Source organism: Copadichromis virginalis, linkage group LG20 (genome assembly GCF_057382275.1).
Source record: "Copadichromis virginalis isolate Kocher_CV1m ecotype Utaka linkage group LG20, C_Virginalis_male_GT1.1, whole genome shotgun sequence".
Classification (NCBI taxonomy): Eukaryota; Metazoa; Chordata; class Actinopteri; order Cichliformes; family Cichlidae; genus Copadichromis; species Copadichromis virginalis.
In genome coordinates, this window is record NC_140637.1 from 4,539,262 (window position 1) to 4,813,834 (window position 274,573).

General features: G+C 42.9%; 8 protein-coding genes and 1 long non-coding RNA gene across 19 annotated transcripts; 6 read left to right on the forward strand and 3 right to left on the reverse strand.

Annotated features, from left to right (window-relative positions):
- Positions 1 to 453: 453 nt before the first annotated feature.
- spsb1 (splA/ryanodine receptor domain and SOCS box containing 1) lies at positions 454 to 9,746 on the reverse strand. 2 transcript variants are annotated; one of them, XM_085444075.1, is made up of 3 exons: positions 9,524 to 9,746; positions 5,167 to 6,047; positions 454 to 2,006 (listed from the first exon to the last, which is right to left on the reverse strand). In XM_085444075.1, exons 2-3 carry the CDS (start codon positions 5,858 to 5,860, stop codon positions 1,879 to 1,881), a joined length of 822 nt encoding a protein of 273 aa, XP_085300201.1. In that variant the 5' UTR covers positions 5,861 to 6,047; positions 9,524 to 9,746; the 3' UTR covers positions 454 to 1,878. The 2 variants fall into 2 exon arrangements, with proteins under 2 accessions (XP_085300201.1, XP_085300202.1); XM_085444076.1 differs by lacking the exon at positions 9,524 to 9,746 and adding an exon at positions 8,960 to 9,125.
- A 3,347-nt stretch (positions 9,747 to 13,093) lies between these two features.
- Positions 13,094 to 27,510, reverse strand: LOC146684097 (uncharacterized). The gene is made up of 3 exons (XM_085443879.1): positions 27,318 to 27,510; positions 13,755 to 14,031; positions 13,094 to 13,558 (listed from the first exon to the last, which is right to left on the reverse strand). The coding sequence occupies exons 1-3, from the start codon at positions 27,332 to 27,334 to the stop codon at positions 13,478 to 13,480; spliced, it is 375 nt and encodes a 124-aa protein (XP_085300005.1). The 5' UTR covers positions 27,335 to 27,510; the 3' UTR covers positions 13,094 to 13,477.
- Positions 20,162 to 39,780, forward strand: gpr157 (G protein-coupled receptor 157). 3 transcript variants are annotated; one of them, XM_085443875.1, is made up of 6 exons: positions 20,162 to 20,319; positions 23,928 to 24,186; positions 27,908 to 31,031; positions 36,060 to 36,273; positions 38,309 to 38,503; positions 38,828 to 39,780. In XM_085443875.1, exons 3-6 carry the CDS (start codon positions 30,649 to 30,651, stop codon positions 39,032 to 39,034), a joined length of 999 nt encoding a protein of 332 aa, XP_085300001.1. In that variant the 5' UTR covers positions 20,162 to 20,319; positions 23,928 to 24,186; positions 27,908 to 30,648; the 3' UTR covers positions 39,035 to 39,780. The 3 variants fall into 3 exon arrangements, with proteins under 3 accessions (XP_085300001.1, XP_085300003.1, XP_085300004.1); XM_085443877.1 differs by having other exon boundaries at positions 20,162 to 20,315; XM_085443878.1 differs by lacking the exons at positions 20,162 to 20,319; positions 23,928 to 24,186 and adding an exon at positions 27,575 to 27,806.
- Positions 39,781 to 42,664: 2,884 nt separating this feature from the next.
- LOC146684099 (solute carrier family 2, facilitated glucose transporter member 5-like) lies at positions 42,665 to 55,409 on the forward strand. The gene is made up of 13 exons (XM_085443493.1): positions 42,665 to 42,738; positions 45,640 to 45,764; positions 45,868 to 45,966; positions 46,052 to 46,212; positions 46,292 to 46,416; positions 46,507 to 46,659; positions 46,762 to 46,887; positions 47,683 to 47,870; positions 48,000 to 48,110; positions 48,209 to 48,310; positions 50,842 to 50,917; positions 51,139 to 51,266; positions 53,631 to 55,409. The coding sequence occupies exons 2-13, from the start codon at positions 45,720 to 45,722 to the stop codon at positions 53,853 to 53,855; spliced, it is 1,539 nt and encodes a 512-aa protein (XP_085299619.1). The 5' UTR covers positions 42,665 to 42,738; positions 45,640 to 45,719; the 3' UTR covers positions 53,856 to 55,409.
- A 2,922-nt stretch (positions 55,410 to 58,331) lies between these two features.
- On the forward strand, positions 58,332 to 67,033 carry LOC146684100 (solute carrier family 2, facilitated glucose transporter member 5-like). Its single transcript, XM_085444605.1, has 6 exons — positions 58,332 to 58,370; positions 59,294 to 59,408; positions 59,507 to 59,592; positions 63,077 to 63,152; positions 63,374 to 63,501; positions 64,625 to 67,033. The coding sequence occupies exons 1-6, from the start codon at positions 58,332 to 58,334 to the stop codon at positions 64,847 to 64,849; spliced, it is 669 nt and encodes a 222-aa protein (XP_085300731.1). The 3' UTR covers positions 64,850 to 67,033.
- ca6 (carbonic anhydrase VI) lies at positions 65,093 to 69,852 on the reverse strand. The gene is made up of 10 exons (XM_085443492.1): positions 69,717 to 69,852; positions 68,964 to 69,143; positions 68,432 to 68,580; positions 67,936 to 68,031; positions 66,971 to 67,037; positions 66,676 to 66,833; positions 66,373 to 66,499; positions 66,154 to 66,237; positions 66,023 to 66,055; positions 65,093 to 65,938 (listed from the first exon to the last, which is right to left on the reverse strand). Exons 1-10 carry the CDS (start codon positions 69,805 to 69,807, stop codon positions 65,304 to 65,306), a joined length of 1,620 nt encoding a protein of 539 aa, XP_085299618.1. The 5' UTR covers positions 69,808 to 69,852; the 3' UTR covers positions 65,093 to 65,303.
- Positions 69,853 to 81,286: 11,434 nt separating this feature from the next.
- Positions 81,287 to 90,492, forward strand: eno1a (enolase 1a, (alpha)). 3 transcript variants are annotated; one of them, XM_085442836.1, is made up of 12 exons: positions 81,287 to 81,370; positions 83,408 to 83,502; positions 85,840 to 85,935; positions 86,056 to 86,114; positions 87,508 to 87,577; positions 87,895 to 88,028; positions 88,175 to 88,397; positions 88,769 to 88,966; positions 89,334 to 89,535; positions 89,616 to 89,724; positions 89,825 to 89,883; positions 89,975 to 90,492. In XM_085442836.1, the coding sequence occupies exons 2-12, from the start codon at positions 83,418 to 83,420 to the stop codon at positions 90,036 to 90,038; spliced, it is 1,299 nt and encodes a 432-aa protein (XP_085298962.1). In that variant the 5' UTR covers positions 81,287 to 81,370; positions 83,408 to 83,417; the 3' UTR covers positions 90,039 to 90,492. The 3 variants fall into 3 exon arrangements, with proteins under 3 accessions (XP_085298962.1, XP_085298960.1, XP_085298961.1); XM_085442834.1 differs by lacking the exon at positions 86,056 to 86,114 and adding an exon at positions 86,412 to 86,470; XM_085442835.1 differs by lacking the exons at positions 81,287 to 81,370; positions 86,056 to 86,114 and adding exons at positions 83,172 to 83,322; positions 86,412 to 86,470.
- A 2,626-nt stretch (positions 90,493 to 93,118) lies between these two features.
- rerea (arginine-glutamic acid dipeptide (RE) repeats a) lies at positions 93,119 to 227,075 on the forward strand. Of its 6 annotated transcripts, none has more exons than XM_085444948.1 (23): positions 93,119 to 93,561; positions 127,803 to 127,883; positions 154,301 to 154,811; positions 162,402 to 162,472; positions 186,819 to 186,924; positions 189,402 to 189,498; positions 191,118 to 191,222; positions 198,928 to 198,976; positions 199,958 to 200,082; positions 201,993 to 202,092; positions 202,794 to 202,892; positions 209,823 to 209,903; positions 218,734 to 218,896; positions 219,019 to 219,111; positions 219,655 to 219,854; positions 220,033 to 220,194; positions 220,289 to 220,402; positions 220,498 to 221,876; positions 222,514 to 222,736; positions 222,837 to 223,557; positions 224,337 to 224,507; positions 224,617 to 224,797; positions 224,908 to 227,075. In XM_085444948.1, exons 3-23 carry the CDS (start codon positions 154,445 to 154,447, stop codon positions 224,939 to 224,941), a joined length of 4,641 nt encoding a protein of 1,546 aa, XP_085301074.1. In that variant the 5' UTR covers positions 93,119 to 93,561; positions 127,803 to 127,883; positions 154,301 to 154,444; the 3' UTR covers positions 224,942 to 227,075. The 6 variants fall into 6 exon arrangements, with proteins under 6 accessions (XP_085301074.1, XP_085301077.1, XP_085301076.1 ...); XM_085444951.1 differs by having other exon boundaries at positions 224,367 to 224,507; XM_085444950.1 differs by lacking the exon at positions 127,803 to 127,883.
- A 15,079-nt stretch (positions 227,076 to 242,154) lies between these two features.
- On the forward strand, positions 242,155 to 246,947 carry LOC146684104 (uncharacterized). Its single transcript, XR_014917092.1, has 4 exons — positions 242,155 to 242,471; positions 243,324 to 243,384; positions 244,230 to 244,329; positions 246,846 to 246,947. It is a non-coding gene; the product is annotated as an uncharacterized LOC146684104 (long non-coding RNA).
- The last annotated feature ends 27,626 nt before the right edge of the window (positions 246,948 to 274,573 follow it).

Genomic DNA, 274,573 nt, shown 5'->3' on the forward strand with positions numbered 1-274,573 from the left:
CACCTGTGTGGGAGGATGATGGTAATGTAGCATCCGTTTGTTTCCTATTCTTTCCTTAAGCATCCAGTGACAAAGCTATTCCAAAATGACTGAATGATTTATTTACAAATCCATTATATTTTAGATAGGAATAACTAAACAACTCTACTTCAGTTTATAATGACACCATCTCTGCTCCCTTTATTTTAATGGTTAATCTCCATCAAATGAGTTGGAGACAGCAAATCTCAGTACTCTGTCATCTAAGTGTTAAAACGGTCTCATTCTTAAAAAAACAATTTTTTTAAAAATTAAAAAAAATTTCAGAAAGAATTATTAAAGTAAAGAGACCTAATAATGACCATTAGTTACAGTACTTCTAATGTAGTTTCCATACTGTGAACACAGCCAGGGAGTTTGTAGAGTACAGGAGATTGTACTGCTTTGGCTGCAGTTAAAACAATGCACACTATATAATTTGAAATCATCTTTAATAGATACTTACAAACAAATCTACAACAAGAAGTACAAATAAAAAAGGAAGCTGCAAGCAAGGAAAAGTGAAGTGTGTCCACGTTCAGCTGCTTCCTGAATGTGTGTCACATTTGCACATTTAAAAATACTAGCGACAACAGGTCTATGATATTTGCGTTGGCAATTTGACCTTTTATTACATTTGTGCAGCACGTTGAAGATTGTCATTTTTTATCTCAGTACAGTGCCTTAAAACTTTAGCTTGTGAATTCAGGCATCTACATAGCCCATTACCTCAAACTCCCCTTGCCCCTCTTTTTTAATGTAATAAACACAAACACTACATCAATGGTTCTCAGCTATGAGCCAGTGGGACCCAAGAGTCAGTCAGCTGTTACACTAAAGTAGCTATTTCATTTGTTTTCCCCATTACCTGGCTTAATTTGTGCAAACCAGTGAAGTCATCCGATGAAGAGACTGATTTAAAAACAAAAAAACAAAAAAAACAAAAACAAAAAAACTCTTGGGCCTCAACGGCATGTGGTTGAAAACTACTGCACTACAAGAAAGCAGGAGTGATAAATGATAAAAAGACGTGACTCTATTGAGAAAACAATTCCTGCAGATGCATGCTACAAATAATCACAGTGACATTATATTTCTGTTAAAATTACTGCTGATCGCATTCCTGTCGGATGCCTGATGGCTAGTGATGCGGCCCTTTTAGATCACAGAAACCTGATAGCACAGTGAGAGGTCAGAGCAGCTCAGGGGCCTCACAGTGCACTAACCGCACTGCACTACAGACGCTCTCTATGGAGTGGTAAGCATCTCTTTTCTGTGTTGTGTCTGGAGCACTTTTTTTTCCTTTTTCTAATCCACTACCACTTTTAAAATCTTCTGATTTCTAAAAACAATTCTGTTATAATGCTCAATTTAAGTTGTTTTACAGATTGATATGTGCTGCCACCTTGTGGTCAGATACAGGCAATGCATTGCTGAGCCAATTCATCACTAGGTGTTTTAGTACTACAGCGTATCACATTTCTGAGCCTGCAAGCCATTAATGCATAAATCAGAAAGTCTGGAGGTCACAGCAGAGGTACTGACCACTTAACTACCTTGACCACAGCAACCTACAAACTGGTGACTGCCAGGGCATCGCCTGGATCAGCGTGTGCATAGTGCTCAGTGATTCCTGATTTGATAAAGTTAGATAATACAATTGAGAAAGAGTCATTAAAAACAAGATAAGAAACTGAAAAGGAGTCCAGCCACTGACATGGAAGCGTACTCATAGAATCATGAGGCTGATTCAGTCCTGGAGGCTTGAGCAATGCTGTCAAACAGGTTTAACCCGAGAATGATCCCAGAGAAACATAAAGAAATGAGGGTGTGCTCAGAATGTTGTGACTGTCGGCGGCGTCATTGGTAGAGCAGGTAGTTCTTGAGAGAGGCTGGCAGGGGTAGTCTATGGATTTCACTCAGACGCTCTCTTCCTAATGCCACCCTCACTGAACGCCTACACAGGTCCATCAGAGAGAGCGGTTCAGCTGGGGGAGAGAAAGAGGGTGATAAAGTTAAAATTATGCATTTGCAGAGACAGAAGCTAATTTCAGGAGCATGTATAAGTCGAGCAAAAAGGCAGCGTGCATATCGTGTCATGTCCAATAACATTGTTTTAACCGGAGGCTGCTGCTCTAGAGAAGGCAGCAGGTTCAGTGGACTGTAGCCAAATTTTGAGCTCTAACCTTCCCCCTCAAAAACTAATTATGTCTCCATACATCAGTCATTATGATGTTCCACATTTGAGCTTAAGTTTTTTAGGCTTGAGATATTCAAAGGCACTTCACACCATCAAAACATGCACTCTGAAATAAAATGGATGATTTCTAACACAGTATTAACACATCTGGGATCCACACATGCCCCATGGACAAAAGAACACTGCAAATGCAGTTCAGCTGTTTATATGACAGCTTACACAAGTTAAATAGTAGAGTACACCATAATGCATCTAAAATATTCCTTTAAAAAAAAAAAAAAAAAAAAAAAATCTATTGATCACATATTTGGCTTTTGTAGGGCTAGCTCAATTCCACTTCTGCAGGCAGAAGTCAAGAATCTGTCAGCAAGCCTGATGCAAACAAGAGTTGCCCACAGACAAGTTGTTCCACATTTATGACACTGCCCTCTGACGACAGTAAGCAGCTACAATATATAAGTGCATGCAAAACTGCATATGACCAATGCACAACCATGCCTGTCCCATAAGAATCATCTGGTAATACAGGCAGTTTTTTTTTTGTTTATTTGTTTTTGTTTTGTTTTTTTTAAGAGTAATGGAGGTAGCAGCAGGAGAATGAAGTTTCTGATACAAAGATTCTAGGTTATTTAACTTTACTGCCTACATTTCACTTCGTGAGCAACAACATATACGCCGTCTCAGTTTATTTAAAAGACAAAAGTCTTCAGTGCCAAATACTGGTACACTACAGTTTTTGTCATATTTTAAAATGTAGAACATAAAATGTGTATGTGCGGAACAGATGGGCAAAAGACCTGCAACTGACAAATAAAGGCTATCTCATCTCAACTTTGCAACTCTAGTATACGTATTTTCTCCAGGTTTGGACTTGTTTGAGACAACAAAAAGTGTGGACTTCAGCTGCTGTGGCAGCTCTGCACATTGGATCAAGTCACAAGATTAACTACATATAATGATACCAAGTGCGTTTAACAAGACTACTTAAGATTAGAGATCTCCCTGCTCCAAATACAACAGTTAAAAAAAAAAAAAATCATCAACTTCAAAGAGGCTTTTATGTATATGACAGTTTCTTTTATTCAGGCTGAAACTAGGTCAAGAGATCTGAGCTCAACATAAAAATCTAATGAGCACAGAACACTTGGGACATCCGGGTAGTACAACATGTTTCAATAAGCACCATCTTTCCTCACTGAAACCTCATGAGCCAAGGAATAACTGGGATTAATCCAACTGGAGTCATTTCTTATTATTTGTCTGATGGGACAACTAGCATGTTGTTTTTTGTACACTTACATAAAGGATCACCTGGTTCTGATTAAAAGCAAGCCAAAGTGCAGGCAATGACAAGAAAGGGAAGTTTGCAGCATGTCTGTTCATGCACTAGTTCAGCATAGGACACAGCTGTCTGAGGTAATCTCAAGACAACACCTCAGACAAGGGATACATAAGAAACTGATTTTGTCAAATATGATACCATTCGCTCATTCAGGCATAACCATTAATCCATAATTGAGAAATGCGGATTAGAAAAATGACTAAATCTGCAAAGCCTAACACAGGGTACCTTTACCAAGAAAATGAAGTAGACAGAACAACCAAAACACGAAGACAGTGTTGTCATTTTCCCCGATACCCATTAGTAGGTTTCCCCATGTAGGTGAAATGGCAGACAGCGGAACAACTAGAATACCTACAGAAAATGTACCAAACCAAAAACATTGAAGAAAAAAAAAATCCCCATTCTGAGCTGGCAAAGAGGGAGGATTAAAAACTGAAAGTAAGACAAAGGCAACCTCAGACAGATGTTAACTTGATGGAGAGAGCTCTGGGACTTGACAGGAGTTTGCTATGCACTCTATTAACCTGAGAAACCTGCAATTTTAATATAAAACAGATTTCCTCTTACAATGCAACATGTAGCTTATGATACGCTTGGAATTAAGTTTTTATTTGCCCGTCTCTTTAAAATCTGGCCATGAAGAGGGCAAAATGTAGTTTACTTGTCACAAAATTAATTTTGGTCAAAGTTCATTTGAAACAAAGAACTGCTTAAAGTGAACTTCTGAAACTTTTTATTTGTTGTCTCACAAGTCCTCACTCTCCTGTCTTTGCTTTTGTTACCTTTGAAAAAAATGTTACCTTTGACTGCTTTTGTTTGCACTTTGTGTTTACAAATCTTTCTCCTTCTTTTGAACAAACAAAAAAAGAGTCAATAAATGAATGAACTAAGCATATACCACACCTTTTTAGTGATAGCTGACTACTGGTAACTACTTTTTAATCACACTAATGGTCGAGAAGCTGCCATGCAGGGCCTGATACTTTGAGCAGCTTGACATTGGTGGCTTGTCTAAGGATGATTCTGTATTTCTACAAAGGGACCAGGAATTGAAACACCAGCCCTGTGATTTGAAGACAACCTGCGCTTGTGCCTCTTCTGAAGTAGACAAAGACTGAGAGAGAGAGAGACACCACATACTTATATATAAATATATTACATTTCTACTTTAGAGTGATCCAAAATTGTTTACCAAAACTGAGACATTTCCTATTGCTGCCAGAGTGGATGCAATGTCAGACTTTAATAGTGATTTAACTTCCATTTTATGTCTGATATCAGGCAAATTAAGCCAGAGAGGCATCTATATATAAATTTCTAAGTAATCTGGACTGAACAGCAAGATAACACACTGTGTAATGATATATGTACTGTTTTACATAACATTTAGAGAGGTAGCCACACAAATACAGTAATGCTACTCTTTGGTAACATGGCCTGTTTAGACACTGGGACAAGCCCTAACTGTTAAACCTCTTTTTATTGCATCAATAAATCCTCCCACTGGTTAGGTGAGCTCAGTAAACAAGAGATCACAATGACACAGCTGAACATGACAGACAATCTGAACGGGAGTAATATTTAATTTAAAATTCATACTTACGATCAAGTCCATTTATGTACCGGATTCGTATTTCACAGTGTCCCCACACAGCACTCACCACAGGGTACAGCTTCCTGCCTTTAAGTCCTCTGAATGCCACCCCTAAATAATGTCCATCTACTATATAACCAAGAGTCCCCTCATCCATGTCCAAGACTACTAAGAGAGAGTCTGGTATTATGAAGGTGTCGTCTGGTTCAAGGAAGGCCGGGTAGGGTTTTGCTGGGTGATTTTTGCCATCGTGGTAGAGTTTACTCCTGCACAGGTCCCAGCCCCAGGATTCAGCATTACTTCCTACCAAAGCTGTGTAGCCCACTGAGTGTAGAGGTGCGTCACTTGTAGCCACTCCGACCACAGCGTGTGTACCCCTTTGGCGCATGGCCCAGCTTATCTCCCACACATGCAGTCCCCTTGTGTAGCCAACACGGCCCCGGATGGCGTCCGTGCTCTGCGCAACAGGGTGCCGGTGGAACACCAGCTTGTTGTCATCTTTGACGAAGACGTTGAGGGAGCGGTCATCATTGTTCCACGAGTGTTGGACCTGGATGTCCAGGCTCGCGGGTGGCATGTCCAGCAGCAGATCCAGTCGTGATGGCTTAGTGTGATTCAGGGCCTGTAGCTCCAACTTCAGGGGGCTGAATGCTGGATCCCGCATATCGATGGTTTTAATGCCACCTGGGACTTTCTGCCCCATGCTACAGGTAGATATAGCAGCTCGTTCTTCCTCCTCTTCCTCCCCCCGCTTCCTCAAAGACTAATGGGGGGAGTAATCAGCCACAGACCCTCTATTCCAGTGTCCTGCGGTCACCTAAGATGCAGGTTTGTCCTTTTGCTTTGTTAGATGCAGACAGCCAAGGCCAGATGACGAGCTGGAAGCCAACCTGATGAGGTCAGAGGAAATGAAAGCAGAACAAAGTTCAAACTAATCTGTTTAAGACAATGACAGCATTAGATAAAACAAAACATCATCAGGATCCGTATAAGGAAAACAGCAAGTCTTATGTACCCTCAAGAGTGACTTTGCTCTCATGACTGACTGCATTTAACATAAAGAAGGCACTGTCATATGACCAAAGATATAAAACCAAGTACAAGATAACATCATCATACAACAGGAAGCAGGCATCTGTTGACCACAGCCACATTTCTACAACCTTAACAAAAGACATCACTGCCATTCATTTATCTTTAACTTAAAACTCTTCAGCTTTCATACAGTGAGACCAAGGCAGAGTCCCGCCCCCCCCATTTAAACCAGTTCAACAGTTTCAGTTCTTATGCTGAGCCAGCCAAGAAAGACAAGACCAACGAGTTCTCATCACTTAGTCAACAGTGTATTTGCTAGATTGAAACGATTTTGTATAATGGATTAGACTCGTCACAGAGAATAGGCTGACCTAGTTAAAGTGGCAGTTTGGACAGCTACAGCTCAACATTTAATAACCGACAGATTATAGATGCCATCTTCAGGGTCTTATAAAACAAATGGCTATATAGGTTTGGGCGAGATGGCAGCATCCCATAAAATCCATGACAGGAAATTTATCCTATTGGTGTTATCACTTTATACTATTAGGAATGTGTCTGCTTAAAACTCTTTTTGATATGAGCACAAATGTATGCTTCAGTTTTATTTTACCCAGAAGTCAACGTTCATCACACTGCAGCAGATAAACTGTGATAATCAGCTTTGAATTTTTGCTTAACTGAATTCATTTATTATAGATGTAGAAAAACAACCACATAATCCGACTATGCCTGTGGCTCGATGTGGTTGTGCAGACCGACAAAACTAGATTTTTTCACATAAATGTAACCGTCTGGATAAAATATAGCTCCAGATCCATGCAGTGTACATAGCTCTGCATGTGTAAGTGGTAAACACCCATGTTATTGTGTTCTCATTTTGGCTAAGTAATTTAATTTGGGATTACGTTGCACAAACAACATGAAAAACATTCAAGTCTTATTTGATTAGTTGTCCTCAATTTCATGCATTACTTTACCAACATTTCTTGAAAAAGAAAAGTACATCTGAGAACTCACGAAAACTTGACGTTGCCAATTTCGACCATTTATCAAGTGGCTGATAGGCCAACCCTGAATGCAACAAAATGTATGTAATAAAATCAACAGGAGTTTTTGCTCTGCGGCATTACAAATGCGATTAAATCTTCTAATAGTGCTGGCTTTGGAAATGTTAAAAGAGCATAAAAAGCAGCATTCTCCACAGGATAACATGACGCATCAAATGTGAAAGTGAAATATTCCCACAACCTCCACAAACAGGGGGAAAAAAGACAGGAAAAACTCCAGCCATTTCCTATTATATTGCTGTCTAGTCAGAGGGCAACAGGAAAAGCTGTAATAAAATGTCTGGTTTTAAAAAAAGTTTTAGAGAAGCACAGCTGGACAGGAGCTCTTTTGAGGCAGAAATAGTTTCAGCAGAGAAACTGGACAATAAAAGCCTGATGGACTACCTTCTCATTACTGTTAAAGAAAAATGAAGAATTTATGTCTTCAAATTTAATTTTCATACTAGTTTTTCTTTTTACAGCATGAAGCATGTTTCCCTTAATAAGCCCAGAAGCAATCAGTAGCAAGATTAGTTTGGAAATAATATCCCAAAGACATATGTGACTTTTGTGGGCCCAGGTGTCACAGCTGCAGCTTTCTGGGCTTCCCGTTTCTGCCCATGTTGCAGCAAAGCTGTAGAGAGCATTGTGTAATGTGGAAAATGGTGCTGCAGGGAAGGCCACTCTAATTGAATTGTAGACAAGAGTTCATTGAGCAGTGCTTTGGCCTTTCTTCTAATGCAAGTAAACAACCATTTAAATGGGTCATGTCTCTTTAGTGATTGGAAAGCAAGGAGGGAAGAAAAAGCAAGCAGTGGGTGGCCAGCATCTGAATGTAAACAATCTCTTTTTCGATGGCTGTCCAGCATTCATGGAGAGTGAAACGTTAATTTGCACACTCTCTGTGCCAGGAGTTTACCATCCCCCCCCTCCCCCTCCCACCGCACAGGGCCACCTTACAACGCATGCAACATTAGCAGGCAAATCAAAAATGCAAGAACAATAAGAAGTCGTCCCTGATTTCATTTGGACTTCAAAACAAACATACCCACAGGGAGTATAAAAGACGGCTTGTGGAGGGGTGTATTTGGGCTGGGATCCTAGCCTGGGTTTGTTTAGGGTTCGTGGGCCCCCCAAATGGTTTGAAGCTGATTAAAATGCAGAAGGACAGGCCTCGCCGGATTTCCTGAGCCAAGGAAACATTTGTTTCTATCCGGGAAAGTTGATTCTGTTCATCTGGACATCACTGAACATGCATCAAGACACTTGTTTCTATTGTAAGGCTCAATTTAGACCAGGCCCACCTGAACTTAAACCACAGCCTGTTTTTCTGATTTCCTGAATACATACAGGTCAAGCTTTAATAAAGACAGTCATTGTGTCGCACAGGAGTGCATTCAAGAATTTAATATAGTCTGCTTTGTTTTGAGTTTTAACTTTTTGTAGTTTGTCATCACCACGATTTAGCACAACGCTATAGCTAATGCAACCTTACACAGGCATATGAAGATCGCCTTTCAAGTTAGAATATCCAGGTTTTGTTGATTGGTTTATGTCTAACTAAACAGCTTTAAACAGACAGCACACACGTTCTGAAACTGAGGACAGACTATTAGCATAAGAGAAGCCAGGTATAACAATAGTGCCTCTACCTCCAGGCCTTGACTAAACTGGTACCAACACGCATCTACAACAGCCCGAATAAAAACTAAACTTACTGTGTGAAAGTAAAGCGTGCTGGCAGCTGAAGCAGCAGGGTGTGAATGAGCGTATGTAGGCCTTCTGGACACTTATTCCTCAGAGTTTTGCCATGCTAGCTACCGTAAAAGCAGCCTGGGCTTAATAGTTTTAAATGGACCTGGCGACCGTGTGGTCCGAGCTCGTGGAACCGTCCACGCGCAACTACAAACAGAAGAAGCGCGTGAGTCAACCGTTTCTTACGGTTGGCCTTTCTTTAGCTTCGGTTTTTTTTTTTCTTTGTTTACCTGAAACTCAACCGCCTGCGAAACATTTGTTATCCGACAAACAGCAAAAACCGTCGGCGTTAGCTGAAGCAGCTACACAATATGGCTAATGTTAATAAAAGAGAGAAGGGGGGGACGAAGATAGTAACCAGTAAACTGTGTCGCTGTCTAAACTGGGGGAGGAGGCTTTGCAGGCGTTGTTTTATTTTTTTATATCAGATATTTAAATGTGATGTAAAGAGAAACACTAGAAGCGAAACAAACGTTTCGACACAGTAAGCACAAAAACACAAGAGGAAAAGCACACGGCAAACACACCTTGTTAAGTTGTGAGGCGGCAGCACAGTGGATGAGACCAGGCACGGCTTCAGCTACTCCATCGTAGTTTTCCTCTTCCTTGTGCTCTTACCTTTTTTCCCAGGCTGGGCATGAATTAGGTGAAATGGTGATGGCTGCTCTCTAGCAGCTCTCGCGTCACGTGGTCAAACGCTCCCAGCTGCTAGACCAGATTAGGACCTCCCCACAGAGCGGCTGCAGCTACAGCAAAGATGGCTTCGTGTTGGTAATGCAGTTTATGCTGATTTTCTTTAGGCCATAAATGTATTCACGAAAAATCTAAAATAATATGCGGTGCCGATATTTAATCCGAAGTGAAGATGTAAACCCAATTATATTATCAGATTCTAATACATTTCACTGCTGATATGAACACTTTCTAGAGAACTGTTTTGTTATGCTAACCTTTCTGGCGTCTTAAGATAGTGAAAAGGTGTATTTTTCATAAGATGAATCCGAAGATATATGTATTTTTTTAAATGGTCCTACAGTCCAGTATCATGGGTTAAATTATTTTTAATTTTTTGTGCATGTGGTCAAAGATGTGTACAAATATAAAAATATTTATCAAATGCATTTACACTCATCACGAGCTTTGCAACTATATTTGTTGAGTACAATAGTCAGACTGGTTTGAGATGATAGCAAGGGAAAAAAAATAGCAAGGGAAAATTAAAATATAACCACTCAATACAACCAAGGTGTGCAGAAGTGCATCTTACACAACACATCAGACCTTAAAGCAGATGGGCTACAGCAGTAGAACACCACACCTGGTGCAGATCCTGTCAGCTAAGAACAGAAAACTGAAGCAACAATTCACCCAGGTTTCCCAAAAGTAGACAACAGATGATTGTGATCACACATGGAAGTTTATGAGGTAGATTTCCTGCCGAAGCATAAACCAGGTGTAAAGCAGCTCTGAAGAACAATCCAGTACTAATAACATGTACCTAACAAAGTGGCAGTGAGTCCATATGTAGATACTAAACAATCATACACCTCATCATGGACTTGAAAACAAAATTTACACATTGCTATAAATGGAAAACCTACTGAAATGTTCCAGTATAAAGCTAACTTCAGTATAGTTCACCCTTCAGTGTTAAAGAAGTCAAGTAGGACCCCACACATCAACTGTTTATTCACTTTTATTGTTTTTTCTTGTCCTGTTTGGGTGTTTTATTAAGCAGAATCACGGTCTGAATGCTTTGTTGTGCCAAACACATTTACTTTGCCAAGAGGAGCGCTGTAGACTCTCTATAGGCTCATCTTCTTAGTCTTTTTTTTTTCTTTTCTTTTCATTTTATGTTATTATCCACATTATCTGTGTAGCTATACAGTGCCGGAGCTGGCATGCTATGAGTTCCAAGTTGGAAAAAGAGAAGCATTAACGACATAAAGAGGAGACAGAAACAGAGAGTGAAAAAAAGGAGGGTAGACAAGTCCTTTATTGTTAATTCAGAGCTTATATTTGCTGTTATAGACTTTTCAGAAAAAGAAAGGCATATTTTTCACATGTATGTGCTGGAGGTTTTATATTCAGTCTAAATACTTCTTTATAATGGCTACACCAAACACGAATAATAGGATATTTCTGCTTTTGTGTTCACTTGTGTATCGTTGAACTTAATTATGATGTAATATTTTGTCCTTATGCGTGGATATGTAACAGTGATGGCGATTAACACAGTTAGTAAGTATGCACAGACACCATATGACCGTCATGACGATACTGATGCATTTTCTTCTTCACCTTGACCTTCAGGCTGTCTTTCACTTGGACAGCTTCAAAAAGGAGCTAATGATTTTGAGGTAAGCTGCGGTCCTCGGAGCCATCAGTCAGTGTCGCTCAGTAGGTCGCAAATCATACTCAACTCACTGACACACTGACCCCCCCCCCCCCCAAGGAAAGTCGTGCGTGTTGACTGATTTGTACCAAACATGACATGTATGCTCTTCATACAACCGTCATCTGCTACGCAAAGGGTGCAGTAGCTTCACATCTCTGAAAAGCTCCTGTACAGTGCATGCCACCTATGAATGGAGTGGAAGCGGACCTGCTATAACAGCCTGCACAGAATTTCCTAATAATGTGAAAGTCAGAGCAAACATATGCGCAAATGTTGGGAAACACAAGGACAGTGTTGCCATCTAGTGGATCCTCTGAATACTCACCTTCTGGATGAGGTTTAGAGCATCGCACAGTCTGCACAAAACTCCACATCAGTTACACCTTATTCAGAATAATAATTCACACAGTGGCGCTTGTCCTGATTGCACACTAAAAGCTGCGTGGATGAAAGTGCTAATTAACCATCTTCCTTTTCTTCACTTCCTTGTTAACTTCAGAACTTGTGCATATGTCAAGGCCTGGAATTAATAGGACTTTTTAAAATGACCTTGTTTGTCCACTCTGTGAGGCGTCTGAAGGTAACATGGCTCATTTTACATCCTTGGTGAGGAGCATAGCGTGGCGACTTGAATTACCTTCCCCTCAGCTCGTCTCCCTGTGAAAATCCCATTTTCCCCATACGGTGATGGTGCAATGTGCTGAGCTCGGTGATATCTCAGGGCCCCTCCAAAGTGGAGGAGGGGCGTGCAGACATGCTTACTGCCTCCCTTTTAGAAACCATCATTTCAGCAGGATCGATAGTACGTCCCACTCAAACCATGGCTGCCAGAGTGCTCTGCCTCTGTGTGTGCGGACAGCTGCGCCGAGGCAAGTCCGAGCGAGTGGCTCACGCAGTCAAGGTGAATGATCGCATGCTGCGTCAGACACTCTGCTCCTCACTCGCTCCGAGGTGCAGTTTCTGAGGAGGACCGGTGGGTGGATGCTGTCTTAAAGCATTTGGATGCAGTTGCAGACTACATACTGATGAAGCTTCTGTAGCTATTAAATACTTCATGCAGAAAAATCTATCTCCTAGCCGGCTCACAAAAGTGCACAGAGAGTAAATAAAGATTTGCAACTGATGAAGCTCTCCTGATGGCTTTTTTGCTTACACCTCTTTCAGTGTACTGGAGGTTGAGAACTTAAATAGATTCATGGCTGTAGGTGAGAAGACTACTCAAGTTTCAGAGGACTGCTTGCAATTTAAAACGAGCAGAGTCCATTTTTGTAAAGCAGAAATCCTTACACAGCAATAAAAAAATTATCTGTATCGGTTATTAAAGAAATGAGCGTAGACAGTGAGGTTTAGAACATAATTCAGTCTGTGAATAGTGATGTCTGGCTAGCAAAAGTAGACCCCCCCCAACTTTTTAACAACGATGGTCTCCCTTTTTTATGTTAAGCTATACAAGCTTCTAATCGCACTTGTATTTCCAACAGATTCATCTCCTAACATCGCAGGTAATTGGATATTCACTTTATTTAGAAGATGACATAAATTGTCAGAAATGCCTGCTGCTGTTTTTCCCATCACTGCAGCTATAATTCAGATGTCTTTTCTTGTCAAAATAAAGGTCCAAAACTAAAAGAATGTGACTTTAAAATTATGTAAAAGAAAAATATAAAGAAAGAAAAGCGGCACACTTTAAAGTTTGGGGAAAATGTTTTATTTTTATGTGCTTACGTTCCAGTTCCAGTTTATCATTTTCTGCCAAATGATGAAAAATTACACGATCAATTTGGGCAGCCTAGCATATATGAAGAAGAAAGAATAGAAAATACATAGGCTTCTGATCACTTACACGCTCTTTAAGCAGCGTCTTTGTGTGTACGTGAATCAGCAAGCATGAATTTAAGCATGTACTCTACATGTGTGACTTACAGCGTTACAATAAGGAAAGGGCATCGGCTGGGAAAGGTGAACCACTGCGGGACGCGAGGCTGTGGATGGGACAGGATGTGTGGTGCAGTATAAGCATCCCCTCTGCTCAGGTCGCTGCTCATTTGTCAAGTTGCCTGCAGACTTGAATGGTGCATTGCTGCTAAAACAGAGAGGCAATCAGCAGTGGAACGGCACACCTCCGGGGAGGGGTCCCAGGTGGATGATAGCCTTCCTGGGTGATCTGCAGATTAAATGGTGTTTTTCTCAACAAAATAAGCTCAGCCAGAGGGTTACTGCAGTAACTGCAGACAGATCTGCATTATTCTAAGGTAACCATTTCATCCTAGGGGATATTTGAATAACTGATTAGTGTATTCATCAGAAATTAATCTCAGAAATATTTGCTGTGCATGTTTGGTGCTAGACGCAAAACTCACCGTGCGCATCCCAACTGGAGATAAAGCCTGCAAGTGACCGGTGTCTGATGAGGTGTAGGCCGGCATTAGCTCACACTGCTCATTAGAAAGTATCCAGGACACGCACCAGCCCTTCTCATCAGTCACACAGCGGTTCGGCAGATGGCAGGAGCAGACTCTCACGTGGTTAAGGCTCTCCTGGCTGCCTCCATAAGGCAAGCATGCATCCACGAGCTCAGCATGGTATCCATCCAATTTGGAAATCTGCAGCGGCAACTCTTTCCTGACAGGCAGACATCTACATGGCAAGAAATTATAAACACGAATCAGTGAAATGAAACCATATTTTCTAATCTGGCTCATCAGGTGCATAAAATAATGGATGGCATGAATAAAGCCTACAGTGGATGAAGGTGTTATAACACCCTTATGCTGTCAGGTTGTTAGCAGTGTGCAATAGTTGTAGATAAAAATATACAATTAAATATCAAAGCTGTGTTCACTGTAACGCAAGATATTGACTCATTAAGCGAAGACAATAATGATGAGTTTTCAGGCAAAGCTTAAAGACAATATTAATGTGATGCTCCGTATTTAAATCATTATTGGGGATATTTTAAATTTCCTTTACTGTTGAGGGGGAAAAAAGCAACAATTTAATCCAACTACTGCATGTGTGTTAAGAGGGTCCAGCGTTCCTCTGAGCCATAGGCGTTCATTGTCATAAAACACGAGCCACACTTTTATTGTCTCTACAACGGTCACAAAAAAAACCAAAGAAATTAATTCAGGCGCACATGCAGTGTTAGGCTGCCAGAAATACCAAATGTTAATTAATCTGTGGATGAAAATAGTTTCCAAATATCCGGTGCTTACTCCTGTTTGAGTAAAAAACTACAGTCCCATCTGTTTCAGAAAATTGCTGATCCAATTTTATTATTAAAAACAAAACAAAACTATATGTCCATGATTCATTTTGAAGATTTTCATCAGGGATTGCAGCTGAGCACTACAAGCAGGCTCAGAAATGGGAAGAACTGGGAAAGCAGACAAGCAAGCAATGAATTTTTGGTTGTTTTTCAATTCGTTTATTTAATTTGTGTACACTTTAAAGAACACTAACTGTTGCAGACTTGAAATGAGTGTGGAGTTTTTATCAATAGTACACATGAAGTGGGAGTAATGCGCTGTAATTAAAATTGTGTATAATGTCGATTTAATTCGGTGTAGCTATAAAATTTAACAAAAAAAAAAAAAAAAAAGCAGACTAAAAGCAGTATAAATGAAAGCCATCAGTAAAAATAATGTTAACCTTTCTTCCTCCTAGACTACCTCTGATTTTGAGTCGGGCTTTTTCTGTTTAACACTCACTCGTTTAGCCGTGGATTTCTTTTGGTGAAGACAGTGAAAATGTGAAGAATCACCCCGGAGCCTCTGCCCCTGCTTCTGCTGCTAAAATGGGTCGCAGGCAGATAAACACATCAACAGGCCACTCTGGAGGAACCTATATATTATATATCTTTGTCCCTTTGTGTTACCTGTTTGTGGCAGTAACAAATGGCAATAGTGAATGTAGGCCAAGAGACAGCACAGATCTCTATATGACACACTTGTTATGGAGGATATGGAGCGCTCCTCCAAAAACCGGGAAGGCAGAATATAGTCCAGCACAAAACAAGTGAAAAAAAGACCACACCAACAGGCTGCATGCAAGATGAACAGGACACGCACACATAATTATGGACACCCATTGGTTTTGTTCAAAAACATGAAGACAACAGTGTCTCAAAGAGGACAATCATAACGTCACCAACACAGGATGTTAGGATGATTTCATGGTGATGTTTTTGTGTCAGCTTCTTTAATTTCTTCCCATAAAGAAATATAGAAATTTAGTTGTGAAATGTTATATTTACAGGTATGAATTTTAGGCATTTACATGACATTGCTTTTTTTTGTTTTATTTTTTTTCTCAAAGACAGTCAAATGGTAACCTCCCCCCACAAAAAAAAATTATGTGTAACAAAGATGATGAAATCCCCAAGTTATTAGCAATTTCACACTGAGAAGCATGATTTGCCCACACACTCTTCGAAGGAGTGCTGGATGTTAACCCTTTAAAGCCTGAACCATGAAACGAATGCCATATCTTTTTTTTTAATGGAGTATTTATTGGACCTTCTAACAAAGGTTTAAAAAATAGATCTGAATTAGTATACATGAGTTTTAATTTGTACCATATTTGCTACAACTGGTATTTGCTTAAAATGTATTGTGCAATTTATTTAGGTTTGATAGGTCTGATGGTGTAGAAGTCTCAAAAACTCACGTATCAAATAAGATTTGTTTGGAAGTTAAGGACGTGTTCTGTGTCATCCTGCTACCCCATCCACACTCTAGCAGTTAAACCCTATTTTTTTTTAATCACTAACCACAAATTTCACACTCCTTGTTTTTTACTGTATCAAGAGGATGGGCGTGTTTCCTTACAGCGAAGAGTAAACAGACACCTTATTGTCACATTATGAAGCCTTTGACGCTTCCAAACTACCTCGCATCTCTTGTCTTTTTCAAGCTAAATAAACTAAACTCAGCTCATAATCCAATAAATACTTAACTTGTTTACACTAACCTTGATACAGTTACTATATTTCACACAATCTCCAAACTGGCTTTGAAATAGGGACCAATTTTGAGATCTTAAAACTATATTACTAATGGTTTTCTTCATTCTTTGTTCTTCTGTTCTCTTGTTTGTGCCTGCTGATTGTATTCTTGTGAATTCACCTTCATTCTCAATGAGAATATTAAAGTGCCCGATTACATACAGGTTAAATAGATCAGCCTCACAAGATGCTCATTTCTTAATCTTATAAACGTAATTAGTTGTTAAATAGTGCAACATCATGTGTGTTTTATCTTAGTTTCAGTATCTGATGTGCTCTTTGAGGTATTTTCAGTTAAACAGATCACTGCAATCTGTTTTTATTTACATTCTGCGTGGCATGCTAGATCTTACGGAAACTGGGTTGTTCACGGGCATGCTTGAAATTATTATAGCTGTATGAGAGCTTAATCGAGACTTTCCAGCTGCAGTCTCTCCCTCTTAAGGCTGATGTGGGCATTATGCTTTGCTCCAGCGCCAGTGTAGAGAGCAGACTGGCTGGTGCTGACACTGACAGCTGACAGAGCTGCCGCTCATTCACAACAGAGCAGCCAGCTGTCACAAGTTCAGCCTCTCGCTATTATATCAATCCATCACAGCCCTGTACTACCATCTCTCTCATACTGAGGGAGAAACTGATGACACCCTGCACTTCATATGTTTCACATATCAAGCTCGGCCTTCAAATCGAGATCTTTAATATCAGGGGGTTAGTAATACTGTAAGAGATTCTTTCAAAATCCGTATCAGGAAATAAAAGATATCTTGGACCGCTCCACTCGCCGGGAATTCACACTTCACAGTGTGTTTGTCCCTCTGCGTGCTTACAGTCCTTCCAGTATAACCACATTTGATCTGTTGTGTCATTAACAGTGTCTTTTTCACTCGACTTGGCCTTGGGAGGAATCTCATCAGCTTTACAAAATGAGGTCAGCAAAGAAGCACTGGTGCAGTCAAACACACCACCTTATTCTACGAAGTCAGGAATGCTGCATTCAGTCCATCTCCGTAAGACTGAAGTGAGCAGAGATTTTTGCCAGCTCGCCTCAACCTCCTTCCTGAGTCCAGTTTTCATCAGCAATGTCACATTTCCTACGCCACCTTAAAACCCTCTAACATAGCATTCAACTCCAACTACGCTCCAGATTTCTGTATTTTTTATTTATTTTTTTGCTGCATCTTGTCAGATGCTCAGAATTTTGCTGTGCTGTAAAAACCAAACGAAACAAGGTGTTCACAGAAAAGATGGTAAATCTACACCTTCAAAAGAAGTCTGTCCTCAGTCAAGGCAATTCTGCTTTTTGACTAAGGACTACTGAGAATTACTCTGAACTGATGTGTAAACCAAGCAGGCTGCTGAGCTTGTGAATCAATGTGTCTATTATCTTTTCCGGACAGATCAATGAAGCTGAGGAATGAGCTATGAATGGCAAAAAGAAAGAAAAAAAAAAGCCGCACGTAAACTCACCAGGCAAGCGTTACAGCCTTCTCCATTATTTGCGGGAGTCAAGATACTTGACAGATAACCTTTATTCTCACGGTTTAGCGTTAACCTCAGTTTAGTCAAAGAATTACTAAAAGACGACCGGCTGCTGTGGCACAAAGAACCAAAAAGGCAATTAGTTGCTAAAATTGATTAAGTCTTCTGCAAGAGTGTATTCACACGTCCACTGAACTAAGCATACCGAATAGATGAAACAACTTTGAATTTATACGCTCACATAATCTGTGAGGCTTTACAAATATTTACCCACTGTGTCCTTGGCTGGGACAGTGTCAGAGAATATTAAGTCAAGTGGAGAAGCAAAGGCGATGAAGTGACAGTAGCCAGGTAAAGCATACAGAGGTAATCTAATAGGACATGTAAAAGGGCCCCTCCTCATGGCTTATTCATTATAAGGGATGCCATTACTGAAAATGGCGTGGGGTATGTGAGAGATATGCCAGCAGGGGCATTTTCCCCGGTGTCAGTGAGTACAGACGAGAGGATGGATGCTGCGAGGATCAGCAGACTGATGCAGCTGCAGCACTGAATGCAGATGGTACATGCAGAGAGTGCTTGCCCATAGCTGATGGATAACAGTGCTCGTCTGATGCAGATATGGACACTGACTGATATCAGCAGCTGATTCCCAATATTGCATTACATGAATTTTGCTGATTCAGCAATCTGTGCAAATAACTGTGTCTTAATAAAAGCAGAGGATACAGGCAAATTAATGAGAATCCTTTCATATAATACACACACACACACTCTAATATGCTTAAAACTGCTACACATAACCTTTGAGTGCACAGAGTCAAGGTTAACGTGAGATGTATGCAGTTCTCCTCATTCTCCTCCACAAAATGTGGGATCACGGGGTGCAACTTGGGGCCCAAGTCATATTGGAGGAGAGAGGAAAAAAAAACAAAAACTTGCTGCTGCAGTTGGAAGCAGACAGCGCTGCACTGCTGCAGAGAACAGCCAAGACGCTGATGCCTCGAAACGCTTTCAAACAGAAGCACCATTATCTGTACACTGCCCGTGCAGCGCGCTGCAAATGTCATCGCTGAAAGCCGGGAAGTGTAACACCAGGCGCATTTCCATAAGGAGTGCAAAAAGAGAAGTTCAACCTCAATGTCTGACTGAATGATGGATGATCTCACTCTCACAGAGTTGTGCAACGCACAAGAGACAAATTCGGTTGGTCAAGATATTTCTATATTTTAGCGCACTGCAGAATAGCACCAGTGGAGCAGTGCATCTTGGGTAATGAAAGGTAGGTATTAGGGATTGCAGATTAAGGACATTTTACCGAAGGAAATGTTGTACCTAGAAGAACTGTACAACTTTGAGAGAGAGAGGGGGAGCTCTGAAATGAATGCATTAATTTACTGCCTGTGTGATTATTACTCATTCATCATAATGCCTGGAGACACCGTTTCCCATACGCATTTGGTGTGCTTTGTGTTTATGTACTGGCTTGAAAAATTGCTCTTAGTTACTGGTTAGATTATAATAAATCACGCAACTTTTCCCCCAATAAAACCAGATGACAAATTTGATTTAAAAGCACTGATTTTCCTAATTCACTCAAACGGCTTCACATTTAGTGATCTCAGATTAATTAAACATTCTTTAAACGTCATCATTTTTCAAACCATACCTGAGGACATCCTCCCAGATTTTTATTTTTATTTTTGTGTGTGTGTGTGTGTGTTTATGAGGAAATTGGATTTCAGTGATTTTGGATACTGTGACAAGGGGGAGATGGCCTCTGCGTGGAGCAGGGACAGTTCCTCATTGAGGTTTTGAGCACCCTCATATCTCAAAGCAGCTTTTGCTGTGGTGTGAAAATGAATAAAAGAGGATGGCGAGTTATGTGTGCGGCGGAGGGGGTGGTGGGGAGGCGTGTAGGTGGGGGTGGGGGGGGTCTCTCCTGTGAGGAGTCCTTTACACTGATGATTCCCGGGGGTGTCGACGAGGAGGAAGGTTTGCTGAGGGGGTACATGGAGGAGAGGAGGGCAGACTGAGGATAAGCGCACACACACACACACAAACACACACACTGACCCTGGAGGTTGCGTTCCCCTTTAAAAGTCCCATCCCACTCAGATACGCAGAGCTCATGCAGGATCTGCTGCGGCAGTGGGGGAACACTGCTGAGCTGTGCAGTTTATGCTGCCAGCAAGCGTGCAAAGAAGAGGAGGGGGAGCAAGCGTGTACAGGAGGAGGAAGAGGAGGAGGAGAAAGGAAGAGAGAGAGAGAGGGAGAGAGAGAGAGCAAACAATGTCATTCTGTTCAGGAGGCAATGCTGCAGTCAAGTTTGCCGCGCCATGAAAGCACATCACCAGCAACCAGGAGGCTCAGAGTGAGTGCAGAGAAGTTTTCCTCCTCTCCTTCCTGTGTGAGAGATGCGGTCAGAGGCTGGTCCGTAGGTATACCTTCCTTTCCTCTCTAGTCTTATTTAACTTGTTTGCCTTCTTCTATGATGGGCTCTTCTTTCTCTAGGTTTGTATACTTTTTTTAATTATTATTATTATTAAACGAGCCTTGCAGGAGTTGATATGTGTATGTCGGTGTGCATGCCTGCAGTGTTAGAGCTCCTGGCAGCTTCTGTCTCATCAGTTTCAGCCTCCTCTGCACCAGCATTAAACCAGGCAGCAGTCTGCCAGAAAACCAGTCAGTTAGCAGTCAGGCTCCACTGCTCCCTCATCCATGTTTAACACATGGTACAGGCTGGAAATAGCAGCCAGCGTGTCAGATAGCGGCTGGTCCAGAGGACTCGCTATTTGACACAAGGACAAAAAAAACTCACCAGGATGCAGAGTTCTCCACACCAGTGGAGAGTTTCATCTTTGCTGACCTAGCTTTTAAGAAGACGACAGGCAGCCTGAGCTCTACTTTTCTCGGCTAGCTGTGCATTTATGTTAACCAGCGTGTTTTCATTGCAAGTATGATGCTGGGAACTGGTGAGAAGGATTTTTCAAGGATCTTGGACTGTGTGAGTGTCTGAGTGCTAAATGGGGAAATGAGAATGAGGCTACAGTGGCCTGTTTGGGACAGGGGAGCTGTGGTGCAGTCATGAAGTTGTGCTGTAGTTACTGGGACTTTTCTGCCATCCTATAAGGGGATTTCACATCAGAGTGCTACTCTGTAGAGACTTTGGCACTAAACTGTGGAAGATGAATGCTTTCTGTTTCATTTAGATATTAAGTTTTAGTCTTTTAAAAGACGTCCTAGAGCAGGACCAGTCTTTTCTATCGTTGCAGCAGCAATATTTCAGCAACTTTGCTCTAAAAGAAGACGTTGCTACTTTTGTTTCATTGCAGCATCTCTGTTTCAGAAACAATGTATAAATTGTTTATGGGGGTTAAAGCTTCTTATAAAAGTCAAAGTATTACAAATGCTTGGAAACCAGTATGGAAGGTGTGAATGGTGAATTCACTTGGCTACACGGTCAGCTCGGAGTTCACCTCGGGTAACTGTGCTAAGACCTTGAAAAAGCCGGCCCTGCATTGTCAGTTTGGTGAGGCTGGAGTCCAAGGCGTTTCTCTGGACTTTCTGTTTCTCCCCACTGCAGACAGACGGGCACAATGATGATCACAAACTGTACTAAAGGGTCTGTGCTACATCCGGAGCTTGACATCATCTCGGAACATCTGCAGTTCTCCTGCTCACACTTTCTCTGAGGGTGGGTGCTACACTGCCAGCGAAGGGAACTGCCGCACTCACCTGATGTTCCTTGCACCTCGCTTCTGCCCTCCCCCCACCTCCCACCTTCTCTCCTTCTCCTCCTCCTCTTTCCTCATCTCCAATTTCTCTACTGTAGTCTCTCTCAGAGGTACAGTTGCCCAGCAGAGCGCCTCACCGGCATGCTTTGCACCTCTGTGATTCTGCCCCCTCCTCCTCCTCTCTCTCTCAGCCACGCACCCCCCACCCCTCCGTCCCTGCTGAAAAAGTATGCAGCACATGCTCTCACCATCCTCCTTGAGCAATTTGCTTGAGTGAATATAGAAAGGAGAGAGAGAGAAGCAGGAGACAGAGAGCCAGCAGCAGAACAGCAATCCTGCAGTGTCCTGCAGCAGCTGAGTTCCTGCAGTGCTGGCCTGTAATGGCACACATGCAAGAGTGCGCACACACACACACGCACACACACGCGCACACACACACACACACACAGAGGAGGAAATACACCAAAGAGCATCATTCCCTCTCAGAAAATCTCAGACAGTCCTGATGTCACATGACCCTGCATGGCAGAGCAGGCCGTCCTGCAATGTGCTGGACTGTGCTGAGCTTAGAGACAGAGGCAGAGAGAGCGAGAGGGAAAGACCCCCCCACCCTCAACCTCCCCTACCCCCACACACTGCCCATGGAGCACCACAGGGAGGCACTGGTGAGATTAGCCGATTGCCCCCCCTCCCTCCCCTCTGATGGTGCATTGTCCCGTTCCAGCACTCCAGTTCCGATGATGTAATCAATGCAGCAAGCTTTGAACTTGCCGGGCTAGGGGTTCCTTCTCCCACCCCCCCATCCCAAACTGACACAGATGCAAATCTCAGGCTTCAGCTGCAGTCTGTTGCAGGTAGGAGGATGAATAACTACAGTTCTGTACTGAAGTGCAGGGATACGTTCCAGTAAGCGGGGCTACGTCAGCGGATACCCATATTTCACTCATGAGTAAATTGCATAAATTATCAGCCAAGTCAGTTGGTGAAACTACTGCCGGCACTTTGTGAAAATACTTCTGTGCGGTGCCGCAACACCACTTCCAATAAATTAAGGCAGCTAACGGCAGGAAAATGAACCTCGTCTGCTCTTTTACAAAGCTGCCTCTCTAGTTGCTGTTAAGGGGTGGGCAAAGACGAGGCTCCGAGCCGAGCCAAAAGTGCTTTGAGCTCTTTCAAGGCGTAACATCACGGTGACTTTGCTCTTTCATTGATAAGGTCATCAGTCTGTTGACAGGCTGCAGTGAAGAGCAGCAGCACTGATGTACAGTGCAGCTTCAGAGATGCTCAGGCAGCCAAACTCAGACCATATAGTAGCAGGTGAGTTTTGCTGAGCTGGCTCCTACCGCTGTTCCCAGAATCTGCCTAGTGATCAACTTCCACTACAGCAGTGATGAACCGGCATCAGGCCTGCTCTAGTAACGGAAAAAAAAAAAAAAACCCAGCTAACAGCAAAGCAGGTTTGAATAATTAGCACTCATGGATGCTGATGATTCTGCACATTTAATGCAGTTTAATGTGTCAGCAGATAAATGGACACGTAAAGCACACTTGTATACTGCACCTTTTCTTTTCTCGCTGCATTAATAAACAGTTTAGAAATTTTGATTTCACTAAAAAATGTCACTTTTCCAGGAAGCAATTAATTTTCACAGCGTTTCATATCTTTGCTGATGCGTTCTCTGTGATTTTTTGCAGTTTCATAATTCATGCCGACGGACTTCATCTGTAATTGATGTGACCCGCTGAGTTACTGGAAAAAACAAAACAAAAAACCCAACGAAGATTTAATGAATCAGCACCTTTTATTAGTATGCTATAAACTATTTGTTCTTCTGTGCTAAAGATTAAGTAGGACTAACTGCTAATAAGAGCATGGGTGAACAACAGCTCTGTAAAAGACATTTCATCTACTTGAATCTAAATTCAGCTTCAGCTGACAAAGACTGGGAGGTTGGGACAGAGACATTTTGAGCTGCTTCCACCGGCAGGACACAGAAAGTGAAAAGACAAAGCAGTCACCGCCTGCAGCCAGACGTGGGCCAGGAAGTCAGAGCAGTTTTTTAAAAAAGCGCTCCTCTGTCTAACACATTTTCAGCAGTCGTCACCCATTAGAGCATCTCCTCATCTCTGCTTCTGACTTAAATGACTTAAGCATGTCACACAGAATAAGTCATAATGCACCTTCGAAGACTAACTCATGTGTTAAAGTGCTCAGACTGAAAGCTATGCTAACTGACCGAAGCAGGCTGAGTCATGCTGGGTCTTTTCTGGGTTTCCCCCCTCTCTGATCCTCTGCTCCTCCCCCTGTGCAGGCTCATACATCCAGCCCGGCTGTTGGTGGCGTGTTGGAACATGCCTTGACTTGTTGTACTGCCTGACTGAACAGACAGAGAGAGAGAGAGGCAGCCACAGGAGGAGAGGCAAGAGGCTGGTGGTCAACAGTTTTTCCAGAGTGAAGTGACCCACACATCGGGAGAGCCCGTGAACAGACTCCTGTTGATGCCAACACGTTGAGTGCACCCGCTGGAGATCACGCTGGATGGTGGACCTCTGCTGCTGCCTGGCTAACTGGTGAGTGTCCAAACTGTGTGTAAACAGATGCCTCTGACATACACAACAATGCTACAGCTGAACACTTCTGAGGACCTGTGCACTTCTGCTGAAACTGAGTGAAATTTTCAGAAACACCAACTAGTTCAGGGGAATTAAAATGATGCCAGGCTGAGGCCTTCAGATCAGCCTGTAAATCTAAATTAGAAAACGATAATTTAAGCCACTGCAAGTAGTAGAAGCGTCCAAGCTTGAGTTTTGATGCTGGCTTAATCCCATGGTGACTACACAAAAGGTTAGCGAAAGCTATGATACACCCAAACACAGTACCCAGTTGCACAGTGGCAGGATGAGTGACCCTTTCATCATCTCGTCTTGATCCTCACGGAGAAGGGCAGCTGTTTTTGTTATTGTTTTCTCTGGTATTCATAATGAAAGCCAGTTTTCCAACAGGAGACCCAGCAGGCCGCATCTTTCCCCTCCTGAAAAGCCCCAAGAGAGCCGAGAGCGAAAGGCTTTATAACAGGTCCTCGTTTCTCAGAAGTGATTTGTATCTAGCGGGATCTGATTCGAGTTTGCGACTAGACGGTGTGACAGACGATTCGAGCGGCCCTGGTTCTCAGAAGACAAGTGTCATCAGCATGTCAGTCAGGAAGCGAAATGAGATTAGGAACAGTGTACACAGAGAAGCAGATAAACGAAGGCCAGTCTGTCCACGCTGGCACACATTATCACACAGCACTGATAAACCCTACTGTAAAAACTCATGCAGGCCGGTAAAAACTCAAATACATTAATCACCCGAGAACTCAGGTGATAATCATTTAGTGTCCAACACGCTATGATCTGTGTATTTTAGTTGTGTGTGGTCAAGCAGGAAGATAGTTACTGGGGAAACTCTTTTTTTCCCCTCTCTCTGGCAACCAGGGGTAGTGCAAGCTGAGTGTGAGACTCCGTTCTATTTAATTATTAACACACTGCAGTTTGGCGTGTAGATTCATTTAGCTCAAACCCAAATATGCTTTAAAATTGTTCTAAAAATAAAAGTTAAAAAAAAAAAAGACTACGAGAGGCTAAGCTCGCATGTCATGTATGCCGATGTGAGCGTGTTGTGCATGTGTTAAACTGCTCAGCAGCACGGCCCTTCAGTACATACTGATGTCACTGTTTGCCATCAGATGATTAGGTTTGTGGAAGCGTTGATCAACCAAGAAATGTGCAGCAGTGACATGAGGAGAAACGGGGAAGTGAGGTAAAGTGGGTGAATGTGATTTTTTTTCTCTCTCGTTTGGATTACACATCGTGAGGCCTGACAGCAGAGGGATCCACCATGATGAGGAAGTATAGGCCAGCCTGGGGTTTGTACACGTGTGTGTGTGTGTGTGTTTTGGTGAAGTGTTGCTGGGGAAAATTGTTGCCTGGAGGCTGAATATGTCAGAAACTGTAGACCTACAGAGTCCCACGGTTATTTAAACAAAAGCTATTCTGAGGCAAACGCTATGTGCACCATGTGCAATGTTACGTTTGACACTCCAGATTACACACGTCTAACACTAACACAAATCTTTTTGTGTTTTTGTGTGTGTGTGTTTTTACGAGTCAATTTTAATCTGATATTTAAAGCTTTTAGTTACACCACAAAGGACCAAATGATGCTCTCTTACAAGCCATCGATGACACGTTAACATCTTAAACCAGGCTTGTTCATTTACATTAGCTTTCACGGTTTTCCTTTTCAAATTAAAAATAAATAAATAAATAAAAATCATAATTTAGCAACAGGAAAATACATATTGGATCAAAAAGGACAATAAAAATGTTTAGTTTCACAAGGGTATTTTTAAGGGAATATAAAATAAAACTTTAAATATTTTTTAAAAGACTTTAATTTGTTTATAATAATTAAACATTAATGATTTTGTTTTGATCTTCCAAAAAATACCAAAACACTTTTTCCCCCAAATCTTTACTGTCAAGGTTTTATTTTGTTAGATGACAGTCGATTAATTTAGAAAACAACTCGTACTGCGATATGAGTGGTGTGAAATAATAAGTATGAAAAAACCTGATATCACTAACAATGCACACGTGAAAATGAGATGCAGTTTTGTTCGTGTTGTGCACTTCCTCCACCTCCCTGTGCACACCGAGTGCAATTAATTTGCCACAACAAAGATAAAACGCACAATAAGCAAAATGCTAAAAAAAGAAAACACTCGATGAAAAGCGTTATTGTTATCTTTTCATTTAGCTTGTGCAGATGTGGTGATAATAACAAAAATTTAGTGTTAGCTGCATCGTCTGGACACATCCCCCTCCAGCTAAATTAAGATGTACTTAACAGGTTAAACCACAAAACAGCATTTATTTATCCGGTTAAATCCCTTACTAAGTCCGCTCGAGCAGTATTCATCCACACCTCTGACTAATATTTGTAAAAAAGGGTTTTTTTCCCCAGGTTTGGACAATACTACGGAAATATTACAATAGGGAAATCTGTGAGGAGAGGTGAGCCGTGCCTGAGGCTTTAAATGCATTTGTGGAAAGGCTTGTTAGTCGAGGCTCGCTGCTGTTTGCTGTGAGAGGCGGTGGGGCGGCCGGCCATTCATTTAGCAGGCAGGGTTTTGTTTTCCCTGCCATTCTTCGTTCCTGTATCAGGATTACCTCAAGGTCTGAACAGGAAGGAATTCCTGTCATCATGTGCTCAGCGAAGGCGGCATCTAACTCGCTGCGAACGCACAAAGGGACAAGGATGCAGCTGCTTGGTGAAAGCAGGTCAAGGTGCGACCTCTGCGTTTGTCTGTGGACATCAGTTGTGCATGTGTGTGTGTGTGAAGACAGACGCTGACAAATACAAATTTTGTGTTTGTTTCAGGCAAGAAGCTTCAGAGCGTCATAAAGTGCTTTCTTAGAATTTCAAAAAGGTCAAAATGCTTAAACCACAAATAAAAACGCTGGAATTTCCAGTTATACAACCAAAAAGTACGTCACAAGATAGACCAGAAGCCGACGCATAGGGCCACAAATAGCCTTGCTGCAGAATTCAGAAGCAATAACAGCGGATAGTTGATGTAATTCAAACTGTTTGTTTTCCAGACGTTCCTCCCTCTACGGAACGTCTTCTCTTCCTTCGTTTAAGAGCATGTGCCTACCGGTCTCTAGTATCCATGCTGTCCTGCGAGCAAAGCAGTGTCCACAGGGAGACGACAGTATGGAGCGGTCAGCCAGCCCAAAATAGCACTGCAGCGAGCAAACGCAACTGATAGCGTTGTAGCTGTGGTCCCTGAGGTACACAAACACAGACTAGCACTGTATGGAGCTAGGGTAAAAAAAATTACATTAAACAAACAAACAAACAAACAAACAAAAAAAAGACATAAACCCCCCCCCCCCCCCCAAAAAAAAAAAAACAGAAGCAAGGCTGGCAGCCACACAAATAGTTGAGAGCTAAATCAAACCGAGCTTTTTTGTTGCAAAATCATGAGTCATGGCAAGCCTATTCTTAGTTCGGGGGTGTTTGTGTTTGCCAAAGTTGTGTGCACTTAAAGTGATGCTGCACAAACCGGCTAGGAGGAGATCAAGAAATCAGTTTGGAAACAAGCTCGGGGGTTCACTTCATGAAGCGGAACGTGGGCTCGTCTGTGCGTTGTAGTTGTGTAAATCTCAGTCAGGGAGCAGAAAGGGCCTCTATACTTATACACTTAATGAACAACTACTAACATTTCCTCCTGCTTTCTTACAGAGCTGCCAGAGCACCACGCCACCCTCGAGGTGAGGGGGGGGGGGCTTTCAGTGTGAGGCCACTGCCTTCCAACAACCACCAACAACACCATCACCACGAAGCTGGGAATGGAAAGCGTCAGCAGTGCCAGGCTCGCAGGTGGACACATGCACCAAAGACCAGTCAGGACCCTGCTGGGGAGAGCAAGCCCGGAGTCGGGTGGTTGGACGCGGCTGCTGTGGGTGTTTCTCTGGCAGTGTCTTAGCTGGTTGTTGTGAGGAGTGAGAATGAAGCAATCAGCAAGTATACTGCCGCAGAAATTCTTCGCAATAAGAAGCCCCGGGATCACAGCTGAGAGGGAGGAAACTGGGAGCTGGCACTGTAAGTTTTCGACCCTCCTAAGAGAATTAACTGAGGAGAGATCGACCGAGCGCACGGCCTCCGCAATATTTAGAAAATGGATCAAAGCGTCAAACTTCCACACTGTCTGTTGCACTATCATGATCTTCTGCTGCCATCTTGTGACTGAAAGCAAACCTCCCGGCATGCTTTTGATCAAACGCTGCTGCGCCAATTTGTGAAACCTTTGCCTTTTTTTTCCTTTTCATTGAGACAAAACGAAAGCCCTTTCATTCAGAAAATACAACCTGGCTTACTATGACTTTTTTCAGTTGCAAATGCATGTTTTTGATCCCTTAATTTAATTTGCTCCATAGATATTTCTGGATGTAACGCACAAACAAAAAGAAAGTGGATATGATTAATTCTTGATTTATGTGCCTGATATTTTATTTGTGACATATTGCTGCTGTAGAAAAGGAGCATTATAAATAAAGTTAGATAAATACTGATTTATATATTTTCCTCTTTCCTTACTTAACACAAGAATTTTGTAATAATGCAAAAGTGTTGCAGAAAGGCCCTTTGGACTACATTTAAAAAAGAACACTTTTTATTTAGTGCATGATGAGAATATTTCTGTGTGACCAAAGACGACCTAATGTGTGCAGATGAGTCAGGTGCACATTAATTTAGGCTTTCTCACACTCACACACACACACACACACACACACACACGATGTTCTTCTGATTTTTTCTCCACTCTATCTCAGAATCTCTCACCGTTATTGTTGATGCTCGATACAAAACAGTGTCTTAAACTGTCTGTCGATGGTGTGATTCAGGCGATAATGCAGATGCCGAGTTGGCTGCAGTCTGCAAGGGAAAAAAGACAAAGAAAAAAAAACCCCAATGTTCTGCTGCACTGCTGCAAACACTAAAACAAGGGGGTTGCAGGTTTTTCTGGGCTGCAGTAATGCAGAAGCAGTAAAAGTCCTGCTCTGACACAAGGTCACCGCTCCGAGGGCTCTAAACCGTTTTACATCACACTTCTTTGGTAAACTGCAAATCACAAGGCCACCAAAGAATCATCAGCACTCGGGACAGGAGGCAAGCCAGATGTTAGTTGTTAGCTTCTCCTTTATTTCTGTGCACAGTGAACTCGTCGCTAATAGAAATGTAATTTCAGGCAAAATTATGCTTTTATTTAAAAATGAACTTATTGCCCCAGAAAGCTGAGATTCCAACTCTTACTGCAGGATGGGTTACCGTGAATTCACTCTTTAAAAAATTAATTGGTCCTTTGTCTACATTTAAATTCACCCATGAAGGCTTTTATATTCATGATCGGGTGTTTTAAATAACTAGTCATTTAACCCATGCTTCAGATTTAATCACTTTCACACATTTGCAGCTTTTTCCCTTTTTTGTATACCTGAGGATTAATACAGGGAGGTTTTGGATACACAATTTTAAATGCTTTTTTTTTTTTTTTTACCTTGCAAAGAAGAATGAAGTGAAACCATGAAAATATTTGTTAGATGCAATCTATGTCCTGTAGTTTACAAGATCATCAAATAATTCAAATAAAAACATTTCAATGTTTCAATTTTCTGCTGCCCATCATGTTCACAGCTGATGTACTTTTAAATTATGTTTTGTTTCGCTTTTATTTATTCAGTTCCTCTGTGCTCTTTGATGACACTTCTGCTTTGGTGCCACCACCTATTCATGTGTTTTGATTGCCTACTTTGCAATACTGCACTTTCTGAAGCCAAAATTCAGTCACTTTTTATCAACTTCTACATACATTTATATAAAAATGAATGCGTCTTGTTATTCAATGCACTTGCGCCAGATTATATTTATGTGAAGTGTATCTTTTTTTTTCCATGTACAAAATAGTTATTAAAATAAAATCAGACGTCATTTTCTAACCTGAGCAGCGAATCCTTTTATGCGAAACCATGACAGGAATGGGGAAGCGGTTTCATCATGCTGTCATGTGCCGTGTGCGGTACTTTATGTCAAAGCTGGACAGCACAAACTGAGACAATTACACTCAAAAATAGACCCTTTGAGTGCCTGCAGGTTACCAGCTGACTTAACTTCTGCTTTGGGTTCCGGTTGGTGAGGGGGCGGCGGGGAAGGAGGGCTTTAAGCTGGGTGAAAAGTTTTGCTTGACTCCCTTAAAAGCAGTAGAAGATTTTTTTTTTGTTTTGTTTTTTTCAAGTCATGTGGCTCGACTGGACGGAGTGTTTTTAAACCGTCGCCTGGCCTTAAGGGAAAATAATGTGGAGAGCCCCTGGGAACATCCAGAATAAAACCAGTGCGCTCGGCCGGGAAAAGAAAGGTGTTTACAAACAAACAGAGACTGCGGTGTACGCGAGACGACTGCAGCTCGTGCCTGATCGCGCTACACGATGGCAAACGCGACTCAGACTCAGACCGAGGTGTATCTGTTCGAGCAGGTGATCGTGCTGTTCTCGTGCGCGCTATCTTTCCTGGGCTCCTCTCTGATTATCCTCACCTACATTATTTGGTCGGATTTGAGGACAACTCCGAGGAAACTGCTGGTTTACCTCTCGGTGTCTGACTGGCTCTCCGCCGTCTCCTACGCCTTCGGAGTGTGGAGCGTCTTCCGCACAAACTCGGCGGAGTGCGTCGCTCAGGGAGCGATTTCCACTTTCGCCAACACCAGCTCCTTCTTCTGGACCGTGGCCATCGCCGTTTACCTGTACGTGTTCATCGTGAGGGCCAACCAAAGAGTCGCTGACAGCCTCGTGTTGGTGTTCCACCTCGTCAGGTAAGCAACCCGCGGAGTGTTATCTGTTTACTAAACCTGCTCCGGTGGTACCTGCGCCCTGCAGCATCTTGGGATTTCGGCAGTTGCCCCCCCCCCCCTAAAGTTGAGTTTACGTCATATTTTCTGAGATTTTGAACAGTGACTTGTTAAAAGCTGCACATTCAAAACGGCTCCTTTAAACTGAGAATTAGACCACAAACACAAACCGCTTTGGCTCACTTAACGTGCATCTACTTTATTTTGTAACACTCTGAAAGTTGGCGCAAAACTCCAGTCTACTGCCAAGCTACGTCCTGACGTTACACCGCATAACGGGGTGACGTGCTGACATCACGGTGGGACCTAGTGAGTTTTCAAATATTAACCATGGCGTTATTGGATCAGTTCACGTGACGAGTGTTCATAAATCAGCTGATGCATGACACGTGCTCACTTGTTTTCTCACCAGCTGGTGTTACCAGGACAACCTGGATCCTCCGTGTGTGTTTCTCTGGATAGGTACACTGAATAAGGGACTCCCTACAAATCCATTACACCAAGGGTGTCAAACATAAGGCCCCGGGGGTCAGAAATGGTCAGGCAAAGAATCCAATCTGGCACACATTTTGGATTCTAAATGAATAAAATAGGACTTTTTTGTGAATTAACAAAAACTTCCAGCTTTATAATTACAGGACAGTCTGAGCAATGAGCTACCAGAACTTTTTCTGTCATTTAAAGCATTTATTTTGTACACTTCAAGCCTACAGAGTTGTCCTAACTCAGGGGCGGATCTACAGGGGGGGCTGTAAAGCCTTGCCTCATTTGTATTTTTAAAAAGTTTATGTTTACTTAGAAGAGATAATGATACAATAAATACTTTCAAAGCGATATTTTGTTAACACCATTTAGGTATGGGGGATTTTCCACATACTTCACTGAAAAGGCATTTACACGTTTGTGCTGTGGTTAGCACTGCTGCCTCACAGAGCGAGGGTCCTGTGTGGAGTACGCATGTTCTCTGCGTGCCAGCGTGCTCCAGCTTCCCATCCACAAACATACAAGTCAGGCTAACTGGTGATTCTGAATTAGTGAGTGTCTCTGTGTGTTTGTCCTGCAATAGATCGCCGTCTGAACTGTGCCTCGCCTTTTTTTTTTCCACTACCAGCAAAAACAGAAAAAAGAAAACACCCCAACTTAAAATGTATCACTGACAACATTCAGTCATACTGTCAGAATTTCTGTTACTGAAACTTTGGTGATTTATTTGTGGATGAATGAGTTCAATAACAGCCAAAAAGACAATATTTTATTTTCAAAGCTTTTCATTCATCCCACTCTTCCTCTTCCTCACATTCATTGTTTTCTGGTTTCATGGTCAAAAACATCCCCAACATGTCCACCCTGCTCTTTTCTTCCGTTGAACAAAACATTTTTTGTTTTTTCTTATCAAAATTCCTTAAAATCAATCAAATTGAGTCTGTACTATGCAGATATAAGATAAGATAAAGACAGAACTTTATTAATCCCTCGGGTGGATTCCTCTGGGAAATTCGGTTTCCAAAGCACAGCACCAACAGAAGTTACAGAATGTGAGCAGAATACCATATATACACATATATAAATACAGAGACACATATAAATAAAGAATATACAAAAGGGATAAATAGAATAAATAGGAATAAGAATACAAGGGAATTGCACATTTCAAGTATTGAAGTCTATTGCACCGTTGGTTATTAACAAAAAGTATTGCACAGTGAAAAGGCACTACAGCTTAGTTGTCCCCCCCTCCTTTGTCCTCCTGTCTCCCCCTCCCTCTCCCCTCCAGAGAGGAGTTAAACAGTCTGATGGCGTGTGGGACAAAGGAGTTTTTAAGTCTGTTGGTTCTTGTCTTTGGGAGAAGCAACCTGTCACTGAACAGACTCCTCTGGTTGTTTATGGTCGTGTGCAGAGGATGCCCAGCATTGTCTATAATGTCCAGCAATTTTTTTTAGTGTCCTTTCCTCTGCCACTGTCACCAGAGTGTCCAGCTTCATGCCGACCACAGAGCCAGCCTTCCTGATCAGTTTCTCCAGCCTGGATGAGTCCCTCTTTGCTGTGCTGCTCCCCCAGCACACCACAGCATAGAAAAGTACTCCAGCAACCACCGACTGGTAAAACTTCCTCAGGAGCTTCCTGCAGATGTTAAAAGAGCTCAGCCTCCTGAGGAAGTAAAGTCTGCTTTGGCCTTTTTTATACAGGTGCTCTGTGTTGCATGACCAGTCCAGTTTATTGTCCACCCACAGCCCAAGGTACTTGTACTTGTTGACCACCTCCACCTCCTCTCCCTCTATCTGAACCGGCAGTGGACCTGCTCTGGACCTCCCAAAGTCCACAACCAGTTCCTTAGTCTTTGAGGTGTTGAGTTGCAGGTGGTTTGTGTGACTCCAAGTTCCTCACCAGACTTGTGTACTCCTCTTCCTGATCATCCCAGATACACCCCATGATGGCCGTGTCGTCTGCAAACTTCTGGATATGGCATAATTCAGAGTTGTAGCAGAAGTCAGAGGTGTACAGGGTGAAGAGGGGACAGCACAGTTCCCTGTGGTGCTTTATGTCATTTTAAATCAGCAGCTAATCTCGCCTTCTTTTCACATCATGTGCTATAGTGACCATTTGCTAGAAAAGGAGGTCTCACCTTCAAATGATGCTTGGTGGGGACTCCCACTCCTTATACAATTCTAACAAGCTTGACAGTCAATATTAGGTATGGCTGCCTTTATTCTTCACCATAGTCTGAGCTGTCTTAGGCAGCTTTCTTGTAATTTCTTTAAGTAGTCTTCAGGAATAGTTCTCCAGGCTACTTGAAGGACATTCAAAGCTCTTCTCTGGATGTTGGCCACCTTTAGATGGTCACACACTGCTTTAATAATGTTGAGGTCCAGCTCTGGGGAAGCCATGATTGATAGTGAACCATTGTGTGTTATTCTATCCAGGTATGCTTTTACTGGACTGGTGTGGTGTTTGAGATTATTGTTGTGAAAAACGAAGCTGTGGCCAGTCACATTCTTCAGATGGCATTGCATAACAGATCAAAATCTGCCTGCACTTTTCTGTGTTCATAATTTAATCAGTTTAACGAGATCTCCAACGCCACTGGCTGAAATGCAGCTCCAACCATGATACAGCCTCCGATCTAGATGACTGTTGACCCTCAATGTTGTGTAGACACTCTTTCCTGACCTCCTCCACACATACTGAAGATGACACGAGCCAAACATTTCATATTTGTATTCATCACTCCATAAGACATGTTGCCACTGATTTTTCACTCCAGTTCTTGTGTATTTTGGCTTTTTCACTTTGTTCCCTTCCTTAAAAATGTCTTCTTAACAGTCACCTCTCCATTGAGACCATTTCTGGTGAGGCTTCAGTGAAGAGTAGAGGAATCAAATGAAGGACCAGATGCATTCTCAGGCCCGTTTTTAAGGATGTGACCTTCAGACACTGTCCTTCTGCTGTAGATAGGTTTTAGGCCTGCCACTTCTTCTTTTGTCCTCCACTCATCCAGTTTCCCCATTTTCTTTGAAGGACACACTGCACACCATGCTGAGAGGGCATGCATTTTTGGATTCTAAATTAAAAAAAATAGGACATTTTTGGTGAATTTTTATAGTTACAGGAAAGTCTGGGCAATGAGCTACCAGAAAGATTCATTTTTTACAATTCAAGCCCAAAGAGTCAGGGGGAAGGGGGCACCATGTCAAGTTTTCTACTAATAAATCTCTGGGAAATAAAAACATTTTTCATCCCTAAAGATATAAAATATATAAGATATAAAATGGGTTTGTTTGTTTTTTTGCAAACTTGTCTGTTATGTGTAGACACAACACTTTTTCATCCCTTGAGTCACGTGCTTTTTTTGTGCTTGAATGACTCATAGGTTATTTTTAAGTAGCTTAAGAAGTGAAAAAACAACAAAAAACGCATTCCTCTGAAAATGGTCAGGTACACGGACCGGACTGAAAATGGGTGAAAAAACAGCCAATGTCCAAAAATAAAATAAAAAACTTTGGAGGATGCTCAGAAAGCCTGGAGACCTATTGCTCAAGAGTACTTTAAAAATTCCAAGAAAATCTGGCTCCTCTGAAGTAAAATACAAAAAAATGAGGGGTGACTCAAGATTTTTACACAGTACTGTGTGTCCACTTTATTGACAAGCAGTTATTTCATTACTCATGTTTGTGCTTCAGATATATTTCTTTATTAACATGTCAATTTTGTAAAAAAAATGTAACAGCTAAAACAAATGTGTTTATTTTAGTGGTTCACTGTTTCCACTGTAAAAACAGCAATCAAACATGCGGAGCCTCCCAGTGTGACGACCCCTTGTAGTGTTTTATTTTTTTATTTTACACATTTTAATCCTTGTTGTCCACTTTCCTTCTGCACGTTAATGATTTGTCCTCACTGATTGTTAGCGAGTTGACTCACTGTGATGTACCATCGTTTAATTGATCTATTTTTGGACACGGGAACATTTTCACCCATGGGTATGGCTCACTGCAGTGTTTGCCGTTGTCATCCTAACAATCTCTCTGTGAGTTCTCAGATACTGCAATGAACTGGAGATCACACAACAGAGGCATTTATGGAGGCTTATATACACTAAGACACACGCACTGTCTTTTTGGTATTTATAAAGGTCTGCTGCTGTGTATACTGCAATGAAAATCTAGTAACCTTTTAAAGTGGTGTTATAAGAGGAGAAGTGCTTCATGGGGGGGCGGGAAACTAACGAGCGCTGCAAACAATGCAGAATTCATTTCGTGGTTTTATCTTCTTCAACAACAGAACTGGCCGTGACTCTGCAGTTTGCACCATGTAACACACAAAAGCCTTAAGCACAAGATTACTATCACACACTGTCACATGTCTTTGCTGCAAGTGTTGGTGTCATGCCCGTCAAACATTTACATAAAAACCTCCAGTGGAAAAGTTTAAAAATGTGACTCTGACCTTCGGAGCTGTTGTGTTTACTCTCCGGACCCTTGTTTTGTGTTCCAGCTGGGGAATTCCTCTGGCCATCACTATTGCAGCTGTGAGTCTCAACAAGATTGGTTACGATGCGTCAGAGGTGTCGGTGGGCTGGTGCTGGGTCAGGATCAACGTTCAAGACCGGGTCCTGTGGATGCTGCTGACTGGAAAGATCTGGGAGTTCTTGGCGTACCTCACCCTCCCCTTCCTCTACATCCTGATCAAGAGGCACATCCACATAGCGGTGAGGAGGACACCAGGGACCTCATTCATCAGTCATGTGTACACAGAGCTTTGTGACTATTTGAATATGTCACTTTGCGTTCAAAAATCTGTTTACACATTAAGAACCACAACAAACCTGCAGATACACAACTCTTTTTCCTGCCAAGCATTAAAATCATCCTTCTTAATACTCCGGTACTCAGTACGAGCGATCCACAGTGGATCTGTTATTTACATTCATCTGTAATCAGCCAGAACCTTTGACCTTTATTGGAAATCTGCTGGTGATCAGCTGTTTTCAGGTCGACAGAGTGAATCATGAACGAGTTTCTTTATTCATTAAAAAGCTGATCTCAAACTTCCCCTCTTGCCTTCTGCATTATGATTAATATCATAGTCAGAGAGTGAAAGAGACACTGTTGTCTTCAGGGGGAAAAACCCAAAATGTATTGGCCTGTCATTATTTGCATTTAGTCTTGGAAAGCTAAAATCATCACCTGGGCATAAAGTGGAAATACAGTTTGTTTAAAACATTCTGGCTCATAAATCATTTCAACCAAACAACATACTGATCACAGCCTGAAATCTTCTATAGGAATGTATGCACAGAATATCAATACATCCCAGTTCCTGTATCTGTGACTCAGACTTTCAGCAGTTGAGCATTAAAGGAACTGATTTGTTTCCCCTAGAGGATGACAGGAAACTTTATCCCTAACACGCTAACTATTATGAAACACACTACAGAGGTAGTCAGACTGTGGATGAAATCATTCTTTGTTATATTGCACTTTTATCCTAACAGAAACTTTCAGTCATGGGAAAAAGAAAGTTCAGTTTTACATATCAGGACATGTTAAGACAATCATCTGGTCCTGAGCAGGTTAAAATGAAGTAAGCAAAACCCCAGATGAACAACAACGCATAACATACAGCTCCATGTCGTTATTTAACAAAAACTGGCCAAAAATGAAGAAACGGCGTGAGAATCTAATCACACGATTACCGCGTCCATAAAGAATTAGGAGGGTAAGTAGCAGCCAGGAATTCCTCATCAAATGTACTGGAATAATGGTTCTTCATCAAGTGTGTGCACCTCTGTGAAAGCAGAAGTTTTGTCAGTGTGCAGGTGTGGATCACCTCATGACAGCTGCCAGTATTCCTAAGAATGAATGTCCCAGAATATTCATCCCAAAGTCAGACCGTGCATGCTCAGAGAAACTGCAACAAAAAAAACCCCAAGAGACTCTACAGGCCTCAGTTAACATGTTAAACGTTAAAGTTCATGACAGCACAATTAAATAAAGACTGAACAAATATGGCTTGTCAGGAAGGGTTAACAGGAGGAAGCGTTTTCTCTAAAAAAGAACATGGCACCACGGCTTAGTAATGCAAAGTTGCACCAAACATGCACAATTGCAACCAAACACAGCATATCAGCACTAACGAGTTATACCAACCACAGTGGTGCATGGGTAATGATTTGGGCTTGTTTTTCAGCCACAGGATATTGGCAGCTTGACGTCACCGAGTGAACCATGAACTCCTCTGTATAAAAGTATTCTAGGGTCAAATCTGAGGCCATCTGTCCGGATGCTAAAGCTTGATCCAAACAGGTTCATGCACAGAGGCAAATCTCCAACAGAACAGCTGCAAAGGTCCAGTCAAAGTCTAGATTCCAACCTTACTTAAGAGAGCTGTGCATGAACAAATGCCCACAAACCTCACTGAGCAGAAGCACCATTGTGTAGAAGATTGGGCCAAAACCCTCTACAATGATATTAGAGACTGATAAAGTCACACAGAAAATGATTACTTCAACTTCTATTAAAGGTGGTTCTATAAGCTACTGAATCGCGGGATGTACTTAGTTTCTGCAGTTTGGCTTGTTGTTTTTTAAAAAAAACAAAAATGATATAGTGTAATGAAAGGGTTTCTGTATCTCCCTCAAATATCTGCCTAGTAGTGTGAAAGTTATCTGATGTTCTTGATGACACACTTTCTCTCTTTCTTTATTTCCTTTTAATGGTCTCACTCTTGATGCTCTGACGCAGCATGCAGCCCTCTCTGAGTACCGTCCCATCTTGGCCAACAGGCCTCCTGCCCACTCCTTCTCCTCCATGGCTGATGTGAAGCTCACGCTCATCCCCATCATCTTCATCGTCCTACGCATTTGGAGCACGGTGCGCTTTATCCTGCTGCTAGCCGACTCAAGTGTCAGACAGAACCCAGCGCTGGTCACGCTGCACGTGAGTTTACGCTTCTTTCTCTTTTTGCCTTTTTAAAAAGTAACAAAGCATTTTCAAAATACTGTAAATTTTCCTTTTAAATGGCTTGAAAATGAAATGAAGCCTTTATGATGTTTGGACTGTTTTATTACATGATAGTGCCACTGTAAGTGTGCATAAAACATTTTTACGCACTATGAACACGATGATATAAATGAAAATGTGTTGTTTTATTGACCGATAAAACAAGCATTTGCCATCAAAACTCATAAAGACTTTTTATTTCTCTGGAATAAGCCATCATGATGCCCTCATCTGAAACCCCTCTTTCGTCTGATCCCACAGGGGATTGGCAACACCTTGCAGGGAGCAGCCAACTGCGTCATGTTCGTCTTGTTCACTCAGCCGATCCGCACGCGCCTCTGCGCCGCGTTCACATCCTGCTCCCAATGTCGAGCAGAGGCGCAGCGCCCGCACAGGCTGCTACCCGAGCAGGACGCAACTGCCCGGAGAGAAGAAGACAGCACTGAACGAGGCCACGCCGACAGATGAGACTTTGTTTGGTGCAATGAGAAGATGAAGGCAAAGCAAAGAGGCTGACATGAAGGGAGGAGGAGTTCTCTACTTCACCTCGAGCCCTCATTACACAAAGTGCTCGTGCGATGGCTTCTTGAGGTTCTGCAGGAGCATGCACTTCTGTGTCATGTGTCTGCACTGTGGGTGATGGGGTGTTGCTGCCTGATTTTATGTTATTTACACATAAGGTGAAGCATTATTTGCATTTATTGTTCTGTAGGTCACATGGGTAAAGTGTTTTGTTTGGTTTTTCTTTGGGTTGGTGTGTGTTGATGATTTCACTTCCCCTTCCAAAGAAAGTGAAGGAGGTCTGAAGGAGCTCTGCTTACCATGTACTGTACTCAGGTTAACACTGTGAAGGATTTTTGTTGTTGTTTGTTTTTCTAGTATCCGAGTATTGTGAATTTGGGGAGAAACTTTTGTTGGCCCGGTTATGTTACAAACAACAGAGAAACAGGTAAAGCTTTGTCGCTTTAGGTCACAATTATACTGTAATTTTTTGTGTTTTTCTTTTTTGTATCATTAACAAATGTGGCCAGAAGCTCTAAATACACTACTCCTGAAGCAAAGACAGGAGCAATGCATTTACTCACATCTAAAGAGCTGTGCATTATTCTAACTGTTAGCTTGACTTCTCTTTCACTGGAGATACTATATTGTTACATTTTTGGGTAGATGATCATCATTTTCTATTTAAAGGAATAAATACATGATCAACTTTGCTCTAACTGCTGTTCTCCTTTTACTTTTAAAACTCTTACTTATTTCCCAAGGCATTAGTTTCAACATCTTTCAGACACCGGTTTCATAAGATTGGCAGCTTCTGTTGTGTCACCATAATTAGCATGATTACTATCACCGTGGTCAAATTTATGTTGTTTTTTTCTTCTTTTTTTGCATGATCTATAATCACATGTCATCCTTCCTCTTTCAAACTCAGGCTTCACTCATGAGCCTCACTTCTCCTTTGAGCTGGTGGCTCTTGTTCGCCTGACTAAAAATGCAGGCTGAATGCATTACTAATGATGAGTGGGTGAACCCGGTGCCCTGATTCTACTTCCCAAAGTTTCGAAATATTGGTTTAAAATTCACAGCGTACTTGCTCCAGCATTTTTATTTTCTTTGTGCTTTACTATGCACATGCAAAGGAGCGTGGGGATAGTTCCCACATATTATTTCTAGTTGCACTTTTTATACGCTTTAAACTGTACAAATAAACAGTTTTCTTTGAGCTAAAAAGTTTTCCATCCATCCATTTTCTTATCAAAACAGGCTTGCGCTGTGGCTTGAGCCTATCCCAGCTGACGGTGGGTGCACACAGAGTACACCTCGGAAGGGTCACCAGTACATCACAGGCCTAACTATATTTTCCTCCAATCAAATTTTTATCTGAGGTCTAAAGAAACGGGACACAGTGCAGAGTTCATTCTCTAAGACCATCAATAACCAGATACCATGTCTGGGAAAATGCAGGTAGTGAATGTTGTTTGTGCCAATGACATCTAAAATAAACAGCCAATAAATAGTTTTTGTCTTTTATCCTTGTGGATGGAAGAGGGCGTACAGAGGAGCAGCACTTACCGTATTTCCTGCGGGAAGTAATGTGTTGTGTCAGTTCAGGGATTTGGCTGGCATTGAAGTGACTTGAGTCAGGAGGGGGCCGCTTAAGAAAGACTTTTCTGCTTTCTGCCTGCTTAAATTCATTAAGAGAGCCTGTGCTACAATACCAGGGGTGACCATTCACCAGTAAACTTAACTTGGAGGGGGGTAACACAGGCAGTGTCATTGGTCCCGGGAGCCCATTCTCAAGCACGTTGTCCACCACAGGCAATAAATTAGCAGTGGCAGTGTTTAGTGTGTGAGCAAAAAGGCGGCTACTGAGTTCCCAGCGAACGTGCACTTTGTTCTGGCATTACTCGTCGCATTAGCGCCACCAACTGTTTACTGCTGGGACTACTAGCAATGCAAATTTTCTGCGTGGAGCTCCCATTTCATAATATAAGGGGAACAAAAATCTACCAAGAAGATTACATTCAAAAGTCTCTCATGTGAGAGACTTTTGAATGTAACACTTCCATGTTTAATATGAAACAGTCTCTTCAGCACAGTCTGCAACCTGTTTCGTCTCAGCAACTTTTAGACTGGGTTTTATCATGTTTGTCTTTGGGATTAGAGAGGAACAGCACTGCAGTGTTAAAGGCCCGAAGCAAACAAGGTAGACCTGCTACACATGGAAGTGTTGCTTGCTTCAAATACCGCTGGGGTGTGGAGGTTGGATAATGTAGGCCACCTGCAAGAAAATGCGCAGAGGGGGATGGAGAAAAACAAAAAAAGACAAATAAAATACCGCAGGAGGGGAGCAGCAGCTGTTGTTTCCTGGGTCAGCAAGCCTACGAGGGGCTGTTGACTCCTGGTTTGCATCTGTGCTCTCTCCCCAATTGGTGGTGGTGGTGGTGGGGGGCGGAGAGGAGGTCTGGAGTGTCACCACCGCGCACACCCCCTCATACCTCTAGAAAATTTTGGTCCAATCAGTGCAGTGCAACCATCGATGGAAATTACATGGCGACACGATGCTCCTAACCTGCTCCTTCTCCTGTGAAAACCAGAAAACTCTGTCTCCTCATTATTTGTATGTATAACTATGCAGTAATACAGCTGAACGGTGAACTGATATTAATATGCACGAAAACCAAGGCTGCTATTGATTGATTTATTTGTTTAAAGAAGCCAAACAAGTCATTTTAATATCTGACAAGTTTCCCCACCCCACACCTTATACCCCAACCACCCCCAACCCATTTGCCTCACAATGGTTTGGTCCGTTGCCTACACGCTCACATCCACGCAGTCATTTGGAAGTTTGTCGTGTGGGGGTATTTCTACAAGTGTGTGACTGGTGGCTGAAGTCCAGTAAGTACTTTGCAATTATTTACTTACAAACGATGTTTGGTCAGACATTTATTGTATTTTATTTTATTTTATTGCACTTTACTCCTCAGAAGAATCAAACACAATTACTGTTTTGTTGCATATTTTTAATTAGCTTTTTTTTTTTTTTTTTAGCTTAATTTTAAAAAGCGGTTGCCATTTTGCTACCGAGGCAGCCGCATGTTTAGGAAAGAAGGAGCTGTATCTACAAAACCAAAAGCAGCTTTTTGAACACAAACACGAGGAGGATGCAGAATGCTCTGATGATACTTTGACCCATAGTCCATGACAGTAATGCTATTCATTTATTTCTCTGTTTTTGTGATTGTGTTGCTTTTGTTGATCTCTTTGCACAGGGAAAACAAAGAAGCCATCAGAGGAAGAAAATAACCGTTTTAAAGTCCATCAGCTCTGTCACAATGTTTTTGGACTGATCTCACTCAGCAGGTAGGTTTCAGCCACACTGACGTGAAAAAGTGTTATTTATTAATAGGACATCCCAGGATTGGTTACTTATATTGGTAAATGTTTTAATTGTATAACATGCAAGGTTGAATGTATTTGTAACTGCTTGTAAAGTTGTTTTGGAAATGAATGAAGTCTGAACTGTATAACAATTGTGTAATTATCTATGAGTTTGTGCGGTTCTGCTTTATAGCACGCTAGGTAAGATTTGAGCTGAGCTTTTGTTACCTAGTGGCTACACAAGCCAGGAAGTACCAACGACTGGATTTGGTGTGTGGTAATAACAGGTAAATTAACTTTTTTTTTTTATTATTTGAATATATATGAGTGCTTGTGTATAAATACACAAACGATACACACATGCTTTCAATTGTGTAATGTAAGTGATCTAAGTAGCTCTGTTTTGGAAGTTCAGTTAATGCTAGAAATTTGTTTTGGAGTTTGTATGTGTTTTGTCTCTAGGGGCCACCACATATATTTATATATAAACATATATAAATAAAACCAATTTTTGAGCATAATTTTATATTATTGTTAATAATAAATTCATTAAAGCAACAAAACAACCTGAAGAGCCGGTTCTCTAAAAAGAGCCGAAAATCCCATCACTAGTCTGAAGACCAGCAAGGATACCCAACGGATTTACTTTGCCAAATGGATCATCACGGCCTTGCCAACAACAGGCACCGGGCCCCGCCAAGTAGTCACCGGGAGTGAGCTGGTACATACCTGAGCGCCCAGCCCCGGACACCAAGAACCACCAACGCACCGACCCCTGAGGGCATCAGTTACCGGCAGGGAGTGTGGTGAGGAGAGACAGGCCTTTGGAGGGCCTGGGAGTTCCCAGAGAGGTGGAGTCTAAGACCCGACCTGACATATAGACACAGACACAAACATGCATTCCCACCCTCATGCACACATATACAAATACTCAGCACTCACCCAACATAGGGATAGACATACATGGACACTGTACACACAATCACACTCCCCAAACAAACTCTATACCCCGGGTCCAGGTACCCTCGCCCCTGGAGGGGGAAACGGCACCTAGACCCAGGAGATGTTACCCTTTCCCCCGGGATGGAGGCAAGCAGACAGCCCCAGGCTCCGCAGCAGCAGGGAGGCCCCGCATCCCAGATCCCAATCGGACGGCCAACACCTCCTTCCAGCCCCCCCGCCCCGAAGGCCAGCAGAGAACAGGGGTGTGTGAAGACTCCAAACCTCCCTCCTCTTGCTCATGTGTAGTGTTGCTGCATGTTGTTCTAAGGTGCATTTAAAACACGGGAGAGCATGGTGCTGCTGCCAGAGAGCAGCAGGTGTTAGCACGGTCCCTCCCGAGAACCCTCAATGTCTACATGGATTTAAAATTGAGAGGTGGGCACCGGCGCCAGAGGTGGGGTTGAATACACAGACCGTCCACTGGACGCCGTTTTTTCTTGTTTATTGACACTCAGTAGTTCCTTCAGTCACTCTGGTGACTCATTGTGAATAAGGGAGCAGCTGGAAGTAGCTTTAGCTTCATATGACTTCTTATGTAATGCGTCCTCTGTGTTAAAGCACAAGGTATTGCACAAAACCTGGAATGGAGCTCAGTGATTTCCAGGCCACTTCTAAGAAAACTGGTTTTTGGTCTCCCTTCATCACTCCGCTCTTAGAAAACCTCCTGGAATTGTCAGCAAACCAAAGCAAGAGATTTTTTTGTTGTTGTTGCAACCCTCACAGTAACACCTTCACATATCTCCACAACACTGTCATTATCATGATAGCATTTTATTACGGCAGTGTTGTGTGCATGTTTCTGTGCTGATATGTGCATGTTAACCCCTTGAACTGACTGTAAATCTTTTTTTAAACATGGGAGTAAGGTTTTAAACTGGAAGTGAACCTGCACTTTATCCACTTTACCACCTTGGTGGGATGCTACCAGCAGCAACAATAGCTCCACTAGCTTCTTTCACCGTGATATGAGCAAAAGAAGTGACATGTAACCAAGTGTAACCTAATAAAGGTTACACTTGGTTCTATATGTAAACCCCCATAATGTTAAAATTTATGCTATCAAAGCACCATAACCCTGCTCCAACCTTACTTCAAGGCCTTAACCTTTCACTTCCAGACCACAGCTTTTTGCTGTAGTTTTACACTGATAATGTGAACAATGTAGAAAATGTCAGCATCTTGATACGAATTGAGGGAGGTTGGTAACAGTCTCCGTAATTTTTGCTCGTCTGAGTAGCTGGAATTCTTTTTATCACATCTTATGTCAGATTTGTTAAAGTTTCAAACTCTTTGACTGCCATCCAAGCCAAACCTCTTTGTATCCAAAGGAGTAAAAGGCATCATTTGCATGTTTTAAAATCTAAAATGAACCTGTTGATGAAACCTGTTACTTTATGTAAATAATTCTATTTAAAATAAAAAGAGTTTTCTCTAAAACAGCAAATTTAAAATAGCGCAACTGTGTAGTAAACATTTACTGCTTTTTATTACCTTCATGTATAAAAACAAACTCTGGTTTCATTCATTTTATTTCAGTAAAACTCAGTCTATTCTTCCAAAACTGCCTCAGTAATAGTTTACTCTGAGCAGAAGTAGTTCTGAAATGTAATTGTTTGCTTTTTTTCTTTGGTTTGTTTGTTTGTGCTTTGAAGCAAGTAACATCCAGCTCCAGGAGCAAATAGCCTCAGGGGCGTTGTATCGACAAGCAGGCTCGGCTTTAGAGATAAGAGATGATGGTGTGCATGACAGATTTCTGACAAAGCAAACATTTGGAAAAAGAAATGTTTACAGCTGTGGTGTTTGTGCAAGGGCGAACAAACAAACAGTTTTTTAGTGTCATCGATGAGAGGTGCAAGCAGATAAACCTTTCAAACTGTTTGACAGTAAATGCTGAAGTTGTTGCTGTTGTATTATTTTAATAAATCCATCTGATGCAGTGCAGCCTGCGCGTGGATCAGCAATAAAGATGCGTTATCCTTATCATTTTTTTCTTTAATGACACCTGCATCCACTGATCCTGTTTAGTCAAGGATACAGTGCAATATAAGAGTTAGATATCAACATTCAAGTAAGCTTTTAATCTTTCAGGTGTATTACATTAAAAAAAATTAACCAGAGAGCACAGTCAGCAACATGAGTGCGATAACCATAAACCAATGCCACGCTCTCTAATCTGGTGTCCAAAGGGCAGGCAGGATCCAGTGGGCAGTAATAATAAAGTGTGCTGTTATTACTGCTGAAAGTGACAGCGAGCCCAAACACGGCCATGGCGGACACCGAGGAATGGGGAAAGCCTGTGGAGAGGAAAGGGGTGAGTTACAGTCCACGTGTGATCACAACCATGGTCACAATTTTCTTTTCTGACTTTTCAAATAGCGCTCTGATGTTGTCCCCCTCTCCCCAACAAAAAACAGAGGCTAACTGTAGTCCTGGTGCTGGCAACACTCATAGCTGCCTTTGGTTCGTCCTTCCAGTACGGCTATAATGTCTCTGTGGTCAACTCTCCATCGCAGGTAAGCTGATTAAAGAAAGAAAAGCTTGAATGGAACTCGCTGGGAAGATAATTCGTTCCTATCAGTGCTCTCCTGCTCTTTTCAGTTCATGCAGCAGTTTTATAATACAACCTACATGGAGCGTTACCACAGCCCGATGGAGGAGAACGTCCTGACTCTGCTGTGGTCTCTCTCCGTGTCCATGTTCCCTCTCGGAGGCTTCTTCGGCTCTCTGATGGTGGCCCCTCTGGTCAACAAATTTGGGAGGTGAGAATCTGCTTTATTCCACGTGTAGTTTAGCATGCTCTGCATGTTTCTTGCAACTAATGCTTCATCCCTGCTACAGGAAGGGCACCCTCCTCTTCAACAACATCTTCTCCATCGTCCCTGCTATAATGATGGGAGTCAGTGAGATCGCCAAGTCCTACGAGATCATCATTGTGGCCAGGTTTATAGTAGGCATCTGTGCAGGTCAGCTCCCGAATTTAACAACAGCCCAGGTTAAGGATCAGGCGTGATCAGGCGGTTTAGCTTCACCCGTGCATGCTTTCCCATCTGCAGGTCTCTCTTCCAATGTGGTGCCCATGTATCTGGGTGAGATCGCTCCCAAAAACCTGAGGGGAGCTCTCGGCATTGTTCCGCAACTCTTCATCACTGTTGGGATCCTCTGCGCCCAAGTGCTGGGCATTAGAAACATACTGGGAAACAGCACAGGTAGTTAAGTTTGTACATGTTTGATCATTTATTCATCAGATGCTGAGACATGGTCTTAAGAATAAGTTTAAAAGCGTGTCTGTGTTCCTTGTGTGTGTCCAGGCTGGACCCTCATGCTGGGCCTTACTGGTATTCCCGCCGCGATTCAGCTCCTGCTGCTCCCCTTCTTCCCTGAGAGCCCCAGGTACATGCTCATCCAGAATGGAGACGAGAAGAAAGCAACGAAAGGTAAGAAAGTGCGATGTCATCAACATAAAAAAAGCATGGTTCATAAAAAAATCACACCTAACAGGCTTAACGTATTCTGTTCATTTAGACCATATTCTGTAGAAGGTATCCCTCTGAAGTTTAAGAGAAAATGACAATTTTTCCATCGTATATGTCTCTTGTACAGAATGTATCCAATCTTCCATCGTTGGTGGTTCAGGCTTAAGCCATCTCCTCGTAAGGGGCTTTTTACTCGCAGCCAGTAGGATATACAAACGTCTTCTATCATTAGAATTCAATTTATCCACTGGTGTGTTACACAAAAATCTCAAAGGTTAAAGGGAAAACAAATGAAAAAACATTTTGTAGACGTTCGTGGATTAGAGACCAGTACTGGCGAATAACTTTGCAATCCCAAAAGATATGGAAATGGTTAGCTCCATCTCCCCCACATCTCCAACAAGTGTCACCAGTTCCCCGGTATCTTTGTTGAGCAGGGTTGATGAAAAATCTCTGTGGTGAGCCGTGGTCGGCGGTGCCGTGCGGACGCACCTTCACGACATCCGCAATCACACCTGCCTGTTAAAACACGGGGACTCGGGTTGGTGAATGATGGTGGTGTTCCTGCAGCCGTGGAATGAATAAAGATGGCTCTCAATAACAATCTGTGGTCCCACCTTATTCACACCACACTGGTGCCGAAACCCAGGGTTTCACCATCATCATCACCACCATCATTCACATTTCGCACATAACTACACTACACATCGAAGATAAACTGAGCATTTATGGCACTGTATGCATTTCCACTCTTAGCACTGCAGCGCCTGCGTGGGTGGGACGACGTGGACAGCGAGCTGTTGGAGATGCGTCAGGAGGACCAGTCCGAGAAGGTCGAAGGTCACCTGAGTGTGTTCTCCCTGCTGTCCCAGCGCTCTCTTCGCTGGCAGCTGATCTCCATAGTCGTCATGAACATGGGCCAGCAGCTGTCGGGTGTCAATGCGGTGAGACGTGCCCATCCAGTTGTCCTCGTCCCTCACACAATAACTCAGGATGCATGACAACATCTATGTTCTTGCTTATTCACAGGCTGTTGTGTTATAACCATAATGCATTTCTCTCTTTTCTCTCAGATCTACTACTATGCCGACAGCATATACGGCTCTGCAGGAGTCAGGGAGAGTGACATCCAGTATGTCACAGTGGGAACGGGAGCAGTGAATGTCTTTATGACCATAACTGCTGTAGGTACCCAGCAAAGCTGAGGAGAGGAGCTGTTTGTGTGTTGTTTGATCATGTGAGATGGAGATAACCACTGTGAACGGGGGTTTTGTCATCCCAGGTGTTCATCGTGGAAGCCTCAGGTCGCCGCCTGCTCCTCCTCTGTGGTTTTGGGATCTGCTGCGGAGCCTGTGTGCTGCTCACTGTCGCACTCAACTTGCAGGTATGGTACAGACCTGTCAGCACTACTAATGCCTGCAACCTGTCACTCTGCTGCCCTCTAGTGGTTCAGTTATTAGTTCCCCAACCTGGAAAGAATCAGAGGAGATTTGCAAGATCCTGTTTATGATCTCAGGATCAGTGGATCAGAGAGTAACGGCTCGTGAGATTGATTTAATTGCAGCTATAGTCTAAAAATGTACTAATTATAGTTAGAGGTGAGTTCGTAAATGTGAGCTGCTTGTAATTTTAACAGCATTTCACATATTATGCTTCTATGTTACTGAATTTAAGTCATTTGACATTGTTCAGCATATTTTTGGATAACCAGGACACTCTTTTTTTTTTTCCAACAGCAGCCACCAAAATCCTCATTCCTACAAGGCTACAGCAACAGGCCTTTAAAATTTTCATCTTAATCTGTGTGATTTTAATTTTCTGCTCTCACCTACACTTTGTCCCCACTGGGTTACAGCTCTGTTGAATAATTAATTAAAAGCACTGAATAAAATTTAACATTATGAAGGCGTTAGTCCACTCCATAGTTTTAACCTCACTGCATTAAAATAGAGGCACTCTACTGTTGTTGAGACCACCACTGATTATGGCTTTTTTCCCCCACTCATCTTTCATGCATTTAACTCAGAGTGGACAGACTTTTGGCTTACTTAGAGTCCAGAACGTGGGTCCCAGTTTGAACCTGCACTGTTGCAAAGGCTTCTATTGTGGACAGTTAGTCAATAATATGTCAAACAGGTTTTTGTAGTTTTGCCTCTTTACATGTTTGTAAATGACGTATGAATCAAATACAAATTTTCAGATTTTACTCAAGTAGTTTTACGAAAACTTGTCCAATCGCTGTTCAGAAGTTGCATACGTTTTATACATAGTTGTACATATACTAAAACTGTAAAGCTGCTGTGCTTGGGTTGAGATTGGCCATCAAACTACTGTGAAACATTGTCTGAGCACTTCAAATCTGAGCACAGAGTATAGCCCTGTACACTTTACAGTTTGTCCTGTTACTTCTATCAGCAGCCATGTCAGCAACAAACGCCAGTGGTTTGGTTCAAGTCATTCATGCCCATGCCATAGCATTGCCTCCACCATGTTTGACAGATGGTGCAGTATGCTTCAGATCCAGAACTGTTTCTCTGCTTCTCCATTTTTTTTTTCTTCCGTCATTCTGGTTCATCTTGCTTTCATTTATCCCAAGATTTTTTTTTCCAGATCTGTGCAGGCCTTTTAGAGTTTAGTCTAATCTGGCCTTCCTGTTCTTGAGTGTAACCAGTAGTTCGCACCTTGTTATAAAACAGGGGACGGGAACTCCAGGCCTCAAGGGCCAGTGTCCTACAGGTTTTAGATGATCCAACACAGCTGATTTAAATGGCTAAATTACCTCCTCAACATGTCTTGAAGCCCTCCAGAGGACTGGAGGGCTTCAAACTAATCATTTGATTCAGGTGTGTTGACCCAGGGTGAGATCTAAAACCTGCCAGGGTTATTACCAGGGTGATATTATAAATCCTCTATTTCCATTCAGGAAGGTGTCTCCAGATTGTAGATGTTGAAACTGATATGCACAACGATGATATGGATTTTTTTTTGAAAGGATTAGTGGCTGTTGGCAGTAAATTAAACTTATATGTTATCAGTTTAATTTGTAAAAGGGTACAGGCTGCACTTAACTATGCAACTGTTTGTCAGCTGTCTAATTACTTTTGTGTTTCCTAAAAATGAGACATTATATATAAAAACATCTCTGTCTCCATAGTGTAGTGGTTTATACATCTGACTAACAGGCCAAAGATCCCAGTTCAGTATAGGGAGGAGACCCAAATCCCTTTGGGATTGTGTCAAGAAGGGCTTCTGGTGTTTTGTTTTGTTTTTTGTTGTTGTTTTTTTTAAAAAGCTAAACCAAACATCTGGCACATGATAAATAACAGGAAATTGGATTCAGGTGGGTGTGGAGACCCACATCTCTTTATGTTTGATTTAATTTCACCTGCACTTTATCCCCATGTTTTGGCCATTTCTGAAAAGCCACAGTGAGAACTCCTGCAGGACAGCTAAGGAACAGCAGAATCTGACATGATGACAGATTGGCAAAATAATTAAACAAGACGCAACCAGTAAAAAGCCAAAATAACAAACGGTGTCACTGTGCTACAGATTACCAGCCTGTAATCATGTTGTACGTCTAGGATTCCCATCATGGTCTGAGACAGTAAAGTGATATTTTGGCCCCTTTGTTTGCAGGAGCCATGACACCTGACACTAAACACTGACTATTAGAGAGAACCGCCAACGCAGTGCTGCCCTCCTTCAAACCTGCAACCTCACCTGGAGCCAATGTTTTCAGACAGGCGTCATTTTCAGCAGCAGTAAAGGCACAATTTAGAGACACAATGGAGAGTAGGCACATTAATCATCTGCCTTTGATCCTCAAGGCCTCCATGTGGAGCCGTTAATGTTGCTCCTGCTTACAAACATCAGAAGGAATAGTTACTGAGAGCTGCTTGTCTGTGTTTGCAGGAGACTGTGACATGGATGCCCTATGTCAGCATCGCCTCTGTCATCGTCTACGTCATCGGACATGCCATAGGGCCGAGTGAGTCTGTCTGAGTAGACCTGTTGGTATTTACACACATACTGATTACAGCAGGGCGCTCCATTAGCTGAAGTGTTGTTTAGATGTAACCAGGCATATAATCAAAGTTTGTACATCAGCACTCAGTTTGTTTGAGACATGAGCATCCTCTCTGACTGTGAAGACTGATGACGTCTGTCTCGAGTGTTTTGGTTGTGGTTAATTGCATTTTTGTTCTGCAGGTCCCATTCCTTATGTGGTGGCCACTGAGATGTTCCGGCAAACAGCCAGGCCTGCGGCGTTCATGGTGGCCGGCTCCGTCCACTGGCTCTCCAACTTCATTGTTGGCCTTGTCTTCCCCTTCCTCGAGGTTAGTTTCTCAATTTCTGCAGGCTCAGACTTCAGTGGAATTAGTTCCAGATGTTTTGTCGAGCATAACCAGCAAGGCAGTTCCCCCCACATCCTCACTGTAATGTGATCTTTTATGCCACTTAGAATTGGATTACTTTGATATTTTCTTTGCAATTTGCATAGATTTGCAAACAAGATTTAAATGCACTCGTTTGCATTTCATCCTTGCAACACAAATATAAGAATTAAGTAAAGAATATGCTGCAACAAACAGTGCGTAAGAGAGGAGAGGATTGCAGTCAGGGTGGAGTGGCTAGAAATGAGTGTCAAGGATGATTTATAACAAGATAGCAGCAAGAGTGAAAGGGAAAGATTACAAGATGGTAGTGAGACCTGCTATGATGAATGGTTTGGAGACTGTGGTGCTAACAAAAAGTCAGGAGGCTGAGCTGGAGGTGGCAGAGCTGAAGAAACCAGCATGACCAGGATGGAGGGACAGGATTAGAGAAGAGTACATGAGAGTAACGGCTCAGGTTTTGCCGCCAAAGTTAAGGAACTGAACTGCTGTGGACATGTGCAGACCCTATATGGATATAGTTGACAAAGGATTTTGGAGATTCATAGATCTAGTAAAGAAGGAAATGAAGAGGGGTTGTGTGACACAGGAGGATGCTGGGGATAGGGTGACATGATACCAGTGAGTTGCTGTAGTGACCCCTAAAGTGAGTGGGCCAAAATGCTGACTTATACTGATTTGAATTGTACTCAAAATTACTGCCTCATGTTTATCTTTTAGCAAGATACTAACCTCAAGCCTCTGATGCATATATTGGAGTGTGAGTGTCAGATAGAAAGCACTTCAGCAGAGAGAAAAAAGTCTTCATTGGAATGGGCAAATTAAGCGTTTTGTATAAAGTGCTTCAAGTGCTCAGGTAAAGTAGAAAAAGTAGATTTCAGATATATTTTTTCCTTTTACAACATTTTCCTAATGGTTCAGCACCAAGTTTGATTCAGGTATCAAACTGAGAACAACATTTTAAAAAATCAGTTGGTTCCTCCTGTTTATTATTGATTGCTGTCATGCTAGAGAATGCAGTTTGGACCTATCACTCACCTACCTGATGCACACTCCACCTTTAGGTGACACTTAGAATATTTCCAACTTCGTCGTTGGTTTAATCTTTTCCCTTCCTCGAGGTTAGTCACTCAATTTTTACAGGTTCAGACTTCAGTGGAATTAGTTCCAGATGTTTTATCAAGCATAACCAGCAAGGCAGTTTATGTCCTCGATATATTGTGATCCTTTGTGTCACTTATAATTGGATTACTTTGATATTTTCTTTTCAGTTTGCATAGATTTGAAAGCAAGCTGGCGAGCTGGCAGGTAGGAGGAAAAGAGAAAGAACACAGAGGAGATCTATGGATGTAGTGACGGAGGACATGCAGAAAGTTGTGTGACACAGGAGGATGCTGGGGATAGGATGAGATGGAGGCCGAGGTTTGATTCAGGTATCAAACTGAGAACAAAACAAAAAAACCAGTTGGTTCCTCCTGTTTATTATTGATTGCTGTCATGCTAGAGAATGCAGTTTGGACCTATCACTCACCTACCTGATGCACACTCCACCTTTAGGTGACACTTAGAATATTTCTTGTGCATGTGAAGAAAAGAAGGAGTTTATTTTAGGTGGATGGTTTAGTGTTGCTGGCGGCTAAACTAGTCAGGAACAGTTTCTGTGTGCAAAGCTGGCTTGTTGTTTGACTCACAGTAAACAGGGCAGACTGGAGCCAGGGGTGATCAAATCAGCTGATTAAAACAGGCAGGCAGGTGGGAACCTGGTGGATCTAAGCACAAGAGAACAGTGTTGGTTTCGGTCGTCGAGTGAAGTGGGAAAAACTGGAAAGGGAGTGGCTCACCTACTCCTCGTACACAAACACAGACAGAGAAAACAAAATAAGAGGAGGACAAGAAGAGGCACAACATAGGGAATGAGGAGGAGGAAGATACATGAGGAATGCAAACATGCAGAGAGTGCCAGAAACATTTTTTACTGCATTTACAACGCCTGAAACATAATGTCGGAGCTTGAATACTATAACACCAGAAAACATATTGTAAAATCTTAAATGAGGAGACATTATGTGTAGGAGTTTTCACTGAATGACGTGATCTTAGATATAAACATAAGCTTCATCTCATGTTTACTTCCTCTTACATGTTTAAACCTGAAAGTGTAATCAAGGGAAGAAGATGCTTGAGAAACATCTATAAAGAGCAGTGTTTCACTTTGACCTCACCTTGTTTGCTCTGTTTGTCTTCCTGACATATTTACATTTCATGTCGAGGACCCAGAAATCACATTTCCTCTCCTTCTCTCCCCAGCGAGGCCTGGGCCCCTACAGCTTCATCATTTTTGCCGTCATCTGTCTGGTCACCCTGATCTACATCTGGCTGGTGGTGCCCGAAACAAAGAAGAAGACCTTCCTGGAGGTCTTCCAGATGTTTGCAAAGAGGAACAAAGTGGAGTTAAATCTGGGTGATGGCGATCTGCCGCTGAAAGAGCTCAAAGAGAGCCCACAGGATGCACAGAAGGCCACGCCCTTCTGAAGAAAGAAGGAGAACATTGATAGAAGAGGAAGTATTCGCTGCGGGTGTGGAGCGAGGGAGTGTGTGTGTGGTAGAAGACTTGACAGTGTTTTCATTTTAGATGCCTCTGTGTGCCTTTTCTTTGTATTTGCGCCTGCAGATGTTGGTAGATTTCCATGCAGGCTAAGGTTTGCTGTGAGTCGGTGTATGCACTAGATGCAGCGTTAAGGACGTGTGAAGGAGTCAGTGAGCAGACAGCAGGTCTCTTGTAAGCTTTTATTGATGACATATGAATGCAGTACATGGCTCAAGCTGTGACGTGTTTTTAATATTGGCCTGTAGGCGCCTTGAAAAGCATTTTGTCCTTTGTAAAACATACCATGAACCCTTCACCAACAATTCAATCAAATCCCCAACATCAACAGATGATATTCTGCCTTGTTGCAGCATGTTGAAGCTCATACAAACAGAAGCATCAGGAACATCTGTACTGACTGTCCAGCTGCACCCCTCCGTACATGCTCAGTTTTGGTCTGGCCAAAGGATAACTGCCAGAATCTTTCTCCTGGAAATTGAGCACCAAAGGAAACAAAGAGCCAGTTTCTGAGGACAACAGAAAAAAAGAATCAGGCTGGAGAATCACCAATCTAACTTTAATTGCATGTCAATATCAAATTTTAAAACCACCCACCATATCTGATAGACCTTGAATTGTGAAATCCACCTAAAGGAAAGAAAAAGGAAAGAAGCAAACACTGCAAAGTGAATACAGCCATCCCTTACATGTAGATATGTTTGGCAGCTTGTAAGATGAGCAAGCACCCGAATGACTGTCGTCAATGGATGTTATCAAACACAGTCCAGAGGATGCTCTCGTAGCAGGGCGGAGTGGTGAGGGAGCCCTGAAGAAGCGCTTCAGATTCTCAGGGAGCATTGAGCGGACATCAAGGTTGGATATGTTCATGGACTGACCTGTGAGGGTTACACAAACACCACGTTAAACTAAACCAGTGAGTTATGGCTCAGCTAGAGGTCACATTTGGATTCTGACCCCAAGTAGAGCAATGTGGGGTTTTTCTTCTGTTTGTTTGTTTTTGTGGCATACCTGATTTTCTTCAAGTTTGCAATAAAATCACTATAGTAGGTGTTCTCAAAATGGCCATCCTGGAAAGAAAATAAAACAAAGCTGTGTAACATTGATGCTTAAAGTTTCAGTGAAAAGAGATCATTGTGACTTGATCCCATAAATGCAGGCTTTAGAGGATTATTACAGTTTTTTAGGATCTGTGTTGCTTTAAGCTTTATCATTAAATTGTATTTAACATACTTAAAAGGCACTGATACAACCAAAACTCCAGATTTATTGACCTGTTTTCTAAACAGCTAGAAACCAAAAAAAAGTTGATTTTTTTTAAACAGATATTCAATAACTCACTTGTAATGGTTGCACACATCTGACAGTTTTGGTCATGTTTTTACAGATATGTTATATTTTTCAGTCATTCTGACTGTTTAATGTTCCTTCTTTGATAGATGTCAGATATTAACTTATGAGTAAAGTGCTGTAGAAGTGAAAGAAAATAAAGTCCCAGTTTTATGTAAACTCTCACTTGGATGCATCTTAATTATTTGCTGCTATCACAGTGGATGCCAGCTGTGGCGTTGCTGCGGCGATGACCTCTCAAAGGAAAGGAAAGGAAGCGTCTCATAGCTCAAGGTTACAGGCCGTCTGAGATCCAGAGCAGCCCGGTGGAAACAAGCACTCATTCACTGTGCTGCCGTGTAGCTGAAGACTATCGGGATATAGAAATGCATTTACTAACTTTCGATTGTTTCAGCTGTTTGATGAAATGAAAGAAAGTCTTGAAACGGTTCAACAGGAAGCAAGAAATTTGTTTGTGTGCAGATTAGAAGTGGTTTCAAAAAAAGAGGGCTGATTAATAGATGCAGGTCATTCTGGTTTCCTTGTTAAAAGAATTCACTCTGATGAAACCCATCATCCCTTTAAACTTCTGCACCTATAATTGATCCCAGTTTGGTTGAGCATGAGACGGACGTTCTTTAAAACCTGGCTTTACTGCAGTGGACAGCCTTTGTGTTTTGTAAGCCTACCTCTGCCATGTAGCGGATCCCATCTATGGCATGATCTGCTCCACTGGCCTCCAGGTCCCAGCCGCCTCAGTGCAGGTGCATCTGGACAGCTGTGTACTTTCCTGGGAGTCCCTCAGTGATTTTCATACTGGGAGGTAGGTCGATTTGAACTGACACAAATATATCATCACAAATCATGAATACTTTACATAGCAGGAAAGCCTTGGCCCACATTTATTTCAGCAGCAGGCATTTCTTTTCAATGTTGACAGTGCTGTTGATGTGATGCAGTGGTGACTTTTCCAAAAAGCAATGGCAGTCATGGAAACTATACATAAATGAGGGGATTTCAAAAAATGGAAATTCTACCTCAACGTCCACGTAAATTTATGCTTTGATAGTTCAGGCAGAAAAAACTGGTGTGGTCCTTTCTGTGCATCTGTACAGACTGACACTGTTTGAACTTTTGATTTACATTAGCCTTCTTTGAAATGGATTAACCACCCAGCTCACATGTTGCTGGTTCCCTGGCACGCAGTGGACTTGTTCAGCAGAATAATGTTGCATCTTCAAATAACATTCATTGCCAGAATCGTAGCTGCGCTGTACACCAAATGGTCCATGGTTTTTACAAGAGCCAACCAGCTGTTAAACGAAAAGTATTGGTCCAATAACGCACAGCGCGTTAAACCAGGACACCAAGCAGTCAAAAGAATTTGATCTTTGTGAATAAACAGTAATAACCCAATTTTCATTTCAATCACTTTATTTTTATTTTTCAAAAATGCTATTTGTTGAGTATTTCTGTTGCAAAATAAACGTCTCTACGCTTTAGGCACCACGCATCAACATCCATGAAAGCGCAGTTTGAGGTGATTAAAAATACAACTATGCATTAAATTCTTTAAAAACTAATTCAGACACACTGAATGAAAAATGCCCACCCCTGTATGTCCAGTGGATTCCATCATGAGGTGATGGCATCGCATACAGATTTTCTTCAGAGAAAAACACGCAGAAAATCTCCTTCGCCGCGTCTCCCGGTTTTGTCGCGCAGGACAGCGACTCCGCACAGACGTTAAGCTTACATCGCCCGGAGCGGTCCCAGTGATCCTATAGCGTCAAAAAAGCAGCTTTTGTGCATCTGACTGTAATCTGAACTCCGTTTTTAATTTAAGCTTGAGCACATGTTTGATTTCTAAAATCGACAGTCATCTCTGTCATGTCATTATTAGTTTGACAATGAATAAATAAATAAGTCGGGAGCACCTCTCTACCACGAACAACATGAATTAAGGAGCATTTTTCTCTGCGCATTCGTTTAATTTAGGAATATCTTCAAATATAAAGATTGTAAATATCTATGAGCAGTGTTGGTCAAGTTACTTGAAAATAGTAATTAGTTGCTAATACTGATTACTTCTCCAATAAAGTAATCCCGTTACTTTACACAATTTCCTTTAATAAAGTGTTCTGATTACTTATTTTCAAAAGTAATTAGTTACTTTATTACTTAGTTGCTTTTAAAAACATAATACACAACCTGAATATGTTATAAAACAATAGACATTTCAGTCCAATTCTCTTTTTTCTGCATATTTCATTATATAAAATTCCATGAAATGAAAATTTCTCTTTTTAAAACTCATTTTATTAGTTTTAATATTTTAACTTTATGCACATTGTATCAAGCAAAAACTAAATTATATCCAACATTCTCTGAATGGAAGAAATTTGTTTAACATTTAAATCTATTTTCTGCATATTCCAGCATATAATTTGTTTTGTTTAAACTCACTTTTTCAAATAGATGCAAGTAAAATAGATGCAAGTAAAACTTCAAGCCAATAGCACAAGTCACCATCAAATGTGGGATGTAAGAAGGTGATGACCTCTCCCTACTGCTGTTCTGCATAGTCCTGAACCCCCTCAGTGAGATCATTGACAAGTCTGGCTATGGAATGGAGCAGTTTTCAGCCACCTCCTGTACATGGATGACATCAAGCTGCATGCAAAGAGTGAACGAGATATCAATTCACTGATCCACACCACCAGGATACAACGATGACATCGGAATGTCGTTCAGACTGGAGAAGTGTAGTCAAGATCCATAGAGGCTGGGGTCTATTACACCAGGCAAGACCCCAGGTGCAGGCTGTGTAAAGATGCCCCTGAGAATATCCAGCACATGGCAGCAAAATGCTAGCAGGCAGGGCATACATGGAACGCCATAACCAAGTGGCTGGCATAGTATACAGAAACATCTGTGCCAAGTATGGCCTGGAAGTCAAAAGCTCAAAATGGGATACGCCCCCTAGGGTGGAGGAGAATGGCCGAGCTAAGATCCTGTGGGACGTCCAGACACAGATGAACAAAATAGTGGTGGCTAACCAACCAGACATAGTGATGGTAGACAAACAGAAGAAGATGGCTGTGGTGACAGATGTAACGATACCGAATGACAGCAACATCAGGAAGAAGGAACATGAGAAGCTGGAGAAGCTTGTGGTGACTTGTGCTATTGACTTGAAGTTGGCCTCTAGTATTTTATGCCACATCCCCATTGAGTTCCTGGTGAAGCTTTTAGGATCTCAGGTGTGGGGGATGCAGTCATATGGACCATCCAGTTCTTGTAATCAATCCAGGCAGTGCACAGGTTGGTCAGTCTGGCCTTGCAGGCGACTGCTCTGTCTACCAGTGGGTGGATTTATGCTCCTCTGTTATTCCTGCCAATCCCTTTCTGTACCCTGCTCACTTAATGAGCCTTGTGCCTGTTTATCTTGGCCGCTATGATGCCTGACAGGAGCTTCCATGTGGTACTAAGGGAGGTTATTGCTAGTAGTTGGATGGGACTGGTCCCTTCTGGAGGTCCTTGAGGATCAGGACTGTCCGGCCTTCGTTTAGCCATTCTGGGTGTCTCTCACTGACTAGCAGCTGGCTCACTTGCACTGCCAGACACTCATAGAGTGGAGTCAGCTTCTTGAGCCAGGTTGCTGTGGTCTGCTCTTAGATCCACTAGCCACTTTTATGTGTTGCGTCCTTCTCCAACATGCTCTTCCAGTATTGCTCAATAGTTTAGTTTGTCTCAGTATAGATCAGTTTTGTTCCGTGTTGCCATTCCCACCTTTGTTCTACAATAAACCACCTTCACACCTTCAGCGAGTGCCTGCGTGTGGATCCTCATTTATCTTTCCCCACACGGTTCACTCTATTCGCCGTGACAGGATCAGGTGGTTAGTCTCAGTAATAGTGTTGATAGGTATCGTCCGTAAAAGGTCAGAGAGATATGAGGGTGCCAACATCTATGTTCTTGCTTATTCACAGGCTGTTGTGTTATAACCATAATGCATTTCTCTCTTTTCTCTCAGATCTACTACTATGCCGACAGCATATACGGCTCTGCAGGAGTCAGGGAGAGTGACATCCAGTATGTCACAGTGGGAACGGGAGCAGTGAATGTCTTTATGAGTGTAACTGCTGTAGGTACCCAGCAAAGCTGAGGGGAGGAGCTGTTTGTCTGTCTGCTGTTTGATCATGTGAGATGGAGATAACCACTGTGAACGGGGGTTTTGTCATCCCAGGTGTTCATCGTGGAAGCCTCCTCCTCTGTGGTTTTGGGATCTGCTGCGGAGCCTGTGTGCTGCTCACTGTCGCACTCAACTTGCAGGTATGGTACAGACCTGTCAGCGCTACTAATGCCTGCAACCTGTCACTCTGCTGCCCTCTAGTGGTTCAGTTATTAGTTCCCCAACCTGGAAAGAATCAGAGGAGATTTGTAAGACCTCTCAGGATCAGAGAGTAATGCCGCATGAGGTTGATTTAATTGCAGCTATAGACAGGCCTTTAAAGACTTCATCTTTATCTGTTTCATTTTAATTTTGTTCCCTCACCTGCACTTTGTCCCCATTGGGTTCCAGCTCTATTGAATAATTAATCAATGAAGAGCACATTATGAAGGTGTTACTCATGGTTTTAACTGCAATAAAAAAAAAATAGAGGCACTGCTGCTGTTGAGACCATGATTATGGCTTTTCCCCCCACTCATCTTTCATCCATTTAAGTCAAAATGGATGGACTTTTATCAGAATGTGGTGGCGCAAAGGAGGATAACCAGTAAAGATGACTAAAGGGTGTTGACAACGCCACCTGGGGAGGGAGTTACACCCCAGGAGAGATTTCTATAGCCAATGCAAATGCCATACTAGTTACAGAAGCTCGTTATTAGCAAGCAGAGGTGAGGCAGAACATTTTTACAATCAATATTTATTAGGAAAAACTAGTAAAAGCATAGACCTGTAAAATAAGAGAACTTCTTAAGGTAGCAGGGCTGACAATGCAAGACCGATAATTAAACACTTTATTAACAAACAATGATTAAAAAGACAAGGCTCACTGCTACGGTGCTACTCTAGTAAAATAGCATTTTGGTAAAATAACTGAACAAAATAGTGGAGACCGGCAACTTGAGGAGGCAACCTACAGAGAGGAGTGACCAAGGGTGCCATCAATTACTCACACGTGTAGTTTCACTGCAAACCTCACTGTCACTCTCACTGCAATCTAAAGGGTCCAATCTACCTATTTCCCAGTGTGTACACTCTCATGTATCAGGGGGATTCCACCTCACGTGCCTAGCCCCACAACAAGCGGCCGTACCGCCATTAAGGCAAAAAAACCCCAAAAAAACATAAAAGATCAAACAAGTCAGTAAAAGAGATGTAAACAAAACAAGAACAAATACACCCTAAGATACAATTCTTTATAAAAGCATGATCAAAATACAAACAATTCAGAGTAAAAAAGACCATAAAACCAGGAGCCAGTCAAGGCCAGTCCATAAAACAACAACAAGCCTACAACAGTGTGGCACGATCCACTTTTTAAAGGGCAATACTAAAATGAGCAGCTTTTCTGAAGAAATAAAACCGCTCTGCAGTGCTTAGCCGCCTAACGCTCTTGGCCACCTTGGACAGGGAAAGAATGCCAAATGGCTCTCTGTTAGTGAAGCCCAGCTCTTTCTTATAACGTCCTCTAATTATTGGCTGGGAAGGGTGTGGATGTTAGCGCTGCATTGGTGGACATCACGTAAGAAACCAACCTACCCAAAATCTACTTCACTACAAAAGCATCACAAAAACATCACCTCAGTGTTGGTCTTGGGTCCCAGTTTGAACCTGCATTGTTGAAAAGGCCTCTACAAACAGGTTTTTGTATTTTTCCTCTTACACATTTGTAAATGACATATAAATGAAATAAAAACTTTCAGCTTTTACTTAAGTGGTTTAACAAAAACTTATCCAATATCTGTTCAAGGCTATGTTTTATACATCGTTCTTCATCTACTGTAACTGCAAAGTTGAGATCAGGCCATCAAAGGATTTCTTCTTCTTCTTTGTGAAACTATTGGGTCCCTTTTGTGGTATGCTTTGGGTTTTTATCCATTTTTACTGTGAAGTGTTGTCTGATCACTTCGGATCTGAGCACAGATCAAGTGTACAGTATAGCCCTGTACACTTTATAGTTTGTCCTGTTTAAATTAAAAAATTAAGCACATATGTTATCAGTTTAATTTGAACAAGAGTAAAGACTGCACCTGATCATGAAACTGCTATTCATTTGTCCAATTTTGCTGAATGTGTTTTCTGAAAATGAGAGATTAAAAACAGCTTTGTCTCCATAGTGTAGTGGTTTAGAGATCAAATCATCCCAGTTCAGTGCCGTGAGGAGACCCAAATGCCTTTGGGACTGTGACAGGAAGGGCTTCTGGTGATTTAAAAAAACAAAAAAGAAAGCTGAACCAAACATCTGGCACATGATAAATGGCAGGAAACTGGATGCAGGTGGATTGGAGGTCAGACAACAATGATTCGTTTTTTTTTCTTTTTCTTTTGTCCCTACCTAGCAGTTGGCAAAGGAGGTCTATGAAGCCAATACAAGGCTGTGGGTGCCGTAGGGGTTCCAGCTTGGTCAACGATGTATTTCAAGGCCTTGCGATCTATGGCCTTGACCTTTGCTTGCTCGATGGATAGATATTGTTGTTTAAGATCATCTTCGATTTGCAGTTGATGAACACAATCCCTGTCCTCTGTCTACATTGAACTCTTTAGTTGATCAGTTGGCGAAGAATGAAAATCTGATTGCAGCAATCCCTCCCAGGTCGAAAACAGGCTTGCTCTTCTTTGCTTTACTGCTCACAATGTTTTTGCAGGCGCAACCGGATGATTTTCATTGTGATCTTACCAGTGGTGGAACAGAGGCTAATTTCACGGTAGTTCTTGCACTCACGGCTGTGGCCTTTACCTTCTCCTCTGTTCTCCAGATCAGTCGAATTAGTCCATGCAGTTGAGAAATGAGGATATCCCCTCCTGTTTTGATTGCCTCTGCAGCGACGTGGTCTAGCCTGGGTGTTTTCCCATTCATATGCTTGACTTCTTCGATTGTTGGTTCGGTGTCCGACAATGGGAAATGGTGGGGGTCGATTTCGGGAGGCACTGTAGTTGGGCCTGGGTCATGGTTGTAGAGGCCATGTTCTTTCCAACAATGAAGGTGTTTGGAGCGCACAAAGGTACCATCTGCTTTCTTGGTGTTGTCGTTGGTGGAATTCAACTTGTCACTTAGACCTCGCAACATGTAGTAGAGTGTGCAGTTTTCATGCCTTGACAATGCTTCTTCAGGTCTCCAACCACTTTCCCAGAATGCGTCCCTCTTCATCATCCTGCGCACTTGTAGATTGAGTAAGCAGCAACTAATAAATATAATAATAAATATAGTAACTAAAAATAATATAGTAAATAATTAAATAATTTGACTTTGATTACTGAATCAAAGTCAACCAGTTTTGTTCTTTTGTGATATTTTGGCCCCTTTGTTTGCAGGAGCCATGACACCTGACACTAAACACTGACTATTAGAGAGAACCGCAAACGCAGTGCTGCCCTCCTTCAAACCTGCAACCTCACCTGGAGCCAATGTTTTCAGACAGGCGTCATTTTCAGCAGCAGTAAAGGCACAATTTAGAGACACAATGGAGAGTAGGCACATTAATCATCTGCGTTTGATCCTCAAGGCCTCCATGTGGAGCCGTTAATGTTGCTCCTGCTTACAAACATCAGAAGGAATAGTTACTGAGAGCTGCTTGTCTGTGTTTGCAGGAGACTGTGACATGGATGCCCTATGTCAGCATCGCCTCTGTCATCGTCTACGTCATCGGACATGCCATAGGGCCGAGTGAGTCTGTCTGAGTAGACCTGTTGGTATTTACACACATACTGATTACAGCAGGGCGCTCCATTAGCTGAAGTGTTGTTTAGATGTAACCAGGCATATAATCAAAGTTTGTACATCAGCACTCAGTTTGTTTGAGACATGAGCATCCTCTCTGACTGTGAAGACTGATGATGTCTGTCTCGAGTGTTTTGGTTGTGGTTAATTGCATTTTTGTTCTGCAGGTCCCATTCCTTATGTGGTGGCCACTGAGATGTTCCGGCAAACAGCCAGGCCTGCGGCGTTCATGGTGGCCGGCTCCGTCCACTGGCTCTCCAACTTCGTCGTTGGTTTAATCTTTCCCTTCCTCAAGGTTAGTCACTCAATTTTTACAGGTTCAGACTTCAGTGGAATTAGTTCCAGATGTTTTATCAAGCATAACCAGCAAGGCAGTTTATGTCCTCGATATATTGTGATCCTTTGTGTCACTTATAATTGGATTACTTTGATATTTTCTTTTCAGTTTGCATAGATTTGCAAGCAAGCTGGCGAGCTGGCAGGTAGGAGGAAAAGAGAAAGAACACAGAGGAGATCTATGGATGTAGTGAAGGAGGACATGCAGAAAGTTGTGTGACACAGGAGGATGCTGGGGATAGGATGAGATGGAGGCCGAGGTTTGATTCAGGTATCAAACTGAGAACAAAACAAAAAAACCAGTTGGTTCCTCCTGTTTATTATTGATTGCTGTCATGCTAGAGAATGCAGTTTGGACCTATCACTCACCTACCTGATGCACACTTCACCTTAGGTGACATTTAGAACATTTATTGTGCATGCTCAAAAAAGGAGTGATTTTTCTTGGGTGGATGGTTTAGTGTTGCTGGCTGCTGAACTAGTCAGGAACGGTTTCTGTGTGCAAAACTAGCTTGTTGTTTGACTCACAGTAAACTGGTGGATCTAAGCACAAGAGAACAGTGTTGGTTTCGGTCGTCGAGTGAAGTGGGAAAAACTAGAAAGGGAGTGGCTCACCTACTCCTCGTACACAAACACAGACAGAGAAAACAAAATAAGAGGAGGACAAGAAGAGGCACAACATAGGGAATGAGGAGGAGGAAGATACATGAGGAATGCAAACATGCAGAGAGTGCCAGAAACATTTTTTACTGCATTTACAACGCCTGAAACATAATGTCGGAGCTTGAATATTATAACACCAGAAAACATATTGTAAAATCTTAAATGAGGAGACATTATGTGTAGGAGTTTTCACTGAATGACGTGATCTTAGATATAAACATAAGCTTCATCTCATGTTTACTTCCTCTTACATGTTTAAACCTGAAAGTGTAATCAAGGGAAGAAGATGCTTGAGAAACATCTATAAAGAGCAGTGTTTCACTTTTGACCTCACCTTGTTTGCTCTGTTTGTCTTCCTGACATATTTACATTTCATGTCGAGGACCCAGAAATCACATTTCCTCTCCTTCTCTCCCCAGCGAGGCCTGGGCCCCTACAGCTTCATCATTTTTGCCGTCATCTGTCTGGTCACCCTGATCTACATCTGGCTGGTGGTGCCCGAAACAAAGAAGAAGACCTTCCTGGAGGTCTTCCAGATGTTTGCAAAGAGGAACAAAGTGGAGTTAAATCTGGGTGACGGCGATCTGCCGCCAAAAGGCCTCAAAGAGAGCCCACAGGATGCACAGAAGGCCACGCCCTTCTGAAGAAAGAAGGAGAACATTGATAGAAGAGGAAGTATTCGCTGCGGGTGTGGAGCGAGGGAGTGTGTGTGTGGTAGAAGACTTGACAGTGTTTTCATTTTAGATGCCTCTGTGTGCCTTTTCTTTGTATTTGCGCCTGCAGATGTTGGTAGATTTTCATGCAGGCTAAGGTTTGCTGTGAGTCAGTGAGTGCACTAGATGCAGCGTTAAGGACGTGTGAATTAGTCAGTGAGCAGACAGCAGGTCTCTTGTAAGCTTTTATTGATGACATATGAATGCAGTACATGGCTCAAGCTGTGACGTCTTTTTAATATTGGCCTGTAGGCGCCTTGAAAAGCATTTTGTCCTTTGTAAAACATACCATGAACCCTTCACCAACAATTCAATCAAATCCCCAACATCAACAGATGATATTCTGCCTTGTTGCAGCATGTTGAAGCTCATACAAACAGAAGCATCAGGAACATCTGTACTGACTGTCCAGCTGCACCCCTCCGTACATGCTCAGTTTGGTGTTTCCCCAGCTGAAGACATTTCCCACCACCATGCTGTTATTCATGCATTGCATTTGGTCTCGGATATCTGCTGTGGTCAGCACATAGTCCCACACGTTGACATCAGTCATCTTCCCCACAAAGCCATCAGCATTGAAGATTCCCAGTAAGCCATCCTGGTCTTTGCCCAGAAGGAACACACCGCCAGATCTGATTGTATAATCCCTTCTGAGGTACCGCTGCTCCCCCACCATGCCGTTAATCCAGAGCTCCGCACCGCCGGTGTGCGACGACCAGGTAATGCAGTAGTTCACCCAGTCCTTGGGCTTGAAGTTGTGCGGCAAGTTGACAAACTCGTTGCCAATCCAGAGGCCGACTTCTCTCGCATCCCTGCCCTCTTCGAGGGAGATCATCAGCTCGTTGTCATTGCCGTTGCTGGAGTAGGAGATGACGGTGTGGACTCCTTCGACCTGAGGCAGGACGTGCATGCAGACGGTGAAGGCGTCCAGGTCCATGGGGTGGCTGAGGCTGGCCAAAGCATAACTGCCAGAATCTTTCTCCCGAAAGTTGAGCACCAAAGGAAACAAAGAGACAGTTTCTGAGGACAGAAAACAAGAATCAGGCTGGAGAAGCGCCATCTTACTTTAACTGCAGATCAATATCAAATTTTAAAACCACCCACCATGTCTGGTAGGCCTTGAGCTGTGAAATCCACCTAAAGGGAAGAAATGAGAAAGTAGCAAACACTGCAGAGTAAATACAGCCATCTCTTACATATAGCTATGTTTGGCAGTTTTTAAGATGAGCAAGCACCTGAATGAATGTTCTTTCCAATGGATGTTATCAGACCCTCGATCTTGTGGAGCCTGGATTCCATTTCATCTTGCCGACAAAATGCTGAAAAAACAAACAGTCAAAGGAAGCACTGAGAAATAGACTCAAGCTTGCACATCTCCTTCCACCCAACACCAGTTCTAAGGATAAAAATAATAACATCATTGTGCAATCGTGTGGTAACGATAAGCTACACACTTCCTTTCCCGAGGCGCGGCAAGAAAGAAGACTCCACAATACGCCCATTGAGAGGCTGAGAAATGCGGTAATCATTCCAGAGGGTCTTGTTGTCCATGTCCATCAGTGTGCTCTCCAGTTTCCTGATCTGAACGCCGCAGAAGAGCAGATAAGTTTGTGGCACAGCAGCAAAATAGATTTAAAAGAAACCAATTCCCTTCAACAGTTTTCCACTTAGGACTTAGGCTTATGACTTTATTTTAAAAAAACATCAGTTCTTGAAAAAAATAGTTTTGGAGCAGAGGGCTCTCTGGGCGGCCTTACCTGGTTGTGTGAAAGAGTAATGGGCGTATCAAACACAGTCCAGAGGATGCTCTCGTAGCAGGGCGGAGTGGTGAGGGAGCCCTGGTATCTGAAGAAGTGGTTCAGGTTCTCGGGGAGCATTGAGCGGACATCAAGGTTGGATATGTTCATGGACTGACCTGTGAGGGTTACACAAACACCACGTTAAACTAAACCAGTGAGTTATGGCTCAGCTAGAGGTCACATTTGGATTCTGACCCCAAGTAGAGCAATGTGGGGTTTTTCTTTTGTTTGTTTGTTTTATTGAGTAACTCACCAGCATACTTGATTTTCTTCAAGTTTGCAATAAAATCACTATAGTAGGTGTTCTCAAAATGGCCATCCTGGAAAGAAAATAAAACAAAGCTGTGTTAAAGTTTATGATTAAATTTTCATTGAAAAGAAATAATTCTGACTTGACCCCACAAATGCAGGCTTTAGAGGATTATTACAGTTTTTTAGAACCTTTGTGTTGCTTTAACATTCATCATAAAATTGTATTTAACATGCTTAAAAGGCATTAATACAACCAAAAATACAGATTTATTAACTTGTTTTATAAAGAGCTAGAAACCAAAAAAAAGTTGATTTCTTTAAAAAAAAAAAAATACAACAACCGACATTTGATGAGTCACTTGTGACTGTTGCACACATCTGGCAGTTTTGGTCATGTTTTTATAGATAAGTTATAATTTTTAGTCATTCTGACTGTTTCATGTTCCTTCTTTGATAGATGTCAGATATTAACTTATGAGTAAAGTGCTGTAGAAGTGAAAATAAAGTCCCAGTTGCATTTAAACTCTCACTTGGATGCATCTAAATTATTTGACTCCAAACTGCTGCTACCACAGTGGATGCCAGCTGTGGTGTTGCTGTGGCGATGACCTCTCAAAGGAAAGGAAAGGAAGCGTCTCATAGCTGAAGGTTACAGGCTGTCTGAGATCCAGAGCAGCCCGGTGGAAACAAGCGCTCATTCACTGTGCTGCCGTGTAGCTGAAGACTCAATAAAGCCTATAACCCGGCAGGATGAGCAGAACAAAGTATCGCAGACTTCAAAGACTGTCAGACTGTTTGCCAAATTTATGTTTTTTCACTGCAAAGTATGTTATTTTTCACTTTCTAAACTTCTCACAGTGTCAGTTGTGGTCTTCTGTCTAACAGAACACTTGTACTCTGTGCAGTTGTGTACGAGCCTAGTGGTTAGAGAGAGAAGAGAGGAAGGGGTATTTGTGGCTCACGTACTTCATAGAAAAAGGCGAGGACAGCAAGCCCGTCTGGCTTATCTCTGGCCTCAGTAAAGCTCTTGTACTTGTCAGAGTTGTAATGGACCACATGCAGCTGGAAGAGAAGGTTAAGAGTCAGGAGAGGTTAAGTGCCAAATATGCTAAGTGACCTGCGATTTGGATGGAAACATCAGGAGATAGAAATGCTAACTTTACTAACTTTAAATTCAGTTTTAATCTAAGAACAAATCGATTGTTCAGCTGTTTGATGAAATGAAAGAAAGTCTTAAAACTGTTCAACATGAAGCTGCTTGTGCGCAGCTCAGAAATGGTTTCACAAACGAGTGCTGATTACTAGATGCAGGTCATTCTGGTTTCCATTCTGATGAAACCCAACATCACTTTAAACTTCTGCACCTACATTTATAATATATCTCAATTGTTGGTTGAGCATGAGGAGGACATTAAAACCTGGCTTTACTGCAGTGGCCAGCCTTTGTGTTTTGTAAGCCTACCTCTGCCATGTAGCGGATCCCGTCTATGGTGTGCTCTGCTCCGCTGGCCTCCAGGTCCCAGCCACCCCAGTGCAGGTGCATCTGGACGGCTGTGTACTTTCCCGGGAGTCCCTCAGTGATCTTCATACTGGGAGGTAGGTCGATTTGAACTGATGGTGACACCAATATATCATCACAAATCATGAATACTTTACATAGCTGCCGCTGTATGTCTGATTTCCGGAAAGCCTTAGCCTACATTTATTTCAGCAGCAGGCTGGTCAGTGTTATCAGTGCTGTTGATGCGATGTGATGCAGTGATGACTTTTCCAAAAACTATTGCAGTCTCGGAAAATATAGATAAAAGAGAGGATTTCTAAAAATGCAAATTCTACCTCAACATCAACGTAAATATTGGCTTTATAGTTCCGGAACTATTGCAGAAAAAACTGTGGTTTGGTGGTCTCTGTGCAAGTTAATAGTGAACTTAGTAAACTTGGTAATTTTTGGTTTTTTGTAGGCTACTATTATTATTTTTGCCGACTTTTCTTACCGGAGTGCCCGTTGTTGGACATGAGAAAAGTCCCTTTCTGCGCGTCATATCCGCTGAATTCCAATTGTAACAAGTCAGGGTTGTGCCTAACGTTGCGCCGCTGGATGTCAATCGGGGACTGCTTCTTACCGCCGCACGCAGGGTACTGGGTTGCCCAGTGCATTTGATCCAAAGCGCCCTCTGTATGGAAAAACAGACAGCTGATTATCCGCTTAAATGCCAAAAGGTTCCTAGAGTGAGATACATGCACGAACAGACTGACACTGTTTGAACTGTCGATTTACATTAGCCTTCTTTGAAATGGATTAACCACCTAGCTCACATGTTACTGGTTCCCTGGCACGCCGGGGGCTTGTTCAAGAGAATAATGTTGCGTCTTCAAATAACATTCATCCCCAGAATCTTAGCAGCAGCTGCGCTGTACACCAAATGGTCCCTTCATGGTTTTTACAAGAGTGAACCAGCTGTTAACCGAAAAGTATTTGTCCAATAAGTCACCCGGGACACCAAGCAGTCAAAGGAATTTGATCTTTGTGAATAAACAGTAATAACCCAATTTTCATTTCAATCACTTTATTTTTTTACAATGCTATTTGTTAATTCATTGTGTTGCACAATAAACGGCTTTACGCACGCTTTACGCACCACTCCTCAACTCCGGTGAAAGCACAGTTCTAGGGGATTTAAAAAAAAAAATAGTGCCGTAAATTATATTAAAACTAATTACAGACACGCTGAAAGAAAAATGCCCACCTTTGTATGTCCAGTGGATTCCATGATGAGGGATGGCATCGCCGACCACATAGGCGAAAAGCGCGGAGAAAAACACGCAGAAAAGCTCCATCGTTGCGTCTCCTGGCTGTGTCGCGCAGACAGTGACTCCTCACAGAGGTTTACTCTCAAGATTGAAACAGCAAGTGAAAGGGGGGCGGGGGGGGTGAAACTACTGCTGAAAACGCCCAGAGCGCTTCCCAGCAGTCCCACAGTGTCAAGAGAGCAGCTTTTGGCTGTCAGCTGAACTCCCTTTTTAATTTAAGTTTGAGCTCATATTTGATTTCTAAAATCCACTGTCCTCTAGGTCATGTCATTATCAGTGGTTTATGGTTTTTGGCAATGATTAAATGATTAAATCAGTCAATCAATCAGGAGCACCTCTCTATCAAGAAACAAGATCCATTTAGGAGTATTTTCTCTGCGCATTCATTTAACTTGGAAAAATCTCCAAATACAGAGAACGGTCTAAGGCATGGCGACGTCTTTTTAGTCGCATCACACTTACTCGTTTTTGTCACAGCGAGTTCTGATTACTCATATTTCTTGTTATTGCCTCAAGAAAAAAAATGCTGACGTAGGGTTTTAACAGAACTGTATTAGTGGGAAACGAATGCCACAAACACAATCATACAAGTCCAACTGAAGAAGAAAAAACAGCAACACCATATGGTGGAACTGTGGGAGCCAGTGGCAGGTAGGTGTTAAAAACAAAAAACAAAATACAACTTGTATCACCTGCTAGTGCATGCTGGTCGCAACTTGCCCAACGCCTCAGCTTTAAACGCCTGAGCAGTCAAAGTGTGTGAAAGGGGTGTGTGAGTGTGTCAGAGTTCGCCTCGGAGGAGCAAATGTCCTTACCAGGATAAAATACTAATAATAAAACGCTTAGTTTGTCTTTAGGGGGGTGCAGAAATGGCCAGTGAGAAATTTTAAAAGGTTAGTTCTGCGTTTCTTTCCTTATATTTTTTCTTCCTCGCCCCAATGCAGCACAAACACACCCTCGGTTTTCAGGTGTTTACAAGTGGTCAGCCCTGGTCACGTTGCACAATGTAGATTTTTTTAAGTAAATATTTAAGTGTTTCTTTTTATTTCATTGAGTATTAAAATGTACAGCACGTTATTGCTAATAAAGTCTTTTGCATCTGTCATTATGACTTGCAACCTCATGACAGCGATGATAGCAGCAACTAATGATCTGAAAAAAGGCGCTGGCCTAAACTCAAAAAGTGTAAAGGACTGTCTCCTTTCATCCTGCTCAGTGTTGCCAAATTATGCTGAAAAACAGGAGTCCATAAACTCATCACTTTTAGGCTGAACTATTGCAGTTCCCCTTTTATCAGGTTGTCAGTAGCTTCCTGAAAAGCTTCTTTCTGATTGAAAATGCTGCAGTAAAAGTTCTAGCAAGAGAGGCAATATTTCTCCCATATTAGCTCCTCTAATATTCACAATCTATAATTATTCACCTTGCATAAAACAGTCCTGAGTGATCAGACCCTGTCATGTCGTAATGACACCACAGTACCATATTGTCCCAGTAAAGATTGTAGGTTTGTTGGTGGTGCCCTCAGTTTCTAAAAGCAGAACTGGAGGTAGAGGCTTCAGATATCAGGGTCTTCTTCTGTGAAACCACTCTCCTTATGATTAGCCTTCAATCTTTGTATTTTCTCAAAGCTTATAGTTAGGACTGGATCCAGTGACCTTGAACCAAGGTCAGGCTGATGACCCCTCACTGTGCACCGAGCTCCTTTCTACTCGCCCCACTTTCACTGCCATTGTATTTCCTAAACTTTGTGCATTGCCTTTTGACTTCCCTGCATTCCCTTGTACCTTTCTGCAGATATGTCTGAGTTCTTTCTTCACTTTTAACCCTCACTTTGGCCAGTTGAGATTGATGGGAAACCTTATCCGAGTTCGGCTTTGAAGGAGACATCTTCCTGTTGGAAGGTACTTCCTCTTCTCCCCATTGTCTTTGTTTTTGTTAATAAGGATTTGCTGGTTTTCTTTCAGCATTACTGAAAGGGCTTATCTTACCTTTATATGTGATTCTGTGTAGCTCAGATTTAAAATATTACTTAATATTCGTATAGGATTTTTTTTTTAATCTGCGCAGAACTAAGGGTGTACAGACCTTTCTATTGGCCAGACAGAGTCTTCCCTTGAGTCGTAAAATGGTGCAGAGATCACAGAAAGTCTCTATCCCTGTGCAGAGAAGATTCATGCACATGATAGGCCTGTAAAACTTCAGCTTCAGTTGTTTTTTTTTTTTTTATTTCAACTTTGCTTCCTGTATGGATAAAACACAAAAAACAAATGATGCATTGTGTTATCTTTAGACAGAGCCGGAGCAGCTGTTTATCCTTGTTTTCAGTCTTTGTTCTAAGCTAATGCTGCCATTGATCTTCTTAAACAGTCAGGATTTGACCTGTCGAACAAGGTTAAGATCAAAGTACAAGGTGACGTAAGTTAAGAACTGAGAAGTAAAACTGATGAAAAAGAGACCTCAGAATGACACAGATCTCTGCACTGGTAAATCTGTGTGTGTGTACGTGTGTGCCAAGACCTGATTAAATTACAAAGTGATCAAAGGACTCACCTTGATTTAAGACTTTCATTGTTCCAGGCATATCCTTCCTCTCTGGACTGCAGTCCGCAACCTCTTTACGGCCTGCACTTGATTAATACCAGTTGTTTCCAGTGTTTGACTACCAACACCCAAAGGCTGATAAAAGATAGTTGAGGAAACGGAATTGACCTTTACGGGTGAAGTAGCTGGGGAGGTTTCTACTCAGACAAACACTGAGATCATTAAAAAAAACCACAGATACGAAGCCCCTCAGGTCTTTACTTAAACACGCCAAGGCTCAGAAATGAAGCAAAGCTGTCCTCTGCCACAGTAAATCACTAGGTTTATCATTGCCTTGAGGTAAATAATAGTTGTTACGGTACTGGAGTCTAATGATGTAATGATGTCCAGAGCAAGCTGGTCATTTAAAGCTTACATGTGGAGAGGGTGACATGAAGGATTCGGCTGTAAACAATCTGTACATGGAGGGAGTGAAGAAGTAAAAAGCTTCAAAGTCACATTTATTCTGGGTATAATTATTTAAATATGGGATAAAACTGCAGGCATCTTTGTGCACTTGACTTTTCAGATACGCATATTCCTTCCTGTTTTCAAACTCTCCTGACAAGCCCGCCGTTAGGTTACAAACCTGAGGACCTGCTGGTTAGTTGTACCCACTAACTTTGACTTTACTGTGTATACAGTCACGTGAAAAAGGTTTTACTGTACATATCAATACTTTTTTTTTTTAAATCATCTTGTCCTTACAGATGACTTAAGGTCCTAAAGCTGTTTATATGAACAACAACATATGATCTATTCCACCTTTACATTATTTATTTAAAAAAAATGAAACCATAATGCAGAAGCAGTGTTAAAAACGATTCAGTTGCTTGCAGAAACACTTTAGCAGCAATACATTTTCTGTGTGACTTTATCAGCCTCTCACATTGTTGTGGAGGAAATTTGTTCTCTCATCTTCACAGCGTTCATTCAGTTCATCAAAGTTAGCAGACATTCGTTTATGCACAGTTCTCTTAAGGTCCCACCACAGCATCTCAATCGGGTTGAGGTCTGGACTTTGACTATGTCATTGCAGCAATCTGATTCTTTCAGTCATTCTGTTGTCACTTTGCTGCTGTGCTTGGGATCATTGTCCTGTTGTATGACCCAATTTCAGCCGAGCTGTAGCTCTCAGATAGACAGTTTCACATTTCTTGAAAAATTATAGTTATAGATATACACGGGAGTTTAATGTCACCTCCGTGACAGCTGCTGTAAGGGGGGTTGTGATAATCTGTGTTTGCTTTTCTCCAAATCTGGTGCTGTGCACTGTGGCCAAACATCTTTCACCTCAGCCTCGTCTCTCCACAGGACATTGTTCCACAAGCCCTGTGGTTTGTTGAGATTTGCCAATTTTGCCAACCTAAGCCATGCTGTCATGCTCTTTTAGAGAGAAGAGGCTTCCTCCTGAGAACTCTTCCAAACAAGCCATACTTGTCTTTTTCCAAAAGTCATGAACTTTAACATTTAAAATGCTAACAGAAGCCTGTAAAGTCTGAAATGTAGCTCTTTATGTGTTTTTGCTGGTTCGTCTGACCACGGTCTAACCTTGGGGTGAATTCATGAGGACTTCCTCTGTTTTGAATGTTTTCCACTTATGAATAAACATTCTGGCTGTTGAATGATGACCTTATAACCCTTCCCAGACTAATGGGAAGCAAAAAAGTCACTATTGTTGTCTTTGTTGGTATTGTGTTAACCAACACCTGAATGCTTCAGACCTGCAAACTTCCAACACTTCTGATTTCACAGAGATGCTCACAATGGCTGCACCTGGCTGCTACTTACCCTCTAAATTCCTATGGAACCAGGAAAGGTGTCTCATATAAGCTGAGGCAGTGTGTCTACTAATCAAAAGATCAGTGCATCAGTCCTTGGTTCCTCCCTGGTTCCTCCTGTCCATGTGTTGAAGCATCTTCAGACATGCTACTGAACTTAAGTTTGCACCCAGTGCATCCATCTGCATGTGAATGTTAGATAAAAATGCTTAGGTATATACAAAAGCACTGTATGAATGCGTGTGTGATTAGGTGAATTAGATTTGTAGTAGAAGCTGCTTTGAATGCTCAAACTGAGTAGAAGGGTATTATGTAAATACTGGTCCATTTACCGTTTAGTTATTCCCATGGCTATTTTTCATTTTACACTAGGTTTTGTTAAATCAATAATGACACAGTGTAACACATCATGAAGATTTTATTTAACTCATTTTAGAACCTGGTAAGGACCAGACTGTATTTTCATTATGTCCTGATATGTCAAACCTTAGAATTAAAAGAGGGTGTACTTTCTTTTTTACATGCATCAGGACTACCTAATGCTCTCTAATGCTGTTGAAACAGCTGTTTGACGGTTCAGCAGTGAGCAAGGCCACATGCTACCCTTTGTGTATGATATAGGAGTATGTTAATGTAAATTTTTATCTTTTATTTCTTGTGACTTCTTCTTTTTTGCATCTTTACTTTGTCTCTCTATTTGTGGCTTCAGCTCACACATACATTGTTGTAAAATATGTGTGCAGAGAATGGTCTGTGTCTTGTTCTGCCGTTAAAATTTTAACCGCGTTTTCAGATTGCATAATCATCTTAAAGAAGTCAGGTGTTTGACAAGAAAATGCCCCGCATGCCATACTGCTTCACGTGTAACAAGGTAGCGCAGGTGAAGACGTGCAAAATATTTGATTTGAGTTGTGCAAATTAATAAATGACCACCGTTTTCATTCTCTTGAAGAATGGTAATAAAATGAGGATTCCTTTTAGACACTGGCCTATCAGATAAAAAACAACAAAACAGAAATGCAAACTCAGATAAGAGGGGAAGTTAAGTTACTTGAAACCACACAGTTGAATGAGTATGAGATAGTTATGTGAAAATATATTTGCTAATGGGGCAGCTGTGCAAATGGAAATAACATGGTAGAAAGAATCAACAGGCCTTTGCACAAGGAAATAGCACGGTATAGGAAGAACGAAGGCGTCAAGTCTTTATTTAACATTTTCAGCCAGGCTCCACTGAGCATGAAGGCTCTTCCCCAGTAAAACCCTGCTCACACAGATCCACTCGCTCATACCTGGAAGCTGCCCAGTACAAACACAGACTGAGTCAGCTCCACTTGAGCAAATTCATTTAGGTCAGCTCAGCAGTGGCAAAACTGAAGATGCCTTCCTCTAACCCTGAGATGTCAAACTCGGACCAGACCGGTGACCGGTGACTGGTGAAAGTCCGTCAGCGTGAAGAAGTTTAGCTACACATTTAATCCCTGACGTATTTGAATATAAGAAAAAGAAGGGCACTTCTTCGTTTTTCTACATGATAAATAAATGATGCTGTGGTAAATGAAAGAAATGTGTCAGCATTCAATTTAATTCAATTCAATGAAACTTTATTGATCCCGAAGGTTGGCCCCGAAGGAAATTGATTGATTCAAATTGTAAAAACTAAATATTTAAATATACAGAAAAAGAGAAAGTATCAGTTAATTCGTAGAATATATCTGATTGTTTTAGTGTAGACCCAGGGTAAGAAAACAATAAACAAAACAGGAAATTTTCTGTCATTTAGTTATTTATCTGTTAATTAATTACTTTGGTGTAGTATGAATGACCATAATCGAAGGTCTTTATGAGTAGGAGAAGCTTCAAAATCTATTCAAATGCAATTACAAGTTTAAAAAAAAAGTTTATGCCCTCCTTCTTATTTTCCAAAGCTCTGCAGTGGGCTGGATTGGCGTCTTTGCCAGGCAGATTCTGGCCCTCGGGTCTTATGTTTGACACCACTGTTCTAGCCAAGTCTGTGGTTTGACAAACACTGTTTTAATTGTGTGTCTGGAAGACATTAAACTGCTGACGTGCCCACAGATCTCACTCTTCTCATAGCAGTGGATATTCTACGTCACTGCAGAGGTCACCTCTTTACTAGGGATTTCTTGGAGTCAGAGGATGAAAACAGCTCACAGGAAACAAAATAGAGCCAAATGTACAAGAGAGCTGGTTTAGTACAATAGCAAAAGACCTATCATGCTTCATGAGCTTCTTATTCATTCTTCAGCGAACTATCCTCACAGTGTAGAGAGCCTGGGCTTAGGTTGTGGGAAAACATTTAAAACTGGCATGCAGAAACGATCAAAAGCATCAGTTCTCTTATCACGCTTCCTCACTGCCAGGTGCAGCTCTAGAGAGTGGCAGTGCAGCTTCCTCCCACCGTTTCACAGGTAGATGGCAGGAGAGAGGACAGGAAGCCTCTGTGACATATATATGCAAGATGCCACCAACAGGTAGAGATGCTGCGCCCGATCAAGAAATAGTCTGCCACATTACCATAAAAAGGCAAAGTCATCTAACTCTTGGCAGGAAGTAAATAAACAGACCTTACTCTCATTTCACATTTCACACACTAAAATGCCACATCTTCCCCTTTTAAGACTGAAACTGTGGCCTAATGACCAAATATAAACTTTTAAAAAGCTGCAATTGTTGCAAAACTATTACAAATCAACCTTTCTGAGGAACTTAATTGTAACTAAATGCTAATAATACACCTGTTACCGATGCATAGGTTATACACCATTTATTATTAAAGAAGAAAATTTGAGTTTCTGGGTTTTACTGTTGATTTTAAACAAAGTTGATGGACTGAGTAGCCGCTGAGTAGTTCTGAGGAATCGAAGAGCTAAACGGAAACAGGAAGTGAAACAGTCAACGAGGGAGAATATCACAACCTGGCTGTCCAAACACTAATGAGTCACCTCTGGACTTAAAAAAAAGTCATGGCTGAATCATTTTTTAACTCTTTCAAGAATTATCGTGCCCATAATTATCCTCTCAGGGATCAGTGTATACAGAAGTCTTGTTTCACAGTTTGAGCATTTTCTGATAAATGAGGAAAACTAATGACCTTTGAACTGTTACAGGTGCTTTCACTGAAACACCTATAGTGCTGTGCAAAAGTCTTGACCCACCATCATTTCTTCATATTGGAAAATGGAAATATGTGCAGCAGTTAATTAAGACATGCACAAGCATACATACAAATACAATATGTAAGGCAAAAACACAATTCTAAAGAGCTTGAAAGTCAATATTTGGTGTGACCACCTTTATTATGCAACATAGAAGCTCTCATAGGCAAGGTTTCTTGTCATTTCTTCCAGCGACTGCACTTCCTGAGATGACTGAAGAAGGTGCGCCTCCCCAAACCCATCCTTAACACCTTCTACAGAGGCACCATAGAGAGCATCCTAACCAGCTGCTTCACAGTCTGGTATGGAAACTGCCATGCATCGACCACAGAGCCCTCCACAGGTTTGTGGGGACCGCTGAGCACATTATTGACAGCTCTCTAGTCTACAGGATATTTACACCTCACACTGCATTCGTAAAGCCACTAGCATCATGGCTGACATCACCCCTCCCTCCAACTGTTTATTCCTCTTCCATCCGGGAGATGACACTCCAGCATCAGGAGCTGGTCGGTGAGATTGTGCAATAGTTTTTTCCCCCCAAGCAGTCCGGCTCCTGAACACCATGCTGCCTCCTCCACACTGGACTCTCTTCTCCAGACACTTCTTGGACTACATAACACTCTCCTCTCACTTCCAATACTTGCACTACTCTGTATTGCACTGTTCCACTCTGTCTCTGTACTATTGCATTTATTGTATTTATTCTGTGTACTATTGTATATATTTATTCTCATTCTTTTCTATTTCTTATTCTATTTCTATTCAGGCACAATACTGTTGTACTTATTCTTAATTTATCTTATTTCTTTATAGTTGTATATATGTCATTTTTATTTTTATTTTTTCAGTTTGCACCTTTGATCCAGGAGGACGATATTTCGTCCCATTGTATACTTGAGTGTATATTGTTGGGTTGACAATAAAACTCTACTCTACTTGACTTTAAGCAGTCTTCAGGAATATTTCTCCAGACTTCTTGAAGCACATCCAAAGCTCTTCTTTGGTTTTTGGCTGCCTTTAGATGATCCCACACTGCTTCAATAATGTCGAGGTCCAGCTCTGGGGGGAGGCCTATCCATAAATTATAGACTTCCATTGTGTGTATTTCTATAATGGTATGCTTTTACTGCATGCTTGGGATCATTCTCATGCTGAAAAAATTAATCTGTTGCAAATCTAATGCTTTCCAGATGGTATTGCACGGTGGCTCATAAATGCACAATAACTTTCTGTGTTCATAATTCTACCAATTTTGACAAAATCCCCAACACTACATGACAAGGCATCCACCTTGTTTTACAGATGGTTACAGACATTCACTGCTGTCAGCTCTCTCGACTTTCTTGGTATATATTGAGAACAGATTTGATTCATCTCACTATAAGACCTGTGGCTACTGATTTTTTTTAGCCCAGTTCTTGTGTAATTTGGCATACCTCAGCCCTGCTTGACTTCCATAAGAACAGCTTCTTGACAGTCACCCTTCCACTGAGACCGTTTCTGATGAGGCTTCAGTGAACAGTAGATGGATCAATTGAAGGGTCATGAATCCCTGAGGTCCTGTGTCAGTTCTTGATGACATGACTCCCAGATGTTTTTCATACTCAGTTGTCTGCAAGCCATGCTGAGATAAGCTATGTTTTTTGGGCTAACACTTTTTTGGTTTTTTTTCTTTTAACACTTTTTTGTTAGAAGAAGTGTTAGCCGCTTCTAGCTACTTCTCCCAAGATAACGCAGTCTGCGTTATCTTGGGCATTTTTTATAGATTCGGCAGAAGAAATGGAAACACATTATGTTTTGGGCTCCAGCTCCCATGCATGGAGTGATGGTGTGTTCTTGTGACAGGCTGCTAGTAACAGGGTGCCTAAAGATACAATCTAATATTGTTTTCTAGCTAAATTGTGTGTGTCGCGAAATCAATCAATGCAGAGCAGTGAAACAAACCACAGAGGCCCCAGAAAAGTGCAATCAAACGATGAGTTTATTAACACACAGGAGAGAAAACATCAGCATATGTCTTCTGACAAAAATACATGTTGAGAACACTTTTAAAGCAGTGAGGTATCCGCCCCTCCATGGCGTAAAAATAGGTTAAAGACGTTAGTTAAAGTAAATGGTACATCTTAGATGGCTATAAACAGACCTAGAACTTCTCATTTCTATAACACCTTCCAAACAAGGCAATAACTTCAAGCCTTCAGGGTCTCTGAGGGCTGGTTGTTGACTCCGGTCATCTGTTACCAAGTAGACTAAAATGCAGTTAGAAGCTAAATGAGTTAAGGCCTCAGGCCTGGCACATTTCTAGATTATATGTGTATTGTAAGCATGTATTGCAGTTATCCTTCTATGCTCTAGTCTTTAACACAATAGACTGTGAAGACATCGCGCTTCACAAAGCTTAAGACCCTCTGTAGACTAAGCAACAACTCTGAATGAGCACAAATACTATGCAATGTGTATGAAATACTTCTGGCCGTACCTGTAATAAAAGTTAACATAATGGAAGGATCCTTAAATGAACATCTTCAATAAACAACTTTAATGCAATATCAATACTGTGAGAAATATTATTAAATGGAATAATGCTGTAAAGAATGTTATTAATGCAATTATATTGATGCAGGTTATATGGCAGCAATAAAAGAATTTCTGTATCTCCACGTGTGTTATATAAACACAGTACTGGATAAGTTAGGTGAACAGCATGGTTTAGGTACCTTTTTATGCTTGAATGATGGGTTAGTGTTAATTGACTTAGCAAACAAACAAAAAATACTAATCTGAAATGATAAGGTGCAAGAGTGGGTCTGAAAATGAATTTAAAAAAGCAGCCAATGTCCAAAGGAAAAAATGTAAATGCCTTCTGAAAGACTGGAAAACTACTGCTCAAGATTTCTTTTAAAAAATTACTGGCTGCTTGGAAGTAAAATGTTTTCTTGTTTTGTTTTTTTAAATAAAGGCTGGCTTAAGACTTTTTTTATTTTAGAATTTGAAGTCTTCTTGGATACAATTTCCTTCCATCTAACGTAAATAAATGTCATTCACAACTGAAAATATCTGCTGTTCAGTATCTGAGCAGCAGATGGCGCACTTGCACATGAGTGCCACACTGACCGTCTCAAGGTCACTGCAGCAGGCTCTCACCATCACGCTCTGATCTGTCATGGGTGCTGCATTCCCTCCACTGCGCAGCTGCATGAACCCACGTCGTGAAATGACGAGGAGTCACAGCACAGACGTGTGGGGGAAACCCGGTACTCACTCATTCATGCCGTGATTCATTACTGCAGTCTTGATATTGATAACTAGTGCAGCCAATCTTTTAAATGTATACTGTGGATATCCAAGTTTACACCTTCTAACTCAGTGCCAGGACTAATAAAATCTTCAAAAAATTCTATATAGTTAAGTAAGAAGACTTTCAGCCCTGATGGTGAATTACCATTTCTATTCTGAGGTGCCTGCTGCAGTCTCTGTAACCCGCACGATGGCTCACTGTGGACTGGGTCTTGTGTAAAATGCATGCGCCCCAAATTTGCCATTCATTTATGAAATCCTTGTGGGGGAAAAGTCGTTGCCAGGAAATGTGACCGTAAGTGACGTGTCCAGCAGCGAAACACCCCACCGGAGATCCCTGCCTGCTTTTCTGCACGTACTCATCTCTGCGTCATCTTTCCGCATTGCAACCGACTCTTTCATTCTCGCAAAAAATAAAAAATAAATTTCCCAATAGACATCTCTATTAGAAACGCACACTTTATCGTTGACTGTCTACATGCTGATTTTATTAAGGTGATGCTGAGGTTTTAAAACAAATCCGCATCCTCTTCATTTTCAAGGTCTGCCTCCTGACGGTGGTGAACGTGCGTCGCCTCTCGCAACCGTCTGCACTCGTGAGTGAGCTCCAGCCAATGGCGTTGCGCCGTTTCTCAGTTTCTTCCTGATTCCATTCGCTTATCATCCAACCCGAAGCGTCACGAGCGCCTTCTCTGCCTGCCCGCACCAGAGAGAGACAGCTTCGTCCTTGCACACAGTTAGGCCGGAAAGGTAACTCATTTCAATCTCTTTTGGCTTTTTATTCATACTTTTAAGTCATTATGATGATGTTCGTGATTTAAAGGGCCTATTCTAATGACAGCGTTTATTAATATAAAGTTTTTTAGTTTTCATATCATAGTCTAAAGAGTGCTCTTCATCCTTGATATCCTCGAAGTCTTGTCCTTGTGTTAGCTTACACTTCGGGCGCTTATTTCTCATTTATACGCCTACTCATTAAACCCCATTGATGGGTCGGTGGCTCACAGGCTGGAGCAGTTTGTAGCCCACTGTCTATTTTTAAACCACTGCCGTCAGCTGGCGAGATGTCTGTCCATTTAGAGCTGCAGTGTGTGGAGGAACAGGGCGTCATGTTGCAAGCCCAGCTTCCTGCAGCCTGTGTTTGCTGTTTGTTATTAAAGAATCACTTTTAGGGCTGTTTTTGCCTGATAACCTCAAACGTGCGCCACTTCAAGCATTCTACGCTGACTGAGGCTGTGGGTAAGTTACCAGTTGCTTGCATCAGACTGGAGGTGTGTCCACCGAGTAAAGGAAAATTACCGTGTGTAGCAGGATTACACGACCTTTAATGTCTCATTTTTCCCCTTCAAGTCAATTTGAGTCATTTCTGTAGCCTCGTAGTATTTTTATGAATCACTCACTCGGTAGGTTATAAGATTACTGATGCAGCTTTAAAAGTTTTTTTCAGGTTTCAGACTAGTGTATATGTAGGAGGCTTGCAACACACATCAAGTTTCAATCCTTAATTATTCATTTTTCTCCAGGTGCCATTATACTCTCATCTTACATGTTCGCTCCCGGAGTTTGCAATGACCGTGCACCAAAAACAGCAAGATTACCAAATATTAGCTATTCACGTGGCATCCACTGCTTATTATATTGCAGAATTTTTGGTAGCTACAAATATGATGATTAGTTATTTGCTCCAAGAAGGCTAAAATGTATGAAGTCATATCAAATATACTTTCTATATGACTAGCTGTCAAGAACCCAAAGGGTATTTAGCCTGCATGAGGATGGATGATAATTGATGGATTATCCAGTTGATAGCATTTTGTGTAACTCGAGAAATATTAACCTTTGAAGAAAAAAAAACCTAACATGCTGGTAAAACACAGGAAATCTTACCAGATTTATGCCTATTTAAAATGGCATAAATCTTTAATTTGGTTAGTCAAAAGGTCCCCAGAAGTTATATAAATGATTTTATGTACCTAAAGATTTTTTGTAGGCGCATGCAATTGTGCTTCATCACTGTCACCTCTGGTAAATTTCCACACAGATCTCTGGGGACAGAGGATTTTCCATTGTTTCTGCACTCTGACACAGCTTTCCAGGCTGAACTCGGGAGTTCATTCAGGCACTCAGTATGTGCAGATGTGCAAGGCAATAATTGGAATTGGGCCACGTTGGATAAAACCAATGTAAATCAATAGTGCTGCAGGCATCATGGGCAAACAGTCTCTCTTAAAACCTTCTCTGACCTCTGCTCCTGAAATTTCACGAGATAATGAAAGGCTCCATGAGATTAGACCACATCTCGTGCCTGTAATATCATTGCAGTGAAAGCAAAAGAAACAAAAAGAAGTCAAATAGGTTTTCTGCTAGGTCACTCTCTTATTGTCACGTACAGGGATTTTTTTTTTTTTTTTGCAAACATTTTGCAATGCTGTTTTATAGTCTGATGTAATAAGTAAACTAAAGGAACCCATACAGATTTTCCTCACTGCAGTAGCCACGCCTGTCTGCTATTACCTCTGCCCTCGCAGCCAGTACACATCAGTTTAGGTGGTCTGCACAGCCATATACTTAATTAGAGAACCATCGAGAAGATTTATTGCTGTTTTCTCTGAAATCCATCTTCAGATTATTTACTTGTTATTGTGAGTGTGTCGCCGTGTATCCCAAGTTTATTGCCACCTCTCTACTCAACGCTTTAATTCGTAAGTAGAAGCTCTAAAGGGGCCCGTCTGCTTGACCTGTGAAGGAGTCCTACACTAATCCCTCTTACATTTGTTTCTTCTGCAGATCCAGAATCATGTCTATCCTGAAGATCCACGCTCGTGAGATTTTTGACTCCCGTGGCAACCCCACTGTGGAAGTTGATCTTTACACTAAGAAAGGTACTGTATGGATAAACTACATGCTTTCTTGGACTCGTTTTATATGAATTAAAGGCTTAAGAAGAGAAAGGTTCTTTTATACCTTGCAGCTTGTAAAACCTGATCTTCTAGTCAGTGGTGGCACGGCTCACAACCTAACGTGCATCTACAGTTAAATGCAAGACATTGTGAAGCCTTTGGCTGTGAACCACATGCAAACAGCTGCACTTGTCATGTCTATATTATAGTATGAGTACTGACTCATAGGCTATGCTGGAAAAAGTAAGCAAAACGTTTTCCTAACAACTGTTCCAAGTAAGGAAAGGAGACTGAGTGGGGCTTGTAGTGGTGCCCCCACCTTATGAATAAAGATGTACAAAATCTCTACAACCTGCTAAAAACCACATCTGACGATTGCAAAAGCATACCTGCATGTTTCACAACCCTTCTGGCACAATGTTCTGTTGGCACATAAGACAGCAGTTGAACTTTTGGGCAAAAATATCACGTTAGGAGTTAAAGAACGATGAACACCCAATACAAAATCCTTATTCCAGCTTTAAAGCATGGTGGAGGGGGCCTCACAGTCTAGGCCGGCTTTGTAGCCTCTTGATGGACCACATTTTATGAGTAATCCTTTCAGGAAGTCTGGTGACGTAAAAGGGGGACTCATAAACCCACTTTCAAATGCATGTGTTTAACAGGTAAATTGAAATCGTGTATAACCTGCACATGAAATTATTGTCTGCTAACGTGTGTATTTAGGCAGTCAGACCAGCAACTTGGTAACCTACACTGTTGCCGTCTTCCGAGTGGCCCTCGCTGGATCAGATCAGATGATGGATGTGTGAAAATAGCTCCTGTAAAGTCACACTGCCTCTGCAGCGCTCTGTTACTGTAATGGTTCCTGTTTGGAAGCAGTTGTAGCTCATACAGTAGGTGCTTCTGGCAAACCAGCGAGTTGAGTTGAATCTTCATTTTATGTAAAGTACAGGTGTCAGGGAAATTAAATCTACAGTTCACGTCCCTCTCCTTATTGTGTACCAGTTAAGATAGTTAAGCTGTTGACCATAAAGCATCCAAACGCTGCACTGTTCCACACGTATGCTGGAGGTTGAGATCAATTTTATTTTAACTAACTAAAGGGCCTGGCAAGGGTTTGAAGTTTTTTTTGGCAAGCTATTCTGTTATAAGAGCTCAAATAAAGGAACAGCTCAACCCAGTGAAATGTCCTGAGAATTTTAACGAAGCAACCTGAATGGTCATTGACACGGAAATGTGTGAAGCCGGCTACGCTGCCTTGAATGCACTGGTTTGAATAGATTGTCTGCCCTCTTCTGCTGCCCTTCTGTCTCTTCATTAGTTTTGGATGGTTGCTACGTGCTCCAGTTTACTGTAAATAGCACCCTTATTCTTCTTGGGCCCTTTTAAGTCCACCAGACTTGTTTTGACATCATTAACTGCACAGACCAAAGCGAGCGTGCTGCACCCAGAGTATGTCGGTCATAGTAACCGAGATGTGTTTTTGCACTGTTATGTAACCAGCTTCACAGTCATATTAGATAACCCACTATGCTTGTTGCCCATCATGCCATCTGTGTGATGGGCTGTTGGCACAAAAAAAAAGGAATTCACTTTTACTGTAGGTACTTGAAGATTTGCTGATTCATTGCTTTTCTCTACGGCTCTCCTTTTTATTGTGTTCAGCCAGAAAGCTGTTAATAATGTGACCTGGATATTTGGCAGCATTCCCCAAAAGCATCCAGGTGATGTCTTGATGCAGATGATTCGTTAAGCTTGAACTCACTGCCTTGACAGTGGCTGTGTCCTCTTGTGCTAAGCCCTAAATCCCCTCAGACTCACACCATCATTGCCGCTTCACTGAGCAAGCTGAATAGATTTTTTTTGCTCTGCTCCAATTTCCAATCACTTGGGTGAATCTGAAATGGCTATCCTCTTATATATGGGTGTGGCTTGCTATCATCCCACAGATGCACTGCACATGCTCAGTTGGCCATCTGGCTTTGCCTGTTACATCACAGATTTTGCAGCACAGCCGTTACAACTTCCTCCCAACATGGTTTATTTCATTTTGGAGCAGGAGACGCCTTTAGCTGATACTCACTGCTGTCCCTTGTGTACCAAGTAGCCCCTCCTCTGCACTTGTTGTCCTAACAAACATGTTCCTCTTTGTGAAGACAGCATGTAGAAAGCACAAACCCAAAGTCAGGAAGTATGGTATAATGGTGAAATCAGATTTCAACATATGTCAAAGTCCAGGCAATCTTTTGTTGAATATCTGTGACGTGAAATAGCACTTAAAAGTAACAAATGTGAAATGTCCTCTGTGTCTCCAAGGTCTCTTCAGGGCTGCAGTTCCCAGCGGTGCCTCCACAGGCATCTATGAGGCTCTGGAGCTCCGTGACAATGATAAAACACGCTACATGGGCAAAGGTAAGACATCTCTATTTATTTTACAATCTTTTGTGCCATTTCCACTTTACATTCTGCTCTCTCGCTCCTCATCTTTTACTACTTCATTTCTGATTCCTACATCTCTCTCCCTCCTGTTAGGAGTCAAAAGAGCAGTTAAATATATAAATGATTTTTTGGCCCCTGCATTATGTAACCAGGTAAATAAAGTGTGGAGTAACGGAGTGACTCTTTACATATTGCCGTGCACAGCAGCATGAAAAATGAGTTTGGCTTTTGGAAACTAACCTCGTCGGGCACAAGCAGATGATCACAGATCTAAGAATAAAGGGAAAAAAATAAAAGAGCAAAATAATCACTGGGTAAATTACATTTTACCACTAATTGCTCACTCACACACTGTCTCATACAATTGGATGCTCTGTGGTCATCTGTCTCGCCTACTCTGCATGGTCTTCTTCTGTCTGAGTCAGTCATGGTCTGCTTGTTCCTTGCAGGTGTCTCAAAAGCAGTTGACCATATCAATAAAACTATTGCACCTGCACTGGTTAGCAAGGTAGGACCATTTATTGTTTGACTAATATAACTGTGTTCTAGTGTCAAATGAATTGTGTTAAGAAGTTAGAAATGCAGCAGTAAATGAAAACACAAAAGTGTGTTATTGGTAGCAGTAACTGGGAAATGCATAACTGTATGCACTGAACAGTTTGTTGTGACTGAATTCTACATTAACCTCATGATATACCTGATAGGTCTATAGTATAAACCTATTTGCTGGAACGTTAAGGACAATCTGCTACACAGCAAAAAGCAAGACTCAAGGCACCAAAGTTCTCTGGTTACTCATGCATGAGGGAGACCTGGCTGGAGCCAAGCGTCGTTCCACCACTTGACCTCTGTCAGACTCTCAGCCAGGCTCCCCATAGCACTCCTTTTATTGTAGTTACATGAATATGCATAGGGTCATTAACATATAGCATCTTACATAGGTATACATGTGAACAAAGAATACTGTGTGTGTGTGTGTGTGTGTGTGTGTGTGTGTGTGTGTGTGTGTGTGTTACTGCTGATCAAAGGGTCATATAACATGAAGGCAAACATCCTTGGTCAGGAAGAGGGTAGACCCCCCCCCCGGTGAGGAAGTCCAGCAGTTCATCTAAACAGAAAAGCACTTAGACTAGAACAGACGTAGCTACGTTAATCCTACCATAAAACAATTAAGACAAGATGCGACCTCTTCCCATGCTCCCAGGATGTGGGTGTGCATTCTAGTGGAATACACATCAAGCCTCTGTAGCCTGTTAAAGATCACACAACTTATCACTACACAATTGATTATACACCTCTAAGAATATATGGTTAAATGTTTCCTAATACAAATGACAATAATAAAATCTAAACCCAACAATACCCAAAGCATCTATAAACCCGTCTATACTAGCAGAACTTCAGTAAAATAACTGACATGGTTTGATTACTCTAACATCTTTGTAGTGTGATCTAATGAACTATTGATTTAGAAATAAACCAGTTTAAGTTCAGCCTCTTTCCCCACCCAGTCCAATTAAACCTGTCATGTTGTGTTTAATCCAGGATGTGAACGTTCTGGAGCAGGAGAAGATCGACAAGCTGATGCTGGACATGGATGGCACTGAAAACAAGTGTAAGATACCAGTGTACTTTACAATATTTTGTGAGGACACATGTATAAATAAAAATATTTAAAGATATTTTTGGTAAATATTGGGCAGTGCATAGGACCATTTAAACAGTATTTCTGCTCCAGTGATGGTTATTTGTTTGTAACCTCCTGAAAGTTTTCAGTATGGAATTGCATATATTGTGTTTGGAGATTTTAATTAAACAGTGTCTAAACCTCAAAAATCCAAAAATGCTCTCCACAAACAATGGAGAACATCACAAGCTATGTCTTGACAGTATATATTATATTGTGAATTATTTGTGTTTACTATCCTGCAGCTAAGTTTGGTGCTAATGCCATCCTGGGCGTCTCCCTGGCTGTGTGCAAGGCTGGTGCTGCAGAGAAGGGCGTTCCCCTCTACCGCCACATTGCTGACCTGGCTGGCAATCCTGAAGTCATTCTCCCAGTTCCTGTGAGCGTCATAGCACAATTATCCAAGGCCTTTTACACTTTATTGATCAATAGGCCTCATAGACCATTAATATCTAATTCAAAGGGTCATTGTATTCATCCATGATTGCATTAGGCTAAAAGCTGGTCCTCTCTGCTTCCTTTCAGGCTTTCAATGTCATCAATGGTGGCTCCCATGCAGGCAACAAGCTGGCTATGCAGGAGTTCATGATCCTGCCCGTTGGTGCTAGCAGCTTCAAGGAGGCCATGCGTATTGGTGCTGAGGTCTACCACAACCTGAAGAATGTCATCAAGGAGAAGTACGGAAAGGATGCCACCAATGTAGGAGATGAGGGTGGCTTCGCCCCCAACATCCTTGAGAACAAAGAAGGTTAGAGAAGTAATCAGCTATAACAGTTATTTCACACAGAGTAAATGGTTATCTTTGCAAACATTTAGAGTCAAAAGTTGTTACTGTACACCTTGAATATTCCTAAAGGGTGTGTCTTGAAAGCATTGAATTCTTAGAGCTTCCAGGAAAGTATCTCCACTTATGTCACTGCTGAAGTTGACATACGGTTTCTAAATTAAGGTCTCAACTCAGTACTGCTAGCATGAGCCTCCAGTGTCAGGTCAATGTGCTGATATGGCAGCTGTCCTAGTTGTGCAGAGCTTTCAGTGGTGACTCATTTTTCAGAATGAAAACTTTGATTTAATTGTCGACAAATGCAGTCACCCTTTTATTGTATGTTGTTTTATCAGCTCTGGAGCTGCTGAAACATGCCATCGCTAAGGCCGGCTACTCCGATAAGATCGTCATTGGCATGGATGTAGCTGCTTCTGAGTTCTACAAGGGCGGCAAGTATGATCTGGACTTCAAGTCTCCCGATGACCCTAACCGCTACATCTCCTCCGACAAGCTGGCTGACCTATACAGGAGCTTCGTCAAAGATTACCCCGGTGAGTTTTAAGTAGATACTTTTTTGTCGTTGTTTGTTTTGTTTTGTTTTATTCAGTGAGTACTGCTCCATGACATTTGAATCCTCATCAGATCATAATGCCCTGTTGCAACTCTATCCATAGTTGTTGCACATGAATGATGTATAGATATGCTCTGCATGTCTATGCAGAGAATCATACATGCCATGCATCTGCAAAATGCATTGTACACTGTCGTCAAAAGCGGAGCAGTTACAAACTTGTTTCTGCTGCCACCAAGTGGCCAACAAAGAGAATAACCAATTTAAGGTTTTAGGTTTCTGTATTTAAAAAAAACCCTGTCAGATTAGCCTTTTATTGACTGAATCATTAATTCCTATCCTAACAGTGGTGTCCATTGAGGACCCTTTTGACCAGGATGACTGGGAGGCATGGACCAAATTCACAGCCAGTACCAGCATCCAGGTTGTGGGTGACGATCTCACCGTTACCAACCCCAAACGCATCTCCAAGGCTGTGTCTGACAAAGCCTGCAACTGCCTGCTGCTTAAAGTCAACCAGATCGGCTCCGTCACAGAGTCTCTGCAGGCGTGAGTGTCCACAGCACTGCAACACAATCCCACTCATTTACATAAAAGTATTAGTTGGCTTATTGGGTCTTCTCTTTTAGCTGCAAGATGGCCCAGAGCAATGGCTGGGGTGTGATGGTCAGCCACCGCTCTGGAGAGACAGAGGACACCTTCATCGCTGACCTTGTGGTTGGTCTCTGCACTGGACAGGTAAAACTATATCTTGTTGTTTCAAAGCTGACTTTACACTTAGTCAGGTAGTTGCTTGCATGTTACAGACTTGCTCTTATGTGTCTTTATTCCTTCCCAGATCAAGACGGGTGCACCTTGCCGATCTGAGCGTTTGGCCAAGTACAACCAGCTCCTCAGGTGAGTCCCTTCTAAAAACATGCACATTACCGTTGTTGTTTTACAGTTACATGGAAGTCCACTTTAACCAACCATGATCACTGTCTTTTAGGATTGAAGAGGAGCTTGGCGACAAGGCCCGTTTTGCTGGCCAGAACTTCAGACACCCCATCTGAGCTGGTCTTCCTCCTTGGGCCTCTGTGTGTTCATTGCTCATATATAATCCTCACACATACAGTATACGCCACACTAGGTTGCCTACCCTGTTAAAGAGAAGATGGAGAGAAACACCACTGACATCTAAGGTCTAAGTCTGTGGCGTAGGGAGGGGACAGCACGTCCCAGTGAAGTCACAGTTCAGCTCATCTTCAATCTCTGCTTTAGTTCCTGAATAGTGTTGGTCCTTGTGTTTTTGTCTGTGTAACTGTGTGAGAGATTTTTGTTCAGCTTTTCGTGAGTTGTAGTGAATTAGGTCCTCTACTGAGTAAATGAGCTACTGTAACATTAGTGAGGCTCTGCTCTAAGCATTGGTAAGACTGTTGTATGTGCAATGTATCGCATCTGACGAGGTCTTGTGTTGATGTACAAGTCTGCAGAAACGTGTAATAAATAATATAGTTTGAAAAGTTATTCTGAAGTTTTAATTTTGTTTCACTTAAATGCTTTATTATGAAATTATTAACACACACTAAATGCACAATGGCAAGAAAACTCCCTGAAACAGTTGTGAAATTGTTGCCACTTATGCTTACTGCATCTCATAATGATGGTCACTGTAACAGTTCATTAATAATTCATAACTTTCCTTCAAAGAAAGTCAGAGCATCTACAGTAAACGGCTTGTGCTCCATAACTGCTCCTACCTATGTGGCGTAATCTGAAAGCCACCAAGAAGGCGAAATATGAGCCCAGAGCTGTAGGGCGCCATTTGTTGGCCCCTGGGTAAAAGAATCCAGAAGCTCGAAGCAGCCTCTTTCTCTACTGAGCCTTGCCAAGATAAATGAGACTCTTTTCACCAGGGGTATGGTACCGCAGGGGATTGCCAGCTGGGTTTGTGCCACACCAATTTACTTTGTGTGAGCCCTTTCTGAACCTGCTTCCATTGTTTAGGTGTCACCAAGGAGATGTATTACAAATCACTGATACAAAGACGCTACCTGTCACACATTGCAGACTCTGTCAGCTGAACCACTTGGCAAGAATTGCGTAAGTTTAATCATTCTCACACTTAACCTTAAATAAATGTTTTTCACACAAAGTTAATCCTCTAAGAAAGTAAATGTGGGAGACTGTAAAGTGATATTACAGCGTGAATTATACCCAATGTTTTCCTTTTAGACCTGCTCCCTCTAGTGTTCAGATGAAACGGTGCACCTTTCTGAAAAAGGTAGAGTCTTGGCACTCAATTAAATTCAAACGTGAGCACATGAAAAGTTGAAAAATTAAACAGTGTTAAGCCAATTAAACAAAATGGCTCCGTGTTAATTCCAATTTCAAAATAAATCAACTTAGTAATTTTCATTCAAACGACAATAACCCCTAATAAATTAAAGTTTTGTAGCATCACATTTATTTAGGAAAGAAAAAACTGTTTTATATTCTAAAAGCAAAACTCATATTTGTTCTGAGAAAAAATAAACAAACTTGTGGCTTCAGATGTAGCTGAATTTAACAGTAAAACTAATGAGCATTAAATGCACAGGACGCATAACTGTTAACTCTACCCGACATGAATTAAACTAAACTAAATAAATAATTCCAGTTCTCCAAATACATAATGTGCAGGTGTGGAGTGGACAGCAGCCCAGTGGAGGCAATTATATGGGATTAAACTGTGTTAATTTTGTGATCATCTCACTTGAAGAGTTATATGTCTCTCTCTTTTTTTTTTTTACCTTTAATGTACTCTAGAATTAGTGTTGCATATGATCACATTTTCTATTCTATTCTAGTCTAGTCTAGTCCAGTCCAATCTAAAACATAATGACAAAAAATATATATATCCTAGTGCAGCTTTTCTATAAATGCATATAGTTAATCTGCTATTATTCTAAAGTCCTTACTGTATGTTATAGGGTCTAACGAGATATTCTATTCTGTTGTATTCCATAGTTCTTACCCTAAATTCAATTATTACAAGATGTGTTCTACTCTACTCTGTATCATAGCCTCTACTGCTTATTAAAGTGTCAGCAGCAGTATAATATTCTATTCTATTCTATGCTAAAAAATTATTATAATAAAAACTTCTTATAGTGCAGCTATTCAATAACTACAAATATTTACTCTGTTATTATTCCACAGCTCTTTCTGTATATTTAAGTGTTGAAAGAGGTATTCTATTCTATTTTGTCCTCTTGTATTGTAATCCACAGTTTCACTGTTAATATTCTACTGTACTCTACTCTAATAATAATAAAACAATTCTAGTAAAAATTTCTCCTATTCTATAAATGTATATAGTTACTCTGTTATGATTAAAGTGTCTAAAGAGCTATTCTATTCTATAATTGTAATAAGAACGTCTTCTACTGATGCTATTCTATGAATATCTCCAGTTACTTTTTTATTTCTTTCACAATTTCCTTTGTAACAACAAAATAGTAATCTTTTTATTCTATTCTATTCTATTCTTAAGCAGTTTTATAGTTTTTTCCATATTGCTGCTATTGAATTTTGTTATTATTCTACATTTTTCCTTCATGAATAAAAACAGAATCTAATGTAACCATTCTATAAAAGTATATAGCTACTTTGTATACTTTCTTATTGTTTCACAATTTCACTGGCAATAACGAAACATAAAAGTAGAGTATTTTCCAGTATCCAGACCATTCTGTACTATTCTATTCTATTGCGAAACCTTACTATTGTTGCTTAAGTGAGATGTTTAAAAACACTATAACAGTGACAGACAAACATTGTATTCTATTTTCTATTCTATTCTATTTTATTTTGTGTATTTACACTAGGTTTATATCTATACAATACACAAAAAAGTCATTATTATATATATTATATTTTATTCTTATGCAGCATAGTATCAAGCTGTTTATCAGTTCAAGCAAAAAGTATGTGCAAATAAATGGTCTGTCAGCATTTTGTACTGATATAGTAACTGCCAAATTGTAGTCTTCCATTTCTGTCTTTATTTACAATATGCTTTATAATGTAACACTTAAATTATTTAACCGTAAATTAATTTGTCCCCATTTGAATTCTATCCTAATTTTCTGAGCTAAAGGATGAAGATGGACCAAGTGTTGCTACAGAATAGACATCCAGAGGACTCCCAGTGTCGCTGGATGTTTCCAGTTTTGGCCAGTGGGTGACGATATTTTACCGGTTGAACTTTGAGAACCCCCCAACTGTTCTCACCCCAAGATGAAGAAGGATGCTGTCATGCTGAGTGCCTCTCACATACACTAGTCTGAGCATCCCGGCAACGATTACTCTCTTTATTCTGAAGTCCATCATTTATGACAGCGTTATACCAAACGTGGTTCTCTCGGTTATAGCTATATAACAAACGATATACAGGTGGCACTGCAGCTGTTGTACTACTCTCTGTAGTGGCGACACTTGGCTAACTAACGTTGGCTAATTGCCCCTGCTGCTGTTGCTGCTGCTGCTGCTATTGTTTGTTGTTGCAGTCTCTCATCAAACAAATCACAGATGTTGTAGATCAAGCTCTTTAAGGTAAGTGCTGTGAGCTGCAATCAGCAGTCTTTTTGCATTTGATGTTCATCAGCAAACGAGGGAGAAATGACACAAATTAACGGAAGAGTATGTAAACGTTGGACTGTTAACGTACATCATCGCTTGGTAGCTATTTGGCTAATTTGCTTATTAGCATTAGCTAGCTAGTTAGCTGATAGACTTGGTTGCCCCTTGCTGTTGGTGTTGCTGGTTACTATGAACTAACATTAGCGGCTAGCGCCAGTGACTAGCACTGATTGGGAATGCCAGCTAGGAGCAGAGTAATGTCTGGATACAAACAGCTCGTTGGCACCGGTTATTACAGAGCCCGTCCAGTACACACAACACGACTTTAATTTATTAAACACTTTGTGGTATGACAGCACAGATAACATCGCAGTACCCCATAGCTTGCTTTTCCCTGTTTTGAAATACCCAGTGTGCTATGTCTTTTCCAGGGAATAGTCTTAGCCATTCAGCTATTGTCACTAGCCCTTGGAAACGTTAGCCAGCGAAGCTAACTAGCTGTCTTTTGTGTGTTTTGACTTGTGCTCAATTGTTGTTATCTAGATCGCAGTTCGTGGTTATTTAGGAGTGTGGTCTGGCCTGGTTTTAAACACCGGATGAGAGCACATTCGTGCTGCTGTGAGAAAATGAAAGATGTAATCTACACTGAAGATATTTGTCAACAAATACAACAGCCAGAAGTGGGTTTAAGACTTCACTTTCTCCTGAGAAAGTTGAAAGCATTTAAGAGACTACATCAGGTGAAGGTTTCTTGGTGTTTGGAGAGGTCATACTTTTTGTTTTTTATCAGGGGGCATTTTGTTTTTTGCAGCGTTAAGCCAAAGTTTGCAATTGCAAGTTTGAAAATAGTAAACAAACGAGTAGTGTTTGGCCACAAATATGTTGCACAATTCCTCCTTGAAAGGCAAGAGTTTCCAAATATTATGCAGTCCATGCACATTTTACTACCTCTAACTTTAAAAGAGAAGAACCAGCAGGAAAGTGTGTTTTTATTTTTATTGAGTGCTTGTGACTCATACTTGACTCTTTTACCTCACTGACTACACAGCCCTGAACAATTGAGGGCTTCACAATGCACGAAGAGAGCGCACTATAGTAAATGATCAAAGGAGTGTGAAAATTTCGTTTGCTCTGTAAATGCTACGCTATTTTCAGTCCACTGAAAGAGTCTAAATGAATTTAAGGACAAAACCTACGTTTCCTCACTTGTCAGAGTGGCACAGTGTTAGGCTGGGCATAGGGAAATCATCAATAAATGATCTGATATCCTGATAGCGATGCACTGTAAAACACACCCAGCACCACGTTAAGTTTAATGGTTTTACAAAGCTTGGTCTGGATAGGTTTTGTTACTTTGCTGCCACCACATCTATCCAGTCATTGCAGCTTGTTCAAGTCTCCTGATAGTGACGTGACACTGAACATAGAGGTCAGACAAACTTTGTGTGTTTGTTATAAACAGAGAATTTAGCAATAAAGCAATCTCAGATACAGCTATGTTGCCAGAAATGATTTGTGTCTATAGAGCATTACTTAAAGACTGAAGATTATTGTTGGTCATGTCTTTAGGAAAAAGGGGGAAAAAACTGGGATTTTGCTAATCCTTACATCTTGCATATTCCCATCTGATGTTTTGTTGGCTTTTCCTGCTGCCAGTAGCTTAGTGGTTTGTGATTTTCTTTAACTACCACTTAGCCTGTAAACTTGCTAGGCTAGGGTACAGAGGTCTGCCATTAGAGGCTATATGTTGATTACTACTTCAGCGCCGCTTTGGCTGAAAAGCACCTTAATGTTTGGTTTATGGTTTTTCTAAAACAATATGTTTTAGGTCCGGCCAAGAGAACAATTCAGAGTAGCAGAAGGCAGAAGATTTGTGCTGTTCCTTTTTTGATTCTTTCTGTCATGTTACTCGCAGAGCTGCTAAGTGGTCAGGGTGTTTTATAGTGTTTCAATTTGAGTGGGATCTCAGGAGCAGCAGTGGGTAAAATTACTTGGAGTCACCTATCCAATGACACACCCCGTCCATCGAATGTTAATCTAGCTGTGTGGCTGTAGTAGCAGCAGCAGCAGTGCCAGCAGAGTAATGATAAGAGAAGTGTAATAACCCTGCTATTTTCCTTTAATGACTAATACGCGTTTGAGTAATGGCAGCTTCCTGCAAATAATGTGTGGCAAAGGCCAGGCAATGCTGAGGAAAAGCCCGTTTCACTGTGCTCTGACGCCTCTTTTGTTGGATGATCTTTCAATACACATGCGCTGCAATTCAGTGTTTACATGCCGTGCTCAAACGGCATCTCGCTGTTGTCCTCTACTTTGTCGTATCTTCGTGAATCCCCATAAAGAAGGATTCTCCAAGTCTTGTCTCACAGCCACTTTATTGTCAGTGCTGGAGGTTTGTTTCTGCCGTGCTTGACGCCATTTGAAGCTGTCCATATGTGGCTATCGTGTATTTCACATTCAGAAAGGTTGGGGTTGTGTTTCAAAGAGGGGTGATTAGGCTGATTTATTGTTTTGTTCGAGGCCGTTCTGCTCAAGGGTTTCATATACAGTATTTGATTATGCTGGCGAGAGAGGTTGGTAAGCAGCGAAATGTCTTCTTTTAAAGAGCCGGCACAGGAAATGATGTGTAATCAAGCATCTACATGACATTTGTAATCAAGCAAGTGCATTGCCTTGTATTTATATTCTAATGACTGTGCACACTTGAAGCAGCATTAAGAGGATGCAGTGGACAAAGAAGGCAAGTGGATAAACTGATTTAGCTTTTTACTTTTACAGTGCTTGATATCAGTTTCTTTGCAAGATATCTGGTTGTTACATAGAAAATTAATGCTCTGAACAAAGGAGCAATGTTTGCTCAAAGACCGCTTGATGGGCCATTCAAGTGCTGTATATTCATTAAAAATAACAATCTGTCAGCACTTACTGACAGCACGCGCAACAAGCCAAGCTCTCTTTATTGTTCTCCGAAGATGTTTTTCAGTTCCCGTGCCAAGAGCTGGGTAATTGGCTGTAGCAAAGCCTTGCATGTGTTGTTTTAAGATATTGGACTGACACGCACAGGGCACACTGGCAGAAATGAGGCAAGCACACTCCCCTTTCCTCCTCCTCCTCTTGTTCTTCTTCCTCCTCCTGGCTTCTGCCAGCAAGTCAGAGGAGGCAAGATGCAGGATGTTGTTTTGTGTTCCCTGACAGCTTCCCTTCACCTCTCATAAGAGGAGATCCAAGCACGCCGCATCATATCTCATCTTTGTTTGATTCAGGCCTCTGCAGCTCCACAATTGTGCCAAGGAGATGGTATCAGCAAGCGCTGCTCGTGTTAACAATCGTGAGCTGTCTTGCTACATACTGCTGGTGGTATTTGATGTGATCAAATCTGCTTTCTGCACAAGCTCAGCCGTGGCGAAGTTGGTCTCACTTCATCTTTACAAACGCTGTGTGTTTCTTATTGGGCTGGGTTTGCGTTGACTCACATCTTAATTAATCAGATATATTTTGTCTGGTGTTATTGCTAAGCATCTCAAGATATGAAAGAAACTTTTCTACATATTTCATCGAGCAACTGTCAGTGCACTTTGTGCTTAATGTGCACAAGTGGTTGGACAGTGGAATTTGTAGAAATCGACTGGAAAAGGAGGCTTTAGTAGTATATGGGAGTTTTACGCATTTGCTGGTTTCCTGTGCGCGCGCTAGAGCTGGGCGATATGAGATTTTTTCATATCACGATGTTTTTTTCATTTCAGGCGATAACGATATCTATCACGATATAAGCCAAATAACTATATTTGTAAGATTTAAATGTGCCGTTGCTCACAAGTAAAATGTGAAATAATCAGCAGCCTGTTTTTATTTAAATATTTATTTCCCATAATAAGTTCAACAGGGTAGATGTACTTAAGGAACATGAGACTTTTTCAGATAGATAAAGGCAAATATTGCAAACTACACAAAAGGCAGCCGCTAAAGCGTTTAAGTTTCAAAATAGAACAAACGAAACAGACTAAATTGTCAATTCCACTTAGAAACAAAATATTAATTCTAAAAATAAATCTTAGTTTGTTTTACAGAAGAACAGACAAAACTGACTAACTTTTGTCAATATCAAATAAACTGAGAACTAAAAGGAAATTCTCAATCTCTCCTTGTTGTATAGCTGAGCTTTTCAAACAGTTTTAACAGTTACTTTAGTCTGACAAAAGCCGAATGACGAATTAGCGCTTCCAGTCAGAGACTGAGGCTACGTCCACACGTACACGGGTATTTTTGAAAACGGAGATTTTCCGTTTTCGTTTTAAAAAATAATCCCGTCCACACATAAAGGCAGAAATGAAGGAAAACGCTGCTATGAACATGCCAAAGCAGCAGGTGGCGCTAGATTCCTAACCGTGCAGAAATGTTGGCCAATCAGAAGTCTAGAAGCCTCGGTGGGAAAAAGTAAACAAAGCTGGGGCATAGAAGCAGAACCGAGTCGTATGTGTGGAGGGACAGTAACTGTGTGTATATGTAAGCATTTAAACACTGCAGAGAGTAGAATTAACAGTAACAGTATTGTAGAAATTCATTTCACTGAAACAATAACGTGGCGCACAGTGTGACGCATGCACCAGTTTATTGTATTTCCAGACTTGTTTTCGGCACAATTTACAGTGCACGCTACTCTGTTTTTTGTCAGACTTGAAATAGCCGAAATACCTTCACACTACGGAACTTCTATGGCTCTTCCGTTCGACAATCTCTCCGGCATTGCAACCATCATCTGTTTTCTCTTCGGTCACGCTCGGTTGATTTTTCTAGTCGGCACACTCATTTCCTCCATTACCCGCTGGCTGCTTCCCAAACAAACACACGTGTGGCTTGGCACTTGTGCTGTACGTAACAAGTCACGCGACGTGACGCTGCGGCTGTGATTGGTTCGGCTCTGCGCTACTTAATTTGGATTGGCTGACCTTTTTTTTTTTTTTTTTTTTTCTGAGGACAAGAGCGGCGAAGTCTATCGCGATAGCTTAATTTCTCTATCGAGTAAAAGTTATATCGCGATACATATCGTTATCGTTCTATCGCCCAGCTCTAGCGCGCGCCTTACTAATTACCATTTAAAACGCAACATGTAGGGACAGGCCTAGTTTGTCACTTTATTGGCATGACCTATTAATAGCACTTCATGCAAAAAAAAGAAGTGTGAATTAAAAAGGAAAGTTAAAAAAAATAATAGTCAGCCATTTGCCATCACAGTAAAGGAGGAAAATGAAATGGTGTAGGATCAGCTGGCTGGCCCCTGAGGAGAAGGAGAGGGGGGGGTGATGATGATGATGAGGAGGAGGAGTACTTTGCTGCTGTGTGTGTCAGTGCTGATTAGGTAAGAGATTGCCTCATGTAATGACACGGCATGGCGCTAGTGGTGCAGAAACACAAACAATGCATACCAGTGTTTTTTACTGCGCACACCCCCTGCAGCCGCCTGCCTGAAGATGTTTATATAGACATATACACTCTAACCAGAATATTTCAACATCTTAGACAGAACCCCCCCCCCCCACTCCCCGCTCCCTTTCCAGCGACACGCACATTTATTGCATCCGGGAGCCGATAGCCCTCTTTTCTTTTGTAGCACAGATGAAAGATGGGGGTGATTAAAGCAAAGGGGGCACAATGGAGCCTGTGCGGTTTCTCGATCAGTATATGCTGTTAGTATTGACAGCATTTATTTAGGCCTACATAACCCGCCAGTTTTATCTGTTTCTATCAGTTTAAACCTAAAGCAAAACGGAGCATGTCATAATTTCCTCCTGCTTGTGACGGTTAAGGTTTCTGTAGATGTGTTGGACCTATTATTATATACACAAGTGTGTACAGGGTTTTGATTCATTAGCTTGGTTATTAATAAATCTGCTTCAGGCTTAGATTCAGCATGATGTATCTTTTGATAAAATGATATGAAAGCATAAAGCAAAAAAATAAAACCAGACAAAAAACTGATTATGGTAAATGGCCACTACGTGATACTTATCAGGGAGCCACTTTGATTAGCTAGTCTAAGTGATGCAGTTGGTTTAATTGATTGTTTTATAGAGAGATGTGTCAATAACAGCTGTCTGCTGTCCAGACAAACATGCTTTTGTCATTAATTAAAAGTGGCCGTAATGGCTCGTTATGCTGTGTTTTTCTGCACAACACTGGGTATGCAGGACATTGATTTTCAACAGTGTGGATGAGACAAATTGCACATAGATCTTTTTATAATGTGCTGGCTGTGCCGCTCTGCCTCTGTGACTGACACAGATATCGCACTGATGTTGCGGCTACGGCTGCACACGAGGCACAGTTTGCAGGGCTGGAAAGCCTGTGAGTGATGTTTTAATGGAGACGGTCACGCAAGTCAGCGGTGATCTCAGGGTTCACACTGCCATAAGGAAACGACCCGGGTGACATTGTGGCTCTCCGCTCTCCTGTACACAAGATGCCTCGGGTAAACTGTGTCCTTGCTTGCCCTTGCAGGTTAGGAACACCTATTGAGCCTGCCGAGCCTTCAGTTTAGACACTGGGACTTTGAGCTGGATCGACTGGGTTTAAAGATGGACATCTTGTCTCTGTACCCCAGTTCCAGCAGCCGGCACAGAGAAAATGAGTTCTGAGGATTGGGTTTAGATTTGCCACTGTAGCACTTCCACTCTGATACACTCTAGCTACCATCAGGGGAAGGTTGTCAGAGAGAGCGGGAGCGAGAGGGAGAGAGAAAACAGCGAAGCACAGCAGTGCTATCTAATAGATCAATTTGTAATAAATCTGTTGCCTCAAGCTGTTGTTGTTCGCTTCAACTCAGTAAAAGGTGTCTGCGTTTCTCAGGCAAGAAAATGCTTGTCAGGCTGGGCATACAGAGCTATCAGTGAATAAGACGCGCCTAAAGCACAGTAAATCATTTTCTCTGTGCTCAGTTTACATAGGTCGAGCACACGGCTCTTATCAGCGCATTCCATTGGCCAAAAAAGGAGGGTTATGACCAATCAATAGGGCTGAGCGCTGAAATCAGGAAGTAACGCTCCCCTCACATTAAATTTCCCCCCATTATCCAATATGAACCATTAATCATGATGAAGGAGCTATCGATTAGGCTATGAGCCAAGGTTGGTCAATTTATTTGCCAAAAGTCATTGAGTCGGGGCAAGGATGTGTCGACGAAGTGCCGATTTACAAAAACCAAGCGACAGAATTAAAACGACCCCATTATTATGACAACAGTTTGATCTTTAGGGTAACAAAAGAGCAGGCCTCTATAAAAACCACATGGGACCTCTCCGGCTCCTCCTCCACTAGCAGCCATATGGACCGTACTAATTGTGTTTTACGCCAACCATTTTCACCGATCCATCGGGGACTTGTGGAAGTGCTGTAGCTATAATGTCACCAGCAGTGGGCTGGCTCATGAAAGAAACATTAGCAAGCAAGATGAGAAGACAGGAAGGCAATGCACTGCAAGTGTACACAATTATTGATTTTATTCAAATGGAATCTGTGCTTTTCTGTTCAGAATCCGATGTCTTTTTAATAATGATTTCTATTATAGCTTTCCCTAGATGGAGCTTTTGTTTGAGAGAGGCATTCAGTTTAGTCTCACACTTGCACCTTGTCAGAAGGTGAAATCTAATATCTAGGCATGTTGCCAGTGTGTAAAGATATAGCTTTAAAAAGGAGACTTGTAATCCCTTGTATTATCCAGTTTACACCATAAATATGTTTTATCCAGTGATGTGATAGATTTGTTTGTTTTTTTGCACAGGGGTGGGGGGTCGGGGGTTGTGCTGAGCACTAACAGATCATCTTTCACTCATTTTTGTTTTATGGCTACACAAATGCTTAGGTTGAAGTATTTCCTTTGCCCTTCAGGCCAGGGAGTGGTTATAAAGCGTTTAGAGTGCCAAGTGTGACTGAGGCAAATCTGTGTGTGTTTTAACGTGTCTGTGGCATGCAATCATGAAAAGGGCACATCTATGGAAATTAGATCCCGTGAAAGAGGGGAGGAGCTTTGGAGCGGTGAAGGTGGGGAGGAGGGAGGGGGGAAAAAAACCACACTCTCGTTTCATTGTGTCCCCTCTAACAGTTTTCTTGTAATTATTGAAATTGATGTTTGCTGTGGAGCTGTAAATCTGCAAGATCTCCTGTTAATAAAGCGGCAGAGGCAGCCGAGCCGTTAGGCTGGGAAATAAAAGGTAATCAAGCCTCCAACATCCTGTCCCTCGCCCCAAAATGAAGCAGCAGAAATCCTAATTAACTGAGAGGATGAGGAGCTCTTACTACACTGCTTGGCTAGTCGATGCCAGAGCTCTGTGCTATACTGTAATGAAGATGCACTGCTAGTTTCCCCCAACCTCTCTTCTTTTTTTCCCCTCACTCTCTCCCTGCCTTCCAGCTCTCTCTATCTTGCCTGTGGTATTTTTCCCTCTCCTCAGCTCCTTTCCTTCTCTACCTCCTCCTCCCTGCCTTGTCTGTGAAGTTGTGGATGTGACCATTGCTCGGAGTGAGAGGCGCTTTTTGTAGCCTGGAGGTTTCTGGAAGTCCTGCACAGGAAATCGGTGAGCTAGATGACGGCCTCTGTGATGGTTATTGCTGCTTATGTAAAGTGCCGTGAGAGCGAGGGAGAGGCGGCATTGATCTCGTCCCACTGATTTCATAGATCCTCTTTAAGATGACAATACAGTTGTCTTTCTGTGTCATCTTCAAGTGCTCCTGTTTTTCAAATCAGCGATGTAGCAAATGACTCCTGTCATCAGCCGCACATGCTCAAACGGCGTCGTGTCAGCTTTGGGGAGCTGAAAGTCAGGTCAAAGCTTGCTTTGCACATGTGATTTACTGTATTCAGTAATGTTGTTTTTTTGTAGTTTTTTAAAAAAAATTTGGTTTTTTTTGCTCTGTAACTCTGGTATAAAGCAGCAGCAAGACATGCTCCTCGAGGTGAATGTCATGTTATTAACATCTTTGTTTTTGTGGAAGAGTGAGTGATCATCGATTGTCTGAAACCCGAGCTTTCCTCAGCCCTCCTGCCAGCTACTCTTCACTATTTACCTGTAAACTTGTCCTTTTGTCTCTTGCTTTGTCTGTTGATGGCCTCAGAGCTCTTTCTTTGTCCCTACCCCCTACCCCCACCCTCCCTTGTTGTACCAAAGCAGCCCAAAAGCCTCCAGGGATGAACAGACAAATAGAAGACAGCTACAGGTGAGGCTCCGTCCCTACATTCTCCCCATCTGTCTTTCTCCCCTGTGAGCACTCTGCCAGACAAGTTTTCAGGAACTCAAAAGCAGCAAATCGACTCACTGTAGGATTCACTGTCACTTAGTCGAGCTGGGGCACAGCAGCTCACTGGGAGGCCGGTTTCTCTTCCTTTCTCCATTTCGCCACTTCCTCAAATGAGGAAAACGATATTTGGCGTGGTTCTTTGCATAGCCGAGCTCGATTCCAGCTCCTCGCAATCCTGCTCTGTTTCTTCGTTTATGCATTAGTGTGGCGCTGCAGATGACAGCTTGATTAAGTGCTTGTCACATCTCAAATAATTCCAACTGGATGGGTCCAGTCAGCTGCGCTCCATCTCGATTTGCTCCGGTTAATTTTAAACAGCGCGACTGACGGGCGAGATGGTCGCACGCCGTCGCACGGATCCCTAGTCAAAGTGGTGGACGGTTTTGTTTCCCGTGCACATGTTTCATGATTGCGATTGAGCACGGGGAGAGCGCCGTCAAAGAGTTTCAGTCTCTGCCTTTTTATTCTTGGCACAAAGCAAACGATCTGCTCGGCACAAAGCCAGCAAAAACTCCGGTAGAGAAAGCTGGCATCTGGCTTCACATCGTGCGTGTGCACTCTGATGCATCCACGAGAGCATCGACATGCGCCCTTGGTGTAATGAAAGCCAAAAATTCTCATAACAGTAGGAGTTTAAATTTCTCTCCTAAGTGCAGCGGCTTGCTCACAGGGAAGAGATTCACCGGCACCTCTGACAGCCCTCAGAGACCCTTTCCTGGAGAACCAGCAGTCCTCCCTTTCTTCTCCCTGTTTCCCTCTGTATTTAGCACTCAGCCTTTTCCTCTAATCAACAACAGGCTTGTGAAAATCTCTACATAAAACACACAGTGCTACTTTTTTTCCCTTTCTCTCTTTTCTTCTGCCTGATTCTTCCCCAGAGTTCTTTTTTTGTCTTGCCTGTGTAGCTGCTGCTATAAAGAGGATGACAACAGGCAGAGGAAACTAAAAGGACGAATTGTCTTTACCTCCCCCCCTTTTTTTGCTTTTCACTTTATCACTCTGCCTCGCTAATGCAGCTGCTTACATTACACGGGGCTCGTTCACTTTATATTTGCTGTCGCAGGGAGATAAAGACGATGAAAGTGAGAAATATACGTGGCAATCTTTGGGAATTTAGCTTAGGAATGTGGATACATGTAAGAAAAGAGATCATACTGGCTGGTTTTTTTCTCCTTTTTTCAAACGTGTATTTTCGTTTTTTCTTTTTTTTGTTTCATGGGTAAATGGAGCTCATGGGGCACGGGAATCGACAGGCGCGTTTTAATTGTTTGTGACATGTGAAATGAGAAACAATAACGTGCGACTACTACAGGGCCCATGAGATTACAGTCTGGTCGGCTGCTTAAAGGAGTGTCAGAGAGATGCATTACCACATCTCTGTTTCCCTTTCTGCCCTCTGAGCCATAAACCACTCACAAGCATTTAGCCAGCAGTGATTTCTCCTCCGCTCACCTCCTCACCCTGTTTTGTGATCCTGTGGAGAGCATACCGTTAGAAAACCTCCCAGGCTTCCTAAACGAATCCTCTGTGTGTCTGTGTGTCTCTGCTTGCAGCCTTGGTACTCGGCAAATATCTGCAGCACCACCTGATTTGACTTGGTAATGGGGCATTGATGAGTCTGGGGGGAAATCGGGGGGGAGAAAGAAGAAGGGAAAAAAAAAAGGCACAAAATCGTACAGCCCCAAACCCACTACAGTGAGGCGGCACCAAACACGGCGTCAGTTTCTCAATAGCAATTGACAGAAATGGAAAAAAGAGAGGGTGAGGTAAAAATGGAGGACTATAGAGATATAGCTGTCATCTGTTGATGCCTGCAGCTGCCTGCTATTGCTACAGGGGGAGAAAAAAGCCAAGAGGTGGAGATGAGCTTCAACACCCAGGCTTCAACTCGATTTGTTTTTTTGTTTCTGCTGTTGTTGTTTTGTTTTTTTTGCCTCCACTGTCCTGAAAAAGCAGGTTTTCTAAGCAGAACAGCAGATTATTTACATCCTTTAGCAGAGCTCATTTCTCACAGAATACTGAGTTGTGTGTGGAGGACATAAAATGCAGCCAAGCCAGGCAGAGCACAGGAGATAAAAGCAAGATCGCTTAAGCACTCTCTGTTACCTCTAAAGCACATTTCTATTGCTGTTGATGTAGCCACTAGTCTAATAATTCATCTTCCCTAGTCTTTTTTTTTAAAATCACGGCTAGCCTTGTGCACACACACACACATACACGCACACGTGCCCACACACAGTAACCGCTCTCAAACACAAATTCCCCTCTCTGCTGAGGGTAGACCCCTTCTAATATAAAACAAGCTATTCAAAGACGAAATGCTCGTCATCCTGCCGTCTCACCACGGCCAACAGATGAGTAGTGCTGCTAACAAAAAGCAGGGACTGACTGCGCCCAGCTCCCTCGCAGGGGCATCTTGTCTATGTTATCACTCCAGCTAGTGCTGCAATTAATATTAATGTGCTTTAAAGCACGCTCCAGCAGCCCCGCTTCCCTCGCTCCTCTCTCGTTTGCTCTGTGTCTGTGTGTGTGCGCATGTGTGTTTGTTACTCAGGAGGAAAAGAGCAATAAAGCCAGCATGGGATAAGAATCTAGGCAGGATATGACAGTCCTCATGTCAGCTGTCGTAGAGCTGGAGGGATATGTGGATAAAGACAAGAGATGAAGCTGAATCCCAACCAGCCAAACAGGCAGGTAGTACGGCTTGTAGGTAGAGGCTTCGAGTGTTCACAGCGGCTGGGCTGGGGGCTGTGCACAGCCTGTTTATTTAGTCATGTTGTAATAATGCTTGACCTTTTCTTTCAAGTCCGCAGGCTGACCTTTAGCACCTTACTCCTCTGCAAATCACACACACACACACACACACACACACACACACACACACACACACACGCAGAGGGAGAGTGAGACAAGCACCTCCTTTGCAGGGAGCTTCATGGTCTGCCAGCTCTAGGAGTGGATTGTTCCAAATTAGTATGCATTAGGTGGTTAGTGCAAAGCATTTAATTATGCGAGATGGCACTAAACTGTCTATGTTATGATTAGCCCAACACGTTACAACTTTAATCTCTTCATCCCCCCCCCCTCTTTCTGCGGGTGAAGAGGAGATACATTGGGGGATATGTGAGGTGGTGGCTTATTAGGGATAAGTTTATGATTTTTCAAGTCTGTCTTAAAGCAATGCTGATTTGCCTGTATTCTCATGAGTGTAGGTGTTGATCTCGGTAACAATTCCCGCTCTCCACTTTGGACCTCATGCTTTTCCCTGTAATGCAGTTACACTGTAAGAAATTGGGGGTAAATTGCATAGCCCTCTTTCAGTGCACATTAAATTCCTCTGTGGCACATAATAAGCCTCAACAGTCCCGCTATGCTAAATCTAGCTGGTATCTTTTTAGAGTTAATATCTATTTAGCACAAATTTCCTCCATTTTTGTTTCTTAAGTTGGCTCCCTGTGGAGCTCCTGTGGGAGGACACTTTAAAGTAGTTCTGTTCTCATCACTAACTTGGAAGTCAATGTATCCAGCAGATGTGATAGCATGAGTAGTTTTTTCCATATTTGTAGTTTGGGACAGAAACAATTAAGTAATAATGTGTCTAATTGTGTTTGGAGTATGGCTGTGTGACGACATTACCAGCTGCCCGTGACGCGGCTAATACGGTGGGTGTACTGGCGCTTTAAGACCTTTCCATTTGTTTGCCTTAATTTCTTCTTTTATGACGTAGTATTTTTATGTGCTTTTATAGGGGCTCTATAGTGTAGTGGTAATAAGCAGACGGTAGCTGGTTTGATCCTCGTAGGAGACACAAGCCCTGCTGTAGTGACCCTGCTTTGAATAAGGGAGCAGCCAAAAGTAGCTTTTATTTTTTTTGTGCTTTTATCTGAGGTGTTGTGAAAGTAAAAGGCGATCTCGTAAGACGTTCCTTAGAGAGATCAAGAGTAGGGCTGCCACGATTAGTCGACTAGTCACGATTATGTCGACTATTAAAATCGTCGACGACTAATTTAATAGTCGACGCATCGTTTGAAGCTTTGTAAGATCACAAAGGACGCAGGAATGAGTAGTAGGATTTAAGAGTGTAATAACGGACTGAAACAGAAGATGGCAGCACTGCATGTACAAGGATGCCAGCTGCCGTTAAACCCCGAAGAAGAAGAAGCTGTGTCCCAGAATTCATAGCGCAGCCCAGCGCAGTTGTCAACAATGGCGGCAGCTAGTTAGTTTTAACTTTACTCTTATTATTCTTTCTGGGTCACAAAAAAAACGTTTAACATATTTTCAGGCGAGAATGTAGCTGTGTAAACCTCAAATATCTGCTCAGTTTATCAAGACACCACATATTTTCAAAAGCGCTCCGACGTTTTCGGAGACGTCTGTTACCCACTAGCTCGTTAGCTAGGCGGGGGCAAGGCTAACTAGAGCCGTGAGAACACCGGACTCCCGGCAAATCGTTTTCAAACCCACCGCCGTCTTTCGCTAGTCAGGTTAAACATATATATAAGTCACTTAGATAACTTAAAAATTTTATTGTTTGGCTTTCTTTAGTATTTTATTTGTTCCTGAGTAAATCGGTTTGGCTGAGATTAAAGTTATAGTTTTTGCACAGCTAAAACTGTCAAGCAGACAGCTGATTATCAGAAGTGTGAGACGCTGGAGAATATACTCCGGTGTCCTGTTATATTTTAGAAAGCAAGGAGTTTATTAAACTTCACCGAAACAATCTGTAAATTTCATTAAAAATTAATAAACTACCATCTTGTCTTTATTTTTAGTTAGCACAAACACTTAAAGCTGTAAGCTAATGATAGTTCTATAAGAGCAGATGCTGCTGGTGCAATAAGCTGTACGCTGTACGTCCAATGGATGATGATCTGATTAGTCGACTAATCGCAAAAATAATCGGTGACTAGTCGACTATCAAAATAATCGTTTGTGGCAGCCCTACTCAAGAGCGGACCGTGTTGCTACTGTTGGAGAAAACTGACATAAATACACTGCTGGCACAGCTGAGCTGAGCTTGGAGAAGGATTGCCACAGCAGGAGAGGTGCTATGAGAAGAAGGCTGAAAAGCACAGCTATGTCATCATAAGCTGACCTACCAACAAAGAAGAGAGTGTTAAGTGCAAAAAACCCCCAAAAAACTAGATGTGTTGGTAATTATCAGTCAGCCAGCGTAATATGGAGAAGTAAGGGCGAGATGTTGCTAAAAAGGCCGCAGAGATTACTTTCCAGTTAGCAGCTCATTTGTTACATTATTTGCCTCACCTATATAGAATCGCATCTACAGTGTCAGTGAGTGTATCTCCCAAGAGCATGTATTGATATGGTAATCGAGAGGTTGTGATCTTGATCTATTTTTGTATAAATCTCTTCTTAAATTCCAAATCCGCACTTGACATCAGTTCTCTTTGTAACATGAGTGATAAGTCGGCCAACAAAACCTACACGTGGCTACTTTAAGGTGTCCATCCTCCAAGCTTGGCAAGGAAGAAATAGAGGGGAGTTTTTGCTAAATAGGCTGTGTTTCTGAAATATTGGCATTTTACCTCGGACAAACTTGGCAGTGCATTCTGTCACCTATTTCTTAGAGCGTTGTTGTGTTCTGGGGAAAAACCTTTGGTGCCCAGATGGAGAGCAGCGGAGAGAGTCACAGCTTCTCACATACACGTGGGTACATCAGTTTTATTTTAAGTCACAGAGTCTTGAAAAATCCCATCCTTTAAGAAACGCTGGCATATTCCCATTAGATGTCACAAGTATCCTCACTATCTCTGCAGCTAATGCTTTCTCCCTAGAAGGAGTTTGGTATTTCGCTTGTCTCCCCTCCTTCACTCCCCCTCAGATACTTTGTCAGACGATATTGAATCAAGCCTTTTATGTGTGTACGTGCATATCCCCGCTCTCTGTTTTCACTGAGCCGCTTTTCATGGAAGGCAGGCCTTTTTAATCTTGGGCAGCAGTTGCAGAAGCAGCCTGGGCAGAGTCGGAGCGAACCAGGCAGCCATCCAGCCAGGCAGTCAGTCGCTGCAGCGGAGCCCCAGCAGCTCCCCGGAGGAACCCATTATACAGGAGAGATATCAAACCATGAATCATTTACGCCAATCCTCCCATCCCCTCCCTTCACCTACCTTTGCACGCAGCCCTGACGCCCGGCCCCGGCCGCCTGCTTGCCGCTGTCTGCATCATTAATGAATGATTATTGCATTTCATAAACATGGAGCTACAGTAATTAAAGTGTTATCGATCCCTTCCACGTTGACTCCAAGGTGAAGAGAAATGTTTGCGTGTCCTCCACTTACACATTTTTTTGTCACAATGCTGGGTAGAAAAAGTCCTTCTAGGAACAATAGGCAGTGATTTATTTAGCCTGAGGGCATGATACATATTTTTTTTCTCTGTTTAGACACTTGAGATGTAGTCTTGAATCAGAGAGGATGATGAAGATAGAGCTGGGTGGGGTTTGCGGGTTGCCTCTCATTGTGCAGCGTGTCGGTGGTGTTGGAGTGTTTTCCTATGTTAGTGTTTGGTGTTTTGCGTAAAAGGTGGAAGGACACGGAGGTTAATGTGCTGGAAAAGAGTGATTTAGGTCAGTGGTCGTGTCTGCATCTGTCACTCTGACAAGCTGGCGCTTTAGGAGGCTGTGTGGTGTTGAATAAAGGAGAGAGTGAAAGACAAGTGAGGAGAGAGCCGGCTCTTTCAAATGGAAAAGAGGAAAACCTGACTTGACTGTGATTTGCGCTCTCAGCGACAGGCACAGTGTTACAAGCAGCCGTTTGATATAAACCTAATCAGTTTCGCCTCTTTATTGAGGATCAAGACAGTTAAAAGTCTCTGCAAATAAGTGCACGTGTCCCTGCCTCCCTTCCATCTGTTTTCCTTCCTTACTCCCTCTGCCCTGCTGTCATTTCTCCCGGTCATTTTTTCCTCCTCTCATCTCATTTTCACCATGCTTGTCTCTTTTGCATTCTTAACATCTTTCCACTGTTTCCTCATTCCTCAGCCGCCACCTCCCTCCCCCGACCGTTTCAATCAGGAGGGCACTTCAGCGTAAATATCACAATCGCTTTAGGAGGCAACAATTGTGTAATTCTAGACTGATAGCGATGTTTAAAATAACAATTTGGCCAATAGCAGTGGGAGACATTTGTTTTTTTGTTTTGTTTTTTCATTTTGGGTTCCTCCTTTTGTTTGCGGGAAAAAATGAAATCTCGATTATGAATAAATAACTGTTTGAAAGTATTTCGATCTATCTCTACATGTTACAAATGTGCAAAACTGGATCTCCAAGGACACACAGTATGTAAACACAGGCCACAGTCAATAGGCTGATGTCACTTATTTGACGTTGTTCCAATCAGTGAAGAGAAAAGAATGGAGAATCCATTCATTAATGAATGGGATGTTTGTTTGTTTTGGGGTTTTTTTTTTATGCTGTGTCCCCTGTGGATTACATGCAACTTACCCTCCATAGTTATCAGTAAAATTTCCCTTTCCATTTCAGCACCTAAATGGATAGTTTCCCTGGAATTATTTATTTTCATAGACGCAGATTTTAATAGGCTCTTTGTTAAAACTAACTAAATGTTTATTCACAGCTGTTGTTTGTTTTCACCCCCAAAAAAGCGCTAAATAAAGTCATCACAAATACGGAGTTGTTAAGGACGACGTACAAATGCGAAAAGCAGATTGATCGAGCCATTAAGTGCGAGATAGCCCGGTTCAGCAAGCTCGTGCTGATTAGTAGCCTTTTCTCCCTGCCCTGTGCCTTGTCCCTTTTGTTAGTGAGCCACATGGCTCTCTACAGGGCTTAGTCTAATCAGTGCTAAATATTCAGCGGTAGCCCGTAGCCTAATCAGGCAGAGCATAATCATTGTCAACCAATTGCATTCCTCTTGACCTCCCAGATGGAGGTAAACTGCACAGCCTCTCCATAGCACCACCTCAATTACTGCAGTAGTAATGGTGATAAAGAAGAGCACAAGCTCAAATGAAAATGGCTGATTGATGTGGACACACATGGCTCATATTTGGATTATAAGGAAGAACATTACGGGTGTTAGGGTCACAGTCATGGTGCGGGATTCGAAACATTGACCAGGTATTTCGTGAATTTTTGCCCTGTTGTGAAATACGACAGCATCCCCAGGGGTCTTGCCACCTAAAGCACAACCCTCTTGTTCCTCCTCTGCTGCAGTGTCAAGGGGGTGGGACTGTATATCTAAAATGCTCATGTGTGCTGCCTGTGACTGGCCCTCTTATGCTAGTGACAGCTGTGGGGTCAGAACAAAAAGCTGTCTATTTCCGAAGCCGCCATCCCTCTTCTTTCTCAGACACACACACACACACAAAGAGAGAAAGAACCAGTTGGAGATTTGCGGAAATTGCTTGTTTTCACTGTTGAGGCATTCATCAATTATGGCTTCCAATCAAAGAATTAATAATGTTTCAGTGTGATTTGTTTATATTTTAGTTTGTCTGATTAACTAAAAAACTGAAACATAATTTTTGTTAATAAAAAATACTCACATTTTGAGAAGGTGTAATGTTAGTTGATGAATTATAGTTTTTTTTTATTATGCTTTAATACATTGATTGATTTGTTTAAGGACTTTTAATTTATTATTTTGCTGATGGGCAGTTCAGAGCTCTTCTTGTTGTCAGGCTGCTCTTCAGTTGTTTCTGTTGATCCAGGCTGAGAGCATGAATAGAGGGATGTAACTAATTGACCCTGGCACCTTAAGGGGGCTGAGGTAGAGTTGGGGAGCAGGTGCTGAGTGGGTTGCCCACCGTCTCTCACGCCGGTCCTCGTCTCAGCGTGCGTATCCCCGCTGAGCACCAAACACTCCCCGCTGACTGATTGGCTCACACGGCTCTCCGTAAGTGCAATGATGCTGGATGCCTTAGCCTGCGTGAGCAGCATAATACCGACTAATGCCTGAAGGAGCGCTCTCCCCATTTTTATATCACCGCTTCCCTCAGCTGCTGCTTAGCCAAGCCTGGCCAGTGCAGAGTGGAGCTGAGTGCCTTCCTTTTCTGCTCTCACTCTGCTCCGCCTGGCAGTTTATTAAAAGGAATACTAGCTTTTTCCTCGCGCCCGGGTGTTTGATTTCGACAGCAGCAGAAGCTGTCACGGCAGATAAAAGGTAGCGGGCGCCAGAATTACGGTGCACACAGCATCTGTATTTACTGCGTCATTCTCCCTGCCTCTGACAAGGGAGGAGGAGGAGAGGAGGAGAAAATGGAGGACAGGCTGCTGCGTTCATGTGTCTTTACATTGACATGTCTCATCAGGGAGAGAGGTGGACAGACAGTCTGCAGTGAAGCCATCAATCAGCCCTTTTCAATACATCTGTCCAGTACACTGTAATGCTCACACATAAAGACTGACAAAGGAAGGCATTATTGGTTCTGTTGACATCTTTTTTTTTTTTTTTATAAACCACCTTTCAGATGGCTTTTCAGATGGAGTAAAATAGCAGGGTGATTGCAGTGTGCTGGCTAAAAATGTCAAGGAGGCAGTTCTGGATTGATATGATTGCTGGCTTGTTGCTTTGAGTTTTGTTTTTTCAAAATTAGCAAGCACACAACACAACGGTAAATATAACAGCGATTCAGCTATCTTATGCATTTGTATAATGAGAGGTTCTTTGTTCTCACCGCGGGTGTCGTTGATTCCTCCGACGCCGCCACTTAAACCTAATCAGTTAATTGTGTAAAATGATTTATTTTCGACTTCAGCTTTTGTTTCTGAAAGTATTCTCTCTGTGTACCTCTCCTTGAAAAGAACTCAATGGAGAGATCCATTTTCCTGGCTGTATCCCTAACTGAGGCTGTGGGTCATGCTAATTTTTCATCGGCATAATTTCATTGAGCTTTAATTAACACAACAAGGATTCGGTGTCCTCCAGTGTCATCTGCTCAGACAGCTAATACAAACTCATTATCTCAGCTCCCTCTAAAACAGTACTGTATTACCCTGCATACTACTTGGGCATACATAAAAAAAAAGAAGAAAACCCCCCAATACTGATGTATTCATCTGTGTAAGATAAGGGTTTTAGATCATGTCCTGTTTTAACCTAACCCTGCTTTAATACATTAGTATCCATGTGCTCGTTTGCTTCACCTGCTTCAGCAGCTGTCTGTCTTCTTCATGCATCTCGATGCTGTAGCCTGTGGTGACAGCAAGACTAATGTATTCACGGCACCGCCACGGTGAGAGGCATTACTTTACCTCTGCTTAATTGAGGGGAAACTCCCCTGACACCTGCTTAGTACAGCACTAAGCTGGGAGAGCGGCCAGACTCAACCCTAGGAGCATGAGGCCACTGAACCCTGACTGAGAAATAACGCAACCCCAGACCACCCAGGGGCTGCCGAGGGAAGAAATGATTTAATAATACTGATGAGATATTACACCGACTCTTCCTCCACTGTCTCCCTCTCGTTCGCTCTCATTACTTTTTACCTGGTGAGGGAGACAGCTCTGACTCTGTGCCTGAAGGTGTATTTAGATGGGGCTGCTAAATATTTCAGACCCTGAAGACAGAGACTCTGAGTAAAAAGAAGAAGCAGAAGGGAGCAAGAGGGGCAAAAAAAAAAAATCCGTGCACAGGGGTTTGACATGGATTGTGGAGGGAGGTTAGGGAGTGTAGTCAAGGGCAGTCAGGGCAGGCCTGTAATTGGCTGACACTGGAATATAGCAGTGGATTTGTGTGTGTGTGCCTGTGTGAGTGTGCAGTCAGGCAGTGTCTGAATACTGTAAGGCCAAATATATCGCTCCAGCCAGACTGCATTGCTTTCAGAGTGTTGATATGCTGCCATCACCTTGCACTAGAGTGAATGTTGATCTCAAGTACAACAGACACTAATATTATTTTCTTTGGGCTCACATACCAAACTCCCCCTACGTCTGGAGCCTTATAGGCAGGGTGCCATCTGAGACTCGGCATGACAGCTCGACTGAGCTCCTGCCTCGTTTTTAATTGTCCCAGGCCCCAGGGGCTGCTGGGAGCTAGCTGGGCGGGGCTGAACATTTTCTCCAGGGGGATGTGGAGAGGTGGGTGACAGAACACTCGCAGTGTCAGATGCAGGTGCAGAGAAAAGAGATGGAGAGGGGGCTGACAAGCTAACCGTGGGGAGCCAAGTAGTGGGAAGCCATTCACTAAAATGAGAGAGGAGAGGGCTTTATATAAGAGGAAAGCTCACAGGAGGCATCCATTTTCCTGCTCCAGCACCGCTGCACACACAATATGTATTATCCGTGCAGTTATCAGCTGGTCTGTTAAATGACGTTGTTGCTAGAATTTATGTAAAGAGCACAATATGGCCGCGGCGTTATATCAACAGTACATTTTTACAATGTGACGTTTAGTAGCATTACTTATTCAGAGGATGAAAAATGTGCTCCCTCTTGTGTAGTTGTCCTGTCATCATGACCCAACACTGGCTGGTGGATCATAATCTTCTATTCCCTGCTATGGTTCAGCTTGGTGGTTGTGATTAGGCCTGGAGTGAACAATGTGGCTTCAAGAATTGCAGTCATTTTGAGTAGAATCACAATTCATGACCTCAATCACAGTTCTCACTACAGATGTAGTTGAAGCCATGTGATCTTACATGTGGTCTTTGCAGAAATGTTGCTGTGTTTAGTCCTTTTAAATTGGACTGAATCTGTTCTCCCCTTCAGTGCAGTTTGCTTGTGCAGTTGTGAACATGCTGTCCGTAACCAAAACCACTATCAGACCATTTGGAGGGCATGATCTTGGTCTGGTTTTAAACTAACTCCACAGCGGTTGGTTTATGGTGTGAATGTAATCTGACACAACTGCAAAATGAGTGCTGTCAAAGTGCCAAATGCCTTCCTATAGTCAAGTATGCTTTACATTCTGGGATCTGGCAGGGTACCATAGATGAGCAGGGTACACAAATAGTCAGTATTGGCTAGAAACTAGCTATAAATTCTCCTTTTTCTCCGTTAGGCCAGCTAGCTCGTGATTGTCTATCATGCAGTCATGGAATTGGTGGCGACATACCGTCTTTGAAACCGTAACTGCTGTTGTACATTAATAAAATAGGAATAATACATTTAACTGAATAGTATTTCTGTAATTGACTAGCTAGGGCAGCAATGTTTAGACATCTAGTCGACCAGTCATGCACTTTCCTAATTATATGCAAGTATTTTATTTTGAAAGTTCAGCTCCAATCAGCTGGCCTGAGCTTGTTTATCCTTACCTGCTTAGGAGTCAGAGGGAAGTCCAACACAGCTAGGCTTTTTTTACATTATCTGGCTGGATGAAACCTAAAACCCCAGTTGGAGACAAAGAGTTTCTCAATTTTCTCTGTTAAGCCACACTTTCTAATTCAAACTGCCTGTGTGGTCACAAAAAGTGAGGTTTTCATACATCACGCGAGACAAAATGATCCCTATGAGTGTCACCTACTCTGATGAGAGATGATATCAGATGATGATGATAAAATGTTGATAAAAATCTATAGAACATAAAAACATAACCGTAAAATGCAACACGGTTATGTTTTTATGTTTTATGCTGTAAATAAGATAAGAGATTAAAGCTCCAGAAAATTGTTAATCTTCAGATTTAGTGCACAGAGCGGTAAAATAAACATCTTAATCCAATTCAATAATTCAAGCGAATTATTTTAACGTGGAGTGAGCTTTCACAGCTGCCGTTTATTTCTACGTTACCATCCAACATCATAATGAAGGAGATGTGGAAGTCATTTTAGTTTAGGGCTGTGCGATATAACGATATATATCGGATGATGATATAAAAACATCTATCGTTTCATTTTACGCTATCGTTTCTTTCGTGGTGTCGCAAAATAAACTGTTTACGGCAATATTTTTTCATGGTTTTGATGGTCACTGTAGTGGCTATATTAATTTCTTAAAGTTCTCTCTTTCTCTTATATTTTATATAACCACACTACGGACGGACAAGCGCCTGTTTTTATGCGTTGTGGTTAGCAACAATGACGGTAACAGCATCGCGTGTCCGCTTGTTTATGTTCCACATAAACCTTTCACAATAAAGCTCAAGATCCTGTTGAGACTTTTCAAAATAAACTGAATCACGTGAAAGAGCAGATTATTTCCGGATGAGAAGTAGAAAAGAGCCGTCAGGTGCTAAAAAATAAACCTTAGACTCAAACGTTAGAACAGACTTTTCCCCGCAGCACGCCGTGTAATAAATACTCACAAAGAAAACGGCGGCCGTTACAACTTATGTCTAAAAATGTATCGTTTCATGCATCGGTTACAACACTCGACTCCAGCTACACGATGCGCAGCTGGAAACACTTCCCGCAAGTCGAGCTGCCCAAGATTCACAGAATTTACAGAAAATGTTACATTTTTGTGATTTATATCGTTATCGGACGATAGAATGCTTATATCGGGATATGAGATTTTGGTCATATCGCACAGCCCTACTTTAGTTTGTTGGCAGATCAAAATGAAAGTAACTGTATTGATCGCACAGGTCTTCTTGGTGTGTGTTCTTTCTTCTAGTAGATCACATACCAAAATAGGGTTGTTGCTGGCCAGGCTGCGTCAATTTACAGAAAAACATTCAGAAGTTGTTGCAAACCATTTGCTGGGCACAGGTTCAAATATGTGAACAATTTTCTCCATTTACATTTTTTTGATTATAATAATTAATATGAGATTATTAATTTGAAAATGCTCCTTTGGGTTCCGGGAAATGGTCACAGTAGGCTCTTTTTTTTCACAACAAATCAATTTATTGATGAAAATAATCTTCATCTTAATTGATAATGAAAACAATTATTTGTAACCCATGTGTGATTGTGTAATTGGCTACACTCATATAGCACCACAATTGAGCCTATTCTCCAGAAGTATTTTATTAATTTATTTCTTCCCGTTTTTATGCTGCGCACCAAAGCCCAGTAAATATCTTTGGACTCCTCCTCCATGTTATGTTGCAGCGTCAGTTTCTTCCCAGTGCTCAGCCTCATACCATATTTTTCTGTGATGTTGCTACTGCCTTGCCACACATTCTGCAAATACACCGCAATTTGTACTATTAATCTGGCAGCTACATGAAAGCTGAGTCAGATGCTAGAGCCTCTTTTTGTCAGGCAGTTTTGATTGCTGCAATACACTGTCAGCTCCAGTTATGATTCATCGCTCTATTAAGGTGAACATATATCCAAAATGCTTCTGAATAAGGCAGTACATGCCTTAATGTGATTACACTTCCTCTGACTTTGACCGTATTCAGGTTAGGTTAATTGGAAAAGAATGTCTACATAGCAGTTTATTGTTCAGAGTATTGTCCCTATTGGGTAAATTATTGTACAGCTACAGTCCTTGTAAATATACTCGTTGAGCCATTGAGGGTTTTTTTTCGTTAGTAAATCATTTGAACAATTGCAGAGCTGTTAAGGGCTGCTGGAATAAAATGTTGTGCAGCTGATAGGAAGCAGTGGCATGAATTCGGGTCTTGCTTTTCCTTTGCTGCAGGCACGGAGACGTCATCAGCCCAGCCTCGCTGGGGTCAGAGTCTCTGTAAATAGCCCTGAGGGGATTCAGGCTGCACTGATAGCATACCTGCTGTTACCCTGAGACGTTATCCAACTGCATGCCATCCCAAGCCCAGGCTCCCTCCCAGCTGCTGTGCTCTGCTTTGCATTGTTCTGCAATACCTCACACAAAGATGGAGTGGGGCCATTATACCTCTGGCTCTGTAACGCTCCCTGCAGACACACATAAACATACACACTCATGCTTGCTTACACCTACACCAACAAGCACGCACATAACTGCAGCTATTCACATTTGTCGCTGGGTTTAGGTCTTCATATGTTTGTCATTGCACATTGCAGGTACAAATCTTTGCACAGCCATATGAGACACCCCCCCCCCCCCCCCAACACACACACACACACACACACACACACACACATACACAAATCAAACTGGATTGGGCTGTCACCACAAAAAGCTCTGCAGCGGCAGCGCTGGCTGGCTTTTTCGCAAAGGGGTCAGAGTGGACTGCAAATTACAGCTGGTGGCCAACCACGGCCTGTGATGGGTCTCAATGCGCTGTGTGTTTACCCACACACCTGCACCTCCTCGGATGGTAGAGGCGGCGAGCACAGCCGAGAGCACACAGCCATTTTGTAACACCTCAAGGAACTCTCCTTCTTGTCTCCCTCCTCTCTCTGTATGAGGAATAGATGAGGTGGTGCCATTAAGTGAATTTGCTGTTATTTCCCCAGGCTCTTAGCTGAAGATGTCAAACCTCAGCCAGTGAGGCAGCCAAGTATGACGACTCAGGCAGAGGCTTACACACACAAACACACACACATACACACATTGCACTCTGCTACGCACATGATCAGCTTTCATGCTTCTGTGTAATTTATCAAATTGCTTGGGCATGTGATGAATGGGTCTAGATCTCAAAAGGAAAAAAAGGCATTAGGTTTGCATTAGGTTGCTGTTTTCCCCGTGTAACTGCTTAGAATTTAATTACAGTCAAAGGTAAACATCGTATTCACATTTTCTGAAACAATAATTCTGTAGGCCTAATTGCTTTGTAGTTTCACAGACTACACTTGAGCGCTTACACGAGGGGAATCAGCTTGTTAAACAGAAACCGCTCAATCCCATTACATATACTGCAGACTGCTACATTCTTAGTGTGTGGAATGAGCAAGTAGGCTTAATATTCTCTACATTTTCTCACAATTGTCCGCACTCACACATCCTTACTGTAGAAGAGGCTGGTTCTCTCCTGGTGATTTGTCACAGTTCCCTATTGTATCACACACCGCCTCTCCTTCACACTCCAAATCCCCCCCTTCTTTCTTTCTTTCTTTCTTTCTTTCTTTTTCTTTCTTTCTCTCTCTCCCTCCCCTCCCTCGCTCCCTAAATCATTTCTTTACATGTGTGTGGGTGCCCCCTCTTGCTGTGATTCTGATACTTCATAACGGCAGGAGGAAATTGAGCTGACCTTGAGGCTGCCGAGCTCCTTTATAATGCTGATGTATGGGGCCGTGAGCGCAGGCAGCCAGTAAGTGAGAGGCATGTTTTTATTTGCTGGGGAGCAGGGCCCAGTGTCAGGACACATAACAAGGTTCATTTCTCGCCCACTCGAGCTAGCTAGTACGCTGGGAAGCTTAGTGTCAAGCATTCAAGTCCACTAGGTGTGATTTGACTGCATTAGCCTTTGTATACTGGAATAAGTTGCATCATGCTGCCTAAAGGATGATGATAAGCAGACCCATGAAAAGAATTAACCCTCTCCCCTGGATATACAGAGTTCTCTAAAATGTGACTTGCATGGGAAAAGTGTTACTGTTGACAAGACCCTTAGCTCAAGGTTGAAGTAGAGATGATTTCATATTGGATTGTGTCTTTCTTTAGGTGAGTACACAGTGGGCAGTGTTGTAAGGGTGATGCTATCTGTTTGTGTTACCTTTGGGTTGTTGTTCATGTCATATTATTATCATTAGTTGTTCAGTGTAGATGGCCCACTTTCCTTTCTTCAGCACCTCTCTGCTCATCAGCGCAATCAGGTACCTCCGATCACACAATCCGACTGCTCTCAAATTGTTGTCATGATTGAGACCAATTCAGGAGCAGGAAACAGCAAGAGGGCTTATGATTTAAGCATGAACACTGTTCAGGAGGTGGACCTGATGAATTAATAACTGCAAAAAAGAGATGAAGAAATAGTAAATGCAATCCAAAGCCCTGCAAAAAAAGGGAAAAAAAGATGCATTTATATTTTCTAGAGTTTGCTGGCTTTAAAGTAAGTGAGGAGGGAGGTTGTTACATATAATTTGTTGCACGTTGTAACATAAATGAGGGTTCCAAACAGTGTTAAGAGATGTAAGCAAGTAGTTAAAACACATGAAAGAGATTTCTATTGCTGTTGTCTTCCACTCTGACATGGGTGTTTAATTCTGTTGTTTGTTTTAAACTTCCATTGTTGTCATTCAAATTCTTTGGTTTTTGATCAGATTCTTTTGTTTTCAGTCAAATTCTATTCATTTCATTCTAATTCAGTTGTTTTCATTGAAATTCCGTTGTTTTCATTCTAATTTTACTCTTTTAATTCAAATTCTATTGTTTGTTTTAGAATTCTGTTGCTTTCATTCAAACTCTGTTCTGTACATTCTAATTCGGTTGTTTTTATTCTAATTCCGTTGTTTTCATTCTAATTCCGTTGTTTGTTTTAAACTTCCATTGTTTTCATTCATATTCTGTTGTTTTCATTCAAATGATATTGTTTTCATTCTAATTCTACTCTTTTATTCAAATTCTATTATTTGTTTTAGAATTCTGTTGCTTTCATACTGTACATTCTAATTCTGTTAATTTCATTGAAATTCCGTTGTTTTCATTCAAATGCTTTTGTTTTCATTCTAATTCTACTCTTTTTTTAATTCAAATTCTATTGTTTGTTTTAGAATTCTGTTGCTTTCATTCAAACTCTGTTCTATACATTCTAATTCCGTTGTTTTCATTCAAATTCCGTTGTTTTCGTTCAAATTCTGTTGTTTTCATTCAAATTCCATTGTTTTCGTTCAAATTCCATTGTTTGTTCTCAAATTCTGTTGTTTTCATTCAAATTCTATTGTTTGTCTTAGAATTCTGTTGCTTTCATTCAAACTCTGTTCTGTACATTCGAATTTGGTTGTTTTCATTCAAATTCCGTTGTTTGTTTTAAACTTCCATTGTTTTCATTCATATTCTGTTGTTTTCATTCAAATGATTTTGTTTTCATTCTAATTCTACTCTTTTTATTCAAATTCTATTGTTTGTTTTAGAATTCTGTTGCTTTCATTCAAACTCTGTTCAATACATTCTAATTCCGTTGTTTTCGTTCAAATTGTGTTGTTTTCATTCAAATTCCATTGTTTTCGTTCAAATTCCATTGTATGTTCTCAAATTCTGTTGTTTTCATTCAAATTCTATTGTTTGTTTTAGAATTCTGTTGCTTTCATTCAAACTCTGTTCTGTACATTCTAATTACATTGTTTTCATTCAAATTCCGTTGTTTGTTTTCAAATTCCGTTGTTTTCATTCTAATTCTGTTGTTTTCATTCAAATTCCGTTGTTTTCATTCTAATTCTGTTGTTTGTTTTAAACTTCCATTGTTTTCATTCAAATTCTGTTGTTTTCATTCAAATTCTACTCTTTTTATTCAAATTCTATTGTTTGTTTTAGAATTCTGTTGCTTTCATTCAAACTCTGTTCTGTACATTCTAATTACATTGTTTTCATTCAAATTCCGTTGTTTGTTCTCAAATTCTGTTGTTTTCATTCAAATTCTGTTCTGTACATTCTAATTACATTGTTTTCATTCAAATTCCGTTGTTTGTTTTCAAATTCCGTTGTTTTTATTCTAATTCCGTTGTTTTCATTCTAATTCTGTTGTTTGTTTTAAACTTCCATTGTTTTCATTCAAATTCTGTTGTTTTCATTCAAATTGTGTTGTTTTCATTCAAATGCTGTTGTTTTCATTCTAATTCTACTCTTTTTATTCAAATTCTATTGTTTGTTTTAGAAATCTGTTGCTTTCATTCAAACTCTGTTCTGTACATTCGAATTCGGTTGTTTTCATTCAAATTCCATTGTTTTCGTTCAAATTCCATTGTTTGTTCTCAAATTCTGTTGTTTTCATTCAAATTCTATTGTTTGTTTTAGAATTCTGTTGCTTTCATTCAAATTCTGTTCTGTACATTCTAATTACATTGTTTTCATTCAAATTCCGTTGTTTGTTTTCAAATTCCGTTGTTTTCATTCTAATTCTGTTGTTTTCATTCAAATGATTTTGTTTTCATTCTAATTCTACTCTTTTTATTCAAATTCTATTGTTTGTTTTAGAATTCTATTGCTTTCATTCAAACTCTGTTCTATACATTCTAATTCCGTTGTTTTTGTTCAAATTGTGTTGTTTTCATTCAAATTCCATTGTTTTCGTTCAAATTCCATTGTTTGTTCTCAAATTCTGTTGTTTTCATTCAAATTCTATTGTTTGTTTTAGAATTCTGTTGCTTTCATTCAAACTCTGTTCTGTACATTCGAATTTGGTTGTTTTCATTCAAATTCCGTTGTTTGTTTTCAAATTCCGTTGTTTTCATTCTAATTCTGTTGTTTTCATTCAAATTCCGTTGTTTTCATTCTAATTCTACTCTTTTTATTCAAATTCTATTGTTTGTTTTAGAATTCTGTTGCTTTCATTCAAACTCTGTTCTATACATTCTAATTCCGTTGTTTTCGTTCAAATTGTGTTGTTTTCATTCAAATTCTATTGTTTGTTTTAGAATTCTGTTGCTTTCATTCAAACTCTGTTCTGTACATTCTAATTACATTGTTTTCATTCAAATTCCGTTGTTTGTTTTCAAATTCCGTTGTTTTCATTCTAATTCTGTTGTTTTCATTCAAATTCCGTTGTTTTCATTCTAATTCTGTTGTTTGTTTTAAACTTCCATTGTTTTCATTCAAATTCTGTTGTTTTCATTCAAATTCTACTCTTTTTATTCAAATTCTATTGTTTGTTTTAGAATTCTGTTGCTTTCATTCAAACTCTGTTCTATACATTCTAATTCCGTTGTTTTCATTCTAATTCCGTTGTTTTCGTTCAAATTGTGTTGTTTTCATTCAAATGCTGTTGTTTTCATTCTAATTCTACTCTTTTTATTCAAATTCTATTGTTTGTTTTAGAAATCTGTTGCTGTCATTCAAACTCTGTTCTGTACATTCTAATTACATTGTTTTCATTCAAATTCCGTTGTTTGTTCTCAAATTCTGTTGTTTTCATTCAAATTCTATTGTTTGTTTTAGAATTCTGTTGCTTTCATTCAAACTCTGTTCTGTACATTCTAATTACATTGTTTTCATTCAAATTCCGTTGTTTGTTTTCAAATTCCGTTGTTTTCATTCTAATTCTGTTGTTTTCATTCAAATTCCGTTGTTTTCATTCTAATTCTGTTGTTTGTTTTAAACTTGCATTGTTTTCATTCAAATTCTGTTGTTTTCATTCAAATTCTACTCTTTTTATTCAAATTCTATTGTTTGTTTTAGAATTCTGTTGCTTTCATTCAAACTCTGTTCTATACATTCTAATTCCGTTGTTTTCATTCTAATTCCGTTGTTTTCGTTCAAATTGTGTTGTTTTCATTCAAATGCTGTTGTTTTCATTCTAATTCTACTCTTTTTATTCAAATTCTATTGTTTGTTTTAGAAATCTGTTGCTTTCATTCAAACTCTGTTCTGTACATTCGAATTCGGTTGTTTTCATTCAAATTCCATTGTTTTCGTTCAAATTCCATTGTTTGTTCTCAAATTCTGTTGTTTTCATTCAAATTCTATTGTTTGTTTTAGAATTCTGTTGCTTTCATTCAAACTCTGTTCTGTACATTCTAATTACATTGTTTTCATTCAAATTCCGTTGTTTGTTTTCAAATTCCGTTGTTTTCATTCTAATTCTGTTGTTTTCATTCAAATGCTGTTGTTTTCATTCTAATTCTACTCTTTTTATTCAAATTCTATTGTTTGTTTTAGAAATCTGTTGCTTTCATTCAAACTCTGTTCTGTACATTCGAATTCGGTTGTTTTCATTGAAATTCCATTGTTTTCGTTCAAATTCCATTGTTTGTTCTCAAATTCTGTTGTTTTCATTCAAATTCTATTGTTTGTTTTAGAATTCTGTTGCTTTCATTCAAACTCTGTTCTGTACATTCTAATTACATTGTTTTCATTCAAATTCCGTTGTTTGTTTTCAAATTCCGTTGTTTTCATTCTAATTCTGTTGTTTTCATTCAAATGATTTTGTTTTCATTCTAATTCTACTCTTTTTATTCAAATTCTATTGTTTGTTTTAGAATTCTATTGCTTTCATTCAAACTCTGTTCTATACATTCTAATTCCGTTGTTTTTGTTCAAATTGTGTTGTTTTCATTCAAATTCCATTGTTTTCGTTCAAATTCCATTGTATGTTCTCAAATTCTGTTGTTTTCATTCAAATTCTATTGTTTGTTTTAGAATTCTGTTGCTTTCATTCAAACTCTGTTCTGTACATTTTAATTACGTTGTTTTCATTCAAATTCCGTTGTTTTCATTCTAATTCTGTTGTTTGTTTTAAACTTCCGTTGTTTTCATTCAAATTCTGTTGTTTTCATTCAAATTCCGTTGTTTGTTTTCAAATTCTGTCGTTTTCATTCAAATTCCGTTGTTTGTTTTCAAATTCTGTTGTTTTCATGCAAATTCTTTGGTTTTTGATCAAATTCTGTTCTTTTAAACATGATGGTGACAAAGAGACAGTAGAAAAACATATACAATCATTACATTGTTTTGACTTTGTTAGAAATGTTAAACTGTTGTTTGGGGCTTTGTGTCCAGCAGTAGTGGCTGTGGTTGACATTATGAAGAGCAGAGGGAAGCTCACCAGCCCTGCCAGTTTAGTTCACTTCTTATATGGCACAGATCCACTTGCCTAACCCCATGTCTGGATGCCGCACTCTGAAAACAGGCAGGGACCCAATTCATTCACAGCCCATCCAACAGCACATCGACTGTGTGCGAAATATGTTTCGGCAGCTTAACAGCAGCAGACTCATCAATTGATCCAAATTTTGCCGTCCATTGATCTTGGCACACGGTGGGTCGAGATAATTACAGTGCATGTATGATAATGATATCATTAGCGGCCCGTGGTCAGTCTATTAGGACAAGGGAAATGCGAGTAAAAACAACCCAAACCATGCATAGAAACATTTGCGCTGCCAAATGCTGGGGAGAATGGTCCAAATCTGCTTTGCAAATGCCTCCCTGTCACTCTCCCGACTGCACCACAGTAACAGTAGCGTGGTAAAGAGGCGGGCGAGCCTTCTGGTGCTGCTGACTGGCATTCTGTGTGTTGATGAATGTGGTGGCCTGACGGCTCAATGTGCTTACCTAATTGGAGCAGCTCTGCTGTCACACCGAGTTTCTCCATGTCTCTCTTTCTGTCAGTCTCTCTCGTGTAGTAAGAGCAGCGTTCTACTTGGTTACACACCTGTGTTACCCAAAGGTTAATAGAGCTATCTCCCAATACAAACCAATCACCAGGTAATCAGTTTCATGCGCCTCCATAGGTGGCTAAGGGCACGCATGATGACCAGAGCAGCCATTTTGAATGAGGTTGTCAGGTTGCTGCAGGTTGCCAAGCAAGAAAAATGTATTGTACATATATTGTAAATATAGGCTTTATCCATGTTTTGTGTAGCTGTAAAGGGGAAAGGAGTATAGTGTGTTTGCTTTGGAAGCCCCTTCATATCACAGCACAATTGACGCCCACCTCGTTGTGTGTGGAAATAGGGAAGTTGCAGCTCAGGCTATCTTTGGTTTCTTCATGTTGTATGTGCTGCGTATGTTTCTAAATAGTGTTTTTTTATTTTGTGTGTGTGACAAGCATGTGGCAGAGGGCCAGAGACGCTGACATACTGAGGGGTGGACTAAAGTCATGAAAGCAAAGCGCTTCTTTTTGATGTCATCCTGCTTCCGAAGGGCCATAGTGGTCAGAGGGGATTTGAGTTTCAGCACAGGATTTTGGGATTTTCGTGTCAAAAAGGTCGCGTCAGGGTTGAATGAATTCAAGTGTGTGTGTGTGTGTGTGTGTGTGTGTGTGTGTGTGTGTGTGTGTGTGTGTGTGTGTGAGAGAGAGAGAGAGAGAGAGCAACAGAGAAAGAGAGAGCATGCATATTTAGCTTTTAAGACTGAGAAGAGGCACCGAAAGAAGAGAAATCCTGGCGCTATGGCCGTCCACATCAACCCATGGTGCTCACAAATAATAACCCTCAACTCAAAGAGCATGGAAGCGATCTTGTTCTCACATGAGCACACATAACAATATATAGGATTGGACGTTTCTAGGCCTCTTGAGCTTGTTTAGTTCTCTCTGCTTTGTTGTGGCTACTCAGAGAGGCTGGATGAACGGGCAGTTTTTTAAAGGAATGATGTTGCATGCCTTGTGCTATTCGAATACATCCTGTAGGCGGAGACATGAGCAGATTAAAATGGGGATGGGTTAGTCACAGACTGATTTTAGAGGCTTTTAAAAACCAGGCAGATAGATGAGCCCATGTGTGTATGTGCGCGCACACGCTTGATGCCCACATTGTCTGCACCGTGAAAATCCCAGAGTTACTGAAGAGATTGCAAAATCAATATGGGCTATTCATACATGAATCTAATCCTCAGATTTACTGCCATTTAATCTGTGTATGGCAGGGGCTCTGATGCTCTCTAATGCTGTCAAACAGATGCCCCTGCTCAGCCTTCCAGGTTAGGCTGCACCTGATGACACCATTGAGCCATGGAAGCAGGCACATTTCAGCTTTCCTCAGGTGGCAACTATTACATGAAGACTGGCATTGTAGCAGCATGTTACATAAAAGAAAATCATACCAAATGTTTAAAACAAACATGTTTGACCCCAAAATCTTCTTTGGCAAGTTTGATCTGGGAGCAAATATAAATATTACATGCTGGTCCGGGTGGTTATTGAGTGTGTTTTGCCTCCCCCTCCCCTCCAAATGTCAGACAACAGCATACCCAGCTTGCCGTTCGACAGTGCTTATACTGCCTTGAATAGAAATACTTTGTTTTTTGAATTTAAAAGAAATAACACCAGGTGTGCAGTGAATAATATCAAACAGACCATTTCATTTCATGCAAGCTGAATTTAGGAGGAGTATTACATCAGAGGCGAGGAAAGAAAGAGAACAAACAGAATAATTGTGCACGTGGGGTAAATATCTGGGGGTGTCGTCTTGTTTTGTTCTTAATTTGCCGTCGATACACGATTGGTTCGAAAGCCCAGCCACTCCCTTCCAGTAAAGCACAGAAGACAATGAACATGTGAAACAGTTACTGTTGTCTCTTATTATTCTAAACAATATTGACAAGTGTTCCTAAATGATCCTGAGGAGATTTGCATGTGTTTTGTGCTGAAAAAAATAATATGAGGGAAGCTACTGAGTCATATCACGTAAACACACCGAACACAGTTTCTGTAACGCACAAAGAAATAATTGCTATCTTTTAATTAGTCAATTGTAAAAAAAAAAAAAATTCATAAAATTAAGACGTGCACCTCAGCTAGTCAAATGAATTTTTTACCCCTCGTCTTGCAGGCACGTACGCGGGACGGACGTGCATCTGCACACACGCAGCCGCCTTTGCGACATTAAAAAGCATACGTTGGCACGAATTTGGCTTGCGTGCGTGTGTGTGTGTGTGTGTGTGTTTTGTGCTTCTACGTGTTAAAGAGAGTAAATGCAGGGAATCTCTCAGTGTGCGGATGCTGAATGTGAAATGTCAATGTTATTGAACAGGTGCTGCGAGGCAGAGCTGTGATGTTTTTATTTCCAAGCTCTTGTAGAGCGAGGCAGAGTAGAGAGGGCTCATGGGATAATGGGGGAGGTTCAGGGGTGTGTGTGTGTGTGTGTGTGTGTGTGTGTGTGTGTGTGTGTGTGTGTGTGTGTGTGTGTTGCAGGCATAAGTGCTTAGATCTGTGTGCATCCAGAGTGGTTTGTTGGGGAAGAGGGAAATGAATACTGGCTTAGAACAAATGCTTACAATCTCCACATAGAAAATGTGAATGGTACTGCAAAGCACTTTGTAAATGCTGGTTTTAAAATGTGCGGTACAAAATAATTAGTGTCATTATTACCATGTTGTACAGCTTCATGGCTTTCGCTGGCAACATTCGCCGCATGTTCAACATGACGGCAAAGATGGCAGCCATCTTCACCTACACATACACCTCTACTGTCAATCTGCTATCACCTCGTTTGTTCCATTTTCACCTCATTCATACTTTTCCCCTGTTCTCTCTGTGTGTGTGTGTCTATCCTCCCCCACCCCCTTCCAGTTTTTCTCTTGCAGACTGTCGTTGTGTCAATACTTGTTGAAAGGAAGTGTGGCAGTGAGCTAGGAGGTGAATGCAGTCAAGGTTAGTCAACAATGCTTTGTGACACTCTAGCGTTGGCGAGTGCAGTGTTTTTTGCTCTGCTCTAACCCCCCCCCCCAAAAAATGTTCTGTTCCTACCCCACCCACTGGACCTTGATCATGTTCTCTCCCTGGCCTTTGTGCTCTCAGCCTGATACCTCTCCATCATCATCTTCATGCACTGACCTCCTCCTCCTCCTCCCTGTTTGCAGCCATTTTGACTCTTGCGTTCAGTGCTCCCGGAGAGAACGGCTCAAGCCTGTCAGCGCTGATTCATCCCTCAGTTGCTAGCTCACGCCAATCAATTCTCGTGTTTGTGTTTTGATCCATTATTTGCTTTTTTTCCTCCCCTCTCCCTCTACCTGCTGTATAAGCAGGTCTCCTTTGTTTGCAGCTGCTTTTTTGCCAAACTTACACCTTCAAGCTGCCAGTCTGTCTGTCTTTCTTTTTTAAAATTGCAGTTTCATCTGTGATTTCTTTCATTTGAATTCCAGAGAACGCATGTGAAAATGCAATTATTGTGTCAGTTTTTTGGATTCACTCTCGAGCTATTTAACAACCAAAAAAAAAGAAAGAAGAAGAAGAAGAGGTGCGAGATGTCCACAACAACGGTGGAGAATCCAGTCGTGATATGATGGAGGGAGCTGCAGTTCAAAGCCAGCTAGCAGGTTACTTAATGAGTTTGGTAATTGGCTTGCTGTGGCCTCCGCGCATCCCTGCCCTCCTGCTGCTGATGTGTGCAGGAACAGAGAGAGCTACAGCTTGCACTCCCTCGCTCAAGCCATCTATATTTCCCCTCCATCCACCGCTCTGGTACAAGCTGACTCGTTGAACTAAAGCTGCACAAGCCCACCACTGTTTATTCCTCGCCGTTTGTTCCCCACTATAAAGAAACTTACAATTTTAGGCTTCCAGTTTGCTCAACATTGAATATCAACTGTCTTTCCAACTGGGTTAGCATCTCATATCCCTGTCATGTATTCACAAATGATTTGCAACATGTTATCTTCTGATTTTACCACAAAAAGGACACTTTTTGTTCCCATCTCATCGCAATTGTACATCTCATTTAGCACTAGTCTGAAATCACAGGGATAATAGCTGGAAGAGGAAAATGCAGGATGACCTTCATGGTTGAGCAGTGATTGAGAGAGAGGTATAGGTTTTAGTCTTGGTTGCTTATTGCTTTGTTTGTACCGAAGATTTAATGCCTATAGGGGAACCGCATTAGTGAGGCTAAGCTAATATATATCCTTTCTAATGAGAAAGCTTCCCACCTTTCTAGCGATTCCCATTAATTTCCATTTTGTAGCTTTTAAAAAGAAATAAATAAATCCGCCGCACATTAGTAAATGTAGCCATCTCTTGTTGCAAGTCTGCTGCCAAGCGTTTTATCTACTCCCTCTGTGGAACAGTGGATTCTGAATGCTGTAGGGGTTGGAAGGCCAAAGCACAGCTAAGTGGCTCCTCTTGACCTCAGCACTGATCTCCAAACTGTCTGCTCTGACTGCACACAGACTGATTTTAACCGTTCGCTCCCACAAAAAACAGTCTAATCTCATAACACAGCCTCAACACCCTGACTGTGTGCTGTCTCTTTGAATAACACATCTTTTTCTCACCGCACCCAGTGCTGACATGCTGACCGTACATTTGCCTTTGAGATTACTTCTCTCTGCTATTATTCATGCCAAATGGAAAAAAGGAAAGCTGTGAAAAATTAACTTGAATGACTTTTAGATGCTTGTTACTCTGACTTATAATGGATGTGGTTATTCTAGTTACCGTTATGTATCCGTAAACTAGATGGCTGAATCATTAGCTTACACACTGAGAGAAGCCGAGTGTGACCAGAGGAGAATAATTGATTTCTGAATAAGCGTCGGCACTGGAGGGAAAAATACAGCATTAAAGGGCCATTGTGCCATATTGAGCATACACATGTCATGAATTAGCGTGTGGAGTAAATGTTTGGTTTTACTCATAATGAACGCTGGCTCACCTCCTCTCTCTCACACACTCACTCCAGGATCCTCCATAGAAGCAGCATGAAGCTGTACCTCTTGTCACTGTCCACAGGGTGGCAGTGTATGGAGGTGAGACTGCCATGTGCTCTGTGTGAAATGGAGCAGTCGCTGGCTACCTCAGACCACACAGTAATCACCCCCACCCCCCCATTTCTTGCTTTCACGACCACAGCGGACTTCATTTGCTCGTGCCGATCACGTTTAATCACAGCTCCACTCAGGAACAGGTTCTTCCGAGTCGAGCAGCAGACACATGTGCTGTTTGTTTATCTTGCCGTGTTTTTGTACACAAAAGGATTTGCCTGAAATGTAAACTTCCTCTTTTTTGCACCACAGCCTTGCCTTGCCTTGCCTGCCTGCACCCTTGTCCCTCTGTGGCCCTCTTGGAAATATAGTCTCATTCCTCAGAGTCTGTTCTCAGTGCAGCCACGGCAGGCTGAACTGCTCTTTTATTCAGATGAATGAGGCCCTGTTTTGCCTGGAGAATCAGACACAGACAGTCCATGTGAGAGCTCGAAGAATGTCTGTGGAAAATCAGGGACTGTAGCATCTGAGGTATTACACACGTGCGTTTGTTTGCGACTGCGTTGAATCTGCTCTGTATTAGAATCAGATTTTACAGCCATGTAAAGACTTGAATGATCTGATTTTGTAATAGTTTCACACCCCGATTTACTCTTACCTTGGCCCTTTAAAAAAAATGTCTTCATTTCAGCAAGCTGTGATCTAATGGAAGCTGCGGAGCGCTCTTTGTGTGAATTCAGACAGGGCGCACTTCTATTAAAAGCTGTTTTTTTTTTCTACTCACACATTTATCAAAGTCTGCAAATGAGCAATCAGTTAGTGCTGTATTTTTACAAAGAAAAATGCTGTGCTGTCTCCCACCACCATTTCATCAATTTATCTGCCAGGTGGCAGCTACCCCCATCTGGAGTAAGGTTTACTTACATTCATTTTTTAAATATGCAATACTTTAACCAAATGGCTGCTGCAAGCAAGTTTCACTCTCTTGAGTAGCTTGTGTAGCTTGGCAAAGAGATTAGACATATGTAGCCTACAAGTGTCTTGGTTTTCAGAGTGTTGCAAGGCTGCCAAATGTGACTGTGAATAGCTATGTAAACAAGATAGCTATGCAAGGCTAGACCTTGCTCTGATTGCCTAAAGTGAAATACCTTTCCTTGGCTTCTCTCACATTTTACAGCTGTGTTAATGACAGCAAATAAAGCCTACTAGGTAGCAGCTTAATTACTAGCTGCCTGTTTGGACTAAAACCAACAGACAACTTGATTTTTCAGTAAGTTGTGTCACCTTGATAAGGCAGTTTACTCAGAGCAATGCGTAACCTCCGTTTCCTTTGCAGTTTTTTTCCTCTAATGAAAACATCCTCTGTTGAGTGCTATTCTCCTCAGCTAAAGCAACAACCTCTAAAAATCTTGAGTCTTGCTATCCACAAGCGTATAGTTAACCATATTTAGTTGAGTAATTTCCTTGAGTTACTTTGTTGGGAGATTGAAAAGGATTGTTTTATTGCTTCCTCCCCTCTCTCAAACCGCTCCAGGCAAAGTCTGTGCTTTAATTAGTCGAGCAAGACCCTGTTTTCCCTTTGGATTCCCCCAACTTGTAAAGTGTTCTCTTCAGAATCTATGAAAGCTAAAAGGGGCAATGAATGATTTGAAGTCAGCCTTCTTTTGGGTTCGCCTGCCAGCTCAGAAAGGGGAGGGGCTTTCAGCACTCGCCTCAGTATGAGGAACAGTAACTTGAAGCAGCAGTCACACAGAGCCTTTGTTCTTTATGGATATAGTACGTGTGGTGGAGACAGTCACTGCTTTAAAGCCCCCATCTGGAAGAGCACTGTTCGAATATCTAATACAAGAATAAAGGCTCCTTTAGATAATACCTGCCTAAGAATGGTAAAATAGTTACAAAGATCAAGCTAGCACATCCATTTTGCCTCCTTTTATTATGTGCTGGGAGCGGGGGAAGTTAGCTTGTTACACAGTAGAGATTTAGTCATGTGTTAAAGTCGAGCCTCTGAAGCACACCCCCACCAGCACCAGCACCACCACAGCCTTACCCTCTTCCTGGTGTACAAGTATTGTTTTCTTCTCTAAATCCCTTTCCCCCCCCCCTCCTTCAACTCGTCTGCTCATCCCTGGTGAATGTATTAAATGAAGTTACTAGATATGAGTGCTTAAGAGGCCAAGGCCTCTGAGGCTTGCCAACTATCTCACAGGCTTGGCTCAGTCATCCATGTCACTTTTTTGTTGTTTCAGCTACTGGCTGACTTATTTGTGTTGCTGAGCACTTTCTCCCCCTCTTCTGTCTGTCTCTCTGTCTCCCCTGCTCTCCGTTTGCTGCCTGAGTGGCTTGTTTTTGTTTTGTTTTTTTCTTCTCCTCCAGCACAGAGAAATCAGGCTAAAGCAAACAGTTTGTGTCAGCCACAGCTTTTGTCAAGTATTCATTTTTAATGAGGGTAAGTGGCTACAGAGTCCTATAAACCATAAATGGAGTAGACAGACCGGGGAGGGGCATGTGGGTCTTTGATTCAGTGGCAGTCTTTTTGTTCAGTAACACTTGTACTAATTGTGTTTGATGTGGTTGAGGGAAAACGTATTTCAAAATGATAGCTTGTGTTTGGTTTAATGTGCTGTTTTGTGTGTGTGTGTGTGTGTGTGTGTGTGTGTGTGTGTGTGTGTGTGTGTGTGTGTGTGTGCGTGCCTGCGTGCGTGCGTGTGTGCGTGTGTCATCATCCACCTTTTCTGGTTTTCTTAACTTCTACTGAAATTCTTCTCCTCTGATATTCTTTATGAAGGGAGTGTTATAGGAAAGTGCCATTTTCCCCCCTTTTTAAAGCGGCTCTGTTAAATTTCATTGCCTCCAAATTCAAAAACAGAGACCAACCTGATTTTGCTCTGTCGGGATCGAAGGCGCTATAGCTGTAGAGAGGGGCGCTCGGGGAAAAGGTATTGTGATGGGCCGTTTGAATGCTGAACAGAATTGAATAGACACAGTCAGCTTCCCAGATACATGCTTAGGCCTGTAGAATGTGGAGTGCTTTGCTTGTAACTGCACCGGTTGTCTCCTTTCATTATCGGTTAATGGTGCCCAACTTGACAGAGCCATGTGATAAACAGAGGAGCTGTGAAATCCTGGAGGTGGAGTTCTCGTCCGCCTGATAATGGGATCTCATCTGCCGGGGAGGGGAGCCTGCCCGGGCCAGCCAATCCAGCTTTGCTTCGCACTGCCTTCAGAGTGGATTCGCTGCACTCGCCCTTCACTGCCGTCTTGGGCCCAACTTAAGCCTTGCGCTGTGCTGGGAATGGTGGCATTTTGAGTCACTAGACTGAAAAATCTTTTACGCTTTGATTTTGTGATAGAAACCGAGGGAGACGTGCGTTTCCATCTCCCCATCCATCCTTCTGGACCCTCTGAGTGTTTGTGCGTCTCGGGGAAAGGAGGGGAGACTGTGTGTAAATATCATAAACACTGATCCTGTGAAATGTATACATACTGTGATGAGGGAGGAGCTGTGGCTGCTCATGGTATTGGGTTTCTAAGTGGTGTGGGGGCGGGGGGTCAGGACAGTTGCCTCAGGAGCTGGAAAAGGTTTTTACCAGCACTCTGTTACACAGCAGAGCCCACCACCACACTGCTGCCATTGAAATGAAGACGACCAACGTGGTTTGTAGCACAATGAAGAGCCCCCTGCACACCACCCCTCAACTCAATTTCTATCAATCCTCACTGCCTGTCTCTCCTGCTGCCCATGTTTGTGCCAAAAAAACTAGCCCAATGCACTATTTGCTTTAGTTAATTGGATTTTTTTTTTTTTACAGTGATCCAATATCATGTTTAAGACAATGAAAATGTGTCAAGCTACTCACTGGGTGAAATGAAAATTATCCTATTAATTTACAAGGTAACACAGTCCATCTTTGTGTCACTGCTCTTCCCAGGTGTGTTAGTGTGCCGTCAGGTTTTAATGGCAGCATTTAGATTTAAATAAAAAAAAAGGGGGGGGGGGGGGGGGAGACTAAATAGTGTTGTGCGTTTTTTTTGTTTTGTTTTTTTGTTTTTTACCGTGAAATTCAACAAAATGAGCGCGGGGACCTTGGAAAAATGTACAGGTTTACCGTTAGAAAAATAAAAATAAAAAAGACCCCCCCCCCCCCCTGCAAAAAAACGAACTATGGCTAATGGACTAGTCACATTATCATCCCTGCTTGTTTCTGCCTTTTTAACGGGTGGGGTGACTAATTAATTCATTATCCAAAAATGCAAATGAGCTCCTACAAACCCGAGCGGCATCCACTCACGTCTCTCTGGTGTATATTCTGGAGGGGTGGGGAGGGGGTGCACGTACTAATGTTTTCAGATAGAAATCAGCGACCTGCACCGTAAGGATGGCGTTACATGTAGTTATTTATATATTTGTGTCACCGTTTAGAAAAGGAACGTGTCAGTGCCGCGTGGCGCGGGAAATGTGGGCTATTAAGCAATTATTTACAAAGGCAGCGCTACTGCACGCTCTCATTGTGTCGCTTTAGTGTTTCAGTCACATTCCCCATAAGCGTTGTCATTGATCGCTTGGTGATGATGATGATGATGATGATGAAGGTCGTGTCGGGCTACTTTGGCCGCCTTGCACCTCGCTTCCTGATGCGCGCGCACGCACACGCATCGGTGTCCCCACGGCGCTGGCATCAATCAGCAGCCCCCAATGGCGTCCCCCAACCACCCACCAACCCACCCCATCTTTGTCCATGACGATTATTTGAATCCAGTCCATGTTTTTGTTTCGCTCGGATTTTTTTTCCGCCTTTTTTTTGAGTGTGGTCGGCGTAATTCTCCTTCACTAGTGTCTGGATAAAGAAAGACTAGGTCAGCCATGTGGATGCGTCTGTTGAACAGCTGAAGAGGGGGAGGAGGAGGGGAGGAAGAGAAGAGGAGGAAGGGGGGAGGTTTACAGACTCGGAGGGAGCGTGGAGTGTGTGCATAGGAGGAGAGAGAGAGAGAAAGGGGGAGAGAGCGTGCGCGTGGTGTGTGTGTGTGTGCGAAACGGAGAGAGAGAGAGAGAGCAAGATCGTGGTGTGTGTGCGTGTGTGTGTGTGGAAAAAGGAAGCGGAGCCTGTTAACGGCGAACTCGCTGGTTTCCTACCCCTCGAAACAAGCGCTATGTTACTTTGCTTGTGGACACTGTCATCGACAGCAACAACAACACGGCCAAAGGGAATAGGAGCAGTTTCGAGGGGGGACTCGCTAGCGCTGTAGTGCCTTTGATCGGGCTCATTCCGGACGTGAGCAGCCTATCAGTAAAGTGAAACCGTCTTTTGTTGAAGCAAGTGCTCGCCTGAGTCCCTCCGTGCGGGTGGCGTTTTCTTCTTTCAGTGGGGGGATACAAAAAAAGAAGAAGAAAAAGTGTCCGTGTTCGCCTCGTTTTTGTCCCGGGTCTTGGATTAAGTCCAGCTGGCTTGCCTTTTTAAGTTCGGTGGGTCATCCTGGGCAAGGATCGCGTTTTGAACTTGTTTGCAGCAGTCTGTGGGACTCCCAAAGAATCAGCAGACTGGCGGGTGAGTAGTTGAATACAAAAAAAAAAAAAGATTGTAGGAGAGTTGTGGTTGGAGGGGGGGCAGACTGGGAGCTGTGTGTGTGTATGTGTGTGATAAAGACACTGGATTTGGGCACTAGCAAGGCGAAAAGCCGGGTGGCACACGCACAGTTTGAGTCTGAAATGCCCTTATTTTTGTTTATACCCAGAGGAGGAAGTGTGACCCCCACTCAACTGTTTTTGAGCTGCAAAGTTGTATCTCCTGTGGACTGTAGCAGACCCCCACAACACAACCTCCGTGACCCTGCGGGCACTCTAACAGTAGTTTCAGCAGCTAATGGGGTTTTTTTTTAAGTGTGAAAAATGAAGTAAACAGAAACTGGGCTTGCAATGCAGTTTTTGCTGCCAGGGAAGGAAACATCAGACATGTGGAAGTTCCTCGTGCTCAAGCATTTTAGCAATCAATTAACTTTGAGGAACAACTAAAAAAAAAAAAGAAAGACCAAAAACAAAAGTTGCATTTTTACAGGAGAAATGTCAAAATGAGTCTCAGTGAGTTGGTCGTACATACATTCTGACTAGTGGGATTTCCCCTAGTGTACATTATAGGCTCGACTGTTGGATTTTCACTCTTTGTCATGTCATAAATTGGTAATCCAGCTGTAATAATGGAGGCTAAGTGGAGCGTTTTGTTTTTTTTAAAAGATGGGGGAGTTTACTGTCTGTGAGAACGGCCTTGCCAGTTGCAAACTATGGAAGGACCCACCAAATTAACTTGATTCCCCCCCCCCCCTTCAGCACCCCAGAGGCTGTGAACTCTGGCTGGAGCACATGCAGCTCTCACTGTGGGGGTGGAGGTGGGGGAGGCTCTGGGGTTGAAAAGAGCAAGAGGGGGGGGGGGGGGTGGCTGGTGGGATGTGTGTGTGTGTGTTTGTGTGTATGTTCAGGAGGTGGCAGCTTAGGATTTTAAAGCAGACTACAGTTATTTGTCTGAAAGGCAGCTTATCCACTGTTTTCGAGTTATGGCAGAGGGAGGGGGGGGGGGGGGGGTGGTTACTTAAACCGCTGTAAATTGGTCGTAGTAAGTCTGGGTGTCAGAGGCTGAATCCACTGGGTACTTGGGCACATAAGCACAAACACAGATTCAAATCAAGGAGGGGTGGGGGGGAGTGAAGCGGTGATTGCCTTCATTCTGCGCTGTGTAAAAACAGTCCCTTCCTGGAATCCTTCTGCTGGATTTTTGCGCTGAACTACCACATAAACTCAGAGTTGCATTGCTAATTGCGAGGAGTTAATCTCTACCACACCAAGCTTCCTGTGCCTGTTTTTTCTTTTTGGTCACCTTGGTAGCTAGGAAGTGACCTCTACCTTAATGATTCAGATGCGATTAATTTGCTTGAGTGGGACGACAGCGTATTTGTGATTAATGTATGGCACAACTGCTTTAAAAAATCATGTGAGTGAGAATATGGGGCACTGAATCAGGCACAAGGTGCAGGTGTGGTTAAAAATTTAACAGCGTGTCTTGTTCCTAGTGTTCCTTTAACTTGTAAATCTCAGCTTGCCAGTCTGTTAGTTTCCCGTGTTTGACTCGATTTGTGATTTTGATCATTTGATTTTGTTTATGACCGGTCCTACTGCCACTCTGTTGATGATTTTGAGTTGATTTCACTACTTTTAAGCTTAACTGCACCACTAAAACAGGCCAGAAATATTATCCTGAGCTTTTTTAAAAACGTAAACCAATGCCATTCATTAAGATGGCCCACCATATGTATTATTTTATTATTTCAGCAGGGTTGGGTTTAGTCCTTTATGCCACTAATGGGCCCATTTCTAACTTATATACGTCTGCGTACCATGCAATCACAGTCTCAGCCTGCACTCTCATGTGGGAAAACTTGCATAGTTGGCCTTTGTGAACACATTTTAAAGCGGCGTCCTCTTCACTTCCCCAGAGGTTAGGATATCCATTTAGTTTCACTACTTGTGGACGGAGCGAAAGAGGAAGTGGTCAGACCTCTTAATGGAGTTGTACACAGGAGCCTGAGTTGTTCTGCAGTGTGGGATTTGTATGGAAAGAGAGCGCCGAGCATTTCACAGCACTCAGGCTGTTATCAGATGAGAGTATAGCAACCTAAATCTTAATTATGTACACACCGCCTTACTGCTGTCGGTATCATTTCAATCTTGTCTATTTGCAGTGCTTTATACTAGTGTTTGTGGGAAATGAAATCTGATGTGGAATTTGATCCGAGTCCGCAGACTGTGTTGTTTGATTCATGTAAACCAGGGGAAGCAGGTAGCGGCGTGAGTCACCGCCGCCGCCACCCCCACTACCCCACCGCACTTTACAAACACAAGTCCTCACTGCTGACAAGGTACAGAGAGCTAGTAAACATTCAGCTCACATACGGGCGCGTGTATGAGTGTCACCTCTGAGGAATCTGAGGGGCGATATCTAGATCAAAGAGGCTGTTTCTGACCATGCAGAGAGAGAGATGCTTCATAGAGTGAGGCTGTAACGGCTGTCTGGTTGCTCAGAGGCGGCTGAATGTTTGACAGGGCATTGGAAAAATGTTATTTAATCTGCTCGCATGATGGCCCTCAGTGGGATTGCACCACGCTGTGTCCCTGCCCCCTTTTTTTTTCTCCCTCTTCGGTGTCAGGATGATGGCAGTTGCTGGCTGCTAGAATTTAAAAAAAGAAAGGGAAAAAAAACCACACACTTTTGATGTTGCTGTATGTTGTTTTTTAGCATTATGATGTAACGCATGAAGAATTAGAGAAAGGCGAGTTGTAATTGATGCAGTGTTGGCGGGCCTATCATTTTCTCTCTAATGAGAAAGTCTGCTGGGGTCTTGATATGTTTTCCATTCGGGTAATAGCCTGAATGACTCAACTGTATTCCTTTGTAATTACAAAGAAAACGATTCAGTTGTTATTATAATAGGTTGCATGAATGAAAACACATGTGGCCTTTGACTCCCTGAAAAACAAACTGTTGTGAGATGCTTATCGCTTAAACATAGGTAAATTACATCTCCGTTTTTTTCTGAATGTGGGCTCAACTGTGTATATCTTAGGCCACATTAAAGGCATTTCTTGCAGTTACTCTCCCACTTTTGACCTCGACAATACAGAACAGCAAGCACAGGCTTGTTAAAGAAAAGCCAGGTGGAAAATCAATGAAAGTCCTAGCTTTTCCTACCATTTCCACCACCCCCACTGCACAGAAGCAGACTGGAGGTTTTGAGGAGCGATGATAAATCTCTCCAGGACTTGTGGAGTTTTTTAGACAGGTTTCATTTCTAAATGGATCGAGCTTGCTTCACCACTTCGCAACCTATTGTCCTTGCAGATAGCGGTGTACTGGTGACTCATTAGAATACATTAGCCGCGGATTGACACAGTGCACATGAAACAGTGGTACTGGAACTGCTAAGGAGGCAGTACCCTCTGGTGGGTGACTACTGAAATGGAGAGCAAATAAGGACTGGAGAGGTGCTTTGATTGTTCATAGAAAATTCCTTTTAATTTGTTGTGTGCACAGAGGAAAAGCCGATATCTTTAATTAACAAAAACCTCAGGAGCCAGCGATGAGTGAGAAATTGGGATAATTGAAAATAGGCCCTATCTCCTTTCCTTCCACCCTCCCTCCTCCAGCTCTATGTCTGTACATCCTTAAAGCAGCTGAGCCCATCAGAGGGCACTTTTCGCACATGTTAAGTGGGGGGACATCTGGCCTTGTTAATTCAGTGCATGGCCATAAAGTGGAATGGCGGTCCCCACAGGGCTGCCTGCTCTGAACACAGTCAGATGGAGCCTGTGCGTCCTCTCTATTTCCCTCGTCCTCCCTGTTGACTGTCCCTTTGACACCAGCTCGGACACTACCACAAGAACATCTCCGCAATCTTGATATGAGCTTTAATCACCGCTGATGTCTGAAGGAGATAAAGCGACAGCCGCACAAATCTTTGCATGACAGAATACTAAATTACAGCACGCCTGGGCTTTATTGACCAATCCCTGTTCTTATTTACTTCAGAACGTAATACCGTGTAACATTGTTTTAGGCACCTACCCCCAGATAGCTACTCTATATTTATTTTTTAGATGAGATGTTTTGCATTAGTAGCATGTATTCATAAAATCCATGTGCTATTGCCACCTGATGTCCCCGCATCCTCTGGATTAGTAGCAGCTAATCAAATGACACCAGTGGGGATGCGTTAATGCTGTGCATTCATATCCTATTTTAGTGAGTAAACATTAAATGTGTTTAAATGTATCACGGCTTTATTTATGCATAAATCTGCTATTAAGTCTGAATTATACATTAGCCAGTGAATAATGCATCAGTGCCATTCCTTAATGATTACTTGCCAGGCAGCGAATGGTAATATTTGCTGATAAATTTGCCCATTGATCTTGCTCGTGTTTAACCAAGCTTGTAGAGATGATGTTTACTCCATTTTATGTTGAGGATGCAATCAAAAGGAGGCTAATTTATGTGTGTGTGTTGCTGTCTTTTTCTAAGGAGATGTCTTTTAAAAATGACAAGAGAGCCCTAAGAAGTTTACGTAAAATGTACACAGTCTTAATTCTCTGAGCACTAAATGTTCGTTTATTCTTGTTTCCTCTCACATCTGAGTACGGTGTGTTTGCATACTGTTCAGGGTTACTCTGAGGATGTCTTGTTTATTCTTAAACCTCCACAGATCAATGTCCAATTCCGTCTTTTGTCTTTGTTGGCTTGTAGCCATTACATGATGCTCCGTTCTTGTTTTAAGTACGAGTCTAGACTATGTTTGTTGCACTGGTAATTCAGTCCGTACTTGGTAGTGGTTCTCTATTGATACCGTGTCTTTTTATTGGCGCTGGTCTTAACAGCCGCACCGAGCCAGATTATTGGCACATTATCCTCATAATGCTCCGAGTCTAGCATTGCCTAAGCCTTCAAGCCTTGCAGCACAGGCTGTTACTGTGCAGATATATTGCTTGTCCACACAATGAGAAAATATTGACTTGTTGTCACTCACTCATTTGATTAGTTGTGTGGGTGATTCTGCTTTTCATTTGTCACCGTGGCAACGTAAAGGGGGGGGGGGGGGGGGGGCGCACAGCAACAGACTCTTTTCTTTTTTCCTGTCCTGTAAATGAAGCGCTGGAGCATTGCAGACTATCACATCTGGAAAAACTCTGAGCAGGAATGAATGTCTTTATCACTCACAGTGTATCATTGGCACTTGTCAGCTCAGCTAATATCCACAAAAAGCCCAACATTTGACAGCTTTTCTCAGAGCCGAGTGTGCAGCTGTGTGGGAGTGATGTACTCCAGAAATCTCACTTTGATTTTGCAGCTCAGCCGAAGGAGAATTATCTGTATATTCGCGGCGTTGGCGAGTAACTTAATTTTCTTTTGTCTGTAAAAGGAGCCAGCTTTATGCAGGCGGCTGTTGTGTGCGTGTGTATAAGCCAGGTCATAACAGGAACACCTTACATTTAATCCAACAGGATTCATCAGTGGCCTTGTTCTTACAAAAATAATGAGCTAGACAGTGAGGGCTGCCCCAGGCTGCGTGTAAGGAGATGATCTCCCTGAACCAGCAAATCATTCTCTCTTTTTTTAAAAGACAGGCTAATGGCTATTCTTGATGTCTGTCAGTGATTTAAGTTAACTAGCGTTAATTCACAGAAAGATCTAATGGGCACGATTGTCGGGCTGAGTCGAGGCAGCCAGTGAGAGGCTTTTGCTTGGGCGGGGGTAGTGTAATTGTTTTTGCTGGCCACGATTCTCTCTGGAAGGGATGACTGCACAACTCAGATATGTAAACAAGAAGAAACTGAAAGGCAATATGCTGATACCTTGTCTGTTTTCTCTTGATCAACCTAGCTTTTGAAATGAAATTTCTAAGCTCTACCCAAACGCTCATAGGATTCCGCTTGGCAGTAATGGTTGTTTCACAAACCTGCATCTGCTCAACTGAGCATTTCAAACATGTAAATCGCATGTGGAAAATGGAGATCTGGAGGAAATCATTAACTGTGACAGTGCACAATAAAACAAAGAGAGGCCGAGTTAAAGACAGCAGATGCTCAAAGGGTTTGATTCTGCTTATTGGAGCATGACACTTTTAGTGCGGCAGAGAATCTCATTGCGTTTGTCAGAGACAATGATACTTGTCTTGCCAGTGCCCTGCCAGTCATCTGTTCTCCAGAGGCTTTCACTGTATTCATTAAATGCTTATGCTTTTATCCAAACTCGCATTTCTTCGTATGCTCACACCTGCTGTCATTTTTGCTCACAAAATCAGGCTGCTTGTTTTCCAGCAGAAGACAGCTTGTAATGTTTATCAGACTGTAGATGCGTAGACTTCGACTAAATCTGTCCTGAACATCCATGTTTTTAGGCTTCCAAACTTTGTTAGGGAAGGGGGAGTGGGGATTGGGCGTTAAGTGTTGCTCTGCCTGATATTGTAATCACAGCCAAATTATGCACAGTAAGAATAATGACTGTGCTGTGATTTTTAATATATGTGTAAAGTGATCACATAAAGAAAAGTCTCAGCTTGTATACTCAAGCTCTTATACATGTCTGCATCTTAAAAACAAAAGCAGAGAATATCCAAATCCAAAAATTGGAAACAATGCAAGCCCAATAAATACATTGTTGAATACACCGCTACAGCCATAACATTTTGAAAAGGCAAACTGAGCATTTTTTGAGCATGTGGGATTTTAATTGTTCTACTTTATTTTTAAAATTTCTATGTAAAGCTACTTGAATTCTTTCCCCTATAAATATGACTTTTGCCAACATCCCCTGTACTCTTAATAAGGCTGATTTTTACATTTCAGTATATGTCAGTAAAGACATGGTTTGATCATTGTTAGACTAGTTTCCGGGTTTTTCCAAGTGTACCTGCATAGGCAGAGACCACGCTCACCAGCTTTTAATGCACACCCAGTCATTTGTTCTGTAAGCAAACCAGAAATCGACAGAAACCAGAAAAGACAGAAACTGCTTCAAGCGCTTCGAGGGTTACTGTTAGCTGACTTTTAAGCGTAAAGCCAACTAACAGTAACCCTAAAGAGTTAAATGGCATCTATTGTTTGAAGTAATGCGACAGTGCAGTCAGTTACATTTTAAAATGAAAATTTCTGACATTTAAATGGGAACTAATTTTCAGTCTTCAGTCTAGTCTTAAATGAAAATTACCCAGCAGCCCACTGCACTCGTGGTGTCACAGCTTTACGATCTAGTATAAAGAGGGAATAGACAAACAACTCATTATAACAGAGCATGTATACCGCTTTAGCTAACGTCATTAAGGACTTCTTCTTGAAACAAGGAATTCACGCAACACAGCCACTGGGATGGTGCAGTATTATTGGGAAACTACAGGCTACTGCAGACTAACAGGTTTTATGTATTTATCCAGGTGATTTAAGTGGGTATGTGCTTATTGTGGTTGCTGTTAAAAGTTAACACCCAAGGGTCATCCCACTTTGCAGTTACTTGAAAATAAAGTAAATTTAACAAGCTCATCGGTTTTTGTATGTGGGTGTACTGGAGATGATTAGCTACCTTTATCTTATAAAGGGGGAAAAAATAGATTCATGTAATAACACAAACCAGATTTTTTTCATTGTTAATATCACTGATTTGGCTCTCCTACGTTTATCTCTTGAGTGCATGTTTTATAAATAGCAAAGCAGTGGAATGCTGCCTTGATAAAGTCTGATAAAGTTGAACTTAAGACCCATCAGGAAACAGTCCAGTTTGCAAACACACAGCTTTTTGGGGTTAGTGTTTGTGTCAGCACAGGGGCAAGACTGGACATCTGTCTCCCAGTGATCTATAACGCCCACAATCCCTCCCACAGACTGTCGGCTTTGGCACTCGGGCCCTACACCGGTTGCTGTAGTATGCCCAGCCACCCACAACAGTGGCTGATCTCGCAAGTATAACAAACAGCAGGCTAACAAAGAGGATAGAAAGCAATAGGACACACAGCAACAGAAGACCTTAAGAGCCCCATGCCATCATAACTCCACTTCAAAATGGAGGCCTTTGTTCTGAGATTGTTAGAGAGGACATCATAGCAAGGTAGCAGCACATCTTTTCATCCTCAAACACACACTCACTCCCACTCACTCACAGCCTGCTGTCGGTGAAGGAGATCCTCTTCCTGATAGGGCTTCAGAGAAAGGTATTCCTCTGGGACTGTTGTTGAGGGATTTCTACAATTCTGCCGTGCACTGATTAAAGGAACACTTGTAGATAATCCTTTTAAAAATAGGTCTTTGTTGTGGCAGTGGAGGAGTGAGTGAGAGTGCGAGGGGCAGAAAAAAAGGCCTAGATTTGGATTTTTAAATGGTTATATCACCTTGGTATCTGCCACTCTGCTAAGATAAATATTTAATGACAGGGTGGCTGAAATAGAGCTGTTACAGACTGCTGGTGAGAAATTGAGCTTCTATTTAGAGCCCATACTGTTCCATAAAGTCATGCCATTGGTAGACAGCCCAAGGTTATTAGTGTGGTATGAGAGTAGTGTGTGTTTGTGGTGCGCCTGTGGGCTGATGAAGAGTTCTCACTCTTTTCTTGCTGCAGTGATATGAAGGAGAGAAATGCACTCGGTCTGCTATTGAACATTCACTCATGAATCCTTGATGGATTACATGTGTGTGTGCACGTGTGTGAGAAACGTCATTGTTGTGGCAGCAGCGCCGCAATCTTTAATGCACAACAGGAACGCTGTCCAGGTGCACCACACTTGAACTACTTCCAAAACAGAAACAGCTGCATGTTTTGCCCTTTACTGCCTCAGATTTGCTCTGTTTCATTTCACATGATCTCTGCCCTGTGGGTTCTTGTTCGATGTCATTCACGTCATGCAAAATTGATTGCAAAGGTTTGCATCGGTGCCGAATGCAATGAAGTTATTGCAGTGTAAAGACAGATTTCCCAGCATCGATTCTCCTGACTTTACACTTTAAATCTCTTGTGAAAAAGAACCTTTCAATTGACATCAGTCTTGGCTTTAGAGGTTTGGCCAGGATTATGAAGTGAAGCCTCTATTAGGACTTGAATGTTACTGCACAGCTCATTTAAACACTGATCTACGCTCTGCTTGATTCATCCTGTTTACTCATTACGTGATAGCTGTGGTGAAAGCAATTACTTTGAGCTTTCAAGTACCTTGCTTTTGGTCACACTGCGGCTCTTATTCATTTCACTGGCGTTCCCAAGGCCCCGAGGCTTCCAATCAGCCCAGTGAGTGGCGTGCACTAACATCTTGCCTCTCTACGTAGGAAATAGGTGGGTAAACACAGCAGAGTCCTTGAAGCACTTCCCATTGCTGCTATTGGATTACCAGCTGCCTTTCCGGGCCTCATATGCACAGATGAGCGCCAAGATCAATGGAGCTCTTAGTGCGGCGCTAATTCGATCAGGACTGGCTTTGCCACTGCTGATCAGAGATTTTTTTTTAACTTAAAACAAAAACGTAATCAAGTCGAGCCCATGTCCGATAGCCCCATATTTTCAGCTCCTCCAACTCCCGTAGACATCAATCAGGAGGCGTTTCATATTCATTATTGAATTGTTGGGTTGGCTTGCTGAGAGAGAGGTGTAGAGATGGAAGCAGTGAACTGCTGTGTAAAGCGATCCGGCCGGTTTTCGCTGAGTGTAGCAGGAATACTGCCTTTTCTCCAACAGAGCAACTGGGATCATAAATAAGCTAAGAGCATGTTTTTAGAGGGATGAGGCATCTCCCGCGTTGACAGTGAGCAGAGAGAAAGGGTTGAAGGGCATATTGACCCTCTTGTTGTGGAAAGCAAAAAGCAGACTCTTACTTGCCTCCCCTCCCTCCTCCCCACCCTGTTCCCCATTAATTATTGTTTGATGCTAACAAAGGAGGGAGGGGGGCACGTTATGAAACATAATTATTCATTGCAGCATTTCCCCTCGACGAGCCTTATTCCCCCCTCCCCTCGTGCTCAGTGAAGAAGCTGCCAGGGCTGTCAATTGAGTACAGCAGGCAAAGACGTCCCCTCAGCCTTTTAAGGAGGGGACAGCAGGGAGCAGGGTGAAGGACGCTATTTGCCCCAGTGATATATGAGGAGAGACAGCAATATATGTAAGGAGCTGCTGAAAGAAAGATAGAAGGTCAAGGCACATTACACTCCAACCATTAAACTGTCTGAGCACATAGTCTGACCCGAACTGCAAATACAGTTGCTCGGGAGCAGCAGCAGCAATTTTTTGTTTATATATCTACGTGGTGCGTGTCAATGGCCTACACATTTCAGATTGACACGTGTGTATACACACAGATGAATGCAGCACTGTAGTGAAAATGCTCTCAGTGGCTTTTTATAAGCTCGCAGATGCAGTGGGAAGCTATTTTAACAAGCGTGTAGCTGCACAAACCTGCCCTCCCTAGATTTTCACCAAAGCGACGGCAATGGCAGACGTGTTTAAGACCGTTTTCCTATGCATGAACAGAGCATATGCTGTATTTAAACAGAATGCAAGCATGGGATTAGGTAACAATTGTGTCTCATAGCACTGGGGTAATTTAGTGCAGTGCACATTATTATTTCTTCCCCTGGTATTATTTTATTGAATATTAAGAAGGCAAGCTGTTCTTAAATTTTATGCTCTTGGCACAGGCAGGTAGTGTTTTTAATGTCATCAATGGCCCGGCGACAAGAGGAGAAGTCTGCAAGGCTGCCATGGTCAAAGCCTAACATTAACATTCCTGGAATATTTGAGGATTATTCGCATCAACTCACACACACACAGCCAGCTCTGTTCACCTTTGGTTTAGAGGAAAGAAAGGGGGAAAAAATAGCGGGACCATAGCCTGCCTGAGATTTCTGGTGTTGGCTGGTATTTTTAATGCGTCATCGTTGTTGCACTGTGGAGGATGCCATGCGTAATCCAATGTATTGCAATTGTTATGTATTGGGATGTGGGGCTGAAAAATATTCAGCTTGTGTTGGCTGGAGGCATAGCACACTATCAGTTGGGGATCAAGTCTTCATTTCACACATGAACAGGCAGAGTTAATCTCTGGATCACTACTGTACACCGACTAATGCCTAGCTTCTATTCTTAAATTTTCCCAGAGGCCCATTGTTCCAGGCCCCTGCTGTTAATAATCTTGGAAAATAGTTGCCTTCTGTAGCTGATGCCTTAATTTAGGGGAAGACCTGAGCATTTGCTTGTGTTCCAAGTAGTAAACCATGCAGGTCTGACTCCTCCATGCTCTTTAAAATTAATTGTGTGTATTTGTAGGCTACCTGTGTGTGGCAGGGTGCACTAAAATGCCACTACTGCAAGAGGCCCAGTCGCAGCCACTGCATGTTTTATGAGCTGTCCTCAGAGGATATGAGAGCTCTGAGCTCAGATCCTACTTGTTCCAGCACTGTTTTCATCACTCCTAGCCACTTCCCCCCCCCTCCCCCCCACTCATGCCTTTTTTTTCTCCTTTTTTTTTGGATGAGGGAGACTCATCCAAAAGAAGGCAATGTTAACAACACTGCCCCATCTGTGGGTTTAGTTTAAAAAAGTGTGGTTAGCTCTGTGGAGGCTTCACAGATTCATCATTCATATTATTCTCATGCACAGTACAGAGGGTGCTTTCCCCTCCGCCTAAGATCACTGGCTTGCATGACTGAGATGGTGGATGACAAGGTTGAATGCCACACTGAATATTGTACCCCCCGTCGACTGCTTTCTAAATCTTTTTCTTAAACAAACACATTTCTAACCTAGGAAGCCTTCCTGACGGTGCGTATTTGCAGCGCTTATACGTCGACTGGCTGCATGAGTTATGGCTTTGGCTCCGAGGAAGCTCAAATTAGCATGTAGGATGCAAACAAAAGCGAGTTCTATTTTTAAAGAGATGAATGCTGCGTTTTATTTGGTTTGTAATGGCAATCAGTCAAGTGTTGGTGTTGCGGCGGCAGTTGGTGGTTGGAGGAGAGGTGTTTGCATATAAAATAATAGCCCTGCCTAATTAGAGGTAATACCATCCTGTGGTATCTCGAGGTGGAGGTGTTTTTTTGGCTCCGATCATTATAAGACACTGAAAGGAAGGATTGTCCTCCACTACCCCACCCCCCATCCTCAGCCATCTGCTCCAGGATGGAGCAGTTTGCCACCACACAGCTAAATAATTTAGGCGGAAAAATGGTTTTGTGTACTGACCTAATGGCTTTGTTTTGGGGAGCTATTCTTTAAGACATCCTTCAGTGCCCCCCCTTTGGCCTGTGCTGTCAGTTTGAAACCTCAGAGCTGTCTTATCTGTCACTCTTATCTATTTATGTTAGTTTTTCCTCAGTGTTGGCACGTCACTCTGTGTGGCATAATGATTAGAGTAGCTGGAGGATGTAGGGCAGCCGTATGAATACATTTCCTCCCCTCTCACGCTCATTTAGACTACCAGTTGGAGTTGAACTGATGGATAGGATCGTTAAGCTGATGGGCAGATTTCGGGAGGAAGAGTGGGGATATTTGATTCCTGAATATCAGAGGAAGTGCTACATGATTGAGTGCACAAATATTAAAATTTTGAGAGTCCTTTCAGCAGTTCACAGAATCTCTGTTTATTTATTTATTTCGTTTTTTGCTTTCCCAGTAATTCTTTTTACTGTATACATCTGTTTGATAAACTCATGTAACTCATTTTCCCCTCTGCTAGAGCTCTGTTCTGTTTTACAGAGATAAATGTTTGAAGAAACACACATTTTCCACTACAAACATTCTGAAATGTGTCCCTAGTGTGTATTTATACCTTGCTGACCCCATCTTTACCTTTGGGCATAATTTCTATTAGGGCACACACCCCCCCCCCCCAAATTTGTGGGTCCTTCACCTGAGGTAAGAGGCAGTAGAAATGTTTTTGAATGTGGCATTTTTATTCACAGTAAGAAAGCTGCTCGCACGACAGTAGAGAAACTCAATTAGGAGCCACGTTCACCCGAGCGCTTTCTGCTGCCACATACCTCACATTCCCCTCCTCGTGTTATCACTGACACAGTCTTTTACAGTCCCGCTCACGATTACATTTCTCAAGAGCGCTTCATTTAAAAGAAATTGGAAGGGTTACACCGGACAACCTTGGCATTTCCCTCAGGAGCCGTGTCAGAGCATGATGCTTCATGAAGCAGTCAGCTCCAGCCAGACAAACGTGTCTGACTGAGAGGTACTATGTCTTCAAGTAGCCGGTATAAGGCTGCAAAATGAAGCCCCCGCTCACAGACCCTGCAGATAATGGACATCTCGGATTGTGGAGCGGCCCCCTCTGAGCTATTTGGAGCCCTCACGGAGAGCTCACAAACAGGGACTAGAGGGGGATTTAGCCTTCTTTTAGAGATGGAGTAGAGGCTTAGACCCTGTGGAGCACACAGTACGATTCTTATGTCTGTGGTTGAAAGTGCCTTTGAGTTGTTGGACAGAAAATGTACTTTATTGGTATTTTGCCTTTGAAAGCTATTGTTAGCCCAGAGAGCTCTTGAAAATTGTCTTGTTTAATCTTTTTAGGCATTCCGAGTTTATTGAACACATCGTCATTGTGCATGAGAATCATTTCTTGTGCAGCAGTGCTTTGCTTCTCAAGAGTGTCTCCAGGCAGGTTTTAAATGTTGATGTTGGAAAGCCCCAAGCTGTCTATCTCTCTCTGTTTTATTTTTTTAGCATGGCTTTTACCTACTAAACTAACCCCGGATGCCGTCTAAAAATAGAGGCTTTGTGAGCGCAGCTTTAGCGGGGGGAGGAAAAAAAGATGTGGTTACTCATCAGTGAATTGAAAAACAAGTAGAGCAGACAAGTGTCTTTGCCCTGCCAATGTGAACTAAAACAGAGAGGGCCTCAGAGAATACAGCAAGCCATGATTGCACCAGGTAAGACAAAGCAGGCAGGGTGCAGAGTCCACAGTGAATCCCTTATGAAGCGGCCTGCCCCTCGCCTCCAGCTGAGCCTTTCATTGTGATGTTGTTTCTAGGGGGGCTTGGATGGCAGTTTAGATTAGATCGCACTCAGTAATGGATTGGAGCTGATGAAAACCTGCTGCAGCCCAACATCGCCATGGCTAGGATCCCTGCACTATTCAGGATCTGGCTGCTTTATTTGGATCAATTTGAGTTACCCTCATTGTAGAGCTGGGCGATATGAGATTTTTTCATATCACGATATGTTTTTTTCATTTCAGGCGATAACGATATCTATCACGATATAAGCCAAATAACTATATTTGTAAGATTTAAATGTGCCGTTGCTCACAAGTAAAATGTGAAATAATCAGCAGCTTGTTTTTATTTAAATATTTATTTCCCATAATAAGTTCAACAGGGTAGATGTACTTAAGGAACATGAGACTTTTTCAGATAAATAAAGGCAAATATTGCAAACTACACAAAAGGCAGCCACTAAAGCGTTTAAGTTTCAAAATAGAACAAACGAAACAGACTAAATTGTCAATTCCACTTAGAAACAAAATATTAATTCTAAAAATAAATCTTAGTTTGTTTTACAGAAGAACAGACAAAACTGACTAACTTTTGTCAATATCAAATAAACTGAGAACTAAAAGGAAATTCTCAATCTCTCCTTGTTGTATAGCTGAGCTTTTCAAACAGTTTTAACAGTTACTTTAGTCTGACAAAAGCCGAATGACGAATTAGCGCTTCCAGTCAGAGACTGAGGCTACGTCCACACGTACACGGGTATTTTTGAAAACGGAGATTTTCCGTTTTCGTTTTAAAAATAATCCCGTCCACACACAAAGGCAGAAATGAAGGAAAACGCTGCTATGAACATGCCAAAGCAGCAGGTGGCGCTAGATTCCTAACCGTGCAGAAATGTTGGCCAATCAGAAGTCTAGAAGCCTCGGTGGGAAAACGTAAACAAAGCTGGGGCATAGAAGCAGAACCGAGTCGTATGTGTGGAGGGACAGTAACTGTGTGTATATGTAAGCATTTAAACACTGCAGAGAGTAGAATTAACAGTATTGTAGAAGTTAATTTCACCGAAACAATAACGTGGCGCACAGTGTGACGCATGCACCAGTTTATTGTATTTCCAGACTTGTTTTCGGCACAATTTACAGTGCACGCTACTCTGTTTTTTGTCAGACTTGAAATAGCCGAAATACCTTCACACTACGGACCTTCTTTGGCTCTTCCGTTCGACAATCTCTCCGGCATTGGAACCATCATCTGTTTTCTCTTCGGTCACACTCGGTTGATTTTTCTAGTCGGCACACTCATTTCCTCCATTACCCGCTGGCTGCTTCCCAAACAAACACACGTGCGGCTTGGCACTTGTGCTGTACCGTAACAAGTCACGCGACATGACGCTGCGGCTGTGATTGGTTCGGCTCTGCGCTACTTAATTTGGATTGGCTGACCTTTTTTTTTTTTTTTTTTTTTTTTTGAGGACAAGAGCGGCGAGGTCTATCGCGATAGCTTAATTTCTCTATCGAGTAAAAGTTATATCGCGATACATATCGTTATCGTTCTATCGCCCAGCTCTACCTCATTGTTAATAACCCTGTGTATATTCATGCTAACATTGTTCTCCTCTAATCTGTATTCATGCGAGTATTTCATTCAATCCCTTCGCAAAGCCGGCCCTTAATCCTTGCCAATCACATTTTGCTACTTCATAATTCTCCAATTGAATATGCCATGAATGACTTTTCAGTCCCTCTCCCAAAACTGACTCTATTACTATGTTGGTATTATTGTTCATAGATTCTTTTTCTCTCTCCGTTTTTTACATTTAAATGTAGAAATTCATGTTTTCTCCATTTACTTTATATGGAAGACAATCAATTACTTAAATTTAGTAGGATTTAAAAAAAAGAAATCCTACAGCTGTATATGCCGTATAGGAGCTCAAGAAGAACATGCTAATTTACTTGTTTTGTTGGGGTTTTTTTCCCTTTAAACAGGTTCTGATTAAAACTACAGTGATGAGCATGGATTTGGGTAATGTGGGTTTGTTGGGAATGAATAAAACATGGCTTTTTAACAAAAAAAAAGGCTGTTCAAGGAGACCAAGAACTGGGGGGGAAAGCTATGTTTAGTAACAGAAACCTGCTGTGTGGCCATTGTGGGGATGATGTGTTAATCGAGCCACAAACTGTGTGGTTTTTCAGGCCAGAGGTCTCATTTAAACAGGCACGGAAAAGAGTAATGTATTTGAGCGGGGCGCCTCTGGCTCCTAGCCCTTGACTCCATTGCAGTAATGTAAATGGTGGATTAGGTGCCGTTAGCTGGGACCCCCCACCCGCCCCTCCCAAACCCTACCACTGCCCCCCCTCCTTCTCTTTTCCATTAAGACAGCTGGTATCTTTCAAAGGGTCCTGGCCCAGTGATTGATGTGTAATAGCTCCAAACCTCACCTGCCCCCTCACAGCCTTATTCATCGGCCAGGCAGTCAGCACTGCTTTCTGCTAAGCAGTCTGTTTCTCTGCTAGCGGGTGTAGAGCCAGCTCGCTCCTCACTTTCTCATTCTTTTCCCTCTCAGCCATCAATACATTATGACTTCTCATTGTCACAGCATTACTGCTTTAAGCTGACTAACTGCTTTTTACTCACTCAATTTACTCAACTTCAATTATCTGCATCAAACTAAGCAATCGGTGAGCTACAAAATGACCACAGAGAATTGAATATGTTGTTAATCGGTGCGTTTCAACACATTTAAACATGTCATAGTGAGTCTGTGTGAAGACAAAAGTACACATGTGCACACACACAGACACACACACACATATATATATACATATATATATGTGTGTGTGTGTGTGTGTGTATATGGGAGTTTTTTTCCCCTTTAAGAGTTAATTAGTATAATTATGTTAACATAAGCAAGGTAATTGGAGATAAAGAATTTGAGGCAGTTCTGTGGAGTGTATCCAGATGTAAACTAATAGCACCTAGATGTTAAAGGTACTAACTAGGCTTAGAACTGCCTCCGACTTCAAAGGAGAACGGGTCAGTCCTCCATTTGCAACAGTTTAGTCTCCTTGCTGGTTTCAGTGGAAGAGGCTTATGTTACTGATTAGAGGAGAGACGAGGTTCTTAGCTCATACGCCAATTCTGGCAGCCCTCAGGATTAGAGCTGTGCTATCAAATACTACCTTCATTAATGTTTTCGTGTACCTCACACCTCCAAAACACGCTGCCGGATATAGACACAGGAGAAAAGGTGTGTGTGTGTGTGTGATCTGTATTTTGACACACCATCTCGGGTATGTTACATTGGCTGTGTGTCCTTGCATGCACATGCCCGTTGGAACTCTTCAGAGCCCTCGTGTCTTCTGCGTCTGCTAATGTGTGCGCCAGCAGCCCAGTGGTCGCTGTGGTAACTCATCATTAGGTGATTAATGGGGCTGTGACGAGGCTGCAGTTTAATCAGGCCCGGTGTTTGTGTTGAAGCCGACGACAAGAGCAGCTGCCCTGTCAGTTGGTGTCTGCTCGCGAGATGACAGCACCCGCTGCTGAGGACTGCCGTTGTCAAATGTTCTTCATTGTAAGTGTGTGTGTGTGTGTGTGTGTGTGTGTGTGTGTGTGTGTGTGTGTGTGTGTGTGTGTGTGTGCGTGCGTGCGCCAAAAGCCTTTCTTTCACCTTTTGCTTTGCTTCTATTCTTCACCTCACGTTCTTTCTGGCTCTGTCAATAAGCACTCGTCCACTTCCAGATATGCTTTATAAAGCCTTCGTTGCTTCACCTGCCTGAATCTGTATCCCTCCCTCATTTTTCACTCTTTGGCTTCCATCCGGTCATCATGACCATGGTATAGCGAGTGCTGATTGCCTGGTCTGATCCCTCTGGGGGCTGTAATAACTATTTCTAGTTAATTTGTTGCAGTGGGGGGTAGTAGAGGGGGGGCAAACACTGGCTTTAAATGAGTAACCTCCTTCCTTTGTAGGCGCTGTGTGCAGAGGCTGTGTGGTGCAGACAGCGTGCTGCTTCAGCTTTGCACACTTTGCTGTTTATGGAGGATTTTTTTATTATGACGTGGGGAAAGTGGTGGCTGGACAAAGATAGCTGCAAGTGGCTGAGGACCAGGCATGGCGAATGAGTGACTCTGCCTCGATCCTCTGCCTTTCCTTACCCAGTGGATTGCTGTATTCTTCCCTCCAGAGCTGTCGCTTCACATTAACGCAGCGGTGACTGTCAGCCAGGGCAGAGGGCTGGGGTGAGGGAGGAGTCCAGTAAGCCAGCAGAATTGAGCCTGGTGTCAACAGAAACGGTCTGCAGAGAAGCCAGCCTGTTAACTCTGTCATTGAGCTTTATGCTGCAGCTTTCCCGTGGCCTTATAAACTACAAACAGCAACTTCTGCCAAAAGAAAAAAAAAAGAACCCTCATAGCATATTATCTCAGAGGAATTCTGTTGGCTGGCAGCAGCTTCTTTACTACCTTATTCAGTTATGACTTCCCTTTAGCTCATTGTGTTACAAATACTCTAGCCGCGGCGCTTGTCTTCCTGTTGTTCTCTTTTACCCTTTAATAAATCTGTTTTAGCACCTTTCTGAAAGCGTGGAAATATGTTAGAGCAGGAAGCTCGAAGGTTTTGTTCTTTCATAAAGCTGCTCTGTGCTCTCCGGAGCATACTTGGCTGTGGAGGAGAATGCCAGCAATTACTGTGATGCTGAGAAGAGTCGGCAGAGCAGCCTAATCTCCAAGAACTAATGTTGCGTTTCTTACCCCCAAAAAAGGTGTCATCCAGTATTGAACAACACTTTTAATGTTGTTTGTATTTTGTAAAAATGGTGGTTATTGATCCGAGTTAATTGCGCTTCTTCTTTTCTCCACAGCTTTTCTGAAACACTGGGGTTGTTGGAGTGGCCAAATTTTCCCTGGATTTGACTGGTAAATTCAGAAGACTGAAGCCCAGGCTCACAGTCTACCTTTCACGGAGGCCCAGCCGTGAGAGGACTGAGGAAGGCACGTGGCGGATCATGACGGCCGATAAAGAAAAGGAACGGGAGAAAGAGCGGGACAGGGACAGAGACAGGGACCGGGACAAAAGAGAGGCCGGCAAGTCCCGCCGGCAGGATGGGGACCGGGGCGACCGTGAAAGCGAAAGCTCTCGGCCCCGACGCAGCTGTACGCTGGAGGGCGGGGCCAAGAACTATGCAGAGAGCGAGCACAGCGATGACGAGGACAACGACAACGGGAGCACCGGCGGAGGCAGCGGCACGGCCGAGGAGGCTGGCAAGAAGGGCAAAAAGAAGATGCCTAAGAAGAAATCACGCTACGAGCGCACAGAGAACGGCGAAATCACATCCTTCATTACAGAAGATGATGTTGTTTACAGACCCGGAGGTAAGTCCCAGGAACCCTTAATCTAGTTGTGTGAGCCGGTGGGCTGCATTCATCAGCTTGGCTACTAAATGATTAAACTTTCCCAGGTCATAAGCCCACATTTTCGAAAGCATACTTCACTGGATTTGTCAGATGCTGTTTGCAAACACACCATTAAAATTTGGCTCTTCTTCCCTGAATCAAGAAGTGAGAAAAGCGAGAAAGCAGTGGTGGTTAAGCAAGCTCAAGTGTGAATGAACAAAAGGACCCCTCTGTGATGCCCATAAATGTCCTGAACAATTCAGTTTAATATTCGTTATGCAGCATCACTTTACATTTTACAACAGTAACCTCATGGCGTTGTCAGTGTTACAGTTCCCTTTGAGCATGCACAGTTGGAGATCATGCTCTAATACAAAAGCATCCTCTGTTAGAGCCAGTGCCCCATCATGACGGGTTTTAGGAAAGCCTGTGCATGTTTTTGCATAGCTTAGCTTCAGCGTCACTTGCACTTTTTAACATAAGCCACTTTCTTTAGACTAAGTTTATTTTAGGCATAGGGGAAAAACTGACATTGATTTATCAGTGATTGATTCTTGTCACCTCTGCTGCCATAAGCTGCTGAGGAATTGCAGATTCTCCAAAGTTGCAGTTCTCCAGCAGCAGAAGTACTCCTTCAGGCTAGAGGCCAATGCATCATACAATCAATTCCAAGTTGACCCACTCTGAGCTTTGTCTTGAGCTTAGTCAATAAAGCAAAGTGGTGCTTCAATAGATGATACGATAGAGACAGCCATGATAATGATTTCATTCCAGCGCTGTCTGACTCACTGAAAATATGCTATCTCCTCTGGGGCCAAAAGGTACTCTACTTTCTGGGAGAGGATTTTTTTTCCCGAGCTACGGCGGTATGTCTTGAATATGTCGAATAAACGAGGATAAAAAGAGAAGCGACCTTTTTCGTGGCTGTAAACACAGCCCATCTTTTACTTGCTGTTTAAATTAGTTGTATTAGAGGCGGAAATGTCAGCACTGAGTGACGGAAAGAAGCCAGGCTAACTAGCTGTGTCTTTTACACCGCTCACTGTTATCTTGCCTTGCACCTAAATCATTGCCTTCATGCTTTTATATTTCTCTGGGAGCTTGCAAAAGGTCAAGTACTGAGGGAGGGGAGTGGCCCACTCTGCTCGGGTATTTAATGGGAAGATGTAAGAAGTTACAGCGACTGTGTTAGGCTGTCTTCTTCAACAGTCTACCCAAACCACACGTCCAGAATCATCCTCAGGCCTCCTTTTATTCTATTTCATCTACTAAACAGATGAATTCCAGTAGGTGCAGTGAAACAGCCAGACCTGCGCTTTCAGCCTAGCTGCGTAATCCGGTCAGCTAAATTATCTCTGCGCTGGTATCAGTGGAAGTCCTCAAGCAAGCAGTCACACTGAATCAAGCCTTGTTGTTGCTCACACTATTTCTGTCTCTATCACTCTGCGGAGGTCTCCACTGAAGCCTTTTTTACTTGGCATTTCATGTTTAATAGAGAGAGCACCGACGCTGGGTCTCATAGTCGACCATGCGAGGTAGGGGGCGGGCTGGGGGAAAGGGGTGAGAAAACAAAAACAGAAGCAGTCAGTTATATCAATGAAACATTCAAAAGGCATATAAACAGAGTCGACCGTCTCAGTGGATTAGCTCCTCCGAATATTTATATTTCCACAACCGAGCGAACAGCACGGACAGGGTCTGGTTGATGTGGAATATTTACGTTTCCTGTCCTCTCCTTCTATTAGTTTGACATTTGTGGAGTGGCCTGAATGTCACAGCCTCCTCGCGTCATGTAGACTGAAGCTGTTAAGATTGGTTTAGATTAGGAATGAGCCACGATAGGGTAGTGACGGCCCCAGCGTCGGTACACTCGTTTGTAATTTACCTCCTGTTGTCAACATGGAAGATCCTCCACCTCAGCAGCCGACTTCCTGCTGTCTCCTCTGCTTATTGTTCAAGTGACAAGTCGTGTTTGTGCACGCGCGTGTGTGCTCACTTGTGCGTGTGTGTGTGAGAGTGCTTGTTTCCTACAGCTTGGTCATTGGTAGCAGCCTTCTTGCAATCAGATTTGATGTGTGCAGCTTAGGCAGGCACAAAGCCTGCAATGGATTATGCTTTACTAAATGTTAAATCCCTTTATAGCCGGCTAGTGACACACAATATGTAAAACTGACCACCCTCCAAGAGGGATTTACGCCACCCCAGATGTGGGGAGGGGAAGAATGTGATGGAGAACAGCGCAGAAAGCGAAAGAAATCGTGAACCAAAATGCCGTTTTGATTGCTTTTGTCACAGGGGAGATTTAGAAACATACAGGCCTGTGTTATCACATAAAAAAGAACAGTTAAGCTAGTATTGAAACCATCTCCCTACTCCTGGTCCTCAGCCACCCTCCAATCTCTCTGCTTAGCCTTTCTATCCCTTGAAGATGGGTTCAGGCAGCTTAGCGCACATCGATTGGATGGGGAAGTGCAATCGGCCAGTAGGTGGGCCTGCAGCTAACTCTAGCTTTGCTGCTGTTGTAAAAGGAATGGAGGAGTTTGCCTGGTGGTGTCCAGGGGACTGTGTCCCGGGCCATTTGTATGATCGGCTGCTGGGGTGAACAGCTAGCTCGAGCAGACATGCCAAATCGATCTGTACCCTGTGGCTGAGCTCGCACCACTTCCCCGGGCCCAGCCAGACACCTCCAAAGCCTGTTCTCTACATTCATCCACATCCCCACCCTAGATTATAGATCCTCTCTCTAGAGATTATACACACTGCTGTGGTGGATCAATAGAAGACACCCTAGAAGCATAGAAACAGTGCGCACACATACATAGAATGCTGATAACCAGCATTTGTGTACTGAAAAACATACATACACACCCTGTCACATAAAAAGGCATACTTTTAACAGTTGGAAACATGGTTCCTATCTCTGGCAGACACACACCATACAGTGGAGCTAATGGAAACCATCCCCCCTCCTCCTTGTCCTTCTCCCTCACTGTATGTCACACAACATGGCTACTGCAGCAGAAACACTTGATTCATTTTAGTCATTTTTTTTCTTGGCAAGTGTAGATTTGTGTAGAAGGTGAATCATATATGCAGAAAGATTGAGGCTAGACTGAGAAACACACTGTGTGTGTTGAAGGATTTGTTGATGTGGGCAACTGGCACTCCTTGCTGCAGTCACCACAGAACCCTGGGGTCGTATGCTTACATGTGTGTTTGTGAGTCTTGCTGTATCTCTGTAATGCACAAATTCAACCAACTACAACCAACAGTTGTTCAAACTTTAGAACAACTGTTGGTTGTCCCACAAACTTGCCATGTTCTTTATGTTTATAAGGGCTTCAGATATCCTTTTCAAATATACACTCATTACCATCAACCTGTTTTAGCTTTGATTGTGCAAAGTTACTGTCCAAAATAGAACTACCCACACTGATCATTACATGTCTAAATTGTTGTCAGTATGAATCTTATTGGGAAACCAGGAAGTTGTGAATCTGTGAATGTTGGACTAGTTTTTTAGAGCCAAGACAGCCAGTGTAGTACAGAAAAGGCAGCACAACCCATCCGCTACCACAGCTAGCTGTCGATCAGTTTGCAGTTTCCATTCAAGCTAACATAGGGGACAAGCCCTTGGAGTCATTTCATATTGAAACATAGCAGTGTGAATCTGTAGCCTGTCGTTAACTGAACAGATCTATTTTTAAAAGGGCCCTCTCCGCTCTCCCATCTCTCCCCACGCTAGAGACTCTGGGAAAAGGGCTTTTTAGTGAAATCCAACCACCTGCCGACTGCTAAATGAGAAAGCGTGGGCTAGCCGAGAGGGAAAGGAGAGGGGTGGGGGGGGTGGTGGTGTTGTCAAAGAGCTTCTGTTCTCCCCTAGGAGCTCAGTCAGCTGTAGGCCTGCCCTATTGTAGAGAGCTGATGGTATCGCTTGCCAGGTATTTCCCACTGCTTTTCCAGTGAGAAGAAGGGAGACTTGTTGGGCTGGTTGTTGAGACGAGAGGAAGGAAAGTTGAGGAAGAATCAAGTGTCTGTTTACCTTCAGGGCTCGACTGCCTGTTGCGCACCCCGCTGAGACCGGCCCAGCAGGAAGTGGCCTTGGTCATCAGCTGGTCTTGCTCAAGAGAGCTGCGGTGAATCACTAGTTGCACCACTCTTATCTTTCTTCTATCTATATTTCATCTCACACCTCTGTACTTTCAGTATTTCATGTTGTGTGTTTAATTTTAAGATCAGTAGGTTCAAAGAATATTGTTGGGGGTGGGGTTGTTGCTGTCGTTGTTGCTAGCTTTGCTAAAGCCGCACACATCTTCATTGCCCGTTTGAGCCGAGCACCACTTCTGACAACGCAGGTGCGTCCTGCCTCTTGGTTATCACTCACCACCTGCAAGCACGGCTTAAACAAACAGTCCCTTTTTGATTTAATAAGCCCGTCTTGCTTCCTAAAATATGCACCCCCCCCTTCCTCCCCTTACCACTGTTTACAAAACACTGGCATACATGGCTGTGTTCACAATGTGACCTTTCCATTGTTGCTGGCTCATAAAAGAAATCCAAGCAGATATTATCTAAGAACTCCACCTCCTACCCACCCCCACCTCCCCTCCTCTGCTGGAATGCTGCAGCAAATTAAACAGCATTTTATTTGCTTGATACGGAGAAGAGAATAGGACATGCCTCCTTTGCTGAGGCTAGGTGTGTTTTAGATTAGACATGCTTGGCAGCCATGAGAGAATGGCTGACTGAACAATGAAGTACAGCTGAGAAAAAAAAAGACTGAGTGTGTGTTTGTGTGTGTTGTGAGGTTGTAACAGTGAAAATTCAGCCGCTTGAACTCAGCAGGTACAGTTTAAACGGAGAAACAGCCGCCACCAGGATCAGGTTTCGGTGAACTGCACTCTGTTACTTCTTGATTATCTCCCTTTGTCGAAGTATCAAGCTCGCGCTCCGTCTCTCTCGGCGTTGCAGTCAGCAGTGGATTCCAAGCAGAAAGGCGTAAACGTATGGTTTTTGAATGATTGAGCGCTCATGTGCAAAAAAAAAAAAAAAAAGCACCGCCGTGGCTCTCCTGCCTCCTGTGAAGCCTGCATCCATTCGCCAGAACACACTATAACCCTAAAAAAAAAAGCCCATCCCCCACATGGACCCCCGCCTCTGTTAAATACCTCGCCCCCTCCCCTTTCTACTTCTCCACTTGAGCGAGGAGACCCATTTCCAAATGCACAAAATGGCAGGAACGTTTAACCAAACCAGGCAGACCCCCGGAGGAACCGCTTGGCCCGGTTCAGCCTTCCTCCCCGCCTAACCCCCCACTCACCCACCCAAACCTCCCCGAGCTCCGTCGCCTCCTCCTTTTTGTTCAGATGACAGAGTCTGAAGCGTTAACTTGGATTTAACTTTCACATTCATTGAGATTCGTGTTCGAGTCAATTTCAGAGAAATGCCCTTGAGGTGGTAGACTTTTAGTGCCCAGGATGAATTCAGAATGTGCTTTTGACGCTCGAAGAATAGACTCGCTTGCTGTCTGTGAATGATTAAACTAGATCCCCGTCTCTCTCTCTCTCTCTCACTCTTTTTTTTTTTTGCCCTCCACCTATCTTTTTCACTCTTGCTGTCTGTTCTTTGTGCCTGTTGATGCACTCTGGGGTGCAGACTCGGAGATCTGGCCTCTCTAAATGAATGTGCTGCCGAGGTGAAGGGACACTAAACCCTAATTCCCCCGATTTGACTCCTCCGAAACATGTCATCTCATTCAGATTAGTCTCTTTTGTTCTCTGCCCTCCCCCCACTCCCTCCATCCTGATCCTCCCTCCTCCTCCTCCTCCTCCTCTACCCGTTTCTCTCTGTCTCTTCCTCTACACACACACAGACACACACACACACACACAGTGTGTTGTTCACAGATCACACAATAGCACTGATGGATATTTTCATTCATGTTATCTTGTAAATGACTTCCAGGGATGGTGTAGAGGAGGGGGGCGGGTGGTGGTGGAGAAGCATGAAGAGGGCAGTAGTGAGAGAGATATAATGCGTCACTCAGAGCCAGCAAGGGCGATAATACCCCCCCACACACACACACACACCCACTTCCCCCTTTTAGAACAGCTCATTCAGCCTCCAGCAGATAACAAGCCCACCCCGAGGTTACATACACAAACACACACGCGCGCACACATAGCTTTTCAAAAAACAAAGCCCATGATGTCACAGGCGCACATGTACACAGCAGCCCCCCTCTACAAATGGTGTCTTGGGTGTCAGAGTCATTTAATGTCTTTTGCCACCTCTCTGTTCCTCTGCAAGCGGTAAGATAAACCACAGCCCGATCGATAACTCTGTTGACACAAATAAATAACAGATGATGGCAGCGTCGGTCGCTGAGAGAAGGCGGCTACGCGATCTTTTGTTAGGGAAAAGTGTGGCGTAATACTTCTGTGAGGAGCAGCTCAGCAGGTGTTTCAGCGAGACGAGCGCCAGCCATTTGTGTTGTCAGTGTAAATGTTGTCGATGGTGGCGTTCTCTCTTTCTTTCTTTTCTTTTTTCCCCCCCATGAGTCAAAGCTCACAGAGCTGCGAGATATCGCCCTCCTTCATGGCTGTGTGTGTGCATGCGAGTTAATGGCAGCAGAAGCGTTACACTTTTCCTCTCCTCGCTGCTCCAATTGGTAGGAGCACCGACCCTGGGAGCATTCAAGTAGCTTTTGTCACACTGCTTCCGCGTGTGTGCGATCTGTTTCTCAATCAATTAAGTGAATGGCTTTTGATTGCTCTGCCTGGTATAAACTCCTGTTTTACACCAAAATAAATCATTTTACACTCAGTTTGATCACACTCCTGGTTTTGTGTTGCAGTTAAGAGCCAAAGGTGACTGTTATGCTAATTTGACTTTTGTGAATTCACATCTCTCGCTCTCTCTCAATAATCATTTAAAAACCTGGCTGTTTCTGGAAAGTACTGTGGCGGGGTGAGCAGTAACCATTAGCTGTGTCCCCCAACACCACCACCTCCTCCTTTTTTTTCTCCTTCCTAACAGAAGTGGCTGTGTGTTTTTTGTCCTCTGCAGCGTGAATGTTTTTGTTAAGGAGATGAGAGTTCATGACCTGGCCATACCACCAGTCACATTCAATTTAGCCACGCAGCCAGCCGGCCCAGCTCCTCTCTCTCACACACACACTTTTTTTTAATTGGTTTGTTTCTCTCAGAGTAACCCAGAGCTAACTGTTGGCTGTAGTTGTCATTTTAGTAAAAAACAAGTCACAGTGAAGACTTGAGGGGTGGGATGGGGTTAAAGCTAGTATTGCTCACTGGTGTATAAATGGAGTGGAACAATAACATAATTCCCCTGGGGCGTAATGTTTGCTTTGGAAAGGCAACCTTGTAGCGCTCCAAAAGTCCTTAATCCTATTACTCGCATTCCAATTGAATTTGACTCAAGGAGGAAAAAAATGTCTTTTCAGCAGAGGTAACAGCACACAAAATAATATATTACTGAGTCTGGCTGCTTAAAAGCATGAAAGCTTTGAGAAGTGTGAACATCTCCTGTTTTTTTTTTTCTCACTTGCAGATTGTGTGTACATTGAGAGTCAGCGGCCCAACACTCCCTACTTCATTTGTAGCATTCAGGATTTCAAGCTGGTGAGTAGATTTCTTTTTATTGTTCCACTTCCTATCAGCCTATTTCATGTCCTCATTTCCTCACACCAACCCATCCATACATGGCATACAAGGGAAAGCATACTATTGTTGAGAAGAAATTCCAAAGGAAATCGGGGCAAAGCTGATTAAATTTACATAACAGATCATACTGAAGTGCTGATGGATTATATCATCAGTTTGGGGTTTTTTTTTTGTACTGGCAAATAAAAATCCTTCAGCGAATCTTAAACACCACTAACCTTTGCAGTCCACTGGCAGTGTAATAATGCCTGTAATGGAAATATAGATGTTAGTCGATGTGGTTAATTGATTTAACGAAGGAGACCTTCACCGCTTTTCAATTGATTTTTTTTTTCCCTTTTTTACGACCTAATGTGGCCAAATTGCCTCTTTTGCTGAATAAAGAAAGAAATTAGTTTTTAATTTGCTGATGAGAATAGCTGATTCATCAGGCTCGGTCACTTTAGTGAGACGGTGCTTGTTTTCTGCGCAACAGGACACTTAAAATTCATCACAGCCACACACACATACTCACACTGCCTTCTCCAGAAGAGGAAGTTGAGTTCATCCGTAATAGATTTGTTTTTGTCTATGCAAATAATAAAATAAAGGGCACAGTATTATGGTTTGAGAGCTTCAGTTAGTTTGCTATATGGTAATTGCCTTTAATGACACACTGCACAGTTTTAGAAGGAGTTTCACGACTGGGTGCAGATTATCTTTTTTTTAAGTAATTTGTAATTTGATGTAAAATCCTGGATTGTCTTATTGCCACACTGTGTCTTTTTACACTAATGGCACCAGTGGCTCACCCCATGCTGGATCTTTCCTAAAGGCCGATGCACCCAGAAGATTGTTTTCTATTTTCGGGCCAACCTTCAAATGGAAATATTTCACTGAAGCTTGAAATTCATTATGAAACTGAATTTGAATGTTTTTAATTGGTCTTTTGCGTGGCATTCGACTGCCGCGAACAAAAAAGCGGAACTCATTTCGGTCCAGGTTTGCAGTAATGTGACCACTGTTTATTGGGAAAAGACTCTTGGAATTTGTAATGAATGGGTTTGTGTTGCCTTTTGAAGCCACGGCAAAGCCTCCCAAGTATTACCTGTTTTTCAGGAGATTGGTTGTCTAAGCAGAGCACAGAAGACTTTGGGAGGGGAGGGTTGGGCCAAAGGAATGGCTGTTAGAGTCAGAGGCCATACTTGGTGCTTTATGAGACAGGGGAGTGGTGAGGGTGTGTGTGTGGCCTAACATCCACCGAAGGAAACCAGAATTGAGATTCTAAAGTAATATAGATAAACATTTTGTGCTTAATTTCGCACTTTTTCAGTTTTAGGTGGGGTGGATTCTAGACAGGTCATCTGTCTTTCACAGTCACAGCTAATTCACTGAAACTTAAATACATGTTTATTTGTAAAACTGGCCAAAAATAACAAGAAAATGCACAGATGTCTATTAAGTTAGGTAAACATACTGTACTCATATACCACCTTTCTGTTCAATTTGAGCAGCCAAAGTGCTAAAGTGCTTTCCATTCACACACATTCATACAAACGCTTATTTCTATGCCTAAGCCTTGCCTAAAATTCACACACACAGACACACAAACACACACTGGTGGATGCTGTGAGGGGCAAGGCATGAAGACTACAGTAGCCCCTCTTAACCGCTACATGTGGACCAATTACTTGTTTATCTACACGTTTATGGATTGTTTATTGAGAATATATGAATTCTAGTAAAGTGATCATTGTCTTTTAGGATAATTACACACACTTGCAAATGCTTTTGTGCTCAATGGGCAGCTGAGTGTAGAAGGGTTTTCAAGGTGAGCTGCAGGCCTTGCAGCTAGGCCCCACAGCAGCGAGGCTTTAATCGGATTGCTTTCAGAGACTGCTGAGGATGGCAGGAACCTTTTCTTATGAACGCATGCACACACACTCGCACGAACACCCACGCACTTGCACCTTGATTAAGAGCGCCAGAAGAGGTCTGGGGCAGGCAGAGGTAATTGTCCAGGGAGAGAGGCAGAATGCTAGCTACATTAGCTGACCTCTCTCTCTGTCTCTCTGTCTCCCTCTGTGTCTGGCTCTGTCTCTCTGTTACTCCCTCCCCCAGTCCGTCTGTAATTAATGAACAGCCATCTGCATGCCTGTATGTGTTTGAGCAGACTGTACCCTTGTCCTCCTATGTTAAGACAACAAGCCCCCGCTGGCTCTCTAAACACGTACAGCATTTTTCAGTGAGCTCACTTTGTCACTGAACTACAAATCACACACACACACACACACACACACACACACACACACACACACACACACACAAAAGAAAAAAAAAAAGCCAGGCTACATTGAAAACTCGTAATCTCTGTTTGGTAGTCTAGCACACAATCCTCTTTTAGGATGATGGCTGATTTAGGTTGTAATTGCACGTTTGTATAAACTACCATCTAGCTGAGCCAACCTCGATTCTACCCCCGTCACCCTGCGCTCAAAACTGGGGCACAGAGGCCTTGTGCTTTTGGGAGAATAAAATGCTCCTTCACTCATTCGGCTCTTTTGCAGAACATAATGGTCAGGCTAATCTCATTTCCTCTCCCTGCCACGATATATTGAAAGGAAGAGACAACAGGCAACATGAGTCGTATAACATCAACTGCTTCTCTTTATTTCCCATCTCCTCTCTAACCTCCCTCCCTCCTTCTGCCTCCAACCCCCTCCACCACCACCACCTTTTCTTGCTGCACAAATTATCGATCACTCCACCCCACCTCTGCGTGGTGGAACAGGGCTTTGGAGACACAGCAGAAAGGGGAAGAAATTTTATTGGTCCTGAACCAAACAACCTCATCAATATTGCCCTTCTCGTACCTTTCTCCTTTTTCCCCAACTCTCACTTGCCTTCCTCAGTCTTTAGGCCATAACAGTCTCAGTTGTGTACTTTATCTAATGACCTGTGAATCCAATTAGTGGGGTGTAGAAATCCTGAATGCAGCCATCAATCTCTCCTGCACGCAAAGAACAAGGATTGAAGCCGGCCTCTCTGTTTATGTATTTCTTATCTTTTTCTCACTTGGCGTTTTCTCCACGTCGAGGTGATTCTGAGCCTGTTCTCATTACATATATGTCATCTACCCCTTTTCCACACGCATACACAAACACCAAGAAGTCCATTCAACAATAACACATGCAAAAAAAAAAATCAATTCCGCGTCACTTTTAGGGTCATTGTGGACTTGGAGGGCAATCATTTTTGCCTGACTCGTTTAGTCAACAGTGGCAGCTTTGGTGCCCACTGCAACCCCTGTGACACATTGATCCATCCATATAGAGTTCCACCTCCTCCCTCCCTCCTAACATGTCTGCCAAGATACGGAGATGAGCAGCAGCGGACTGTTTCTAAACCGTTAGAAGCGGTAGTGGCGTGGCGAAGTGTTAAAACACTCTTACAAAGATGAAAATCTCTGCCGCCCACATTTCAATTATTAAAAGTGTGAAAGTTTGCAGCAACATTAGTAAAACTCATCAGTTTTCGAAAATGACAAAAATTATTTGCAAAACTTGCAGGAGATTAAAAAAAAAAACAGAAATAAATGGTGGCACGAAATTGTGACTTTAAATGAATCAAAGAATGATTGAAATGTTTCGTTTAAGGCGGGTAACATGGCGGGTATTGTAAACGTGCATCACAGTGCATTCTCTCGGATGTGATTAGTTAGGTCAATTAAAGGCCTGCAGTCCTTTAGGCTGTTCTCCCACAAGGGCTAGTTTCTGTTTACACCCAGTGCCGTGACCTTGTAATGTGTTACAATCTATACTGGATGAAAGCAATGCAGGGAGCTTGCCAGATACAGACTTGTGTGTTTTTTATCTTGTGCGTGTCTGTGTGTGCTTGCGCCGCATTTCTATTCTGGTCACGCAGCTTGTATTATGATCATGTACTTTGATACGTATTAATCTTGTTCTCACGCGAGTCGTATGTCGCCGTGAGAGAAGAATCGAAGACAAAAAGCCGCCTGACAGAAACTGAGCGCTGAGCAGTCTGCAGCCATATCTGCCCATTGACCCTGACTTCACCAATCCATCCTGCTCTTCTTACCTCAATTCTCTCCTCTGTCTCCATTTCTCTCCCTCTCACTCTCTCATCTGTCTGTTTCTACACTTCATTCCCCTCCTCCCCCCATCGTCCCCTCTCCTCTTTATCTGCTGTCACTCACCTCCCTCCCTCCTCCCATCCCATGTTCAAGCCATTGTGCTCGTGTCCTCGACGCTCATTGACCCTCCCACCTCTCCTCTCTGCTTGTAGCTAGCCTTATTTGCTGTTATTGGCCAAGTCAGCTGTGCCCCATCCTCCCTCCCGTCCTTCCTTTCCCTACATCCTTCTCTTTCCCTGCCAGCAACCCTGTCTCCCTCCCTCTTTCGTTAATGGAGTGATTGCAGCGTTTCTCCCTCGGGGAACAAGGGATTGAGGAGCCCAGTACACCAACACACAAACATACAAACACACACACACCCTCACAGTCTTTCTCTCCCACTGTTAGCCTCACAAACAAATGCTCATCTCCACCCCTGGATCTTCCTGCTTATGGACATTTAATTAGATGCCACGTACAATGCAATTATCTTGCCAGGATTCGTGCTCATATGTTGCAGTCCTGATCAGCTACAGTACAGAGCACACTGTATTCACTGGTTTTCATTATGTCCCGTCATTTAGCAGCAGTGTAAGGTTATAACCACCCGAGATTGAGTGCGCTCTGTTTCGTCTGCGAGATGTGCACAGGTTAATCTGCGACACGCTTTATGTTCTTTGTGTTTGTCCAGGGAAAACATGTTGTGATGTCGTGTTTGTACAGGTCTGAGCACTGTCAAGTAACACGTCAATACATGCACTTGGCATGTGTGGATGCGCATTACTGGAGATAATGATGTTAAGTCTAAATGATGAGATGTGTCGAAACCATAGGTGTTTCTGCAGAGGATAACAGATTGCATAGGAAGCGTAGCTTATCCTGCTGTAAGGGTTTAGCTTTGCACATGGGGTGATTTACATCTCCTCTCAGTGTCTAATCTCTGTCTTTACGGTTAATAAATCCGGTTTGATGCAAAGAAATGGCCCCAATTTGTTTCGACATATCACTCGCGTCATCCTCTTTTATCATAGAACTCTTACAAATAATGGCAGCAGTATTTTGAATTATCTGAATGTATGTGTTTAAAATGAAAAGGATTCTTTTATTTAACTTCATTCAAAAGCATTTTGATGCATTTTCTCTTTTGTGATGCTGAGATGATATTGTCTATTTCCTGAACCGGTTGGAATAATTAATTGGCGGGCCAAAACATTTAATTAGCAAAGAGCTTGCAAATTAATGAGGAAAACTCTGCATTTTCACAGTGTGACACGGTTGTTTGTGGGACTATTATAGAAAATCAGATGCGTGGATGTGCTGTAATATTTTAATGATGGCACAAAATCCCATCTCAGTTTTAGTGCTAGATTAAAAAAATATGAAAAAACCCATCTACCAATGCTAAAGGTGCACTGCAGACAGGGGTGCAGATTTAGAAGCCTCTAAAGCTCAGTTAGTGGCACGTGTGTGTGATTTAATGAGTAAATCATTTATTGTTAAGCTTTACTATCTGTGTAATCGGGACACATGCACCGTCTGTGTGTGGGTATTCACATACATGTTTTCTTTAGATTGACATAACAGTTAATGTGTCATGTTAACAACATGTGTATACCTTCTCCATAAACACGCACACATGTGCACACCAAATGCTAATTATATCTCTCACAACTGATCCCTGACTGTTTTAGCTGCTGTATAACGTTCAGCCTTGGAAAGTGCTTCCTATTCAAAGTCCATAATTAAAAATGTTTGATAAAGATGCAAATTTATGTGCATAAATACGCATGCTTAACATGAGCACTTATTAGGTTTTCTGTGGACCCTGACTACAGTCCTAATGGAATCCAAAGTGCTGAGAATTAGTTTAACAATGAGATCCACGGGCTAATTAGCTTGCGGCTAGCTCACATGCACGTATTCAGATCCGTGGGATATCTGTAAGTGTATATGTGCTAATGGAGCTTGCGACCGTCCCCGCGGTCCATCCCCACATGTGCGGTGATTCAGTGAAAGCAAGCATGTCAGACTGTTGGTGCTGAGCCACCGAAATGACAGTGGGAGGTTTACTAGACAGCCATCACTACTTGTCTCTTGTCACTGCCTGGAAGGCTGAGCTTCCTCTTTTTTTTTATCTCCTTTCTCCCTTTGCGGCCACCCTCCACCCCACCCCCATCGAACATTTTGAAATGCAATTATGGATCAGTGAGCACCACCATCAGTCGTACTTCTTGTTAATATTTATTGAGTAGAGCAGCAGCCGCTGCCATCTCTTGAGAGAGGGGCGCTACAGTCATTAGGGGCAATTTTGTGTGTTTGTGTGTGTGTGTATATATTCGTGTGTGTGCTTCTCAGCTCTTCCTTTCATTCCACAGTCCACTCAGCTGCTGTAAGCGAGCTGCTACATTTCTCAGGCATGAACATGTGGAGGTGCACTCTTTCACAGTTGCATGGGGCTGTCTTAAGTGTGTGCTTGTCTCTGTGCTCTCTGTGAGGAAGCAGCTTTGACAAGGGCATCTAGGCGTCTACAGACATGGCCGGCCAGGCGAGCCTGCTGCAGACTGTGTGATTGAAGCATCCTGCCTGTAATGTTCCCCCATTGAGTGGCAGCCTTAAAGCAATACAAGCACAACACAGCAGCTATTAAACACTGAATGGCCATTCACTTCCACTTGGCTGCAAAAGGGAAACAAAGCAGGATTGTTTGGGGGGTTTTTCTATTTGGACAAATTCTGCTCAGATTAGCTATCTTCATTTGACAAATGGCCCACTCCCTTTCCTCTCCTTGCATTTGATTATGACTAGACCCAATGAGCAAAGCATTTTCTGCCACTGTTTTGGTACTATCGTGCCACTTTGTCCATTGTGACCATTTCGATTCATTCTTCTGTTCTGTGTGAGGTATGAGGCACCCTATCCCGTTCCCTCCATACTTCACTCGCGTTTCTCACGCTTGAATTTTCATTGAGGTGAAGCCATTAATGTCATTCTCTGGAAAAACATTAGGTCATTAAGCTGCCACGTTGGTGACCAGCTTAAAGCAGCTGCTCTTTCTGTTCATGTATGCGCTTACAATTTTTGCAAGACTGACAAGCCGTAGTTCTACTCTGGTGTCGGTTTGCAAGCGTGGTGCATTTCTCAAATCAGATGGAGACAGGCATGCGTCTCTCTGACAGCTACAGAGCCCCGTCTCTGTTGGGAGACGGGTTAGATTGATTGTCCACACCAGCGCAGTGATGAATAAATAAAGCAATACAAATGGCAAGGTTGAGATAACAACACATTTCAGGCCCAGCAAGTGGAGCAACTGGGATTGAGCTCTCCTTGTGGGTATGAAATGAAACCTGCCCAACCCTCTGCATGGCTCTTCGACTCTTCTCTCCCTCTTTTCATCTTTTTGGACAGATAACACTTTTTTCTCTCACCCTCACTGCCCTCGCTGTGCATTAGCTAAACGCTGCTATGGAAACTAGTTGTTCAACCAATAGGATTATCTCTTTCTCTAGGATAGAAGACGGGAGGGGAGTGAAGTAGACTGAAATCAAAATGGGGTTTGTGTGTGTGTGTGTTTTTTTTATGAGTGGTGATTACTTTCCCAGATGGGGTGTGGGCGCAGCCTGCGGACAATGGGGGGTTGGTCGGACTGAAGGGCCAGGCCAGCGGCCGTAACATTTTCAGAAAGGCCCAATCAATAGCCACCTCTGTGACCCTTCACTGCTAAATAATTCAGCAGAGAAGCCTTTTGACTACTTTACCCCCCCACTTTAGAGTCTAATTAGTTTACTCTGACCGGCTTGGCCTCATACAAAGATTTCATTTTATTAGTATTATTTTTTTCCAGGGATAAATGACATTTGGGACCAACATTGAAAATCAAAGTGCTTTTTTCATCTTTTGTTGCCACCTTGTTAAAATACTTGGTTGCTCTGCTTCAGACACTTTTCCTCTTTAAAAAATTTTTTTAGTTGAATACAATTGAAAACAACTCTGATTTCTTTGCATTTTCATCACATGAACTGAAGTCACCATGCACTGGAGTTTAGCACCACACTTTATCTTAATAGCAAACAGACACTGCTGCCTTCTCTGCTGCTGACTTTGATGAGAAAGCAGGAAAAACAAATGCCCTTTTTGGCACAGATGCCTACAAAGGCAGGCAGATTTGATGCTCACATAATACACAGGACTCCCAACCTGGTGGTATGGGAAAATAATGGCAGCGCCTGTTTAATCACTCAACCAAGGTCTTCCTATTGAAAAGAAAGCATCCTCCCCCTCGTCCTCCATATGGGGCTGCACACTAAATTAGAGGGTGAAGGTTTCTTTGAAGTAGGCTAATGTTCACAGCGTCTCGTAACCACTGGGACCTTAAATTGTAGATAAGACTCTTCGTTCTGTCTTTGCTCACTCATCATTTCCATGGATTTTATTTTTTCCGTGTCACCTTCCTGGTCGCTGCAGTGAGTTTTGTACTTGGAGAATCTCTTGTGTCTTCCTGGCCACCCAGTGCTGAGTGTAGTAACCAGACACTAAACACATTTGCGTGGACTGGTCAAGCTTTAATTGGATTGGCCTCTGCTCTGAAAACGGATGGCTAATTTTACCCCCACCTCCTCGCCTTCTCCTACATTACATTACAGCTACACACACCCCCACCCCCCGCCACTCTTTTCCCTTTTTCCAACATTCACTTTTCCCCTCCCTTTCTCAGCTTAAGGAGGTATCTGGCATGCTTCACCACTGGTGCTCAACTTAGCTCAGTTTAATTTCCAGCTTGTCCAATGTGTGACATGCCAATAAAAAAAAGAATGACAGAGAAAAGGAGAGAAAGAGGAGGAGGAGGGGCGAGAGAGTATAACACTGTGGAAGTGGAGATTTACAGTGGTATCGGGTTCACACGCTTCCACCAGGGCCCTATCCCCCCCCCCAATCTCTATTAAAGAACACATGGTGCAAATTAACTCTTGCCAGCAGAGAGAGCAGAGGGAGGAAGGAAAAGAGGGCAAAGGCATCGGTCAGAGACAGGGGAAGACACGAAAAGAGGAAATTTCAGGGATTGCCGTGAGGTCTGAGGAATGTAGCTTTTCGTAGCTTGGATCTCGCTCGCCTCGCAAAGCTGTTAAAAACAAAACAAAAAAAACAGTGACATCACCACAGGCTGTCATCTCCAGCAGCTCCCCTGCAGCACCACAGCGATCTCATACAGACCTTCTGACACTTTGTACATGTGCTACAGCTTGAATGACTGCTAACTCTGTCCTCCATCTAAAAATGCTTGTTGATCTAATCCAACACAACTGGCTGACATGTGCTCGAGCTTTGATCATTAAAAGGGTGATGTTGGTCTGTTTGACAAGTCTGATTCAGTTTCTTGAGAACAACTCAGTCGTTATATGCGAACAAACCTAGAGACCAGAGAGTTTTACCAGACATATTATCAAGATTTACACACTGGAGGTACTCCATAACCAACAAATAAAACACTGGAAGGGCTCATGGTTGCAGCTTTTGCTCTCATCGAAGGATTTTAGTAGATTTTGTAGAAGCTTTCAAACCATAAAATGCACCAATATGCCCGATGATTGACAGAAAGGTGACTGCCTTTGCTCGCATGTACAATAGGGCATAGAAACAGGGTTGAAAAGCATAGATAAAATGTGTTTTTCCTCGTGTTTCAGGTAATGACAAATCTGTGCTGGTCTTTTCTTAGACACAGAGGGGAGGATTGTGTATTTTCCATTCTGTGCGTCATATTTCCGCCTGCAGTGGCTGCGGCTGGTGCTGCATGTGCTTTGATGGGCAAGCCTAAATTGTGTTTGCCTGTCTGTCACCACCAATGGATCACATGGACTGAGGGAACCGCAGCTGCGAAGGCTCGGAGACGCTTCACCACACTTGCACACACACTTCATTTATCCTGCGGATAGGTGTTTGTGCCTTCTTGCAACTTGTATCCACACACAAAACGTTGCACACTTCATTATTCCTGCATTGTGTAACGCCCCCCTCCCAAGTACTCTGCTGTGCTTCCCTAAAAAACAGTCCAAACCTCTAAATTCTCCACCATCTCCTCCACTTGTCTGCTGTCTGGCAGTACATACCTCAGACTCCCTTTCTCTCCTTCTCAGCAGTAATCTCTCCCAAACATCATCCCTACTGAGATTTCACAGTACTACCAGTTTATTTTATTGTTGCCTCGATCTTAAAAGAAAGAAAGAAGAAGAGTATGCTACGAAGCTGTATAAACAGTGTCTGTGATGGTAAAGACATTTCCTGGCATCAAAGGGCCGAGCCGTGCTATCCCCTCAGTAGCTGTATTCATTTCCCCTCCTGCCACGCTCAAATGCTCTTTGTTCCTCTCTTTATAGGAATGTACTTAACAGTTTGGCAGTGTTGTGTTTGTGAACAGAGCCGCCTTTGTTCCAGCAGGCAGTTAACACTTGTGTACAGAGTAAAGGGAGGAAAGTCTGCGTTATTAAGCCCACTGTTAAATTAGCCTAAGCACTATCTTAATGAAATGATAAAAAAAAAGAAGTACAGACCTCCCTTAAGTCTGTCTTTTTTTTTGTACAGTTGTCAAATCCATTACGTTTTATCTAGTGGCTTCTCCCCTATCCCCCTTTTTAAAGCCAAGCTTCTGCCCTGCATAGGAATCTGTGTTGGGAGCTTTATCTGACATGCTATTTAATTCCTTCTCTTGCTTTTCTTTTTTTCTTTCCAGAGCTAATTGAATCACGTTTAAATTACATAATTTTTTTTAATCCAGATTGAACAGGCAGCGTGCTTTTATAGGGATAATGCAGTCAGCTGTGTAGACTCTTAACTGCACCAACTAGCTATCGAGCTTAATAGCCCACTTATAGTTTGCTATCGTGGCCAACCCATTTGCGACTGAATACGTCTTCTTTTATTTTACCTTTCTCACCTTATTCCGCATTCTTTTGTCTCCTCTTTCCTTTCTCTCCTCTGTCTGGCCCTTGTGATTCATCTTGTGGCGTCTGTGCATGTTGGGATGGGGATGATCTGATGGCGGCCCAGCACGAGGGCATGTAAGAATTAGCTCACAGACCAGCAAGAATTAAAAAAAAACAAACACTCACTGTCTTCCTCCCACTTCTCTTTCCTCCTACCTTCACCTTCCTCTCCAGGTGAAACGGAATGATTTAATGCGCGGCCCTGTCACAGCAGGTAATGGAGTTGGCGGATGAGTGCGGAGGCTCTTTCCATCAGCAGGCGGAGGGTGTGAAGGGTTGATGGGGGTGATCGAGACCCCCCGTATGTCTGGGGTGTGCTCCTTGGATAGACGGCGACCTCTCGTCCTCTCCTCCCCGCAGAGCCAAGAAACGCACATTTACACCAAACACACACCTCATTTCTCCAACGTCAACCTCGCAGTGGAGCTTGTGCTTACGCCGTTTGAGCTGTAGACTTTTGACAGGGCCGGTGGGGGACTGATGAAGCTCGCTGTTAACAGATGGCTGACTGTCTCCTGGAGTACTTTTTTGGCCCAAAACGTCATCTCTAAAGATGCCTCCCTGGATCATTAGTGGGGTTTTTAGATGAGCCTACTCACAGCGATAATGAGACGTAATGTTATTTATTTGTCAGCTTTAACTGTTTTTCTTATTTGAAAGCAGCTAATTGATTGTGTCATTCAGTTGTAAGCGAGACATTTTCTCTAAATCACTTTGACCCTGTCTACGAGGTTATAGTTGTAGTGCAATACGAGTACTAATCCAAACAGTGGAAGGTACAGGGGAAGAATATTGATTAGCTCTATTGATCACATTCACACTGTCCTTGTTCCCCCCTCCCCTTTTGTCTTTATCTTAGTTTTGATTGTGCTTACCTGTTAATTAGTCACAAATGTTAGTGTTGATATTTAAATGTTTATTGATCTAGTACTTTTTAACTTATTAGGAGGCGAAAAGGCAAAATTAAAAGCTGAATTGCTTTATTCGCTCATATGCATTGTGTAATAATTGCAAAATCATTGTTTTTGCATCAAAAAGCTAACCCCTTCATGCTCTCCTGCTCTGTTCAGTTTCCGAACAACAGTTTAAAAGATCTTTTGACCATTTCAGATTGAATTTGTGAATTCAGCCATAACCCGGCATATATTAGCATATATAGCATAGCTGGGGAAAGGCGAGATAGGCTGTGAGCTCGGCAGTCATACGCTGTACATCTCTGCGCTTGGCTTTGACTGGTTTTTTCGAACAGTCTGCTTCTGTTTGTGCCCTCAAATGCAAAAGACTTGTTGCCCTTGTGCCAAGAAGCATTGTCAGCGCAGACTCTGATGGAGTGTAACTATGCTTTTGAGGCGTTTGGTTCTCTCCTGCATTGTCATTAAGAGCAGTGCCTTTTTGTGTGATGCATGAAACAGCTGTGTGTGTGTGTGTGTGTGTGTGTGTGTGTGTGTGTGCGTGCGTGCGTGCGTGCGTGTGTGTGTGTGTGAGAGAGAGGGAGAGAGAGGGAGAGCGCCCCGCCCCTCAGACTCAGGGAGAGAGAGATCTTTTCTGGATTGGGAATAGCATAATTGCATCACAGACAAATCTCTTAATCTTATTGCAAATTAGGGAAAAAAGTAGAGTCGGGGAGACCAGTTGTGCAAGGTAATGCTTCCGTAGCATTGTGTAGCAATCTATTATGTAGCAATCTATTTTCTGAATTTCTTTAATGCAGAGAGCAGAACTGATTAGGTCTTAGCTTATCAATGATTTAATAATTAATAATTTAGCTTCAGGCTGGTTCAGTATCAGGTTTGACTGCCCATCCTTTCTAACATCCAGTCCACCTTGGGATTAAGCAAAGATATTGCTTACCCTTAAGAGTAGCCGTGGCTTTTTTAGAGACACTAGCTCAACTCATTACACAGCAACAGCTAGCCATAATTAGGTGCAAACTGTTTGCTGCTATGCTAAAATGCCATTTAAATGCCAAATGGCAGCGAGGGTGCGTATAATATGTGGGATCTCTGGCCTGTTGGTGTAGACACTCCTCTGGATTGTTGCTGCTGCCGGAGAGAGGTTACACAGAGATAAGTGGTTGTTCATGCTGCATCAGCCCACACTGCCTACGTTAGCTCATCGGCTAGGACTCCCCACCTCAAACCTTTCGCACTTCACGCGCTATTGTTAGCAGAGATACTGTCTGGTCAATTTGAGAGGGTTGGTTAACAGATTAACGTCCAAGCGTGTACAGACGAGCCAAGAGCTCCTGCTGCTCGTGGGTTTTTAGGCGGGGGCGCGACTTCATGGCTGTCCATTCACACGTGGGGAGATATTTTTATGCTCAAGTGGACACAGATGAGCCGAGTTTGTGATTAGGTATTTTTCTTGTGCTGTTCTAACACCCACTCCTAGCTGTTTTATTTCACTGTTTTGACTTTAGTAGGAGAGCTTTTGGTGTGTAGCTGGTGAGTGCAGCACCGCAGGCCCATATAAGGAGTGTGTATGTGCTCCGTGTGGCTCTGCACAGAATCACAAGGTGTCTGGAGTCCACCTGTCAAGCCCTACCACAGCCATCTTTAGCACCAACCTGACAGAAAACACTAGAGCACAGTCAGCTTTATGCCAGATGGCTGGTGTGCTATGCTAACATGCTATAACAAAGATGTTTATTATGGTAATATGTCATGGTAAGCTGGCAGTCACTGGGTTTGATTGAGTGAAAAGAAGCAGTGTTTTCACTGGGCTGGTGCAGCAGCCGCTGAGCTTTATAGCCTTTAAAGTAAAGCAAGGCTACATGTCCCACATCCCTACCGAAGACTAATGTGTATGCTTGTGTGTGTGTTTGCATCTCTGTATGTGAGCAGCGTGTGTAATCACTCCTAGCTGGCGGGCTCGGAGGGAGAGGTGGAATCAATGCAGTGGGCTATGAAGAAAAGGAGGAGAGGGAAGGAGGAGGCTGATCAATATCATAGCAGCAGGGTGGGGTAATATCCACTTCATGCAGAGCCGCCACAAACGGGGAGGATTGTGGGAGTGAAGCAAGGGGACACAAAGGAGAAGGCGAGAAATGAGAGAGAAGAGGAGAAGGAGTGGCAGTGGTAAAAAGATGCAAATCTCCATGGCGCCTGTAAACAAGAGGCTCTGTGTCAATCACCAGATGAAGTGGCACATTTAGCATTCTCCTCTCGCCCGCAACCATTCCAGCACTGCTGGGGATTGTTTGCTTGGCAGCTGGCTGCCCATTGGTCTGAACCGGGGGGACTGGGCGTGGCTGCGTGGTGATAACGCATGGGCTGCCATGGCAATGATACCCACTTTTTTAAGAGAGTCATCAATAACACCCGCCCCGTTGTACTTCACATACTGTTAGTCAATGTCTGCTGGATCATTCCATCATAAGCCTATCATATCGCTCTCCGCACGCAATCTGTTACACGCATCCACTCTGTTACAAAAAGCTGGCTTTAAGAACACCTAATCACACTCTACCCAAGGACAGGTGGGTGTCAGACACACCACCAGCAACGCTGGCTGAAAAGTGAACCATCTTCACACATACGAGCTGCAGAAAGTGAATCTCCCTTTATGTTGCTTTGTTGTTTGAGGTTGCGTGCGGCCCACCAGATCTCATGCCAATGCTGATTGCACGGTATGGGGAACTGTGTCTCCTTTCTGCTTGATTTAACTTCAAAGCTGTGACTGGGCTGAGCAGAGCTGGCTTCGTATTGCCGTTTAAAGCTGGGAGACAGGATGTGATGGCAGACAACTGAACTGTGCACTGTAAACGGACACTTCCTCTGCGGTGGGTAGGAAGTCCCCGCCAAACCATATGGTCACACTGGGATGCACAGATCATCTGTGTGAGTGTGTGTGTGGGTGCATTCCTTAGGTTCTCTCTCCATGGGGTTCTGAATGTGTTTGTCCATTTATTCGTCTTGTTTTCCTGTGCATAGTGTCTGCCCCTGTACATGCTGTTACAACTAATTGCATTGACCTGGCTCCTCATCTGTCAGAGCATAGAGCCGTTTTTAAGGTGGGGTAGATGTGTGTCTCATTTCAATGATGGCGGCGGGGCTAAGTGATGGGTGAAAGTGAAGTGAAGAGGTGACTCGCAGACAGGAAAGCACTGCCTGAGACACAGCAATGACCCTCCCACCACCCCCCTCTCTCTTTTTGGTAAACAGTCATTCTCCTCTCCTCCCTTGACAGAGTGAGCTGAGGCGCGTAATTCCCTCGTCTACAGCAAAATCTTTTACCTTCCCTACCCCAGTCTTGGACTCTGCTGCACAAAGCAAATGCTGCTTGAGCCTGTGTGTGTGTGCGTGTGCGTGCGTGCAGGTTCAAAGTATGCCTTTTGATTTACAGGCACATGCAGATAAATGGGCGGAGAAGGCTTTGATGTGCCTGGGTTGCAGAAAGTAGAGATGTTGGTGTGTTGTTCAGCCTCTTTGTCTCACCCTCTCTCTCCTCTCTCTCGCTGTGGGTGCTGTGTTTGGGTACGTGCGAACGATAACCAGCGTGTTTGACACGCCGCTCGTCATGACTCTGTTGTTTTTCCCATGTTCTGCATTAGCGAGCAATTGTTTACTTAACCGTGTATGTTTTATTTTTGCTGGAGTTTGGGAAGTCAACCGCAACACGAGACCTCGCAAAGGATCTGCAGCTCTTAATTCGCAGGGCTTAAAATATGCCTGTTTGTTCCTATTCAATCAAGACACTTTGTTGGTTGTCCTTGCAGAACGGCCACCCGTTATATCAATGTCACGTCAGCTGAATGTTTTTTTTCTTTTTTCTTTTTTATCTTGCATTTAAATAACCTAACACAGTGGAAGAGGAGTTTAAACTAAACGATCGATTATGAATAAAAAGGTGATGCATCGTATTGAAAGTCTTCACCGAATATGTAACGTGCAGACAAAAAATCTGAAGGTGTTCAGGTGCTCAGTTAATGCAGATTAGGATGTAACTTACAACTCAGATCAATCATTTATAGATTCCTGCATCTTTTATCCTGTCAACTGCGTCAGATTTCTCGCCATTATTCACTTACATTAAAGTCGTAGTGAATTTATTTGTATTATTTTACACTAGATTTAAATGGAAAGTAATTCTAGCCAGCTAATTTACATTTTTCCCTTTCTTATTAACTCAGCCTACCTTCAGTACCTTCGGGATGATATGATAGCAAAGCATCTTTTGATTTTTCTTGTACTTGAAAGTTAAAAAAACAAACCCGAGTTAATCATGTAGGAGGAACCTACAAAATATTTAGCTTTTAATACTATTACAAAGGTCCGGTATTTTCCATCAGACTCCTTAAAAGGTGTCGGATCCATTTGAGGAAATGCATTTTTATGTTTGATGCATTGTAATGTGCATTTTAGGCATTTTTTAAAAAACAAAACAGCTGCATCCCTATCACTTTAAATTCATTGCACTTAAAAATACACGCAGAGACTCCAGCCCATAATCATGTTACAATATGGCGGCTGTTCTTGTCGGTCTAGACGAAAAGTCGTGCAGCACAGCTCCTTCTAGCACTGGGCCAGCCTTGTTATTGCAGCTGTGTTGTCTACAATACATCTCTTGTTGCAGCACAGCAGGAGGCTGCTCAAAGCTCCTGGCCTCTATGTGGGTGTGTGTGTGTGCGTGTGTGCACACATGTGTTATAATCACATTCCTCCCCAGCTTTCAGACATTTTCTCTGAGTAGCCTTTTGATTTTTGTGAGCTGTAACTGTGTTTGGTGAAATGCCCGTAATGTCTTTAAGTCTTTTAGCACACATCTGATAGCGTTCTTCATTTGCATCCACCCGGATATATTGTCACACACACACACACACACAATCACAATCACACAGAGTCAGGTAATTTGCATGTGATTATTTGCATATTGTACAAAGCAGGCATGCCTGACAGACCACCCACTGCTCAGCTAGTGCGGCATCTGGCTGATACACTGCTTACATGATGTATTACTGATAGGGCCAGTGTCATCACTAGAGACTGACAGACAGGCAAGGTCACCTTCAGACCGAGATAAAGCAGGGGAAGGGAGCCGGAGAGATGGATATCTTTGGGAGCAGCGGGCAGATAAAAACAAAACAATCACAAGTGCTTGAGCTTGCGGTGGTTTAAGCTGTCTGTCCGGTTTTCACACTGTGCGTTAAGATCTGTTTTTGCATGCTCGTGTTAATACACTCTGCTTGTTTCTCTCTATCCATGGCTGACTGTCGCCGCTCCGTCCACGTTTGTTCTTTTAAATGGATGCAGTTTTGTTTGCGTGTGCATGCGGAAATGAGATTTGTATTGCAAGAAGGATCATAATTGTGCATTAACGTGCGTTTTCTGACCATACAGACGTGCAGGAGGTGCCTCAGCTTCTTGTATCTGTGTCACTGTCACACGCTCTCCCTCTAGACGCTCCTGATGGCCTGACAGCTGCTCTCACATAAAGACCTCCAAAGCATTCACATGAGCACACACTGCGTCAGTCTTTGAAGTGCTACAAATTTGTACACACGCACAGCACCTTTCTGACTCCCCAGTGCATTGTTGAGAAGATATACGACCCACACGCACACACACTACGTGATAAATTTGTGTGTGAATTATACCAAGGCGACGGGGGTGGTGGGGGGGACATCGATTAGCACTGGCTTAAGCATGCCTTCTCATTTCCTGTCTTCCATTACAGCACTCAGCTCCATCTCTGCCATACCCTGCTCAAGAGGCTGCCACTGGTCCTCACACATACACACACACGCACAGACACACACATATGCAGGGTTTGGATTAGCTTGCTGGGCAAACGTCCAATATGACAAATCCACACACACACACACAGTCTGATAGTCATATCCTTTCTGCGCCCCTCTCTGTGAGCATTCCTCCTCTCTTTCTCTATAGCAGCAGTCTAGTAAGTATTAGTGAGATGTCTCATTACTTCACCAGGCTATGCTAACAAGGCACAGCTAACACAATGGATTACAGGGAAATGAAACACCCGGCGGTTTAAAGGGTCTGCGCAAGAAAAAGCCAGTGTCCTCTCAAAACGTCAGCATTCCTCCCTTTTTTCTTCCCTCATTGTGTGTTTGTGTCTCTCTGTGAATCCTGACTCACGGGCATTACCTTGAGACCAGACAAGTCTCCGCTCTCTTGAGAACATCCCAGGCTATGCACAAGCACACACACACATACAGGCACGCTGGCGAATACACTAACACGCACAGGGAAGCCAGGTATCAAAGCGAGCAGAAATGACAATGTTTTCTGGCAGGCTTTAACTCTATGTCTGGCTGAGAGGGAGAGCTTGGGAAATAAAGTCAGTATTATGATCTGAACACTGAGATATGAGCTCTCCTAACCGCCTCCATCTGTCCTCCTGCAGCCTGCGTTTGAAGTCTTACTCGGATCTGCATTCTAGTCTCTACCCCTGCAAAGCGCTGCAAAGATTTCTGACTGTGCTAATGTGTGTGTCTCTCTATGTGTGTGTATTAGCATTTAGCCTAAATCACTGAGCATAAGTTGCCAGGTGCTCTTTGACTGTTTTGTGCTGTTAGTGGTCATCATTTTATAACCCCTCTCTCCCTTTGACTTTTAACAGTGCTGCTATCTGCACCATCACTTAACTTGTGTTAAATTTCCTGGCTTAAACTGACGTGAAACAGAAGTGTGTTGGAGGCAAAGACAAATATTTAAGTTGGACGCAGCTCGGCTGTTTTATGCCGCAAACAGCCAGCGCTAGTGTTCTCAAGTCTCACTGCCTCTCTCTTTCTAGAAGGAATCCAGCGCGATCCTTTAAAGCAGATATCTTATTATTCCTGCTATTAGTTTGCTGTATTCCTCGAGGACACATTTGAAATAAAGGAGAAGTGAAACAGACTGTGGAGCGAAGCAGAGGGTTGGAAAAAGTTGTGAACCTCAGTGTCGCAGTCATGTGGGGTGCTTGTGACTCTCTAGTGTGTAAAAGGGTGCCTGTGGTTGGCAGTATGATCCACCAGTAGTGGTCCTCAGCCCCGAAGTCTTAATTAGTATCATCTGTGAGCTCCGCGTGACTCATTCTTCTTCTTCTCCCCCCCCCTCCCCTTCCTCGATTCTCTGCTGTGTTTTTTGCCTCGATGACAAGAGGACCTGTTAACATCCTCACATGTGTTGCTGTATGTCATCAATTTGTACGGCGACCCGGCCAGCGAGTCCATCGTAAAGTGATCTAAACCCTGTGGGCTTGATTCTGTGAAAGTGGGTTTTAAATTTAAGACAGGCATTCAAAGGCGCACACACACACACACACACACACACACACAGCGAAACGAGAGCAAATCTGCCCACTCTGAATCGGCTAATGCTCATCCAATCCAATATGGAGCCGGGCTGACAGATGGGCCCAGTGTGTTCAAAGCAGAGGGTGCCGATTTAATATCCAAACAGGTCAAGCCAAAGAGAGGCAGAGAGAGAGACACCCATGTGTAGGCATGGTGTAAAAGGTCCTGCCAGCATCGCCACCACAGCTGGGACTCACCTTGCCCCTCCCCCACCACCCCCCATGCCTCCCACACAATCTCACACATTATATATTTAATTATTTATTCATTTTTTTCTTGTTGCCAGGCATACAAGAAGGCTGTGCACAGTTCCGCCCAACAAATGTTGTAATCAGCATTTGCTTAGTGTTATTATGTGTGGCTCAGAGAATGAGGCTTGAGGGGCAGAGGCTTCCTCCAAGTAGCCAAGTGCACACGGTGAAGCCCATAAGGAGAGGAGGATTGAAGAGAGGGATCCTGCTGCTGCTGGTTCTGACAGTCTGATTTAGAGTTGCTTTCTCTTACCTCTGACACAGAGTCCCAGCCTGCTGCTGCTGCCGGCTTGGGAGAAGAATAGAGGTGCTTATCCTGAAAGCCTGTTATTTGTGTGTGTGTTTGTTCACACAGCACGCTAGCATTACTTTTTAACAACCTCCTTTGTCAGTCACTGAGATGTCTGAGATTGCGTGAGCACAGCAGATCTCTTGTACCTCACAACTGCATGTTCACACACATGCAATATATTTTTTTATTTTTTTAAGTTTGTCTGTGTGTGCCGTCCAGATGGAAGTGCTTATTGAGTGCTGGTGTGCTGGCAGATCTCTCCGTCTCAAAGAGAGCGGGAAAAAAAGAGGGAGAGGAAGAACGAAAATGGGGAAGGGAGAAAAGGCGAGTGGAAAACCCTCCCAATCATATCCATCATCTTTGTGTGCTTGCGCGAGTGTACGTGTGATCTTCCCAGCCAGCGCTTCCTGCCTCCCCCTTCTCTAATCTTATCATGTTGGAGCAGCAGATTAGTCCTCCCAGATCCCATCTCTGCCTCCAAATGCCACAATCGCCCTTTTGTTCTTTTGGTTGTGCTTTATTTCCCCTTCCGACAGGCTAGGTGAACACTCCAACTTTATGCCCTCTCTACCATTTTATGTGTATGTGTGTGTGTGTCAACACCAGTACCAGCCCTGATCTCACATACTCGAGCCTCCCTTGTCCTCGGGGCATTCGTTAACTAAGCTGTTAGCTCAGCAAGCCTGCTAGCTTAGCTGAACTGCCTGACATTCCTTGCTAACACCAAGCTGCTGCTGCTGCCGTTGCTTGCATGACCTCCCCCGTTCCCTCCCTCCCTCCCCTGCCGTCTCCTTTGTCTGCGGGTTTGGGATATGTCTTTCCTTCTTTACTTCTGGTTGCCACCTCCTGCAGGAAGTCATAGATCCTGGCTGGTGTTGTCGCCAGTGCACGAGGGGGTGGTCACTAACAGGGTTTGCAGAGGAAGAAGTGTGTTTGAAAGGCAGAGAAAATAAACAGAGGTTTCCTGTTAACGAGGTGCGCTGGGGGCCTGTCGTGTGGGAGAAGGGAGGATCTGGTATTGTTTAAAGCAAAGCTCTAGTGTTACAGTGGAAGGAGGAAGAGGAGGAGGAGGCGGAATTGGGCATTAGGTTTGAGGGTTACAGGTTGTAACAACGCTCTCTGGCTGCCATATTGCAAAGGCCGCTGTGAACAGTCGCGAGAGAAGCCGGTTGCTGCTCAAACACTTACAGGGATTGGGGGTTTTTGGGTTGAAAAGCACTGCATTGATTTTACACTCTCGCACTTGAAAACGCAGACTTAATCCCGCGCTCTCTGATCTTTGACTGATTTTTCTCCTTCGAATAACGGAGCTGTTTTGTTTTGTTTTTTTCACATTTAAAGCCTTTCCTTGTAAAGAGAAAAGTCTGCCCTCTGTGTATCCCTCTTCTCCCAGTCTTTGTAGCATTGTGGTCGTACACAGGGGCCCTCGCTCCAGAGTTGACTGCACAAAGAAAACTGCACAGCCATTATGGACCCAAGGGGCCAGCCATCTTTAGCTAGTCAAGGGGAGAATTAACTGGCTTGTCTTGTCTTGACTGCTTTCAGGACAGTGATGAATGCACTGATTCGTTTTTATTAACAGTAACTCTTGCCTCTTTTATTTTTTTTTTAGCTTGTTCCACAAGAAACATACTTTATGTTTTCCTAATAAATATCCTTTTTGAGAAATAGTTGAACCCCTGTCTGTCTGAGGAGTGCTAAAAGAATGCCACAGGCCAAGCTGAGCCATGGGAGGGAGGGGAGGTGCTATTGTGTTCAGCCCCAAAGCATGACTCTCAGATTTATATCACCTCAGTGAATAAAGGGGCAGTCTTGTACCCTGCGGGTTGCAGTGAGGAGGATAGTTGTGATTTTAAGTGAAAAGAAATGAGATGGTTTTTTTTACTGCTCTCACCTTAATCTGCCTCCTTTCTCTCTCCTAATTTCTCCCCTTCTGTCTCCTCTGCTCTGCTTCTTCACCTCTTTCCCTCCGCCTTGTTTCGTTTCTTTCTCTCAGTAAGTCTTTTGGCCTCTCTGCAGTGAGCGGTACTCCCAGGGTTTAGGGCCTCAGGAGGAGGGGGAGGGCAGGGCCATGTTTAGCCTCTGGCAGGACAGACAAAGATGGCCGACACTGTGCGGGGCTCGGCTCTCTACAGGCAGCGTGGAATGCCTCTAATCAATTCAGCGTTGTGGTTCTTATGTTCTCCCTCTGTCATTTTCTGTGACAGGCTTAGCAAAGCCCAGACAATGCGAGTAGTAGTTCGCGCGGCGAGTCTGAGCTGTCTATCATCTCCCTTCATTTTCTCCCAGTGTTATCTACTCATTTTTCCACCCCGCATGTTTATGGAATTGTGATAATTGAAAGCTGCGCTCCACTCCCACTACGTGCTCCATATGTTGCACTCTCAGAGTCTCTCTCCGTCTCCCTCCCTCTTTTTGCCTGAGAGGGCTTAACGCCGCTGTGAGCTTCATAACAGCAATCTGCTCTGGAGAGTGGCGGCTACTCTCTAGCAACGAGGATACTGATGATAGTGGAAGCAACATTTGGTCTCTGCTTTGGTTGGTTTGAAACAATGCAGGCTAATGAATGAGACATACAACCTGCGCTTTTGTTTGTCTTCTTTTTCTTCTTTGCATCTTCTCCGTCTGCCTGTGCCTTTTTGTTTGCATCAGGCTCTGCATTTTGTGGGTTCTACAGACAGAAAATGAGATGTTCGGGTAGCACACCGGCAGCATTTACAGTCTGCCTTTAAAGTATTAATTATGTATAAGCACCGGATAACTACTCGTTCCGCTGTGGCAGGCAGCCCTGTTAGTCTAGAAGGCAACTGTGTCTGTACATTGGATAGACAAGAGGTATGGAAGGGTGGGCTGACTGCTTGGAGGGAGGGGGAGTGGCATGACATCATTGCACACATTTCTACACACACAGTACGCCTTACTGCTGGGGGGGGGGCTGTGTCTTACTCCATCAGTGTTGGATCACAAGCAGTGTGTGTGTGTTGCTTGTGCGATGTTGCGTGCATATAATCATCCAGAGCAGTAAATGCAGCTGATTTGACTGCATGCCAGCTGCTGTTTAACACGTCCAGGCTCACTTACTCACTCATTCCTCCTCCCTGCTAAAGGTTTGAGAAAGGAAAAGAAATGAAAAAACAAAAAGTGGTGGAGTGAAAAGGTTTACAGTGGAAGAATGGCGTGGGGGGGGGTATGGAATATGGAAGGAGTGGAGAAAATGAGAAAACCAGAGGTGGTCTCGAGGTTTAAGGGGAGGTGATGATTTGCTTGGCTGCGTGTGCTCTCAGTCTCCTCCCCTGTGACATAACAGAACAATGTACTCCAAAGGCTTTAAGTATCTTTACCCTGACCTCATGTTTTTTGCTACGCACACACATATATACACAAGAGCCTGGAAAGGGTGGATGTTAAACTGTCTGCCTTGGATTACTGAAGTATCTTCCCCACCTTTTTATTTTCTCCCCTTGTGGTTTTTCTCCTGTACTCCATTGGTGGTGTCGGTGCAGGTGTCTCGGTCTGTTAGTTCAGTGCAGTGCAGCAGAGCCCCTAATAAAGATGGCTGGGGCCAACAGGATTGTGTCGCAGTCCAGCACCCACCCTGGCAGTCTCTCTAATGTTCTTTCAAACCACTGTGACGGTCAGTTGGGTTTATGTGCAGTCACAATAAATATTTTATAACATGAAATGAAAACAGTATTTTGCCCTTTTCATCCCTCACCTCAGCACTAGTGTCAGTCTCTACCATTTTCTCCCCACACCTTCCCCCCCTGCTGTTTTTTTCCCTTCCCTCTGTGTGTTTTCATTGACTCACCCTGTGGAAAGGCTCTGTTCTCACCTCAGTGCTGCCACTTGCTGGCCAGCTGAAGGATTAAAAGAGATTTGCTGACTTGCATTTTATCAAAGAGCCAGTGGGTGGCAGCACATAAAGGCATAGAAAACTTGATACTGTACATGTGCATCAAAAAGCTTTATAAAGCCCTAGTAGTGTGTTAAATACATAATGGCTCATTAGAGTATTATCATTAAGTGAAGTGAAATCAAGGCAAAGGATTGATTTGCACAAGGCATAGGTTGAACACTCATCCATTCCCCGCATGGTTCCTCTCACTCCATACTTCCTCCAGCGACGGCCATCCCACTGTTTACTTTATTAAGGCTCTAAATGCCCCACAATCCGTTTTTAATTGACTTGGTCTCTCTGCGTGCGTCTTGGCATCAGCCTGTGTGAGCCATAAACGGTGCATCTGCACGGCTTCGTTCTTTGCCAAAAGGCCAATTTGTGACGTCGTAATCAAACAGAACGATGTCTGTTTATCTTAGCGTGGGATCTTTTTAGTCTCCTGCTCACTCACTTTGTGTCTCTCTGTGTTGCAGAGTAAACGGGACCATCTGCTGATGAATGTGAAATGGTACTACCGCCAGTCAGAGGTGCCTGACTCAGTCTACCAGCACCTGGTGCAGGATCGCAACAATGAGAACGGTGAGGCCGCCGATTGATCGTTTAAACACACCTGCACATGTGCACATGTACAGAACGTGCATGCAAGAGAGTAAATACATTTAATTTTCTGTGCTGTTCCTCCTCTACAAACACACACACCTGGCTGTGCTCTCCGCGCTGTGTCCCTGGCAGCCGAGCCAATACCGTGGCTCTGTGCTGGTTCCCTGGGTAACACTGCTTCAGGCCAGACAGCAGCACAGTGGAGTGTTAATAACCCGCAGTGTCATGTGGCCCTTCAGTGTACACGCTCTCAACCCAGTCAGTGCCAGTGGACTCATCACACTCTCAGCACATTCACATTTACAGGAACACGAGCCTGCCAGTGATCTGCAGCCACTGAATATCAAATCCTGAGAGAAATTTAACATTGTTGGAGTAATGGGTGTCCTCGCAGCACTCTAGTGCTTATTTTTTAGATTTTTATTAGTATTTTTTAAAAACATATTTTAATTAATGAAGCCATCAGTCATACATGCAAATCTTTGAACGGCCTGCAACAGGTAAATGAGTAATTGTTTAGTTATATCACTAAACCAATATCGTATCATCCTTTTGGATTCAGAGTCAAAACCAAAGCCAGTTCAAAACAAGTCGCCTCAAGGAGCTTTATACTATAAGGTAAAGACCCTGCAGTATTAGAACACCCAAACATCAGATGACCTCGCCCTGTGAGTACGCACTAGGTGATGATTGGAAGAAAAAAGCTCCCTTTGAATAGGAAGAAACTTCCAGCAGAACCAGGCTCAGAGAGTCTCCTCTGCTGCAACCGGTTACGGGGTGATGGGAAAAGGAAAAAGGAGGGCATAGAGAGAAAGGATAAAAAAAGGAGAGAGAAGGTGAAATTCAGACGACTTGAAAGTGCTTATCAATACATTTATCAACACAAACTCTTACTGTATGCTCAACTGTTTATCCAAACTTTAAGCAAATTCAACTGGTAAACAAAATGATGAGCTCACGAGTTCAGTTGTCAGCCTTACTGTTTTGAAATGTAATAATTTATAACAGCTTAGTCCTTAGTTGTTCATCTAGAGCAGGGGTCTTGAACTGCAGGCCTCGAGGGCCGGTGTCCTGCAGGTTTTAGATCTCACCCTGGGTCAACACACCTGAATCAAGTGATCAGTTCATTACCAGGCCTCAGGAGAACTTCAAGACATGTTGAGGAGGTAGTTTAGACATTTAAATCAGCTGTGTTGGTTCAAGGACACATCTAAAACCTGCAGGACACCGGCCCTCGAGGCCTGGAGTTCGACACCTGTGATCTAGAGTGTTTAGCTAGCAATTTAATACATTTGTCTGTTACTATTAGCTAAACATAAGCTACTTATCCATAATGTAAAGTAAATCAGCTATTAGCCATAGTTTTAGCTCCGTATTTCGTCCACGGTTCCACACTATTACTATTCTAATCATTCCCACATTTCTTTGGGGCTTTTTATTTTTTATTGGTTTATTATTTTTACTTAACTTTTTTTTCAGTTGAAACATGTTCAAACCCACTCAGTAGTTTAAGTGTAATTAAAGAAACTAGCTGACCTATTCTCCATGTACCCCATGGCTACATATATCTGTGTTCTCTGTGTTCTTTGACTGTCAGAATTGAAAATGTCAACTACTCTACTTGGTTTTATTGCAGCAAGAACTCTGTGTCCTATAAACATGGTTGAAGTTAAATTCGTTTTGTAGTTAAGTGTTACTCGGTGTTCTGAACACTTTGTCGTTGCACACAAGTTTAATTTTAGCCTTTTAAATGTGCGTGTTCCCGGAAATGTTTCTCAGCCTGATTATAAACTGCAATTTTCTCTTCAAACTGAGATAAAATAACACACCTCACCTGTTGACACATCCTGTTCACAGTTGGCAGTTCTTGTTAGCCGGAGTGCCCCCAGTGGCTCGGTTTTCTTTGCTTCACAGTACAATCATCTCTACCTTTACACGCTGTAAAAACAGCCTCCTAACCAAACAAAAAATCCAGATAGGATCAGGGTTGCAGCTAAGTACGGTGTTGTGCCATTTTCTTTTTCTACGATAATACAAGGGTTGTGCCACACAGTGCTATACTATCAGCAGTCTGTCCTGGCAGCAGGGACTTGGACTATTAGAATTGATGTCACAAGGCCGGAGCTCACTGGCCACAGCTCAGGTCATTTGTCAAAGACAAGTCCCAACTTCCTCTTGTTGCCAGTGATGCATCGTAACTACCATAGGGGTCATTTCACTCGAGAACTGAACATTATGCTCTCTTCTGAAGGGATAGCATATTACTGGCTTTATTGAATTGAACTATTTATTGAATTATGGCGCAATATTCCACAGAGGTGCTTGTTACTGTGGGTAAACACAGAATTGTGCTGATACTTTTGTGGTTTACAGAGCTACTTTATCTCAAATCATTATTTTTGTCACAGATTATGTATATGATGTAGACTGACCACAGGCACTATTCCCTCTTGCAGACTCTGGCCGGGAGCTGGTCATCACAGATCCAGTGGTCAGGAGTCGAGAACTCTTTATCTCGGACTACGTGGACACTTATCATGCTGCTGCTCTCAGGTAAACAAACCCACACACGAGCAAACAAAACTGCACATAAAGACTGGAAGCTTTCTAAACAGTGCTACAGAAAAATGGAATACTTTCAGCACAGGCTTCACAGGTTTTTTCTACACCGAGATTTCTGCTTCTAGAGCTCTAGTAACATCTAGGCTATTACAGTATTTGAATTTATAACAGTGTAACTGGAACAGCTTTTATTTGTGGATTTTGGTGCCTTTGTATACAAATTACAGAACTGTCATTCAACTTTCGTGGCACTTTCTGCTATGATTTTGTGTTTCTGTCAGCAAGATAAAGATAATCTTATGCCTTTTAATCAGAAATTGGAAAAAAGAAGAAGCAAATATTATACTTTTGCTGACTAATTCAATGGTAAAGCAAATCAGTTCCCTTTTCTTTTAATTGAAACACTGCTATCATAAAACATATGGCGGGTCTGAACCAGACTCAGGATATAATATAGTGTATTTTATTTATCCCTTTGCCTTCTGAGCCGTAAACCTCCATTATCCCCATATTTCTGCCACCTCTCCATGAATAATTATGTTGCTCTGATACCAAATTGCTTTATAGCACTACACACTGAGCTATTTCATTTTTACAATCCTAAAGTGATCATATAGCATGCTTTACTGGTTTTAGCAGGTGCTGCTAAAATAGAGCAGATGTGTAAAGATGCAAAGCCATAACTGAGGCACATACCTTTATGCTGTTGAACATTAAAACACTGATTAAAACAGCTCGGCATCAATACACACCTGCACAAGCTGCTAGAGAGCAGCCTATAGCGCCTCCTCTGTATATATTTAATGTCTTTGGAAATGCTCGCCGACTTAATAATTTTCTTTGTCTAGAAACAAATACGCTTTGTTCGGTCTTTGTCCCTGCCTCTTCCTCCCTCCTGGCTGACCACCCCTCCCCTCCTTTTCCCTCCTCTTCCCCTTTCCTTTAATCAAAACCATCTGCAAGCGGTAAAGCCATGTCTTCCAGAAACCACAGATTTTAGGGAAAATTAGCTGCAACTTCTCCTACACAGAGCTCCCTTTGATTTGTCTTTTTCTCTGGGCTTTAGATAAACGGGAGGGAATTCCAGTGGGATGCTGTAATGCCGCAGCTCTGAGCTCTCCAAAGACGGCTCTCCTTAGCACCCTTTAATCTTTTCAGGGGGAGGAAGATACTATTTCTCTGCAACGCAGCCCAGCTACATATGGCTGTGATGTCTGTTATTTTGATAGAGCCAGACACCAGGGTGCTGGAAACAGGAAATGGCATCAAGATGTGGTCAGAGCCGTGGCCTCCACGGCTCACTGGGGGGTAAACGTGTTAGGAGGGGAGACAGGCAGGTTGAATTCCTTTTCCAGATCTCTGCGTCTGCAGCAGATGAGGCAACGCTGACATGTTCAGCTGGTGTTTACGGCTTAAATAGCCAGAGCCTGATATTTCACCGCAAAAGTCAGCAGGTGCTGACAAGCAGCAGATACCTGCTGTCGCACTTGTCCCCTCCTATAGGCGAACATACCAGAAGCCTCTAATTAGGGCTACTTGTGCTCATGCTGGGGTGTCACTTTGTCATGTTGGTTGTTTTTGTCTAATAAAGCCTGTCTGCTCTCTTGCAGGGGGAAATGCAACATTTCCCATTTCTCTGACATTTTCGCTGCCCGGGAGTTCAAAGCCCGCATGGACTCCTTTTTCTATATCCTTGGATATAACCCAGAGACCAGGTGAGCTTACCGGCACTGATGGTGCACCCGTCTTAATTCTCCCCCAAGCTCTGAAATTCAGTCAGCCCTGCACAACACTGACACCACGTTTATTAAATCAGGACAACATCGAGCCATCAGAAGTTCAGGTTGACATCCTCAGCATTTTTTTTAACAAACAAAAACTAAAATCTAAAAATATTCATTTTCACATCAGAAAAAGAAAAGCAGCAGGTCTCCGGCCTGTTAGGTCTGCAGTGATTAAGATGACTACACAATTATCAATGTAGGTGACAGCTAATTTTATGCTAACCGATGCCTGTATGAGGCAGCTCATTGTTATGTTGAGACAAAAATAGCCATTCATTATAAAGACACTTTGATGCAGCTAATATCGGATGAGGCATGTTGCTGGGGTTTGCATTAGTGTTAAATAACTTGCTAAATAATACATTCTTAGCAAGCTTACGCATGCAGGAGCTATACAGAGAAGCTATTTTTACCCCACATGAGACCTGAGGTCTCTACTTTCTTTCTTTTTTCTTTTTTTTTAAAAAAACGTGTAATGTCTAATGATGACGAAAAAGAATGATCCCGATGTGATCCAATTATGGGGAATGAGCCAGGGAAACCCCCCATGGTTTGTAATTTTATTGGGAATGTATCGATATTTTTCATGTTGCATGTCAGGTTTTAAACATTGATCTTTTGCGTTAAAATTATGATTAGAATCAAGATCCTGCACGTTAAGCGTCTGATTAAGGTTTCACTGAAAACATTTTGATATGCCACTACAGGAAAGGTACGGGTGTTAAATAAGAAAAATAATGTTGATTGAGTTTCCAGATCTTGATCCTTGTGCATCCTGGAAAACTAGAAAACACTCTTTAAAAAAAAAAGAAGAAGACAAAATTCACAATATTTATGTAGCTAATTAAAATAAAACATATTTTCATTACACGCAGTTTTGTATGCTCAGATAATAATGCCCTAATTTTATGTTAAGCACATCAACATATGACAAAGCGGAGCCTCTTCTGCTGTTTTTCTTCTGTGCATTAGATTATGTTTTGGAGTTTTGCAATGACGGTTGTCTTGTTCAACCACATAAACACTCCGCACTTCTTCATTCTTTCAATCACCTTCTGGCAGTGCTTATCCACAGGCCTGCTGATATCCAGGTGTGTTTCTCCTTCTGTGCAGAAATGTGGGTTTGCAGAGCCCCTAAGACAAGAGGCAAAACAAATCAACAGATTACACATTATGATTGTGCTATATACTAGGGGTGCAACAATACTCGTATCGATATTGAACCGTTCGATACAGTGCTTTCGGTTCGGTACGCATATGTATGAACAATACAAAATTTTTTATTTATTTTATCAACTTTCCTTCTGACGATGCTGTCTGTGTTGAGCGCTCAGTGGATCTGCGTTCCACTACTCCGCCTAGGCTGCACTGCTAGCAAGACAGAAGCTAAGCTAGTTGCAACATGGCAACTGCCTCAACGCTACCCGAAATTGAACCTCCCCCACCCTCATTCAGATGTGGCCTTTGGAACTATCTTGGTTTTCATGTGACGTATGACCCTGAAGGTAAGCGCGTCATGGACAAAAGTAAAACAGTATGTCGGATGTGCCACGCAATGCTCAATTGGTGGGAACTAGTGCGTTAGCGCAGTTAGCTTGTTAACGTGTTGACGCCGTCCAGTCCCACGCACGGGGCGATCCGTGGTAACTCGTTAACGGAGATTTGCCGCGTTATGGCGTTAATGTCATTTTAACGAGATTAATGCTACAAACTTTACCCGAGTCATTTAGACAGACGTTAGCACATGATTCTCCTTATGGGGACCTGATATGTTTAATATGCTGCTGAGAATATAGCCCAGAAGAAGCCTATAGTATAGCTTTTATTTTGGAAAGAGCCATTTCTCTGTAATAAACTCTTTTCCAAAGATGAGTGATTTCTCGATCAGATAGATTTATTTTATTTTTTAATTATTTTGTTGTTTCAGCAACATTACATTTAAAAACTGTACTTTTGAGTTAAAATATATATTTATAATTTTAATAAATGACAAATTGAAAGACATAAAAAAAAATTTGTATCGAAAAAATATAGAACTGTGACACCAAAGTATCGAACCGAACCGTGAATTTTGTGTATCGTTGCACCCCTACTATATACATGTCCACAGATTGGTACCAGGATATCCCCACATGTATTTATGGAGGCCTTGTCTGAATCATAAATATCAAGTCAAAATGTTCTGCTTGCATGACCCCAGTCATATTCAAAATGTTATAATAAGAATATTATCAAAATATTTGTCAAACCGTCTTTCCATACGTTTTCTTAACCGCACATCAGGTTTGCAAGGAGGCTGTCGTAGAACATGAGGGAGGGGGGACACTGCATGCAGTTTTACTAAGTGTCATAACTGAACACAGCAATGCTTGGAAAGTCGATGCTACATCCTAACGCTAGAGGTGTATAAAATGAAACACCTGGCCACCCAGTCTGCCTTTACAAACACTGTTGAAAGAATGGGTCGTTCTGTAGAGCTGAATGAATTTGAGCATGATGCTCTGACATGATGTCACCACCGAAAGGAGTCAGTATGTGAAATTTCTTCTCTTGGAGATCTTCCACACGTAGCTATAAGCGCTATTATTGCAACGTGTTTCGGAACCAAGAGGAGCTCGGCCGCAAAGTTAGAGTGGAGACCTGAAGCTCATGGTGCGTAAACGTCTCCAACACTCTGCTGACTCAGTAACTACAGAGCTTTAAATCTGAACTGGCATTAACATCAGCACAAAAACTGTGCACCAGGAGCTTCATGGGATCGATTTCTAGCACAGCGCTGTGTTTCAGTAGTGCTATGCAATACGGCAAAGTTTTAGTAAATATAGAGCTAGTATTGCTATTACCAATTCCAATATTGATGGGTATTGTTTAGGTTTTATCCAATATCGCTGCCAAACTGGTACTTTTGAAACGATGCCGGTGCTTAAACGGTGCTCGAACGGTGCTCGGACCGGTGCTTAAAGAATGGAGATCACAAACTTTGTCCAAAAACCTCTTATGTTTTTATTTTTAGCAGTCTCTTTTTTTCCTGCAAAATGATAACCAAGTTAGCCTTTTCTGTTGATACAACATACCTCCTTTGGCTGGAACCAGTGCTTAAACAATGGAAAACACAAACTTTGTCCTAAAACCTCTCATGTTTAGCTGTTTTTTTTTTTGTAAAAAGATAACAATGTTAGCCTTTTCTGCAGCTATAGGGCATATATGGTATCACTCTATCAAATAAGAAAACAGCTGCATGTAACTACGACGGTGTTTGCTAGTTCACCTTACATGCATTAATTTAATAACGTGGTTAGCCTACTCAACGTAAATTACACACGAACAACATTAAGCTACTCACCCAGAGAAGAACGGCTGCTGCTGCTACACTGGCAGGGCTAGGGGCCAGGACTCTCCTCTTTGGGTTCTTGGAGGGATGTTGCTAACTCCGGGTCCGATAACAGGCACCACACCCGCAGTAGATGTGCCCGGTGTGAGGTCTTGCAGCAAGCTATCAAATACGGTGCATTTTTCGGCTTTTAAAAAAACGCAATGCGTCGCCAGGTGTTTCATCAGATTCAAGGTGTTACCTCCTTTGCACAGTATCACCTTAAAGCACTTGTTGCTGCTGAGTTTGCATCTTTTGCTGTGAAGTACAGCCAGACTTTGACCGCTTCGCCTTGGGCATTTTTAATCTGTAGCTCTGCTCTAAAAGAACGTATGTACCTGGACCCGCCCACTATCCTTGCAAAGGTAAAGTTATTGGCTAAAATCGAAAGTGTATGACATCTCAAGAAAAAAAACAGCACCGAAATGTGCTTTCGGTCTGGTTACTACCGTTTATGTTAGAACCAGTGCCATCATGGCACCGGATACCGGTACCCATCCCTGTATAGGGGTAGGAGTATGTCATGATTTGAGATGAATCATAATTAATCTGCACATTTTAATGACCACTAAATCACTGCGATTTCACTGTGTACGAAACACACCTTTTGCTCTTCCTGCATTTTGACATTATTTATTTATTTATTGGAGACCTGTAATGTAAACGTGTCCATCTCTAAAACACTTTGGATCCAGTTCTGTTGTTTAAATGTTCTATAAGCTGTAAATAAAACAGACATGACAGTCAAATCAAAAGCGTTCCAACGTTTTTCATAGTTTTTCCAAAAAACAAAACAAAAAAAACCCCCAAACAATTATTATGAAGCACAATTCAGTGTTCTACATACTGAACTTGGAGGATAGAAACAAAGTATCGATCCTACCGGGCTAATATCAATCAGATACTAATACCAGCGTTGGTATCGACCCGCCCGCCACTATTTTTCTGTTACACTTGAATATTTCAACTTTTTTAATATGTTGGATCTCTTGATCTTCACTTTAACTGATGCATTTTTACGCTGATGCCCTTCAGTATAAATATAACATTTCTTTGGACACGATGAGCTTTTTCATTCATTCAAGTGCACGAGTACAAAACGAGAGAACCCCCCTTGTGTTATTATCACTGGTTGTGCGGGGAATGCCTCACGTGTTGCAGTGACAGCTGTCCTTGTTGTTGGCACTGATGGTTGCCAGCTGGGAACCCCCCTCCATCGGGGCCCCCTGTTCCACTCTCGGTCTTCCGCTCCCTTCCTCCCTCCTCGTTTGGTATTCCGAGCTCGGCGTCTGCAGCATTGCAATTTCACTCTTGTTTATTATGGTGCAGACATACGAGGAGAGATGAATTCCGTATCCCGCATGCGGCTGTGTCTGCCTGCCTCTTAGTGCGTGCGTGCGTGTGTGAGGTCGCAGCACATGCTCAGTAGTGTGTGTAGAGGAGCGAGCCGAGCTTGCGACGCTGTACGTGCTGGCTGAGGTCACAGCACAAGCTCAGTGAATACCTCTCCGGGAGCGAATGCGTGGTTCTCCATTTTGAGCACCTAGGAATAGGTGTGAGAGGGGAATTAATTTCAACCAGCGTTACACACACAGTGTCAGCACCCCCACCTTAGGGCTCGATGTCAGAAATGGACGATTTGTTCAGTCCCCGGAGGTAGGTTTGCGATCACATTGTCGCGCTTTCCCCGTGCCATTTATCGGTTGCGAGTGCGCGAGTGTTAGGCTCGTCTTATTTTCATGGAGTCGCATTCCAGCTGTCTGACAGGACTGTGTGATGTGTGTGAGAGCCGTCCGCGCCGCTGTCATTGTGTTAACCGGCTGTGTTTGTGTGTCGGTGGCGGGGGAGAAAAAAACCGAGTGTCGGTAGCCCGAACGCTTCTGGACGCGCAGGCTGTCACCGCAGCCTCGCATGCCGTTACGCGTCTGGAGTCGCTCCGCACCTTTTTGTGCATGCGCTTCATTCAAGCTTCCGATAAACGCACATTGTCGGGGTGTTCATCCGCAAGTGTGGGGCTGGTGAACGTGCTGCCGGTGTGGTTATATGGTGTGCGTTAAGACCAGCAGAGGCTTCCCTGGCTCCATTTTGCATCTCCTGTTTACAACCGGGATGATGACATGGCGTATGAAGCAATGCCGGGGAGGGGGTGCAGGCAAAGCTCAGACGGCTGTGCTGCCAGCTGCGATTTACACAAGCCTACCGATCACGATACCAACAACACCAACTTGAGTCTGCTGCTTCTTCTTCTGTTTTTTTTTCTGCTGCGCTACAATTATGTCAGTGTGCCACAGTCTAGCTCAGCGATTGGCTGGAATTGATGGCGGAGGGGGCGGGGCTATCCTTGATTGCACACAAAGTTGCCCAGACTGTCACGTTGTTGTTTTGGGTTTTGATAAGTAAGCCTGTAATTACTTGACAAGATTGTGTGCTAATGCTGAGTTAGAGCAGAACTTGTTGTAACAAGTGGCCATGTTTTCATAGTGTTTACTGTGCTAGGCAACAGGCTTTGAGCTGCTTAATGGGGGTGGGGGGTCATTATTAGTGGGGGCAGTGTTTTATGAATACTCAGCACAGCTGCCCAGATAGTGCTTCATCCATCCATGCCTTCCTTTGTTTGCTATGAATAATTGTATTAAGCTGATGACCAGGATTTCTCAATAAGTATAAAAATCAGCTGCTGGATGCATGATTAAGGAATGCTTGATATATATGCATATATTTTTTTATCACAGGCATCAGTGCTTGTGTTGCAGGCTTGCTTTTGTTTAAGAGTACCTGCAGTCTTTATGGAAACTCCTCCGAGCCTCCTGCTGCGATCTGTATTCTGCCTCCTCTCTCAGGACCTGCGCAGCATTAAAGCACGGCTGTCTTCAGACACACTGTTCTCATTCTGGAGCACAGGTCCTCATTTGTCATCCTTACTGCCTCCTGCCAAATGTGCCGTGGACCTGGCCCGACTGCACATTGTCAGAAACGCGTTTTGTGAGAACTTTTTTCACTGTGTGCAGGAACACACTCTGTAAATCAAATAATTTTTCTTCCTCTTCTTTTTTTTTTTTCTCCCTTTGTCATGCAGGCGTTTAGATGTGCAGATGTGGATGGTATATCTGTTCTGCTCTAATAAATCAAAAGGAATGGTTATTGTTTGTTCATTGTTCGCCACTCACAACTGTTTGGGAAGTTTCAGGCATATGATGGTGTCTGAAACCCGGCTTTAAGTGGGATTATGAAATTGTTATGAAACCTTTATAGTCTTATCTGGAGTGCTGATGACGCAGAGAACCACCGTATTTCATCTTTATCAGCACTATTCATCACTGTAGCTGCCAGTTTCTGAGTGCTTTATATTTAGTTTGTCTTATTCGCTGAGAGCGTTGGTAATAAAACCAAGTGAAGTATTTCGACATGTTTCGGAGCGGCGGGTGGTGTTTTGGCAGCTGAGGTTCGTGTTTTTGGAGTGTGCTGGTGTGGAGGTTTTTGGCAGATCATAACATCTATGGATGGATGTGGATTAAACCTTTAATCGGACTCTCCTGTCTGAAGGGATCTTTTTAAGAAGGTTTGCGTGGTTTGAGGACTGTAAAGAGGACGGGAGGATTGCGGCCTCTCGAGTTTCCTCCAGTGATGGAGTGCGAGCTTCTCTCAGTGCAAATCACGCTGACAGATTCTGGGCTGCTCTGCGCTCGCTTGTATGAAAATCGGCGCTGTTGCCTAGGCGACCGAGGGGAAAAGGCTTTTCAAAAGGAACATCTTGTCATTTTCTTTAATCCACTGCAGCTGGAGATTCGGTACACTATTATTAAATTGCAGTTGCTATGGCTACCAACATTTGCACCAGCAGCCGTTTTCACCCTGCATATCCAGAGCCAGTTTCCCCTCCACCTCCACTCCCCCCTTCTCCTTTTTGGGGATTCTGTTTTATTGCTGCATCCACGTTATCATGCCTGCAAATGTGCACTGCTCGGCTCGCTGTGCAGGAGCAGGCGAGCAGGAACCAAATCTGTAAACACTTTGTACTTTTTCCCCGTAAAGACTTGCACATTTGAAAATAAATGAATAAATACAGACCATCCCCACTCTGTTGGATCTAGTCTTGGTCATGAGTGGTTAGATTTTTATTATCGTCAGTTTGTGATTTTTGCCGTTTGAGCAGTTGTTTAGTTAATTAAACAGGATTTGCAGAGCTGACAGATTTCTCACAGCCGGCTTTTGAAATGGTGACGTGTAAATATTTTGTTTCAATCTGCTCTCTTTGTTTCTTCTCAGGCGACTAAACAGCACACAGGGGGAAATCCGAGTGGGACCCAGTCACCAAGTAAGTCATTGCTCAGCACACACATTAATGTTCGAACCGCAGGGCTTCACCTGAATAAGAGACTAATAATTGCATTATTCGATCTCTGGGTGGGAATTATGTGTTTAGTTTTGAGATACTAGGGTTTTTTTTGTTCATCTGTTTATTTTATGTGAACATACACACACTCTCAGATTGAGCGCCTGATATCCGGCTCAGTCGTTGCAGCGATTATCATATTTCTGTTCACCGACTTTGTGGCTAGATTCAGAAAAGTCTCGTGTTCAGTACTGCGTCACAGACGTAAGTAGTGGTTTCCAGCAAAAACTCAGAGTTACAGTTTTTGCAATAAATACAGCACAGGCAGCAAATGTAACCAAGCTTTGAGAATTTACTGTTTAATTACTTCAGGAGATCCGGATTTTAGAGAGCACTAGTGTAACAGTCTGTGCCCTTGTTTTGCAGAATCATTGTGATTTATGCATGTGTATTATTTGACAGATTAAAGCTGTATTTTACTGTGTAGTCATTAATGACCGGCCTGCACTTAGTAGGACTCACAGCACCAGTTATTGTTAATTTTACAAATTTTCTTGAAGCAAACATCACGCGGTTATAAATCTTTACATGTTGCCTGGGAACATTGGAATGAAATTACTGATTGGATTAAGTTTGCATGATTGTTCACAGTAATGTTTGCGCCTGCTGGTTTTAGTTGTGCTGAAACTCTACAAAGTTGTGTGTGTGTGTTACCCTCCCCTTAATGTCAGGTATCTTTACATAATCCCGTCTTAAACTAACACCTTCAGAGTATTTATAATTCGGTGTCATATATACTGTGTATTAAACTATTGTGACAGTAGCTTCCTGCCGTCCCACCACTCAGGAACACACAGTGAAAAGTTGATGACAGGCGGCTGAAAGAGGATATTTTCTTCAAGCCTGTGTGCTATTTGTAGTGTGACACCATCTGTCTCTCTCCTCCTCCGTGGACCTAATTAGGCCAAGCTCCCGGAGCTGCAGCCTTTCCCCTCCCCTGGTGGCCAGGCCGTAACCGAGAATGAGGAGCTGGTCTGGATGCCAGGGGTCAATGACTGTGACCTTCTCATGTACCTCAGAGCTGCAAGGTGAGCCCAGAGACACACAGGGCCTCAGACTTGGCAGTTATGCAAGGTCTAAAGCTGTTGGAGGTTTTTCACACACACACAAAAAAGGGGGAAAAAGTGATTTTTAAATTGACCTCTGACCTACAAATATGAATAAAATACTCTTTGTCAGTGAAAGTAAATGTCATGATCATGTCTCTCTGTCCAGGATCAATTCCAGGATGGGAATTGCTGAAGTCTCAACATTGGTATTTTATTGCTTTTTATTAGTGTTGCCCTCTGATCACATTCGGTATCTTGGGATGCAATCGGTCATCAGAGCTCGATGGGATGTTGTTCCAGTTCCAGTGATGTGTGTTGACAGGTTTCTGTGTCAGAGGCCACAGTGTAATTAATCACCATGCCACCATGCCAGACAGCATTGCACAACTTCCACTGAAGTTTATGTTACCTCAATTACACTCGGGTCCATAATATTTTGGCCAGTGAGGTAATGATCATAATTGCTGCCGTGAACACAGGTGTTGTCATAAAAATCAGTACATAACAGAACAAACTTTGATAACAACACCAGTGTTTACCTTTTTGCGTGATTCAAGAATTTCAACAACAATATTTTGTTAATGATTTATAAACTATGACGTGCGAGTAAAATTTTCCAAAGCTGTTCATGTTTTCTACAAATGAGGTGCAGCGCGCCCACGAGCACGCCGCAGGTGCCAGCAGTAACTTTTGTGAGTTACGATCTATTTACGGTTTCTGTTTTAACATTTTTTAAATGTCAGTGATACTTTTTACTTGGATAAATGAAGGGAACTATATAGAAAAGTCATTTTGCCACAAACTGCAGCTTCGCCTTACTGTTCTTTCTGGCTCAATGTGACTTTTTTTATTATTCATGAGAGATGTGTTTGACAAATTACACTCCAACAAGTCATTTATTTAGTTTAAATTCCCACAATCATTTGTTGGCAAATACCAGAAATCAGTTTCTCGCAGGCGATTGCTTTTTGGCACGATACCGGCAGCGTGCCACCCACAGCAGGTTACACAAATGAAGAGGTGCACGACAAGCTGAAACTACAGCAAAATGCATCTCACTTCAGCAGCACTGATTTATTCAGTAGATCTACTGTTTAACACTCCTTTTTTCTTTTTTTTGAATATCTTTATTATTTCCTAACAAATGAGGCAGACATAATATCTGAATTCGATTCAAAGTGTTGAAATTATGTTTTGTAGCCTTTCACTATCATTTTAAATGTGAAGCCCAGTGAGATAGAAGTCCTGAAAGACCACAGAAAACAACTAAACTGCATGATGATTAAATTATTTCCATGGTTACAAAAAACAACTTTGTAAGATGTAACCGAGTCAAGAGCTCAAGTAGGTTGGCTTATCGTCAGTCTACAGTCTAGAGACGTCTTCGTTAATGCACATAGAGTTTAGAATAAGGTGCAAACCACCGGTTACACTCAAGAACAGGGAGATCACATCAGACAAGCTGTTTTATTTAATACTGGGTTAGTTTGTCCAGTTAAATTTTATACATGGCCCCCTATTATGAATATGCGACTTTATGAAAATGGTCATAATTCTTGAAGGGTTAATGAAATACTTTTGTTAAACTGCTTTAATTAAAGCTGAAAGTCTGCACTTGAATCACATGTTTGTTTGACTCTAAAACTTAATCATATAATTGCAGATATGCACATAAATGGACTGCGCGATCATGTTTGTTCAGTCAGGTGACCTCTGTGTTTCAATATTGAGGTAGTGTGCAGGCTGTTTATTCAACATTATGTGGGTAGCCACGTTTGAATGGCAGGAACTGTTTCCAGGTGTCCTCTGCTTATGTTTGTGTGGGAATGATTAGCTAGATTTGTGGCTTTTCCTTTAAAAACGTTACATCATCTGTGTCACGTCCACAGGAGCATGGCTGCCTTCGCAGGGATGTGTGATGGAGGCTCAACAGAAGATGGGTGTCTAGCAGCGTCTCGAGATGACACTACATTAAACGCACTTAACACTGTAAGTAGCCTTGCAGCAAGTCTTAATACTGCGAGCCGAGCGTGCATCACAGAAAATGAACAGAGTTAACGATGAATCGCAGAGATTTGTACGGTGCGTTCAGCTGTGATTTCACTGTGCAGTGATTTGCAGTGATAAGTCCTTTTCAGCAAACCCATCCTCAGGAGCCGGCAGTGCATTAGGCATAACGCGAGGTTTGTCCGTCGGATTGATAATGAATACTGGAGGAATTGAGAGCAAGAAAGAGATTATAATCACCATAAACAGGGCATCTATATTCCAAATCTATAAACTGGAAAATTAACATAGCGGGCAGGTCACTGTCTCTTGACCTTACTCTCCATTTGCAATTCCAATGAGTGATGCTTGTTTATTCTCAGAGGAAGAGCTCCAGCGCTGTCTGCTTCGCCCAGCCGAATGTGACACAAAGCTTAAAAGAAGCACGGCAATTGATTTTGTCACTGTTATTGTTGTTATATCTAGGCTGGGGTCTTGGGTCTTTAGTGTGTGACATCCCTCTCATTTATAGTAACAGCTTCAGTCACACCTGGATGTAAAATCTTTTTGCGTTGCTTTCTGAGCTCATTAAAAGGTGCGGATACTACTCAGGTGCCCTTAGTGAGACTGGTTGTTTTTTTTAAAAAGCTATGTTTGTTTGCTTTCTCATTTATTTGTTGTTGTTGTTTTTTCTTCCCCTCTAGCTTCACGAGAGCAGCTACGACGCCGGCAAGGCTCTGCAGCGTCTGGTGAAAAAGCCGGTACCCAAACTGATAGAGAAGTGCTGGTCTGAGGATGAAGTGGTAAGAGAGCCATTCTTTTATGTTGTCACGCATTAGCAAACGCGTGCTGATCTAAAAATAACACGGGCTGCATAAATATTAGTTGGTTTCCACAGCGAGCTGCTGTTTTTGTCATTTCATTTCACTCTGTGCGCCTCTTGTTCGTCTGCCGTTTGACTTTAGAGGGAGCTGTTGAGACTCTTGGCCTGGCCTCACAAAACATCAGTAAAAACTCTTGTCAGTTTCCAGCTCCTCCAAGGCTCAAGAGCAGCTGCATCCTGTTTATCACCCACAGAATAAATCTTTAGCATAGAAGCCTGGAAAAGGGGGAGAAGAGGGGAAAAAAGGGGGGCTGGTAACGTTTGCCTCCATTTCAATTTCGATGTGAATTTCAGCACAGCTGTTGAAGGGCTGGGATCAGAAAATGGCAGCCCTTCTCCCTGATCAAACACTGCATCATGAGTGGGAAGGAGGGGAATGAAAGCGCCAAATTAGACTGTGTCAGAACGACTGAGCGCTCCGGCTTTGGCCTTGATGCGTTATGACACACTGCGCTGCATGTTTATATACTCGGGCTCTTTTAAAGATAACACTGCTGAAGGATCTGACTGTAGATTTTAGAAACAAACACCCGCCTCTCTCGCTGAATGGCTGCTGTTAGTCGTTCCTCCTCCTCAATGAATCAGCCTTTCCTCTCGGTGATATTGTTTTCGTAATCCTGACGCTTGGCAGACTTTGATTCCTGCTCGTATCCAGTGGAAATGAATGGGCGTCGTTTGTCTTGTAATCAAACACGACGGACGCGTTTAAATTAAACCCTCGGCCCACGGCAGGGCCGCGGTGGATCACAACAAATTAAGTGAGCCCTCCTTTTTTGTGGACTACTTATGAGTTTGCCTTTTATTTGTGCGTTCGTATTTACACTTGCCGATGGCAGGCACAGCTGTGCAAAGGTAATCAGAGCGAGGGACGGGGCGCGGTGATGGGAGGCTTTATTGCCACACTCGACCACAGCGGGGTCGACCACAGACCACTTGTCAAAGAAACGCTGTCTCGGCAGCAGGAGACTCAGACACTAAAACAAGCTCACAGCAAATCATTTGGGCAATTTGAATAGACCGAATATTCCATTACAGTCACATCCATTATTATGTACATATGTGTGTCTGATTGTGTTATTTTGCTGTTCCACTGGGAGATGATGTGCTGAAACCGTCACCCCGCTGCTCTCTGTGTTCTGCTCCATTCACTCATTCATTTATACGGATTCATCTCACCGTGCTGACGGCGTTATGTAACAAGAGCCGAGGAGCTGTTGGGGAGTCCGGTACGCAGCGTCTGCCATGTTCTGTCCCGAAAGCGTTTTGTGTCTGCGGGTGGAGGCAGTCAGCAGGATTTCACCTGCAACACAGCGTCTGCCGCCCGGGGGGGAAGCAGCGTCTTGACTCTTGGCCAAGGACACGGCTTCCACTGATTTGATCACCACTTGTGCCTTTTCAGCCCTGCAGCCTTGAGGGACAGGTGTAAATGCAGCTCCAACCTTGACGTACTCGCAGAAACCAGCCCTGCTGCTCTTCATTTATTCATCATCACCCTCGTCGCTCTTCTGCCTCCTCCACCTCCTCCCTCTTGTATCTCGTCGCCTCCAGGACTGGCTTCATTATCCCTGCCTGTTCTTTTCTCACCCCAGCCATTCTCTTAGAGATGTGAATAAAAGTGACAGCAGGGACCGCTGAAATGACAGAATCAGCCTGTCTGCGGGGTCACTTGCCACCTTCCCTTCCTCCCTCTTTGACTCACATCTCCTGTCCTCCGTGTGATTACGGCTGCAGCAGCATATACTCCTGGACCTCGTCTCAACCTTCTAAACTTTGAGTGAAATGCGAATAATCTCCCCCCCCCCACACGCGCACACACACATTCAAACGACAGGACCGCTGCCACAGTCATATGTTTGGCGTTTCATTACAGCTCTGGACGAAGTGACAACATCTCAAAGCAGAGTGTCGTTTGATTTTTATTGTCCTCTCGCAGGAACAGAACATTATTTCACTCCAGAAAGATTTGTGACAGTCAATCCCCGAACAATCCTTCACCGTGACATTATTAGTGCAACTGTCAGACACCGGAAATCCGTCACCTTGACGCCAGCGCCAACCAAAACCCTTTGACGTGTGACTAAGGCGATGACTGCAGATTACGCCCAAGAAAAATCTCGCGTGTTTATAAAATAAAATATGAAACTGTAAATAATTTATCAGAAACATCTACTATGCGGTCTGAGCTCGTTGTAGCTGTTTCTCAGTGGGTGGTTGGGGGGCGCGTGTGGTTGATTTAACCACAATTGCAAGATTTGCAATCTTCTTTATACACAAATAAATTTTGGACTGAGCTTTGAAGTTGACTCGTACCTCAGTGTTTTCAGGCTTTACTGGAGACTTCCTGCAGCTTCAATTAGTTGTTACTAATTTAGTAATAATAATTAATCGTAAAAATAAAATATGTTCTGATTATTATCATTTTATTTGATCGAAAGAGGTAACATTGAGCTGATTTTAGTTAAAGTTATTCATTTAGATCCACTGTGTGTCTGTAGAATTCAAAGGAAATCCAGTTGTTTTATCAGTAAATTGATTCCTCTGCACCTTCTGGCCCTTCAGACTTTGCTGAAGGTCATCATAATGAAATGTGGCTTCACCCGAGGCTGCTGTCATTCCTTCTAGTAAATAAGCGGTGCTAATAATGCGCCGGCCAACAGGAGGTGCCCTATAAACAATCAGAAGCAGCAGCCGTGCCGTGTGTGTCGCCACGTCACAGATAGCGAGGCTGATCTACGACTGCTGCAGGGCGGGAGGTCTATTCCTCAGCCAGCTGCACTCTGTTGCGGCTTATCTCCGGCTGTTTCTTGGGCTGATGGATGACTGGAGCAGGGCCTCCGACAGCAACGAGGTGGGGAGGGGGGGAACGAGGGAGAAGAGCAGAGTAGCGGCCCCCCAGTGGTAGAATACAAACCTGCAGAGCCGAGCTGACACCCAGCAGACGGATAAAATGCAACACACCTCCCTGTTTCCCGTGCCGCAGGCTATGTTTAATGTCAACAGCAAAATTTATTCCCTTTATTGTGCCAGCAGTGTGTTTCTTTTATTTAGGAGACGGTTGTTGTTTGATAACTAAGTAGCAGGCAGGATGGGTGTGTGCTGGAATTTCCTGCCACCTTTTGTGTCACTGCAAGCAAAAGAAAGCAGTGGATGTTGCTTTGCTTTGCAGAGGATCAGGATACTCTCACATTTGTTGTTTTAAAAAAATAAATAAATTGAGGGCGGGGTGACTTTTAGGTCTTTTACAGAAAAGTTAAGGCTTATAAAATATACTTTATGGTTGTAATTGCGGGACAACAGTGCAAATTTTAGCATATCTACATAGATTGTGCTTTCTGTGAGGTGTCTGTACAAAGAGGATGTGGGTAGTCTCTTGTCTGTCAGTGCGGTTCCCCCTATTCAAGACTGTTGTGATTTCCTTTCTGCTCACCAGGCCCAATGTAACGGGCTGATGTTTCATAACAGACACGTGTGTGTGTGTGTGTGTGTGTGTGTGTGTGTGTGTGTGTGTTTTTCTTTGCTTTTTGTTTTTGGCTAGCTGACTGATTGCCCTCAGCCCTCTGGGTTTATTCGCAGCAGGCTCGGAAAGGTCAGCTTTTAACAAGTCAAGTATAATGACTCCATATTGAGTGGAAGTAGCTTTGTTTGCTGCTGTGCTGGTCTTGCGTCAGTGTTTTTATGGAATGACATTTAGCGGGAATTATGTCGTGTGTGTGTGTGTGTGTGTGTGTGTGTGTGTGTGTGTGTGTGTGTGTCTGAGTCTGAGCCTGTCTTTGTGATATTATCTTTGCGCCCATGTTTGCATTTATCTTAACCAGTTTTACTGCTTCGAACAATCACCTCTCAAGCAGGAAGTGCCTGCACGCAACAAAGGGCTATTTAATGCCTTTTTTCCTTTCTTTTCTCCTCCTTATTTTTCTTATTTTACGTCTCCTCTCTGGGCTTACAATAGTGCACTGTTGGACTCGGGGCGGAAACTCGGGGCGGGTAAAAAGCGCCAGCGCTCTGGAACACGCTCAGAGAGAGACGCCTGTTGTTTCTGCACAGCGGATGGCTATTTGGTAGCGCTTCCACCACCCAGCTGCCCCCCTCTCCCCTTCTTGCTCACTCACTCACTCCCTCTCTCTCTCTCCCCCCCCTTGCTCAGCTTGCTCTGCCTCTCCGAGCCCCTCCTCTGCCGCTGTGTTGCCTAGCAACCAAGGGCTGGAGCAATCGGAGCAGGGGCAGAGCGATTCGGGGAGCAGATTGGCAGATGATTTATTAGCTGGGCTGGAGAGCAGTGAGCCCAGGCAGCTGAAATGGAGCCTTAAACTGGAGCCGACATGTAGAGAAGGGAGGAGGGAGCCAGCGAGAGAAAGAAAACGAGAGGGAGGGAGAGCACGCATGCAGCTCCTCTGTGGAGATGAACGGGCGCACTGAGTAAATAGTACAGTTGGGGGGGAAACATAATTAAGGTGACATAATTAGGACAGATGCAGGCTGCACGGGCAGGTCTAATTGATTTTTGACGTAGAAGCTCTGCAGGCTCAGGTAAAGCTGAGACATGGAAATTTATCCTCAGCACCACCTCACCCCTCATCCACCTTATCATCTGGTCTACCTCAGGTTCAGGTTTATTAAATATTTGTGAATCCTCAGGTAGTTTTCCTCTTGTTTTTCCCCCGCAAACATTTGTGAAGCTAATACTTCAGCTGGTTATTTACTCGGTTTTGTCAGCGCCTGTCAAACAAACCCTGAAATAGGCCTTCCACCGGTGCTTTGTTGCTCTCTAGACTGCTTTTGAGTGACAGTGTAAATAGTAATCTCCCCCTTAACCCCCTTGAGTGGTCGGAAATTATTATTTTTTTTCCCGTTGCATGTGGTGCTGGTGTTAGAGACGGCTCCATCTACTGGCTAATCAGCCGCTACACCTTCAAGCTGATGAATGCAAATTAGCTGCTGTCTCATGACACTTACAGGACAGGCCGTTTTGTTAAGCTGTCAGCTGAGCGCGACTAGCTTTTTGATCAGGCCCTTTTGTGTTTGCTTGTTTAGTCTGGTTTAATTTCGACCTGTGCCTTCTTTCTTTATGTTTTTGTCTGCACAATAACAAAGCAGAGCTGGAAAATTTGAGAATATCAAGTTTGCTTGTGTTAAGGACGTGAGTATAGTAATTCACAAAGCTCTCTCTCGCCTGTAATTTTCCCTGAAAGACAGTTGTGCTTCGCAGCAGGCTGCGTTACTTCTGTAAATTTGGCTTTTGTTCCCCCACCAAAATGAGGTATGTAAACAATCTGTGGTTGCATAACATACTGTACATGGCATGGAAAATGAACTCCGGACAACACAGGAGAGGCTCCATATCTGGTTTTCCCGCCCACTTGTGTCCTTTCCACCGTGTCCAAGACCTTTCTCCACACAAATTGTGTCAGCCTGGCTCCCCTCTCAGGCGGGCAGCTAGTTTTGCCTCTGTGCAGGCTCACTCCATGCTGTAGTTTCCTCACAAGGAAATAGAAACCTGTGTAGTTTCAGTCGCAAGCATTGGCTTAGGTTTCTGTGTGTGTGTGTGTGTGTGTGTGTGTGTGTGTGTGTGTGTGTGTGTGTGTGTGTGTGTGTGTGTGTGTGTGTGTGTGTGTGTGTGTGAGTGAGAGGGGTGGGTAGAGAAGTAAAGCTTGCCCATTCAGTGCTTGAGGCTGAAATGAAAGCTGTGCCTAACACTAACATGAAGCACAGGACTCCACTTCGGGTTTTCCATCCTGCTGCAAACCAGAGGCTCTCTTGCAGAAAGATCACATGTAAAGCCTTCCCCTTTGTAGTGGAAGAGCAGAGAGTGACAAGCTATTTCTTTCTTGTTAAAAAAAAAAAACATAAGAAGAACGACGTCCTGTCGGAGACATTGTGGATTTACCCCCCTTTAATTTTCCCTTTACCTGTGGGTGGACGTAGAGATTTGTGCTGTGCTCCCCGAGGACTTTTCTCTGCTTTTCTTTTTTTTTTTGCTGGAGTTACTTGGTGGAAACGGTTGGCTGAGATCACTGTGGAACGGGGCTCGCCTCTGGAGCAAGAAAGTAAACCCTTTGGTTGTCTGCTTCGCTGGTTATGAATGTTTTTCAGCCGTCGCTTTTTATGGCTCGCAGTCTGTGGCTCTTAAAGGAGAAGAAATATATGTAGGTTGCTCTGATTTTTGGGGGCTTTCCGACATTGTTTTTTCTTTTTGTTTTTTTGTGCTCACATTGAGGTAAGGGCTCTCGTTGACGTTCAGTTTATTTTTAATGTCAGATTAAATCCAGTGTCACAAAGTAGCCTTCTCTGTCATCGTGTAGTTCACCTCACTTAGAAAGAATTCTTTTTTTTGGACATTTAAATTTTTCTGGGGTTTGTTAGATTGCCAAACTATAACGGCAGAATTAGAAACGGAGTGCCACGCACAGAGAGGCATCTTCAAGTTTAGCTTTTGACTTTGAACTTTCACTTGGGAGATTAACAACACGTTTGGCACGTCTGCTGTTGTGTTTGTTTTCACATTAGATCGTGTTTGTCTAACTGTATGTTCTGCGCTCGTGAAACGACGAGCTTAATCTCAGCGTCTCTCCCTGCCTTGCCTGTCATTTCCTCTCTGGTTTTGCCCTGACATGGCTGTGTTTGCTCCGGAGTTTAAACGGCTGTAGAGGTTTATAAAAAACACAGCAAACCTCAGACGACCGCAGACTAGCGAAATGAAAACAATGTTCTTTGTCGTGGTGTTAAGCAGAAAACTTTATTCTGTGGTACTTTAGCTGACTTAACATATACTCACTGCTCTCTTTTTTTCTTTCCCTCTCCCCCCCCTCTTTCTCTCGTTCTCTCTCTCTTCCTCTGTGCAAAAAAATTGCAGAAGCGCTTCATTAAAGGGTTGAGACAGTTCGGCAAAAACTTCTTCAGGATCCGGAAAGAGCTGCTGCCCAACAAAGAGACGGTAAGCTCGTTTATTTCTCTCTGTGCCACTGATACAAAAACAGAGAAACTGAAGCATTTGCAGTTTCCTTGTAAGTTACAGAAAGCAAGTTTTAGTTTAATGCTGTGAGGCCTTATTGTTAAGAAGCGCTGCTTGCCAACAACTCTAGCGTAGTATTATCACATCAGGCTCAGGGGAAAATAATAATATTAATATTAAAAATACTTGTTTGCACCTGAGTGTAAACCTGAGCTTAAATGTACTTCCCAGGCAAGTTACACACTCAACATTAATTAGCACCCTCTGTTAGCAAGTAGTAAACAAGTAGTGCAGATGTGATTTGAACCACTGTGTTTACAGCATATGTCAGCTCTGTGGAGAAGCCTGCTTTATCTCATGTTTGTGCTACAGTGCTTTATTATTAGCACTTGGGATTTTTCCTTTCCTTCTCTTGGTCTTTCAGCCATTTTCAGAGCAAACTAAAGGGCAATGCGATGTCTTCCACTAGGATTACAAAGCAATAAACGTGACTGTTTGAACATCAACAAAGTTACATTTGTGTCTGGCCTGGTAGAGAGAATCAAAGGCCATAACTTTGATTACTGTCATTTAATCAAACCTAAGCTAGTATTTTTTTTAATCTTATAAATTCAGAGAATTGTTTCCTTCTTAGCTGATTGGAGAGGAAAATGTTTGTACACTCCAAACTTTTGCAACTGGAGATTATTGTGCCTGCGGTTAGAGGTAGCTTCCTGTTGGTTGTATCGTATGCCTCCTTTAAACAAAAGCTTTGTCACTGACTGCCAAAGTTGTTTTGTACCTCTCGCACTTTGTAAATGTGTTATTTATGTACATAAGCAGAGGGAATTTCCTCCTGTCAGCAGCTCCCTGCTCTTCGTGCGGGTGTGTGTCGTAATCGTTATTGAACGTCCGTGTGACCCGTGCCACAGTACAAACAGGTCAGATTCAGGCCTGGCAATGATTAACAGCAGCTCACCTCGTTCAGTGTGAACTTTGTGTTGGAAACAAAACACAGAAGCCACACTGTTTTTGTGCTTTTACTTCTTTAGATATAAAACCTCGTAAAGGGCTCGACCTGCATTTTTATTTTGCCTGTAATTGGCTGCAGAGCGAACAGGTTCATGTTGCTTCAAAGCCTTTAGACTCGGCTGTTAAATAATTCTTAGATATACATTTTGATTCATGAAACAGTGCAGACTTTGCTGTTTCTGCGAGGCTGCTCCTGCTGGAAGTGTGCCGATATAGTGCTGACACAGACATCAAAGGAAAATCAAAGGTGTTTGTCATACTTTTCATCTGCTTCATTTCCTCGCCTGCTCTGAGGTGAGGGTACGTCAGCCCTCCTTTTCTAAAACCCGCAACATATCCTGTAATATTTTTACACCCCAACTCTTTAGTGTCGTCTCCTTTTGTGCTACTTTTTTTTTCATACTTTATTCCTCAAAACCAATTTGAGTCTCTTGAATAAGAGATTAAAGTGTATGAATACTGTTTCCTCGCAGAGGGTTTCTTCAATTATTTTTACTGGTTTTGAAATATATGACTAGTCCAGTTGATTGGCTATAAAGGAGGTATTAATGCACTTCAACCTGGAGGGGGGAGTCTATTTGGCAGGAGAGGTAATAGACCTCCTCCAGGATATGGGCCTGCCACCACCACAGAGCAGAGAAAGATTAATTTTTCCCCCTGCAAATGGAAAATAAACTGGCCTTTAAATATGAAAAGATGACTGGGAGAGCACGGAGAGGGTAGTAGCGTCCTATGAAAAAAGGGAGTAAAATGGGCATTGGCTCAAAAGAGCCAGTAAAGTCTGTGTTTTCACACAGACTTTACATCTTTGCTTATGACTGAGCTTGTTTTTGTGCTGCTTGGCTGATCGGAGCAAGTGCCAGCTAATACCCGGAGGAAAGTGCCCATTTATTTTCTCCCTCCTCATTCCCAAATCCCAGATCTCCAGAACATGAGAACAACAATATCTCTAGATATTTTAGGTGTGGGAAATAAGAGATTTTTCCCATTATCTCCAGTCTCTCTCTGTCTCTCTCTCTCACACACACACACACTATTCCAGTTGCATGAAAGAAGATGTATGAGTCCTGAGCGGAGCGCACAGCACAAAGCCCAGAGGTCCGGTACCGCGCGCCCGGCCCTCACTGCTCCTCCCGCTAGCTCCTATTAGCCGCGCTGCCCCTGAAGCGTCAGCACGGCTCGAACAGCCAGTGCCAAGGGTAAGCACCCAGCGCTGTGTAAACACACCAGGCCCGACTAGCACTCAGGAATGCCTTATATAAAGTCACATAAAGGCCCACAGGGGGAAGTGGGTGGGTGTGTCGCCTGACCGTCTGCAACTGGCCACCATTTCCTTCACTCACGAGAGGACGTCATGGAACACGATCTGCTGCCTTCAGTGTTTAAACAACCGAATATGCTGAAATGGTAGATCACAGATAACTACGCGCCTGATATTTTCACTGGGAGCGTTTTCATAAAGAACATCAACAGACGGTGTTTGCCAAACTGATTTAAATCGGCGACTGCTTAGTTTGCCGTGCAGCTCGACAGAGAAATTGACAGCTGAAAATTAGATCAAATTAGAGAGTTTTGGCCCATTTCCTTGCAGGACCGAGCCCAGACGACGTCACTGGTGGAAAAGGGTACAGCACGAGCAGCAGCAGATTGCAAATGAGAACGTATTGCAATACCTGGGCTTTTACTACTTTAAAGACAGACTGTTTTCAGTGTGCAGACAACAGTGTTACTCAGCAAAGTAAAATATGCATGACAGCGTAAAAAACACTGATGTAAAAGCAACTCATGCCTGAAATTATATTCAGTACAGGTTGTCTCTTTGCGTCCTGTGAGATTTTAAATTGCATGAAAACACTGGTAATTTACTTACTTCATGCACACATAAGTGTATTATACTCTATATTTATAGATCAAGAAAGTGTTTCACAATACAACTCAGAGCAGCCTTAATCTAATAAAGTCAGTGAAGCAGTGTAAAACAATTTACAGGCATAGGACAAAAGCATCTGAGTGTGTGTGAGAGCTTTCTTTCCCTACCAGCTTCCCTACTGGTTTCTCTTTGCTCCATGTTTAAATATTTAACTTCATAAAGGCCTAGCATTATCACCAAGACGACTCCGTAATTGTAGTTCGGTCATATATATTAGATGGTGGTGTCGTTTTAGTAATGTTACAGCCCAGAATGTCAGCTGTAATCCGTGTAGACGTAGAGGGCAGGAAAGGTGGGGGGGAGATAAAACGCTAAAACTGATTTGGTGAGACGTTTTTATGCTGCTGGTTCCTGCTTTGTTTTTGGCACAGAGCGGGAAAAAGACAGAAAGGTGCTTTGGCAGCGCATTAGAAAAGCTAACACAGGTGAAGCCACAGTGTGCGTTTTCTTCTTGTTAACGTCACGCATTGAACAAGCGCTCTCAGTCAGCAAACAGTTAGCATCCAACACCAACTGGTGAGTTTATTGGAGCTTTAATTTATCAGCTTCCTGCAGTTTGTTATCATTCTAGCGCGTGCGCTAATTTTCAGGTCCACACAGAGATGCTAGATCTGAGCTGTATGTCTAATTTTTAAAGGAGGCGATGTGCCGAGCACTCCTTACAGCATCATCTTCTCTCGGAGAAAAAAGGGAGCACTCGGTCCCCGAAGGCCCTGTCATTTATGGGACGCCCAACAGGAGAACGGTGTTCCCAACACAACCTCACGCAGCAGATGTTTGCCCCGGTACAATCTGTACAAACGTCGCATTGAATTCATTGCCATGTCCTCAGCTCAGCAGCCAGAACCTCGGGGATGAGTGTGATTATAAATACTTAGGTTGAAACACTAATTAAACCAGCGGCAAACTACAGGAGCCTGGTCCAGTTGGCAGCAGCTGTCAGCGGTGTGACAGAATAGCTTCCGCGTTTGGTAAATGATATAACTTGTTTAGGCAGTGAAATCGCTGCCGGCTGATGGAAGCTCAACCAGCACGTATTGATGTTCTTTTAACAGACCACAGGCAATTTAGCGCAGCTGAGTGTAGGCAAAATCTTTTTTCAGCCTAATAGACGGAGCCCAGAGAGCCACAGCTCCTGTGTAATTGAGTTCTTTGGTAGGCTTCATGTTGTGAGTTTTGTTTTTGTTTTTTTAGGGGAGGGGAGACTAGCTTATCAGCAGAACACGCAGGATCGACCCTCCAGCAAAAAAGGCACTGTTGCCATCCAATCTGCTTTCACTGGCCAAATCGCTTACAGCAGGAAAAACACGAGTGCTGATTCTTCAGCATGTGCATCCCTGACCTGTGAAAGCAGAGCTTATTCAGTCATTCTCCGGCAGAAAGGCGCTGCGCAGCAGGGAACGGCTGTCTATTTAGCCGCCTTTCACATGCACCCCGCTCCACCAGCCAAGATCTTTTCACTATTCAGTCTTTCTTCGTTTTTGAGGCATCGCTATGGTGTAGGTGTGTTTTTGAATTCATCACATACTGTACATGTGCCTAGTAGCTTAAATATTTGGCCTTGTCATTTAGTTTCACACAACACAAACACAAATAAATGACGTAAGGAGGGAAAGTGTAGTTTGGTAACGCTAAGCACTAATAGTTTTTATTCCACCTGACATAACGATGTTTTATTTATTATTGGAAATTTGTAAATCCAGAACTAGACTCTGGTGTCACTGGCTGCATATAATATAAAAAGTTTGGAAGCGCACATTTCTGTCATCTTTACCATTTCGGCAACTTTAATAAAAATCCTGATAATTTCTAAAATAAACTTTCACTGAAACATATTAAATGGGACGCACAAACCCACTGAAGCACATACACGTTCATAAAGTTACGCCCTCCAGTTACATTCATGGTGAGGATGATGGCAAAGTCGCGCACGCTCCAGACAGTCTGTCATGGGCGACGGAAGAGTTGGGAGTCCACAGGTCCAGCTCATGTATAATTAAGCCCTGGCTTGATTTAGCTCAGAAATACTTCCCCTTTCACCTTACTGAAATGAAGCAGGAAGCAGTCCTCCCTGCTCTGACTGCAGGCTGTGGAGGAAGCAGGAGTAGCGCAGGTTCATGCTGCACTAATGGTTGTTTACACAACTCGCTGTCAGCCACCAGAACCTAGAAATCACACGCTCCCAGCCCTCTCTGCTCCCCGACCGCCTTAAATTTTTAGCAGAGATTTTTATTTGCTGTGAGATTTTCAGGACTGGTTTGTGGTTGGGATTCAGTGTTGATTGTCCATTGTTCTCCGCTGCTGGCTTTCTTTTTTTCTTTTTCTTTTTTATATTCCTCCCTCTCGACTCTCCTCGGCACTCAGCCCTCCCCCTCCTCGGCTCTCCCCTGTTCTCTCCTCCTTCCCCTGCTCTTGCCAATAACGGCCTTAACCGTTTGGCTTCATGTCAAAGCAGAGGCCTTTTGTGGCTCTGTCACAAATCTGCCAGGAAAAACAGAAACCATCTGTTCAGGCCTGGGCCTGAGAGGAGATGAGGGTGTAAATACACGAGTTTAGCCCTCGCCCTCAGCTCTACCCGTGTACATACGACCACCGAGCTCACCCTCAACCAGCGCTCCCACCCACAATTACACTGCAGCCTAAAGTGGTTAACCCTTTCAGTCAAAATCTGGCCTCAGGAGGAATTTTCCTAATTTCGTCACCTGCTAACCTCTGTTAGCAGCTGTTTGTGAGAATAATATTACAGTAAGGTTAAAATACAAAAGTCACGCATCTCTATATGCATGCTTTATGAACTCGAACTGCAAGTATTTAATTTAAAGCGATAGCACAACAATCACTATGAACATATTTTTTTAAATAACTGCACATCTTTATGTAGATGACCATTTTAAGTGGCAGTAACTGGAACGGAAGGCCTGAGCGCCCTGATATGAGGGTAAGCCCTTCCCTTGCTGGATAATCCACCGGCCAGAAAGCTCCTGCAGATGGAAGCAGCCTAAAAGGCCTAATAATACTGAGCTTATGTTGTCACTATCTCATGTTCTGCAAAGCAGCAGCAGCACACTCTGTGCCGCTCTGCAGCGATTTAGTGGACTAGGGAGAAAATTATGCTGCAGAAGCCTTGGGACTATGTAAATTTGTCTTTCAGCTGTTTTAGATGCAGGTTTGTTTAGTTGTTTCTTTTATGGACGTGTTAATTTTATGAAGGGAGGGGAAAAAGACATGGCATCAGTAGGTAAAACACAAACCTGCTTCCACAACGGCCAAACAGGGAGAATAAACTGCGAGGTAACTGGAGTTAAATTGTTGCTGCGGGCATGTGGCAGCATGATAAAGTGGCTCTGATGCAGAAAAGTCTTCAGTCGGTGTGAGAGACGGGACTTGCACAACTTCAGAGGACCCAAATCTGTCAGTCTCACTGTGACACAAATGTATTGCACAAAGCTTCTCTCACGTGCAGCATGTTCACATCGGGCTGTTTCTCTGCACAACACGTTCACTGTGCTCACAGTCCTTCCTTTATCAGTGCGACTGCACTACACAGTTATTACAGTTCTATGATTTTGAATGAGCTTTTATTATTATTTTTATTTTGTTGTGATTTTTTTGCTTTGGATTCAGTCTTGTTTCAGTTAGTTTTCAGTGCAGGTTTGCTCATTTCAGTTTGAAGCGAGATTTCGGAAAGTCACCACAGATATAATTTTTTTTTAAAAACAGGAGATTTTGAAAGCAGTTGAGTCTTAATGGACATGTATATCAAAGCCTCATAAGGCAAGTTTTGGCAAAAAACAAAAAAAACACCGAACACTAAAATTGAGGATATTTTCTCTTTATTTTCATTTTAGTTTGAATTAGGTTCACAAACATCTATTTTTTTTAATTCATTTTAGTTACCTGCAACCTAGTTTTAGTTAACCATGCTATACTTGCTGCATTCAAATTTAAAATCTGTGTATATTACAGATATTATTGTACTTGCAGACATTTCCACTGCATCATGTTTGTACTGAATTTGCTGAACTGTGCTTCTTGTTTTCCTCTTTTTTATTTACATCTAGCTGCACCAGCTCATCACCACACCTGTTAATTCCCATTCAAAAGCCCAAGTTAATGTTTTCATTAGCCCCTGCCTAATGTAATGGTACTTGACACAGCGTAAGTGATGGAGAGGCAGGGTGACCTTTCCTTGTGTCTGCCAAGCTGTTGCTGAGGCCGTGTACTTGTCAACCCGCAGCGAGGAGGCAGAGAGGCACTGCTGAGAACAGTCATTAAGCACACAGCAAAGCCAGCGCTCGGCACCACTCGACACTTTTGATCTGCACATTTCAATTAGATTTCACATCAGGATGCCCGCCTTCTTTCAGTTAGCACCTGCGCCCTTCCCCTTCCCAACTGGCTGGCAGGTTGAAGTGGGAGGCGCACAAGAAAGGCCACAAAGTTCTGTCGCCGACTGAAACGGCAGCAGCATAATGTAGCTTTTAGGTGATAATGTAATCAGTATCCATGTGCTTTTTTATCTTAAAGCCCACTGCATGTGGAATCCATCCACCAATCCAGATAAAGCCTCCACCAGCTCGTGGGGTTTGAGACTGTTTTCGGCTGGAGCAGTGGTTTTCCTGGTGTAGTGCCTTAATTTACCCTGAAATGTGAGGAGGTTTCATTGAGCTCAGACACCCTCAGTAAATGTTTCCAGCACTGCTTTGCCTGATAAGGTGGATCCTGCAGGCTCTGGTAGATATGAATTTCCCCTAAGAGTTACATTGTATGTGTACGTGTGCTACGGTTCACTGCCTTTATTTTCTGTTTTTGTTAAAGTGGGGGGGGGGCTTCTCTTAGCCATTTCATCAAATCACTTCCTCCTTTTTCATGTTTCGCTACATTTTGATAGACGATATCAGGCTGTTGCTGAAAAGCTGTTAATGCATTTCAGAGAGTAATGGTGTGACTAATTAATGTCAAGTTTCTCGGCTGAAGCAGAGAAGGAAAACAATCAATAGCCATTAAACCCTGGGAGCTTTGTTGAACAGCGGTTTAACAGACCTCAGACAGTGGCTGGGTGCCCTCGGGGCTTTTGAGATTACAGGTGACTTACTGCTCACCCTGCGAACACACACTGCACCTTTTGTAAATTTGTTATAGAGTCAGTGGAAGATGACTAACAAGTGAGAGTTCACAGCGAGGCAGAAAAGGCGAAGCTTTACAGGAAACTACATAATTGCCACCGACTCCTGTTGCCAATTTTTAGGGCTTGTGTTTCACGAGTGTGGCAGGAAAGCTGCAGTTAATATGCACAGGCTGCTTCAGCAAAGTGCTTTCTGATCCATGATTGCATGTGTTAATGTTTCAGTTGGGTATTGATTTCCTGACGGCCTTTTGTACACTGGATTTATCCGCCCCGCTCGCTGGCAAGCGCACCCCTCCGAATGTTTGATTAAAGTTCAATTGACTCTTCCAGTGAAGGGGCGAGGAGCCATTTCACTCCCTATTTGTAGCGCCAAAGCTCTGCCTGACATGTTCTTTTGTTCCCATTCAACCTCCTGCCACCCAGGCAGCCACCATTGCACTGATCCTAATATCCCTGCATTCAGTGAGTCTCCTGGCCTAATCCTGGGACAGACAGGGCCGCAGCACAAACATGCCCAGCCAGCTACAAATCCTGGCATGGACTGACCCGCTCCATGGCCTTTCACTGTGAAACGCAGCACCCACTGCTAATGTGTATCCTCCACAGATTTCATTCCACCTAACTGCAGATATTTCACCTCTTTGCAATCAAAAGTGAATCCTCCCCCTTATCACAGACGCTCGTTTGCGTTCCTAAGATGTTACTGCCTGTTTTAACGGTGCCTGTTTATCGTCTTCTTTCAGGGAGAGCTGATTACTTTCTACTACTACTGGAAGAAGACTCCCGAGGCGGCCAGTTGTCGAGCCCATCGCCGACACCGTCGTCAGCCCGTCTTCCGCCGCATCAAGACACGGACCGCCTCAACTCCCGTCAACACTCCTTCACGCCCGCCGTCGAGCGAGTTCTGTACGTAGCTTTGACGTCATGGTGGCAGCTGGGAGGAGAGGGGACGGCCTGGCCTGACATATACTCGTTGGTCGGTAAAGAGATGTATGTGACGTATCTTTCTCCTTCCTTCTTCTCTCTAGTGGACCTCAGCTCAGCCAGTGAAGATGACTTTGACAGTGAAGACAGCGAACAGGAGCTAAAAGGCTACGCCTGCCGCCACTGCTTCACGACCAGTAAGATGCCACATCTCTTTTTCGTGCGCACACCCGTCATACGGACTTGCTTGGCTATTCCCGTCCTGTCTTGGGATCGGTGTGAGCCCACCCAACACAGCACTGTGTGACAGATGGGCATCAGAGTATGTCAGGACTAATTTGATCAAATCAGACATGAACCCACAGCTCGTTCACTCTCTCCACCTCATTATCCTTCCCCCTCTTTGCACACAGCTGGCTCCCATCTGAACACGCTGACGTTTCTGCCATCCAAGCAAGGGTGGCTAATAACTTGGCTTTATAGTGTTAACCCATCAAGCTCTTATTAGTAGATTCCTGGGAGTTTAAATGGGGTATAAAACAGGGGACAGATTAGACATTGATTTAGCGCCTGTAGTACAAACATTTTTATTCTGTTAAATATTGAAAGGAGAAATTATTTTAAGGTGGTGCCTGTATTCCTCAGTATTACTGCAGGTTGTCAGATGATTTCTGTGTGATGTTTGTGCCTCTCTGCTTGTGTGACTGTGTTATTTCACAACTGTAAATGGCTTTCCTCAGCCTCCAAGGACTGGCACCACGGGGGCCGCGAGAACATCTTGCTGTGCACCGACTGCCGCATTCACTTCAAGAAGTACGGTGAGCTGCCCCCCATCGAGAAGCCCGTGGACCCTCCGCCATTTATGTTCAAACCTGTCAAAGAGGAAGAGGATGGACTCAGCGGGAAGCATAGCATGAGGACCCGACGGAACCGAGGCTCGGTGCGCCAGCTATCCTTCTATTTTCACTTTTAGGAACCATACCCTGAGATTTATCCCTGGAGCAATCCAGACCCAGATTACAAAGAAATAAGCTCATAATCTCAAACCAAATGTTTATTTTATTCAAAGTTTGAAAGTTTTATAAATTGGGCTAAATTTTCCTTCGTTCAAACTACAGATGTCGACGCTACGTAGTGGTCGTAAGAAGCAGACAGCCAGTCCTGATGGCCGAGCCTCACCCACCAACGAGGATTTGCGCTCTAGCGGACGTACTTCACCCAGCGCAGCCAGCACTGACAGCACCGACAGCAAGACGGACTCCATGAAGAAGCCAAGCAAAGTAAGTACAGCAGAGAGTCGCTGACCCCTCGTTTTTCCTTGCATGCACCTCTGTAATGTATACTTTCTGTGTCTCTGCTGCTTTTGCTCCACAGAAGATTAAAGAGGAAGCTCCTTCACCTATGAAGAGTGCCAAACGGCAACGGGAGAAAGGAGCTTCAGACACAGAGGAGCCCGAGAGGGCCAACGCCAAAAAGTCCAAGACACAAGTGAGTCTGCTTGCTTGTGTTATCTCTATGTGTTAAGGGCAGGTTGTGTAGTTGGTGTGCTGATGCGCTTCCTTTCTTCTCCTCTGTCCCCACAGGAGCTGAGTCGGCCAGACTCGCCTTCAGAATGCGAGGGAGAAGGAGAGGGAGAGGGCGAGAGCTCTGATGGGCGGAGCATCAACGAGGAGCTCAGTAGTGATCCTAAAGACATTGATCAGGACAACCGGAGCTCTTCGCCGAGCATCCCGAGCCCCCGTGACAATGAGAGCGACTCGGACTCCTCTGCCCAACAGCAGCAGCTCCTGCAGAGCCAGCACCCTCCAGTCATCCAGTGTCAACCGGGCACCTCAGCCGCCTCTTCGGCGCCCCCTCCACCCACAACCTCAGCCCCCTCACTGCCTCCGCAGGTTTCCCCTGCTGCAGCCTCCAGCTCTCTACCTCCCCAGCCTCTGCCCCAGGCAAGCCCAATGTCTCTAATCCAGTCAGGAGCATCCCTGCACCCTCAAAGGCTTCCCTCTCCACACTCACCTATGACTCAGGCTCCGCCTCCTGGCCCCCCAGTTCCACCTCAGTCATTACCCAGCCCGCATCACGGACCCATGCCTCCCATGCCTCACCCGTTGCAGCCGGGCCCCTCACACATGGCTCACCCTCACTCCATCACCCCTCAGGGATTCCCTATGGGTCCGTCTCAGGTCCCACCCCCGCCGGTCTCTGGCCAATCACAACAGAGGGCTCACACGCCTCCTTCTCAGTCCCAGTCATCTTCTCAGAGCGGCGCCCAGCCTCCCAGAGAGCAGCCCTTGCCCCCCGCACCAATATCTATGCCTCACATCAAGCCCCCGCCAACTACACCCATCCCTCAGATACCCAACCCACAGTCTCACAAACACCCGCCCCACGTATCGGCACCTCCATTCCCTCAGATGCCTTCAAACCTGCCTCCGCCTCCTGCCCTCAAGCCTCTCAGCTCTTTATCCAACCATCATCCTCCATCAGCACATCCGCCTCCCCTCCAGCTCATGCCTCAAGGCCAGCAGCTTCAGCCTCCCCCAGCCCAGCCTCCAGTTCTCACCCAGTCACAGAGCCTCCCACCTTCAGCCAGCCACCAACCTCCTCCAGCTCCTCCTCTGCCACCCTCCGCAGCAGCCTCACATCCCAGCGGGCCACCTCAGCAACCTTTCTCATCTCATCCTTTCAGTACAGTTCTACCTCCAACCGCCCCTCCCCCATCATCATCAAACTCTATGCCTGGCTTGCAGCCTCCTTCTTCTTCGGCTCCATCCTCTTCCATCTCCATGCCACTTCCTGCCTCTGTCTCCTGTGCTGGCCCGGCCACAGCAGTCCCACCCATGCACATCAAAGAGGAGCCTTTGGACGAGTCGGAAGAGCCAGAGAGCCCGCCACCCCCGCAGAGAAGCCCCTCCCCGGAGCCTACAGTCGTCAATACGCCCAGCCATGCCAGCCAATCAGCACGGTACGTCTGTCAACAGCCTGAGCAAACAACAGAACATCAAACATCTGTAAAAGAGAAAAACATACACCTGCACAGGTGGCTGTTTATCAGTAGTCTGCCTGTTCTCTTATCAGGGGATACTGATTAGCTCTCCAACAAAGAGTCGCCCTCAGGTTTTAAGTCTTTAATGTAGGCAACTAATCAAATGTCCTCTGCAAAACAGGCATCCAAGGCCACAATTAGCCTCGAGCTCTGAGTAGCTGATGGTTCGGAATTATCAGAGATGGAAAACAGGGAGATTAATTACAGTGAGATGGAAGTGTATGAAGCATCCGAATATGAGTACGTGTTGCTGCCTCCCGCTTAAGTGACTCTCAGACTGCCAATGAATAGCAATGAGGAGTTTATTATAGGCTCAGCGTGGCAGGAAAAGTGAATGCTGAGGGAGTTTGTTTGCTTTTAAAACATGGACTAATGCAAGCTAATACCAGCGGTGTTTTCATCATTTATCCTGCCATTCAGTACACAAAATTTCACATGGATATGATGATCGAACCTTCTTTTATCAGTTTTTTTTTTTTTTTCTCCAAACAAATGTCAGTTTATGAACGTAAGACATTATTTTAACGTTTTTATTTTTGTGTCTGTGTTTCTACAGTTTCTACAAGCACTTGGACCGGGGGTACAACTCGTGTGCTCGGACCGATTTCTACTTCACGCCCCTGGCTTCATCTAAACTGGCCAAGAAGAGAGAGGAAGCTCTGGAGAAAGCCAAACGGGAAGCAGAACAGAAAGTCAGGGAGGAAAAAGAGAGAGAGAGGGAAAGGGAAAAGGAGCGAGAAAGAGAGCGGGAACGAGAGAAGGAAGCTGAGAGAGCCGCGGTGAGTGGTGTAATCGTTCTTTTACTTTTATGTTTCGCACTGGTTTCGTTAAAAAAAATAAAAGTAAGAAAAACTAAGCATGATGTTCCTCTCCTCACAGAAAGCCTCCAGTTCATCTCACGAAGGCAGAATGAGCGAACCTCAGATGGCCGGCCCCGCCCACATGCGTCCACCCTTCGACGGTCCCCCGACTACTATTGCAGCTGTGCCTCCCTACATTGGCCCCGACACACCCGCCCTACGCACCCTCAGCGAGTATGCCCGGCCCCACGTCATGTCCCCCACCAATCGAAACCACCCGTTCTTTGTGTCACTCAACCCCGCAGACCCGCTGATAGCTTATCACATGCCCAGCTTATACAACGCTGACCCAGCCATGCGGGAGCGTGAGCTTCGAGAGCGGGAGATGCGCGAGAGGGAAATCCGCGAGAGGGAGCTGAGGGAAAGGATGAAACCTGGTTTTGAGGTCAAGCCTCCAGAGATGGACACACTCCACCCTTCCACAAACCCCATGGAACACTTTGCTCGCCACGGGGCCATCACGTTGCCCCCCATGGCCGGCCCTCACCCTTTCGCCTCCTTTCATCCCAGCCTGAACCCATTAGAGCGTGAGCGGCTAGCCCTTGCGGGGCCCCAGCTGCGCCCAGAAATGAGCTACCCAGAGAGGCTGGCAGCAGAGAGACTCCATGCAGAGAGGATGGCAACAGTGGCCAATGATCCCATCGCTCGTCTGCAGATGTTCAATGTCACGCCGCACCACCACCAGCACTCACATATTCACTCCCATCTCCACCTCCACCAGCAAGATCCCTTACACCAAGGTAAACGAAAGCCCTGCTTAATTCATAAATGCATGACAGTGAAATTAAAAACTGAATTTAGAAGCTTTAATTACAGATGACAACTTAAGAATGAACAGATACTTTATTTAATTAAATGTTTGAAGACCAAAAGTAGAGCTCTGAGTCACTCACAGGTCAATTTAACCTGTTATCACTCTGAAATAAATATATATATTGTATTTTTGGTTATGTAGTATTAATTACTACATTTTGATTAAACATAACAGATGCCAGACTGCTTTTTGAGTTCAGGAAGCATGTTGCTGTTTGAAATTTTGCCATTTATCTGCACTTATTCTGATGTTGTTTAAAAGGAAAGAGATGTTTTGACAAAGTTGTTGCAGTGAAATGAACAAATGATATATTGTATTAAGTATCGAAGTGAGCATATCTGTCATGGTATTGTATCATTTATATATTTATATTTATATACATATATATATATAATATGTACTGCACTAATTTGTTACTCCTCTCATTAAAGACTGAACAAAGGGACTTGTGATCAGTGTCACTGTAATGTAGTGTACATCACTGACAGGCTGGATGACAGGAAGTCATATCTTCCTTAAGTTACTGACAGAGCCAACAGATTTTTTACAATGGATAAATATAGTAACGTAGTCCCTGCAGTCTTTAAATCAACCTTGAGGAGTAACGTTACATTAAGCTGAGTATCATTAATGTCTGTAGCATGCTGTGTGATACACTATCTTGTAATGAGTGTACCCTGAACCTAAGACTCTGACTCCCAGAAGGTGGTGGTGAATGTCTTGTGTGTCCTCCAGGTTCCGGCGGCCATCCGCTGGCAGTAGATCCCCTGGCCGGACCTCACCTGGCACGCTTCCCTTACCCACCCGGCGCCATCCCCAACCCTCTCCTGGGCCAGCCGCCGCACGAACACGAGATGCTGCGACACCCAGTTTTTGGTAGGTTCTCAGCCAGTGTTGACTCTCCTTACTCACATCTATCAGTCTGAGCTTCTATCATCTATCAGTCTGAGCCTGATCACATTTTCTGTGTTGGGTTTTCCTCCAGGTACTCCATACCCACGGGACCTACCAGCAGGTATTCCACCAACTATGTCGGCGGCCCATCAGCTGCAGGCCATGCACGCCCAGTCGGCCGAGCTCCAGAGGCTAGCCATGGAGCAGCAGTGGCTGCACGGGCACCATCACATGCACGGAGGACCACTGCCTGGCCAGGAGGACTACTACAGGTAGTTTATCCTAATTATTGTTGTAGTCGGGTTTTCTGAGCATGCTTGATTATGTTTTGTTTTTTTGTTTTTTTTTTTAATTTTAAAACATTGCTCTTTTGTCCTTTCAGTCGACTGAAGAAGGAGAGCGACAAGCAGCTGTAACGAGCCGAGGGAGGCGGCGACTGACAGGTGCAGGACACAGGAAGTTGTTACAGAGCAGTTTCAAAGAGGCTCTTCAGGATCCTCTGAACACTTTCAGTTTTGACGAACAGAAAAAGCCAAGTGAATCGTCTGAGATTTCTCCTGAGATTTTTGTTTTTGTTCATGTCGAGGACCTTTTTTCTTTTCTTTTCTTTTAATTATTATTTTCCAAGACATTGACTTTCTTTGGTATATAGCCAGTAGTGACAACATCCTCAAGACTCCTGCATGACAAGCTTCCCTGATGTTTTTTTTGTAGGTGCTAGAACAAGACACTGTGCTTATTACAAAACAAACAAACAAAAAAAAAAAGAAAAAGCCGAGACCGGTCAGACCATTTATGGAAAAATAACAAGTGCTATCTTAAATTCAACATTTATTTTAATACATTGTTGGAGGTTTTTCATAATTTTAAGAAAAGCTACAGCATGGTGTTTTTGAGTCTGTAAATAGTATATATAAACATATAATTATTATTATAATTATTATTATTACTAGGTGTGGACTCCAAACCAAGTCTTTTCAACCTCCAGTTATAATTGTTTCAAAGCATTATCCCTTGTTTCAGAGGGGAGCACCATGGCATTATACGAGCAGTTTCTGAGAGTTACGGTTGCGTTGTGACGTTCCTCTGACATCACTGTTTAGATTTAGCCACACATGCACTATGTAAACCATCAGCCTGTCACGCCAACCACATCCATTCATCGCCTTCCACGCTCGGCCGGTTGAACTCGGCGTGTGGACTTTTAACGATGGGGGAAGCACTTGAAGAAGTGACACCGTGGTCGCTGGCGCTTCTGTGGAGTGCACGCTGAGGATGGAGGGAAGATATTAAAAAAAAAAAAAGAGTTTGCACTGAAGGAGCGTCCTCGAGCTCAGCTGATTTTATCCATTTTGATTGAAATTACTATTTAAGAGCCAAATGAATCCTCTACTTTTAGGATTTCTTTTTAAAGGATATGTGGTCACCTGAAACATCGGCTGAATGAAAGAAATTTGGGGGGGGAAATTGCTTTGATTTTTTTTTAAACAGTGTTCACTGTAACAGGAGCCTGACAGGACTGTTTTTGTTGTGTGAATGAGTGGCTGTGAGTCTGTTCTAGTTTGTCTTCTAAATGTCCCCCCCCCCCTTTTTTTTCTTTCCCCCGTCCCGTCATCGGTGTTTGTTGCAGGGCTCAAATCCGACTGAGCCATCCTCCACCTAGGCTGTAATAATGTTCACTGTGACACTAGAGGGGGGCCTGCCGACACTTGACCTCCAGGAGGTGTAAGGTCGATGATGTTTGTGCGTGCCTGTGTGTGTGTGTGTGTGTGTGTGTGTGTGTGTGTGTGTGTGTGTATTTTTTTGTACGCCTTGGTTCCTTAGGGATACACATGGCCTTCTGAGGCCTCAGAGGTGGTGTTTGTTTCTGCCACTGACTGTTACATGTAGTGTTGACCCGTCATTACCAGTGCACACGAGCCCACGTTTTTCTTTCTGTAGCCCATGACACAGATTCTGCAATTATTCCATGCACTAAGACTGTTTGACCGTCATGGACGATTTTATTTGATTTTATAATTGTATAATTTTATTTTAACTAATCAAAGAAACTGTACTTGCATTTAAAAGCGACCATATCGTCCTATGGAGCACTATCATTTACCACACTCGCGTCTCTGAAGCTCTGACAACAGCCTGTCCACTCTTGTCTTTCCATCGCCCACCAATTTATCCCTCGCCCCACCATGTCTCCTCACAACCTACTCTTCTTCAGCATCATCATCATCATCTCCTCCTGACGATCCCTCACCTCCTACTCCCTCTTTTTTGTGTCTCCGAAGCCTTTGATGTTAAGTGTTGTCAATGGTTTAGCTTCTTGTTTCAAAGCGGCAATAGCAGAATGTAAATTCTGACTGCTAAGATTTATATATATACTGGTATCTTGAAGCTTATTGTATATATGAGTAGTCACCATGGGATGACACAATGTAAACAAAAAAGTAGAAATAATAAGAAAAATTGTGAGTCCTGTGTTCTCTCCATTTGAGTATTTTGTAATTTTTTTGAAAAATTTGTGGAATTAAAATAAACAACTACGTTACACCACAAGACCGCCTCATCTTTTTTCTTCTTCACGCTTTCTTTTTCCGTCTGCACGTGGTAGGTTTATTTTATTTATTTATTTTTCTGGAAGCGACGCGCGAAATCCAAGCGGGAAAGAGACAGTAATCCTGTTTTAGGGGTAAACTATTTGGATTATTGCTCAGAAAGAAAGCAGGAAGTGCTCTTAATTCCTCTTGTTTTTGTGTGTGTGTGTTATTGAAATGTAATTCTGCAGCTGAGCAGACGGGATTGTTGCCGGGTCTGTTTCCACATTTGCTCCTGAATAAAGGATTTTCTTCTTCTTCTTGACAAGCTTTAAAAAAAAAAGGATACCTGCTTCTTACATTTCTTCACCCTTCCGTTTTCTCAGCTTCACAAATACTGAGCTTTAATAGATCACCTCAGCAGCAGGTAGTGAATCTCAGAGCTGAATATTGCACTGCTTTGGTATAATAACATCAAAGCCGGGCTAAGCCAGAAGGAACACCTACTCAGGCTCAGATGCCTTGCTATCAGCGGGGCAGGGCTGTCATTTCATCCTGTGTGTGGGGAGTGATAGACCGGCAATCTGTGATGGTGTGCCGCAGCGATGGGTGTCATTTTGAGAGGGAGCTATTATTCTACTGCTGCTCTCTGAAATGATGCCCTGTCCTCGGGAAAATCGAGGTTCCTTGGATGCTGTATCCCCGGGCTGTCATGTGAGGAGGTGCTGCTTGTTGTTGTTGCCGGCTCGCCTCACCTCCCCATAAAACACAAGACGTCAGAGCCGAGCAGCACTGGCTGGTTGAATTATTCATCCCCCCCTCCTCCTCCCTCTCCTCTCCCTCCTCCACACCGGCGATGGAGCGACTGTGACTTGTGTCAGCTCAAATCCTTCTCATAATGCTGTGTGTACCCCTCAGGCAGGCAGAGAAGGGGGATAGGCGGTCTTGAAACATTTTTGCTCTTTCACTCTGAGCAGCAATATGTCTTGTGCTGTTCTCGCGCTGTTCTGTCTGTTGCAGCAGGTCGTGGACACAGAGCCTCCTCATCTCCACCGTCCTGTCTTTTTCTTTCGCTCCACTGGGCCTGCCTGCTGCAGAGTGTGATGCTCGGCGGCGGAGACGAATCTCCGCGCCATTAGAGCATTCAGTCGGAAGGTAGCTGGGTTCATTCTTCCGGGTAGCTTTGCAGCAGCCCTGAAGCTGAGCAGGACCCTGTTTATCTCAAAATGAGCTGTGGTGACATAACAAAAAAACCCTTACAGCTCTGCTCCTGCTTTTATCCCTCATCCACTATCTGGAATACATGGACAGGAGACATGATACTGTACATTTTCTCTGTCTGCTATCCAGCCAAGTGCCATCACTCTCTTTAGTTTTATGTGCATGTTCCAGAAGTTCCTCATTCACATTTGGGCCACCATTCAGTCATTTCAAAAACAGGAAACCTGTAGTTAGGATAAAAAATAAATAAAGCCTCGATAAATTGAGCACAGCTGTAGGAATTTGATGCATGCAAATAATAATTAAACCCATCTAAAATGTAAATGAGGTAATCTCCAACAGACATATGTGTAATTTATTTTCAGTCCTGCATTTCGGAACTAGATGAATATTTATGTGGATGGCACGGCCAAAAGGTTAAAGCGAGGTTTTATGATAAAACTCCAGAATGAAAACTCTGCAGCAGAAACTTCTGTCTCTGCTGCAAAGCTGATGTGAGGGGAGGAAAAATGAGACTGATTTTATAAAGTATATAGTTTATATAGTTTATTTATTTATGTTAACCAATGATGCTCTTGATCCCAAAGTTTAGAGGGAGATCAGAACTCTGACTGGATGAGAATAGCTCACCGACTGAAGCCGAAAACCTCCTTGGCTGCTTCAATGGCTGGTTTTTGGGGGTTTTTGGACGGTTGTGATGCTAAATAATGAAATGCTATCCAACTAATTTTGATGTATCTTTTCTAAATGGAAGCCCAATGTTGCTCCTGCAAGCTGTGAAGTCATCAGTGAACTCTTTCACTATCAGGACTACAACCTTGAGCTCATACATGAGGTTGATCACGTTGCAGCTCCTTTTTTTCCTGCTATAATTTTGATAAAAGGTGAACTCCGTGAAGATTTAAAAAGGAAAATTGTAGATTTAGAGCAGATTCCATGATCATCAGTTCAAACAATAATATATACAAGTCCAAATTATTCAGATTTGTCACCACATTGGTTCTTTTTCCATACTTCCGTAAACTGTCACCCTCAGACGGGAGGAAATTTGTTATAATGTTAAAGATCAGCCCAGGAATCACCAAGGATGAATCCTGCCATGAACTGGAAAAGACCAGCGTCACTGTCCACAGTGAAGCCAACTGTATATCTGCTGACCAAGAAACAAGTTCCTGCACCAAAATCAACACCTTCAAGTTGGACTGAAATTTGCAGCTGTCTACATAGAAAAGCCAAATGCCTTCTGGAGGAAAATTTGAGCTATTCTGCAACAACGACAAGAGGTATGTTTGGAGGCATGAAGGTGAGGCGTGCCAGCTGTCAAGCATGGTGGTGGTAGCACCATGATTTGGGGCTGTTTTAATCAAAAGTAACATTTTAAATCCAAAACGTCTTCACATTTCCGACACACTGGGAAATAATCAGGGTGTTTCCTCCACCGCTGCTTCAGACTTCTATAGCTCACCTTTTTTTTGTGCAACTTTACTGCAGTTACTTTCCACATTAAAAATTCATACGACCCTCTCATAACAAGCCTGTGTTGCTTGTTAGGTCCACTCAGAGCAGCATATAATTTATGATAAGAACAAAGGAGCTGTTCTGCACCATCCCAGGAGGATCCTGCAGGCCTGCATACCACAGCATCATAACCCCTGTCTTTTGTTAAGAGCTTGCTGCCGTTTTGACCAACTTTAACGTTCATTCGCCGTGCGTGTGTGTGTTTATCTTTGAGTATCTGTTTGCGTTGCTGCCTGCTGTGTGTTTGAGGCTCAGGCTGGAGCTCCCATGCTTCTAATGATATCCTGCCCTCACATTTGTGTCATAGCCGATCTGGATTCCCCCTTGTCTGCACCAGCGGATCAACCCACTGGCCCGGTTTGTGCATTCCTCACTCGCCCCCAACACACACACACACACACATAAACGCCCTCAGCAGGCCTCTGCGCTGACGCCTACCACAAACCTCACACAGACTGCCTCTCCTTCTCCCACACTCGTTCTCCCTTCTGTCTCTATTGTCTTGAGTTTTATTTCAAGGGAGCAGCCTGTAGCCAAAGTCGTAGGAACTCTTTGCTCAATAAAGCGTGCCAGGTTCAGGTCCTTGTTGGCAGGAGAGAGACAATGTTAAGCTCACACGCTAGACTTCCAGGCTCCTCTTTATTGTGTTGTCATAAAGCATGCAGCTGGCACATACTTAACGTTCAGTGGGACTCGGGGCTGCCGCAGCACACCGAGCCTCGGGTATTGCCCTTCCAGCCGTCCCCGTGCATGTTTCTTACTGTGGCGTCTGTACACTGTCAGAGTCGCAGAGACATGACATTTCAGCTCCTTCAGAGCAAAGCATTTCACTTCGCCATTCACCCAGTGGAAAACCTGGGAAAATAAGAGCCCTGCCGAGACTGCAGTCTACCAAAAATGTCCTCTACTGTCATCTCGGACTAGTGGGACAGTGCAGGGGATATTGGTTCTTCTGGCAGTGCACTCTGTCAAATTTATTTTTCAGATGAAAATAAAGACTTCAGGCTGTGATCTGATTTACTTCTCCTCTGCTTAAAGGGCACAGAAACCCAGAGTGAATTTAAGACACAGCCTGCATACTGCCATGTGGCTAACCCGAACCCTTTTAATGGGTTTCAAATCCCAGAGAACTCAAAAACAGATTCGTTTTAGTGCAGCATTTGTAAATAAATTCTTTTAGTCCTTAAAGCAGAAAGTGCATAATAAACCCCGAACTGCTTTGATTCTGTGCAGGAGCAGCAGGTTAGTACATCAGTCACAGGGTTTGTAACGCGTCCCTGCAGCCTCATCTTTGACATAAACACAGCAGTGTACTGTTACTATTCATAACAGATTATTCACACAGTTTTTAATCTGAATGCACAACTACAGAAGTGTGAATGCCACACGGCAGACACACCTTTATGCTACTAAGCAACAAACACAGATTACAGCTGGGGGAGGACGACAAAGCTTATATTCACTGTGCAAAACTCTTGAGCCACCCATTATTTTTTATATTTCACTAGAAAAATTGGACATGCACTCATTTTTTGTACTGTTACTATGGAAGAACAGCAAATAAGGCAAAAACAAAGTCTTGACAATCCTAACTTTCTTTTTTGCTCAATCCAGGTATGCTTTTACTGCATTATGCATTGTGCTTGGGATCATTTTCATGCTAAAAAAAATGCATCCCAAACCACAACAGAGCCTCCACTGTGTTTTATCGATGGCTGTAGAAGAGATTTACACTCCATCAGACCTGTTGCTGCTGATTTTCAGTCCAGTTCTTGTGTAATTTTGCTCACCTCAGCCTTTTCTCTCTGTTTTCCTCCTTTAAGGCTTCTTGACTGCCACCCTTCCACTGAAATCATCTCTGATGAGGCTTCAGTGAACAGTAGATGCTCAACTGAAGGGTCAGATACATCTCTCAGGTCCTGTGTCAGGACTTTGATGGATTTTTTCCTCTCTCTTTCAGATACAGCTCATCTGCGGTTAAGCCCACCACTTCTGCTTTTGTCCTCAATGTTTTTAACAACACATTATCTTTGATAACATACTGTGTTATCTTTGGCTTTTTTTGTAGATTTAACTAAAGAAACAGGAACAAAGTAACAAAGATACAGTTTTCAAGTTCACTGGTTCATCCCTTGAGTTAGGTGCCTTGTTATGCTTGAATGACTCATAGGTCAGTGTTGAGTAGTCCACAGGACTGGACTGAACATGAGTGAAAAAGCAGCCAGTGTCCAGAGAAAAACTTTGAAAGCCTGAAGAACTGTTGCTCAAGGCCACTTTAAAAATGACAACAAAGCGTGGTTCTGTAGAAGCAAAACACAAAAAAATGAGGGTCGGTTTGAGATGTTTGCACAATACTGCACTGTATATCATCCATATCAGAGTCAAATCAAAGTTAATAATTTAAATCAGAATTAACACCAGAATAAATCTCATAATCAGAGACAGGAAGCTAACAGCATGGTCAGATTGGGGTCACATTCAATCCTCTTTTTCAGGTTTATTGACTTGATTCAACTTCCTGCCATCGGAGCGGATGTTTGTTAAACCTGATAACAAACTATTTTTAACCCAGTTTTGATGAGCACAGTCTTTATAGACATATCACACTGTCCCACGAACTTCCTGTTTTTTTACATGGTGAACAACAGCCTGTCTGATATCTCAGGCAGCCAGCTACTGGTGACCTGTTTACATAACATCAAAATGTCCACCTATAGCTAACATACCTTGAATGTGTGGTACATGTAATGCTTGGAAATACACAGATGTGAAACAAATTAAAGGAGAATGCAAGTCAGGCAACAAACTGGCAACCAGTCCGGGGTGTATGCTACCTATCCTATGGCAACTGGGATAAGCTTCAGCCCTCAGCAACTCTGGACTGGATATGGACCGATGGATGAATGGATTGATGGATGGAACGCCCAAACCAAAATGCTGATGACTGTAGTTAAAATCTGGGAGCTGTGAAGGCCATTATACTCATTAGACCAATCAGTGCCTTACAGGTGCGCTACTCATCGTGAAAAGCACTACTCCTATAAGGATGGAAATATTCCATCATAGGATACAGGTGACCACCCAGAATTTTCCTTTTTCCTCACCTCTAAGGTGATGGTTGGACCCAAACCATGGTGCCTAAATGTCCCCCACATATCCCTGACAATCTGCCTCCATCTTTACACTCGAGCTCTTTGAATAATGTGTGAAGTAAAACTTAAAGCGTTCTCTGCCTTTGTCTCATTTCCGTGTTTTGAAGTCCATTAAAATTTAACATGGTGGTACATTAACCTCAAACCTTTACAGTCATGCCCACTCTTTTACTCTAAATTTGTTGCCTTGACCTTCAAATGATAGCTTAACTCTACTAATAGGCAATCTTACCTCCTTCCTGCCCAGGGTTCAGCAGAGCTTTCCTTTGCACAGACTTAAAATGATGAAGGTCACAGCATCGCTTTACCAAGATGAGCTAAATGTCTTCTTTTTATATATAGATGCTGTAGTCTCACCATCATTGAACATATAAACCGGAGAAGCTGCTTACAGGCAAACTGTGGATGGTGCTCCAGGAATGTGGCTCATTTACCGCGGTGAGACTACCGCGGTAAATGAGCAGTTTTGCTATAATCTGGCTTGTTTACATGCTATATTTTTCATATAGTGATGTCTAAAGAAAGACATAATCTGAAAAAGGAACAAAAACAGTAAAATTCATAGAAATAATTTGGTTTGCTGTGCATCTTTTCTAGACAATAATAGTCATACAAAAGCAGATTAGCCGCTCAAACCCACAAGATCATGATTGTGAGTTTAAGATTAATTAATAGTGTTTCCTAAAGGTGGATTTCTGCATTTGGACTTGAGCATTTCTGTTAAGCAGCTACTGAAATATCTTCTCTGCAATATAAAGGTGCTTTACTAGCCAACACAGCCACAAAGCTTGTGCCTGTCCCACACATAAAAGGTGCTTATTGACAGCATTTTCTCCCTGTAGTCTGAGCAGGGGAACAGCACCACTCTCCCCTAAAGGAATGCTTATTATTGTCCTTACTGTCTGCTGTGCTGAGCTTGCTATATGATCATCTCGGTATAGATACATACTCCCTACTCCCATTAGGGCTGTAACCAACGATTATTATTAGCTTTTTTTCTCTTCCAGGAGTAAAAACTGTAAAAATTCAGTTTAGAGTGAAATAAAGAGCAAAGCTGCAAATCCTCACACAGACACTTTTCCTGATAAATCAAACCATAAATGTGTTTTATTTTGCACAACAGATGTGACTCTGGGGGAATCAGGTTGTCATTAACCGACTGGCCTAACATGCTATAGAGCAGCTTCACAGTCTCCCATTATGCAGACAGCGCGTGTTCGACCCTGGCCTGTCATGCTTGCTGTGGTGGCTTTATAAAAGCCTGCCTGTCTATGGGTAGCAACAGCACCAAAGCTAAATAAATCACAGGCAGTAAATGGCTTCTACTCCTTAGCAATTTCCTCAGCTATCATCAGTCTGTGGGCCAGGACTGATAGTATGCTGTCAGTCGCCTGCTACCACGGAGAAGCCCGCTACTGTTTTTTCCTGTGGTGTGGCAACTGGTTAGCCTCACCTACTGCTGTGCTAAGGACTATAGCTAGACTAAGAAGGGGGCCTTGGGGCCAAATAAGGGCTCTGGGGTGCAAGTGGGGCTACCACGCTGCGGCTTGGGGACAAGGAGCACCCTGACCTTGTGTTTGTGCTGTAGCCGACCCCGTGATAGATGGCGTTGCCAGTGCTTTCACCCACTGCGCCGTGGGGCTGTCCACTTGCCCTGACAGAGATGGATTGGCCTTTGTTTTTTTCCCCTCACCTCTGCTGTGTAATTAATCTTCAGTTGGAGTCCATGGAAGAGAGTGCTCGGCCACTGTGCTGGCAGATAAACTCACCGGCGGGCGGGCAGCAGCAGCCTTCAAGGCCCCGAGGACAAGCACCACCTCGGAGATGGAGAAAGAAGAAGAAAAAAAGATGTTTAAATGCATGCTGCCCCAGGCCTCCTCGCTCACCTTGGTTATCAAAAGAAGAGGAGGCGAGCACAATATTTGTCCCTGCTCCAGAATACAATTTATTCTGGATGAAAATAGCATCTCTGGGAAGATTCGGCAGTAATAGACCATCTCCAGCACCACTGTCATCATATATTTTACACCGAGGCCTGGTTTCTCTCTGCCTATTGCCTTACCCGCACCACACGTTTTCTGCTTCATTTCACAAGATAATAAGACTGTGGGCTGAAATGTCTTAAAGCAAATGGACATATCTGTGCTACTATTTTTTTACGCTCTGTTTGAATGTGTAAGTCAAGCGGCTGCAAAGAATCCACATTACACTGGCACGGGTTTGTTTAATGAAGGCTGCGAGCATAAAGCGGCATTTTCTGCCCAATTATAAAGGAAAGAAAATGTAAATCATCCATTTTTCTCTCTTACTGTTACATGAAACATCTCCTAAAAGTGCAGTATTATAGATTTACTTATATATTTACAATATAGCTTAGTCCCTTGTTTGCTTTTACCACAGATTACTAGAGTTTAATATTTGATCTGATAACACTATAATAAGTATAACTGAGTGTAAATATTTATGCCATCAGTGTAATGGCAGAAACGTTGATATCTCTATAATGACTCGAATGAAAACGGTTTCTTTTAAGCGTTGTGATCCAGGCGGTGTTTGTGATTTGAGTGTAAAATCCTCCTTTGGGTGAAGTAGTGGGCTGCTAATCACAGGATGTGGTTAATCCCTTGGCTGTGGAGCTTTTCACCAGCTGAGAGCAGCGAGGTTATGGACAAGCTGAAGCCCCCTCGAGATGGAGGTGTGAAGCAAATCCAGGCAAATCACTGAGCCTCGAAATGAGCCATACAGAGACAAAATAGAAGAGCTATACTGCCCCCCCCCCCCCCCCCCTTTTTTTATTTTTTTTTTATTTGTGCGTGTGTGAAAGGAAAGTCTTCATAAAGCTGTTTTTAATACTGTGCAGAGGGACAGGTCAATTTAATGAGGTGATGTGAAGCCTGGAAATGAATAGTGTTGTGATATCCTGCAGCACCGCAAATAGAGGCACTGGGAGCCATTGAGCTCCGGAGCCTGAGGCACAGGACTGCAGAGCAAACAGGCAGTGTTAGTTCACTAAATGATGCGGAATGGATGCCGGATAATCACCACACTGCTCATAAATTCTCCTTTAAAGGCACCTCGTAGAGCAGCCTGAGTGCATCTTCTTTATATAGCTTTACTTTAGGTCACATGATCCAAGCATATGACAGCGACGATGCCGTAATAATCGGGATTAAAGTGAATCTAATGAACAGATATAGCACGTCAACGCGCAGCGCTCATCCCGATTATGTGTTCTCGTGTTGAACATTTCTGCGGAGCAGCCCCCGGGGTTACGGAGGAACAGTGCACGGCTTAGTCGAGCCCTCCTCCCTCCTTTCCTCCCTGCACGCCCTCCACTCCTGTGGCTGGCTGCAGATTTAATGGGCTTAGCAGCTGTTGAGGAAAAGCAGTGAGGGCTTGTGGCATATGCTCTGGTTAGAACAAAGAGCAGCGAGCTCGCCACATGAGCTGCAACTGCCTGAGCTGAACGCGGCGCTGGCACAGGGGCTGCACTCGACCATTAAACCGTTTTACAGCTTGTGCTCGTTCAGTTTATTTGATTGACGTTTTTGTTTTTGTTTAGTTAAAGCACTACTGTGAATATTTTGATCATTTCCCTCCCATATGACAAAAAGAGCTGATTTTGTTTTTAGATTTTTTCCTTTTTTTTTTTAGGTGTTTGTACGCGAGGCAGCGGTTAACCTTCTCTTTGCAGTGGGTGTGTAAGCCTGTTAATTCATGAAACAAGAGCAGAGCATGGTGTATTTCAAAGGTTCTTTAAAAGGCACTTGACAAGGCCGCCCTCTTCAGGGAGCGCTGTAACCCGTCCAGCACATCTGCTTTCAATGTGCATCATGATGTCATTCGGAGGGAAGGCGGTGCAGAGAGTCCTCTACTGGAAATGCACATGTATGCCTCTGTGTGGAAAAGTTTTTCTCTTATTTAAAGTGTGGCTTTCTCCAGATGGCATGTGCACCAATTAATGAAAAATTATTAAAGTTTCACTCTGATTTTCTTCTTTTTAAAGCAGGAAAAGTCATTATTTTTCCTTTTTCAGGCAGATGAACACTCAGCTGATTTTCTGCTCGGAGTCTTTTTTTTCCATTTGATCTGGCAACATGCTCTACTGCTGGCCGCAAATATGGTCAGATTATTAGCTGTAAACTAATTAATTCTGGCAAACATGTGATCCTCAACACTCACACACTGATTCTGTTGAGTGTTGAGCTGCAAAAAAAGGGGGAGAAACCAACTGCCTTGTATCTGTATCCAGATTCAAATACAGCATGCTCTGCACATGCAGATGGCATGAAGTGGCTTCTCTTCACACACACACACACACACACACACACACACACACACACACACACACACACACACACACACACACACACAGCTAGCAGATGTAGTGGAAACAGGCCAATGTAAGTTTTATTGCAGCATGCACGCTGTGCATACACGAGCTTTAGCAGGCAATATGTGTAAACACTGATAAGGTTGTGTTTGTGTAGTGTGTGTGTGTGCGTTTTGCTGGGTTTCCTTACTGTTAGCAAACACGCTGTGGAGCCACGTTCTCCCACTCGCTGCTGACAGAAACAGCTCAGCGACTTTTGCGTGGGAGGGAAATGTGGCAGGTTCGCTAACTGTCTGTGCTCATAACAGTACAGTGTAAGGTGTCTAAATCAAGAAGTTGCTTGCTTGCTTGTGTGTGTGTGTGTCTCTAGGTGTGTACGAATAAAAGCAGGCAGTGAAAGATGTCTCTTGCATTGCCTGCTTGCCCTCATTAAAGGAAATATGTCCCTGCGCAAGCAGCGCTCCAGGGAGGCAGAAATGTTTGAACATACCAAATGGCTTTCAGTGAAGCAAACTAAAACGGTAAACACTTGACATTGTGGCAGAGAGATATGAGAAGGCCGGCTGTGAAGGGGGAGGAAGGGGGAAATGAGAGCGAGCGAAGAGGCCACTGGGTGAGCGGTGGCTTATCATGCGTAATCTCCACCAGTGCTGCTCGTCAGTCTCGTCGTGGCTGACCTTGTCTCGAGCGCTGCTGTAGGCGTGACCCTCTATCCCAGCGTGGCTGAGCGGACCTGTCACACTCTGTTTGTCCGCGAGCCTCTCCGCCCGCCGCGCACACATACCCACTGGCCACGCTGCTCCTGCGTACGCTTCGCTTCCCTCACAGCGTAACACCATGAAAATGAGCTGAAGATAAAAAGGTTGCACAGAAAAAAACCCTACAAGATCACTTTCACGATTCTATTTATTGTACTAAAATATTGTTTAAATCCAAAAAAGGCAGCTTAGATTTTAAGCGCACACAGAGTTGAGTGCACTGTGCATGGCGGGTTGGTGAGACAAGGTGGAACAACAGGAATTAAAAGCTAAATAAAATATAATGCATTGCCCTCACTAATTTCCCTTTTTATGACTCTAAATGGCTTGTGGTCATTTTTGTACACCATCTAAACCAAGTTCTTATTTGCCACTAGCTTAAAGGTAAAACTTTTAAACCCTTTTAATGTCAATAAATTCTGCAAAGTCTGCCTTTCATTTCTGATACCCTGTTTAAGCTACTCAACCCCAAGCAGGTTAATCCCCACCGAAGATGTAAATCTTAAAAAATGTTAAGTGTTTGACTCTAAGCTGCACATGCACATGCTGGGATATATTCATAATCTCTAGGATTTATGGACAATAAGAAAATATACTCCGCTGACTCATACTTTGAAAGATTAAAAGTAGCAGGTGGTAAAAGGTTAATTAGGCATAAAGATATATATTTTATTTAATAAAAATAATATTTTGCAGTTCCTGTCCCAAGTGGAGGAGTTCAAGTATCTCGGGGTCTTGTTGGCGAGTGATGGGAGAAGGAAGCCGAGGATCGACAGACGGATTGGTGCTGCGGCCGCAGTGATGCGGACGCTGCACCGGTCCGTCGTGGTGAAGAGAGAGCTGAGTGTAAAAGCGAAGCTCTCAATTTACCGGTCGATCTACCTCCCTACCCTCACCTATGGCCACGAGCTGTGGGTAGTGACCGAAAGAACGAGATCGCGGATACAAGCGGCGGAAATGAGCTTCCTCCGAAGGGTGGCTGGCCTCTCTCTTAGAGATAGGGTGAGAAGTTCAGCCATCTGGGAGGGGCTCAGAGTAGAGCCGCTGCTCCTCCACATCGAAAGGAGCCAGCTGAGGTGGTTCGGGCATCTGACAAGGATGCGCCTCCTGGGTGAGGTGTTCCGGGCATGTCCCACCGGGAGGAGGCCCTGGGGCAGACCCAGGACACGCTGGAGAGATTATATCTCTCGACTGGCCTGGGAACGCCTTGGTGTTCCCCCGGAAAAGCTGGAGGAGGTGGCTGGGGAGAGGGAGGTCTGGGCTTCTCTGCTTAGACTGCTGCCCCCGCGACCCGGCCCCGGATAAAGCGGAAGAAGATGGATGGATGGAATATTTTGCACACCCTAGGTCTTGTTGGTTATTATTAAGCGTAATATTGTGGATGTGCTGTGATCCCCTAACATTAATCTGTTGGAAGTTTATCCATATCACAGTATGAGTTAATATTCACATTTTATAGTCTTAATTTGGTTTTAACCAAAAAATAGTTATACCTTTAGTCATGAAGTTGTATTTGGTTCATTTGAATCAGTCTTTTCTGACATAATTATGATCAAAAACTTTGATACTTCGCAGCCTTACAGACTTATTTGTGTCACACAGTTCTGATAAGCAAAAAAATTCAAACAATTTGCTTCACAAATTAGTTGCAGTCACCTTTTCTGCTGAGCCCCACTTTGTTTGTACCCCACACCCCACAATTCCTTTTAATCATTAACAATAACCAGTTCAAATGTAATTTTACCAAATCATATTCATTCAAAGTAGTTTCATGTTTTTGCCTGATTTGTATGTGCCCCACCTGCAGTTGTTCTGTCATCACGGGAAGAGCAATTATGCAAATAGTGGTCCTGCGGTGTAGTGGTTCACATATTTACCTAACAAGTGAAAGATCTCCTGGGAGGAGACACCAGTCCCTGTGGAACAGCATTAGGAAGGACATCCAATGTAAAATCTGCCGACTCAAACATGCAGAAACCTGCTGGCGAACCCTTGTGAATAAGCAAAAATCCAAAAATAGATTATGTATGTAAAAACATAGTGGTTGTGCTGTTACATGGAGATATGGCTGTATAGGTTCTCAATCTTCCAGGTCATAACAGTCTTGAGCGCTTGAAAAGAAGGTGATTGGACTTCGCCTCTCATCCAAGAGACCTCTTCACTTCTAAAACGACTGGCGGAGAGTTCCAGGTATTTAACCCTTAGAGGGGGCTGTCACCTTGGAGGTGAACCAGAGGGTCACTGACTTACTATTATGTCATCACATGAGGCAAGATGTAAAAAGTTACAAACAATATATTTATTTGTTCTTTTAAATAAAAAGTCTTCATGCCAAATGAATCTTTTTTTTTCCAAAACACAAATTTTGGAAGTGGCTTTAAAGCTTTCAACTTCTGGTAATTTAGGATCATTTCAGTGTTCAGCAAAGGTTCTTCCAAACTCCAAAACAATATTTAATTTTATAACGATGGTTAACAACCAGTCTTAATGTTATTGTTGTCATTTTTATGGGTGGCTGACCAGAAGATGGCGACAGAGCGCCAAGGTTGATTATATAAAACTCAAATATTTCAGCTGGACAGAAAGTCTAAATAGGATCCACTAAATGCACTTCATCTAGCATTTTTACTACAAAATTTGTAAAAATCAACTTACCTAATAGTAGTATGTGGAGTTACCACTAACATTGTTCATGCAGTTTTGTGCTTTTGTGATCAGAGAGTGTCCATTGTAGCTGGTGGGAACGAAAGATTGTAGCTGAGGAAGTGAACTGGCTACCTATTAATAAGAAATAGGACATGCAGAGGATGATTCCCTCACTTGTGTTGTTGAAGCTGTTTCTGATCCGGATTTTGATTTGTGCATACACAGTCAACCTGATTCAAGAAAGATCTAAAATATAAGAAGGTAATAGGGTAGATTAATTTTGTCAGACTTCAACAAAAGAGGTGGGCCAATTATTTGATTTCGGCCCAATTTACAGTTTTTTGGATTCTGACTAGACCTAGTTTTAAAATTGTTTTTGGATTGTGTTAGTGGACTTTTAACTTAATGAGCTAATGCTGTAAAATACTCTTTTTTCACAATAAAAGCCTGTAGTTTGGATATTTGATTTGTAGAAGAGGTAACATTCTTGCTTATCATATATTTTCTAGTACAAAAAGCATTAGTTGAGTTTTTAATTCAATAATTTCACCCCTAATTAAGCATACATCCCAAAAGGGTATTTTACACTGAAAGCAACCGGATGTTGTTACATTTGGTAGTAGGAAGTCAGCTGTTTTCCTGGCAGCATCCCATGACAAACAGAAACCAAAGACTGCTCCCGCTTTCTTTTATATACAGTCTCTATTTTAAACGGTTAAATAAAACAGTGACCGGTAAGTAATGATGACAGTCACGGGCATTTAACTTAAAGTTAATAATTATAATGTCCTCGTTAAAGAGACAACTAATCTAGAAAGTATAAAATAACGTTAGTTAGTTACCAAATGCAAAAATGGCTTCTAGCAATTAAATATTCGATAGCTCTTAGCTAACGCTGCTAACAGTTAGCTGTCTAAAACGCAGCTGTTTTCATGTCTTTAGTATGACACTTTTTAGTTGGGTAATCTAATGCAGCTATGGTGTTTTACCCTGTTAGTTAAACCATAAAATTATTGACATTACAACACATAAAATTAACTTTTTAATTACTAATTGATACCTTTCCTAGCAGTGCTAGCAAGCACTAGGTACACTTCAGTCAAAAGACTTTGTAAGAAGTCCTCTGAAACTCCTCTAAATGTAAAGATTGCTTAACATTTTTTCAAGATTACAAAAAACATGTCATTTAAAATAATTCTTACCACTAATGAAGAGCTTTTATCCAGTTTTGTGCTTTTAATAAATAGATAAAGTCCATACAAACACTGAAGGCTGCACACATACTCAAAGAGCTACATCCAGCTATATTGTAGATATGCTTGCAAAGGTGTGTGAGTACAAGAAAACAATTATTAGAATACAAAATGTTAAATTTGCTTGGATGAGAGGGTCCAGCAGTAGATCAGAGGAATAGGGAAGGATTTGTCTGTGTGTTTTAGTTTGGCTTAGCTGTAGGCTTGAGAGTGTGTGTGTAATTGTGTACAGGGAAAGGAATTTATTGACACTGGGGGTCTGCTGTCATAAAAGGAGACAGGAAGCTACAGTTGGGGGTTGCTGATGCTTGTACCTTTAATAAAAGTTCATAATTGCCATAACTTGGAAGTAGGTTTGCAGGAGACTCTCCACATGCTTATCTGTAAATGTAAGACAACAAGAGGCCAATGGCCCAGTGGATGCAGAGTGGGGGTCTCAGTGTTTGTAATATGTTAACTGTGTTTTGTATGTTGTCTAAAGGAATTTGGTGTAGATTGGGTGAGGAGATTACTTTTATGACCAGCAGGAAGCCACAGGTACAGACACACACACCCACAGTGCTTTAACTGTTACGCACCCTCACCTACATGCACACTCATTCACGTGCTCGCACATACATGCACAAACACAGTTTTCAACACACCATGGGGGTTTTATGATGAGGTCACTTCTATAAAGCTGACTGTAACAAACAAAGGAGTGGGAGATCTGCAAAGGGACACCAGCCTTGCACGTCTTCCCTTCTAGAAGATGCATGCTTAACTGAAGATGAATAAAAGTTTTGTAAAATGGCTACTGAGTCCGGTGCCGTCTCTGGATGCCCGAGGAATAAAAAATAACCAGGGTGAAACTGATTTCGTAACAGGTGTCACACAAGCCAAGGAATATCAGATTTCTTCAGATAATACTATTTTTCAGGCATTAACAGGTGGGACAGACTAAACACTTGAAATGTGCAAATCTGATCTCTTTGCAATTAATATTCAGTGTAAAGCTGCCCTCAGTCATGAGAGCTGCACACATACCAGGATTAATCAGGGTAGATCTCACAGGTCAGTAATACTAGGGTGTAAGAGTCTTGCAGCTCAAAACCCACCTGCACAACAATGCAACAAAAGCTTTGACCTCTACAAATTATGCTGTGCTGGCATGATTTGGATAACTATTCAGATTTTTGTATAATCGCTATTTTAAGTTTTAATCTAGTTATATTTCTGACAGTCAGCAGCACTTGATTACTTCCACTCCATTTTGTGCTTGACCTAATCCAGGTCTGTATTCAGTGATGGATTAGCCATCTAGTAGCTAGAAAACATGAAAATCAACAACAACAACAAAAACCCCCATGAAATTAAAGCTATTAATCTTGTTTGGTTGTCTTCTTCTAGTATCGAGCATCAATCCAGGATTTCATGGATTTCGTATAAGAATAATACTAGTTCACATAAGGTATGCTAATATTTATTAACATCTCCCATTATGTGTTTTGTCTAATATATTTATCATTCCAAAACTACTGTAGATTCCTGTGTTTCAGTCCTCTGTAAATGTGGCCATACAAATATTGCAGTCAAAGAAAAGCTGCATATTCTTTATCTGCCTGCTGGGGGTTGAGCTGTCTGCTTGTCTCCATAAGATGGCGCAGTAGGCACATATTTTAGAGTTGGGGTCTAGTTTGTGTCTTCGTTTTAGGGTAGGGAGTAGACAGTAGATGGTGCTGGTGATTTATTATATTGGGGGAAAATGTCTAAATGAAGGATTAATTATTAAATGTCTGAAATGTTTGTGTTAATTGATCACAAATTTTGAGTTTAAATAGTTTTCATTATCAACTTTATCACTACTACTGAACAAAACCACTTCAGAGGTGTAAATATAAGTTTAGACTTACTCTGATTTGACTTAACAGGCTTAACCTCAAACTTGGGCGCAGCCAGCACCCTAATCACCTTCAGCATTATAACTCAGACAAGAGAATTCTGAAATCTTCATACACTGAAAAAAATAAAATGTGTTAAATGTAAATAATCAAATGTACCTCAGTCACTTACCAACTGTAACAGACCTGCAATAGCTTGCTGAGGACAGCTTCAGCGTGGCCACAGAGAGAAGAACCACTATGCCCAAGGGAGGATTATAGTAATTTCAGCAAAGATTGGACTGTAGGAGAAGAGCTGGGTGGAATATGTGCATGTGTGAATTTGCATGTATATGTGCATGTGTGAATATGGGAGATTGGGGTCATCGCTGACATTCATTATAATTAAGTCTTCACCCTGTCACCTCTCCCACAGTTGCTAAAAGCATCACACCCAATCTGCACTGGTTTCGTGGGAGGAAAAACCACGCAGAAGTGCATCACACATGGCCTGAGAGATAAAGGGCTGTTATAAGGTACTGTTTGACACAGACAGTAGGTGTGTTACTACAAACAGTTTTTTTTTAAACCACTTTGACATTTGATAGATGGCCCTGATTATCCCAGTGCCTGTGCGTTTTACAAGAAAACTAAATGGATAATCCAGGTTTATTCTTAGTAAGCCTGATTATGTTAAGCTAGCTTGCAGTGATCCCAGGTAAGAGGGCTCAAACAGGTATTTCAGGGCTTAAAGAAAGAAACATTGTTTTAATTTTGTCTCCTTAAATGTGAATTGTAACTCTTTACTCCTTGAAAGCTTACTAGGAGAAACCACTGAAGCACTTTTTGTGAACTTGGTGCTTACTTCAGGCCTTCTTATAGAACAAAATGAGTGACGGTAGTGAGTTTGGCCTCTGCCTATGCAGCTACTGAGGTGGCAACACTCAGGAGAGGAGAGGGGATGTCGTCACATTTCATCTTTATGGGGGAAAAGGTGAAGAAGAACAAGGGGAAAGCTCAAGCTAATAGAAATGAGGTAATCGGTGTCAGATCAGCTCCCTTTTATATTTATATTACATATAGACCTGTTTTTCCATTACCACTAATTTTATCTCCCCAATTAATTAAATTAAAACAAAAAAACACAAGTGTTGATGCTAATCTTCATTTAGATCTGTCTCCTCAAGGCCTCTGAACTCTGAATGGTAATCTTGTATAAGAAATTAAGAAAGTTTGAGCCGTCGTTTTGTTGTCTTTGGCTCAGAAAATATCTGGAAATGCTTTCCATTGCTCTAGTTGTGCGCTTGAGTAGAACTAAGTTTGCTTCTTTGTTGGGGACTACTGCCAAGCTCTTCCCTCACCTCTCCTGAGTGTAATTTTATTGGATGCCCACTGCTTCTCTGCCCTTTCCCAGACAACTTTGTCCATGAATTGCTTTAGACTTGAATGAGCTCAGTGTCTCCCTATACAAGACCTCACTAGCAACTAAAAAGTTTGAGTAAAAAAGTACCACAAACTTGTACTAAGTCATATAATATATATATGATGTCAACCTTCATCATATATATGAATATACTCAAAAATTAGATCTAACTCCTGGTCCTTTTTTTCCCCCTAGTAAATTGTATACAGTGCTCGTGATTGGGTATACTTTAAACCATTGCTAAAAAGAGAAATGTTGCCTTCAGCCACCCAATATTCAAATTAACACCAGCAGAATAATAAACCTGGCAATAATATTGATCTCTTGTATTCTATCTTATTGTTACAGAGGGCTATTTTCTTTTACCTCAGATTATCTGATGACTATTATTGTGTTGTAGCATTTCCCCAATTAGCCGTGTGGGGCTGAGGATAGAATGAGTAATTCCAACAAACGTATTTATTTTTGTTTATATTTTCATCTGTGGAAATATTGGGTGTTTTTGTGTGTGTGGGTGTCTGTGTATGGCTGCAGCCATACATTGCAGAGAGCACTCTTCTATGTGAGCAAGTGTGTACTTGTGTGTTGCGGGTGATGTTGACTTCCTGAGGCTGATCACCACCTTCTTTCCCAGCGTCTTGTTTTTGCCCATCTCTCCGCCTTTGTGGAAGTTGTGTGGGCACCCTCTGGATTGCCTCACCGCCGAAGCATGCCGGACCCTGTTATCCAGCTATCCATCTGTGTTATTGATTTTTTTTTCTTTTCTTTTTTTCCCCCCTCTTTGTAGAGTTTCATCTTTCCTCCACTTTTCTGTAGAGCGATGGAGAGGGAGGGAGTGTGAGAAAGGAGGGGCGAGCGAGGGGGCAGAGCACAGATCTGAGAGGTGGGGGTGGGGAGGTGGAGGGATGGAGCGTTGGAGGAGTGGAGCAGCGGTGGGGCTTCTGAGCGTAGGGGTGTAAGAGGTTGGGGTGGGGGGCACTCAGCCTGGACTATGGATGAGCAGAGATGGGGAGAGAGAGAGAGAGAGAGCCTCTTGAAGTGTTGAAGCTTCTCCCTCTCTTTCTCTTTCTCTCCTCTTCGTTTCTCTCCATTCTCATGGGAGCATCCCCCCCCCTCATCCTTCTCCTTCCTCCCTCCTTCTCCAAGGCGCCTCTGGTACACACGCTCCACTTGCCACCCCCCTCCTCCTCCTCCTTCTCTTCTTCCTCCTGCCTCTCGCTCCGTCCGCCTGCCTGCCGTCTCTCCATCCCGGGGGGCTCGGGCAGTGCTGGCGGCACAGCCGTGATTTGCAGGAGATTTGTCTAAGTGAGAAGCAATTAGTGCGCCTAAGCACCGCTAATGTATGCACGCTGGGGCCGTCCCTCCTGCTTGGCACTGCCAGGGCCAGGCCGAGCTAGGGCATGGTTTACCTTCTACATAGTCTGCACTTCTTCCTTTCATCCGGAGCTGTCATCTTGCTCCAGCCATAACCCGGTGCTTGGTGATCTATGACCATAATGTGACTTAGCAGGCCACTTAGCTGTGCTACTGTTTACCACATCACTTTATAGCAAGTATTCAGAACTATGTATTCTCCAAAAGGTGGCAGTTTAGAGTGGGGTTGTGAACCTTCTCTCTTCTAATCTTCAGCGAGGTGCATGGAAGTCACTTCTGTCCTTCATCTTCTCCCACACAAGTTTCCACTGCAGGCTCGGCGGAGGCTTCAGTAAACCTGGAAAGTTAGGTCTGTGAATGATGGTGAGTGGTAGCATAATTTGAGTGTGGTTATCCATCCACACATTAGTGTACACACTCAAATGAACACACACACACATTATAAACACTTGCACAACAAAGTGGAACAGTGGTGGGTGGTAGGATTCCCTTTGAAACCTGCGGTGTAGAAAGGCTTGTTTGCGATCGAGCATGCATGAGGGACGTTTCTGCATGGTGTGACTCTCCAGCTACTTTAAAATGAACTTTGCCCTTTTCTACATGTTCACTCTCTCTTAGTCAGACAAAAACAAGATTAAGTCTGCTCATCCTTGCGCCGGTGCTGACTGCCTTCCAAGTGGGAGCCTACATGGACTGTGGGTGGTTTTGAAGCAAAGTGCTTGTTAATTAAAGATAGGCTAATTACTGGCGCTTCTTAGCCTGGCTTTTGCGGCGCTGATAAGAGGATAATCCCGGAGAGAAAGGCGTAGATCGAAGTGGTCCCGGGTAGACCAGGCCTCCTGCTCGACTGGGCCGGAAGAAAATAAACCCCCCATCCTTCCAACCCCCTCCTGTCCTCTCTCTTTTTCTTTAAAGAGCAGGCCTTGCAACCAGAGTATAGAATATTCAAGCAAGCTGCACTTCAGCTGGAGGAAGCCTACATAAAAGGCTCAGGGACATTAACCATTGCTTGTTAGGCTGAGGGTTTCTGAGTCTCATTTTTTACATCCACAAGTTTAGCGTTGGGAAGTGTTTTAAAATGATCGACTGACTTTTATTAATTCCTGTGTGGAAATTCGTTTGTTGCCTTTTCCCCATGTGAGAAGGTCGCATTAGCTTCAGAGTTACATGGGCTACACATGGTGTGATTTACTGGCTTTCTCACAGTCACATGAGCAAGTTGGATGTCTGTGATTTGGTTGCTTGTTTGTGGTCAAATAACTATATCCATCCTCATTCCACATACATGAACACACACGCACACACACAGAGTCATGTAAATAATCACATTTATAATCCGCCTCACATTCAGATGACTGAAAGGTTGCATGACCCAACTATCATTCACGTGCCTCTAACCCATATTTTGTTATGGTGAGCTAGCCATTAGCACTTGCTGGGCTGTTCCCATATGCTGGGCCTCCACAGATCTATAATTCAGAGGTGGCAGATGTCCCCATGCAATATTCATGAGTGCCGTTCCAAGCCAGGCTAGCAAGCGAGCTTGCGGTAGAACCGTCACAAGGTCCCTGAATATAGATGGTGTGTTCGATGTTGACCCGCGAGTGCACCTTTCCCGCGACTCCTTCATGCAAATGTGCCACAATGAGATTCTCATAGACGGGGTTTTAGCAAGTCACTCTCTCAGAGAACCGATAGCATCATGGGGTTTGGAAGGGACATAGGTGTTGTGGTGATGGTCTTTGGTTATGTATGAATAATTGTAGGAGTCACGAAACAGTCTTTCTTAAAGGGGCACGCCATTGCTTTTAAGTGTCATTTCAGTTGTGAAAAAGTTGTGCTGGGTTTTGACACCAGTCCCATTAAGGTGTAGAGTCAGTCAACATATCAGTATTTTCTCTTAGCTCTTGTAGTATCCACCCTATAGCTGCAGATAGTTTTGGTTTTATTCATCATGGTTTTGGAACAACCTTTACTGAGACTTCTGATCTCACTCATTATCCAGAAAGTAATCAGATTTTCTTCAGTGTCACTTTGTTGTTGACTTGGTTCGTGTATAGAAGCAAGAGTTAGAGACCATCTAAAGATGGAAATTGAAACCCCGTTGCTTTAAAATGAATGAGTAAAAATTGAAGTTGCTTCTACAAAGGTAAAAGCAAAATCAGATGTGAACATCTTCAAATAAGACTCAGAGACACCTGCTTCTAAGTGAGAAAACGTAGCATTTTATACTTTTGTTCCTCATTTATTCTTATTGCATGTGGGAATATAAAATACAGGTGCTGAGAAGGAGGCCGCATTTTGTGTGTACGTGCATGAGCACGAAGGGTCTATGTAAATCACACCTACATACCTGAAGAGACAGCAGCGCTGTGTGCTGATATCCTCAAAGAGTGGGAGATAAAACACACAGGCACCCAAGATCACAAGCCGCCGCCAGCTCCAAGCCTGGCCGGCGCTGAACCGGCAACTCGATACCTCCTCCGGAGCCCTGCGGAGGGGGAGTGGGTGTGGGAGAGAGGCTTCCATAAAGTCTGGTCGGCCGTAACCTGAGCTCCCAGCAGACAGCCACGGTGCCTCGCAGTCAGGCACGGAGGAGTGTGTGTTCGTGTGTGTGTGGGAGAGAGTGCGTGTGTTTTGAGATGGGATGGGTGACATGCTGCCACACGCTTGTTACCACGGTTGGGATCAGGCCTGTGTGCGTTTGTAGATTACAAATACTCTTAAACCACTCTGAAATTCCTGTTTCTGTGTCAATACATCGATTTCTTTTTAAAAATGTATTCATTTTCTTACAGCGACCCCTCTTCTCTCTGAAACTGATATAGACCATGAGATGATGGGACCTTTGTCACAGAGTCACTGAGCTTTTCTTCCCTTCAGGCTTCAGGCTTTTCTCCAATATCCTCCCTCTTTACCCTCAGTGAGCTTCCAACGTGACTGTCATCCAAAAGCATCTGAGATGTCAGTGAGCAGAAAACTACCGTCGGCTGCCATCTTGCTTGCTTTTGCTGCCAGAGTGCTGCCCTTTACAGATGTGAGCTCAGTGTTTGTGGTGCAGGAGCGTATTTGAGGTGAAGGAGAAGTAGTGCTTGGGGTGGGGGGAATAGAATGTGCTTGTCTCTGGGCTGGCAGAGGGACAGGAGCCTCTTGTGCTGTAGCGGTGGGTGAGGAGGTTAACTGAGCCACAGCAGAGCCAAGATGCTGCCTGGGATATTGACAGGTTGGAACCTGAGGGCTCCTGCAGGATAGGAACACACTGCCAGAGGCTTGGTTACCACCACTGCCTGCCTGCCTCGGAGGGAAGGAGGGGTGTTAGGAGAGTGGGCTAAAAGGAGGAGCAGGAGGAGGATAATTTGGAAAGTGTAGATATAAGACAAGAGTCTGAGATTTCTTCCTTCTACATGGATACAAAAAATTGGATTATAAGAAGGGCATGACTGGAGTGATATTTTTGCAGTCATTATTGTATTGATGAGAATTTTGCGTTTGTAGAGTAAAAAATCCCAAAAGCAAACGCTAAACTGCATGTAAAACCATTAAATTGATGTTCCTTTAAGGGCTTAATGATTCATACAGGCAAAAGCCCTCATTTGTTACTTTTCAATTACATTTCAATTGGAATAATATGAATTTTAATACATCGTTTTGTGAATCAATAGCACAACCAGATCACATCTCTGCTGAAGTAGCACTATTTTTTTGAATACTCGCCAAGTCCCAGAGATTGGAAAACAGAGTAAAATCTGTATTAAAGATTTGTTGTAGTTCCACCATCTTTGCGTAGCTCCGCTTTGCTGCTTTCACTCGGTAAGGAGCTGAGTTTATGGTCTGTGTGGTTCAGGGTCATTTGCCATGGTAACAGTGGACCAGGTCAGAAGGTGATTGGCTTAGCTGAGAAGGGTGCTGGCGGCTGTTTGTTGATTCTCTGATAGGGGTGACCTACCCCTGACCTCCACACAAATCAATACTGCCTCCTTAAACTTTCATTTGTCCTCATTTGGTCATGCTCACCCGCGCTTGGGAGCAATTAAAGTGTCTTTTTAAATCTAGAAAAAGCACGGCTTTACCGCAAACCGAATTTAGATGGAGACATCTTTATGCACTATTATTCATATATTGAAAGTTGCAATGTTACTGTACTCTTAAGAAGCTCTAAGAAAATATTGGTTTGCTTAGATTTGCTGTATGTCCGGGTTTTTACGTCTGTAGCGTAATCTAAAATAGAAATGGAAACTGGCCTGGCTCTTTTTTTTTTTTTTTTTTAAGCGTAGGCGAACAGGAGGTTAGTAAATTTCCAGTCACATGGTGATTTCACAGAATGATTTTGTGTTCTGTTTATAGAGAATTTGCATGGTACAGGGAGTCCCTCCAACGCAGGAAAGCCTTTGAGAAGCTCCTTCCTGTTTCTTTACCTCCTCTTCATTGCACTTTTGTTTCTTTCTCTCCTCTCACCCCCTCATTCTCACTTTCACCACCCGTAATCCCCGGTGTAGCCCACGAGGTTACAATGTTCCTCTGCACGGCAGCAGGGCTGTGTGGGCTCCTTGTTGTTTTTGTTTTTTTTCTTTTGTTTTTTGTTTTTTTCTTTTTTGCACATCTCACATGTATTTCTCCATTCTGGGTTCACCCTTTTCCACTCCCCCACAAAGGGAATCACCTCACTGGAAGGCGTTTTTGTTAATTATGTGGGCAGTTACACTGAAACATTATAGTCATACACAGAGTGAGTGACATAACATGGTGTCATGACAGGTCAAAAATACAATCTGTGCCTCTGAGCTTGTTTGTGACCGTGTGTCAGACTCAAAGCTTCGATACTTTATTGCTGCATCAGTGTAACTGGCAGGAAATTGCCTCGGTTCAGCTTAAGGTACGAAACATAAACAGCATTAGATGTTTGCTTTACAGTGACGCACGCACCACTACTGCTGAGCAAATTCTCACTGCGGATTGGTTTCAAGAAAGTATTACTATGAGTTTCATATTGGGAACAAAAGGCTAAATAATTTCTTTTGTAAAGTCACTGTCCTGTTCTTCTAGCTCTTACTTCCATCATATTCGTGGTTTTAATATAGAACTGGCTGCTATTATTCATAGAAAAAGATACAGTGTTAAGTTTCATGAGATGAGTAATGTTTGCTTGTTATATAAATGTGTGATGGCATCAAAACATTTATTTGGAAATGCCACAGATTATTAATGTAACTCTGGCTATGATGTCATTACCCCTTCGTTTCTGTAACAGACGGTCTGAAGCCAGAGTACAGCCTCAAGCACTCTTGGCTCGTTTGAACATAGAGTAGACGTATGCGTCTGTGTGTGACCTACAGTGTATCATCTCAAGAGAGTTTTGCTGTCATGCTTGTTGGGAGGGGTGTGTGCGTCGTGGCCGTGGCTGCGTGGAGCAGCAGCAGCACAGGAAACGCGTCAAAGCACTGAGAGCTAACTGGAACCAGATGTTTGAGGCTACCGACCGGGGGATTCTTGCTGTGGAACAAGAGCGTCAGCGGGGGAAGTTCACTTCCCCTTCACTGCCTCGCTATCTTCTCTGTCTTGTATCTGAAGCTTTTCTTTTGTAGTCGTTTCCTTATTTATCAAAATTGCTCTGTGTTTCTGCAGTTTGTGGTTGAAACGGCTAAAAGAGCGTAAGAGATGAGCAAGATGACCAAGAAATTGACTTTCTGAGTACCCCACATATCGAGGGCAGTCACGTCTTCCAAAGTTATGTGTAAACCTAAAATGAGAAGGTTCAAAGAGGATAGAAACTAGGGTTTGCATCAACAGATACTTAATTTATTCACATATTTGCATTTGAGCTACAGTATGTTGCAGTTATTGGGTTTGAACTGTAGATATCGCACAACTCTACTGATGCAGCCCAGTGCACTTTACTCGTTTTCTTTATACTGCCCTGCCTTATAGTAGTGGAAGATAGAGCTGCCCTGCTCTCTATGCCTGGGAGCATTGCCTGCTCTCCTCTGTTTCAGACTTGCAAACATACGGTCCACCTGTGCATTTAACCACACATCCATAAAAACTGAGAAATATAAACTTTTTATTTACTCGAGTATAACAATCATACATGGTACTCAATGATGACCAGTGCACTGCTGGTGCTTTAAGAGCACGACTCCAGCTTCTTTCCTGGTGTTGGTGGATTCCCTGATCCAGGCCACTGGATAAAAATGACAAACCAAATACACCCAAACACTGTCCTGTGGTGACAAGTGTTTGGTAATATTAACTGCCTATTGATAGAAGCCATAGCAATAACAGGCAAGATGCTGAAGCAGTCATAGAAGATAAGGTAAGATGACTCTATCAGTTTTTGGTCAGAGTGATTTTCTTTGTTGGTCGCAGGTGATTGGGCCCAGCCTGAAGGTCCCATAGCTGTGGTGCAGCTTTCGGGTGGCTGTTAGTCTTATCATCACACACGTGCGCCTGCACACAAACACACGCACGCACGCACACACACACACACATATACTCTCAGCGTCCCCTCTGACCCCGGCCGTTTCCTGCCCTTGGCTGATCTATTGGCTGATGCCTGCCCTGTGACTGTAGAGGAAAAAGAGGAGGAGAGAAAGTGGCGCTTGTGGCCTGTCCCGGCGAATCGATATCCGTCTCGTATCCGTGAGCTGTGCCTGACCCCTGGCCGACCTTGCTCAGCATTGGCAGTTGGAGTTCGTGGTTTTTTCTTTTTCTTTTTTTTCGGTGGGGTCTGAAAATGCAGGAGGCACATTGACTTTTACCCCGTCGCTAATAAAGGTCTGGGGCTGCAGAAGAGTGTGAAAAGTCCTGAATTAAATGTGCTGGCCCGACGAGGCAGCAACGACGTGTCTGAAAAACACTGAAATAACAGGAAATATTTGGTGTGGCTGCTGTTAATTTCACATTTGGTCAGCTTTTTATATTTTTATATGACCTTTCTTTAACTAGGAAATCCCTGCATTGTTAAAAGTAACATCCTAGGGATTAGTGAGATGTGATTATTACATGGAGACAATGAATAATATCTCATTTTCATGCATGACGTGGATGTTAAGGCTAGCCAATGAATCGTCCTTACCTCCATGCCATGGTCTCAAGAATAAAAGAAAAAATGTAGTAAAAAGTTTTCAGTTTTTATTTAAAATTTTATGTGGATGACTCTGTGGTGCTCCTGGCTGAGATACTAAAAGCCTCTCGGATTGTGTGATTGTGTGTGTGCGTACGTGTGCATGCCTATATGTGCAAGACCCACACAAAACTTGTCTTGACGTTAGTTTGCTCGTTGGACTCAGCCTTGCGTGCTGTTGGTGTGTGCTGATAGAGGCTCCAGCTCCCGGGCTAAGCGGGGCTGTGGGTGCTAGCCGCCGTCGGCACTAATTGAACCCTGCCGCTAAGGTAAGGGGGGGAGGAGGCTGTCAGTGAGAGAGAGAGAGAAAGAGAGAGCGTGAAAAGAAAAAAGAAGGAAGAAAAAAAATAGCGAGGGCGAAGTGCCCCTGGGGGGTTGGGTCCCTGCCTGCCTGCCTGGCTGCCTTTCGTTCTCCAGCTCCTTCCCCCCTCCCCGTCTAAATAGCCGTGCCGGCGCTCCAGGGCTTCCTGTGCCTTATCTGCTGATAATTGGGCACTGGAGCTCCACAGCTCGCTTATGAAATATAGATTCCTGACGGAGGGGAAGGATTGGGGGGTAGAGGAGGAGGTAAGGTGGTGGAGAGAGTGTGCAGGCAGAGAAAAGCCCCTGGACGTATCAGAGAGTGTGGAGCCTTGTGGGCTCCGCTGTGTTGCTCTGGCTCATTTAGCAAACACAGCCCCAATAGTTAGGGCGAAGGCCTCTGTGCTGAGCAGCCCACACTGTCACAGACAATTGAAAGACAATGCTTTGTTCCTATTGTTCGTTGCACCCGCAGGGTTCAAAGAGCTATAAATTGCGGGGGTGAATTACTTTTTCTTTTTTTCTTTTTTTGGTGTGTGTAGTTTGTCGCGGAGCATGTGAAATCTTCTAAGCAATTTCAAACGTGTTGCAGAGAATTGGCCGATACGTAGCGCAGTGCTTGGTGTTTCACTGAATGTCTGCTGGAAATGGTTTGAATGAGTAGCCTGCCCAACTGCAGTTGCCATTTAACCATGTCCTGATGAGGGTATGTTATGAAACGCTATGTGTGCGAATGGGAAAGGATGTTATTTTCCTGCAGTGTAATCGGGATGCCATCTGCAGTCTCATGGGGGAATGTTATTAGATCACAACATGGAGATCAAATCCCAGAGAGAGAGAAAGGAGGGAATACTCTGCTGGGTGCTCGGCACAACATCCCATTTATCCAAGGCTGGTTTTGCTTTAGGCTTTGAGCAAGGTTGTTCATTTGGGGTTTCATTTTCTATGTGTTATCTAATCTTTTTTTTTTTTTGGTGAAATATTTTGCTACCTCAATAGAAAAACAAAATTTCTTCTAGTAAAAAGGCATTTTAATGTGGCAGATGAGGTGAGTAGTAGTGTTTTTTACATTTCATTAGTGTAGTGGTTAACACATTAGCCTAACATGTGAAAAATCCCTAGTTTCAGATTGATAGGAAGCACAAATGCCTGGGAGGGTTGCGTCAGAAAGAACATCCAGCATAAAAGTCTGCCAAATCAAATGTGGGGATCCAGCTACTGTGACAACTCTTTGTGAATATGCTGAAAGCCGCTTGGTTGTGAACTTCCAGAAATGTCCAGAAAAGGCTCATGAATACACGATCCCTGTGGAGATCTTTAAGCAACAGCACAACACTGGTGTCTTCGTTCTATGTTGTTATTTATCTTCAGGTTCATTTAAAAGACACTCACACGCTGGCAGGTGTATGTTTGTCCCACTTACATGATGTGCAGTTGGATTAATAAATAAAGGACTACATGCCCTTTTCGGGGAGTGGACTGGAGTTTGGGATTTAAACATTTTCTGCATGAGTTTTGCGGCTTTGTAGCCAAATACAAGCTTTATAACAACAAATACATGAAGTTTTCTTGTACTCAGAGGGCAGTGACACGGACATTTTTTTAAAACAAGTTCTATACCACTGTCAATGTGAATGTATTATTATTTTAAAAACATCCTCACTTCTGAACTGTGGCCCAGAGGCGGAGAACCCAGTACGCTGAGTTAAGGCCTCCATCATCACATTGACCAAAGTTACCATGGGAACCAACACAGTGACTCACCTGTTACATGTTTTAGTCCCAAATCACCTTTATTTACGGGACACAAATATCCGCGCTGGGTTATGCATCGATCTTGGCACGGACATGCCCCGCTCCTTGTTCATTTCCCTTAGACCACTGGGGCCCTATTGGTCAATAGTAAATGCAACTCCCTACACTATGGGCCAGACAAATTCATTTCAATTACAATTAGCATGGAGGCCCAGCGGCTGATTTATAGCCTTGTTTTCCTTCCCGTGCATTCCCTCGCGCATTAATCACCCCCCCCACGCTGGCCCATGTGATCCTCACTTCATCTACCTGCCAAGGCAGCCGCCTTGCCGTGCATTCCTGGATCTCTTTCCCTCCTCTTTCCATCTTGATCTCTTGTCCTCCTTTGCTCTGACTGCAGGGAGCAGTAGTTGTCCTTAACTTTCACCTGACAAACCAAAGAGTGAACCAACGCTTAACTTAGACCCAGGATTTCTGATTGGCGATCATTTATCATGCGCTATGGTTGTAAGGCAAAAGCAATTTAAAGTTGTGGTCTCCCCCATATTTAAAAAATATAAAATTACAACAGAACACCAAAAAGAGTGTGGTGTACAGTACTATGCAAAAGACTTGAACCTCATTTCTTTATATTTTGCTAGCAAAATGGGAAATGCGTGGAACGATTAAATTGAAATATGCAAACATACATATAAAAAGGTTTTTTTGGGTTTTTTTTTACAATTCTAACAAGCTTGAAAGTAAATATTTTAATATTTGGCATGACCACGTTTAACCTTGAACATAACTCTCTTAGATGAGCTTTCTTGTAATTTCTTTAATAGTTAAAGCATAATTCTCTAGGCTTGTTAAAGGAAATCCAAAGCTCTTCTTGAATTTTGGCTGTCTGCAGAGGATCCCCAAGTGCTTTAATAAGTAATGTAGGGGGCCAATCTGTGACTGATAGGAAAATAAACAATAACATACTGTCCAGGTAAGTTTTTACTACATTGGCGGTGTGTTTAAGATCATTGTAATGCTGAAGTTGCATAACAATGACTAATTTGAAACCAAATTTTTAAATTTGGAGTCATCACTCCATAAGAGCTTTTGTCACCAACTTCAAGCCCAGTTCTTGTGTAATTTTTCATACTTCAATCTTTTCTCCCAGTTTCCCTTTCTTAAGAATTGCTTCTTGGCATGAACCATGCCAACACTGGTTCATCCCTTGAGTTAGGGGCCTTTTTATGCTTGAATAATACAAGGGTCAGTTTTAGGTGGCTTAACAAACAGCAACCACAAAAACATTCCCCTGAGAATGGCTAGGTAGAAGAACTGGACTGAAAATGAGTAAAAATGCCGCTAATGCCCAAATAAGTACTTTGGAGGATGTTCAGAAAGCCTAGAGAACAGTCACTTAAGATAATTTTACATAATTATAAAATATTATTAATAACAATTTGAAAGTCTGGCTTCTTGGTACCGTATTATAGAAAAATAAAGGGGTGTCTCAAGACTTTATATAATTAGAAAAACTTGCATTTGAACTCCTAAGAACGCACAATATTTAAAAATCTCCAAACATGCAAGCAGGATACACACCCAGCTAGATCAAATCCTAGGTATTTACCCAACCTGTGCTTAGGATGAACATGCCTATTACATATTTATGGCATTCCAGTACTTCCTGCAGGCCAGAATCCAGGTTTGGAAGTTATCTGTCTTGACTGTGAAATGACGTGATAACCACAAAGCTCTCTCATCCTTCACTTGGCCATTTGGTTACCATCAGGCTGGGATTAAAAGGCCTGTTTTGAATAGTCTGGAAACTGTTTGGGACAGAGCAGCATTTCTCCAGCCTTTTTGTGCTGTGTGGAGGCTGAGTCATCCTTGCACAGACGTTTCCACTGGGATAATGTACCAATTCTTGGTGGCCATGCTCAGTCTTGTTTATACTGCACTGTCCGTGGCCCTGCGGATCTGGGCTCAGCTCGCTTGCTCCTAACCTGCGTCGCCTTCTCGCCTCCTAACTCTATGACATTGTACCTCATATGTTTGTGTGGGTCAGATTGGGGGTAGTGCTAGTGACCAAAGCTGTGGTTCCTCTGTGGAAAGCCAGTGGACTCAAAGTGCCAATAAAAACAGAAGATGGTATGCTGTTCTGGGCAGACTAAACATCTGCTGGGACAACATCCTGTGTTGAGCTTCTGTGAAAGGTGGGTGGTGTTGTTTGAATTTACGTGTACCTAGATAAAAATGGCTTCCACCTTCTCCAACAAAGTGGAAGTAAATGGAAAAAACCCCACAAAAACCCCTCTGGATATTTGTTATGTTCGATTCTGTTCTTTGGTCTAGACTGGACAGCAAACGCTGGGCATTGTTGAGGACAATATGGAACTTTTATTTACATTTTTATTTGTTATGTTTTTGCACCTTAATAGGATTAATTTTAAAAAAAGGACTGCCTTTGTTTAAACTTGCAAGTTTGACCATATCAGTCTAAAAATTTTAGCCTGTTTTAAAAAAAAGTTTCCATCACCTCAGATAAATGGAAATTGAGCCAAACTAGCATTTGGCTATTGGTATATTTAATCCTGTATTAAGAATTAATAAGAATTACATTTTTGGTTTTTATAGTTTAAAAACTTTCCAAAGCTTTATTGAATACTTGGAAGCCGATGACTATCCCTGTTTAAAATATATGAGCAAAATAAAACCGAGTGGCCTGAGTGAGAAACTTAAATGCATGTACTCAATGGCCCAAGCAATGCAGAAGCACACCATGAAGATAGAAGACTTTTTTGTTTTATTTATTTATTTTTGATAATTCATGTGACAGGATGACATCTGGAAATCTGTTGTGAAGTTCAAACTAACACTTCCATCAATGTTCTTGATGTCGTAATCCTAATTATTGCCCATAACAATGTCATTTTAAAATAATTATGAATACTTGATGGCTTTATAGCAACTGATCACACGCTCTAAAACAGTTACACTGTATAAACCTCAATCTTGATTTTGGGGGGAGGGGTGACAGCTTTGAGTCCCTAAGCTCTAACCCCTCTAAAAGATGGCTGCAGAGGAACCAGACTAAGAACCTAAATGAGAGACTTGCGTGCATTGTTTTGCTTGATGATTGTATTTGAGATTTTTTTTACTCTACAGGAAACCATTGAATAGTTAATATTTGTGTGATTTGCTCACTTTACAACAATCTACTGTGAACGTTAATCAGCATTAAAAAATTATTGTTGAACCAAATCCTCTGTGGAGTTCAGCAGATGGTAGTGGGAGGGTTTTTCCTGTTTTTAAAATGTCACGCTAAAACTTTTTTGTGCCTTTTTGTTGTTTCTAAATTTTAATAACAAGGCCATTTAAAGTGGGTAGCAATATACTGTGAGGTGAGGAATTTAAAAGCTAAGTGTCACTGGCACAGACTCGCATAAGCTCATGGGACACTTCATTAGTTACACCTTGCTAGTACTGAGTTCAACTCCCTTTTGCCTTCAGAACACACAATTCTTCGTGGCATTTATTCAACATTCTCACAGATTTTGGTCCATATTGACACAGTGGCATCACACAGTTGCTGGAGATCTGTCTGCAGTGCATCTTGCTATCAACCCAAAGCAGTCTGGCCATTCTCTTTTACACTGGATCATCCTCTGTAAACCCTAGAGATAGCTGTGTGAAGGAACTCTCAGTAGATCTGCAGCTTCTGAAATACTCAGACCAACCTCTCTGGCGCCAACAACCATGCTGCGTTCATTCTTCTTCATGTCTTTATGCCTAAATGCATGGATTTTCTGCATTGTGATTGGCTTATTTGCATTATTAAGCAGTTGAATGTGGTTGATCAAGAACTCTTGTTTCACGTTTTCAACCAGAAACGCTTCGTTCTGTGTGAATATCTTTACGTTTGTTAGTAACACAAGTGCGTGGGTTTGTTAGGAACAAATGCATTCAAATGCAAAACGGTACAGATCTGAATGTGAATCCTTGGACTGAGTTCTTGCAGTATTATATGCATTCATGCCACACATAATGAAAATGCCTACAGACAGTTATTTTTATTGATGTGAGCTATTCCCATGAAAGTTAGTTTTTAACGTTATTTTGTGACATATTGTGCAGTTTGTGTCCGCACAGTAATATAATGTTAGTGTTTAGGGTGGGGAGCTTATTTTATCAAATAAATAGAAATGCATTTTATGATTATGACTGGTTATAAGACAAGTAGATTTTTCCTTTTGTTTAATTTGTATGAGTATTGTGACAATAACAGAGTGGAATAAAGATGGAGTTGAACTCAACGTTCAGCTAAACATCAGTTTTGGTTTTCTCACATTCAGTTAAAAATGTGAAAGAAAAATCAGGTTCTTCAAGTTGCAGCTTATTACTCAAATATGTGTCTTGACTTTTTAATCTCCATTCAGGTTGGATACAGGTTTGGAGCCTTGAAAAAAATAAACCCTTTACAGTTTGCTAGCCAATCAAATGTGGTGTGTTTTTGTCCCCGGAGGTGGTGTTTTCCCCTGACCTCTGTGTGACCTCAGCAGCTTCCCTTGTTTAACACATTGAAGTTGAGTGAAGAGGTTCAGTCTTTCGCTGATTCACGCGGGAAGTTAGGCTTCACTGTCTATAAACAGGACCAGAATTTGTAGGATAAGCAGTGAAGTGAGCGGGGATGGCTGAGCTTTAAACAACACAGGTAGCTGCTGAATAAGCGGAGGAGAAGTTGGGGGAGGAGTGAGCGCGCTTCTCGTGCTTTTGAAGTATTTATGAGTATCTTCCACTAAGATTGAACTTTTCTCTCAGAAATCTGAGTGTCAGCTCAGGTAGAAATAATTTCACCCAGGGAAGTTTTAAGGTATTCATACTTTAATAACATTAAGGTTAGCAAGAAACTGACCTATAAAAAGAGCATTGAGGGTTTTCTCTGAGTCAGGACACGCCATTCAAAAAGGGAAGAGCAAGTTTCATGTTGCACTGATCAGATGTTTTATTTGATCCGACTATTTGTTCCACTGGTGTGCAACATCTACTACAAACCTGTTTATGTTTTAGTCACTGGTCTTTCATACACTCAAACACCCTGTTATTATGGTCATCTTTTAGCTGATTTATCACATCGCTGGCCCACTGCGCACAAAACCTTTCCTTCTCTGCTCCTACACCCACACATTCTCATTCACAAACACATGAACATTTAGACAACCAAACACGAGCGCGCGCACGCACACACGCGCGCGCGCACACACACACACACACACACACACACACACACACACACACACACACACTTTTACACACAGAGAGAATAAGCTACCCTGAGAAGGGAATGCTGTATTGGGTTTTCTTCAGGAAGCACAGCTCCTCCAAAGCTCTGGTCAGATGAAAGGCGAAGAGCTGTATCGATTGGCCCCGAGCGGGGGGTGGTGAAGCGAGTGGTGTGTGTGTGTGTGTTCTGGCAGGGGTTGGTGGGGGGGCAGAGCCTGTGTCTGTGTGTGTCTGCCTGATGCAGGGCTGCCAGCCAGGCGAGGAGCAAAAGGCCAGAGGGGTACGGGGGACTGTGAGGGAGGGGGGCAGTGAGATGTCGCGGTGGCCCTGTGGCTCCAGCGTAACCCCCTGGCCCCTCGGTGGAGAATGTACAGCACGTACACACGCGCAAACACGTATGCACACAAATACACACACACACACACACAATGCCAGCGCCAGTCTGCTGCTGTTGATGAGAGCTGTCAGAGAATGAACAACATGGCTATGAGCGAGAGAGAGCAGGCTGGCAAACATGCACAAAACATTTTTTTTCTTCCAGTTATCTAGTCTTACTTTTAGGAGTATTATGAAAAACATTTTTTAGTATCATAACAGATACTGACTTTGAGAGGAAAAATGCATTTTTTTTCTTTCTTGTAAAAACAAAAATTAACAAGTGTTAAATATCATAAATGTAATTTGTTTTTAGTTAAATCTGGAGCTATCTGATAGCAGAGATATGGCAAAAAATTAACTCGCTTAACAACTGTGAAAGTGGACCCCATGTCAGTTTTCAGCATTCTTTATAGTCAGGAATATAAAGCACTGAGTCAGTCTGATGATAATAACTTTAGAACAGCTGAGGTATTTACTTTAATACAATGATCTGGCATCCCTCCCCTTACTTCAAACTTGGGGCAACAGATGGCCGCCCCTCCCTGAGCCTGGTTCTGCTGGAGGTTTCTTCCTGTTAAAAGGCAGCTTTTCATTACCACTGTCTTCAAGTGCTTACTCATAAGGGGTGGTCTAATTGTTGGTGTTTTCTCTATATTATTTTAGGGTATTTACCTTAAAGTATAAAGTGCCTTAAAGTCATTGTTGTTGTTGTGTGGAACCAAATAAATAAACCTAAATTGAATTGGCATTCATGCATTACTTTTCTATTCTTGATTTGTTGTTGAGGATTTTCTCAGTGCTAAAAAAACAAACAATGAAATTGTCTCTTTTTCTGTCACTATCTATAAAGAGTGAAGCTTGTTGGCTATTCTAGTAAAGATAAATAGCTTTTTGACAGAATTCTTGTCTTTCTCTTTGCCTATTTAGCAAAAACAATTAAAGGTGCTACTTTTATTGTGAAATTTAATCTAAACCGAGCCTAAATCCTCATTTCCCAAGTCCAGGTTGGCCTTCTGACTTATGTGGCGGTCCCCTGTTATTCAGTGGACAGACTCCTACTTTGCTTTGGACCGCCATTGCTAATGGTGATCCCTGTCTCACTAAATGATACAAAGGAGCAGTGTCCTCAGCTCCAAATCTTAAATGCCATGTTGGGTTCTTGGTCTTGACAAATAGAAAACGATACAAAATATCGACACAGTCCAAGAGTTCGAGTCAGGACAAGACAGGAGACTTGCAGGAGAGGCAGCTCTGGATGACGTTGAGGACTACCACTGCTGATAGGGAATCTTGAGACAGGACAGGCTGAGACTTTCAAAATAAAACACCCACATATACAGTAGCCCCTTTAAACTTGCCCAACACTTTTAATTTAAAGGAAACAACTGAACTGTGTTCACATGGAGCAAAATACTATTGTTTTTAACTTGTTAGCGAAGTTAAATTCAGTACTGCAAATGTGAAATCTACTTATACTCTTGTTTTTCCTAACACTATTCAACGAGAAACAAAACTACAGCCTGAGATAAGTAGCTTACACCAAAATCCGTACGGAAGATTAAGTTGTAAATCATCCTCTGGGTGTTAGATAGCGCTGCCACGGGCTCATTATGAATGAAAGCAGGTTTTCTAAATAGGTAAATTAAAAGTTAAACACTGATGGGCTATAATTTCACTTCTTAAAATTATGTAATGTGAGCTGCTATCAGCTCACATTACATTGGCTGAATTCTTATCCCTCCATGCGTCTTTTGACCGGAAGCCACCCGTGTCAAACAACCCAGACTCTTTAAAGGCCTTCAGAGACTGTAGTTGCTTTTAATTCCAGATGCATGCAGTTGTTTTTTGTTTTTGTTTTTTAGCTTACAATTTGTACCTAGTATTAGACAAATAGCTGTGGCATACATAAATTCCCGCTCAGTGGCTTATCAGATTCGTTTAAGCCAATGCAGGACCATATGTTGACTTGGGCCCTCTGTGCTTTGTGCCCCAGGGGAGAGATCGGCCAGGGCGGCTCACTAATTGAAATGTGTTGGCGACTCATTGACGTCTCGGCTCCAGTTTCAGGGCTATTTTGAACCGCAGTGCTGATTGCTGGTTTCACATCACACACAGGAAAAAAATCAATAGTAGCTGGGAGAGCTAGGGTTTATTCTTTGCAAGCAGACATTAATGCTTTGCAGAGGAGGGTTTGATATTTATCATTTGTCATTTTCTCTCAGCAGATCAGGCTGAACTGTAAAACACGTCTAAACTGCTGAGACTGATAACCAGCACTGCTTGTGAAGAGTTTCCAGAAAATGTTCCGATTCAGAGCTGCGTTCACACAGCTGACCAGGTCAAGTCACTGCTCGACTTTTTCCACTTTCCCTTAAAACTTTTCTTGTGTTTCTTTTTGCATGATTTCATCCGAGAGAGAAACTCTTGACCCCAGAAGGGGCCTTGTTATGGAAAACAGGCGCCTTAAAAGTATTTCTCTTTTCAGAAGGTTGAATCTTTTGGTGTCTTCCAAAGGCATCAGCGTGATTATATACTGTCTTTTCAGTTTTATTTGGCAGCTCACCGGATAGAAGACGACTATTTCAACATATCTAATTGAGAGAATTTATTTACCCAACATTGTCCAATTTCCACACGCAAAAAAACCTATAATTTAGAAATTCTTTAAATCACTAGTTTGGACAAAGAGTCCATTTTTGGTCCACTGTTAAATCTTGTAGAAAATCTAGAAATATTTAACATTCAAGGGCTTACCTCTTAGATCCACAGCTGCATTGCCATTCATTTAACTTAATGATCTCACAGTGCCTGCCTTTGCTGTGGTGGAAATGGTGACCATTGTTTTGATCTTTTGTTGGATTCCAGAGGCCTAATTTGGTATTAAATTGTGGTCATATATGGTACTGCCCATATCAATTAGTTCTGTTTTTATTGCATTGTTTGAAATCACGAAGTCGGATCTCTTGAAGGCTAATGTAGCCGACTATCTGGGCTTTGGCTGCCGGCGCTGCTACCCTTCAAACACAGAGTGAGCCCTTTGAAAAATGGATTGCGGAAGAGATAAGAAATAATTTATGTTCCTATCACTGCCTCACACAAATATGGTGGGGAATACTGTGCCAATAACTCCCACAAACTCAGAGAGGCATGCTATCTTTTACTGCACGAATTATTAACGGCGCTTGGGAGGAAGGGGAGACGCTGTGCATTTTTTTTTTTTTTTTTTGCTAGATAGACCTGGCTCATTGCTCGTCGGGGCTTTCAGTTGAGTTCACCACACAGCATTACAATCAAAGATAAGGACTCCTGCTAAACTGCAAAAAAAATGGCTTTGAATGCAAAACTGAATAAACAGTCATGCTGAATTTTTTTAAATGTTATAATTTCCAGCCACATCATAACGTAAGTGGAGGTTTTATTTAAAGAAAACGAGAGGCTGTGAAATCATTATTTTGTGTGTGTGTGTATGTGTGCATGCTCGGTGTCTGTGTGCTTTTTCTGTGTGTGAACAGGGAATACAAGGAGGAGGAGGGGAGACAGTCCAAAGGGGAGTGTTGAGGGAGGATACTCGGGGTCGGGTGTCCGCTCGCCTCTGTCGGCTGGCGTTGACAGCTACAGACGCTGGTCTAAAATGAGAATCCTCTTGGGCCGCCTGCCTGCCCATCCAGCAAGAAAATAAATCCCATGTGGAAGAGCCGCTGTGTGGGATCACAGACAGCCGCCTGACCCCCCAGATCCACTGGGGGAGGCCAAGGGCGCCGGCACGACAGCATAACCCCCACTCCCCTCCACTCCCCAGCCCTCCCCCTCCCCCTGGGTTTAATGTTTCTCCGCCTGCTTGCCAACTCTGAAATTCTGGAGTTACAAGACTGTGTTGATCTCACACTTGTGCAGTTTTCAAACTTATTTTAGGCTAGTTTTTTGAACGACTGTTTGGTTAAAGATTTAGCTTTAGGCCCAGGTTACACCACAAAAATAGCAGAGTGGTCTCTTTGTGTTCACAGGCCAATGCAGTGTTAAAAATGTTTTAAAAAGCAAAATGAAAGGAAAACATGACTTAAACCGCTTTGAAGAAGCTGCTGATTTTTGTTGCAGGTGTTTAGAGACTGCAAACAGGAGCCAGAAAAGCTGCCGTTGTAGCACTCTGCACATATTGAAAATGCTGTAGATGAATTTTCAATTGGATGTGTTGTTTAGTAGACTGTAATCACAAGAATGCTTTGAATTGACAAATTTTGTGCTTTCCTTTCCAAAGACTTGTTAGAATCTGGCACTTTTGATCTATCATTTTTTTTCTTCCCCCATCTTGTGATTTTTGATCATTTTCTGTGTCTGCTAACAGAGGTAGAGTCAAGGCCTCGGAGACTGTATCCTCTCTGAACGTTTGTGATATTAAATTCCACAAATTCCAATTTAGAAGAGCCAAACTCCCTGCGGTCCCTTGAGAAGTTTCAGGTCTAGATCAAATGAAAATGAATCAGCAAAGGTAGCATCCTTTTACTGGAGCAAATAACACCGAACAGGAACAACTACTACAACAGAAGTTTGACCTGAACCAAGAGGTGCCATACTCTGTGAATGCCAAAAGAACCAAAGCGAGTCTGAAACGTGGAGAAAGATGAAATCGGTATCAAGGGCAGGTTAGGATTTTTAATTTTTATAATGGCCCAGATTTTTTTATAATTTGTTTTAGTCACCCTCTTTTGTTTAAAAAAACAAACAAACAAACTGATATACTCGCTCGATCGTAATCTCCATCTTGCTGATACTAGGGATTGTGTGTCCTTATGCAAGGGCTGTTTACCATTGTTACTCATTTTATTATATCACAGCTGTACAGTGTTAAAAATGTGTTGAAATATAGAGTAGAAATTTTAACACCAATGTGTTGTTGCTGTTTTGTGTTAATTTGGATAACCCAAAAGCCTTGTGTGCATTATTAATGAAATACCAAAGTGAGCTCCTGCTAACCTGTGCGCGGTGTACTCTGAGGATTATGATGGAAGAATCATCAACTCTGTTTCATTAGTTCTGTTCCAGAAATCTGATTCATCCACAATGAGACAGGTTTATTATAAGTGCACCTTTTCCCTCTCCTTTAGCCTTTAGCTTGCTCTTTAGCTGAGCAGCAGCAGCTCAAACCCTCCATTTGCATCTGCCCTGGAAGTGTCCCGGCACAGTGTTGGGCTGTAGGTCATCTGTGAAAGTGTCCTATGTCCGGTGTGTGATTCCAACACACATTTAATAGAGTTGGGTAGGTTAGGTTTGTACGCACTGTGTTGTTTCAGTAGGTGTATATCTGCCATGATCAGGACCCAAGAAGCGTGATGGATTGTTGGTGAACCGGAGACAAGGAATTGTAAGCAGGATCAACGCGGAATGGATTGCCGGAGCTCTAAATTGACAGGGAGACAGAGCGTGGGTGGGTTTCTGGGTCGGCAGGTGAGTTTCCAGAGAAGCGAATGGGTGTAGAGGGGAAATGCAGGCTGAGTGCAGGTAAGCAGCTCCTCTGGTTGCTGAGGTGGTGCCAAAAGGAAGCAGAATTGTTGGAGCTATCACCAGACTGCAGGTCAGTGGGCTCCCAAATAGACAGGGTTCGGACGAGGTTTCCAGGTAGGTTACTATGGAGAGCACTGAGATATAAGGTAAGTACACTAGTCTTTATTTGAAAACAGGTTTAACACAAAGGCGGTCTAAGTGTCACCATGTTGATGGGGACAGTGCTGAGGAACTGCCGACTGATGACTTCATTACAAACAGGTGCGGGAGGAATGGCTCACAGCAAGAGGTTCAACCCCAGGACAGAAACCACCAACAGCCACAGTAGAACAATGAATATAGGAAGGAGGAAAAAAGGCAGAAAAACAAAACCTTATAACAATATTGTAACATCTACAGACGGGTAGATTAATTAAAACAGTAGCCGTTGTGTCACACGACTCAAATGAAACTGCTTCTATGAAGACTCTGATTAAAATACAGTTTTTTTCTCCTTTTAAAATGGAGCTTGTTGAGAAGAATGTGTAGGTCTACGGAGCAGAGGTGATGAGCTGTGTGACAGTAGAATGAAGTACCAAAGAAATCTTAGTCTTCATATTCTCTATCCTAGCCCATGCCAAAACAGTCACAGCCTGTTATCTAATACAGGTCTGACATCCCTGGATACTGAAAGTCTTAATATTTCTCCATGTTTTGCTTAAAAGAGCCAAGACCAGCTGTGTGATCACAGTTATGCTAATACAGATTGTTTGGTTCTTCAAAGCTGCAGAAGAACCAAACTAAATTCACTAATCTGGAAATTTGTACTCCGACTAGTGTCACCAGCTAGTCGGATACTAGTAATGATGACCATCAAGTATGTGATGAGAGGAAGGATGAATTGTAAGATGCAACGTATTCACTGTAACAAGAGCTTCTGCTTGAATGTTAGTGGGAATTTACCGAGATGACAAACGCATAAAAAAAATAACTGTACAGAAAGCAACTGAGAAATGTACTCATTTTAGTTTAGTTATTAACTTGTGTTTCCATCCACTGCCTTGATTATATCAGTTATGTTATTATCATTTAATTATTCACATTTTGACTATCAAAGAAGCTGAGGACAAAAAAAGAATAAATACAAAAAGTATTTTTCAAATACGGATGAAGACTTTTTCTTTCTACTAAGGTGAAACTTCGCAGGTCGCAGAACATTTTAATGTTAGCTGTCATGTTAAAGCAATTATACAAAAGGCACAATTTGGGGGGGGAACAAAACTTGAACCCAGCAAATGAGCCAAAATACTAATTCCCTTGTTTTTCTTCAGAACAACTCATAAGATGTGGCAACAGCTTCTATTCAGGTAGCGTAAGCTCACTGAACCTGCTGTTTGCATCATATCACGGGCCTTGCTTTATAACATCTTTATTTAGCTCGCAACTGTTTAGGGGTGATGACGGGAATTCCCTTGTTTGACTCATATGTAAATGATCTCCTCCTGATTGAAGTGATGCATCTCTAAGACTAATGAGTCAGTGTACGCTAAAGGATCCTGATTATAATACCATATTCTCTATACTTAAAATGCTGGTGTTATTATCAGTGCACTACTCACAGCTGGTTCCTCTTGCAGGAAGGGGCAGAGCATCGTGGTTGGGTGATGGCCTATGAGTCAGACGTTTAGTCTTGTTTACGTTGAATAAACCTCCTTGTGGCTGTGACAACTGGTCCAACAGTTGCTTCTAATAATTGAAAAATCCGTGGTCCCCAATTTTTCACTACTTTGATCCATCTAAAACAAAAATGTATACAAAAATGGGGTGTAGCACTACATCACATGTTTAGGTTAAGCCTATCCAATTGGTTGATGGCACCAACTGGAAATCTGAACTAAGTGACTCCAATCCATGTGGTCTTTGTGCTCTTGCATGATGTTACAGGCTACAGTTAAATGACTATTAATACTAATTTAGTTGGGCAGCATAATAGTGTGGTGGTTAACACAGCAAGAAGGTCCTGAGTTTGATTCCAGTTGGGCCCTTTTTGTGTGGAGTTTGTCAGATATCTGCACTTTAGGTTGATTGGTGATTTTAAACCATGTATTAGGGTACACTGACTCATGCCAGCGTGAATGTTTTTTGTCACTGTGTTAGCCGTGCCATAGACTGGCAACCTGTCTAGGGTGTAGCCAACCTCTTGCACTGGGTCAACAGGGATGGGTTCCACCCCAAACCTGAATTGGATAAACAGGAGACGATGGATTGATATATGTATCAAGAGAACCCCCGTAAACTACAGAATGAAATAGCTAAGGCTTAACACCACAACTTTGGTCAGTTATCTGTCTGCAAAGGTATTAATTTCACCTTAGTGTTTTTAGCTGCTGACTAACAGCTTGTGTATTGTTGATGCTGTGGTTTCGACAAAAACTAGCAAAAGTAAAGTAGAAACATTTTTAAAATGATGTTCTGAAATTTCTTCAGTCCTTTCCACACGTACACGGGTGTTTTAGAAAACGTAGGTTTATCTATGTGTTTTGGCCTTTCGTACATACTTGCATGCCATTTTGGGTCACTGAAAACTGAGCTTTTGGAAACTTGACTTTAAGAAATTCCTTTTCTCTGTTTACATGTGAGCAAGGAAAACAAAGATTTTTTTATTGCAACATCAAAAGTAGGCATCTTTATCATCTTTTATGATGCAAGACTGTGATTCTTGTTATTGTTTGCACGAGGCTTGTGACTGGGACAACATTTCTGTAGAGTTAGGGTCATATTGCCACCTGGTACTTGAGTATGCTCTTGGCAGTGCTGGATGTTATTTTTTTTAGTGTTTGTGTATTGATATTGTTCAAAACACTGCTCATCTAGATGGGATAATTATTACTGTTATTATTATTATTTTTTTTAGGATTTTAGGAACCTATTAAAGTAAACAAATGGTTGTGCGTGGGTGGTGCATAGCTTTGCAGGAGTCTACACGATGTAGCTTTCCACTGTCACTCTGTAAAAAGTCGTGGGGTCAACAACTGGCCGTGAGGTCCTCTTGATTTTTCTGTTGATCCTGCAGTCAGCTGTGTATAAAACCAAAGTTGTATAACATAAGAGCCGAAGTGAAACCAAATGAAAGGTGTCCACTGGGGCACTTTTTGAGCTGCTTGTGTTATTTTTAAAATCTTTGGTCTGTACTTGGTAAATTGCACTATTTCTCTTTCCTGCTCAGGCACAATTTTTAACAAATCAGCATTTAACCTAGAAAACCATATCAGTCTGATTGGGCTTTGCTGTTGGCATAGACGCTATAAAAGATGGGCGTAGCTGCTGTTTTTGAAGTCCCGTTTTGAAACCTTGAGATGAGCTTTTCTGGTTGCCCAAAAAAAAAAAAATGGATGTGGTAGAGATGGGTGGGTCTCTGTGTAAAGTTACACGCTTATTAGCAACAGTTTGTCAATCGCAAGGCGTTAGCTAATGATTATATGGTTTCATGATCACAGATTATCCTTAATTTAGAGTTGTTTTTTTATTCGCTATGACTCAAAATGACTGACTGAGCTCAAACTCAACATGAAACTGTTGAGAGGTCAACGCAGGAAGCTGTTTTCCAGTAAACTTCTAATGGACAGGAAGTGTGTTTGAAACCACAGCTGTTGCTCTCTGGTGGTTTTCAGATGAAATGCAAGTTGAGCACACTTCAACATGGGCTTAATTTTTCCAGCTGGGAAGCTACCTGAGTGTTTTATACAGTCTGTGGCTGGTTTTCTTTTTTAGAGGACTGCACAAATGCGTGTCTGTAGGTTGCATGTCCATAATCCTTAACAGTACAGTTGCAATGCAATCGCACGCAAAGGCGTTATCATAAAACTAATGGGATAACATTGGAAGTTTGGGGTATAGGCACTAAAATATGCTCATTTTTAATCAAGGACATTTTTGAAATTGTGAACCTAAGTTCACCAGTTACAGTTAGCAAACAAGGCAGAACATTAGTGAACTTGTGGGTTAAATTCAGGCTAACTGGGTCATTTCCATGTCAAGCAAAACTTAAAATAGTTTAATCTTCCTGTAACTTCCTCTGACTTGTTTATCGTCTCCTATTTTGCCATAGTGGATTTGGACAGGGCGTACTTTGATGCTTTCAGAAGGAACTTTAAATAGTTAATTACTCTCGCCGTGTCTCCGGCGGTGTCTGGATGTGAATGCGGGGGGAGAGACGGAGACGCTTCTGTCTTCTTCCTCTCCTTGTTTTTTCCAGTAGGGGCAGGCCTATATATTTTGCAGCTCATGTCTGAAAGGCTGGCTCCAAGCGCTAGGGGTGGGCTCTCGCTCTCTGATGGTTTTCCAGTGAGTATTTGTCAGGTCAGACTGTGCACCGCCCGGCGGTCTCCGCTCCTCTCCCCGGGTTATTTATTACCACTCTCCCCCGCCGGCAGCGCTGCGGCTCCGGGCCGCTGCCAACAACGGCGCAGAGGCGGAGGCCGCTCTAGGGGGGTTCCCGCCGGACGACAGGGAGAGAGAATGGCTGTAAAACACACTTTGAAGACTGACAAAAGTTGTGCTTCATTAGCCCACACGGCCAAATAAGCCGACCCCAACAGTTTGTGTAAACATCCTTTATGGTTTACAGGGGAGGACTGATCTCTGCGTTTTTGAAGTTTTGTAGACAGCTGTAGACGCTTATCCTCTGCGTAATGTAGCGCTCATAGACAGAATTTCCAGAAAGCAACAGTGTAATTTAGCAATATGAATGTTTAATTTATCATTTAAAAATATTACAGTGATGAAATGTCAAAAGAAAATACACAAACAGTGCAGTGAAGCGGTGTCTGTATTAAGTTTAGTGACCAACCTGAAGAGAAAAATTCAGTAGTGTTAAAGTCTCTCTTGTTCCTTAGTGGGCTATTGGTTTGCTTTCTATGTATATTTTGGGGTTGTTAAATCAGTCGGTATCTCATTTCTAATCTAAGGGTTTGTACTGCAGGCTCACCAGTTTATTCACATGTGAACAAGTGTTTAGCATGAGACTGAGAAACTCTAAGCTGAGGTGATGCTAATATCTCCACCAGTGTTTTGCTGTGCGAGTGCAAGGCTTGACTAGAGTACGTCATAGCTGAAAGATGCACAAGTGTGCGTCTGTGTAGGCTGCTCAGAGACATCTCAGGAAACACAGAAAGTCACAGAGTGAAGAAGTAGTTGGCAACAAAAAGTTAATTATATCAAAAGAACTAATGTTTATATCATCTTTGTGGGAGGTACTTTTTTGTAGAATCTACAACACATTTTATTAAAGCTCCTACACAAGCAAAGCTGCCTGACTTTATGCCCTGTGGGTTATTTCTACTCTAAATTGGTTTCAAATGTAACAGAATTAACTTCTTTTTTTTTTTTCTTTTTAGCTCAAAAGCAACACAAGCAGAGGTAACGCTCTGTTAACTAAAATAAGATACCATTTTACTGTAATATAGCCATTATACATTGATGCTGGGATTTTCTGTTTCACTGTAAATTTATGAGGTGTATGAGCAGGTGTGGGTTTTTCTTTGGTATTTTCTTTTCTATTGTACACGAGACTCTTCCACACTGCAAACTGCAAAAAGGAAGTAAAAAGGTTAAAGGAGGTAGAAAGGTTGAGCAAGGTTTCCCCATCAAATCAAGAGGTTGTTTTTTTTTTTTTTTTTGCATTTTTTTTTATGTAAGACGCACAGGTTGCTGATGGAAAGTTTTACTCATTTAACACCAAACCAATTTTTTGAAGATGTGAAAGTTGAGGTGTTGTCACTAAACTTTGGGGAACCCCTTGAATGAGTCACATTCAAGGATGGGCAGTGGGTGTAAGTAATGGGTGTCCCCTTTATGACTAGTTTCATCAGGGCTCTCCCGACGGTGCAGCCTCTAGCACCAACGCACTTATCAACAAGGTTTCCATCGAGACATTTTGCTGCGGTGAGGCCCGCTTTGATAAAGTATCAGAGCTTCTAATCTGAAATGCAGTGTTCCACTTCCTAGAAACGACTTTTTAAACATATGCCATAAATGTCAGCAGTTCATAATTAATGTCAGTGCTGCTTTTCGGCGAGCTCACCATCACGTGGAAAGATATGTCGAAAAATGTTTGATTGGATTTTTTTTTTCTTTCTGTTTCAGGCGAGGCTTTTCAGAGAAGTGATCTCAGGTCACTTTTTTCTTCCTTAGCTGTGAATGTAACATCTGTTTTGGTCTCTTCCTAATCCACAAACCCACTAATTCCATTACTTTTCCCTTCAGACATCACAGCTTCTCATATCCAAAGGGAAAAATGTCAATCTACAGCCTGTCATCATCTTCAGTGAGGTAGCTGGCATCTGTTTTTATACATGTCTGCTGTGTGTTTGCCTGCTTGGTCGTGGCTGGAGGCTTTTATACCAGTTTTGGCCCGGGCTGTGGACTCCGGCCTTCCCGTGCAGCGCTTCCGCCTGCGGTGTGGCGTGCCTCTTTCCTGTGTGTGTCAGAGGCAGTTTGGCCTGATTTATAAGCTCTTGACACACAGCGCTTTAGACCCCACCTCTGCTGCTGGAATGGCTATTCCATGTGTTGGTGGTGGTGGATCCACCTGGGTGGTTCTTCACTGATGGGGGTCAGATGTGGTCTTGCTCATAAGCTCCAGGAGCTCAGGGGAGCCTACCCTGCAGACAGCGTGGAGAGAAAGTGCTTTCAAAACGTATGGTTCCAGGTTTTGGGTTATACTCCAGTTAAAGAAACAAAAGTCTGCAGCAGTGGTTACATATAAGACCAACCTTTTTAAATTTGCTATATGATGATTGAGTTTAGTTCAATTTTAACACTTTTACTCAAACAAACCGCCGTTACTTATGACTGTATTGAGGACAAAATAGTCTTAGACCACAAAAATATATTTTTGGTCCATAATTTGACCTTTATTGCATGTCACACCAGTGTCTGTCTTTGTATTTCCTGTCTACATCAAAACAGAAGCTATATAAAGGACAAAACACAAAAAAAATAAGTTTTCCATTAACTTAGTTATTAAGCACACGTCTAACAGCTCACTATTTTGCTGTTTTTGTAATACCTGAAAATGATATCAATCTTGTTTTGCTTTGTTTTTTTATTATAATAAATAGAAGCACAAGGTTAACACCTTCTGTACTTGGTTAACACCAAAAATAGAACATGTAGAGAGCTTAACAGGTGAAAATGTGTTCAGCGCTGAAAGTGGCGGCTCGCATAAAGACACTGCAGCAGGTGTGGCGGGAGAGGGCAGAACGGGGTCATAGTAGGTGAAGTATAACAAATAAGATGGTTGAATTTAGACACCAAAACTGAACACAGCAGTGGCCATGTGTGGATCTGGTGGTCTCTGACGTCCATCCAGCAGTCCATTTCTTTTGTATAGGCTAGGTTAATAGTAAAGGACTACTTTAGAGCTGTGAAATTATATGATGATGAAGTGATTACAAGTTGAAAATGTGAGTAAAACTGGCCTTTTTGTTGTTGTTGGCTAAAAACAATGGCCAAAGCAAAATTTGGAGCAGTTCCTCTAATAGTGAAGTTTAAAATGACACGAAAGGCATATTTTTGGGTTGAATTTTGCTTCAGTTATTAAATTGTATGAGTGCGATTTTGTGTCAGTGTTCCACTTAATAATTATATGATTGTGAGCTTTTGGGTAAACAGAAGGAAAGAGCTGAAA

What these genes read in the sequence shown, in the direction of transcription:
- eno1a (XM_085442836.1), top strand. Translation starts at nt 83,418, where the DNA reads ATGTCTATCCTGAAGATCCACGCTCGTGAGATTTTTGACTCCCGTGGC. An exon ending in AACACGCTACATGGGCAAAG is followed by an intron (nt 85,936 to 86,055) that starts GTAAGACATCTC and finishes CCCTCCTGTTAG; the next exon opens with GAGTCAAAAGAGCAGTTAAA. An exon ending in AAGTCATTCTCCCAGTTCCT is followed by an intron (nt 88,029 to 88,174) that starts GTGAGCGTCATA and finishes GCTTCCTTTCAG; the next exon opens with GCTTTCAATGTCATCAATGG.
- gpr157 (XM_085443875.1), top strand. Translation starts at nt 30,649, where the DNA reads ATGGCAAACGCGACTCAGACTCAGACCGAGGTGTATCTGTTCGAGCAG. An exon ending in TTGGTGTTCCACCTCGTCAG is followed by an intron (nt 31,032 to 36,059) that starts GTAAGCAACCCG and finishes TTTGTGTTCCAG; the next exon opens with CTGGGGAATTCCTCTGGCCA. An exon ending in AGAGGCACATCCACATAGCG is followed by an intron (nt 36,274 to 38,308) that starts GTGAGGAGGACA and finishes GCTCTGACGCAG; the next exon opens with CATGCAGCCCTCTCTGAGTA.
- LOC146684100 (XM_085444605.1), top strand. Translation starts at nt 58,332, where the DNA reads ATGGTAGACAAACAGAAGAAGATGGCTGTGGTGACAGAT. An exon ending in TATGAGTGTAACTGCTGTAG is followed by an intron (nt 59,409 to 59,506) that starts GTACCCAGCAAA and finishes TTGTCATCCCAG; the next exon opens with GTGTTCATCGTGGAAGCCTC. An exon ending in CGGACATGCCATAGGGCCGA is followed by an intron (nt 63,153 to 63,373) that starts GTGAGTCTGTCT and finishes TTTGTTCTGCAG; the next exon opens with GTCCCATTCCTTATGTGGTG.
- ca6 (XM_085443492.1), bottom strand. Translation starts at nt 69,807, where the DNA reads ATGGAGCTTTTCTGCGTGTTTTTCTCCGCGCTTTTCGCCTATGTGGTC. An exon ending in GGATCCGCTACATGGCAGAG is followed by an intron (nt 68,032 to 68,431) that starts GTAGGCTTACAA and finishes CTTCTCTTCCAG; the next exon opens with CTGCATGTGGTCCATTACAA. An exon ending in TGGAAAGAACATTCATTCAG is followed by an intron (nt 66,056 to 66,153) that starts GTGCTTGCTCAT and finishes TCTTCCCTTTAG; the next exon opens with GTGGATTTCACAGCTCAAGG.
- LOC146684099 (XM_085443493.1), top strand. Translation starts at nt 45,720, where the DNA reads ATGGCGGACACCGAGGAATGGGGAAAGCCTGTGGAGAGGAAAGGG. An exon ending in TCTTTATGACCATAACTGCT is followed by an intron (nt 48,111 to 48,208) that starts GTAGGTACCCAG and finishes TTGTCATCCCAG; the next exon opens with GTGTTCATCGTGGAAGCCTC. An exon ending in CTGTCGCACTCAACTTGCAG is followed by an intron (nt 48,311 to 50,841) that starts GTATGGTACAGA and finishes CTGTGTTTGCAG; the next exon opens with GAGACTGTGACATGGATGCC.
- spsb1 (XM_085444075.1), bottom strand. Translation starts at nt 5,860, where the DNA reads ATGGGGCAGAAAGTCCCAGGTGGCATTAAAACCATCGATATGCGGGAT. An exon ending in GTACATAAATGGACTTGATC is followed by an intron (nt 2,007 to 5,166) that starts GTAAGTATGAAT and finishes TCTCTCCCCCAG; the next exon opens with CTGAACCGCTCTCTCTGATG.
- rerea (XM_085444948.1), top strand. Translation starts at nt 154,445, where the DNA reads ATGACGGCCGATAAAGAAAAGGAACGGGAGAAAGAGCGGGACAGGGAC. An exon ending in GCTGCGACACCCAGTTTTTG is followed by an intron (nt 224,508 to 224,616) that starts GTAGGTTCTCAG and finishes GTTTTCCTCCAG; the next exon opens with GTACTCCATACCCACGGGAC. An exon ending in GGCCAGGAGGACTACTACAG is followed by an intron (nt 224,798 to 224,907) that starts GTAGTTTATCCT and finishes TTGTCCTTTCAG; the next exon opens with TCGACTGAAGAAGGAGAGCG.
- LOC146684097 (XM_085443879.1), bottom strand. An exon ending in CTCCAGTTGGGATGCGCACG is followed by an intron (nt 13,559 to 13,754) that starts GTGAGTTTTGCG and finishes TTTAATCTGCAG; the next exon opens with ATCACCCAGGAAGGCTATCA.